We start from the raw sequence: 288358 nt of genomic DNA, 5'->3' as shown, positions 1-288358 counted from the left end.
ACCTCCTCTTCTGCAAATATTGACACACTTCTGAACCAAAAGTACAATTAGTAGTTACTCAGCATATAAAAGAAAATGAAATGAAAATATCTTTTGGCATTATTGGCCTGCAGATCCCATTTCATGCTGTTCGGTTGCCTGGTGCAAGTCTTTCTATTTTACTCCAATTTGGCACTTGCGCATCAATGAAGAGGAGACAAAATTATGCAAACATCACAATCCACTCCCCAAGCGAAGAAAATATCCAATGTGGCAGGAAACTGAACCTGTGCCCCAAGGATCCACTGTCAGTGATGCAAACCACTAGATCATGGGCTAACAGAAAATTTTGGTGGTAAGTTCCTATGGGACCAAACTGCTGAGGTCATTGGCCCGTAGGTTTACACATTACTTAATCTAACTTAAACTAACTTACCCTACAGGCAACACACACACACCCACACATGCGCCCACACACACGCACCCGAGGGAGGACTCAAACCTCCATTGGGGGGCAGCCACACGAATCGTGGCAAGGCGCCTCAGATCGCATGGCTACCCCGTGCGGCCGCAAGCTAACAGAAAATGTACTGTCTCACTAGTGTACATTTGTATTTCACAGTAATAACTACTTTTGAAGCCTTGTGTAATGTACGCACAGTAACTAGGCATTTTTCACAGATGTCACAAACAATATACTTCTGTTCATGCTTGTATTTGCTATCACACAGCAAGCAGAAGTTAACTGATTGTCATTTTGAGGACTTCGTACTGTAAATAAACACACTGCACAATACTTCGTACTGTAAATAAACACACTGCACAATACAATTACATTGCAAACAAAAGGTGGGAGAAAAACAATGGCACACCACGTCTGCTAGAGACTTGTTCCAGACAACGACGCAGGATTCCTTTACTTTTCTCTAAATGCTCAATGAGTTTGTTTATGGGGGAGAGGGGGCAATTAAGAGAAACTGGAATTGCTGATTGAGGCTTTTACAATATAAGTTTCATCTTTCACCACAATAAAAGAAACAAATTTATTGGTAAAACGTTACTGTGTGAGAACTATGAACACACAGTAAAATACATGTGACAATAAACAAATGCAATTACAACTAATTCACACTCTTAATAAGAACAGAAACATACCTTAAAGGTACGTGGTACACCTTCCTGTCTGCAAGCTATATACAAGCAAGCAGATGCAATAGCATCATTGGCCCGCCCTTTCAGATTTTTGCCATCATGTACTTGTTTGAACAAATTGTTTGCACGATCCACAATTGTCCTTGGGAGATTTATACGATCAGCCATAGTAGCTATTTCACGGAATGCATTTAATAGTGCTCTATCTGAACTGCTAACCTGTAATAATAATAAAATACAAAACTGCAATTTTATAAATATAAAATTGCAAACATTTCACAATTATAGATGACATATGAAATCCATTAAATCTTCATTTTGATCCTAAAACATACACTTGTGTATTTTCATTTGTGCAGATGATGCACAAGACAGATAATGAATGCTAAACTGAGTCAAAATGTTGGCCAGTGCTTACCTTCAGGGGGCTCAATTTGTAATACTGCCAATATCAACAATTTAGGAAAAGATACATTGCTAATTACAATAAAGAAGACACATTGCATTGCACACAGGCACAATTATAAGTCACTTATATAAAGCTTTCGGCACAGCCTTCATCAGCAAAAGAGAAACACAAACCATTCACACACAGGCAAACACACCTCATGCACACATAACCACCAACTCCGGCCGCTTGGGGCAGAATGCCATTGGTTGGTTGGTTTTTGTTACCAAATGTACAGTCCAAATGTACAGGCCACTTTCATACTTTCAGTGGCTGTTTGGATGTTACTTGACAACATTTTTCATCACGAAGTCTACGTAAAAGGATTACAACACCACAAAATTAAACAAATATGTAAGGCACAGCATCTTCCTGATATGAATTAACAGAACATGCTTACAGGGAGACTGCCACAACAAGAATATGCAAGTGTCCAAAAAGTAACTTGACAGAAATTATAAATGAAGCATGTGTGTACTAAGGCCAAAATCCAGTATCACAGTTGAAATTTATAGATGATTAAACTTCTTTGATAATTGTATAAAGACCTCATGATAAGTGACAGTGCCTACCTGCATTGTCCATTAAGGCTATTATGAAAGTCTTGTAGGACAGCTATAAACTGAATCCAAGGAAATATGCAAATGATGAACACTACGCAGATTTTAACGTGATGTGCCTTTTCCACCACATTTACTACCACAACAAATATTACAATGACCAGGTCAAGTTTCACATCACGTCTTTATGCAAGTAGGTTACCTCCTCCTCACCAGTCCACTGTACACCGACAAACACAATACCAGTCCAAAGTAAACAACATCCATGAATTCAAAAGAATTAACACAGACACCGCTGAATAATAATTCATGCATACATACTGGTCATTATATATAAAGTCAAAATATTCTCACAGATATGTTACATATGAACTTCGTGAACAATGAACAGTTGTATGGGTGTCAAAATAGTAATAGTGAGCTGCAACTTTTCTATACAGAAGGCAATATTTTAGAGATAGTACACTAATTCACGAATCAATTTTAACACAATCCAAGCTAGCTGTGATAGTGAGTGCTAGCTGGCGTAAGCATGAAAATTTTGGGTGATTCTGACCATTTGGAGACTGGCGCACTGTCATATTGCGATGGTTTCATAAAACCATTTTATGTACATGCCTTGAGAGTAACCGATTTATGAGTACAAGTGCCATATTGAAGATTATGGTAAATTATGCAAAAATCTTAATGGCTTAATCAATTATTGAAGAATGTTATGCATAAAAATTAGGACAACAAAAGTATAATGGCCAAGGTCAGAATCTGACAAGCACAGAGGCAAAATCTACAATGGAAAACGTAAATGAGAGAGAGAGAGAGAGAGGGGGGGGGTGGTGGGGGGGGGTGTTACTGAGGATTAGATTTTTTACCCTTAACACAAAACTGCAAGCAGTTATTTTTGTTTCAGATATACTGCATCATTTATTTATCATGTTCCCACAGACCCCAGGCTAAAGTCTACATCAGGGGCAGCGACTGTCACAGCAGTGCTTATCTACTGCTCATAAGTTGACAACATGTTTTGTGTAGCCAGTGGGACGATTCTTTGACATAACCAATGAGAGTCGAGAAGCGAGAGAATGTATGTCTAGCACTGAAATTGAAACCATTGTCTTGTTTCCTGTATGAGTGAGTTTCACAAGAAATGTTTCGTGATTTTGGCCCTGAGTACTATGAAGCAGACTGATTTAAGTGATTTAGTTCTGCACAGCAATCTCATTCGTTGTTGTGTGCCTCATGGATTAATTTCAGAAAAACATAAATGTATCAAATATGGCGGTGGAATGACTACACAATCAATCTGCCTGAGCTCACTCAGTAAGTGGATCAATATTTTTTTAATTAAATCATGGGAGAAGGTAGGTGGATCAATATTTATTCGTGAAAGAGTTGCACAATATATATACTTATTCATGCTGATCTACCTACCTTCTCCCATGATTTGTAATTAAAAAACATTGATCTACTTAGTGTGCTAGAACAGATCGATTGTGAAGGAACAAAGAGAATGGAAATATTTCATCACTTTTTTGAATAAGTCATGGGTTGTGACACTGTACTTGGTTTGCAAAAGCTAGCACAGTTTAAATAGCTCTGACTCAAACAATGAGCAATTACATTTATAATCTCCATTTACAGCAATGTTTCACTCTTTCTTCCGAATGTATTACTTCAAAACACCTCATCTGCCTGCTGCTCTCCCATTGGCTACATAACACAAACACGCCACTAGCCCTATTCTAGACTTTTACCCTGATTCCATCAAGAAGGTGAAGATTCAGGGACGCGGAACAAGTTCAGATATATATTAACATGACACAAAGACATCATAGGAATTTAATCTTTATTCTGTATTAATACTTCACTACTTAGTGTTACTCACATTTATGCCACCTGAATTTAATTGAGTAAATCAGTAAGAAAACTGTTACTTTGAAAAAAAAAAAAAAAAAAAAGAAAAACTGAGCTGCCTTCCTATTTTCAGCATTACATATCTGCTGTTTCTGCCTGTAGTAGCCCAATATATCAGTTACAGAACAAATACTGCTACTCACTATGTAGCTAAAAAAATTTTTTAAGTCCCTGAACCTAAAATTTTCAGAAAATTTGTAGAAAGAGTGGCTAATGAGATATGCTTTTAATTTTCTTTTGAATAGTATGAATTCTCAATTTCCTGTTTTTCATTAGGAAGGAACTTGTTAAATATCTTACCACCTGAGTACATAACTCATTCTGGATTCTGGACAAAGAAGAAAACCCTACATGAAAATTATTTTTGTGATTTGTAGTATGACTGTGTATACCACACAACAGAAAGTGAAAAAATGCAAAATAATGAACACACTTGTCTACACAATGGTAGATGCTTCTAAGGGCGTAACGTGCTGAACTGAGCTGCTCTGTCAGTTTACCCATGTGTTTACTCCTTTTAACTTGTTATGCTGCTGAACCCCAAGGAATTTTGGGTCTAGTGTAGCAGGGGATACAACCCGTCGGCTTTGAACAATGACGTCACAAGTCGCCAGAGAGCATGTATTACAAAGATGAAAGAGCTGAGGAGAATGTTGAGAAACAAAGGAATGTGAGAGAGATAAACTTTATTTCACATATGTAAGGGCCAGTAGTATTTTCACGTTAACGATATCGCATGTTTGTATCTTAGTATTTCTCCGCAAAATACAATGGAAAGAAATGAATGAAATTACTAGCAAAGAATACATCACGTTACATGTATGTCAGTTGTATCTCGAAAGTCTTTCGAACTGTATTGTTTAAGTGCAGTACGGGATACAAGTTCAGCGTAGTCGATTTCTTAGTTTCAAGTAGCATTGCTGTCCTGTTGTTCACTTGAACTATGTATCCCCTGCTTCACTAAACCGCAAATGAAACACCCGATACAAATTAAAAGCTCATTCGAAGTGTGTTGCTTAAGTACAGTCCGGAATACGAGTTTGTCGTAAGGCGATTTCTTCATTTTGACTAGCATTATTGTCCTGTTCTTCACCTGAACGATGTATCCTCCGCTTCAGTAAACCCTAAGTGGAACACGGGATACAAATTGTAGATGTGCTGTTTATTTCATCTCCGCTATTACTAACAGTCTTTTCTTACGTACATATCAGTATTACCGATGACAGAAGGACCTACGTATGTAATATATGTATACCAGACTTCCATTGACCTCGATATATATACACTGGTAACGAATAGGTGGAAATACACATACGTTACATTTGCAACCTGTTTCATTTTATATGTTTTGATTGTTTATTTAATCTTTGCGTTTCACTTGTTGAAAGGGAACTACACATTGATCTTGTCAAAAGCCGAGAAGCGATTCTTCTTAGTGTTGTAGCTCCCTTCAGTAGCTGATAAGTGTTTTTTGGCTTTTTTTTAAAAAAAAATCTCACGAGATAGAATAAACTGATCCTAAGATACAGATGCTTCAGTAGCTGATAAGTGTTTTTTTTGTCTTAAAAAAAAATCTCACGAGATAGAATAAACTGATCCTACTTCATTAAGCAATCAATAAAAAAACTAAACTAAAACATAACAGCAAAAGCGAAAATGGTAAATTGAAAATAGAATAGATTACGAAGTCTTTTGCTGTTATGTTTTAGTTTAGTTTTTTTATTGATTGCTTAATGAAGTAGGATCAGTTTATTCTATCTCGTGAGATTTTTTTTTTTAAAAAAAGCCAAAACACACTTATCAGCTACTGAAGCATATTGGTGGAATAAGAAAGTGAAATATGGCAAAATAGTGAAATATAGATAAATGATCGCTTTTAGATTCACATTCAATTATTTTAATAATAGCGCTTATTAGAACACAGAACTGATTTATTATCTATGCCTCGAAGTGAAGACATTACTATGTATGACTAAGGAATGACGTCATTGTTCAAAGCCGACGGGTTGTATCCCCTGCTACACTAGACCCGGAATTTTACACACTGTACTTCATTTAATCTATGACCATTAACGTCTACTTCTGATGTTAAAAATAATCATCATTCATCTGATATTACGTAATGAGTCTTTGTGAGGTCAAGACAAACAGTCAGCTGTGAATCATTTGTAGGCCTGCCTGTTCAGCTATCATTTATGCTATGTCTGCTACTGTTCAGTTTGACTAGTTTAGTACACTTGTGCCATCAGCAAAGACTACAGTTTTTGAAATGCCCTTTCAAGTTATTGAAATCATTTATGTAGGTTAGAAATCATAGTGGGCCCAGTAATGATTCCTGTGGCACTCAACATGCTACGTTCCCTCATTTTCAAGTTATTTTCATGCCTGAGATACGGTCTCTTATTAAGACCCTGGGCTTTGTTATGAACTTAAGATTTAAACCACACCACAACACTTTAGTTTGGTAAGCAGAATTTTGTGAGCCATACAATCAAAGGGAGGGTTGGGGTAGAGTGATCTCACTCTGAAGCAAGCAGGGACAGTTTGCCCAGTGCACAATGAAGTGGCAGATTAGATGGAAGGGAGAAAGAGAACAGAGAGACTGCAGAGAGGAAGGTGTGGTGCAGAGTGAATGAATGTGGTTCATGGGTTATGGGGGCAGAGGTGAATGTGGGCATCACACATGTGCTAGCAGAGAGCGATGCTGGGGTATTAGAGCTCAAAGCTATCTACATAATACAGAGAGACTGTTTCGGGGGGAAGAAGCCAAATGGCATGGGTTGTGAAGTGGCCACTGAAGTCTCAGCAGTGTTTTCAACTAACTGGTGCTCAACACTGCTCTTGGTCAAACTGCGTGTGCCAGAGAGAGCTAGTTGTTCTACATCCCTTTCCCATGGGGTTGCTACCTCACCTGCTAATTGTCAACCACCCTGCCCCATCCCTTCCTCCTGCTCCCCTCCTCCTCTCTTCTCACTCACTCCATTCAACACAACCCCTCACCGCACGAGACCTTGTGCCAGTAGAATGTAGTCTGCCAGGAAAATGAAGCTGTGGAAATCTGTGTGTATTCTGTTAGTTCTGAACAAGGATTCGTCTGAAAGCTCAGCAACATTATCAGCTTTGGTTATGTGTCTACTAACAACTCAATGTCTTAAATATACGATGAGTCATTATCTCTACTCCTTCCATAGGATACAAACAATGGAAAATCCAGGACAGAACGCAACAATATATTCAATAGAATAGAAATGTCACTGTCAAAGATTACTATCGGCTGCCAACAAGGTGTGCCAGCTAATTTTCTCTGTAGTATTTCTATTTCCTGCAGCAAATGATGTACTGTACATTGCAAACGACATTTTTCCCAGGTAATATCATTTGCATGCTACCTGACTGCTAGTATTTTGTGGCTGTAGTCATGTTAGAAACTATGTGGTACATTCACCTCATACGTATGTTACTGGGTAGTCAAAATCACCTGTTTACCCCAGCATCTTAATCTCACAATCACTCAAAGCAGTTATCAATCCTCTAGAAGTTTAATCATAACAAAATTACATTGAAATTTGAAGAAAATTCTTACCGTTCGGCGGTTCTGATACTTTGAAACTCCAAAACCATCAAATGAAGCATCACCACGACCAGGACCAATCATTGTTGATAGATCTGAGCCATTAAGTAGTGGATTTTCTGGCCCACCAACTCGAGATGGGTCAGCACCAGCTTTCTCATTGCTGAATGTCCGCCATTCAGACCCAACATCAATCACCCTAATTGGAAAAAGGAATAATCATTTTCTAATTATCTCTGGATGGCATATTCATTCTAGGATACAGCACCACTATTTCTTATTACTGAAGATGTGTATGCTAAATTATTAAAGAGCTTCAACAACAGTGTTAAAAATCTCTGAATCTGCTTTGTGTCACGGTCTTTCTGAATGGAACAATATCAAAATGTGTTCAATGGTATAAATACGATTCCAAGCTTTCCAACAAACGCACTATGTACACCTTGGAAGAAGTTCTTACATCATCCAGGCATGAAAGTAGCGAATAATACACCCTATCAACTTTTGACAGTGACACTAACAAATTGTCAGCACTATGTAATCACTAAAGTGACTACGGCATATAATCACATATACATCAAAAATCAGAATCAGTGAGAATATACTTGTTGGTTTACAGAGAACAAAAGACAATATTGTTAGTAATGTTTTACAACGGATTAAAAGCAGACAATAGGGAAGAAAATAGAAATCATGAGTACAGAATGTAAATACAACTACGGAATGCACAAATAAAATTGTCATGACATTTGATGACTTACGCAACTTGGAATAAAACTATGACCTTCAAATGTACAAGTGACTTATCTTTCAGTTCCCTGACCCTCCTTCCCCCTAATACACTTTCACCCATTTCAGTTTTCACTACAATCTGTGATGCACACTGTATACATATATTGCACTTTGGAGTCGACCAAAGCGTCTGATCCCACCCGTCGGCTTTGACCTGTGACGACAGCGCGGAATTTAGTCTGTGAGAGTGGCGTGTTTGCAGGTGTCGTTTTGATGCGATCGGTGGTGCTCTCTGGTGGTGTGTTAGGTGATGTTTTTGGTTTAGTTTGCGAGTGTGGCGTCGTGTGTGAATTTTGGTAAATTGCTTTTTTTATATCTTTGGTAGGTATGGATATGACTGACAGGGTCAACAGTTTTCGTTTGTCGGTTATGATGGGGGACAGTGTGTTGTCTCTAACAAAATTTCGTCAACTATTCGGATTTTTGGATGAAGATGAAGTGTTCAGTATGTCGTGAAGAAATGAGGCTTACTTAAAGTTCCGGACCATGGACGGCTGTATGTGGAGATGTCGTAAGGATAACAGGTCACGGGAAGTGTTAGATCCCAATGTGTGGCTGTGAATGTTGGTATTGGGAGATGTTTTTGAGCTATATAGGTCAAGGGAAGTGTTAGGTCCTAATTTATGGGATCGGGAGCTGCTGTTGAGCTATATAGGTCAAGGGAAGTGTCCGATTCCAGATTATATTGTGTTTAGTGGTATTTGAGGAGTTTTGTGATGTCGGTTTTTTTTTGTCATTTTTCGTGGTTTTGTATGGGGGTAGGTGTCTAAATTTGTTTATATTTAGTTTGTCCCCATAAAACCCCCTATTTCCCGCACTTGTCCTGTTAGTGTCATTAGGCTTTTTGTAGAATGTGTGTGTGTGTGTGTGTGTGTTTCGATGTATTTTCGTCCTCATAATGTGTACGCAACGACTTTATATGCGCCATATTGGAACCATGGTTTATGGTCGTTTCCGCCATATCTGTGAAGTCATCGGTCAAAGCAGACGGGCGGGATCGGACGCTTCAGTATTTCCTCACTTTGGTGCCCTCCTCAGCTTGGCACCCATGCAACCGCTACTAAATGGGATACAACCTGTACAGAAAACTTACAGCTGTGGCCCCTCTGGTGCCCCTCTCAGCTTGTCATCCCAAGCAGTGGGTAGTGTCACTTGGGTTTTAAACTGGCCCTGAAAGTTTGGTCTTCACACAGGCTGCCACAGATTGTGAGAGGAACAAGCCTCATTTGCTTGCCTCAATAGTGCAAACACTTTAACCCGTGCTTCACGCTTCCTCAAAAGCGGAAATCATGCACGGAGGTAAAATTGCTTAAATGTTGTTCATAGTCTAAAACAAAATCTTTCTACTTAATAACATGTTTAATACAGGTCCTCACTGCAACAATTATGTACACTTATCACAAGGAAGCAGACAAGAATGGCCACCTCACATATTATTGTCAATTACCTAACAATTGCTACAATTAAAAGCAAATGACTACCTGCCACACCTTCGGACTTGTACTGACCCAAGTCTAGGGAGAATCAACTTCCAGTTAACACATTGTACACATAGCAATGATAAAATGACGCTCTTTGCAAGCTAGGTCTAGTGTCATCTGCTGAAAAAGCAGATAGGACATGTACTGGCAGAAGATGGTACAGCAGCAGAATGAATTCCAACTTGTCTCTAGAGCTACTACTGGGCATTGCTTAAAAATTTGTTATTCCTAATATGCTACATTCTACTTTGGATAGTGTGCACTGTAGCACATCAAGGTTAACCGAAACATTTTCTATTGAATGCACTTTCCTAGAGGAGGAGATCAGAATTTAACATGCAGTCAACAATGAGGTCTTTAGCAACAGAGCACTAGCTCAGTTTATGGAAGGATGGAGAAGGAAAATGACCATGCCCTTCCACAGGAAATCCTCTCGGCATCTGTCTTAATTTGAGGAAATCACAGAAAACCTAAATCAGCATGGCTCCTCAGGTTTGAACCATCGTCAGCCTGAATGTGAGTCCAGTATGCTAACCGCTGTGCTAACCTGCCCAGTAATGCACTTTACTCACTAATCTAGAAATTAAACTAAAATTATCACTTGCTTTGCACTGAAACTTACATGTTATGTTCAATTCATAACTTAAGCTACTATCTTACTATGCATCTGAATATATTATTATAAATGTAGCCCACTTGAAATAATATTAATCACAATTTCTGCTGTACGCTCCACTTGCAGTAGGAAGGTTGTGGTTAAAAATGACTACGTACTAGAAACGCAGTAACCTTGTATTCATCAGGAACTATTATTGGATGAAAATCCTATTGCTTTGTTCACAACAGCTAAGATTGACTTTTCCTCCTCATGCTCTGCTTTGTCCCTAAAAATGTAATTACCGAGAGGCAAAGGCCAATAGTAATTTCAAAAAATATCATAACCCCCGAAGTTACAATAATTCTACTTTTCAGCCAAATTCACAGTTCACTCCACTTATGGTAACAGCTCTGCCAGTATTATTTCATTTGGATCATTCAAATCTGACAACTACACATTTCTCCTTGCAGAGACAACACTAGTGATTCACATGGAAAAAAGACATGATTATTTACATCCAACATAGAACTATACGTATCCCCAAGCACAAATGACATTTTGGGAAGATCTGGTTGTTATTAACACGAAATATACATAGGAGATGTCCGTCAACATTCCGTCCATAAAACTGTAGCACTTTAACTTCTCGCAGTTCGACAAGTTCTGAGAACGAAAAATCTCAGGGAGTTGAAAAAAATAATGACAAAGATAACAAAATCTTCGTTATACAGAACAAATGGTGCACCATAAACCACTGAACAGCACTTTATTTCTACCACAATTATAACTGTCGACTAACCTGTCTCCAACCACTAATCCACACTCCGAACAAATCTGATCTCCAGCTCTGTAATCCTCTATAAGTGGAGCATCTGGATGCGCGTAGCAACAAATCTTGTTTGTGTCGAATCTGGAAGCAAAACACGAACATCATTACGATCTATACTGAATATTGTACATCTTCAACAAAGCCTTCGTTATGCTCTGGTAATTACCTTGATGAACTCGCCATTCTGTTCGTCCTACTGTGTTTCAACAATAAAATTCTTACATTACGACACACATAACACTTCCTCTAGTAAACTTTGGCAGCAAAACAGAGATAATACATTAAGGCTATCAGAGACTATTAGTTGATCTGTCAAGTGTCAAGCAAGTACGTTTCCCACTAAAGACGATGCCCTAATTGCACTCATTACTAGCGTCAAACCTATAATCACCAAATAGAGGTATATTCGCGCAAATGTCCGACAAACAATAAATCGCTGCAAATGTGGTATGGTCACACAAAACAAGTTTCAATTTACTGCTCGCCCGCCATCTGACGGTCAAGAAAACAATTTCAGCGACAAGCGGCTGGGCTGCTACAATGTTAAAGTTGATTTCATTTATTCCGGAATTCGCAAAAATTCTGTTATGGAAAACAAGCAAGAAACAGTACGACCGATCAAATTGGTCTAGATAGTGGCAGCTTAAGTGGAGGTAGTTTACGCACAGAAATATACAGGGTGTCCTAGAAACGTTGCGACAAATTTCGAGCGTTTGTGGAGTGTGTCTTGAGGAACAAATCTAGGATAGAAACCTGTGTCCGGAACGTCATTTAACGACGCTACAGAACCGCGAAGCTATAGTCAGTCGGTGGCTTCTACCACTAGGCCACCCCTTCGGCAGCAAACGTGACTTTGTGTGTTGACGGAACGCAGGCGGAACGTCTCGTAATGCTGTTTGTTATTCAGTGGTCGCGACTGATTGCCGCGATAGCCAATGGAGAAGATAGCGCTAGCTGATCGCATAGAAAGGCTTTATCTCCTACAGACGAGATGCTCTGTTGCCTCGGTGGATGACGATTTTGGACACGGGCATCCATCTGCAGTTTATTTTTCCGGTATACAGGATAAAAATGAACTGCAAATGGAAACCTGTGTCCAAAGCCCTTATCCACTCATCTGGCAATCATGGCAATCACTCACAACCACTGAAAACAAACAGCATTGCAAGACGTTCCGTTTAGGTCCGTCAGCGGACAAGTCACATTTAGTTCCAAAGGGATGGTCTAGCAGCAGGGCCGGTAGCGGTGGCCGTGCAGTCCTAGGCGCTGCAGTCCGAAACCGCGGGACTGCCACGGTCGCAGGTTCGAATCCTGCCTCGGGCATGGATGTATGTGATGTCCTTAGGTTAGTTAGGTTTAAGTAGTTCTAAGTCCTAGGGGACTGATGACCTAAGATGTTAAGTCTCATAGTGCTCAGAGCCATTTTTTTCTAGCAGCAGGTGTCGGGGCCTATAACTTCGACGTCATGTAGCGTTGTTGTATAGTGTTTTCAGGCAGATGTTCCTATTCTCGATTTGTTCCTCAAGAAACCTTCCACAAGCCTTCAAAGTTTGTCGCAACATTTCTGAGACACTCTGTATTTTGCAATTTACAAGGCGAACCTGATGACTGCCGTAATTTTTTGCTGACAGATTTGGAAACATACAATTATCTTTTCACACTCAGAATTCCTCATATAATATGGAAAAATACTTGATGATAAGAGCAGTTATTCCAGATTCCTGGCAAGAGGAGGAAGCTACAAGGAGCTAGAATTCTCCATGGCAATTTCGAAACAAGCATTTAGTGAAATCGCACTCAACGCATGTGAAGCTACTTAGGCTTTCCCGGAGGAAAATTTTATGATGGCACAGAAAGAACATCAGTTCTGTAATATATCAATCCCGACAAGTTACAGATAACATTTTAACAGCTTTAGACCGTCTGAAATTTAGAATATTCTTAGAAATTACAGGTGTGGTCAATAAGCTATAGCTTAGTTTATTTCTGCATCAGAATTTTCATTTCGCTACTGGAAGTCTACTGAGAACCTGTTACAGGCTTTTGCACCAGAATATAAAACTCCACTCTGAACTTTAAACAGGAATTCATAGTCTACCTCGAAAGTTTGTCTTTTAATAGCGTGGTAGTGAATTCTACAGTTCGCCTCTAATTCACTCATGTTAGGAATAACATATTATTTTAGGAAGTAAAACAAGCGTAAAAATCGCTATGTCCCAGAAGGCGCTGCTGAAAGATCCTCCATTATCTTCTTAACACAATGTTATGATTGCACTTCTGTTTGGAATAAATAGGGCCTACACTTTTTGCTACATTGTCACATAAGATCATAGCATAGGACAGTACTGAGTGAAAGTATGCTAACAATTCCTTTTGCAGGTGAACATAATGAGAGAGATTTCTAAGTGCAAAGCAGTCAGAACTGAAAATGTTGGCTAAGTTGTCCATATGCCAGTTCCACTTCAATTTCACGAAGTTATTTCTATTGATAGCATCTAAAAAAGATATTGGGCAAACCTCTTTGTTAATAACTGCAATTATTTCCCACAGTTGCTACTTGTATGCTTTTTGTCTTGTAGATCATTGAGCAGATCTGCAAAAGACTAGTAATAATTACATATTTCAAACTGTGTTCAAATGACCTGTCTTCATTGGAATGACCTAGAAGGCAGAGGATGTCAAAATATCACAGACTTGTCTTATATGCACTGACAGAAAAAAAAGCAACACTAAAAAATAATTAATGTACAGTAACGAAATTCTGGCAATACTTTTGTCCAGGTAACATTTTTAACTGATGAACACTGGAAGTTAATGTAAGTGCGAGATAAGCCAATACAAATGTGAAATAGTGGTACATTAACGGGTGACATGTCTCTGGTCCAGTTCTTCAACCAAGTTAACCTGAGTGGTATACACTACACCGTTAAGGTGACCTACAACACAGATATCTAGGGGGCTCAGACCAGGGGACCTTGGAGGCCACAGTACAGATCCTGCTCGCCTAGTACATCTTTGGTCATATTGGAGGGTTAAATGTCGTCGCATGATAGTAACAAAATGTGCCCTGCTTCATCATGCACGTACTACATCCTCTGGCATTGTCATATGGGAACATCGTCAAGCTATCCTGCAAGATGATGCTGCAGAAACCTAAGGTAATTCCGTCCATGGAGTTTGTTTGGTAACCTATACAACCCAATAAGATGATCTACTAGTATCCCTAACCACACATTCAATGAGAAATGTCACTGATGTGTAGACACATGCACGGAATGTGGATTGAAACCTAGATGGCCCCTAATGTGGGCATTGTGATACTTAAAACATTGCGGTTAAATCCTGTTTCATATGTAAATAAAATGTTATTGCCAAACGTAGGATTGCCTACGGCTTGTTATTGCATCCTCTGACAGACCATAGTCTAGGACCAAAGTCCATCTCTCTAAGACATTAAACTCGCTAGAAGTGGTATGTGTACATTTCAGTGTGATACATTATTCTCCAAACATTGTGGAAAGGTGTGTGAGGTAATCAGCACTATGTTGTTCTACAGAGAGAAACCACTCATTGATACTAATATGGACCCAGTTTTATAGATTGTACTCACGAAAACAATGACGTTGCTTTAATTTTTAAAAAAGACATCATATATCTGGGAAGACATTGGTCCTACTTTGTTTTGAGACCATTTATGAGTAGGAGTCCATATTTACTGGAGACTGCAATATCAATCGGCCAGAGATAAATCTTTTGTTATTATTAGTATTTTACAAACACTTTGCATCACATCTCAATAAAGAAAAACACATAATCTTTTGAGAAAGAAGAAGGCATTTATTTTGTTTTTATTTAGTCGAAAAAAATTTACTTACAATTTCCAAATGTAGTTTTCCTTTCGACAGTTCAGGAAACAAATCCTTTCATAACATCCATAACATTAATTTTTCCAGCCCAGTCTTGATGACCATGGAAGAGAGGTAGATAGATGTCTGAGTCTGGACTGAGTAATTGTTGAACTAAAGCAAGTTTTAAGTCGTCTCAAGGCGCTGAATGACGTCTCAGTGAATGCCGACGATACTGGAACTGTCGGAATCAGAATGATGAGGCGAATATCGTCCTGAAAGTGTTCTTTAACCCTACCAGGTTAAGTAATAAGTTTTCTTCCAGTAGAGAATACATGGTGGTATACCAGTCGTAATGCTTCACAGCATTTCGAGCTGTGCATGAAGCTTTTCCTGGTTAAAATCTATTTTATGTACTTCAAGCAATTCTTCAAAATGCCATGTAGATGTGTTTGGGAGGACGTATCTCTTCAAGATGGGGTAGTCGCTTTAGATCCTCTTGGTTCAACCTTCGATCAATCTCACTCAGAAGGAGATCAAGAATTTCAAACAAATTTTTCATAAATTCTCGTTCTTTAGACAATCCTTTGGGAACAGACGGTGTTCCTGTGTGTTGCAATTTCGCTGATATTTTTCTTGGCTGTGAAATATTTTGATCGTTCATATATAGGTTTTTAGAACAATCTTTGGATTTCTCTAACAGCACATCAAATTTCTCCATAATCTTAAGATTTGCAGGAGCTTCTTTTAGAACCCCTACAGAATGTTTCATTCCGATTGCATTAAAATTTGTATTCTGTAGGGATCTGGCCCGTTCCTCACACAGTCCAAACACTTCATTTGCTACGGTTATATAAAAAATAGTTTCAAACTTTTTGAGCCACTTCACATAGCCCTCCACTACTGACCTTCTTTCATCTCTAACTGAGCTGAGTACATTCAATATTCCTGTCAGCAACTTCTGGAACCGCTTGTAGTTTTCCTTGAAACATGTCAAAGATTTTTCTATTATGGCTCATTGGGTGGGACACATTGGAATCAGTCGTTGAGCTTTTGGATTTGGATTCGTCCCATCGATACCAGATGGTAGCACAACATCTGCAGACACATTTGTTTTCCTTTTTGGGGATTCTAGAATTATATCTGAGAAGTATTTCACAGTTACTAGTATGTCACACAATGGGTCATGGCTTCTTGAAATTTCCCATAGTGCCTGATCCAAACAATGATTGTTGCAGTGGATGTAACAACTCATTGACTGGCCTTGAAGAAGGATTTCCTTCACACCTTTGTTCTGCCCAGACATATTAGCTGCACCATCGAAAAAGAGGGCGCATAGAAACTTAATTTCTAGTGACACTCTTCGAAGGATGTATTTAATGGTAGTTGTCACCGTTTGTGCCTTGGAGTTCAGCGGACTATATAAACCCAGAAAAAGTTCTCTAGCCTTTTTCCAGTTACAGAAAACTTCTTTAAGAAAAGCTGTCACTTTTGTGGTCTTCTATTGTTCACTAAGTGAATGGATCAAATGCAGTTATAACAGAAAACACTGCCATTCCTTTCTTCATATTGTAGCCACGGATAAACAACAAATCATTCCAATTTATAATTTTGTGAAATTTTGTTTCATAAACAAGTATACTTGAAGTAGAGATCATTGTGTTTTCAAGTGAGAATGGAGTGTCTGTATGCTTTGACTGCCCAATGACACATCTTTTACGTCCATCGCCTCTACCTGAAAACGTTAAGGATAAAAACGTGTAACATGACATATCTAGCACACATCACACTAACACAAAAATAGCTTTCAACAAGCAAAGCATGTTAATGGTGAGGATAAGCATAGGAAGAGACATTCACAGTTGACCATAAAATATTTATCATGCCAGCATCAATCCTGGAGATACTAGAAGGTATCAGACAGATTATATAATGGTAAGACAGAGATTTAGGAACCAGGTTTTAAATTGTAAGACATTTCCAGGCACAGATGTGGACTCTGATCACAATCTATTGGTTATAAACTGTAGATTAAAACTGAAGAAACTGCAAAAAGGTGGGAATTTAAGGAGATGGGACCTGGATAAACTGACTAAACCAGAGGTTGTACAGAGTTTCAGGGAGAGCATAAGGGAACAATTGACAGGAATGGGGGAAAGAAATACAGTAGAAGAAGAATGGGTAGCTCTGAGGGATGAAGTAGTGAAGGCAGCAGAGGATCAAGTAGGTAAAAAGACGAGGGCTAGTAGAGATCCTTGGGTAACAGAAGAAATATTGAATTTAATTGATGAAAGGAGAAAATACAAAAACGCAGTAAATGAAACAGGCAAAAAGGAATACAAACGTCTCAAAAATGAGATCGACGGGAAGTGCAAAATGGCTAAGCAGGGGTGGCTAGAGGACAAATGTAAGGATGTAGAGATTTATCTCACTAGGGGTAAGATAGATACTGCCTACACGAAAATTAAAGAGACCTTTGGAGAAAAGAGAGCCACGTGTATGAATATCAAGAGCTCAGATGGAAACCCAGTTCTAACCAAAGAAGGGAAAGCAGAAAGGTGGAAGGAGTATATAGAGGGTCCATACAAGGGCGATGTACTTGAGGACAATATTATGGAAATGGAAGAGGATGTAGATGAAGATGAAATGGGAGATACGATACTGCGTGAAGAGTTTGACAGAGCACTGAAAGACCTGAGTCCAAACAAGGCCTCGGGAGTAGACAACATTCCATTGGAACTACTGACGGCCTTGTGAGAGCCAGTCCTGACAAAACTCTACCATCTGGTGAGCAAGATGTATGAGACAGGCGAAATACCCTCAGACTTCAAGAAGAATATAATAAGTCCAATCCCAAAGGAAGCAGGTGTCGACAGATGTGAAAATTACGGAACTATCATTCTACTAAGTCACAGCTTCAAAATACTAACGCGAATTCTTTACAGACGAATGGAAAAACTGGTAGAAGCCGATCTTGGCGAAGATCAGTTTGGATTCCGCAGAAATGTTGGAACACGTTAGGCAATACTGACCCTACGACTTATCTTAGAAAATAGATTAAGGAAAGGCAAACCTACGTTTCTAGCATTTGTAGACTTAGAGAAAGCTTTTGACAATGTTGACTGGAATACTCTCTTTCAAATTCTAAAGGTGGCAGGGGTAAAATACAGGGAGCAAAAGGCTATTTACAATTTGTACAGAAACCAGATGGCAGTTATAAGAGTCGAGAGGCATGAAAGGGAAGCAGCGGTTGGGAGGGAGTGAGACAGGGTTGTAGCCTCTCTCCGATGTTATTTAATCTGTATATTTTGCTACTACCACCTCCAAAAAATTAATTGATAGATTTTTGTGACTCTGTGCAGTACCACACCTAAAATAACAAAATAATAATAATCGTACATAATTACCAGCCATGACCCATGGATTGATGTACACATAAAAATTGAACAGAAAGTTAGGTACTGAAATCTAGAAATGATGCTGTAACTCACTAACTGTACATGTAGCAAGTAAGAGGAATCACTGTGAACATTATTGAACATTTATATAGCGAGTTACAATAGAGGGTGCAAATAGGACATCAAAGCACTTTGGTGGCTTTCTGTTGGTTAAACTACAACCATGACTCTCTCTCTTCTCAACTACTGCTTCCCTCTCATGCCCTTCCATTCTTATTACTAGAGTTGCATATTAGAACTGAAATATTATTGTGATACTACTTCATAAACTGCATCGCAACAAATCGAATGCCGGCCGCGGTGGCCGAGCGGTTCTCGGCGCTTCAGTACAGAACCGCGCAACTGCTACGGTCGTAGGTTCGAATCCTGCCTCTGGCATTGATGTGTGTGACTTCCTTAGGTTAGTTAGGTTTAAGTAGTTCTAAGTTCTAGAGGACTGATGACCTCAGATATTAACTCCCATAGTGCTCAGAGCCATTTTAACTATTTTTGAGGAAATCGAATGGAGTGCAGAGTAATGTTACTTATGGTTTCATATGTTGCAAAATTGTCATTAACTCGTTTTGAGGAGTAGTATTAGTGATCTGTGGTGTACAGGCAATAGTAGGTGCTCTAGTTCCAACGCCTGAATATTCTTAAAGAAAATACAGCAACAGCATATCAGCTGGGAGCTCAGGAGGGGCAGTTGCCCAGTCCCCCAGAGCTTTTTGTTGGGGAAGTGGTGGAGTGGGGGGCACGAGATACTGTTTCTGCTCCCCCCCCCCCCCCCCCCCCCCCACGCCCCCCTCAAATTTACTTCGAGTTTTATTCGATCTATAGGCAGAGCCAGCGAATAAACTATGCTGCACTCTAGAAATAGGGGATCAGTGTTTTTGTTGGCAGCGATATTTGCTTTCGACTGAAGCATCTTGTAACGTGTACTACATTCTGTCCTCTCCCTTCGTCCTATATTTTCAGTCTGCGACTCATCATGGGGGACAGCCTCTGTGTGCATATGTAACAAATTCTGCATAGTGCTTTCGAACATTATTTGAGACTGATCGGGCCCTCAGGGCCGTCTATGTCTTAAAGGCGAACTGTAGAGTGTCCGGGGAGATGAATTTGTGGAGGAGCACCAGACTTAAGGCAGATACCCTGACTGTAAAAAATTTGTCTTGATGCTCCTGTACGTTGTTAACAGTTATCCTTAGCACCTGCGTAATAATATTATACTGTTCAAAACAAGTATTGCCACCACCCTCATTAATTACTGTTCGGTTACCTTGAATTTAAGTCCACACACATTCGCAGATCTGCAGACGGAGTTAAACTTTTTTGGCCAGTTTAGTTTCGCGGTCATGCAGGCTCAAGCCACTTCGGTCCTGTCGAAAATGGCAAATACCGGCCAACAATGCCCAAACAGCAGTCGGTACGCCTGCCCTGGCTCGCCGTACGACGATGTCCGCCCAACTCAACGAACAATCAAACATTTCAGAAAATAAAACCAACGTGATATCCTAAATGTGAGGAGAGATAGTATTCTAACCCTCCTCTCTTCCGTCCCTTCAAAACCATCTTGCCTTCACGCCGTAGCTACATCGCTATGCATTGTTGCTCTGGTATCGAACCTGAAACGTGTACAGTGCAGCCAGTAATTTTTCTCCAGTTTTCTATACAGAGATAAAGACACACACACTTGATTTGCAGTTTTCAGATGATATGAGTGAACATTTGTGGTGAAAAGAATGTAATTATTTTACGTCGTTTACTTGTCATAAACCTCCTAGCTCAATACTGATTGTTCCTGTAGTTCATTCAAGAACGTAAATGTAATTATATTCCCACACTTCTCAGGGAAACTTTTACGGGAAAGGGGAGGTGGGCGCTATGTTGCACCCAAAAGTATTTGCAAAAGGATGCCAGTTACTTCCGATACAGTGGAAATGCTTTTGAGTTAAAGGAGGAACCAAATCTCAATGCAAAACCGACAAAACAGTGCCTGTATCCACATTGGAATACTCAGAACTCTCTTGACTGTCCGTATCAGTGGCAAACAGGTCAGCCCCAAGGATTCTAGCAGGAAAAAGCGAAGAAATTTTCCAGAAATAATTAACAGCGGTCGGTGAATAAGCATTCCCTACCACTACAACAAAGCAAGCAGAGTTTCAATCAACAAAAGTGTCGATAATCACTATCTAACAATATAAGTTAAACTCGTACAGAAACGCGCAAACTACGTACACGTAACATCGTATCGAGAACTAAGATGGAATAATTCTTGTAAGTTGCAAGAAAAGTAGTATTCGGACACATGTGTTTGAGCTACATGGAGTATTGCAGGAAAATCCCTCCATAACCCATTGCAGCTTGCCCTGAAATTAGGGATCATGAGAGTGTGCTCAGATCGCCTTTTTATTCCACAGCAAGAGAACTTCCCTGCCATTGCAGAATCAGAAAAGTGAGATGTATCTTTCGAAATATTACTATATAACAAGTTGTTACCAAGTTCATAGTTCATGACATCCATTACATTAACATTTCAGTACGAAAGTTTTAATTACTTTGACTAGTTACAAATATCCCACATTTATGTCTCATATGAATAGAAAATGCATTCATGATTTGACTCACGCTGCTTTGTTTATGGGCCACATTTCGCATAGTCAACCATACGATTGTAATTAAACAGTGCACTCAATCAGTTGTGGAAGTTACTGCTTAGATAGCGCGTTTCATGCTAAAAATAGTCATCAGTTTACTAACGCATTATAGACAATTTTATCCTGAAGTCTAGTACGCACTGATTTATCATCGAGCTTCATTATCGCAATTCGTTATCCCTGGCTCATAGACGGAGTATTATTGTTGCGGACTGTTTGTGGAAAACTGTTTCTCGACCTGCAACACAAAAGAACCGAAGCGGAAGCGAAATTTTCGGTCATATGGATCATTGTTTTCTATAAATGAGGCAAAGCTACAGCCTTCTTTAGTTGTTTGGAAAACGTTTTACTGTTTATACAAAAAATTAAGAAAATACTGTTTTTGAATACACGTGGGGTTTTTCTTTTCACTAAGCAACATTTCTCATGTGATTTCATAAAAAATTCGATATATTACAGCCGAACATTCGTGCTTGGCGATGAAGTGGCTACCTGTTCGTTATTAGTCATAGTTTTTACGATGTTTATAAATGAAGTACCATAACTCATTGTCCTTAATTTAAAGAATTTGCAGTGAAGAATGACCTCACTAGCTATTTCACATTTTGTGCACTTTAGGTCATGTACTGCAGAGTACCAACTTAAGCTAACGTACTGAAGCAATTGTTTACTGTGATTGGAAAGCTGTATCTTTCCAGCGACAATTAAATGGTTTGTCTGTGTTGGTGATACGTCGCACATGATAAGTTTCTGCATGCCATGCAGAGTGTAGCGTGACATGTCACTAGACATAAACAGTTCAAGATACCGAAACAAGGTTTTCCGCAAGTAATAGTATGCAAAGAGATGAGTAGTTCTCTGTACAGTAAATACTGAGATGATTTTATCTATCATAATGTGGAAGAACAGTTATGCCTTTCATTATCTTATGAAAGGAAAAGTAGAGCACTCTCATGCAAGTCAATGTTTACCATAAAACTTGTGACGAAAATAGCTGTAACTAAAAATATACAGTTGCTTCTGGCAAAAAGTTTTAATATACTGCGCTTGCGGTTCATTCTTGCCTGTTATACAACCACTGCAGAAAGCATTTGTACACAGAAAACGAGATTTGAGTTCTTTGTACTTCATACCAGTTTGAATTTGATCACAAATGTTTCATGTAACAGTCCAAACACTGTTTAATTTAGTTAAATTGATTTAACAACCAACAGTTGGATGTCAAATGAACACAAAACACAGCACTTTACATGCCAGTTCATCATTGAACAAATATAGTAGTACACATTACAGCTGAAAATATTTTATTTACCATGTGAGATTTCATCTAATAAATCATCAGACGCAATCGATTTGGTATGAATTGTGCAAGTTTGCTTGGTCTGTCTGATGTTAACGTTCTTCAAAATTTCAGTATCTATATTTTCGTTCCCTTTTTATGTGTACATCAATCCATGGGTCCTAGCTGCTAATTACCTACAATTATTACTATTTTGTTATTTTAGGTGTGGTACTGCACAATGTCATAAAAATCTATCAAGGAATTTTTGGAGGTGGTAATAGCACTAAAAAATCTCAGATCATTTGTATTAGCGCTACCCATGATAGTGGCCAGTCTTAGTCTGATATTAGTAATACTCGTTTGCAGATATACGTTTAGTGACACTTTTTTGCTTCTAGTATCATGTACTTTCAGTTGTGTGCGTTTACGCCCTTAATTATGATACAAAATGTGCATTCTCCCGAGCATATAAATGTCGTTGTTTTGAAATGTTATTTCTCTTTAAAGCACTCTACCACACAAAACTGATCAAGAGCATACGTTATGTGATTTGCTTTGCCCATTAATAAACTTTGACTTTCTTAATCTCTCATCTCTGATACTATACTCCATATTTTTGTATCACACATTGTATCTCATAACCACACTCAGTAGGATCTCGCCATAGTAGTTATGACTAGTTCACACTGGCTGTCTCGTCACATCACATCAAAACATTCCATAATGCATTTCAAGTGGCGACATTCACACAGGCCATCAACGGACCATCACCTCATACAGGGTCATGCCGCGTCACGTCAAGGTTTCTCCCAAAGAAAGTGACTAGGGGACGTGGTCTACTAACATCAGAAGTTAACCTATTTTCGCTACACTGCGTGCTATAGTAGTTAATTTTGTGCTTTTGTGTCTTTTAATCTTTATTTTATTATTCTGCTTTGTTTTCACGGCAAACTGCAAATGTTCCATGACAATTTGGATATTTTTTCCATTCAGTGTTCTTCCATAAACGAGGTTAGACATCTGAAAGCCAAAAATAATTTAGCTTTTACAATAACAGAACAAAGATGTATACAGGGTGTGCACTTTAATTAAAGATATTGAAATACCTCGAAAACTATACATCGGATAAAAAAGAGCTATATTTCAGTTCTTTATCTTGGAGGGGAACATCAAATGATACCACACTCGACCCGCCACCCCAACACATGCATGGGTGGCCTGAGGCAACTTTGAAATCTTCCATGGGAAGCCCCATATTGTATTTCAGATTACGATTCTACACAAAAATCTACATACATTTTATCGGAAGCGGTTTCTTCATTTCGTCACAGATGGCGCTGAAATAGAGGAACAGAAATGGGTACACAATCGTAATTTACGATGTGCTACTCAATGGCCCTTGAATATCGAATGGCATGTGAGACCCCACCTCCATGCTGCGAGGGTAGGACAGGTCAGTATCTCATAACTAGTAATCGGAAAACCCATTCGTAGCCCTGTATTTATCTCACATATCGAATAGGGGACTGCTCGAGGCACCAGTGTGGCCGTGTAGTGAACGACGACGAATCATAACAAGCATTACACTGTGACTGGAGTTCATGTATCGTACAGAGAACAGTTAGAGGCTCGATATGTAACAATACTTGCACAGTGTTTATTGCCTGCACAAGTATCTATATTTAGAGAGCAAACACGTAACTGTACGATGAAATGTTGCAATCACAGAAGAAAAAAAATGAAGTGGTCATGATTTACAGAGAATGTAGTCGAAATTTTGAGGTTCATGATGCCTTGTATGGCGGGCGTTTTACAGTGAAAGCTCGCTGTCGTTCGTTCTTTTAGTATGCTGTGAACACCTTTATAACTGATGGCAGCATACAGACTGGCAAAAGGAAATATAGTAAACGTGTTTCAGGAGAAGCTAATGAAATGATGTATTAGCGGCGGTGCACCACAACCCACGTACAAGCTCCCGGCAATGACATCGTGATTCTGGTATGTCCATGGTATTGTTGTAATACTGCATCGTCATAAGTATCATCCATACCACGTGTCACTGCATCAAGAACTTCATGACGCCGTTTTCCATAACCAGCTACTGTTTTGTGCATGGACACATCAAAAAATGCAAACGACCCCCACGTTCTCTGCCAAGGTACTATTTTCTGATCAGTCTACATTCACAAACCCTGGTAGCGTCAACCGGTATAACATGCATTACTGGAGTGTAGGCAGGCCACACTGATTATGGCAAGTTGACCATCAACGTCCTTGGTTGGTTAACGTATACTGTGGCATCATGGGGAATAAACTCATTGGTCAATGCCTTATCGACAGAACATTGAATGAACGCAAATATCGAAAGCATTTGAAAAAGGAACTACCGGTACTACTGCAGAATGTTGACCTGGACGTTCGACAACTTATGTACAGAATGATGGTTGCCCAGTGCATTAAGGAATTGAAGCACAGAGTTATTAGACTGCGATTACACTTGCTGGTTGATCGGAAGAGGTGACCCTATTAATTGGCCCACTAGGTCAGGGGATTTAACGTCGCCGGATTTGACGTTTCCGGATTTCTTTCTGTGGGTATATTTAAAAAAGGTGTACCAGCAAATGCCAACAGGCCATGAAGACATGGTCGAGCACATCAGAAACGCCTGTGTCGACATTTACACATATCTGTTTCTGTCCCGTGTACGATAATTTGAAAAGCAGATCAGTAAGTGTATTGAAGTTAGTAGTAATGCGTTTGAACACTTACTGTAATTTGAAAAGTAGCATTAGCCTCGAGCCATGGCAACAACTGCGCATGGAGTAGTCCCCTGTTTGATATGTCACAGGAATACAACGCTGATACCGGCCGGGATGGCCGAGCGGTTCTAGGCGCTACAGTCTGGAACCGCGTGACCGCTATGGTCGCAGGTTCGAATCCTGCCTCGGGCATGGATGTGTGTGATGTCCTTAGGTTAGTTAGGTTTAAGTAGTTCTAAGTTCTAGGGGACTGATGACCTCAGAAGTTAAGTCCCATAGTGCTCAGAGCCATTTTTTTACAACGCTGGTAATGGGATTTCCTATTAGAAGTTATGAAATCCTTGCACCATGAGGTGGGATTCTACATGACATTGGATATTCAAGGGCCATTGAGCAGCGTGTCATAAATTACGACTGTTTATCCATTTCTATTCCTTTGACTACAGCGCCATCTGTGGTGAAACAGAGAAAAGTATTCAGACAAAATGTACACAGATTTTGTCATGGAATCGTTATCTGCAATAAAAACTGAGTTCGCATCGAAGACTTCAAAGCTGACCCCCCCTCCCCCCTGTCACCCAAGCACAGTTTGAGATGGGGTTCGAGTGTGGTATCGTTGGACGTACGCCTCTGAGACATACAAACCGGAATAATAGCTTTTTTGATCAGATGTGTAGTTTTCGATATATTTCAATGTCTTTAGTATAAATGAACACCCTGTATAATTAAGAACAAAAGTTGATGAAGCAGTTTTCATTAAATGTACAGGGCTATGTGGATTGATATGTGAATACACCCTCACATGATGGTGTAGTGATGTGGCGTGTCATGATGGCTATATATATCGCTGAAGCATTATTCACTGACATTTAATGATATCAGTGACGTGTTTGTGAATAAGTTTGCAGTGTACTGTTGCGCTGAAACTGCATACTGAAAGCTATAACACAGAACAACTAAATATACTATGACTCTACGACATCGAGTCAAGGATAGTATGAGTTTGGTGCAATAGCCTCTGGCGCTAAATGGAAGTGGTATAACTGCCATTAATGTATAGTGTTAAGCAGCCTGTAGACTATCAGTAATATTGCGCATCATTCAAGAGTAGTTTGATACGTGTGGTGAAACAGCAAGAAAAAAAAATGTTTCATAAACATTTCACATTACTTCTTGAAATAGTCTCCTTTAGGCAATATACACTTTGGCCAGTGATCCTCCAACTTTTTCATTTCATCGGAAAAATAGGTTCTGTCAAACTCTTTCAGAGTTTTCTTGTTGACCACAACTGTCACTTCATCATTTGAAGAAAATTTCTTCCCACCAAGCCAGTTTGAAGTTAGGGAATAGGAAGAAGTCACTTGGTACTAAACCTGGTAAATAGGGTGGATGAGGAACAAATTCAAAGCCCAGTTCATGCACTTTCCCCACTGTTAACGCTAATATCCTGGTGAAAGAGCATTCTTATGCATGTTACCATTGTTCTTTTTTCAGTCAATGCAGGTTCCAAACTATCCAACACCGGAGAAGTTAGAGTTCTGCGCTTTTACTACTAATCCTTGATGATTATTCCTTAGAAATCCCCAGAAAATGATCATCACCTTACCAGCTGACAAAATGGTCCTTGACTTTTTCAGTGCACTTTCACCAGCCTTCATCCATTGCTTTGACTGACGTTTTGACTCTGGTGTGTAAAGATGGATCCAGGTTTCATGGGAAGTCAGAAATCGGCGCAAAAAGTCGTTTATTGCGATTAAATTTTGCCAGACATTGTTCTGAAATGTTTTGCTGGATGAGCTTTCGGTCGACTGAGCAATTGTGGCACCCACCTCACACACAGCTTCTTCATAGCCAATTCTCCAAGCAGGATATTATATACTCGCTTACTTGAGATGTTCACAGTCTTAGCAACCTCGCGAATTTTTATTCGGTGGTCTTGCATTACCATTTGATAGATCTTGTCAATGTTTTCCTTCGTGGTGACCTAAATTGGGCAGCCAGAGCGCGCTTCGCCTTTGGTGCTTATCCAACCACGTTTAAATTCATTAATCCAAATCTAAATGTTCTTCAGTGATGGTGCAGTGTCTACGTGAACTTCATCAGTTCAAATCTTCAAATGAAAACGCTCTATAACAGCGCGAAAGTCAGTTTTCTCTATTTTTCAACCGCAATCGACACACTGACCAATTCATAGGGCTGCCTACTATGCACTGTACACTGTACATTGTAGAAATTCTTTTTGCAATGCTTAGACTAATCGAGCTTCCCAACCATGAGGGCACAACGAAAATGTTCCATTCTTTCATGGAAATTTACCAGACTTATCAAACCACCCTCGTATTGATAGCTGGCTCCAGGCAGTGAATTGATATTGCACACTATTAGTGCCAAATTTTGCGGGCAAGAATGGCAGATACGGACCCAAGCTATACATTCTTTATAATAAAATTTTAATTTTTTATGATTTTTATGTGAAAGAAAGTGAGCCAGAAATGCAAATTGGGATAATAGGATAAAATTGTAGTTTTGGGCTAAATTTTTTTAAAGTGTGTTTAGATCTTATAAGAAAGTGAGCATACTTTTTTAAAAAAATTGAATTTGAATCTACAATTTTATTTTCCTGATAGGTTAAGTACACTCTTTCTCACATAGATACGTTTTGTGGACTTGACCACAACTTTCACTGTCTCCACAACAGTAAAGTTCTCATTGAATATTGTGACCCTTTTAAAATTTGGCCAGGCGATACATTTTCTTACCCCCTAACCCCCATACCACACAGTTATAATCACAATTTCACGATGTACCCTCAAATTGTCCATTTCTTTACCGAAAATTGAGTTATCCATTAATTAATTATCTTTCTCAAAGTCACGTGTTGCAGAAGCCCTCATTTCGTATTCAAATCAGTACACTTCTTCAACCACGGTAATTGCTCGAAGGAGGTAGCCCACGTGATTCTAATCAGCCTCATCTCCAATCTGAGACACTGTTGGAGATTATGACAGTGAATAATGTACCTCTGCTTATCCCCCAGCGTTATCATTAGTTTTGAGGTGGAACTTCCTTGCAGCACTATTTGCTCTGTACACAGTGGCAAATCGGCATGCTTACCATGCAAACTAATAGGATATTTGAGTTCTGCCTCCACCACATATCCAACATCAGAATTAGCCGCCATACCCTCGATTTTTTCACCTAATCCTTTGCGTTCTTCTTTGGACATCCATCGAAACTCGCCGATTGGCAGTGATTGTTACATATGATGCCTACATAGACTATGGACATCCAAATACGTGATTGTACTTGAATCAAGGAAAGTGTTGTGCCTCTCACCCATACATGGGTTACTTGCGTTGACGTGCCTATGGACACACTGACAAAGTGCCGCATGGATCCCTCACTCAAAGAAAAGAAGCATGTTCAGCATTGGTCAATAGTTCGATGCTGCACTTCGTTTCGTTGAGCATAGCATCCCAGGACAATCAAGGTGCAGTGTAATAAAACGCGGGTCCTAGAGAATATGTGGTCATGTATAGACTCGGTAATTTCTCGAAAACGTCCCCAGCAAGCACAGGTTTGTGACTGTGTGAAGCTGTGTGTGCTCTCTTAAAGTGGAGGTGTTGAATTCCCGCCAGACATTCACAGGGCATCGCCTGTAAGGTTGGTGCAGAATGTAGTTGTGTTGGGTGGCCTGGTTTCTTTGAGTTTTGCTGTGCTATCCAGACACTCGTATGGGAAAACGCCCTTCCTAGTCATGAGTTGAAACTTTTGGTCGTCGAGGAATGCAGGTCGAGTGATGTGCATGTCTCTCAGAGGCAGAGTTTCAACAAGTTTCTGGACTGGTGCCTGCATAAAACGGAGTGAGTCCAGGAAACAGCGCAATTCTTAGCGTCATTTGTTTGTAGAATGAAGTGTATTTCTCAGAACTCTCAGGCAGGACACTAACCTGATTTTTCTACCAGCCAAAATTAGCCGAATGCTCAACAAGAAAGTGAGTGCCACCCGCTTAAATTATGAAAGACAATGGGTATGTGTTGCGATGATTGATACTTGAGGTTGCATGTGTTGTGAGCTGTACGATGGGACATCCCCATAAGATGACAAGGAGTTTCCGCTTTTCTGCCTAGTGTCAGCCCACAGATATGTAGTCAATCGCGTCATTGTACAAATCTTGATTATCCTTCGATTTGGTCATGGGAACGTTGTCACTGTCAAGCTTATCTACCTCCCATGAGAGTTTTTCAAGCTCAGCGAGAAGCCAAATCGCAGGATTATCCCCGACATAAGATTTGTGTCAATTAAGACTTGAATCATAATATGTTACAACTTGATATGCTGCCGCATATGATATAATTCTTTCTGTAAGGGTAGTATGTGCGGCTGTAAGGTCACCTTCATAGTGGGTCACAGGAGTCAGAAGGCATTCAAAGACGGCATACACTGCAAACATCGCTCCTGATGGTTAGCATTTTAAACTTTAGGAATTTTTTCTCATCGATAAACATAATAACGTGTACTGAGCCCCTGGAAACTCAATCTTCTAGGTGCTTTGCCTTTGCCTGAGGAAAAGGCATTGAGACACCTTAAGCAATTATGCTGTTTACCATTGTATGTACTCCATTTGCTATGAAAGGAGTCGGGATATGTCCGTGATCCAGCAGTAATGATAATTGTCTTTCTTCTTATTTTCCTCATCGAACAATAGCTGCATGTTCAGATGCATGTTACGCTCACTGGCAAATTTTGAGAAATGGAGAGGTCTGACGACTATATCTTTATCCTGATTGTTCTGCTCATCAGACTTGCGTCTCTCCAAGCCATAAACCTGAACCGATATTCCAGTATTCAGCACCTCAGATGTAGGTATGTCCTGGATTTTGACGTGGAACTCGTAACATCAAAGTTATAACACTTACAATCGTCAATATCAAAATGTTCACCGCGGATTTTTTGTGAATTTCTTTCGCATGTCGGGACTGACCGTGCAAAACACGCCTGGTCGGTATTACACTGCTGGCCGCCGTAAATGCAACACCAAGAAAGACAAGAGGTAGCACAACAAAATTTATTTTGTAGATAACATGTTGACCAAGTATCAAATGATTACGTTTACAGACGTCTGTGACATGTGGTTCCTGCCAGAATCAATAGCCAGAGTAGCCGCCATTGTTGGAGATCACCGCTGCCACACGTCTCGGCATTGAGTCAAAGAGACGTTGGATGTGTTCCTGGGGTACAGCAGCCCAAGCAGCTTCCACACGTTGCCAAAGATCATCTGGTGTGGCAACTGGGGATGTAATCTGCGTCACTCGTTGAGCAACCATGGACCACATGTTTTCTATCGGCGAAAGATCCAGAGAGCGAGCCGGCCAGGGAAGCAATTCAATCTGGTTATTGACGAAGAACCTTTGGACAATGCGTGCCACGTGTGGTCGCGCATTATCCTGTTGAAATATGGCTGTGGCCGAGCCCTGAAGGTAAGGAAGGACAACTGGCTCCAGCACCTCGGATATGTAGCGCCGGCTATTTAAAGTACCGGCAATGCGTACTAGAGGCGTGCGAGAGTAATATCCAATACCACCCCATACCATAATACCCGGTGCAAGACCAGTGTGGCGGTGCATAATGCAGCTGTCCAGCATCCTCTCTCCACGGTGTCTCCACACTCGAATCCGACCATCGTGGTGCTGCAGACAGAAGCGTGCCTCGTCAGTAAAGACAACGTCATTCCATTCGGCCGTCCACATCCGTCTGTCATCACACCATTGGCGACGGAGACGTCTGTGGTTCTGCGTCAATGGTAGACGAAGCAATGCACGTCTTGCGGACAGACCACTCTGCTGTCAACGGCGTCGAATGGTACGCGCAGACACTGGACGATGCGTTACAGACGCAATGTGCTGTGCTATGGTTCGGGATGTCACTGAGCGATCCGTCACTGCCATGCGCACAATTTGCCTATCAGCACGTGCAGTGGTGCACCGAGGTGAATGCGATCGACCACGTCGGTCCGTCGTACTCTCCTGCATCCAACGGTCACATATCCGCATTACAGTTGTTTGGCTTCGTCCAACACGACTAGCGATTTCTCTGTATGATAATCCACAATCTCGGTAAGCCACTATCCTTCCTCTGTCGAACTCGGATACTTGATCAAAAGATGTTCGCTGTTGTCTACGAGGCATAACTTATCGTCTTGTGAAACAACCACAAGGTAAACACACGTGCCGAACGTACACTCGTCGAAATGGCCAAGTCTTAAATGGCGCTATGAGGTGGCGCCACAGTCGCGCGTCATGTGCGTCTGCGCTGAAATTCTAATCAGTTGCATATCTCATCGCTGTAAACTCATGGTGTAAATTTCACTTGACTCGGATGCTTCCTTCAGGGTGTTGCATTTACGGTGGCCAGCAGTGTATTTTTGACACTAATACATGCCTTTTTATAGGAAACTTCACATAGGTGGACCCTCCACTTACTGTATCATAGGCATGCGTACGGATGTCGGGGTGTAGTATTCAGCCAAGTGCTTCAGGTAAACGTCTTTCCATTTCGGAAAATCAGTTCAGTACAGCACTGAAGTTGGTCTCCTGAAACTACTCGGCGATTGATGTGCTCTGCGTTACCACGCTATTTTCCTCCAAAAGATAGTGCAGGCTTCTCTCCTCATTGCCAGAGGCCAATTTTGGGGGATGCAACAGTTTGATACACAGCACAGCGCTGCATTTAATGGTGGGATACTTTGGATCATTAACAACCTCGAGGAACTCCGTTTCCAGAACAGGAAGGCATACTTTTAGAAACCCTACAGGGTCATGGTACCCCCCTGCTGGATACTCGATCCTAGTGAACGAGATTCGCTCCTCAAAGGCGTCTGGAGTCACCACGTATTCTAATTGTGGTATGGTGTTACCAATCTGATGTCCTTCACTAAAAGGATTTGGAGGAAGGGGGAACTGCCAGTAGCCACAGGATTATTACCACTATTACTATAATTACAGCTAGTTGAAGACGATGTTGCTGCTGAAGACTGCTGCATGGAGGAGCAGGGAGTTACAAGTATCTTGAATTGGTGCTTCCAGCGAAAACATGGGGGAGATGCGACGGTGTGGCACTGCCACTGGTGCTACTACTGGTGCTGCTTGAAAGGTGCTTCACCTTGCAAGGAAACTTACATGGATACCGGCAAACTGGCGACGAAAGTAACACAACCATGGACAATACCAGAATGAGGACGAGGGTGGAGAGGGTTGGCTTAATATAAATCCACTGATTCAGCATTAGCCAGTAGGCATAGGGTATCCTAAGGAGGGATGAAAACCTCTGTCTCCTTGTTTGGACACGTCGATCCGCGCACAAACAAAGAATCAGCCACTTGAGAGAGAGTGGGAGTGATTTCCCAGGTACCAAATATCAATCACATAGAATAGGGTAAACGCAAGGAGAAGGATACTTGTGCTCTCCAACATCTCTGTGTACAAGAAGCCCGATGTAGGGTGAGCGGTTTTGAAATTTAATTACTTGATTTTGTTTCGTCTGTCTATACATGCGGGGATGGACCACAACGCTCTTTGTGATGTGATCACCAGTCAGTAGTTCCCACAAATGTCGCTTGGGGCTATACGATCATTTGCTAGTTTTCTGTGGGCCTCAGCACAAGGCTTCTGGATACCGTGGGAAGCAGACGCAGACATGCTGTCATGACGATCCCAGCAAAGTACAGTAATTGAGTTATTTTTCTAGCACTATGCATCTGCTCAGAGCTGTTAGTGGGTGCGTGTTCTATAGAGTCTGTTTGTGGCATACATGTTATGTTGGGTTTTTTCATGATCTTTGTTGAACATTGTGATATGTTATTCCCACCATCAGACTGTAGCACTGTAATCAGAGCAGGACATCACGTCTGATGTTTGTGGCAGCAGGAAGATGGTTCTACCTACCACCTCTTACCTGTCAGCATAACCACACAAAGGGTTGCTGTCACCTGAGACTTAGTTCAGGGATTAGTGTGACTTACAGTTTGTGTGCCATGCCCCAGCCCTGTAAATACCCTTTTCTTGATGTGAAGATGCGTTCAGAATGTTTCTTCACTGGATATGGATTGTGGTGGTGGAGGAAGGTGCGTTTGTAATCATGCATCGGTGCATACAAGACCTCAGTTATAAGATCAGTGTTTTTCCCACAAATTGGAATATCCCACTCAATCACTAAGTTTAATGAGATATTTCCTGCCAAATATGCAAATAGTCAGTCAAAAGTGCCTCAATAGTTCCTGGAAATGGATGGGTTGTGGGACTGATGCAGTAAGGATTTTGACCTATCTGCACAGATAGGTCAAAATAGGTAGGATGTGAGGTGATGTCATAAGAGTGGAGGTACTGCAATTGAGTTATTTCCCATATGGGAGGAGCCTTGTTTCCAGCAAAGTAATTAAGTAAAGAATTGACATTGATTTGAATTTCTTGTTATAAGATCCTTTCTATCCAACACAGACTGGGTCTTTTTCCCGCCAATTACAAGGTTTGGGGCAGGGAGGGGGGAAGTGGGGGAGGGGAGAAGAGCGCTGAAGGATTTCTCAGGAAGGGTAAAGGTGATTCAGAACTGAACAAGTTCGCCTTTCCCCAGAGGGATGGGAGAGGAGAGGGAGGTGCGTGGGTGGAGGGTTTCTCAGAAGGACTGATTGTCCTCAGGGGTCATAAACTACTTAGCATAGCAGTAGGTTAAGAGGAGGAGGTGGTTTAATTGATAAATTTAATTAATTATCATATCAATTTGATATCAAAAGTGTACCAGAATTCTCTTTGCCCTACTATGCTGTAAGCTTTGTGCATCAGTCCTTTTGGAGAGGCACGAATTTCTATCAATTTTTGGTTGTCGTCATTTGTGCATTTTGTTTTTAACTAAGAGTCCAACAACCTTTGCCTCCTCAGCATTTTTTGAATTTCATTGTTAAAGAATGGCGGGTCTTTTCCAACCATAATCCACTTACTCGGCACATATTGCTTCAGAGTATGATTTACAATCCATTTAAACTTTGCCCGTAAATCCTCTACAGCCATCGAACTGGAACTAAATGGTGTCCATACATTGTCTGAATGTGATGCTAAAAACTGTCTATCTGAGATTTCTAGCATACTCTTCTAACGTTCTAGATTGATTTATTAACTTTAGTAACCAAATTATTAATTAATTTTTAACTAACTTCTAAATATGGGCGTTCTACACCCTTGAGACATCGTCCCTAAGAAGGATAGTTTGTTCTGGTTGTGTGGTGAGTATTAGAAACTCAATACCAGTACCATAATGGACAATTATCCCATCCCTCACATTCAGGATTCTGCCTAACTGTTTAATAGAGTGTGAGTTTCGGTGCTATTAGCTGTCGTAAGGCATACCATCAGATCCATATGTGCAAAGATGACATTCCTAAAACAGCAATAATTACGAAGCCCAGCTTATTCGAGTACTGCTTTATGTCTTATGGTCTCAAGAAAGTAGCTTCAACTTCGCAAAGGTTCATGGACTCCTTTCTGTTTCACCAAACCTTATTGCTACGCCTATCTCGATAATATCCTAATCTACTTCCCCTCTAATGAGAAGCGTGAAAAATACCTAGCTCAAGATCTGTCTTCTCTTAGCAATAACGGCGTGGAAGACAACCATGATAAATCACTATTGGGCCACAAGAGTGTTACCTTCCTCGGTCACAGTGTCACTGGTGAGGGTATCCGTCCAACGTCTGATTGTGTGGTGCTTATCCATGACCTCCCATTACCCACGACCTACCGCGAACTGCCCCGTTTTTCTGGGAATCTTCTTCTTGTTCCATTGGCACTACATCCCAGGGTGGGACTTGGTTGGCCTCCTCAAGTTTTCTGGGAATGATGAACTTTTTTTGAAGATATTTGTCACATGCCGCCTCTCTCCAGGCCCCTTTGTCAGATGCTTTGGCAGGAAAGAACAAGTCTGGGACACGTAAGATACTGCGGTCGACAAAATGATCCAAGCATTTAACCCAGTAAAGAATGTGCTTTCGAATGCCGTCAGAACTTGTGCACTTGCTGCCTGATGCACTTATCTCCATCACAGCTGACGCGAGTGACACATCAGTCCGCGTAAATCTACAGAAACACATCGGCAACACAAGGAAACTCATTGCTCCTCAATGCAAATCGTCAGCATTCGACCATGAACTTTTTGCAGTTTACAAAGCCGTGAAATACTTCAGAGTGGACATTAAGGATGTTAGATCACGGTTTTTACTGAACATAAGCATCTCACAGAGGCTGTTCGTAAGTACGTGGAGATTCTGACACATGGACCTTTTACCCACTATACCACTGATATTGGGCACAACTTTGGGGGGGGGGGGGGGGGCAGAAAATATGGTAGTCTACCTCATTGGAGGAATGAACTCGACTACAAGTGACGATCCTAAAATTTAAAACCTGGAACAGGACTGTAATTTGGTGCTGACCTTGGGTGTCATGCCCCATTCGCAATTCTTCTCATGCGATACTGTGTGATATCTGGACTGGTAACATCAGCCCCCTTGTTCCAGCTCCTGTGCGCGATGGATAGTTTTCTCGGCTGTCCATGATCTCGCGCACCCAGACATTAAGGCTACAACACGCCTTGTCACGGAGTGTTTTGTTCGGTCTGGCATCAAGAATGAATGCCGCTCTTGGACATGCACATGCATACCATGCCGACGAATGATTTCGGATGCCATACTCAACCTCAGCTGTGTCACTTCAACATACTGAATGGACCCTTTCGTCATGTGCACACTGACTTGATGGGCCCGTAACTCCTGCTGAGGGATTCGATATATACTTTCGGAATTGATACGGTAACCAGATGGGTCGAGGTCCCACCTCTTTCAGACACCACGGCTGATTTTGTCGTGCAATCTTTCGCTTGGATTTCGCGTTTCAAATGCCCCATGCCCATCAGCACAGACCAGGAACGCCAGTTTGAGTCCGTATTGTTTGTTAAATTATGCGTTCTGTGTGTGTTGACAGGTTCCACACGATTGTGTACCACACGCAGAGCAATGGACTGGTCAAACATTGGCTCCATACCGCTAAAGTGGCTCTTATGTGCCACAGCAATTCACGGTCTGAGGCCCTACCTTGTGTCTTACTTGATATTCACTTGACTCACAAAGATGACCTGGACTCTGGAGTCTTCCTGTCGTCTAATTAAGGACGTTTGGACACCTCTCTTGACTCAGCAGTAAAGAATTACTTTTTCTTTTCATGCTTCATATGTTTATATGTTTGTTTTAATTAAATCTGGTGTTAATATCATTATTTGTAGCCTATAACTGTTGTGGAATATTTACGTAGTTTGTTCCATGAGCACATTGCACACATTTAACCTTTTTAAATTTAACCTGCTGTATCTTGCATTTTTGCTTAAATGCACTAGGTCTTAGACATTTTATTAATCAAACAACTGAAGAAAAGTGTGAAAATTAAATGTGGCATTTGGAATGCAGATACTTGGTAGTTGCAACAATTTGTAGGGAGGAGTACAGTGATTCGCAGATTTGACATTCAAAACATCAAACTGTGGTCAACTAGTTGAGACAGAAGAACTGTGAGTGTAGTGATGAACTCTCTCCCCTCATACTTGGCATTCCATTTTAACTCATTTGTGTTAGATAAGATCAATCCTTTGAATACGTTTGTATGGTTTTTTTGCGGTGTTTCTTAGACCAGTGGTACTTGCGTTAGTGTTTTCTTCCAGTTTGATTACTTCCCACAAACTTCTGGTGATATGTCGAACATAAGCCATGGCACTTTTACGTTCAAGCAGCAGCATAACATTTCTGACTTAATTATACGTGTATAATAAAAATTATGATACGTCCACAGACGCGCCAGCTGGGTGTCGTTTACACACTCCAAAAAAGCCTCCCGCCATCACATACTTGTTGATTAATAAAAGATGTAATTACAGTTTTAAAAAGCCCTAGAGTCTTTTCGGTTTATAGATTTTACCACTTCTAACGTATTCCCCCAGACGTTATGACCCGTCCTTACCACTCGCCACGCACGAAGGTATCTGATAGAACTAAAGTGCCTGTGAACCCAGGCCCTGCAAGGTAAGGAGATCCTGGATGAAGTCACGATTAGACGTCAGAATAACGGCCGTCATACATGCCATAAAATACTTGAGCGAGGAAGGGGTAGCCACTAGTCTACAACACACAAGCAACTGTTACTTGTACTAAATCTTTTATTACACAATAACCACACACATCGTGTTGAAGTGTGTAGTTGGTGACGTTGGAAAACCCTCTATAATTAGGAGGATCCTGACAATGAATTCACAAACTAAATGAAATTAATAGTGATGAACATGAACACATGATAACATTTCAAAAGCGTTCCTACATGAGAAAAGAACCCCTAGTGTAACTTACAATACAATGATCACAAAACGGTTTTCCCTCCAAAATATTACACTCAAATACTGCAATATGCCCTATTGTCTATGCTATTTTATGTGGACGATAACGTATATTTACAGACAGCTTTCTCGAGTTTTAAGCCCTATGAACGCACACGTGGTACGTGGCTAGCTTGGACACAAGGGACTGAGAAGAAAATATGTAACACAACTCCAGTCTCCATTAGAACTGAAGTCCACACACAAGCTAGTGACTCCCTTACTGAGGGCCTGAGCAAAAATGGAAGCAGTGGCGTATGATGACGCTGTTCGGACCTGTAAGCCTCAGTACTATTCTGGCCTAGGCTGTATCAGCAGTCGGAAAGTCCCCTGAGTTTTCGTGAGGCGAACAACTGTGTTTTTCCCTAGCGAAACTATTGGAAATGTCCACTCGCTCTAGCTTAGCGACGTGTGCACCTCTGTCCTCTTTAATTGTTTCGTATAACGTATCTAACTCTGGTTGAAATCCATAATCTCCAGTCCGGAGATGTTACGAGATTTTTGAACGCTATGGACGCAAGTATTCACTAAAAAGCTCTTCTAGCCTGACAGAACAGGAAGTGTTCTGTCTACACACGGCCCTAGTCTGAAGAGACCTGTCTCGCTTCAACCCACGGCCCTGTCTGAAGAGACCTCCACTCTTCTCTCTGACGAGACCGTCCTGTATATCTTTTCGGTTCACAACACCGTACCTCCTGTTCATCCCCTACCACAAGCCGTAGCGGCCACATCCAAGTTAATGTTCGGGTGTGGAACTGCCGCGTACTATACAGGATGGTCCATTGACAGTGACCGGAACAAGTATCTCACGAAAAAAGTATCAAACGAAAAAACTACAAAGAACGAAACTCGTCTAGCTTGAAGGGGGAAACTAGATGGCGCTATGGTTCGCCCGCTAGATGGCGCTGCCATAGGTCAAACGGATATCAAGTGCGTTTTTTAAAATAGGAACCCCCATTTTTTAAATTACATATTCGTGTAGTACGTAAAGAAATATGAATGTTTTAGTTGGACCACTTTTTTCGCTTTGTGATAGATGGCGCTGTAATAGTCACAGACGTATAAGTACGTGGTATCACGTAACATTCCGCCAGTGCGGACGGTATTTGCTTCGTGATACATTACCCGTGTTAAAATGGACCGTTTACCAATTTCGGAAAAGGTCGATATCGTGTTGATGTATGGCTATTGTGATCAAAATGCCCAACTGGCGTGTGCTATGTATGCTGCTCGGTATCCTGGACGACATCATCCAAGTGTCCGGACCGTTCGCCGGATAGTTACGTTATTTAAGGAAACAGGAAGTGTTCAGCCACATGTGAAACGTCAACCACGACCTGCAACAAATGATGATGCTGAAGCAGGTCTTTTAGCTGCTGTCGCGGCTAATCCGCACATCAGTATCAGACAAATTGCGCGAGAATCGGGAATCTCAAAAACGTCGGTGTTAAGAATGCTGCATCAACATCGATTGCACCCGTATCATATTTCTATGCACCACGAATTGCATGGCGACGACTCTGAACGTCGTGTGAACGTCGTGTACAGTTCTGCCACTGGACACAAGAGAAATTACGGGACGATGACAGATTTTTTGCACGCGTTCTATTTAGCGACGAAGCGTCATTCAGCAACAGCGGTAACGTGAATCGGCATAATATGCACAATTGGGCAACGGAAAATCCACGATGGCTGCGACAAGTGGAACATCAGCGACCTTGGCGGGTTAATGTATGGTGCGGCATTATCGGAGGAAGGATAATTGGCCCCCATTTTATCGATGGCAATCTAAATGATGCAATGTATGCTGATTTCCTACGTAATCCGATGTTTCACTGCATGACAGAATGGCTATGTACTTCCAATATGATGGATGTCCGGCACATAGCTCGCGTGCGGTTGAAGCGGATTGAATAGCATATTTTATGACAGATGGATTTGTCGTCGAAGCTCCATCCCATGGCCCGCACGTTCACCGGATCTGACGTCCCAGGATTTCTTTCTGTGGGGAAAGTTGAAGGATATTTGCTATCGTCATCCACCGACAACGCCTGAAAACATGCGTCAGCGCATTGTCAATGCGAACATTACGGAAAGCGAACTACTCGCTGTTGAGAGGAATGTCGTTACACGTATTGCCAAATGCACTGAGGTTGACGGACATCATTTTGAGCATTTTATTGCATTAATGTGGTATTTACAGGTAGTCACGCTGTACCAGCATGCGTTCTCAGAAATGATAAGTTCACAAAGGTACATGTATCACATTGGGACAACCGAAATAAAATGTTCAAACGTACCTACGTTCTGTATTTTAATTTAAAAAACATACCTGTTACCAACTGTTCGTCAAAAATTGTGAGCCATATGTTTGTTACTATTACAGCGCCATCTATCACAAAGCGAAAAAAGTGGTCCAACTGAAACATTCGTAATTCTTTACGTACTATACGAATATCTAATAAAAAGTGGGGGTTCCTATTTAAAAAAACGCTGTTGATATCCGTTTGACCTATGGTAGCGCCATCTAACGGGCCAACCATAGCGCCATCTAGTTTCCCCCTTCAAGCTAGACAAGTTTCGTTCTTTATAGTTTTTTCGTTTGACGCTTATTTCGTGAGATATTTGGCCCGGCCACGATCAATGGGCCACCCTGTATATCCAAACCGATGTTTAGCGGCGGATCCACGACGCGTCACATCTGGGATGAGGCTCACAGGTTGATCATCCACGCATTACGTCCGAAGATATTTTCTATGTTCGAAGTTGGGTCCACTAGGGGAGACCGGGTCCTGGGAGCCATCCGCGATACATACACAGATACACAGACATACAGAAAACAGAGCAAACGCACTCCAAATATGGAACCCATCAGAAAAACAGCGCATTTGCGCAAGGTGTTGGCAGCTGTACTAAATTTACAAGCAATTTTAGAACACGGAACGAGAGGTTATGTCAGGATCGCATGGGTAGAACTGACATAAAATCGATAGAATTGCGAAAAATGACGGAAAATACGTATGAATTGAGGAAATATAAACCGAAATGAGTGGGAAATTGAGGAAGTACTTGCATGTCTTGTGATTGGCGCAGAACAATTTGTACATGGGAACAAGTATGCGACAGCAAGAGGAATCCAAGAAAATGTCGAAATGGAAGCGAAGGGAACCAGGTAAGCAGTCAGTTATTTTTTTTTTTTTCCGTCGAGGCAGCATTCTGCTGTATGTCTATTGAGGTAACAGTGATACACGCAAGTTGATTACTGTAGTTGACGCTTTACAGGATAACGGAGAACCATCTGCCTCTAAACCTACATGCATCTGCGTTAAAGGAAAACAGAGAGTGGGCGAAGTGATCGATTGAGATGGAGCTGTAACGAGGTACGATTTAATGACAGACTGATGATGCATTCTAGAGAGGGAAGCAGATGTTACTGCAGGTCATTCGACCATTTTTTCCGCTGTTCTGTCTGGATGCATCAGTCGCGTGACATAGCCTACGTTCGACTTGTATACAACCACGTGTTCTATATGTGACTTGGAGCACCGTCTACTTGCGATCGTTAACAGCAAACCTCTCAGTAATCAAAGGACTTCCATCTCACTTGAGATGAAACGTGACCATCCTGTTTCGACACATTCCTCTAAACGAACGAAGATTTGTGCGATGTACTCCTTTCCTTCGTCGCATCTTGGGTATAAAATCAAGACTTCAGTTTCATAACTATGACGATTCTTTAAGTTAGCAATCCCCATGTATACATCTGCTTGACAAATGTGCTGTTTACAGAGTTAGTGGCGGCATGACGTGTAATTTCACATCTCGGATGCCGCTGCTACGCGTTTATCTGTTTCCTTGTAAGAGGTATTTTCCGTTATTAATTATATTTTATATAGGATTTATGCGGGAATAGTATAATTTCTGAACCGTGATCGAATGTGAACAGTGAACGCTCTACATCTATGGAAAACTACATACATTGTGCACGTATCACACAGAATCGACATTTTAAGGAAGTAGTTTTTTCAGAATGAAATTTTCACCCTGCAGCGGAGTGTGCGCTGATATGAAACTTCCTGGCAGATTAAAACTATGTGCCGGATCGAGACTCGAACTCGGGACCTTTGCCTTTCGCGAGCAAGTGCTCCACCATCTGAGCTACCCATGCACAGTTTTGCTTCCGCCAGTACTTCGTCTCCTACCTTCCAAACTTCACAGAAGCTCTCCTGTGAAACTTGCAGAACTAGCACTCCTGGAAGAAAGGATATTGCCACAGCCTGGGGGATTTTTCCAGAAGGAAATCTTCACCCTGCAGTGGAGTGTGCGCTGATATGAAACTTCCTGGTAGATTAAAACTATGTGCCGGACCGAGACTCAAACTCGGGACCTTGCCTTTCGGCAAATGCAAGGGTCCGAAGTTCAAGTCTCGGTCCGGCACACAGTTTTAATCTGCCAGGAAATTTCAAGTAGTTTTTTTTTCATTTTATAGTTTGTTACCAAAGGTTATCGTAGAGAAACCTCCAAGAAGGATGTATGTCATGCACTGGAAATATATATCTTACGTTGGAATATTAACAGCGCTGCATTCCACATGACTGATAGGTCGGAAACTGAAGCGATCTTAGATTATAGCCTGTTTTAGGTGCAGAACCATGTAACCTCAGGAGTGCGTGTGTTTATGTTCTCTCTTACCAACACCCTCCTGGTACTGATCCCAGACACTAGAACAATACTTTAAAATTGATTTACATAAAATCCTTCGAACTCCAACCGTCTGGAGCTCCATCATACATAAAAACCACCAGTTTCTTGTTCTTCTTAACCGTCTGTTATTACGTCACAACACTTTCGAATCTACTACTATGGGTGCTAACCTCCTCGACATGGACTCATCTGGAGAAATCTTATGCTCTTGGATGGACGAGGACTCGGAAAGCTCCTTTCATTCACGAGACGCGGAATGTAGCAGTCTACTTCTGGTCAGCTGCAGATTAAACCGGTAATGGGGCTGCAGGGTGGGTTGGTCAAAGACAGTGAGAGGGGGTTTTCAGTCTCTAATTTTATCCAAAGACCGCAAGAACGCTCTGTGACTCCCATCCGCATACAGATAGATCGTAAATTATGCACTATGCTCGAGGTGCTAGAAATATGTAGAGCGCTGTCTGGTATACTTTGATGATGTATATGTTCGAGAATTAACAATGAACGGACGGATTGCACAGTCATCTATCTACATTCGCAGTGATACTCACAAAGTAGAGAAGGGACTGTTTAGCGAAGATACGGAAATTGGGAAACAAGCTGTTGTATCGTTGGTCAGTGTTGAAATTACTGTTGTTGTTGTGGTCTTCAGTCCTGAGACTGGTTTGATGCAGCTCTCCATGCCACTCTATCCTGTGCAAGCCTCTTCATCTCCCAGTACCTACTGCAACCTACATCCTTCTGAATCTGCTTAGTGTATTGATCTCTTGGTCTCCCTCTACGATTTTTACCCTCCACGCTGCCCTCCAATGCTAAATTTGTGACTGCAACCTACATCCTTCTGAATCTGCTTAGTGTATTGATCTCTTGGTCTCCCTCTACGATTTTTACCCTCCACGCTGCCCTCCAATGCTAAATTTGTGATCCCTTGATGCCTCAAAACATGTCCTACCAACCGATCCCTTCTTCTAGTCAAGTTGTGCCACAAACTTCTCTTCTCCCCAATCCTATTCAATACCTCCTCATTAGTTACGTGATCTACCCACCTTATCTTCAGCATTCTTCTGTAGCACCACATTTCGAAAGCTTCTATTCTCTTCTTGTCCAAACTGGTTATCGTCCATGTTTCACTTCCATACATGGCTACACTCCATACAAATACTTTCAGAAACGACTTCCTGACACTTAAATCTATACTCGATGTTAACAAATTTCTCTTCTTCAGAAACTATTTCCTTGCCATTGCCAGTCTACATTTTATATCCTCTCTACTTCGACCATCATCAGTTATTTTACTCCCTAAATAGCAAAACTCCTTTACTACTTTAAGTGTCTCATTTCTTAATCTAATCCCCTCAGCATCACCCGATTTAATTTGACTACATTCCATTATCCTCGTTTTGCTTTTGTTGATGTTCATCTTATATCCTCCTTTCAAGACACTGTCCATTCCGTTCAACTGCTCTTCCAAGTCCTTTGCTGTCTCTGACAGAATTACAATGTCATCGGCGAACCTCAAAGTTTTTACTTCTTCTCCATGAATTTTAATACCTACTCCGGATTTTTCTTTTGTTTCCTTTACTGCTTGCTCAATATACAGATTGAATAACATCGGGGAGAGGCTACAACCCTGTCTCACTCCTTTCCCAACCACTGCTTCCCTTTCATGCCCCTCGACTCTTATAACTGCCATCTGGTTTCTGTACAAATTGTAAATAGCCTTTCGCTCCTTGTATTTTACCCCTGCCACCTTCAGAATTTGAAAGAGGGTATTCCAGTTAACGTTGTCAAAAGCTTTCTCTAAGTCTACAAATGCTAGAAACGTAGGTTTGCCTTTTCTTAATCTTTATTCTAAGATAAGTCGTAAGGTTAGTATTGCCTCACGTGTTCCAACATTTCTACGGAATCCAAACTGATCTTCCCCGAGGTCCGCTTCTACCAGTTTTTCCATTCGTCTGTAAAGAATTCGCGTTAGTATTTTGCAGCTGTGACTTATTAAACTGATAGTTCGGTAATTCTCACATCTGTCAACACCTGCTTTCTTTGGGATTGGAATTATTATATTCTTCTTGAAGTCTGAGGGTATTTCGCCTGTCTCATACATCTTGCTCACCAGATGGTAGAGTTTTGTCATGACTGGCTCTCCCAAGGCCATCAGTAGTTCTAATGGAATGTTGTCTACTCCCGGGGCCTTGTTTCGACTCAGGTCTTTCAGTGCTCTGTCAAACTCTTCATGCAGTATCTTAACTCCCATTTCATCTTCATCTACATCCTCTTCCATTTCCATAATATTGTCCTCAAGTGCATCGCCCTTGTATAAACCCTCTATATACTCCTTCCACCTTTCTGCTTTCCCTTCTTTGCTTAGAACTGGGTTGCCATCTGAGCTCTTGATATTCATACAAGTGGTTCTCTTCTCTCCAAAGGTCTCTTTAATTTTCCTGTAGGCAGTATCTATCTTACCCCTAGTGAGACAAGCCTCTACATCCTTGCATTTGTCCTCTAGCCATCCCTGCTTAGCCATTTTGCACTTCCTGTCGAACTCATTTTTGAGACATTTGTATTCCTTTTTGCCTGCTTCATTTACTGCGTTTTTGTATTTTCTCCTTTCATCAATTAAATTCAATATTTCTTCTGTTACCCAAGGATTTCTATTAGCCCTCGTCTTTTTACCTACTTGATCCTCTGCTGCCTTCACTACTTCATCCCTCAGAGCTACCCATTCTTCTTCTACTGTATTTCTTTCCCCCATTCCTGTCAATTGTTCCCTTATGCTCTCCCTGAAAGTCTCTACAACCTCTGGTTCTTTCAGTTTATCCAGGTCCCATCTCCTTAAATTCCCACCTTTTTGCAGTTTCTTCAGTTTCAATCTGCAGTTCATAACCAATAGATTGTGGTCAGAATCCACATATGCCCCTGGAAATGTCTTACAATTTAAAACCTGGTTCCTAAATCTCTGTCTTACCATTATATAATCTATCTGATACCTTTTAGTATCTCCAGGATTCTTCCAGGTGTACAACCTTCTTTTATGATTCTTGTATCAAGTGTTAGCTATGATTAAGTTATGCTCTGTGCAAAATTCTACCAGGCGGCTTCCTCTTTCATTTCTTCCCCCCAATCCATATTCACCTACTATGTTTCCTTCTCTCCCTTTTCCTACTGACGAATTCCAGTCACCCATGACTATTAAATTTTCGTCTCCCTTCACTACCTGAATAATTTCTTTTATCTCGTCATACATTTCATCAATATCTTCATCATCTGCAGAGCTAGTTGGCATATAAACCTGTACTACTGTAGTAGGCATGGGCTTTGTGTCTATCTTGGCCACAATAATGCGTTCACTATGCTGTTTGTAGTAGCTAACCCGCACTCCTATTTGATTTTGTATTTATAACCCTGTAATCACCTGACCAAAAGTCTTGTTCCTCCTGCCACCGAACTTCACTAATTCCCACTATATCTAACTTTAACCTATCCATTTCCCTTTTTAAATTTTCTAACCTACCTGCCCGATTAAGGGATCTGACATTCCACGCTCCGATCCGTAGAATGCCAGTTTTCTTTCTCGTGATAACGACGTCCTCTTGAGTAGTCCCCGCCCGGAGATCCGAATGGGGGACTATTGTACCTCCGGAATATTTTACCCAAGAGGACGCCATCATCATTTAATCATACAGTAAAGCTGTAAAATTGCTGAAATTGTTCACACTATCAACTATGATGCTTATTATTACAGTACATTGACGGTGTCTTTTTCCATCCCATCTGTACACTGATATGCTGTTGGTCACCACATAATGATTGACTGACATCTCTTGTTTGAGATGGAGAAAGAGTTTTTTTTTTGGGGGGGGGGGGGCAATGCCTTGTGGGTATGGCTAGCACTTAAACAGTGAGCACGTACATGACTGCGATATGAGGGATCAGTCTAAACGGAATGCAGAGTCATCAGCTATTCCGTCACTGTGACAGATGAGTTTAAATGTGGAGATCGTCAATCACCTTCGGACAGCAGTTTGGAAACGCTCCACAACACTGCCAAACTTTTCCAGTTTCCCTATGTTGTAACTATCTTTTATTTAAAATCATCCATTGTATGTGGTGTGTTTTGATAGTAAAAGTAACATGATTTATACCGTGCGACATATAATTTTCTGTATGAGGCAATGGATCAGGACATATTAATGTCAGTTTAGAACCTCACACAGACCTCGAAGTCATGGTGGTAAAACAAAATGTATGGTAGTGTACAAAGCGTGTTTCATAAAACGACCCAGGGCCACAGGGAGCATTTCTTGTGACTTACAGTTTAGTCTGTGGGATACGGTCATTCTCCTACAGTACAGGCGATGCAATTTTACACTCGTCTAGTCTCTGCAATGGATCATACCTGTATATTTAGTAGAATCATCACATGTGCTCGATGTCGGCATGAATACGGTATTTGATTTTGATGTTTGGGAGGAGAGAGATGCAGTAAAAATCTTATCGAGTCCTCTATCGGATGAAGTTAGTGGAGCTTTTATAGTTCGTAATTTTTCTCTGTTGGATGGTACAGAATAATGATGATAGCATGATGGGGTGCTGGACATGAATGGGCTCTGAGGGACGCGGATCTGATTCAGACAGCAGTACCTGTATGTAGTTTGGGAACGCACCACAATGCAGTAGCAAAACCCCAGTATTTGTCCCAGTTCCTGTACTGTCTTTTCCACCACCTTGTGTTGCAGGAGCAGACTTTGTTTGGCGCTGACCTTACACACTCTGTTTCTACACGAGTTGCAGGGGAAGTGGTAGATACAGCTCTTTCCAACTTCTGCTCAGTTCTGACTTAAATTGGAACGATCACATGCGCAAAGCTACAGAAATTGCAGCACTTGCAAGAGGCATAGGGACTATCTGAAATTTTACAGTAGCAGATAGGTTCGAAAAAGGTGACTCGTTTCGAGATATGATTCACTAGTGACTGTAATCATTAAAGGGCATCTCCATCGGATACAACACAGATATGTGGTTGAATGGAAAGACTTCATTCCAAATCATAGACATCATTTCTACCACAAAGCGTAGCACTAGAGGTCTGAAAAGCTAGTGTGCATTTCTTACTATCTCAATCAGCACACCATCTACTGTTTATGATCCTTCTCAGTCAACCATCGCCTATAAGCCAGTCGATATATTACTGAGACAGAATGTGTTATAAATACTGGAGAAATATCTAGCGGCGGCATGAGGGAGCTGCAAATACCGGTTTCATACCACGTTCCTTATCCGAATCACTTTTTAAATTCGGTAATTTTTTTACGAGGTTGCACCGTCGGTGGCGTGTAACCACACTGTTGGTCTGATAATATACACTCCGGCGATCACCATCTATATTCAGTGCCTGGTATTTGTCTGGAAAAAACCACTTCATTCGGAGGTAATGCCACACCTCAATTTAGAAAGCCAGTATAGCTTGTGTGCACCTGTAGAACCAGGACCGATGCAGCAGTTGTTGCGACCGTGTTTTTTAACATCGGGCGGTCTGTAAGACGATTACACCTCTCTTTCTAAGACATAGTGGTACAACTCGCAAGAAAAACTTACTGAGACATGTCCACCCATCGTTGATTTTCGGTCAGTATTATTTCGTATCGCCAGCAATCAGTTATTGGCGAAGTATTATACTTAGTAGTAGGGGATGCGTGATAGGTTCGCTTTGAGCATCAGGCTTATAAAGTATGTGTGTGTATTCCGACATGACTATGTCCACTCATAAGGAAGGTATCGAGTTGATGTGGAATACTGTGATAGCAAAGAGAAGAGTATGTCAAGTCAGAAGAATGGAGCAGATTTTTGTATTTCCAGAGCCACAACCGACAGCAGGATGTATTTCCGATACTTTGCTCATTGTCGAATGTCGCCCAATTGAGATCGCGATCGTAGTATTTAATTGTAAGTACAGTGATAAAATATATATGTGGCCAGTTGCCTAGGGTGATTCTGTCTAGGGGTGCGTGGCGGGAATGTTTCACGTTTCCCATTAATGGCAGGAGCTGTCCAAATCGGAAAGCCTGTTGAGATGCAGGAATGTAGCTGATATAACCGTGTCATCCTCTAGACGCCCGAATTGCGAACTAATTCGAAGAAGAGAGGATATAAAATGTAGACTGGCAATGGCAAGGAAAGCGTTTCTGAAGAAAAGAAATTTGTTAACATCGAGTATAGATTTAAATGTCAGGAAGGCGTTTCTGAAAGTATTTGTATGGAGTTTAGCAATGTATGGAAGTGAAACGTGGACGATAAATAGTTTGGACAAGAAGAGAATAGAAGCCTTTGAAATGTGGTGCTACAGAAGAATGCTGAAGATTAGATGGGTAGATCGCGTAACTAATGAGGAAGTATTGAATAGGATTGGGGAGAAGAGGAGTTTGTGGCACAACTTGACAAGAAGAAGGGATCTGTTGGTAGGACATGTTCTGAGGCATCAAGGGATCACCAATTTAGTATTGGAGGGCAGCGTGGAGGGTAAAAATCGTAGAGGGAGACCAAGAGATGAATACACTAAACAGATTCAGAAGAATGTAGGCTGCAGCACGTATTGGGAGATGAAGAAGCTTGCACAGGATAGAGTAGCATGGAGAGCTGCATCAAACCAGTCTCAGGACTGAAGGCCACAACAACAACAACTAGTACGTGTTAGCCTGCTTTCGTGATAGCGTGGAAATTTGAGAGGATTCAATATGGATGTGTGTTTGATCTGGACCATTATTTCCTCCCATGTAAATTGACTGGTTGCCTGCTTCTGCACATTTCGTGCCTTTATTTAGTTGAGACAACACTGATTGTGATGTGTGCATCTAGCAGGTGAAAGATGGGTGGGAGACATGATTGCTGTTTGTCTAGACATGAGAAACACCTTAGTTGACTTTGTATATTATAGGGATGATTTGGAATCTATTACATCACCGACATCGGTATTCACGAGTGGAAATTGATATTTCCACTATTTTTTTCGAGTTTTCACGTAAGGGTCTCCGCAGAGGGTATCAAATTCTAGTTACTCAGTGGTTTACAGCACGCTCCACCTCGCTAAAGTTTCAGGTTTCTAGAGAACTAATTTCCAGTCCATATCTTCGGAATTATGCTACGCGAGCGATTGGTAGTATACTGCTAAGTGCTTGATATTGAGAAGTATCGCGTAAGTGGTTTAATATTGTGCTAAACCATGTGAAAAACATGTGTACTTGTAATCCCAGAGTCTGGAGATGGGTATAAAAAGCAAGCAAGCAAGCAAATACGCCAGGACCACAAACAGTGAGGAGGTGAACCGACTCAGCCTATGTATAACAGTCTTCAAAAACGTTCAAATGTGTGTGAAATCTTATGGGACTTAACTGCTAAGGTCATCAGTCCCTTAGCTTACACACTACTTAACCTAAATTGTCCTAAGGACAAACACACACACCCATGCCCGAGGGAGGACTCGAACCTCCGCCGGGACTAGCCGCACAGTCCATGACTGCAGCACCCGAGACCGCTCGGCTAATCCCGCCAGGCTAACAGTCTTCGCTGTATATGTACGGGTATCTGGTGGCGCTACAGCATGTCCTATCGTGAGGAAGGTTTAGATTTAGCAGATCGATAGCTGTAAGACAAATGAAAGATTTCTTTTTATATGTGGAAAATTATGTAGGCTATAGATACTGAAATTTGTTCCAGAACCATGGTTGTAAAGAGGAGACATATCAAGTAAATTGTTCGGTGTCAAACTGCGGCAGCAATCCTAATATTTAATTGTACTTACATTGATAAATATGGGCCTGGCTCCCGATGTTCTTGTGTCTGGAGATGGCCATAGAAAGCACAGCAGCAAAAAAGCTGGTCGGGGCTGGAAACAGGACGGGTGACTAGTGAATACCCAGTTTACATTTACTTACATTTGGGACCGCATGTGTCACGTGTATACCCTGCAGAATTTTGAGAAGATTCAGTATGACAAGTGTTTGTGCTGGGAGTATTGATAGCATTCGAACTGCTACCACTCAGGTCCTCCTGGGATGTGGGCTCGTCTACGTCTGGGTGGCCTCTCTCTGGCTGACATGCTCTTCCACAGCTGTGCTCATGGGGTGCACTTTCCTCCATCGGTACTGCACAGGGGCACGGTGAGTACATGGTTTGTATTTGATGATCTGTAGGCCACTTTTGCAGGGTTTAACTGTCAGTGCAATAGGGTGATCTGCGAAAAATAGTTTTGTCGCTGAAAGTCTCGCCTGCAGAAAAAAGGCAGACAGTTTCCACACCAGCAGCATCAGTAATTTGGTGGGTAAATTCAGTAAGAGCCAATCAGAATACTCCATTCATTCACAAGACATCCTTTGTGCTGGGACATAGGAGCCTCTACAGACTGGGTTGAACAGGATGGTGGGGGGGAGGGGGGGGGGCAAGTCATCTGAGTAAAGTTCTGAGTGTAAGGTGATGTATTCTTTGTTCAGGTGTTCAAAGACAAGTTGAAGCAGACCACCCATCTCTGGTGTGATGCTGTCCCTCATCTGACATTGTGATATTAGGACATCTGCAGATCAGTAGCTGTAGGACACCCAAAAATTCCAGCCACACTACACACACTTCTCATGGCGATGCATGATCAGCCTTGCTGGGCAGGTAAACACGTGTACATGGTCGACACGTCTCACGTGTCCCGTTAGGATTGCTAGGAACAATGTAGCCTGTGCTATTCTGGGGAGCATTGCAACAACCTCCTATAACGCATTCAGAGAGAGAGAGACTTGGCTGTTATTTACATAGATATATGACGTCACTATAACATTGAGAATCTTTTAGCGGCGTCTGCAAGGGTGATCCACTATGCAAACATCTCGCTGAACCGCAGGTACAAAGGTATCCGTCATCGTGCAGGCAACGGGGCCTAGGTGAACACATGTTTAAACAGGTATTTCTCACCGAGCCAGGTAGCGCAGTGGCAGCACACTGTACTCGCATTCGGGAGGACGACGGTTCAATCCCGCGTCCGGCCATCCTGATTTAGGTTTTCCGTGATTTCCCTAAATCGCTCCAGGCAAATGCTGGAATGGTTCCTTTGAAAGGGCACGGCCGACTTCCTTCCCCATCCTTCCCCAATCCGATGAGACCGATGACCTCGCTGTTTGGTCTCTTCCCACAACCAACCAACCAACCAACCAGGTATCTCTCAGGTGTCAAGCATGAAAGGGATGCCACCACCTATTACTTGCAGGACCCAAACTGACACCTGCACATGGTGTGACAGCATGTGTGGTGGCATCCATGCTGTCCAGTGGACAGTGGGTGGCGGGTGGTACGTGCTTCGTGATCGAAAGATTTTTAACTGTGTTATTTCCTAGGCATCAGGTGTGGTCTTTCTATGTGTTTTCTCTCCAGTCGTCTCTGACCCACTGTTAAGTTTATTTTGTGCGACTCAACATTTTTCATAAATGCGAATTCCTTATAGTGGTCCTCTAAGAGTGGCCACATGGACCCTGCTATGCTATGTTCAAATGGTTCAAATGGCTCTGAGCACTATGCGACTTAACATCTTAGGTCATCAGTCCCCTAGAACTTAGAACTACTTAAACCTAACTAACCTAAGGATATAACACACATCCATGCCCGAGGCTACATTCGAACCTGCTACCATAGCAGTCGCACGGTTCCGGACTGACGTGTCTAGAACTGCTAGGCTACCGCAGCCGGCCTAGTATGCTATGTTTCTTTCCATTCCACGCAGGTGTGAGTCAGAGAAGCTCGCTTAATGGCCTATTGTTATCTATGTGCTGTTATAAACGACCAGCTTCAGTCTGTAATATTGGTGCCTACCTCCTCGCTGCGAAGATCGCCTTTTCATGGCCCTTCTCAAATGCATTCCATGTTCTTCTTGTCTCTATGGCTGGGAACTCCCTGTGTGCACTTCAGTTCAAAATGCCTGTGATACTACATGACTATTAACAAGCAAATTATGGAATGCTTGTTAGTATTGAATTCATGTCGGCCACGTATGAATGATTACTCTCTGTACTATGCAAATTGGTATCACTTTATTTGAAGTAGGGCATGCATGGTATCAAACTCCTCAGCTTGATGAGTAGATTATGTTTCCATATTTAAAACAGTATGTTAAGGGGCAAAATTATGCTGCCACCTTACATATCCTTCCCCTTCTGAGTTAATTTTGTGAAGGGTGAATCAATGGTTGAGTCATTGATTAACACCCCAAAAATTTATGCAAAATTTTGTTTGTGTAAAGATTCAATCCCCCCAAGGTAAATCAACCGTATTGTCCAGATTTTCAAACTATTCTTATGATTAAAGGATATCACTATTAATGGATATACATATATATGGATACATATGCTGTAAATGCTTCAGTTCTAAAATTTTGTTTATAGATGGCACATATTCTATTATTCCATTCTGAAAATTACTATTCATTAATTCAACAGTTATCTATTGACGGCCTTTATCTATCAGTCTGAAAAATTAATGTTGTTAAATGCCAAAAATTACGTATAGTTTGAGGTACACCTTATACTTCACCCTGAGTGTAATGATGAAAATGATTAAAGATGAGGAAAGTTTCTTCAAATAATTACTTGAACAACAATTTCTCAATCAGTCTATTTAATTTAAATTATCATCAATGCTCTAATACTTTAATATTATCATTTGAATGCTATCTGACAGCATGTGAAAATTCTTGTCTCTTAAAAATTATCATCAATTAATATCCTGAATATGGATGCTTTATCTTGAATAGAAACACACGAACATGCACTACTCCACTTAACCTGAAGCAAAATAGCTTTGAAACAGTATTCATACTTCTCTGACAATGGAAAAACATTAGTCACACATATATACCTGTAGGAATACTGCTTTAACAAAAACGTAAAATATTAATACACACACATATAAGTAGAACAACATAATCTACACACATCTACATCAATTCAAAATATTCAGTTTGTTCAAAAGAGGGACACCCACCTTTATTCTTATACCCTCATAAATTCACTAGTTTTCATCATATCATTCATTTAAAAATATTTAACTGAAAATATCCCTTGGATATTTTTTGTTAACAGAGCATGAAAAATGTTTTGTACAAAGTTTGAATATAACTGTCCATTTTTTTCCTGTTGATATTGGAGCTTTCCTTAGCAGAGGTGTAGTGCCATGTAGATGAAGGAATTGGGAGTTGGCACAGACTGAGCGATATGAGAGAGTGAGGCATTTGAGTTACAGTCTCCTGACTGTTAAGTCCACAAACTAGATAACATTGTTGAGTAGTCACGTACATGATACACGACCTGTCGATATGTAGTAGAGTCGACCCAAAGTATCCTTGGCTGTTCCATGTATTGGTATCATGGATCTTCAGATGCAAATAAAGGCAAAGGCAAATAAAGTAGATTTGACCATCAGCTAATCATTTATAGGTGGTATGTTACCTGGTTTGATCCCATCTAAGGATGGGATGTTGGATGGTATATTCTTCCATCTTCTAGCACATCTTCTTTCTTCCATGTCTTCTATGATGACTCTTCTGTATTTGCTGCTTCTTCTGCTCTTCTTGCTTGTGTCTTGTTTTTTTTTTCTTTGGGCTGGTATTATTAAATAAATAGGAAATTTAGGAATTATGACTTGTTTTCCAGGAATATTTCACGTGAATCATTGAATTATGTAGTTTGTGGTTATTATGTTTGCCTTGCCTTGTAGCTTCCAGCAGTCCTTTTTACTTATGCATCAGATATGCGTTATAGGCTTGAACTACCTTGGTGTTTCTGGAGATGCTAATTTTTCAGTAGCACTCCCATTGTAAACTATGCCTCTTACTGTGGCGATGAATTTCTTAGTAACCTCTGCAGCTTTAGGCTGCCTCATTGAACAGATATTGTGCTGATATGCACTTCTCCATTGCATTTGCCACACCAGCATCTGACTGTTGCCTCGTCCCATCTTCGTTGATGAACATTCCAGGTAAGTTGTTCTGGAGTGTTCTTTACTGCTATCTGGTGTCTAAGCAGTAGGAGCTCTGTTGCCTAAGCCTCGCCTCTCACTCTGACTGCCTTCCCCTCTTGCTGCTAGACTGCAAATTTAAATTCGAATAATCATTGTTTCTCTTAATTCCACCTAAGTTTCCTGGTCTTTTGAGAGAAGTAGCTAGTGTAAAAGAAAATGGTGATCTACTTTGCGTATCATTAGTATGTACATACAGTTAGTATGTTTTTAATCCTAATCCATGTTAGTCTCATGCTAAGAAAATGAAAAATGTCCTTGTCCTGTGTTCTCTCCTCTGTTTGCCATTCGCACTCTTCTTTAATATCGACTCCTGCAACATAAATTCTCGATCTCACAATGCTCTCATTTGATTAACTTACATATATGTAAATCTCAAGTATTTCAATCATGTCTGCCAAATTATTACAATACCTGCACACTTATTGTACCTTTAATACCTGCATTTATTGGCTCTCCTGTATTTTTCGTTAGATACTTCTTTGCTCTCCATCATCAGCTCTTTGTATCGGAACTCTTGTAATGTCTACATGATCATCTCAAATTCTCTTCATATTAATTCAATGTCCTTCATCGATCAGTACAACTGTAATTTAGCCTTTTAGTTGTCCTGTCGATAAAAAGAGTGTTAATCTCATATAAAATAGGAAATTATCAAGATACTTGATCTCAGTCAAACATATGAACTTTGATTCTTATAATTCTAACCCTCATATGCCTTTAGATGACTTATGTGGTGCATCCCTAAAGACATTCCTGTTAACAGGTTGACTAATTCCACACCATTTGTACGTATAATTCCACTACCAGACCCCTATATGCAGAGAGGAACTTATAGCATTGCTGTTTTTGTTTGTTTGATAAATAATATATTTTTACTGAAACTTTTTGTCCTACCATAAACACTCGATAGGTGGCAGTTTTGTCGACCCTGGACTTCCTCTCCAGGGCTGCACAATGGATGTTGTTGAGTGCCATAGCCACAAGATTTTAGTGTTGTGTTCTTAAGATTGGTGGAAATTTTATTACCTCCCTAATTCTGTCTGGGGCTGGTTTATTTGTTGAGACAGTAATTGGTGGAAGTAAAGTGGTGCTATGTGGCATTTCATTGATCACTGCCTGAAATTCTGCAAATATGTATCCCAGGTATTATGCATCTTACTGCAATATAATAAACACAATGTTCCTAATGCTTTCATTGCCCACTTAGCTGGATTGGTATTTTGCTTGTATTTTGAAATGTATATGGGCTTGATTCGATGCTTCTTGAGTGTAGTCTGCCACTGTTTTGACTTGTATTGTGGTCCATTATCAGACAATGTTTTGTCAACTCTGCCCATTTACTTTAGGAAAACCTGATTGAGTGCTTTTGTAATAAAGCACCCAGTTACCTTTTTCAAGGGGGTAAGAGCAACATACTTAGATGTTAATTCTATCACAACAAAAATAAATGTATTTCCCTCATTTGTCTGTGGGAACAGTCCCATTAAATAGGTTGCTGCGATGTGTTTTAATTTTTCAGGTGTTATTAGATACATAGTTGGTTTGGTTTGAAATGTTATGTGCTTAGCCCTCTGACAATCTTTGCATTTGGCTAATGCCTTTCTAATTCTTTTTTCTGTATTGGAAAAATGACATGACAGTTTTAATTTCAAGTAACATTTTCGTGGGCCATAATTCCCATTGCTAAGATGTGTATACCAAATGTATTTATTAGTTAACTCTTCTGGAATACATGCTACCCATGAACTTGCATAATAGTCCTTCTATATAACAAGATGTCGTCCTTCACGAGATAATGGAGGCGAATGCCGACAGAATTATTATCTTTCCATTTATATTTGATTTCCAAAATCTCAGGGTCTTTGGTTTGTTCAGTGGCAATTTGTTTGAATGTGTTAGTTACGTAGTTTTCAAATGGTACATTTTTAATATAATAAATTACAAAATGATTTTCCTGATTATCACTTCCTGTGCCATTACCGACATTTCGAAGAGATCTTGATAGCGCGTCTGCTAAAAAGTTGACTGGTCCTGGTACATAAATAACTGATAAATTATACTCTTGTAGTTTTGCTATCCAGCTAGCAAGTCTACCTCATTATTAATTCATGTGCCAGGTCGAGGAGATCTTGATAGTACGTGTGCTAAAATGTTAATTGGTCATTGTACATAAGTAATTAAGAAATCATACTCTTGGAATTTTGCTATCCAGCGAGCAAGTCTGCCATGAGTCAACTTTGCTGTTAACAAAAATTCCAACGCCTTATGGTAAGTAAAAACTTTTGTTTTTCATCCAAATAGAAAGTATTGAAAACTTTGGAATCTCCACACAATTTCTAACACTTGCAATTCTGTAATGGAGTAATTATGTGACATTTAGTCAACACTCTACTTTCCAAAGGAATAGTTTTATTAAGTTGTCCATCTTGTTCGCATTCCTGAAATAGTACTACTCCCAATCCCGTTTTTGCGCTATCTGTGGCCATGCAAAAATTCAAGATTAGATTGGGATGGGCTAATATGGGTGGTTTTATTAGAGGAATCTTTAATTTCTGAAATTCCTCCTCTGCTTGCTGGCTCCACACCCACAGTGTATCTTTGGCAGTAAGTTTATATAAGATTGGTGCTGCTAATGTGTCAATCCAAATGAATTTTTTGTTAATCCACGTACTTTCTTTCGATTGTAGGGCCTTTTGAACTTCCTAACTGTGGTGTCACCGCCAGACACCACACTTGCTAGGTGGTAGCCTTTAAATCGGCCGCGGTCCGGTAGTATACGTCGGACCCGCGTGTCGCCACTGTCAGTGATCGCAGACCGAGCGCCGCCACACGGCAGGTCTAGAGAGACGTCCTTGCACTTGCCCCAGTTGTACAGCCGACGTTCATAGCAAGGGTTCACTGACAAATACGCTCTCATTTGCCGAGACGATAGTTAGCATAGCCTTCAGCTACGTCATATGCTACGACCTAGCAAGGCGCCATTACCAGTTATATTGAGCTTATTATAAAACCTTTACCGTCAAGAGCGATGTACACCAATTATGGATTTAAGTTAAGTATTACATCATCTACGTACTTTATTTGCAATTCTCAAGACATTGTCCTGTTCCAGACCTCACGCCAGTCTGCGTGTAATTAAACGCGTGCATTTCGGCCTCCTCTAGCAACACGGTGTTGGCCCTTCTGCCAACACTACACTAACCGCTTGCAATTTATTTGGATCTGGTTCTATCCCTTCTGCTGATATTATATGACCCAAGAATGTGGATTCTGCGACATTTACTGTAGCCCCTCAGTCTTTTAATGTTTGGAGGAGTTTTCCCAGAACTTCACTGTGTTGTTCCCATGATGGGTCTGTAGTTGATACCTCATCTACATAATTTGCCAGTTACTCCTGTAATTCTTTATTTAAAATTGTTCCTAATCCCCTTATAAAAGCTACAGATGATATGCTAAGCGCAAATGGTAATCTTTTGAACTGGTAACACAGCCCAAATGCTGTAAAGGTCGTATACTTCCTACATTCTGGTGCTAACTCAATTTGCCAAAAACTCAATCTTAGATCAAGAGATGAAAAGATCTTTGCCCCATGAAATTTCTGAAGTAATTACTCTAACTTTTCCCGTCGATCTGTTTCAGTCACTATTATTGTATTGATCTGCCTTGAATCTAGTACAAGACAAATACTACCATCTTTCTTATCTACAATCCTTACAGGACTATTGTAGGTTTATGATGTGGGTTCAATTATCCCATCTTCCATCATTTTGTGTAGTTCAAGAAGCTCTTTATGCCCATAACTCAACGGTATGGTGTAAGGTGGAATCCTAAACGGTTTCTGTTCTTTTACCTCAAATTGGCGTTGAAAATGCTTAATTGCACCTGTCTTGGATAAAAATATCTCTGCATTGCTACACAGTATTCTCTCTGACTCTTTCTTATCACATTGAGAGATATTAGTTACTTCCTGTGATATCGTATCTATTTCCTGATGAATCTCACATAGTAACCCTGGATCTACCGTCTTTGGTTCATCTGTCTGCTCGCACTGTGAATGTTTATTGTCTGACACATCTCCTCTAATTTGCATACCTAACTGCATGTACTCGCCGGGAAAAGAGTAACATCACCTAATGTCACGTTCCCTTTTCCCTTGTCCAAAATTGCTCATTGTTGATTCAAGAAATCGGCCCCAAGCATCATCTCTATTGATAATTTTGGCACAATTACAAAATTAGTCTCTATTGTGCGTCCTTGACATGTAAATGCTATCCTAGTGGAATGACCCATGATCGGTCCTTTGACTCTCACTTTTTTTTGGTTTTGAATACCGGCATTTCATTTTCACTGTTACATTGATTAAACAGCTGTTTTGAAATGGCTGTCATTTCACTTTCACTGTCAATGACTGCATTGATCATTGTACCTCCCATTTGAACCCTAATTTTTGGGTGTATCTCGAGTGGCACACTTCGATCGCTCTCTTTCATTAGTGCATCCTCAATCGAATCAAATTCGAGCCTATTGATCTGCATACTCTCAGACACCAAACTTTGTGGTGGAAGTATGTCAATCACTTCCTCTCCTATTTTATGGATGGCTTTCCCAGTCTTTGCTGGTCTAATTTCGCCAACCTCTTCTCCATATGATTGCACAATCGCGTCATAGTTATCCCAACTATAAACATTAACCCTAGCATTACCAACGGGGGGGGGGGGGGGGCTCGTAGGCCCACTGACTCAGTTTTTCTATGTTGTATCCACACCCTTTGATATATGAACTTGAAAGCAAAGGTAATTGTTCGTTATTGAATGTACTATTGAGTCATTACAGAATTTCGGAATAAAAATGTAATTAAAATTCATTTACTTGATTTAATTCTCTGTAGGCCTTAGAAGCCCACCCGTTGGTAATAGCAAGGAAAGATTTACGAGGTTGAGTCTCTCGTTTCAAATTCTTACCATGAAACGAATTTTGGCATTGTTGTCTTCAGACATATTATTATGAAGCGGACCATTGTTATTTTCAGTGTTTCTGCTGCTGTTGAACCAGCAACATGAGTAGACATCGTTTACGTGATAGTCCATTGAAAGAGTGCTAGAAGAAGTTTTGAACGAATCAGATTTAGAGGAAAGTGAAGTGGATGATGATGTGGAAGAAATTAGAACTGATTCATCGTCTGAGAATGAAGATGAGGTTGAAGCCAATCCACCAGATGATAATGATACGGAATGTGATAAATTCATTGCAAAAAGTGGACGAGAGTATATTACGAAGCCATCTCGACAATATCGGCGTTCTGTACAAAATATAGTTCGAGAAAGAATGGGGCTAGGACAACAAGGAAGAATTGCGTCTCCGAAAGAGGCTATAGAGCTCTTTTTTACACCTCAAATTATGAATCTAATAAAACTACACTCAAATGAAGAGGCTTCTCGACTAGGTATTCAGCACACAGATGAAGATGAGTTATTTTGTTATATAGGACTCTTGCTAATCATGGGTTCAAATCATGACAATAAGATACCTGTCCAAGATTTATGGTCTTTGCTTCAGGGCCGACAAGTGTACTATGGATCAATGAGTCGGACCCGATTTTTCGAATTGACTAAAATATTGAGGTTTGATGATAAGAACACAAGAGAAATTCGTCGCCAGACTGACAAGTTTCCTCCAATGAGGGAAATTTTTGAAAGCTTCAATTCTTCACTTCCATTGTATTTCATTCCTGGTCTACATACAACAGTGGATGAGATGTTGTCTTTGTTCCGTGGTCGCTGTCCATTCAAGGTGTTTCTAAAAGAAAAACCTGGAAAATACGGCATTCTAATTCGAATGCTGTCTGATTCTGAGACTAGATATGTGATCAGCATGGACATCTATACAGGCAAGTCAGGAAATACACAGCATTCAAATGGACCGATGGAAATTGTAAAGAGACTAATAAAACCTATTGAAAAATCAGGCCGTAATGTTACCATAGATCGGTACTATACTTCAGTGGAGCTTCCTGAGACTCTATGGAATGATTTTCACCTCACACTTGTTGGCACCCTACAGTCTAACAGACGACACATACCTGAAGAGCTGAAGACTACAACTGGCCGCAGTTTACACTCTTCCATCTTTGCTTATACTGACCCTCAGACACAGAGGCCACCAGTTACTCTTGCATCAACGCTAGTCCGTGAGAAGCCAAAACGACTGCTGTTGATGCTTTCAACTTATCACTCAGAAGGGGTGTTGAATGAAGACTCAAAAAAGACTAACATAAATCTTTTTTATAATTCTACAAAGGGAGGCGTGGACACCATAGACCAGATGGCAAGACACTACAGCACAAAGAGAGGAACAAGAAGATGGCCTTTGTCCCTCTTCTACACACTCATTGACATAGCAGCAATAAATGCATATTCACTCTTCCTCCTCAACTTTCCGAATTGGAAAAAGAATTTGCTAAACCGCAGAAGAGTTTTTATCACTAACTTAGGTCTCGAACTAATAAGATCTCAAGTAGATAAACGGGCACAAAATTTGTATGGACTTCAGAAGCCAGTAATAATGGCAATGGAAAGCATCACACAACGGAAGCTCAGCTTCTCTGTAGAACCATCATCCTCAACAGCAGAACCAGGAACACGTGGACGGTGCCACCTATGCTGCCAAGAAGCTGCATCTAAAAAGATCAAGTACAACAAGCTGGGAAAGTCAACTGTTACCTGCTCTCAGTGCCACAAACACGTCTGTGGGAAACACTGCAGGAAGACACACACAACGGAAGCTCAGCTTCTCTGTATAACCATCATCCTCAACAGCAGAAGCAGGAACACGTGGACGGTGCCATCTATGCTGCCAAGAAGCTGCATCTAAAAAGATCAAGTACAACAAGCTGGGAAAGTCAACTGTTACCTGCTCTCAGTGCCACAAACACGTCTGTGGGAAACACTGCAGGAAGACAGTGTTGTGTGAAAAATGCGTTGCAGAATGAAACAGTAAATTTTGTTTGCTTCATGTAGTGTATCGAATTAAAAAAGTCGTTTTTATAAGAAAACACTATTTTGAAACATTATTCCAAAAAATATATAAACTGAATCTCGTGATTTGTTCATTTTATTCCTATTATAATAACATCTTTTATTATCCAGTATACAAAAACAATGTCTAAGCATTTTGAATTGTTATTAGAGGTATCAGAAGTAAATAAACTTGATTTATGATAAAATAAATTGTGGTATTCTTTATGGGCCTTTGAGGCCCCCCCGTTGGTATTACATGTAACAAAAAATACGTTGGTAATGCTAGGGTTAACTTTGCTATCCAGCAGTAGCCCAACAGGGATTTCGCTCAATGGCACGTTATCCTCCTTAACTGTCTCCGTTCTACTCTCTGTGTCAAACATTTGATATAAGCCATGTAAGGCTTCATCATCCTCTGTAGGTGTTACTTCGATTGGTGGGACATCTGCCTCATCGTCAGTTCAGTCCTAGTCAGTCATGTCCTAACCTGTAACTTATATTTCCGATCCTATTTGTTCGGCCTCTATTACTGATTTCTCTGCCTCTGAATCACAAACAAGTCTGTTAGCCTGTTCGTTGTCAATTATTCAATTGTCTGTGGGTCGAGTGTTGTCCTCCTTGTCCCCCCCTTCTACAACTAGCCAATTCTTACATTTCCATAGATTAGGTGGCCTAATCTCAACCTCATCTTGTTCGTTTTTCGTCTGATCATCAGATGTGCTCGGATTCTGCTTATCCTTAACTGGTTCTTGAGGGTTGTTCGAATTCGACTGATTCTGATTTTCTTGCTGAAACCAGTTTGGTCTATTTTCACCATTTCGCCAATTCCTATTTCTGTTCTTATTGTTATTTCGGAAAAAGGATCTGTTGTTGCCATTATTATTCCGTCCTGAAAGCCCATGTCCTTGATTACGTCCATTATTACGTCCTGAGTTCTGTCTATACCCATTACTATTGCCATTGTTTCCGTTTCCTGACCTCTGGCTGTCCTGCTGATTTCGTGCGTCATCTTCGCCGAATATAAAGTCTAATTCACGAAGAATTCCTTTGAAGGCTTGCACATTATCTCCTGCTCTATCCACTAATGACTGTTGATACCTTAATGGGAGTTTCATCATGTAGAATCGTATTAATTCTCCGTCACTGTGCGGACAGTCTAAGCATTGGTTCTTCTTGACCATGTTCTCAAAGAACTTAACTGGATTCTTCCCTTTCGAATTTTCACACTTTGTCTTCTGAAGCAACTCATATTTAATTCTGTTGTGTGATTAAGGCGACCAGTATCGTAACAGAAATGATACCTTGAACTCCTCATACGACTTACCCGTTTGAGCTATTCTCTACATGGTTTCTGTAATTGCTCCGTCCGTATGCGAACAAATGAACTCTAGTCTGTGAGATGCGGCAGTGGCGAATGTTCAGGTAAACTGATCTGAAATTGATTAGTAAATGTTCATGGATGTAAGGAATTGCCATCTTCTTTGTAGTGCTGAAACTTCCTTACTGTGTGGAAGTGGTCACTGTAAAATTTTGTATGTGCACCATATGGTGTTTGTTCTATGTCACTCCTCCCACCATTAATACCACTGTCAAATTCGTTTGTGCTCTGTACCGCCATGGGGTACCGCACACTTCCGCTGTCATGTAAATGAGTATAAAATCTTCGAAATGGTACGGAATTATTTGTCTCAAGTTGAGCCCTATTACCTACATTTTCCGTCATTGTAATAGGTACAGACTTTCGATTACATGAGCTGTGTCCATTCGTGTCGTTTGCGTCGGATTTAAGTATGGCCTGTACTGTTCTGCATAAGAAATTGCTGGTACCTGAGTGACATGCTGCGGTACGCCATAGTGTTCTCTTAAATGTTGGTCAGTGTACGTCACACTCTGCACCTGACATATTGAATTTTGATGTGCTGCACGTAATTCCTCTGTACATTAGGTATGCTCTGTTTCTGTTCACTTGGTACGTTCATTTGGAATCTATTTGTACGTTTTTTCGCCCTTTTTCTTACGTTGCACATTTGTGCACTCAGATATGCCGCTACATGCGCGTCTTTCTACGTTGTCGCGATCTTTTTGCGTCTCGTTAGCTGCTTCGGATCACCTTCCTGCAACCTTCATAGTGTCCCTATTCGAATTTACCGTGGTCTCTGAACACACACTGTCGTCACCACGACCTTAGATACTGTGCAATAATTCGGCTTTCAGTCGTTGGAACTGCTCCTTGGTTTACGATTCGATCTTCAAAATACGATTATCGAATCTCTTTCATGTTGCTTGGTAACCCTTCTTTGAACTGTTGTCTCCTCAATGACCTGCTGTGCTTTTCGAGATGTATTTGTCGTAAAGAGATCGACCAATTGCTTGACTTCTTTGACACGGTGGTGAGTTTCGTCACGTAACTTTGTCAATATCTGTGTGCGTCTGTTTGTGTGGCCTACCATGAGAGTTTCAATCAGTTCTCGTGATGCTTGTGCCTCCTTTCGAATCTGATATTGTACTAACTTTCGTATGCCTTTGTTTGTCTGTTCACCTAGTTGTTTTTCTGACATGTTCCACATCCTGGAGGACCTCCTCACTACGGATCAATTGGAATGAAAGTAAATCTAATCTAATCTAATCTAATCTAGCTTCTGTATGTTGGAACAGGTTTCTGAACTTAGGTTCTGCGTATTTGAACGCGTTTCTGCACTTGGATTTTGCATGCAGGCATTTTTTTGTCTACCTTGTTGAATCACATATTGCAACATTTCGCAAATACTATTAGATACATTTGGATCTTTACCGGTTGCCATTTGATTCAGCTTTTCACTTTCCTGTCTCCCCTGTACCGATTCTTTAATCTGTGAATGAAAAGCAGGTGCGCTGACACTCATTCTTTCTATCCTATCACGTGACAGTTGGTTTCTTACGACTACACTCGATTCGAGATAGTCCAGCCTAGCATCATTTGGAATTGCGTCTCTGCCTTGATCTACCTTTGCACCGTTTTCGTCATCAATTCCTTGATGTCAGGGCCTTGAACTTGTCTCACTTTCGTGAAGTTGATGACGTGACATTGCGACTGTTACGTCATACTGTTCATGCAACTGTTCTGCCTGTGACACACGCTTCATCCCTTCCACCTCGTCTACAACCCGGCTTTGATCTGTCCTATGTTCTTCCGTCATTTCCGATCTTTCTAACGCTCTCTTAACTTGGCGCCTGACTTAGCGTTAACATGAGATCGTACGACCTTACACGACTCCAAAATAACATACATAGTCCCGTACAAATTCTAGGTTACAGTGTACACTTTCTCTCAGTCTAACACAAGAATTTTTTCAACGATGTTTGGAAAAGAACCCAACACACCTACAACGATGTGAAAACATCTGTGCGTCAGCCAAACACAAAATAAAATTATTAGCTGTACCTAACTACTGACTTAAATTGAATTCAAAACTTTTTTTGTTCAAATTTAATCTAATAACAAAAGAAGTCACACAATTAACTCTAAATTGCACTTCCATATCTAACAACATTTACCGTTACTGAATCTCTATCTTCCAACAAGATAATGCCACACCTACTATGTGCTGCTACATTACTTACTCTCTGACACTTATTAACATAAACTTACTATTAGTAGCACCGAAATGTGCTAACAAACTTTTACAAGTCTAAACTACAACAAGATGACACACCCTATGCACAAATAATCAAGTATATCACTTTCAGTCCTCAAATTGACCTCTAACAGCCACATGTCATTGCCACACCTGTATTCTAACAGTGTCCAATACTAAATTAACATGATTCTAACAATTTCACTCTGCTGAAACATATCTGGGCATTCCGAAATTTAACTCGAAAAAGTATACCACCAACCACAAACGTCTATCAATTTTCCACTGTGTTCAAAAGTATCTGTACAGTCTGATTTTTCAACTGGAATTCTCTGTCAACCCTTGCAGTCTAATCTCTCAAACAAAAACCCATCCTGGCAGGGATGCCATTATCTAAAGTAGTCTTTCGGTCGTTATGACCCGTTCTTACCACTTGCCATGCATGGAGATATCTGACAGAATTAAAGTGTCTGTGAACTCAGGCCCTGCAAGGTAAGAAGATCCTGGATGAAGTCACGATTAGGTGTCAGAATACCAGCCATCATACATGCCCTAAAATATTTAAGTGAGGAAGGGGTAGCCTCTAGTCTAGAACACACAAGCAACTGTTACCTGTACTAAATCTTTTATTACAGAATCACCATACACTTTGGGTTCAAGTGTGTAGTTGATGATGTTGGAAAATCTCTACAATTAGGAAGATCCTGATAATGAATTTACAAACTAAATGAAATGAATCGTGATAAGCACGAACACATGACAACTTTTCAAAAGCGTTCCTACATGAGAAAAGAATCCCCAATGTAACTTACAACACAATGAACACAACACAATGTACCCTCCAAAATATGACACTCACAACACTGCAATATGCCCTATTGTCTATGCTATTTTAGCTGGAGAATAACGTATATTTACTGATACCTTTTTCGACTTTTAAGCCCTTTGATCACACACATGATACGTGGCTAGCAAGGACACGAGGGAATGAGGAGAAAATATGTAACACAACTCCAATAGAACTGAAGTGCCACACAAGCTAGTGACTCCACTACTGAGCGCCTGAGCAAACGCTATAATTACCGTGCTTTATCGGCGGCTGCTGTGGGCAGAAGTGGCATATGATGACGGCGGCACGTCGACGCTGTGCAGACCTCAATACTACTCTGGCCTCGGCTGTATTAGGAGTCGGAAACTGCCCTGAGTTTTCGTGAGGCAAAACTAATATGTTTTTCCCTCGCTAAACTATTGGCAATGTCCACTCACTCTGGCTTAGCGCCGTGTACACCTCTGTCCTCTTTAATTGTTGCCCAGAACAATCTGGAGATGATACGAGATTTTCGAACGCTATGAACTCAAATTTCTAGGCCAACAAAACAGGAAGTGTTCCTTTTACACAAGGCCCTGGTCTGAAGAGACCTCTCTCCCTTCTACGCAGGGCGCTATTCTGAAGAGACCTTCACTCTTCTCTCTGATTGAGACCGTCCTGTATATCTTTTCGGTTCCCCCCCACATTGACCCTGTGCTAATCCTTTATCACAAATCGTAGCTGCCAATGCTGATTAAGTGTATTGGGGGTGGAAACTATTTTCCTTCTGGCCTATAGCATTCATGTTTCACTCCTGTTCTCACAAACTCTGCCCACACATGAGCTGTCCGCGTGCAACCTTGTGTCCTCCACGCCGTCATTAGGTGATAAGCGGATACTTGCTTTAAAAAAAAGCGGTGCTTTCACAGTGGCTTGTTGTTTGTTTCGAAAAAAGAAACCTAGCGACAGAGTTTTTCGTGCTTTTCAAAGACCTCGTATTGTGATTCTGAAAGCATTGCTTTCCTAGAAACTTTCCCAGGCATCAGATTCGGTCTTTCTATGTGTGTTCTCTCCAGTCGTCTATGACCCACTGTTAAGTTTAGTTTACAATACTCAACATTTTTCGTAAATGAGAATTCCGTGTAGTGGTCCTCTGAGAGTGGCCACGCGGACCAGTGATATGGTAAGATGTTTCTTTCCATTCCACGCAGGTGTGAATGAGAGAATCTCGCTTAATGTCCTATTGTTAGCTGTGCGCTGTCATAAACGACCAGCTTCAGGCGGCATTAATGGTGCCTGCCTCCCCACTGCGAAGGATCGACTTTTCATGGCCCCTCTCGAAACACAATCCACGTTCTACTTCTCTTGACCGCTGGGAACTCCCTGTGTGCACTTCAATTCAAAGTGATTGTAATACTACGTGACTATTAACATGCAAATTAGAGAATGCTTGTTAGTATCGAGTTGATGTCGGCCACGTAAAAATGATTAATCTCTGTATTACGCAAATTAATATCATTTTATTTGAAGTAGGGCATGCATGGTATGAAACTGCTCTACTTGATGAGTAGATTAGCCTACGTTTCTATAATTAAAATAGTATGTTAAGGAGCAAAATTATACCGCCACTTTACACACTTTCGCGAAATCTTCCGGTATTGTCGATACTTGTAAATCCAGCCAACACACAGTGGCATCTTTTATGTATTCAGACCACCAAGTCGGGGTTTGTGTCAGCACATTCCATGCACAGCTACCACCACCAGATCACACTAACTCCCCCTGTCTAAGAAATCATTGCGAGTACAATATATACTAGAGTATGTCCATTCAGAGTTAATTTTCAGGGGTCGAGCAGGTGGGTGAAGAAACCTCAAAACTGTTGTTGTCTAAACAAATTTTTAAATTCATGTGGTCAAGAATTGTACCTATTTAACGCTTTGGAGCAGGAAGACGATCACTGCGAGACGGATCTGTTGTTGCAGCTGGAAAACTTGAGTTTGTTACGAAAAAACAAAACAGCCTGTTAGAGAGTCATACAAAGATTTTGTTTGTTACATGTGCGAGAAACGGCGACTTATTGATACAGACCTGTTTAGATCCTATAATGTGTGTGCAGAAGCTGAATTTTCAAAAAGTATTACCATGTTACGTAGAAACCTTCTATAGGCTTGAATGTGAAGAATGCTTCATTCCAAGCATACAATAGACTTCTGATAGTCTATATGAGCAGTGGTAGTGAGTGTATTGTGCTTTAGTTATCGCTATTAAAGGGGGGCAGTGAGTGCACAACTCTGCTTGTTCAAGAACAGAGCTGTAGCCACACCACACATTAGGAAAAAAAAATCTAGAACTCTTACTTCCTCAATATATAACGACAGATAACTTTGAGGACTACGAATTTGCAGGGAAAAGAGTATGTTACTGGTTACTGCACGTATGAGTGGATATTTATATGAAACTGATAAAGAATCATTGTCATGTGAACGCTTTTGATAACTACATGTTCCTTACACAACTTGTACCATTACTATGTGATATATATTTTATTTGCCACTTGATGTATTTCAACGTATGTTCCCCACCTTAAGCACTACGACTTGAATGCACGATGCAACAATGATGGACCGCCATTAATTAAGATGTATTGTATTGAATGTATAGTTGAAAAGATCAATAATAATTATGTCTGTTCAGTAGCCAAGTAAGATGCTACTGCTTTTTTAATGACCTATTTTTCTATTTCATGGTTTCTATGATGATGAGCACAGACAGATCATATTTAGAGATATGGCATACACAGAAAATGCCTGAATAATAGAGACATTTCCACCCAGGAGTGCATCACCGAGGTCTTTCAAGGATGTGAAGTGCGCTGAAACATGGAAAAATGGAAAGTGGTTATCACGTTTTTACCATGGACTTCATTGGGATAATTCTGGCGTACCGTATAAAGATATGGTGACGTCGCTTCGATTATTCAATTATTATCTACACGAAGATGTAGGACAAGATCTCATGGATGCGTCGAATCTTCAAGTTTGATGCTATTCAAGACCTGCAATTCTACAGGTGTCCTGCTCTCCATCGACTCAAGAAGAAGAAGATGTACGAAAACAGTGTTGCTGTGTATTCTTATGAAAATGTAAAATTAATTTTAAGTTGTATGAGAAATAAATGAATTTTTACCTCATAATATGGATATGATTTCTCTTCACACAGTTCCAGCTTTGACAGTGTACAGTTTTAACCAGATACTATGCCTATGGTTTTCCTAGGTATAATTTTAGAGATGTTTGCTATATGTCTTTGGAAACAGATGCAGTCACTTGCCTCCTGCTCCCATAACCCAATTCGTACTGCACGATAGGTGTAATTCAATGCAACCATTCTATATGTCTTGTTATTCTTGGTCTTAAACTTCGCCTCCTTAGTAGCACTCATCTTCAGAGAAAAGTAATGTCATTTGTGATCTGCACAGCCTTCTTATATATAAAAAATCACAAATGGCCCTTTAAGTGTCACGGGGCAACAGGATGATTTTAAAGTGCAGCACAGTGTACATGTTGCGTCCTCTCGGTCGAATACTGCTCTGCAATACCATATTCAGCGGCTGCAGTGCAACACGGCGAACACTGCTGTACAGGCACCACAAATAGTCTTCTATAGTGAGGGCTCTCGATTTCATATGATGTACACGCTTAGCCCACATCAGGGTTGCACTGTCGAATGTGTGATATGCATACATTTTTGATTGCAGACCTACAAACTCCACAGTCGGCAATCCACTGGCCACATTCTTACTAAGGCCGATAACCTTTTAATTCTGTGGAACAATACCGGAAGAATTATCGGCTATGTATGAGGATGTATCGAAATGAATAGGATTCTTTGCATTCAAGTCTATTGGAGGTTTGTATATAACAAGGTATTTCTTTTTGAAAATTCAGCTTCTGCATACAAATTATAGGATCTACACAGGTCTGTATCATTAAGTCGCCGTTTCTCGCACATGTAACAAACAAAATCTTTGTATGACTCTCTAACAGGCTCTTTTGTTTTTTCGTAGCAGACTCAATTTTTCCAGCTGCAACAACAGATGCGTCTCGCGGTGATTCTCTTCCTGCTCCAAAGTGTTAAATAGATACAATGCTTGGCCACATGAACTTAAAAATTTGCTTGGACTACAACAGTTTTGCGGTTTCTCCACCCATCTGCTCGACCCCTGAAAATTAACTCCGAATCAACGCACTCCAGTATATATTGCACTCGCAATGATTTCGTAGTCAGGGGGAATTAGTGTGATCTGGTGGTGGTAGCTATACATGGAATGTGCCAACACAAACTCCGACTTGGTGGTCTGAATATAAAAAAAGATGCCACTATGTGCTGGCTGGATTTACAAGTATTGAAAATACGGAAAGGTTTCGTGGAAATGGTGAAATAGATAAACTGAAAAGACTCCAGGGCGTTTTAAAATTCTGATTACATCCTTTATTCATCGACAGATATTTGAGGCTTTTTCCAGTGTGAAAACGACACCTGGCTGATGCGAGTGTGGATGTATAATAATTAATAGTCAGAAATGTTATGCTGCTACTTGAATGTAAAGGTACCGTGGCTTATGTTCCGACATATCACCAGACGTTTGTGGGAAGTAATCAAACTACTATTCACGTAAATGTTGTATTCTTTGTCGCCACTGTAGTGTCTTGTACCATGAGAGCAAGGAAGAGGATGTTGTTTGGTGGCCAGTATCCTCTTTTTACAACACAACTATGCACATGTACTAACAGGGTTGTTTATTACTTAAACAGATAGCTGCTAAGTCTAAGTGTAATGGTACAATTTCTTCTGTAATAGTACACATTATCCTCACTGTTGGTGAAGCACAAGTCTGGGTATGAAATGAATGACAGACGCCAAACTAGGATGCGAGTTAGTGCACCATTGACTGAGCTAGTGACCGAGACTGCGCTAGTGACTGTGACTGAGGCAACTGACAGACTGAGCCCTCCGGTCCGCAGCGATCTAAATACTTGCAGTCGAGAGGGTATTGGTGGCGTGTTGCTAGCGAGTCTGTCTATGGCCTCTCTCCTGGTAGGTGCACTTGGTCCAGCACCTAGTGTCGATCTTCTTGCTACATCTTTGCCGATCCGTGTGTTGGCGACAGCTTATGCCAGCACAGTAAAAAAAAAAAAAAAAAAAAAAAAAAAAAAAAAAAAAAAAAAAAAAAAAAAATAATTACGTTTGTCCAGTCGTAATGGGAGGATAGATTTGACATGGTGAATTGTGATTTCAATGTTTTGAAGAGTATATCCGAATGTAAGTGGTGACGGATTCATTTAGTAAACAGCTGTACAATATAGGAATGCAAGGTTTCAACTGGACATGCTATAGTGTACAAACAGGACAGGCAATACGGCTGCAACAAAACGTCCCATCGTCGACATCCCTAAGTGTATCCTCGTGTTTTTCTTGTTGCACTATCGATAGTGATGCTGATTACGGTACACCAGTCTGTATTGGTGTTGTCTTTCCAACCCAACCCCGGATGAATAGCGAAATAATACCCAGTTTGCGTTGAGCTGCCTTCGGGATAATGTATGTTGCGTGTATGCTCTGTGGAAATTTGAGAAAATTCAATACAACGAGTGTCTGCGCTGGGTGTATTGATATCATTCGAAATGCTTGCACTCAGCTCGTCCGCGGCCGGCGGACCTTTCTCTGGCTGACACGCGCTTCCGCAGCTGCGGTCATGGGCTACGTTTACAGAGGCAGTTTCCTCCGTTGGTGCTGTACTGGGGCGTGGTGCATGTGGGCGTCCGGAAGGTGAATAAGTGTGATATGAAAGTGTTTTCCACAATCTCAGTCATCTAGCCGTGAATCGGTCCTATCAAGCGGTGGACCATTTTCCTCCCTTCTTCTTCATCCTGGTGTAGCTGAGAGAACCAGTCAAGTTAGGAATTCTATAGCGCTTTAAAAAAGAAAATACACTTATTAGATTTTAAGGAACTCCATAACCACGACGGTATAAATTCACGTCGAAATTTGAAATTCCAACTATGATTGCATACACACCAATTGTGATATGAAAGTGAATGACCTAGTAGATAGTGTCGGAAGTTCCATGCGGCTTTTCGCGGATGATGCTGTAGTATACAGAGAAGTTGCAGCATTAGAAAATTGTAGCGAAATGCAGGAAGATCTGCAGCGGATAGGCAGTTGGTGCAGGGAGTGGCAACTGTCCCTTAACATAGACAAATGTAATGTATTGCGAATACATAGAAAGAAGGATCCTTTATTGTATGATTATATGATAGCGGAACAAACACTGGTAGCAGTTACTTCTGTAAAATATCTGGGAGTATGCGTGCGGAACGATTTGAAGTGGAATGATCATATAAAATTAATTGTTGGGAAGGCGGGTACCAGGTTGAGATTCATTGGGAGAGTGCTTAGAAAATGTAGTCCATCAACAAAGGAGGTGGCTTACAAAACACTCGTTCGACCTATACTTGCGTATTGCTCATCAGTGTGGGATCCGTACCAGATCGGGTTGACGGAGGAGATAGAGAAGATCCAAAGAAGAGCGGCGCGTTTTGTCACATGGATATTTGGTAACCGTGATAGCGTTACGGAGATGTTTAATAAACTCAAGTGGCAGACTCTGCAAGAGAGGCGCTCTGCATCACGGTGTAGCTTGCTCGCCAGGTTTCGAGAGGGTGCGTTTCTGGATGAGGTATCGAATATATTGCTTCCCCCTACTTATACCTCCCGAGGAGATCACGAATGTAAAATTAGAGAGATTAGAGCGCGCACGGAGGCTTTCAGACAGTCGTTCCTCCCGCGAACCATACGCGACTGGAACAGGAAAGGGAGGTAATGACAGTGGCACGTAAAGTGCCCTCCGCCACACACCGTTGGGTGGCTTGCGGAGTATAAATGTAGATGTAGATGTAGACCAATTCCAGTCACAACATCAAATAATAATAGGTTTGGATTATTTAATAAAATTTCTCATCAAAAACATAATATTCTTGTGTATGCATGCTAACTACTGTACAGATTTTGTTTTTTTTAATTTCGAGTAGTTTTTAACTGTGTGAAGCAAATTGTTAAGCACCATATTAACGATTTCATTAATATTTCCCATTCCTTCTGAAGCACCATTTGTAACATCTTCAAGATGTGATATTTCGCTCCAGATTTAATAGCTCCCAAAGCAGATCGTGAAGTGTACCTCAAGAACAGTACACCGGAAGGAAATGGGGCAGTTTAGAGACCATGGTGGAATGAAATGTCTCATGGTACAAGGTGCATTCAAGTTCTAAGGCCTCTGATTTTTTTTCTCCAGACTGGAAAGAGATAGAAACATGCGCATTGTTTTAAAATGAGGCCACGTTCATTGTCAATACATCCCAGAGATGGCAGCACCGTATGGCAGATGGAATTTTACCGCCAGCGGCGAGAATGAGAACTGTTTTAAATACTTAAAATGGCGAAGTTTTCCTTACTTGAACAGCGTGCAATCATTCGTTTTCTGAATTTGCGTGGTGTGAAACCAATTGAAATTCATCAACAGTTGAAGGAGACATGTGGTGATGAACTTATGGATGTGTCGAAAGTGCATTCGTGGGTGCGACAGTTTAATGAAGGCAGCACATCGTGTGACAACTAACTGAAACAACCTCGGGCTCGCAAAAGCCGGTCTGGCGACATGATCGAGAAAGTGGAGAGAATTGTTTTGGGGGATCGCCGAATGACTGTTGAACAGATCGCCTCCAGAGTTGGCATTTCTGTGGGTTCTGCGCACACAATCCTGCATGACGACCTGAAAAGGCGAAAAGTGTCATCCAGGCAGGTGCCACGAATGCTGACGGACGACCACATGGCTGCCCGTGTGGCATGTTGCCAAGCAATGTTGACGCGCAACGACAGCATGAATGGGACTTTCTTTTCGTCGGTTGTGACAATGGATGAGACGTGGATGCCATTTTTCAATCCAGAAACAGAGCGCCAGTCAGCTCAATGGAAGCACACAGATTCACCGCCACCAAAAAAACTTCGGGTAACCGCCAGTGCTGAAAAAATGATGGTGTCCATGTTCTGGGACAACGAGGGTGTAATCCTTACCCATTGCGTTCCAAAGGGCACTACGGTAACAGGTGCATCCTACGAAAATGTTTTGAAGAACAAATTCCTTCCTGCACTGCAACAAAAACGTCCGGGAAGGGCTGCGCGTGTGCTGTTTCACCAAGACAACGCACCCGCACATCGAGCTAACGTTACGCAACAGTTTCTTCGTGATAACAACTTTGAAGTGATTCCTCATGCTCCCTACTCACCTGACCTGGCTCCTAGTGACTATTGGCTTTTTCCAAAACTGAAAGACACTCTCCGTGCCCGCACATTCACCAGCCTTGCTGCTATTGTCTCAGCGATTTTCCAGTGGTCAAAACAGACTCCTAAAGAAGCCTTCGCCGCTGCCATGGAGTCATGGCGTCAGCGTTGTGAAAAATGTGTACGTCTGCAGGGCGATTACGTCGAGAAGTAACGCCAGTTTCATCGATTTCGGGTGAGTAGTTAATTAGAAAAAAATCGGAGGCCTTAGAACTTGAATGCATCTCGTAGTTCCCATGTCATCTGCAAAGCAAACTACAGCTTTGTCTCTCAATATGTATGCAACGACCTTTTTTTATAAGTTTATTTAATGTCAGCCAGCTACTATTTTTGTGACATCGTCAATTTGTGTGTTTGTGACAGTACCCCGTCCGCCTTATATCCAATACATCACGATCATGTGATCAGAAATTAATTACTTATTAACTTCAGCAGTATTTATGGATCGATTCACGTTGTCAGTAGTTCTCACATGTGTCAGTATTCTGCAAACGTTTATGGGTAAATGCTCTTTTGTTTGCCCTTCGGTCCTACCGCGACAGGTGGTGTTTGCAAGCCCAGCAGGGCAGGAGGAACAGAGAAAGGGCACGTGCTTCGACGGATTTTCTCGGATGCTTTTTGTTTGAGGATTAGTGTGACATCCGGTCTGTTAGATGTGGTGGCAGGGCGGACACCTGTATGTGGCGGCCGATTCTCAGGCACTCGCCAGTACACCCTGAATCTGGTGGGTGGGGGGGGGGGGCCTCCGCTGATTTTATGTGCTATCCAGTGGACGGCGCACGCTTCGCAATCGAAAGATTTTTAATGGCGTAATTACGTGTGACGACTGTTTCGTGACGGTATTCCTTGTGCGATCGGAATAAAAAGAAGTGATCGATTTAAGTACTTCTTATAAGACCTGCATCTTCGCAAACAGCAGAGAATGATGAGCAAGAGAAATCCAACCCCTGAAACCTGAATTTTTTATAAATAGGCAATATACCCTCAGCTATGTAATTGAATTTCCTCTCATGAGATCCTTCTCTCCACTACAGAGCCGCCGATTTCCAGGCTGGGGAAGCGGAGAAGTGAGGGTAGGGTTGAGGGGGTTTACCAGAGGGGGCGTTAATTGATTGACCAGTTTAATTAATTAGTCAATCAGATTGACAAGAGTAAGAGGGGGCTATTTGAACAGCTCAGGCCTGAAAGTGTACCTGTGTCACCGAGGGGGGGGGGGGTGTTGGAGGTTTCCTGTAAGGGGAGGGAGGGGGAGGGTTGGGGGACAATAGATTAAGGACATGTCAAACTAAGGGGAGGATTATCCCCAGAGGGTCATAATACACTTAGCAGAACAATAAGTTAGGCATCTGTCTATCAAATGAGAACAATAGGTTTTCCCCTGAATGTATACTTGGCGCTCATACAGGTAACATGCAATGTGGGGCAATGGCGCTGTTGCCCTACTTCTTACTGTGCTTAAAATAAAATGATTTCTTATGTTTATTCATTTGTGTTTTCGTTCACCATCTTACCCACCTACTTACATCATCTTACCTAGAAACGAGGGTAGGATGAAGAATTTGACATCATTTTAAAAAAGTTGAAAAATCGACATAAAGTGTAGATTTAGAAAAAGTATAAAATCAGTAGCTGCACAAAAAACTGTAAACGTTGCTTTAAATTATTAATGTAGGCAATCGGTTCAAAAACGTGAGGGTAAAAAAATTCGAAATCTTACTATCGTCATCTTACCCTCTTTTATTCTAAGTATGTTTTTATAATGCTAGGACATGTGCTCCGATCCATCCTTGCTGAAGGAACCATCCTGGAGTTGCCTAAAATGATTTAGGAAAACCATGGGAAACTTAAGTCAGGATGCATGGATGGAGCAAAGTCGACCATCCCGAATATAAAATCTATTTCTTAACAACTACACTCCCTCATTCAGTGGGTCCCTATTGTTTAGTGTCATTTTGAGTATACATAATTTATCCACCACAACTGCCTTCAGGAGTTATTGATAGAACACAGATCCAGTTTGTTGTGAATTCAAACTGGTGTCTAATATTGCCATTGGTAATATATGTATAAAATCCTAATTCTCATGCCGTCTGCATCATCTGCCATACCCATAGATCAGACTACCTTCTCTCTCTGCATGACTGAACAAGTACACCAACATCTATAAGAATCTTTACAGAAGACTAGAAAAACTGGTAAAAACAGACCTTGGGAAAGACCAGTTTGAATTCCACAGACAGGAGCTCGAATATTAGAGGGTGAAACCGATCTCCAACCCAGCAAAATATCACTGTACAGTATCAATATAGTAAACATACATTTAATATCCTGTGCCATACAAAATCAGCCCTTTTACATCATTCGTACATATACTGTGAAGGCAGACAGCACCGTATACACTTCTCGCAGCACTAGATATTACCATGCGAGGTCAGTGGTCTTCCACGCCATATGGGTGACCAGAGTGACCTCAGTAGACCGAAGTCACTCTCAGAACCGTTCTACAAATTCGAGCTCATTTCCCCTAGGCACAAACGCGTTACTGTTTCTGGTCTGAACCTGCTTGCTTGCTCGCTTTTCTACACCCACCTCCAGACTTGGGGATTACAAGAACACATGTATTGTCACATAGTTTGCCATATTGTATTACCATTTTCGTGGTACTTCTCAATATCCAGCAGATGGCAGCATCCTATCGATCGATCGCGCAACATAACTCTGAAGATATAGACTGGAAATTATTTCTCTACAAACCCGAAATTTTAGCGATGTGGAGCGCGCTCTAGACCACTGTGTAACTAGAAACTTGTCCTGTCTGTGAAGACCATTACGTGAAAACTCGAAACAAATAGAGGAAAGTGATATTTCCACTCACGAATACTGATGTTGGTGATGTAACAGATTCCAAATCATTCTTTTAATTTACAAAGCCAACTAAGGTCTTTCTCATGTCTAGAGAACCGGCAAATGTGTCTTTCGCATGTGAGATGCAGACACCACAATCGATGTTCCCCCAACTAAATAAAGGCGCGAAATGTGCAGAAGCAGTCAACTGAACAATCTACATGGGAGGGAAAAATGGTCCAGCGCAAACACACGTCCCTATTCAACCTTCTCAAACTTCCATGCTATCACGAAAGCTGCCCAAAACATACTAAGTATTAGTTCGCTGTTCTGCCATCTAGAGCACAACACAGTTAATTCAGCTACATTCCTGCATTCCAACAGACCTTTGCATTCGGACAGCTCCTGTCATTAGCTGGAAAATTGAATCAGGCCCACCACAGGCCATGCATAGACGGAATCATCCTACGAAATCGGTCACGTATATATTTGATCGCTATACTTGCAATTAAATGTTATGATGGCGGTTTCAGTTGAATGACATTTGACAATGAGCGAAGTATCGGAAATACATCCAACTGACGGCTGTGGCTCTGGAAATAAAAATTTCGGTGCCTTTCTTATGACTTGACATACTCTTCCCTTTGCTATCACAGTTGTTGTTGTTGTTGTGGTCTTCAGTCCTGAGACTGGTTTGATGCAGCTCTCCATGCTACTCTATCCTGTGCAAGCTTCTTCATCTCCAAGTACCTACTGCAACCTACATCCTTCTGAATCTGCTTAGTGTATTCATCTCTTGGTCTCCCTCTACGATTTTTACCCTCCACGCTGCCCTCCAATGCTAAATTTGTGATCCCTTGATGCCTCAGAACATGTCCTACCAACCGGTCCCTTCTTCTAGTCAAGTTGTGCCACAAACTTCTCTTCTCCCCAATCCTATTCAATACCTCCTCATTAGTTACGTGATCTACCCGCCTTATATACAGCATTCTTCCGTAGCACCACATTTCGAAAGCTTCTATTCTCTTCTTGTCCAAACTGGTTATCGTCCATGTTTCACTTCCATACATGGCTACACTCCATACAAATACTTTCAGAAACGACTTCCTGACACTTAAATCTATACTCGATGTTAACAAATTTCTCTTCTTCAGAAGCGATTTCCTTGCCATTGCCAGTCTACATTTTATATCCTCTCTACTTCGACCATCATCAGTTATTTTACTCCCTAAATAGCAAAACTCCTTTACTACTTTAAGTGTCTCATTTCCTAATCTAATCCCCTCAGCATCACCCAATTTAATTCGACTACATTCCATTATCCTCGTTTTGTTTTTGTTGATGTTCATCTTATATCCTCCTTTCAAGACACTGTCCATTCCGTTCAACTGCTCTTCCAAGTCCTTTGCTGTCTCTGACAGAATTACAATGTTATCAGCGAACCTCAAAGTTTTTACTTCTTCTCCATGAATTTTAATACCTACTCCGGATTTTTCTTTTGTTTCCTTTACTGCTTGCTCAATATACAGATTGAACAACATCGGGGAGAGGCTACAACCCTGTCTCACTCCTTTCCCAACCACTGATTCCCTTTCATGCCCTTCGACTCTTATAACTGCCATCTGGTTCCTGTACAAATTGTAAATAGCCTTTCGCTCCTTGTATTTTACCCCTGCCACCTTTAGAATTTGAAAGAGAGTATTCCAGTTAACGTTGTCAAAAGCTTTCTCTAAGTCTACAAATGCTAGAAACGTAGGTTTGCCTTTTCTTAATCTTTCTTCTAAGATAAGTCGTAAGGTTAGTATTGCCTCACGTGTTCCAACATTTCTACGGAATCCAAACTGATCTTCCCCGAGGTCCGCTTCTACCAGTTTTTTCATTCGTCTGTAAAGAATTCGCGTTAGTATTTTGCAGCTGTGACTTATTAAACTGATAGTTCGGTAATTTTCATATCTGTCAACACCTGCTTTCTTTGGGATTGGAATTATTATATTCTTCTTGAAGTCTGTGGGTATTTCGACTGTCTCATACATCTTGCTCACCAGATGGTAGAGTTTTGTCATGACTGGCTCTCCCAAGGCCATCAGTAGTTCTAATGGAATGTTGTCTACTCCCGGGGCCTTGTTTCGACTCAGGTCTTTCAGTGCTCTGTCAAACTCTTCACGCAGTATCTTATCTCCCATTTCATCTTCATCTACATCCTCTTCCATTTCCATAATATTGTCCTCAAGTACATCGCCCTTGTATAAACCCTCTATATACTCCTTCCACCTTTCTGCCTTCCCTTCTTTGCTTAGAACTGGGTTGCCATCTGAGCTCTTGATATTCATACAAGTGGTTCTCTTCTCTCCAAAGGTCTCTTTAATTTTCCTGTAGGCAGTATCTATCTTACCCCTAGAGAGATAAGCCTCTACATCCTTACATTTGTCCTCTAGCCATCCCTGCTTAGCCATTTTGCTCTTCCTGTCGATCTCATTTTTGAGACCTTTGTATTCCTTTTTGCCTGCTTCATTTACTGCATTTTTATATTTTCTCCTTTCATCAATTAAATTCAATATTTCTTCTGTTACCCAAGGATTTCTATTAGCCCTCGTCTTTTTACCTACTTGATCCTCTGCTGCCTTCACTACTTCATCCCTCAGAGCTACTCATTCTCCTTCTACTGTATTTCTTTCCCCCATTCCTGTCAATTGTTCCCTTATGCTCTCCCTGAAAGTCTCTACAACCTCTGGTTCTTTCAGTTTATCCAGGTCCCATCTCCTTAAATTCCCACCTTTTTGCAGTTTCTTCAGTTTCAATCTGCAGTTCATAACCAATAGATTGTGGTCAGAATCCTCATCTGCCCTTGGAAATGTCTTACAATTTAAAACCTGGTTCCTAAATCTCTGTCTTACCATTATATAATCTATCTGATACCTTTTAGTATCTCCAGGATTCTTCCAGGTATACAACCTTCTTTTATGATTCTTGAACCAAGTGTTAGCTATGATTAAGTTATGCTCTGTGCAAAATTCTACAAGGCGGCTTCCTCTTTCATTTCTTCCCCCCAATCCATATTCACCTACTATGTTTCCTTCTCTCCCTTTTCCTACTGACGAATTCCAGTCACCCATGACTATTAAATTTTCGTCTCCCTTCACTACCTGAATAATTTCTTTTATCTCGTCATACATTTCATCAATGTCTTCATCATCTGCAGAGCTAGTTGGCATATAAACTTGTACTACTGTAGTAGGCATGGGCTTTGTGTCTATCTTGGCCACAATAATGCGTTCACTATGCTGTTTGTAGTAGCTAACCCACACTCCTATTTTTTTATTCATTATTAAACCTACTCCTGCATTACCACTATTTGATTTTGTATTTATGACCCTGTAATCACCTGACCAAAAGTCTTGTTCCTCCTGCCAACGAACTTCACTAATTCCCACTATATCTAACTTTAACCTATCCATTTCCCTTTTTAAATTTTCTAACCTAGCTGCCCGATTAAGGGATCTGACATTCCACGCTCCGATCCGTAGAATGCCAGTTTTCTTTCTCCTGATAATGACGTCCTCTTGAGTAGTCCCCGCCCGGAGATCCGAATGGGGGACTATTTTACCTCCGGAATATTTTACCCAAGAGGACGCCATCATCATTTAATTATACAGTAAAGCTGCATGTCCTCGGGAAAAGTTACGGCTGTAGTTTCCCCTTGCTTTCAGCCGTTCGCAGTACCAGCACAGCAAGGCCGTTTTGGTTAATGTTACAAGGCCAGATCAGTCAATCATCCAGACTGTTGCCCCTGCAACTACTGAAAAGGCTGCTGCCCCTCTTCAGGAACCACATGTTTGTCTGGCCTCTCAACAGATACCCCTCTGTTGTGGTTGCACCTACGGTACAGCCATCTGTATCGCTGAGGCATGCAAGCCTCCCCACCAACGGCAAGGTCCATGGTTCATGGGGGAAGGCTATCACAGTACTCCACATCAATTCCACACCTTCCTTAGGACTGGGCATAGTCATTTACTTTGCACATGTTGGAACACAAACACATACTTTATAAGCCTGATGCTCAAGGTGAACCTATTACGCCTCCCCTACTACTAATAAGTGTAATACTTCGTCAATAACTGATTGCCTGCGATACAAAATAATACTGAGAGAAAATAAACGATGGATGGACATGTCTAATAAGTTCTTCTTGTGAGTGATACCACACTGTCTGAGAAAGATAGGCGTAATCGTCTTACAAACCACCAGATGTTAAAAAAAAGATCTCAACAACTACTGTATGTTCCTGTCACAGGTGATCTTGGTTCTTCAGGTGCACACAACTTTCCATTTTAAAAGCTATACTTCCTTTATAAATCAAGGTACGACTTTACCTACGAATCACGTGGTTTTACCAGACGAATACCGAGACGGTGATCGTAAGAGTGTATGTTATCAGACTGGCAGTCTGATTACATGTAACCCACAATGGAACCTAGTCATAAAACCGCTCAATTTTGAAAGTGATTCGACTAGGGAAAGTGGTATGAAACCGCTATGTGCAACCCCCTCACGCCGCCCCAGCTAGTTATTTCTCCAGTATTTGTAACATATTCTGTCTCGATTCCATCTCAGAGGTTCTGCAATATATCCACTGAGTTATAATCGATGACTGATTGAGAAGGATCACAAACAGAAGTAGTAGATGGTGTGCTGATTGAGGTACCAAGAAAATGTACAATAGCTTTTCAGATCTCTAGTGTTACGCTATCCACTAGAAATGATGTCTATGATTTGGAATCAGGTCTTTCCATTCAAGCACATACATGCATTGGATCCTATTGACAAGTCCTTTAATGATTACAACCGCTACACAATCATATTTCTGGCACTTTCATATCCCGAAACGAGTCACCTCTCTCGAACCCATCTGCTAGAATAAAATTGCAATGTGGATTTAGTCAGCCCCTAAGCATCTTGCAACTGCTCCCATTTCTACAGCTTTGCACATGTGATCGTTCCAATTTAAGACAGAACTGAGCAGAAGTCAGAGAAAGCCAACCCACCACCTTCAGCAACTCATGTAGAAACAGAACGACCTGAGTTAGTGCAACAGGACTGTATTCTGACCATTCAGTGGCAATGCGCTCATTGTGGTGCGTCTAAAAATCAGATACAGATACTACAGTCCAAAGCAGATCTGCATCCATTCACATCTATCAGCCCAACATGCTATCATCGTTAAGCTGTACCACCCAACAGAGAAAAATTACGAACTATAAAAGCTCCACTAACTTCATCCGATATAGAACTCCCCTAGGCACCGATGCTGGCGTAATGATGCATAGCTGCAGTGGAGGTCTAGTGTGGAGAGAGAGATGTCGCAATGCTTCCCAGAATAGCACAGGGTGCATTCCTAAAAAAAAATGGTTCAAATGGCTCTGAGCACTATGGGACTCAACTGCTGTGGTCATAAGTCCCCTAGAACTTAGAACTACTTAAACCTAACTAACCTAAGGACAGCACACAACACCCAGCCATCACGAGGCAGAGAAAATCCCTGATCCCGCTGGGAATCGAACCCGGGCGTGGGAAGCGAGAACGCTACCGCACGACCACGAGATGCGGGCTGCATTCCTCCTAGCAATTCTAAAGGGACAGCCCGTCTGTCACTGAATTCACCAGTCAAACTGCTGCTCCTATTAAATATACAGGTTTTGATCCACTGCAGAGGCCAGTTTAAAGTTTCATCACCTGTACTGTAGTAGGATGTCGTATCCCATTGACTATACTGCAAATCGCAACAGATGCCCCCTGTGATCCTGTCTCGTTGTTTGAAACATTTTTTTTTCTGCCTGAACATGCTTTGTACACTGCTGTACACTTTGTTCTTTTGCCACGACTTCCAGGTTTGTGTCAGGTTCTAAACTGACATTAAGACATTCTGATCCACGGCCTCTCACAGAAAACTAGATGACACACAGTGAAAATTATATTGCTACTGCAGTTATCATAACACGCCACACACAGTGGATAATTAAATAAAAAACAGTTATAACATAGGGAAACGAGAAGAGTTTGGTCACGTTGTGGAGAGTTTCCAAACTACAGTCTGCAGGTGATCCAAGAGCTCTACATTTAAACTCATCTGTCATAGTGACGGAATAGCTTATCACTCTATGTTCCATTTCGACAGATTCATCATATTACAGTCATGTACATGATCATTGTTTCGGTGTTATCCACCGCAGAAGCTGTTATCCCTCTACCAAAACTCTTTCTCCAACTCAAACAAGCGATGTCAGTCAATCATTATCTGCTAACCAACACTGTGCCAGTGGACGAATGGGATGGAAAAGACATCATTGATGTACTCTAATAATCAGCATCACAGTTGATAGTATGAACAATTTTACCAATATTAGAGTAATTTCAACACGGACCAAAGATGTGACAATGTGTTTCCCAGTTTCAGTATCATAGCTAAGCCACCCCTTCTCCACTTTGCGAGTATATTTGTGAATGTGGATAGATGACATGCAGTACATCCATTCATTGTTAATTCTCGAACACATACACCATAAAAGTATATCAGACAGAGCTCTACAAATTTCTAACACCTCGAGCATAGTGCTTAATTTATAGTCCATCTCTCTGCGTATGGGAATCACAGAGCATTCTCGCTGTGCTAGGGTAAACTTAGAGAGTGAAAGACCCCCTCACAATGTCATTGACCAACCCGCCCTGCACCACCATTACCGATTTAATTTACAACCGACCAGACGTAGACCACTACTTTCCACGTCTCGTGAATAAATGGAGCTCGCCGAGTCCTCATCCTTCCAAGTGCACAAGATTTCTCAAGATGCGCCCATGTCGAGGAGGTTAGAACTCCTTATCAATGTATAATAACAGATTTGGAAGTGCCATGGCCGGCCGCTGGTGGCCGAGCGGTTCTGGCGCTACAGTCTGGAACCGCGCGACCGCTACGGTCGCAGGTTCGAATCCTGCCTCGGGCATGGATGTGTGTGTTGTTCTCAGGTTAGTTAGGTTTAAGTAGTTCTAAGTTCTAGGGGACTTATGACCTCAGCAGTTGAGTCCCATAGTGCTCAGAGCCATTTTTAAGTGCCATGATGTAATAGCAGATGGTTAAGAAGAACAAGGAATGAATGATTTTTATGTGTAATGGATCTCCAGACTGATGGAGTTTGAAGCATTTTTACGTAAATCAACCAAGCTATCAATTTTATAGTATTATTCCAGAGTCTAGGATCAGTACCTGGAAGGCATTGGTAAGAGTGAACATAAACACATGCACTCCTAAGTCTACAATGTTCTGCACTTAAAACGGGCTATAATGTTAGACCGCTTGCATTTCCAACCTATCAGTCCTGTGGAATGTAGCGCTATTAGTATTCCAATGTAAGAAATATATTTCAAGTGCATGACATACATCCTCCTTCCCAGTTTCTCTACCATAAACTATGTTATTGAACCATAAAACGAAAAAACTACTTCCATAAAACATTTGCTCTGCATGATACGAGCACAATATAGCATTCTGGAGATGTATAGCGTCCACTGTTCACATCTGATCACGGTTCAGAAATTATACTATGCCTGCATCAGCGCTATATGAAATGATCTTTAGTAATGGGGGATACCTCTTATAAGGAAACAGAGAAACGCATAGCAGCAATGTCAGACATGTGAAAATTACAAGTCATTCCGCCACTAATTCTGTAAACACCATATCTGTCAGGCAAAAGTATACATGAGGATTGCAGTGCCTCACAAGCACCTACCGCTAACTTAGTTATGAAGCTGAAGTCTCGATTTTACACCCAAGATGCGACAGAGGGGTGGAGTGCATGGCATAAATCAACGTTCGTTTAGAGGAATGTGTCACATTTAATCGCAATTGAGAGGGAAGTCCCCTGATGACCGTCAGGTTTACCATTAACGATCGCAAGTAGACTGTGCTTTTTAAATCACATACAGAACATGTGGCTATACATGAGTCGAACACAGGCTATGTTACGTGACTGATGCATCCTGACAGAACAGTGGAAAAATTGACCTGCAACAACTTCTCCCTCTCTACAATGCATCATCAGTCTACCATTAAATCGTACCTCATTACAGCTCCACCTCAATCGATCTCCCCCTCCACTCTCTGTTATCCTTTAATGCAGATGCAAGGAAGTTTAGAGGCAGATGGTTCTCTGTCTTCCAAAAACGCGTCAAATACAGTAGTCGAACTCGCGTGTATCACTGTTACCTCAATAGACGTGTAGTTGAATGCCACCTCAACAGAAGAAAAATTGACTGCTTCCCTGCTTTAGTTCGCTTCCATGTCGACGTTTTCTCGGATTCCTCCTGCTGCCGCATACTTGTTTGCATGTACAAATTGTTCTGCGCGAACCAGAAGATATGCAAGTACTTCCTCAGTTTCCCCATGTTTCGGTGGATATTCGGTCAATTTATACCTATTCCCTGTCATTTTTCGCAATTCTATCGATTTTTTAATGTCAGTTCTATCCATGCGATCATGAGACAACCTCTCGTTCTCTGTTCTAAAACTGCTTGTAAATGTAGCACAGCTGTCAACACCTAGCCCAAATGCAATGATCGGGAGGTGTAGTATAGCACTGTACTTGATTGTATCCAGTCACCTCCACATTTGGAGAGCGGTTGCTGTGTTTTCTGTTTGCCTGTGGACATGCATGTGTTGCAGAAGGCTCCCAGGATCCACAGTAGGCCTGAGTTAGCAACCGAGTGTGGATCTGCCATGCGTTGTATCCGGAGTAATGTTGGGATGTGGATCCACAATATGCCTCGCACGGGATAGTTTGAAGGTGGATCTGCCACACACTATGTATAAAGTGATGTTGGGATGCAGATCCACAATATACCAGATCTGAGTTAGCATTTGAGTGTGGATCTGCCGCAGACTATATATCCGGAGCAATGTTCGGAGGCAGATGCAACACACATCACATCTGGGATAGGGTTCGCAGGTGGACCAACCATGCATTATGTCCGAACACATATTCTATAATTTAAGTTTGGTCCACCAGTGTGGGGAATGAGTTCTGGGAGCCTTCCACAACACATGCGTATACACAGACATACAGAAAACCGAGAAGACGCTCTCCAAATGTGGAGGTAAAAATGTAAATGTCGTGTGATTAGGGCCTCCCATCAGGTAGACTGTACACTGGGAGCAGGTCATCCGATTTGTCTCCACTTCGGCGATTTGTGCGTCGATGGAGATGAATTGATGATGATTAGGACAACACAACACCCAATCCCTGAGCGGAGAAAATATCCGACCCAGCCAGGAATCAAACCCGGGCCCTTAGGATTGACATTCAGTTGCGCTAACCACTCAGCTACCGGGGGCAGACAATGTGGAGCTCATCGTGTTTCCAAGTTACTGTTACGTTTGTTGAATAATTTGTGAGCAGTGACCAAGAAAGTCAAGAGAGCCACGGAAATGGAAACACCTCAGCACATCACAACGAGTCTGCCGCGCCAGGAGAACAAAGATAACCACAGCATTTATGAAAAGACTATGTAACATCAGTATGACCTTATTGTAAAATTGTTTTTGTAATGCCATTTAGTCTGAAGATGAGGTATTCCCTCGAAACATGTCGCTAAATAAATAAGTAATGTAATAGTCATCAAAGTTTGTGACTGGTAGCGGTAATTTAAAAAACCTTTACTTTGATATTTCATCTTAAATGATTTTTCCCAAATAATTTGACACCTGGAGGCTGATGAGTGAAAACTGCCAAAAAGTCATCCTGTTGAAAGACTTACATGAACTACAAGGAAAATACTACAAGTAGTTAGCAAACAGTTTCAGCATCTTTAATCTGTTCTGTTAGTCTAACTTACAGACCCTACTGGTAAGTGTTCGGTTGGTATGTAGGACATCCACAACTGAGGGGCATGATAATTTAGAGAGATCGACTTCAGTTGTACTAATTATTTATTGAGACCATGACTGGTTTGGAGATTTTAAAATCCCATCTTCAGGTGTATGAAATTATTGTATTTGGTAATGTGTAACATGCAGTAGGGTAAGTCAGTGCAAGACTTCCAAATCACTGCATCTTGTTGGGAACTGTCCGCTGTCGGGCAGCCGCAGATTATGAACGCCAACCACGACTGAAATGGTTGGCGTTCATACTGTGCAGATGCCTAATGGCGGGCAGTTTCCTCCAAGATGCAGTGATTCTGAGCTCTTGCACTAACTTGCCTTACTGCATGTTATGCACTACCAAATACAATAAATTCGTACACCTGAAGATGGGATTTTAAAACCGTGAAACTGGTCATGGTCCGAATAAATAATTAGTACAACTGATGTGACTCTCACTAAATTAATTTTTAAGCCGGTGCATACGTTGGTAGTGTTTATGTTTCGCGTTAATTTTTAAGCTGGTGCATAAATTCGTAGCGTTTACGTTTTGCATCTTGGATTTATTTATTGATTGTCATCTTTACTTTGTAATTCATTGTTGTTATTAGCGTTTACATGTTGTTATTTTGTCATCTGGTGATAGAGAGTGAAGCTGGGGACGCTGGAAAAGGGGGTGCCACATGGAGAAATCGGAACATTTTCGACATATTCCTCTCTTTGAGTTGGGTGAGGGATCACAGCAGCAGGAGCAATAAGAAACATTTGCGCCATGTATGGGGATAATGCCTTGGACAAAACGCGGCAAAAAAAAAAAAAAGATTTTCTCGTTTTAAGGGGGATCGTTTTGACATTGGTGGTTCTTCACGCTCAGGAAGACCTTTGGGGTTTGATGAACATCGTTTAAACGCAGCAAGTCACAATGATCCACATCAGTGAACTCAAGAACTGGCAAATGTGATGAACTGTGATCATTTCACCATCATGCACCAATTGCATGCAGTGGAAAGGTTAAAAAAATTGTGCTAACATAAGGTAAAGAAAGGATTAGTTGAGCCCAAACAAAGCAGCAACTCCCCCACGTAAAGACCTGTATGCATCCATAAAAAATAATGTCATACATCTGACGGAACAGCGACGATGTGGGGTACTACAAATTGCTTCCCTGAGGTTAACAATCACTCCTGATATTTATTATTAACAACTGAGACATCTTGCAGACGCAATCCAAGAACAACGACCAGGAAGACAGTGTGAAGTGAAGCTACTCCACGATAACGCCTGCCCACATTCGGCTAGACTAGCAAAAAACACTATACAGGAGTTCGGTTGGGAAGTCATTCTGCACCCTCATTATTTACCTGGTCTTTTGCCCTCAGATTTTCGCTTTTTCCACTCTCTAACGAACAAGCTTCAAGGATGAAAATGCGCTCCGAACGTGGCTTGACGAGTTCTACGCCCCAATACCAGGTAATTTCTACAGCAGTGGACTCCATAAATTAGTACCAGTACCCTAGCCGTGGCAGACTGTTGTAAATACTGGAGGAGAATATATCATTGACGACTAAAGTCTCTGCTATGTGTATCCGTTGTTTTTATTAAACTTACGGAAAAACGCCAAGAACTTATGCATCAACCTAACAGTTTAAATGTAGTATCTCTATATTGTTATTATGGGCACTTTCTTTGCATTGATGACAAGTTTGTGCTATTTACTGAGCGGCGATTAACATGTCTTAGAAGCACTATAGACGATTCAATTTGGTCAGGCGGTCGAGAGTATTTGGTCGGGTTAGATTCAATGACAGGTGATAGGTAGTCTTGTCGCCCTGTAGAACGCCGCGGTATCCGAACGCTCGACCGCTGACCGAGTCGAGCAGTCCAGGCCTGTCATATCGGACGGTTCGGCAGTTGTGCTGTGAGCTTTCGAGCGTAAGCATAGTCAGTGATCACTTAAAAATGCGGTAATTGCATAGGATGACGTGGTTGTGGCGTTCTGGGAATACTCTAATGATTGCCCATATTTGTAGGACCATTCAGGTAAATAGTATTGCTGTAAGGATGCATGGAATCAACTGCTCTACACACTAGGAGGGAACATGAAGGCGATAGAATATGATGCTAATTCAGCTACAGTAAAAATAAATTTGAGAGTAGGCTACGGGGACTGCATACATGAAGTATTGATGCTTATTATCCTAAAAAAATGTTTACATGTACCAGGGATTATTGCTGAAAGTAGTTGCAGGGAAACTGCGGTGCTGTATTTGAGATCAGCACGGTCTTTCACCCTTTAGCCCAGGGTGAGTTCGAAAGTCATCGGTTGTGCGAAATTGCCCGAAATTTTGAGAGTAATATGTTGAAGGTTTTGAAACGTTTTGAGTTTTGAAATACCGGTATGCATTTGTTGCAAGATCGATTGACGAGTATCCGTTATGTTTTGTCCCGGGCTTTCATGGTCAAAAATTAACTAAGACACCGGTTATAATCTCACATATTTTGTTGATTGCTTGCAGAGGCTGGATTTATTAATGTAGGTAATTGCACATCGTCTAGGTTCATTATGTATCTCTTTGCACTTGGCGTCATTGTTACCACATGACAATGTTGCCGAGTACTACCGAAGTGTTAACAATGAGATACTTTCTGATGTTATTTTGTAATTGATAATATTATTTCCCAGTTCCCCTTGTGGAATCAGTGCAGTATAGTTCCAGTAAATTCAGTTCAGTATCTGTATATTTCCTGCAAAGCCTTTTATGTAAGTCGTTACAAAATTTTCTTATCAATTCAGTCGAATTGGCCGTTGGACAGTGATAATTGTGCGCGCTGTTTCGGCATTTTGTATTCTTGCCCAGATGTTATGGTTGAAGGAAACAGTGTTGAAGTGGTACCATGAAATTTGTACGTATTTCTGTCTTTATCTGTTTCACCCCTTGGCTTTCACAGGTTGTCCTCTGTTAGTAATTTTATTTGTCGAAAGATGAATGTTGGAGTAATTGTACCCATTTCAAAATTAATGACTGTATCTGCATTATATGTGTATTCTGGTAGTAGTATTTGTAAAGACACTTGGCTATTGAACACAAATCGTTTGTTAGTACATCCATCATTAATATTATAACAATGTGGCTTCTTTGTAAAATGTGTGTATTGTTTCAAATTAGAAATAACGTGTTTTAGGGACGTCATGATCCATGTTAACGCTACTTAGAAAAAAATAATTCTTGTTAATTCATTTGAGAGGAGTGCAGTAAGAAGTGCACATAGCTTCGCTCGTGAAAGACGCGGTTAATCTGGGCACTGCTCAGTTATACAGGGTGAAAAGTTGCGAAGAATCTTTGTTTGGCATTCCACTGTTCCTAATGTAAAAGAGCTAGACTCTTCCTTCTAGGTATAGTGGTACAACTTTTTGTGCTCTACACACAAATGATGGAAGTAGAGTTCAGAAAGCAATGCATTTGGCATAATCTCAGTTCACAATGGGCAACAAATCACCTCGCGAGAAATTTCTCCCATACTTTAACAAGGCATAAGTGGGCGAGAAAGTACAATACGGACCTGGTCTTTTGCCAAACTATGGGTCAACAGAAACTACAGATACCGAATCATGAAACCCGAAACTACAACCACGTCCACAATCATCACTACCTCAAAAAACACAACAAACCAACAAAATTGGAATCGAACACTTCCCTTGACCTATATAGGTTAACAGAAAATATCGATACCACACTATAAATCTCAAAACTTTCACCACCACCACATTTAAATCCTTCTGGTACCACACTATAAATCTCAAAACTTTCACCACCACCACACTTAATCCTTCCGATACCATACTATAAATTGACCTATTTATCCTTACGACATCTCCCTGGTCCGAGACGCTGGAGCTTTAGTAAGCCTCATTTCTTCATGACACACTGAACACTTTGCGACTTCATCCAAAATCCGAATAGTTGAAGAAATTTTATTAGAGGCAACGCACTGTCCCCCATCATCGCCGACAACCGTAAAGTGTTGACCTTGTCAGTCATATCCGTACCTACCAAAGACATAAACAAAGTAATTTACCAAAATTCACACACGACGAACAGAAAAAAACTACAATAGTGTCGACATAAAAAAACTTAAATCGTTAACGCACTGAAAAATATTCTGCTGAAGGCACAGTCACTACCGATACCACACATGTGCCATGCTACAACGCAAATGAACCCCATAAGCCACATAACACGCTGCTCATAAACACACCACCAGAGAGCACCACAGATTACATGAAAATGACACCTACAAACATGCCACTCTCACAAACTAAAATCTGCGCCGTCGTGACGTCACACACCACAACAGCCTTACGTCACGGGTCAAAACCGAGGGGTGGAATCGGACGCTTCTGATGACCTCAAACTACTATCTGTCTAGGTGTTCAGTGTATCACAAATTTGGGTCCGGCTTGTGTGTTTAATTACTGTGCTGTCATCCTATAAATTTCCTAAAAAACATGAATATATCAAAATATACTCGTGTTCAAAGTCATGTGTCTCAAAATGGACACCAACCACATTACATTCATTAACACCATTCAACAGAGCACATTTCATTCTATTAGAAAAACGTATTTTCATTTTGCTGTCTCCTCGGGTAAGGTGCAAAATTTGTGCCTAAAGTATTGAATTTTTTTTTGTAATTTGAGAAGAATCCTTATGTTGGTCTATGGTGGCTATGCCACTACCAATCTCAGTGACTGGTAAACCCATTGCCAAGTGGCCGTGCCTGATAGCAATGCAAGAGGTCAGCCACGGGCGGATTTCTTTACTGCAGGCTCCCAAGTCTGCATGTGGGAGTCTGGCAGATTCCCAAGCTGGAATGTGAGTATCTAACAGATTCCCAAGCCTTGTTTGGGTCTAATTGTGGTTCCCAAGCAATAATGCAGAAGTCTTCAGTTGTTAAATGCTTTAAATTTGTTACTGGTGTCCAAAACCATTGCTTTGGGCAAACTGTATTGCCACCTCAACATTAAAGCAGCTGGAATCCTGCATTTGTCTCTTCTAGTTGGCCAGTACAATGATTAAGCAGCTCCATGAGGATGCATGAAATTAATCAAGGCATCTTTATCTTCACGTGAAAGTCCACAGATATTTCCTATCCACCATTTTCCATCATAAACGAAAGTGACATACTGGCCAGGCTGTAGTTCAGTAATGGCAACATGTTTAGTAGCAACTTCAGCATATTGGTTAACATTTGCTATAAAGGACAATTTATCATTTAATACTTTATGAGCCTGAAGTCACTTTTCATCAATTGGCACAAAATGATGATGGTCTCATGTACCAGACACTGTACATCCATCCTCAAAACATTTTTCTTGATCAATTTTTGCATCTTCAATCATTTCTTTTTTAATATAAATAAATTCAATGTCATGCACACTTTTGTCAATATTCAAACAGATCAGTTGGTGTCAAGATTTGGTTGTCAATTGGGTGCTGAAGGCAAGCTGTTGCTGCTAAACGCTTAACTGTGCCCCCAATTCCGTCACATGGAAAAGATTTAGGAAGCTCTTAAAATTTTTGTACCATGCAGCAGAACCATAACTAAAATAATGAATATGCTTAATTTCTTTAAAAATGCACTTCAGGGAGGTGATCAAGGATGTTAAACACGTGCACTGCAACTGATTATGCAGTAGCTAAGGCTTTTTAGGCTGTCATTATCTTTGTAGTAAATGGCAAATGGATGGATTGAAGCTTGACTATTTTCCCAGTGGAATCCTTAAACTGCGTCTTGAACAATAAAGGAGTAATTTTCAGCAAAATCCATTAATATAATCAATTCTCCTGGTTTGAGACCCTCCTTAGTGAACTTCAAATGCTTGCTCTGATGCTTTGCAATGTAATGGTGAGTAGAAAGGACCAAAAAGTTCTGTAACTAATAGTTCAGTGAATTCTTCAACTGTCATTTCTCTAGTTTCAAGTGTATCTGTCAGTGTGAGTCCTCTGTTTGAACTGAATTGTATCTCAGGATCAATATCTGAAAAAGCTCTTTCCAAATATTCCTTTGGAGCTTTTGTTCCTGGGCATACTCCACAGTGATGAAGCATGCAGTCCTTTTTTTCCAAATTACAGACAATTTTGCTCAGTAATATTTTGTAATCTTTTTTTATTGGGCTATGTGCCAACATCAGTATCACATTTTGATGTATTGTGCAGACACAGACTGAATGTGAACCAGCTGTGCCTACAGTCACACACCACTTTGGTCTTAATTCACAAAATTTGGAAAATCCAATTTCCAGTCCATTTTTATTGCGGTACATAACAAACATTTCCTTTAAGTTGCTCAGTAATAAGTACAAGTATTTTTGTTTTTGAACCTCAATCTGAACAGTAATACAGTCCTTTATTCCTGGACAAACCTGACTAAACTCTTCATCATAAAAATGTTCTATGACTCTTGCCTTCAGAGCCTCAGAAAGCTTTTCCCCATATTTACCTTTGGGCTGTGCCAATATTCCCTGTTCAGCTTTTAACTTTCTAGCCTTCCTTACCATTCTTTCTGAAACACAAAATTCTTTCATAGTCTTTTTGATAGATCAGGTTTAGGGAACTAAGGCCAAAATTGGAATTTTCTCATTCTGATTTGATATATGTAATTTCTTTCAGTTCTTGGATCAGCAGACTGCGTTGCTTGCTTGTGGATTGTTCCTCCAGTTCACGGGAATCAAGTTCTTCCATTTCTGCAATTTTCTTAATAATTGCACCTTCAACTTGATGTATTTTACGCTTTGCACATCCTTTTGTATCCCTTGCAACAATTCGTTGAAATTTTAATGGTGATATTCCAACAGCTGTTTAACTTGTATTCAAATTGTGAGCAACATTAGTCTCATCATCTTCATCTGACTGAGATGTAACTTCCATTTGTGAATATTTCAGTGTATCAAATTCTTTTCTACAATAAGGGCACTTTTTTTGTGCCTAGTTTAATATCAGACATGGTTATCCTTTTTAGTAGGTCAGCTGTTTCTGTGTTGATTGAGAGAAAACTTTTTCGTGCAGTGTGGTATTTCTTACCAAATGGGTTGCAGCATGATCTTTGCAAAAATTCAAATCTTTGTGGGCATAAAGCTTCATGGTGGAAGCATAGGTGAGCATTTTCAGTGGAGTGTAAACCACTCCATCTAGTAAGTAATTCTTGTCCCTCTAAGGAAATATCGTTTACAGCTTTTAGTCCTTCTAAGGCACTGTATGTCGTTAAATGGCATGCTGAGTCAGTATTTCCAAAACTGCATACATTAATTTGATCTTGCTTTTTCATTTCAGCAACAGCTTGATATGCTTCAGCCACTAAAATAAAATTGTCGAGTCCTAAATAAAGAAAAGAAATAAAATTGATAAGCATTCAACTTCACAAAAATTATGTAGCAGTCTCTAGTACAGTTAAATGGTTAAATTTAGCAATGAACCTGTCACAAACAGGTTTAAAATCACCAAATAAACAGCAAAATGAATATTTAAACACTGCAGACATCATCAACAAAATTTCAAATTTAAGGTGCAATTTTTGCACCTTACCCAAAGAGACACCAAAATGAAAGTAAGTTTTTATAATAGAATGAAATGTGCTCTGTTAAATGGTGTTAATGAATGTAATGTGGTTGGTGTCCATTTTGAGACACATGACTTTGAACAGGGGTATATTTTGACACACTCATGTTTTTAGCAAATTTACAGGATGGTAGTGCAGTAATTAAACACATAAGCAAGGCCCAAATTTGTGATATACTAAATACCCAGACAGACAGTAGTTTGGCCAAAGACCAGATCCATATCATCCTTTCTCCCCTACTTAATCCTTGTTAAAGTATGGGAAAATTTCTCGTGACATGATTTGTTGCCCACTGTGAACTGAGATTATGCCAAATGCATTGCTTTCTGACCTCTACTTATATCATTTGTTTGTAGGGCACAAAGAGCTGTACCACTATACCGAGAAGCAAGAAACAGTGGAATGCCGAACTTGAGGATTCTTCATGACATCCTGGTCTCGGTAAAAGTGGTCTTCACAAAAGTGGCAGTAGCACCTCAACCAAGTTACAGGTGAGCCCGAAACTTTGCATAAGTTTGTGTAGGGCCCTAAGGTACATACTGTACAAAACTTCATCAAAATTGAAGATGGTAGAGCTGGGAGCATCTTCTAAACTGGGGCACTTGATGTGGAATGACCCTAATACATACCAAACCTGAAATAGAACTGTGCTTAACATAGACACAAAGCTAAAGGGGTATGCTTTCATTGCTGCAGTCTATGATAGTGATGTGTATACTGGTGCTTAGGATACTACTTAGTGCATGGATAGTGGGTATCGGTTCAGAGTGTTGGAGCATGGGAGAATATATGGTACACGAAATCTCTGTCTGAGATTGGTCGTTACTGTAGACAAATTTTCTTTTTTCAGTATACTGATGATGGTCCTGACAAGATCTTCACAAGTACAACATTTGAATCGTAATCCTTTGATAGCATTTCATGCACTGCTCAGTATACATTCAAATATTTTCCTGTTACTCCATAAGTGGTTTTCTGGCAATCACTTAACATACACCATTCAGTACACCATTCAGTGATTCTGCCTAAGAGGGGGGAGCAGGAGGAGAAGGCGGCCAAAATCACATCTTGGTAAAGAATGAGAGAACCTACCAGGGTAGAATCCAATGTCCATTTTAGATGTTAACACAGTGCAGCTTCAGTACAGTACCTATAAAGCACCCATGTTGATTGTTTGCTTTGTAGGGAACATGGACTGCAGGCAGTAGGTTGAGTCAAAGTTTGTAACATTCTAGACTGACTATAGAGAGTCTTTGGTGGCTGAATAAAGTTTTCAGAATGAAGACGCTGATTTGTCTGAAATGGAAGCTTTACAATAACTGTGCGGTACCAGTTTTGATTTGTGGCTATACGGCATGGAGTAACCATTAACAAACTATGGGTAGCTCAGTGAATAATGGAGAGCAGCCTCTTGGGTTCACTTGGACTTAACTTTAGCAGTGCAACTGAGACCCCTGATGCTCTGTAAACAACTTGCATGGGTTCCTGAACTTGTCTTTTTTATGAAAAATACTGGAACTAAAACTATGTCCTCAGCAAGCAGTGACTGTATGAGGGCTGGCAGGCCTCCTCTTGACTTGTGTGAGAGTTCTAGTATGATGTTAGTAGCATATGAGTGCTCTTATGCTTTAGACCATAGTTTTCATACTACACTATTCTCCATAAGTTGACAAAAACGTTTGAGAACTGATAAAAGCAAAAATATGAATGGTGGTAAATTGTTCTTTGAATGGGTTCATGAACGCTCTCTTGCATCCATGTGTAGTCATTGTCTGCAATTAACTCATTCCTGCTCTGGATTTGTTACATGTACTCAGTTGTGCTGACCTCAGCCCCAACTGTCTCCAGTAAAATTATACTCAGCTTTCCTATGTTATGAAGGTAACACACCTCAGTGATTCTGTGTGTACATATTCTGAATTTTGTATCAATGGCTGTGTGTGTATATGTGTATTTCTGCAGTATTAAATCTAAGATTAAATGTAATTTATTTCAACCATAGGATAAATGTATTGAAGTACAATACGTAAGTTGTCGGCATGTAGATGTAGGTGCACTTTGAAGCTGTATTACACCCATAGACTTTATTACATATTGGGTAGTCCCATGGTATAACAAATTGAGCACCAAGCTAGCAGCTGCAAATAAGATGTTAGCTATCACTGTTATAACTCTTACGAATCTAAAGAGTATGGATTGTTTACACTGTGGCAGTGTGTCAGCCAACCAGCTTTTCTTTCTTTTCTTGTATTTTTTGTCTTTCCTATACATCTCCAACTGTGTATGTTTCTCTGTTTAACTGCAACGTATTGTATTTTTGTGCCTTGGCTGAGGTATTCTAGTTTTTGGACATACTTTCTTTTGGAATTATTTCCTAGAACTCACTACCTTCTCTGTTCAGTCTTTACGATATGAGATCATGTAACAAAATAATAATCCATAGACCTTTAGCGTTTTGAATCCTTACTATCACTAAAATGAATGATTCAGTTTTGTAAACAAGGTGGCTGCGAAGGCCAGTCTGTGAGCAACAGCACATGATGGGAGAAGGAATTTGGGTTGGCGGGGTAAAGAGGTAGCTGGAGCAGGAAGGGGGAGGGATAGGAAGGTAGGGGCTGGGGACCATAAAATGCTCCTCATGGGAGCATACAGGGACAAGTTGCGGAGAGGGTAGGGTAGCTAGGTGTAGTCAGGAGGTTAGACGGATTGTAGGGGGTTGTGGGTGCAGGAAAAAGAGAAGTAAAAGGACTGTGGGTGCATTGGTGGAACAGAAGGCTATGTAGTGCTGGAGGGGGAACATGGAAGGGGTAGTGCTAGAGTGGGAACAGGGAAGGGGAATGGTGGGTGAAGGACAGTGTACTTTTCTTCTTGAGTTTGCTTGCAGGGCTTAGCTTTAATGGCTGTGAACAAAGCAGTCATAATTTTTATTCTGTCATGGACTGTTGACCACTGCTGTCTTGGATATATTATGCATCATGAGGTTGTGGTTAACTTTGGATGTGAGTTTAAATTCAGGGCTACAAAACACGTCTTCCTCTGCAGTTCAGGCATTGGTCACTTCAAAATCAGCTGTTGACAAAAGTTCTCACATTTCCGACATTTTGCAGTGCCCACTTCCAACATTGCTCTGCGTTACACATTAGCAGCATTTATGAAGTGACTTGTCATATTTGTGCGTTACCTATGACCGAGTGGCAGCAGGTGACTGATGTGGCAACACCGTAGTGGCAAATGACAGACGTCAGGTATCAAGTAATCTTAAACCGTCTGTAGTACTTTGTAGCAGCTCTTCTCATGCTGTGCCAAGATGTGGGCATATGGTATTACTTGACCCATAACTGTGTGGTGGGAGCTCCCTCGTAGGTGAGACAGAATGGTATGGGAGGTGTAGTTATACAACTGAGACCTTCATACAAACACATGCCATGTAGAACTTGTAAGCTATGGCTGGCAAGTGTTCGAACAATCACATTAACAGATTATGCCAGAATGACCAATAGAAGTCAAACACAAAGGTTACAGGATTACACCGAAATTTCAGCACAGACAATTATTTATTTTCACTTTTTTTTCTTTCTCTTGTTGCCATATTAAAAATAGATTCTTTACCAAAAACATGGTGGTGTGTACACAGTTTCATCTCATCAAGATGCTAATGCAATTGCAAGAGAATCCTGAAACAGTATCTATTAATTAAACAATTGAGGGCATGTGAGGTCAGTAGCTTATGAAAAGCTCACACTATATGTATAAAATAAAAGTGTGATTCAGTCACTTATGTTATTGCAAACACGTACGACTCATTTCACCAGCTATTGGTTCCTTTTAAAGTAATTGCATTATTTCATTTAAAAAATCTGTAGTCATTCATATGTTGCAGCAGAAAGTGTCTCAGGTTAGGCATATGTCAAAATATTCTTTGCTATGCATGTATTATGTGTCAAAAATCGTTTATGAAATATGAGAGGTGTTATGATTATTTCGCTTCCACTATCTTATTTGTGCACTCATGATTGACAGTAGATATAGATTGCATCTCAAGCTTAAAGAAAAGTTCAGTATGTTAACTCGATTTTGTACTCCGCAGTATATGATCTAAAATGTATCAAATGCAAACTCAAAGTGACCGCCATTTTTCGTTGAAAATTATTTGAATTTCACACACTACCTTACTCAGTATATAAAATGGCACAATAACCATGACTGTTAATGAAATTACTGGCACTTCATCATGAAGCTGACGAATGAGGCTATGAGATGCATGATAATAATATTTTTTTATTTACTTTCTTTACTTTTTTACCGAATAATTTCTTGAAAATAATTTGAGAAAGGTTACAGTGCAGCCAGTGTGTACATGCCTCTGTTCCTACAGTTTAGCTGAGGTGGGCAGAGAATTGTTCATTCATAACAGACAAATTTGTAGCTCACTAGGCAACAGAAAACTGAGGCAGCCCCCTCTCCCTTTGGAAAAGAAGGGTGGATCCGCCTAGTGCAGAGAATGGCAATGCAGTACTGCGCATGGGCCAATTAATCATGCGTGAACTCTACTCTGAGATACATAAATTATAAGGAAGCCATCCTGATCCGTGTCAACTCAAATGAAGCTCACAACTCCCAGAGAGTGATTGGAGCTGTAATTAAGGTGCACACTTGATTCTTCATGACATCAGGTTATCTAAGGAGCACACAAGCTTCCTCATTTCTAGGCATTGTCAATCAAACCATTCTGACACACGTCAGGAGTGATCGGTTGTGTACTGACTTTGCTGAAAGTACAGTTCAGCTTTGGAATGCTGTAGGCAAACAAACAAATGCTAATTGTCAGATAGTAGGTTACTGTGTTACATGTAATGACAGATCATGATACATGTACCACCTACCCCATTTCAGCTAATTTTAACGTCTCTCGGACAAGAATACCCTCTGCTACCTAAGTAAATAGTTGTCCACTTTTGCAATTTCCAATAGTTGACTGTCACCCCTGTCATATACACATTGATGCGCTAGCAGTTGACTCTGACAGTATTGCTTTCTTTCCAATCATGGGTGTCTTCAGAGGAAGCAAGAGTATGTTATTGCCATTTTTATGTAACTGATTTGGTAGGTTTCAATACATGTTGTACCTCAAGATCAAAATTTGACAGAAAGTAAACAGAACTTATTGTATCTCAAACAATATATATGTTGCCAGCATTGTGTGAACTCTCGCATTCTTTAGAATGCCTAGGTAATGTATAGAATGCCTACAATTGAACATCAAAGTATGAAAAGATTGATAATTTACACATTGCCCAGGTGTTGTGTACTTTGCCAAATTGTCTGCTGCTAAAGAATATAATATGCCTAACCCCACCATTTTTTCCCCCTCACCAATGTTTATGGTGATGTTCAGGCCTTTAATGGTTGCAAAGACAGTGTATTGGTGTAAGGGATTCAACTATCATGTCACAGATATTGTCATAATAGTTCTCCTATGTGCAGTGGCCAGCTGAAGTTCCACAGACGCTCTCCCTTCATCCTTTCCAATTGTTCTCGATTCACCATGTTGGAAGGGAGTGAAGTGCCAAGACAGGAATCACACCATGCTGACATGCAACAACGGTTGTGCGATGAATTATCCCAAAAAAGAGCCACTGCAACTAAAAAATGTGTTTTCCTAGTTGAAACCATTTACCAAAAGTTAGTCTTTGATGTGAAAAAGGCTAAGATGACCATGAAGAAGGAACCATGGAACTATTGGCTGTTGAAACACTATGACATAATGATGGTCGAGAATAAGACTAAGGTGTTCTATCCTGTTAAAGAAGGCAAGAGTACTATTCAGTTTTATGTTCTGGACTCAAAGGTATTTGACATACTTATAAGATGCATCTGGCTATTGGTTATGGAAGGCATGGCAGGATGTTGAAAGAACTTTCACCCAAGTATAAGAACATTACCATCATGATACTGAGCTGTACATTCACCGTTGTGAGCCTTGCCAGAAGAAGCAAGAAGATGTTAAAAAACTTGTTGTGGTCAAGCCAATGGTTTTTTTGGAATTCAGTTCCCATTGCCAGGTTGATCTCATCGATTTTCAGTCCCATTCTGATAGTTAACACATAGTATAAAGACCACATGATTGAAAACACAGCATGTGTTGGGGTATAGCAGTTCATGCTGCTTCCACATATTGCCAAAGTTGATATGGTGTAGCAGCAGGTGGTGTGTCCCGGGGCAGTCATTCTGCAATCATTGATCAGATGTTTTCAATAGGTGCCAGATCAGGAGAACAGGGAGGCCAAGGCAGCAATGCAATCTGATGGGCGATGAAGAAGTCTTGAATATTGTGTGCTGTGTGTGGTCACGCTTTATCTCCTGTTGGCAAGTTCAAAGAGATGGGTGACAACAGGCTCCAATACTTCAGAGATGTAACGTTGGCTGATTAGTGTACTGGCTGTGTGTACTGGGAAGGAGGCAGGTGCAGGATGGGACCCAGTACCACCCCAAACCATAATACCAGATGCAGGACCAGTGTGGCAATGCATTAGGCAACAGTTAAACAGTCTCTCACCATGGTGTCTCCATGCTCTAAACTGACCATCATGGTGGTGCATGCAGAATCGGGATTCATCAGTAAATACAGTGTTGTTCCATTTGGTTGTCCATGTCCGTCATACATCACACCATTGCCGGCACAAACTTGAGGTGTTGACTCAACGGTAATTGCAGCAATGGATGCCTTGCTGACAGTCCACTTGCTGCAAACGATGTCGCATGGCATGCGTGGACACTTCTTGTTACACAACAGACAGAATTTGTTGTATTATGGCTCACTGTGTGGCAGCGCGATCCATCACTGCCATGCATACAGTCATCATGTGTAGTGGTGCAACTAAGTGGGTGCAATCAGTTCCATTGGTCCGTCATTTCCTCCTGCATTGAGCAATTATAGATCCACATCACCATTGCTTGATTGTATCCAATCACCGATTTCTGTGAAGGATAATCCACAATTCCTTTAGGCAGTTATTCTTCCGCAGTTTAACTCCAAAACATGCTTGAAAGATGTTTACTGTCTTTTGCAAGGCATGCTGGAGCTCCTTACACGAAACAATAGCACAAAACAACAGTTCCAGTATGTCCACAGAGCTGTCTGTTCCCCCTTTATATAGCGCTTGCAGGTGGCGCTACTGGCACATGAAGTGCGCCTGCACTGAAATGATAATCATGTGCATCTCTCACTGGCACAAATGCATGCTGCAAATTTCATCAGATGTGAATGTTTCCTCCAAGGTGTTGTATTTTGGGGGCCAGCAGTGTAGTGATCCGCCTTTCACTGTCAAGGTAAACATACCTTTGATTTTAAGAGTGTGAATTATGTACCATAGTATATACAGAGTATATCTTTTTTTATTATTTATATGAATGTGGATGCCATCTTTTTGATTCAGTGATGTGAAATCATACTCCCATATGATTGAAACAACAAGGTCTCCAATGATGTGCGAAATGTGGCTAGAAAACATTATTTTAAAAATTTTATTCATATTCTAAAAATGTTAAAAATCAAGCAATGGAAAATCCAGGATGGAATAATGACAAGATTATGAAAAGGATAGACTGCTACTCACCATATAGCAAAGATATTGAGTTGCAGACAGGCACAACAAAAAGTGCGCTGGCATAAGCTGTCACCAGCACGCTGGTCGGCAAAGAGGTTGCAAGAAGATCAATAATAGGCACTGAATTAAGCCTGCCTATCAGGAGAGAGGCCAAAGACAGTCTTGCAAGCAACACGCCACCAATGCCCTCTTGACTGCCAGTATTTAGATCTCCGCTGCGGACTGGAGTCCACCAAACAACATCCTCTCCTTGCTTCCCATGGTACAAGCCTACAGTGGCAACGAGACAACACAAAAGTGGCGACAAGGATAATTCAGTGCAGATCAAAGTTAATGAGCTTGGCCGATGATTTTGTTTGCTTCTCTTGTGTTTTAACTTGGAGGGGCTATCATTTACTAATTTGTTGTTGTTTGTTCCTGTATGTATTCCAGGAGGGGAGCCACAGAACTAATCAAATTTCTGTTTTCTGAGGCTTTGCATGGTTTCTGCTACAACATATTTGTGTAAACCGTGGCTACCCCACACCCTCCACCCCTGCCCCCGCACATCAGGCACAGTCAGCCGGTGAGATGGATTAAAAACAAATTTTTCAGTTTCAGAAGCAACAAATTGCTACCTTTCTAACAATGGTACAACTTCTGGCTGCACAAGCTGGGTTGGCCGCACAACAACAACCGACCAACCGATCAGCCAACAAGTGCTGTGAACCAGCATACCACTGTTCTGGCAATTTAACAACACAGAAGAGGAGTGGCTCGAGTACCTGACACAGTTCCAAGCACATTGTGAAGTTCATCTAGTTAAAGGTACTGTAAAGCATCAACACTTCCTTTTGATTGCGGGGCCGCATGTTTCAGGTTAATACTAAAACTATTCCCAACTGCATATTCTGATGAACTCAGTTATGACCAAGTAATCACTGCATTAACTCAGTATTATGACCAACAAGTTCAAATAGTTGCAGCCAGATATCAGTTCTTTTGCTTGCAGAAAAAGGCGGAGCAGGTGTACCATCAGTGGTAGACAGAATTAACAGGCATGACTAGAAAGTGTAAATTTAAATGTAGCTTTGGCAACTTTTACAGTGATTCAATGATTAGGGATGCAATAACATTCAGAACAATATGATTCAAGCGCCGTAGCAGCTGATAAGTTTGACCAGTCCCAGATTTGTCGGGTCGAGTCGCCCCTCTTTTTAAACTGCCCCAAGCAGCCACAACAGCAAGCGCGTACACAGCCATGTGGACAGACATGTAGACAGGTAAACAGACCTGTGAACTTAGTGAAGTCTTGCCCTAGGTGTTTTGCTTGCCATAAAAAGTCAGGATTGCCCATCATGTAATGCAAAGTGTTATATGCGTGGAAAAAAAAAAGCCATGTCCAAGCAGTTTGTTTGCAATGGCACAAAAACTCCAGTTTTGTCCACTCCTAGAAAAAACAGACTCTTGTACATGCAGTGAATGCTGTGTTTTCGAAACCTACAGTAGGTTCTGACAAAAGTAAGATTAAGGTTGTTCCTCATTCTCACCCTTGTGCTGTGCAGTGCTTTTCTAACAAACTATTTGTGTCATTATGCATTGCTGGCCATCATGTGAACTTTCAGTTAGACACAGGTGCCTCAGTAACTTTGCTTGCTTGTGCCACGTACAAACAGATAGGCTCACCACGCCTTTCTAAATCTAGCAAACAGCTCACTGCTTACAACGGACAGGAAATTCCAGTGCTCGGACTGTGTAGTTTGCCTGCCACTTAACAAATCTCACAGCAGGATATTGAATTTTACCGTGTTGAAATCAAGAGGCAGTGAGAACATTTTTGGTTTACATGCCTTTCACTTGTTTGGCCTTTCAAGAATGTAGTTTACATATAGTCTTTTGCACCAAAAGATAGTGTCGCTAGCTTGCTTAAAGAATTTCAACTATTTTCAGGTGGAATGGGAAAAGCTACTAACTTTGTAGCACATGTTACATTGAAAGACAGTGCACAGCCAAAGTTTTTCCAGGCCTGCCATGTTCCAATTGATTTAAGAGACAAAGTAGTCAGTAAATTGAAAGAATTGCAAGATAATGGTGTAATTGCTCCCATTCAAGCTAGTCATTGAGCAAGTCCTCTCTTTTTATCGCCTAAGCCTTCTACTCACATTCACATGTGTGTTGACTTCAAGTCTACAGTCAACCCACAGGCAGTGACCGAGCGAGGTGGCGCAGTGGTTAGACACTGGACTCGCATTCGGGAGGACGACGGTTCAATCCTGCGCCCGGCCATCCTGATTTAGGTTTTCCGTGATTTCCCTAAATCACTCCAGGCAAATACCGGGATGGTTCCTCTGAAAGAGCACGGCCGACTTCCTTCCCCATCCTTCCCTAATCCGATGAGACCGATGACCTCGCTGTCTGGTCTCCTTCCCCAAAAACAACCAACCACAGGCAGTAATTGACATTTACACGGTACCTTGCCCTGAGGAACTCATGGATGGGCTTGGTGCAGGATATTACTTTCCTGAGATAGTTTTTCGTGATGCCTACTTGCAGATTCCATTGGGTGAAGAATCACAGAAAGTGTTTGTTGTAAATACATACTTAGGACTATTCAGGTATTTGCATTTGCCCTTCAGCAGTGCTTCCACACCCAACTTTTTTCAATATTACTTGGAACAGCTGAGTGCGAAAGTGCCCTTGATGATATTGTCAAATCAGGTCCTACACCGGAGGAACACATTGCCTATTTGCATACTCTTTTTCGAGTGTTGTCAGATGCAGGACTCAAGTGTCGTCTCGAAAAGTGTGACTCGTTTCACACTGAACTACAGTACAAAGGTCATGTGATAAACAGTCTGGGTGTGCATCCATTCCAATCTCATTTGCCTGTTCCTTGCAATGTGTCTGAACTGCAGTCAGTACTAGGCAAGATGACATACTACATTCGGTTCATACCGAATGCCGCTCAGATCGCGGTTCTATTGCATCGCTTGCATCACAAGAAAGTACATTTTGTTTGAACCAAAGACTGTCAAGACACCTTTCAGAAACTCAAAAATGCCTTGCTCGGTGACAGATGTTTAGTGCATTTGGACCCTGCCAAGCCGGTAGTCTTGCAGGTCGACACTTCTTCCTACGAAATCGGCGCTGAGCTTTTGCACAGAATTGATGCACAAGACAGACCTACTGCTTTTGCTTCAAAATTTTTCACTCATACTCAGTGCAAATATTCTTAAATAGAAAAAGAGGCTCTCGTTATTGTGTATGGTGTAATGAAATTCCATTGCTATTTGTATGGTCACAAGTTGTATTTAGTGACAGATCACAAGCCTTTGCAGTCCATGTTTCATCCATCAAAGCCAGTTCACACACTGCTCAAAAACTGCAGTGATGGGCTTTGTTGCTTTTGCAGTATTAGTATGAAAAAAAAAAAATGAAATGAGCATGTGGCATTGTTGGATGGGAGGCTCCATCCAGGGAAATTCGGCGGCCAAGTGCAAGTCTTATTTCAGTTGACACCATATTGAGCAAATTGCATGCCGTTGATGAGGATGAAATGATGATGAGGACAACATAACACCCAGTCCACGGGCAGAGAAAATCTCCAACCCAGCCGGGAATTGAACCTGGGCCCGCTGCGTGGGACGCAATCACTTTACCCCCCACCCCCCGCCCCCCTTTTTCTTAAAAAAAAAAAAAAATCTTGTTTTGTTCGCTGTTGTTCATTGCATCTGGTCAGGGCGGACGTCGTAAGACATTTGTTTTTGTTCGTTGTTGATCCATTAACTCAGTTTTTTATTACAGAGGGCAGCTAACCCTCTGACCGAACATGCTGGCTATCCCTAGGCTAAACAAGCGGATATATCAGTATGAAATTGTGTACAGGCCTATGGCAAAGAATAGCAATGCAGACACCCCATCTCACCTTCTGATTGGCCCAGACTGATTTTGATGCATCTGCAACATCTTTTTGCCAAATCGATGCGCAGGACTCTGTATTGCTGGAATCTTTTCCCTTGCACCACAGAAAAATTGCACAGGCCATGGAAGCAGACCAAGATCTCAAGCTTTTGTTGCATTACACTCGCACGTCTTGGCCTTGTCCATTGAACAGTATCCAGAACTCAATTGTGCGCCAATATTTTGCACGTCGGCATAACCTTTCAGTTCAACAGGGTGTGATTCTAGTTCAGAATGACAGTGGACAATCACGTGTGCTTATTCCCAAAGGGTTGCAAAAGGATGTGTTATGATTGCTCCATCAAGGACATTGGGGAATTGTTCGCACTAAACAGTTAGCCTGCCAGTGCTGTGCTGGGCAGGGTATAGATGCCTTCATTGAACAGATTACGCCATAATGTTGTGCATGCGTGGAAAACCAATCCGCTCTGCCACAGGCATCTTTAGCTTGGCCTAAGACTCAACTGCCATGGCAATGAGAGCACATTGACTTTGTAGGACCATTATGGAACACTCGTTGGCTCATAGTGGTAGACTCTTTTAGCAAGTTTCCATTTGCGGTGCCTATGGCTTCTACAACATCACATAGCACCATTCAGGTGTTGGCCTCCATATTTTGCATTGAAGGATTGCCAGAAGTACTTGTGTCGTACAATGGACCACAGTTCACTTCACATGATTCTGAACAGTTTTGTGAACAGAATGACATTTGTTATCTCAGAAGTGCTCCATTTCACCTGCAGTCCTATGGAGAAGCAGAATGCTTCATATGCACTTTTAAGCAACATATGGCCAAGCTTCGCACCACCAACACACCGGAACAGGCGCTGCAACTCTTTCTCGCCTCCTATCGCTTCCACACTTGAGACGGACCATCACCGGTGGAACTTTGGAATGGCAACAGTCATCGGATGCTGCTAGCCCCACTGCAGCATCTGGTGCCACCAATGGTCCACAAGTATCGCTTTGCACCACGCGATCTTGTTCTTTTCAGGGTTATGGCAACCATGGGCACTGGGAAAGAGGTGTAATCCAGGAATGCACTGGCTCTTATGCGTGTTTGATTGCAGGTCCTGATTGTTTGCAGCACCACCACCAGAACCAACTTCGTGCATGTCATTTTTCAAGTGATTCTGCTGCTTTTCTTCCCCCAAATCCATGGCCTCACTGGTCTGCGCGGCCTGTGCAGCTGCCCTCTGATGTCACTAGGGCACCCCAAGAAGAGTGAATGGATGATGCATCCTCGTCCCTGCAATCCCTGCTCACCACCATTGAACCTGGACCTGCCATCGCTGTCCATGCCACAGGAAGTGTCCTCAGGCCTGGACATGTGCCCTGGCAGCACTTTTAAGGAAGATGTTCCTGTTGCCTCGCAAGCCAGACGGTGGGGTATGGTCGGGAGTACGCCGTCCTCCACAGCTACAGCTCCTGGGCTCATCTTTGTGTCCAGCGTCCTGCCTCATTCCCTATTGACATTTGCAGCCTCACTATATGACAGCGGTGCAGCATTTTGGGAGGGGTGGAGGGCGGGGGAGTAATGTGCTGGCGTAAACTGTCACCAGCACACCAGTCGGCAAAGAGCTTGCAAGAAGATCGAAAACAGGTACTGAATTAAACGTGCCTATCAGGAGAGAGGCCAAAGACAGTCTTGCAAGCAACACGCCGCCAATGCCCTCTTGACTGCCAGTATTTAGATCGCCACTGAGAACTGGAGGGCCCAGTCAATCACAGACAGTCACCTAGTAAGTTGCAGTCAGAGTCACAGTCACAGAGAGTCGGAGTCACAGTCTCTAGCTCAGTCAGTCAGTACCTAGCGACCAGAGTGTGTACATAGCGGGACTCGCACCTCTTCAGCAGTGAGGCTAACATGGACTATTACAAAAGAGCTTGTATCACAACACATGGACTAGCTTAAAGATAAGTAGCTTTCTGCTCTGGTTAGTAAGGAACCCTGTTAATACATGTGTGCAGTCTGTGTTGTAGAAAGGGGATTCTGACCACCAAACAACATCCTCTCCTTGCTTCCCACAGTACAAGCATACAGTGGCAACGAGACAACTAAAAAAAAAAAAAAAAAAAAAAAAAAAAAAAAAAAAAAAAAAAAAAAAAAAAAAATTAAACGTGTAAGCTATGGGCCAGAAGGCCTTCTTCTGAAACAGGCAACACACACACACACACACACACACACACACACACACACACACACACACGACCATAGTACCTGACTGCCGAGGCCAGACTGTGAGCAACTGTGCATGATGGAAGCAACCTGGGTGGTGGGGATGATGTTGAGGCTGGGAAGGGGACTGATAGTAGATTAAGGGTGGGAGCAGTAAAATGCTGCTTGTGGGAGCATACAGGTATAAGGCCGAGAGAGGGTAGGTCAGCTAGGTGCAGTTGGTAGGTGAGACAGAGGGCTGGGGGGGGGGGGGGGGGAGGGAGAAGTAAAAGGTCTCTGGGTACGCTTATGGAATAGGAGGCAGTGTAGTGCTGGAGTGGGAACAGGGAAGGGGATGTGTGGGTGAAGGACAATGAATAGATGGGTTGGTGAAGGACAATGACTAGGGAAGGTTGAGGTCAGGAGAGTTAGGGGAATGTAGGATATATTGCAGGGAAAATTTCCATCTGCTTAATTCAGAAAAGCTGGTGTTGATGGTAAGGATTCAGATGGCAAAGGCTGTGAAGCAATTATTAAAATTAAGAATTTTGTGGTGGCCAGCAACTGGGTGGTCCAGCTGTTTCTTGGCCACAGTTTGTTGGTCGCCATTCATGCAGATAAGCAGTTTGTTGGTTGTCATGCTCACATAGAATGAAGCACAGTGGTCACATCTTAGCATGTAGGTCACATGATTGATTTTACAGGTAACCCTGCCTTTGATGGGACTGGATGCTTGTGACTGGACTGGAGTAGGTGGTGGTGGGAGGATGTGTGAAACAGGTGTTGCATCTAGGAATATTACAGGAATATGAGCCCTGAGGCAAGGAGTTGGGAGCAGGGACTGTGTAGGGATTGACGAGGGTATGTGTAGGTTTGGTGGGTGGCAGAGTACTTCTGTATGGGGGGGGGGGGGGGCGTTGGGAGGCTAGTGGATAGTACAGTCCTCATTTCAATGCATGATGAGAGGTAATCGAAACCCTGATGGATAATGTGATTCAGTTTCCTATTTAATGTGTCATGAGAGGAATGCTCCTCTGTTGCGAGATGATGGGACTTTGAGAGGTGGTGGGTGAGTGGAGAGGTAAGGCATGGGAAATCTGTTTCTATACAAGATTGAGGCTTCAGTGACACCCTTGGTGTATTTCAAGAAGGACTGCTTGTCACTACAATGTGACAGCCTTGAGCCACTAGGTTGTATGGAAGGGACTTCTTGGTATGGCATTGGTGGCAGATGTTGAAAGTATTACTGGTGGTTGGTAGGTTTGATATGGACAGAGGTACTACCACATTTGAGGTGGGCTCAACATTTAGGAAGGTGGCTTGTTGGGTTGAGGAGGACCAGGTGAAGTGAATGGGGGAAAAGGTGTTGTGGTTTAGAGGCATGTGGATGGGCTGTCACAAAGATGTCATCATTGAATCTGAACCAGGTGAAGGGTTTGGGATTCTGGATGGTTAGGAAGTGTTGCCCTAGATGGCCTATGAATAGGTTTGCATAGGTTGGTGGCATGCAGATGCCCATTGCCGTATCCTGGATTTGTTTGTAGGTGATGTCTTCAAAGAAGAAGTAATTGTAGGTGAGGATGTAGTTGGTCACGAAGACCAGGAAGCAGGTTGTCAGATTGGAATCCATTGGTTGTTGGTAAAGGAAATGGTCAATAGTGACAAATCCTTGGGATATTAGGGATGTTAGTGTAGAGAGAGGTGGCATCAGTAGTGACAAGTTGGGCAGTGTGCGTTAAAGAAACAGGAATTGTGGAAAGTCAGTGGAGGAAATGGGTGGTATCTTCCATATAGGAGGGTAGGTTGTGGGTAATAGTTTGAAGGTGTTTGTCTACAAGGGCAGAGATTCTCTTAGTGGGGGCACAGTAACCGGACACAATGGGACATCCTGAGTGGCTGGATTTTAGGGAAGCGTGTAACAGGTAGGAATGTAGTGGTGAGGACAGAAGTAGACTCTGGGGAGAGGTTCTGGGATGGGCTTAAGGATACGAGGAGAGACTGAAGATACTGCTGGATTTCTCGAATCTGGCAGAGATTGTAGGTGGACAAATATGACAACAGGCAGAGTCCTTCTGTCAGATAATCATTGCAGTTCAAAACAACAGTGGTGGAGCCTGTGTCAGAAGGTAGAATAATAAGGTTGGGATCAGATTTTAATTGATGGATTGCAGATCTTGCTGCAGATGTAAGGTTAGCTTGCATGTTGAGGGATTTGGGGAATGATGGTTAGGTGAGTTTCGGGGTTAAGAAATTCTGGGAAGTTAACAGGGGTGATTTGGTAGCAGTGGGGTTGAATAATGGTTGGAAGGAGCAGTGAACCAATCAGGCAGTATTCAGCATTGGTCTTAGGTTGAGACTGATTGGTATGGTTGGTGGCAAAAAAGTGTCAACACTGTAGGGTCCAGGAGAAGGAAAGGTTTTTAACAAGCCCAATATGATTGAATATGCGAGTGGGGAAAAAGGTAAGGTCTTTCCAAAAAGCTCCTTTCTGTCACGGATCTCCCCACAAATATATCACTTGCTAGGGAAATTCCACTTGCACTTCATGCTCAAGTCAAGAAAGCATTAGCCAGATTGATAAATCTCGGCATGATGGAACAGTCAGTGGGCTACGCCTCTGGTGATTATCAAGAAACCAATGGGCAAGGCCTCTATTGATATGACCGGTTGATTTTTGGCATTGGAAGTGCATCTGCTGTTTTTTAATGTTACTTGAAACAGCTTAGTCAACAAAATCCTAGTGGTATAAATTATCTCAATGACAATGTTGTTACAAGTGTTACTACTGAGGATCATCTGCTCAACGCTTGGCATTTGTTTCATATCTTGTGGGATATGGGTCTTAGCGAAACTTAAAGAAGTCACAGTTCTTCCAGCCTTCTATATGGAAATGAGTGTGTGGCATCGTAGAATACTTGGGTCATATTATATGTCCTCGCAAGATCCAGCCAAGTGGCAGCCACATAGCGGCTATTGCGACCCTTTTGCAGCTGCCTAATGTAAAGCATTCTTAGGCAAAGATGTGCACTATCACAAGTTTCTTCTGCAGGTTGCTTACATTTCCTGTCCACAAAATCAGCAGCTTAAAAAAGATGCAGCACTTGTATGGATTCCTGTCTGTGACCACATGTTAAAGAAGTTGAAAGATGGTTATGTTCCACCTAGTGTGTGGTCACCTATTAACTGGCACTACAACTTGTGGCTGTGGTTATGATTGAAGCATAGAAGTGTGGCATGGGGGCCATGTTGTCTCAATGTTGACCTGAAAGTTCAGAACAGACCATCACTTTCTCATCGAAGATGCTTAATGAAGCACGGAAGAATTATTCTCACATCAAGAAGGAAATCTTCACAGTTATTAATGCCATTAAGAAATTTTGTGTGTTTGTAAATGGTGTTAAGTTTCATTTGATAACTGATCATAAGCCATTAGTGTCTCCTTTCAGTCCTGCAGTGCACTTGCCATACAAGATAGCACATGGACTGCCCTGTTTGTGAGTAGATACAGTTTTGACCCATGGTATAACATTCAAATACTGATGCTCCTTCTTGTCTGCCAATGGGTCTTGTCTACCAATGGGGCCTGAGCTAGATAAAGTGCTTTGTTTTTACCTCAGTGAGAAAGCTCACCATACAGTTCTGATTAAGAGTGCTTGTGTTGCCCAAGCCGTCACTGACAACCTCATTCTTTGTGAAGTGCTCAGATATATTCAGCAGATGTAGCCTGTGTGACCTCCAGCATAGGCCTCAGATTCCATCCAAATTATTTTTTGTTGCGAGAGACCTACCTTCGTTGATGGTGTTCTTTTGTTGTCTACAGAAAACACTGCCCTATGAGAGGTGGTTCCTGTGGCTCTCTGAAGCAGCATTCTTAGTCTTTTGCACCAGGACCATTGGGGAATCTCACACCCAAAGGTGCTGGCTCGCCATCGTGTGTATTGCCTCAGCATAGTCTGGAAGATCAAACTTTTAATTGCTGCATGCTATAAATTTGCAGGTCAGCAGGCTGCACTCCAGAAAAGTTATTCTCCGTGGCTGGTGGTCCAACAGCTGTGGGAGTGCGTTCATATCAACTTTGCCAGTCCCTTCTGGGCCACCCGTTGGTTGGTCTTCAGTGCCTACTCCAGGTTTGTGTACATTGTCAACTTTGCTTCACTACAGATGAGGCAACAGTATGGGCTCTCATGAGGACGTTCCCGTGGAAGGACAACCCCGCATATGGTAATGGGCAACAGTCCTCTTTTCATCTTAGGCTTTTCATGATTTCTGTGCTTACCACGGTTTAAAGCAAGTGCGTGAACTTCCATTCCACCATCAGTCAAACAGGGAAGTGGAATGCCTCGCCCACATGTGTGAGACATGGATGAAGAAATATATTGGCAGTGTTACAGTGGACGAAGCGCTTACCTGTTTCTTCAAGTTCCTACAGGTGTACACTCATCGGCAGGGCTCCTGCATGGCCGCCAGCTATGAACAGTGCTGAACTTCTGTCGCCCACACTGAGGCCTTCCTGGGCCCCTCCGGTGGCATGATACATGCCTGGGAACTGATGTGAGCATGCAGCTTTGGTTGACGAAAGCAGTGGATTCTAGCAGTAATTGCAGCCAGCATGGTTGATGCTTCTACACGCTGCAGATGGATGACACAATGGTGATGCATAACCACAGCCAAATTTGCACCCATGTGGGATCTACTCCTACTCCTCCTCCTCCTCCTCCTCCTCCTCCTCCTCCCCCTCCTCTCAGCCTCCAGAGTTCATCCACTTTTCCAGTTACCAGAATTCCTTCCTCTCCTCTGCCTCCAAAAGCCCACCCACTGCACTTTATTCACCATTCAGCCACCACTGGTTCATCAGGACCTGGACCTGGAAAAACTCATGCAACAAGCCACAAGATCAACTTGGCGCTGCTTCCACCAGAGCCAGTGCTCCACCCCCATGCCCGGTCCCCAAGTCACCTCAGAGAGCTCGTTTCAGCATCAGTGGCCCTGGCTGCCAGCATCCAGCCCATGGTGGTCATAGTCAGGGCCAGTTGGCCACTTGGCCATTATCCTTCTGTGCAGCCTGACAGGGAGCTGTTCATGGTGCAGCGCCCACTGACCAGGAACACTTACAAAGTAATGGATGTCGCTTTCCTGAACTCCTAGTGCTGTCTCACATAATGGGTGAGGGATGGTGGAGTGACAGCAAGCATACAGGCGCCTCAACAAGGGGAGAGAACTGTGGTAACCCACAATTACCTCACCAGTTGTGCTGTCACCTCACCGTCCGTCAGAAGTCATCAGGACACGACGTGTCCACAAGTAACTTATCATTTGATCTGCCCATGCCAGCACACAACATCCTAATTCTGTCTCAAGGAGGCAGCACCTTCAGACACTATGGACAGCTGCACCTCCCAGGTGGCTCACACAGCCACTACCCAGTGCCACCATGCGGAGACAAGTGTAATGTGGTTATTCAACAGAGGAGTAAAGTGCACTCTTCCCGATTTTGAAATGTTCTTTGCAATTGAGAACTACAGTCTGCTCTTGTATCTTGGATTGTTTACTTGGCACCAACCTAGCTGTGCACATGGACTCTGTATTGGACACAGTTGTGGTTTATGTATTAAAATGATTGTATTATACTGGTGTTCTCAATTTTGTGTTATAACAAGTATCACACCAATGCTGACGATACTAGTTTCAATTGAACTAAGTGAAAAATTAAAAATTTGAGTTGAAGAAGATGGGAAGAGTCAAGAGAAGAAAGAAATGAGAACAAGTATAATTATACTTGTCTTACATCATCCACTTCATAATCTTATCCCTATATTCAACCTTATAAATCTCCTTTGGCTTATGAGTAAATGCAACTATCTGTTTGTTTTTTGTGTTTCATTCTATCAAAAGAAAAATTCTCTTAAGAAAACTAGAACATTATTAGACAGAATATGTACCTTCAGAGGAAATGTCAGTACTGCTGAGGGACACATATACCTGTAAGAGCACATACATTCTCTTAGCTCTGAAATTACTAGTTTCTTCTTTGGGGAAGAGAGAAGGATAGACTGGGGAAGGTTAAAAAAGAAGGGCAAGTCACTCTGACTGCAGGATGAGAGGGACAGACATGTTAAGAGTACAAGGGGAATAAAGTTGTACGTTAACTGACAGAAGCAGTTGCTGGAAGCTGCTTCTGTAAAGTACAAGGGTTGAAAATTAAATAGTGGCAACTATTTATTCACAACCGATATTAAAGAGTTACGTCTTTGCACCTGTTACTGTCCTTCAAAGTAGTCATCAGCATTGTGTAGAACCCATTGCCAGTGATGATGAGATCATAGTATACTATTAGCAGAGACTGTTCTGTTGATGGTACGAATGGAGCGGTCTGCTCACTGTCGAATCACTGGAACAGTTCTGAAGTGAATGCCATGAAGTGGTTCCTTCATCTTCAGAATCAAATCAAAGTCACAAGGATTAAGTTTGGGGAGTACAGTGGATGGTACAGTACTTCCCAGAGCCATCGACTAAACAGAGCAGCCACATCTTGCGCTGTATGCACTTGTCATGCAAAATTATGGGTGGGTTGCACAGAAAGTGTTGCCACTTCTTTTGCAAAGTTGGTCACAGTTGATGCTGCAAAAACGAATGGTGCATTGACGGTCTGCCATGGAGAAACGTAATGGGTTAGGAGAACACCATCACAGTCGTACACGAGGATCACCATAAATTTCACTATACTGGGGCTCTGATGCACTTTAGACTTTCACAGCGACCCATAATGGCACCATTCGTTGGATTGGTGTTTCAGTTTTGGCTCGTATGATGTGGCCCATGTCTCATCCAGTGTTACGATACGGCGTACAAAAGCCTCTCCTTTGTGCTAATAGTGCTCCAAGTGCGTCTGAGCAGCGTCATAATGCATCCATTTCTGCATTTCCTTCAAGTCATGTGGAACCCATCGTGATGCAATTTTTTGCATGCCCAGGTGTTCCTTCAGGATGCGAAGCACAGTCGTATGCGTTAATCAGGTTTCATGGGCGAGCTCATGAATCATAAGGTGTAAATCAATGTCCACTAACGCGGCAACAGCTTGCACTTCTTGTTCAGAGATGCTAGGATGACCTGCCCAATGCAAGTCTGCCACAGTTGGCCAACCTTCATTGAAGGCTTTCACCCACTGTTCTGCACAGCAATGCTGATTCCCTGCATGCCTCTTGAAGACCTTGATGACTCTGTCATGCTGAAACAACCTCTGGCACATTCAATCTTGATCCAACTCCGTTGTTCCTGTTTCAAAAACATAGTGACACCGTTATGTTAGACTGCTTGCTCACAAGTGACCATGTTTTACCTCGATTGTGTGCACACCAGTGATGTGGGACAGGTGAGTCCATTTGCTCAGAGGTACGGTAGGTATGTCAAAAACGTGTGCTATCAGCGACAATAGTAGATTCCGGAGTATAGTGTCTCCACAGCAGTGTTGCCACTATTTAAGTTCCAACCTACGTATATTAACAACAAATTTTGACAAGTGCTAACCTACTCCCATGGACAATTACAGGAACTAGATCTAAAATATTTATCTAAATTATTTAAAAAAGTTCTTTTTCTTACACCACACAGCTGCTGTTTTTATGTACTACTTGTCAGTTTCTTCAGTTTCTTTGGGGCTTTGTCCCACTTCAACATGGGGTCGACCTTGTTACTATGGATTTGGCAGTGTTAGTTGCAGAGGGTGGCTGGATGCCCTTCCTGTTGCCACCCCAAACTCCCCGCCACGGAATTTGTGTACCCCACCTGTTTGCGTCTAGTGTAAGCCATGAAAGAGTGTGAATGTTTTCAAATGTCTGTGAGTCATGTAACTGAGGCGGAACGTGGGCACCAGCCTGGTATTCACCTAGCAGGATGTGGAAAACTGCCTAAAAACCACAGCCAGGCTGGCCGGCATACCGGCCCTCATCATTAATCTGCTGGGCGGATTTGATCTGAGGTTGGGGAGCCTACCCAAGTCCAGGAAGCAGCACATTAGCACCCTCGGCTACCCTGGTGGGTCTATCCACTATTTCACACAGTGCAATTGATGTAACTTTTAAAGAACATGATTAGCTATCTGTACACTGGCAAAGTTAAAACATCTGAATATATGCACATAGCCTACTGTTGTCGAAACCTTGAGAAAAAATTGGAGAAGTGGAAATATAAAATACAAAGTGATTGAAGGAAGCAATGTAGAATATAAATAAAAATACCAAAACTAGATTGAATAAGTCTTCCAGATAATTGGTTCACCTCTTTACCATTGTTCCAGGTTAGTCATTGAAAGTTATGATAACTGTGATTTTCCTTACTACACCTGGCAAATTCTTCCTTAAGTGTTCTTGAGTTTGTATTGCATTCATTATCAAATGATTTACTGAGATTAAATAATTTTCATTACAAAGAGCATGATTCTGTGTGAGTACCCTTTGTAAATATCACCGGGAATAACTTTTTTAATATTATTACTTAGCAGAAAGGGCAACTAAATTAGGTGAAGAAAGTACTTGTAGCTGTAAAAAAAAAAAAAAAAAAAAAAAAAAATACTATGCTTATATTAAGCATCTCTGTTTTGAACTTATTTGAGTGTTGTAGAAAGGACAACGTTACAGGGAGACGCGCGCACGCGCACACACGCACCACACGCACGCACACACACACACACACACACACACACACACACACACACACACACACACACTCACACAGTGAGTAAAATGAGAGAGCAAATAGAGAACATGTAGACATACTATATAAAAATATTTATTGATCACATAAATAACTTTTCATAGCCTTATAAATGCCAATGCATAACAGTATTACGTGTTTACTGCCACCATTGTACCAGCTCAAGTGATTCTGAAACAGGCAGATGCCAGTATGTCATAGACGGCTTGAGAAAGTAACTGTATTCACAATCTGCTTTTATGTGTATGGTTTTGATAACAAGGCAAAGGAACATGAAACAATTAAAAATACTACTTCATCTGTTGGTATTGGATAAAATATGCTCTTTCCATGCAGCTCGGTTCTCTGGCAGAGCAGGACCCCATTCACTGCTTGCTTTCAGATGTTTCACAAGTCTCTGCAAAAGAAAAGAAAAATTTAGACAGGGAAGAACATTGTGATCATGATGTTTCATCATTTTATGGTCATGATATGTCATAATTTTTTGTTCAGTATTCCTTTTTTAAAAGCTTTCAGGTAATGAGACTCTAAGGGTGTCACAATCAGCTCTGAATTTATTTGTGGTTTAATTCACCATTGGAAAATAAGAAAGGATTCTTTTCAGAGTAATCATGTGAACACAATAACTCGGCACTTCTTTTGGATGCGCTGAGAGTGGAGAAATTGGTATTTAAGTTGACCTGTGTGAGCTTGTTCCAGTTACTGCCAATGTTAATTAGCAAACAATACTGTTTGGTTTAGCAGTGTTTTGTAATTTGTAGTAAGGTGAAATCAATTTTGATTCTACAGAATATTTAAATCATTTTATCTTTGTATGTCAATTTGGATTCTACAGAATATTTAAATCATTTTATCTTTGTATGTCATGTCTGCTGTTGCAGAAATGTATAACACCAGTACAAGTAGGAGAAGGTGGGATAAAGTGCCCCAGAATGGTGCTGCTGCCTGCCGAGAAGTGGTAAAAACTAGTTCTAATACACACCATCATTGTTGTCTGTGAGTTTCACAGTAGATGTCTGTCCTATTATTTTTTAAAGAAAATTTTCTGATTTTTCTGTCATCTGATGTAAAGTAAGTAATTTTTGTTATCTCACTTAAAAGCAGAATAGTACTTTATTTTACAATAGCAGTGCTTAAGCAACATCTTTTGGCTTATGAATGTAGTTCCTGTTTCTTTTGGTTTGATAGTTTTATCTGTGAACCATTAGTGCCGATATGGCCCAATAATTTTTAATCTTTTTATCCCAGTTAGTTTCATATTTCATGCATAATACTACAGAGTGACTTCTAAATCCTTTTACATAAAAAGTCATAACCTGTCATTCTACCCTTTTGTGATAGTTCAGAATTAATTATCTACTGTTATTTAAAATCATTTCTTTTATGTTATATTGTGAAATACAAAAATGTCATTGAAAACTGCCCACTGCAGCCATATTTTCTCAGATATTATGACATCAAGACCTTATATCCAAATGTGGGACCTGTTGCGATGGAAAATGCAACTGAGGTAATAAAAAATGATAAGACACCTTCTTCTGCAGCAGTAAAGCAATTTTATGTTCCATGTAATACACTAAAGAGTTATAGGAAAAAATAGACTTGTAGTAGGTTGTAAAAAGATTATGAGAACCTTATGGAGTATGCTCAATATAGAACAAGAAATCTTTGATTGTGTTTTATGGATTCACAGTGAATGATCTATGGAGATTAACATTCCAGTTGGCAGAGTGGAACAAAATATTGCATCGTTTCAACATACTATGGGAGACGGCAGGCCAAGACAGCACCCTAATATTAGTCATAGGAACTCCACGTCAATGGTTAGAGGACGAACTTTTAACAAGGTCAATGTGGTCACGTTTTTAATATCCGTATAACAGTACAAGTGGGACAGAGTGGAAGAAAATACCACTTTGTTTCAACAAACAGTCAGGGTGGTACTCAAAGAGAGAACCCTAGTATTAGGCATAGGAAGCTTACCTCAATGGTAAGAGAACAAGTTTTTAATAAGGTCAACATAGGGAAGACTTTTTTTGTATTCTTAAAACAGTGCAAGAAAACAGTTTCATCCTACTCATAATATTTATAATGTGGATGAAATCCTTGACAATTGAGTCCAAGAACAGCAAAGTGTTTGCACTTAAAGGAAGATTCCAAGCTCGTGGTGTTACTTTAGTCGAGAGAGGGTTGCTGTCTACTTTTGGAGTATGTGTGTCTGCACCGGTCACTTAACCCCATTAGGTTTGGAAACGTTGGCACTTTGTATGACTTAAGAAAAACGCATATAGATTACATTCATTATATATTTTTTTACTTGTAAATATTCAGTGTGATACTTTATAACATGTAGATTCAAAATATGCAGGCAGCAAGCTTTGCTCAGTAACCGTGGTTTGGTGAAAATTCAATTTCCCTTGAGTCTCTGTTTTACACACATTCCCCTATGTTTGTTTTATACGCTTCCTTCCCATGAGAGAGACTTTTTGAGGTGCAATGATCGCATAAATACAATCTCAGCACATCTTACGGGAAGTGCCAAGATATTGCCCAGACATAATAATGACTTTCATATAATTTTTGAACTTGAAATATGAATGTGTGAAAATGTATGATTAATACACACTTCAGCAGTCCTAACTTCTACATAGCACTCTTCCCCTCTCCATGTTAGCTTGTAGCTTAATCAGTCCACAGAGTGTTGATTTATCCTATCAGAAAACATGGTTGCACATTTCACATAGAGGACATGTATAAAGCACTGAGTTTAATTTTGCTCATATTGTACACAATAGTGGATACAAGTGAACATCGTTAAATTAATTAAGAGTCTTGAAATCTGGAATAAATATGTTAGAGAAGTTTTTCAATGAAGGCAAAGCACTGCTACTACCTCCCAGTATAACTTATTTATGTTGATCTTATAGAGAGCCTTGCATGAGTGTAAAGTCTATTGTTCAGTTACATATTTGAAGCTATTGATTTATGGATGGTTTACTCGAAAACTTGAGTTTCAAGTACACAACACGTATAGTTCCTCATCCAATAACTTGACATGTGCATGTGCTTCAGAACCACAAAGTTTTTGTTTCCCAGGTTGTCAGTGTTAGTTTGCTGTTTATTTTGCCAATAGTAAATCAGTATTGGCTGGTGTGCAACATGTGCCTTATCCATTCACAATTCTTTTACAGTTATGTAGTGAAACAGTGGTGTGTTTCCTCACACAGCATGTAATTTGATGAGAGAGGAAACAAATGTTAACAATACTGGGGAAATAGCAAGAGAAAGATATCATATTGAAAAACTTCCGTGTGCAACTGTAAAATGAAGTTAATTTTATGTGTTTTTGAAGTACAAGCCCTTAGATGATAGTGAAATTACTGTTGAAACTAGTTTAGGGACAACAAATCAGTCAGTTGCATATTCAATAGACTCGCATTCGGGAGGGTGACGGTTCAAACGTATATCCGGCAATCCAGATTTAGGTTTCCCATGATTACCGTAAATTGTTCTAGGCAAATGCCGGGATGGTGCCTTTGAAAAGGCACAGCTGATTTTTTTCTCCGTCCTTGACACAATCTCAGCTTTTGTTCCGTCTCTCATGATCTCAATGCTGACGGAATGTTAAACTCAGTCTTCCTTCCTTCCTTCAGTTGCATGTTCCATGAATTTAAATTGTGACCTTTCACTGTGATTTCAATTTAGTCATTGTACAATTATAGTAAACTTTCTCAAGGATAAATATGGTAACATGCTGAACATTTTTAGATTCTGTGCCTCAGCCTGTAAAAGCAGAACCCTTAGGGGATCACATTGTTGTGACTTCTGAAATTTTCGTGGTGTATTTCTTCTTCCAGTAATTTTTGGGTTTGCAGCTGGACCCATCAACATTCTGCCACGATATTTTGGCCCAGAGACGTCCGGCCATTCTCAGGTGAGTAGATGTACTGAAGAGACCTAATGCCGTCATGATAGTGAATTCTGCGCTTGCGAATCGTACTGGCAGTTTATGGTGCATGCGTTAGGAGGTGATATGCATGAGGCAGCGAAGTTGTGTGTGCTGCCCTCAGTGGTGAAGTAAGAACAAGCTAATCGCTGAACATTGATTTAGCATATCGATTCCGTTGTGACCGCATCATTTCAATAATAGGATTCCAATTTTTATTAAGCTGAAAGCCATTGTCACAATTCATTAAATTATCAGCAAGATGTATTTCCATGTATTTTTTAATTAAAGAGTCCCAGAAGCTGGAAACCGATGCTAATATTTTGGTATTATTGTATTCCATTGAATGTCCCATGGAAATGCAATGTTCTGCCACTGCTGATTTTAAAGGTTGCCACAGAGGAGTGTGTCTTTCGTGTTCTACACAGTGTTCCTGGACCGTTCGTGTCGTCTGACCTATATATGCAGAGCCACACTCACAGGGAATTTTATAAACACCCGCCTTCCTCAGTTGTAAATTGTCTTTAACGGATCCAATTAAGGCCCTGCTCTTTGCTGGTGGATGGAAGATGACATTACTGTTATTCTTCCTAAGCAATCTGCCTATTTTAGAAGACACTTTCCTGGCATATGGAAGGAATGCAGTTGATTTATAGTTATCATTAGTCTCCTTAGAGCGTTACTTCTTGTTATTATAATTGTGCATGGCTTTCCGTATTTGACGCAAACTATAGCCATTCTCTGTAAAAACCTTCTCCAGATCCATTAACTCTTCATGAAGGCTATTGGCATCTGAAATGCCATGGGCCCAATGAATTAAAGTATTGAGAACACCAGCAGTTTCTGTGGGGTGATGGCAGCTGGATGGCTGAAGATATAGATCTGTATGTGTGGGTTTTCTGTACAAAGAATTACCCAAAGGCCCATCATTCTTAACGGTGTACTAAAACTTCTAGAAAAGGTAAAGTCCCATCTTTCTCAATCCCCATAGTAAACTTGATGTTCTCATGTAAGGAGTTTAAATAACAAAGGAATTTTTCCAGTTCTTGTCTGCCATGAGGCCATACAACGAAAGTATCATGTACGTACCGCCAGAAAACCATAGGGTTTAAGATGGCAGACTCAGTATTTTAATTCATTGGACCTATGTAATTTCAGATGCTGATAGCGTTCATGAAGAATTAATGCTTCTGGAGAAGGTTTAAAAAGAGAATGGCTATACTTCGCATCAAATACAGAAGGCCATGCGCAATTATAATAACAAGAAGCAACACTCTGAGGAGACTAATGACAACTATAAATCAACTGCGTTCCTTCCATATGCTGGGGACATGTCGTCTAAAATAGGCAGATTGGTTAGGAAGAACAATATTATCATCTTCCATCCACCAGCAAAGAGTAGGGCCTTAGTTAAATCTGTTAAAGTTGATTTACAATTGAAGAATGTGGATGTTTACAAAATTCCCTGTGAGTGTGGCTCTGTATATATAGGTCAGACGACATGAACAATCCAGGAACACTGTGTAGAACATAAAAGACACACCCCTCTGTGGCATCCTTTAAAATCAGCAGTGGCAGAACATTGCATTTCCATGGGACATTCAATGGAATACAATAATATCAAAATTTTAGCACCAGTTTCCAGCTTCTGGGGCTCTGTAATTAAAGAATATGTGGAAATCTTGCTGATAATTTAATGAATTGTGATAACGGCTTTCAGCTTGATAAAAATTGGGATCCTATTATTGAAATGATGTGGTCACAACGGAATTGAAATGTTCAATCGATGCTCAGTGATTAGCTTGTTCTTACTTCACCACTGTGGGCAACACACACAACTTGGCTGCATCGCGCATGTCACTTCCTAATGCATGCGCTGTAAACCACCAGTACGATACACATGCGCGGAATTCACTATAAATATCATAGCTGCATCAGGTCCTTAAGTACTTTGTCTACTCACCTGAGGATGGCCGGACGTCTCTTGGCCGAAATATCGTAGCAGAATGTTGATGGGATCCGGCTGCAAACCTGAAAATTACTGGATCACTTTGTCTGTCTGTCTGTCTGTCCATTTGTTAAGAACCCTTTTTCTCAGGAATGGGTAGACTTAGGACATTCAAATTTTTGTCATGCATTAAGGTCTGTGGTCCCTTGGCAGTCAAAAATTTTAAGTGTCTATGTCAATTCAGTCAAAAGATACAGCCATTTATGTCACATATATGGATACTTGGAAACTCACTCATCAAAACCAATAGGGTGTTTTTTGTTGGCCTAGAATCATGAAATTTGGCAAAAAGCAAGGTTTCACGGTACTAGCAAATCTGAAACTTGTTACGGTTAGCCGAGAGTGCTAATGCACTACTTCCTGGACTCAGGTAGGCACGCCGGCCCTGGATCGAATCCACTTGGTGGATTAACAATGAGGGCCGGGATGTGGTTTTTTTGACGGTTTTCCACATCCCACTAGGTGAATACTGGGCTGGTCCCCACATCTGGCCTCAGTTACACGACACAGACACTTGAAAATTTTTACGCTCTTTCATGGCTTACACTAAATGCAGACAGCTGGAGTACACTAATTCTGTCCTGGGAGGTATGGGGTGGTGACAGAAAGGGCATCTGGCCACCCTCTGCCACTAATATCGCCACATCCATAGTAACAAGCCCGACCCTGCGCTGGAGTGGGACAAAAGCCCAAAGGAAATGATGATGATATCACATAAAAAACATCTTTTTTGCAATTTGAACATACAATGCATTCGCCAACCATCAAAAACATAATAGAAGAACATTACTTTGTGCAAACATAAAATATAAGTTGTAGTCATTTTTAGTAAGGAAATAAAAAAATATTTTATTGATTCTTCTATATCTACATATATAAACTGGAGTACCATGCTCATTTCTTTTTGTACATCCAGGCTAACCCGAGGAACTACTGTAGAGATTTTTATACAGTCTTGGAACTCCTGGGATCTTGCCAGTATCTATATCGAAAACAAGCGATAATCGTCGAGATTCTTGATTTCCAGGCTAGATGAACTCTGTGTGTGTGTGTGTGTGTGTGTGTGTGTGTGTGTATAACTCTCAGTGGCCAATTTTTTTACTGATTACATTAAGTGATTTTGCTTAAATATGTCCAATTTCTCTCTTATATTTTTCTTATGGTATACACTTAACTATCGCAAGTGCACGTGTGTGCGTGCGCACACACACACAAACACACACACACACACACACACACACACACTACTGCACATTCAGAAATTCATTGATGTTAATTTTACGGTCCGCTACCTGCCACCTGTGGCTGCACTTGAGTATCTGTAGTTTTTTTTGTCCTAAAGTGTTCACCTGGTTGCTTGTTTGGGTAAGCACAACTTGTGAAGCACTCCTCCCCCACCAACTGGGCTACATGCTATGTGGTGGCAACAGTAGCATCACCCTCTTAGGGGGCTGATTATCTCCCTACCAAATTTCACTGCAATTGGTTCAGTTGTTTAGTTATGAAAGCATGACTGACTGAGATACTTTGACATTTCACAATGTTAGTATGGAAGTATGGATTAAACATGTTGAGGGTTGTGTGAGCATTGTATTCTGCCTGTGATCACATGCCAGTAAAATGCGGATATTCCTTTATTGGCCAGGAGATCCTGTATGGCATGTTGGGCCGATTGGTGCAAGTCTTTTTATTTGACGCCAGCTCAGCAGCTTGCTTGTCAATGATTAGGACAGCACAGACAACCAGTCCTGAGTAGAGAAATACTGGCTGGGCCAGGAATCAAACCCAAGACCTAGTGATGAGGCTCACAAAGCTAACCAAAAGACCATGAGCTGTGGGCGCATATAAGTATTTTTGTTATGATGAGTGGTGGTGGTGGTGGTGGTGGTATTAAAATAAAATCATTAAATAAACTGACGAAGAAATAAATAAATAGTTTGTAGTTTCGTGCAGTGCAAATTTTATAATATTTGTGCATGCAATAACGTCAGCTGCCCTCACATGTCTGCCTGCTACCCACAGCTGCCCCCACATATCATAATAAGATGCTGCTGCAATAAGGACTTCCCTCATTCTACATGTAACGGCACAACATCCTTCTGTTTTTTGTATGTTTTAATGATGCTGTTGTGAGTTTTTAAGTGTCTCAGAGGTTGTAAGAGATGTGTGATGCTCAGAAAATAAAATGTGATGGGCTTGTGACTGATGTTAAGATTAAACATATTGAGGATTGTGTAAACATTGCATTCGTTACGTTGAATCATATTATGTAGAGCATGTCAAACAATAAAAGCCCTTTCACAAATATGATAAAGCTCAAAAGTAAAAGGATAAATAGCTTTTTCAAAAAGGAATTATTGTTCCATATTTTGTGTTATATGCTTCGAATCAATAAATATCTTCTACTACACCCTTTCTAAAATAACTTACATTCTCCCTGTGTTCAAGCTATCTCCATACCAAACTTGATCAAAATTGGTTCGTTGGTTTTGTCATGAAAGTGTAACAGAGTTACTTTCACATTTATAATATTTTATAATAATATATAATATATAATAATAATATATAATATATAATAATAATATATAATATATAATAATAATATATAATATATATAATAATATATAATATTTAATAATAATAATTCAATCTTTATATTGAGCAAGCAGTGAAGGAAACAAAAGAAAAATTCGGAGAAGAAATAAAAACTTTGAGGTTTGCCGATGACATTGTAATTCTGTCAGAGACAGCAAAGGACTTGGAAGAGCAGTTGAACGGAATGGACAGCGTCTTGAAAGAAGGATATAAGATGAACATCAACAAAAGCAAAACGAGGATAATGGAATGTAGTTGAATTATTTCGGGTGTTGCTGAGGCAATTAGATTAGGAAATGAGGAGTTTTGCTATTTGTGGAGCAAAATAACTGATGATGGTCAAAGTAGAGAGGATATCAAATGTAGACTGGCAGTGGCAAGGAAAGCGTTTCTGAAGAAGAGAAATTTGTTAACATCGAGTATAGATTTAAGTGTCAGGAAGTCGTTTCTGAAAGTATTTGTATGGAGCGTAGCCATGTATGGAAGTGAAACATGGACGATAACTAGTTTGGACAAGAAGAGAATAGAAGCTTTCGAAATGTGGTGCTACAGAAGAATGCTGAAGATTAGATGGGTAGATCATATAACTAATGAGGAGGTATTGAATAGGATTGGTGAGAAGTTTGTGGCACAACTTGACTAGAAGAATGGATCGGATGGTAGGACATGTTCTAAGGCATCAAGGGATCACCAATTTAGTATTGGAGGGCAGTGTGGAGGGTAAAAATCATAGAGGGAGACCAAGAGATGAATACACTAAACGGATTCAGAAGGATGTAGGTTGCAGGAGGTACTGGGAGATGAAGAAGTTTTGCACGGGATAAAGCAGCATGGAGAACTGCATCAAACCAGTCTCAGGACTGAAGACCACAACAACAACAACAACAACATAATAATAATGAGGACTAAGTGTTTGTATCAACATATATCAACAGATCTCATATTGTTCAGCAGATGCAAACAGTACAGCATAGATCAAATGTAGAGTGACTTGGTAAAAATATGAGGTACTTGGTATCGGAGACACTGTGAAGTTAGTATGCAGTATGTTACAATATTAAGTAATGTCAGCTGACTTTTGCGTATATTTTCTTTTAAAGTTATTGGAAGAGTTTCTATGTGCGAAGCATTACTCTTTAAAACTGTTTTTATTGGACTCAATTGATTCTGCTGCAAGATGCTTCAGTGCACAGTTGTTTCTGATTGATTAATGTGTGCTCAGAAGCACAAAAAGTCAACATTTCTTTCAGAATTCTGTAGATATCTCGAGCTGCTCAATTGGGAGTACAACCCATCCCAAAATAAGAAAATGCAATTGTAACTGTATGTAAGAATTGTATGTTATTTCTTTTATTGAATATGAGTTACAGGATGTTTGTTTTATTTTCTTTGCCCCAGAATTTCTTCACAGAAGATTTTTGTCTGTGGGAATATAAATACCCTAACTCCCCCCTCCCATCGGTTTTCATCCCCCTTTTCACTGAAAGCCTTTTGTTAGGGAAGTCAGTTAATCATGTAATTATTAAGATGATACAAATTTTGAATATTTAAATGTGTGTCATGAAAGTTGTTTCTACTTACTTGATGTATACTTCCTTTTCCAGTGAGGAAGATTTTATAAATTGCATATCCTGGGATAAAGATCATTGAAGAGACAGCAGACATCCATCCTGTTGCAATGGCCCAGTCTGGATATTCAATATTGTTGTAGGAAATTCGTGTGTTGAAAACTATTGTTGTGATGAAGATGAACTAGAACAGGAAACCCACATTGATAGCCTAACTGTTGTTGTTACAAATGTATTACAATTCAGATAATTATTCATTATTACCGTTAGAATGCAGGGAGTGATGTACTTCCAACAGATTTTCCACCATATCTGAACTTTTTCATTCATCATAAATTCTATGTCTTGACAAAAATTTTCACAACCTGTAAATATGGTTGACATTTGTTAAGAGAAAATCAGTAAGATAATCTAAGGGGCAGTGAAAACTTAAAAACTGTTAAATGTGAACTTGTTTAGCCTGTTTATTGAAGTGCAATATGGTGTACAGAGTATGGCAACTAAATTGGCACTAGTTACTGTTTGAATTTGCCCACTAGCTCACATCTTTGGTGTATGCTATTTCATGATGAAGTTTGGTATTCTCATCAGTTAAATAGTTGTGAACAAGAAATGACCCTACCAACATAAGTTTGGAGATTAACCAATGAATTGCAATTAAAAAATGTCATATTGTTAGCCAGATACCACTTAAAATTCTAAATTTAATTGTTTATGTAACATCAACTGTTTTCAGCATCGCTAGGAATTTGTTGAGGTGTCTAGCGCCCAAATGCTGCTGGGAAAACAAAAATTAGTTGTTGCTTCTTTGAAGTATGTTGTACTGATTGCCTTCAGGTTCTGTTGAGGTTAGACAAAATTTTTAGCTAGTTTCCAGTTGGTTGGCATTGTTTTGAGTGATGGTGATACTGTACCATTTCATTTTGCATACAGATTGAAAATGTCAAAAGACACATGCTAATGTTTGATTGTAGTAATCCTGAAGGCTGAAAAGAAAGAGTCTGGTGATATACATGTATAGCACCACTGCACATACAAAAAGTTTTTGTGCCAAACTGACTTGGACGTCATCTCGTTTTGGTCAGATGAGTGTCGTTCTCCCATTAAGGTAATTTTTTGTGCTTATAAAATTTGTTTTATTGCTCTGTAGGTTGCTCCTTCCCCCTTCTTGGTGGATTTCAAAAGCCATTCTCATTTCATTCAAGAGTTAAATATTGAAACAAAAAGTGTAACCCTAAAGAGCTATCAACTTCCCAGTGTAGAATTATTCTTCCACTTATGCCCTCAGTGCCATATCCTATGAACAAAATCTTTCTAGGATCTCTTTTCCTTGAGCCTCTTCAAAGACAGATGCCAATACTGTTACATTGCAGTCCACTTGTTACTTTTACACTGCAGTCCACTTGTGTTAAAATTTTTTCTACCTTTTGGATAATGTTATCACTCTATGGTAGAAAGTTGTCTACACCATGTTCCCAATTCTGAGAAGAGTCTCCAGTACTATGACGCAGAAATAGATTATAGATGGTGAATCCACAAAAGAACCACCCACTATCCATTAATATGACTACATAACTTCCCCCAAATCTTTGTTTCATTTTCATTGTAGTCATAACTACATTTTCCACTCAAATCTGTTTCCTGATATTTTTGTTCCTTTCCTGTCTTTCCGTGTAGTTCTCAACATGCTAGCTTGCTGACCAACCTTTTTAACAGTTTTCATGTTAAAAGTCCACATTTTATGAATTTGTATTTATGTACAAAAAAGACTAAAACACTCCATTAAAACAATCAATTTACTGACATAAACTAAAACATGAAAATAAACACTGACTGTTGTAAACTTTCCACGTCAGAAGAATCGGAAGCTTAGTTTTGAAAACCTGGTTTAGTTTACCAAAAACACTCAAAACCCTTTTTAGTTTTCTGTTTAATTTTTTCCATGTCATATCTTAAGCATCCCTAAATACAAAAACTCGTCAACTGAGTCTGTGCCGTCATCGTTAATTTGTAGTGTTTTCTTTTCATTGTGTTTGCTTGATATTATTTTATTCTTATTATAATAAATTGTTAGATGTAGTGTAAAACTTCCTTTAATAAATTCTTCCATTCATTATTGAAGTTAAAAACACTAAGAGGATAATGGTATATTGTGCAGTATCCCTGTCAGAAGGAAGCTTGCCCATTGGCTTCATTAAAATCTAATTCTATTAGGGAAAAGTCTACAGTTTTTTTTAATCCTTGTTTGTCTCTTTTGTTGTGAAATATTGTAATTACTGCATATTTCGAGTACTGGGTATGTTTATTCCTTCACAGGCATTTCGTATATGATTTTCAAGTTGTATTACTTGCTCAAATTTTAACCATTTCTATTTCTTTTTATTTGCCTCAAATGGTTTAGAACACCTCAGCTGCGATTAAAATCCAGTACGCCTTTGTTTTCATTACTATCTGCCTATGTTACTGATTCATCTTTTGCACTATAGAAACATAAGATGTTAATGTTAGCTCAATTTTTTCTGTCAGATACTACCAGTAAACCCTTATTCTGTCAAGTATCGAACTCATATGTGCACTATAAAACAACTTCAAACATATGATTACTTAACGAGTTCATGTGTTAAATATTAAGCATTAAGCCTGTAAGCAAGAAAATGTCTAGAAAAGGTTTGAAATTATGTGTAAAGTTTGCTGCAAGTTGTAAGTGCTGTCATTATGAAACACTAAATGAATATAGTCTGGGTAATTTACACCAAATTTTAAGCAAAAGCTTGTTTTTCACACATCTAAATGTCTATGGTGCCATATCTTCCATTGTACGATTAGATAATTTTACAGTTACATTCACTGATATGTGGATACTGTTCTCAAACTGTTATGTGGTAGAGGTGGTAGTAAATATTTGATGCTGAAGTTTTACTGCGTGAATACAGAAAAGTTAGTATGTGATAGCTTTTTTTCTTTTGTCATTTTGTGAGGGGTATCAGTGAGAAAAAGTTTCATAAAATATTGGAATTACATGTAAAGTTTGTTGAAAGTCACCATGTGCTGCCATTTTCAAATACTGGATGAATGAATTCCTGGTATTTGTGCACTGTCAGCTCTGCTGCTTCAAGACAAAAACACAGTTTCGAACTGTAATACTTGTCGTACTGTTTTAAACTTTCAACATAAGGTTATACCTCTTAATGAGTAAGTTATGACAGCATTTTAAATTTTTAAGTTAATTCAATAATTATGCGAAATAATTGAAAATCAAGTTTTTGTTGCCCCTGGTAGCTGTTAGATGGGCAACCTGCGTCTTGTTCTGGGTTCCGGGATTGTCACTTAGTAATACAGATGCTGTTTGCAATCTTTAACTAATGAAATATGGTGCATACCCAATGCAAGTTTCTGTTTTGTTTGTTCATGCTCATATTGTTTTCAATTATTTCTCTTATAAAGTTTTCATTGTATCTTCTCACATTCTCCCGAACATACAGGGCGTACATAAAGTCCGGGAACACTTTCAATTATTTGTTGCACGAGAACCAAACATTGTACAGATATCATACATACGTCATTTGAAGAGAAACCCTGAAAGTTTTTTTTTCTTTTTTCATGTATACCGCCAGAGCATAGTGTGGTAATTTGCTGATAGTCAGCGCTAGTCACAAACACGGAGCTGCCACATTGAGTGAATGGGCGTGCTACAGAAGGGGACAGCTGTTTCATGAAATGGGCTCTCTGGTCACTAGATCTCATTCCATGCGACTTATGTTGACGTCTGCCGGGTCACTCATGGTTCGCACATCGAATGTTTGTAAAAAAAACTTTCAGAGTTTCTCTTCAAAATTCAATACGTATGACATCTGTACAATGTTTAGTTCTTGTGCAATAAATAATTGAAAGTGTTCCCGGGTTTTATGTGCACCCTGTATTTCGTAATAGTTTCATTTCATCCAACATATTCTGTTATTAGCTTATTATCATCTTCCCAAAACTTTTACCTTTCCTTTAATAGCTGCCCTAGTTGATTGGAAAATTTGTTTCCTTCTGCTCTCTTCATAGTGGCAACGTGTTTTACCGTGTGCATAATTATGTTTGTTACATAATTATTAAGGTTAACTATATTGTTCTTGTTGGCAAAATCTGATTAAGTCTTCTGTCATTATTGCTATTATATCTGAAGTTTCCCAAAGGACAGTTCGCCTCCATAGCTGAGTGGTCAGTATGGCAGAAAGCCATGTGAGGGGCTGAGGTTTGATTCCCAGCAAGGTTTGAGACTTCCTCCACTCAGGGTCTGAGTGTTGTATTTCATTCTCATCATCAAGCAAGTCGTTGAAGTGGTGTCAACTAAAAACTTGCACCAGGTGACCAGTATACCCAATGGGAAGCCCTAGCCACACACACGTTCCATTCCCAAGTGAAGAACTGCCATTTGGGTTTTACCCTACTTTTCCACTACAGTTTCTCATTATCAACTTATAGATGAATTTGCCATCATTTATCAGCTTCTGTAAATGTTTGTAAGCCTTGCTGTTCAGTCTTGGATTCATTAAATTTCTGTAATATTGTTTTTAATTTTCTAGTAGATTATAAAGTTTGCATCTGAACTCCCTCTTTGCTCAGTTGCTTTGTAATAATATGTTTGTCCTGATCTTAATTCTGTTTGGTCTTCATTTTCTCACTACGCTGCCCATAACCCTACAACATTCCATTTGATATTACTGAATTTCTCTTTGTGCTTTATTAATCTATCTTTGGATTCCAGAGGTGTGCAATTTATTGTCCCTAGCTTAAAAGTGATAGAAACAGTTGTGTTTTATGGTCCATTTTATTATCATTTTAGGCAAAATTCAAACTTCATCTAGCAATATGTGGGTGCAGAAGTAGTTGGGTGTAGCCTGCAGTTGCCAGAGTTTCCTCAGTACTCTGCTTCCGATAGTGTCCCATATGATATGGAATACTGACATCAACAGAACTAAAAACATTTTAATAGGACCCCAACCACTGTACCCGAGGTATACTAGCCTGATAAACACCTAGAACTGGGTAACACATATATAATGCTAAACTGCAGCAGAGTTCTGCTCACAGTAATCTCAGCTCAGAGTTGAGTGATTCTGAATCTCAGTGTGGAATCAATGCAACATAACTACATGTTCATCAAGTGAAGAGCCCTCAAGTTTCTAGCCAGCCACTGGGCAGTAAGTCAGGTTTTCTGTACCTGTAATCCAAAGAGTAGTGGAGACTCATCATTAAAGCTGGTTCTTTAAACTTTGTTAGTTGACTTTCTTGGGATAGTTTCTGTCTATCTTCAAAAGTCAGCCAGTTCAGTTCTGTTCTGTCAACATCTCAGTGACTCTCTACCACGTGTGAGACAGACCTGTAATCATTTTTGCTGCCCTTCTCTGTAAGAGTTTATGGGTTTAGCGTTGTAGGGTTGCCGAATCCAATGATGCACGCTACACCACGTCTAATAAACACTATTTTTATTCCTCGTAAGCACACATATACAGTTGTTTACATTCTGAATTCTCGGTACACGTCCGTACACTTTCACGCGCGACCACAGACCCCGGGCAAAAAGCTTGCCAAAAACAAAGATATTACACGCGACTTGGTCGATAGTCGCCACAAGTTCAATATCGCCTGCCAGTCCTATTTTTATGGTCCCGCACACTTGAGCAGTAGTCTAGAATGGGTCGCGCTAGTGATTTGTAAGCAATCTCCTTTGTAGACTGATTGCATTTCGCTAGTATGCTACCAATAAATCGAAGTCTGCTGCTTGCTTTACCCATGAGTGAGCTTATGTGATAATTCCATTTCATATCCCTACTGTTACACCCAAGTATTTGTATGAGTTTACAGATTCCAGCTGTGACTCACTAACATTGTATTCATAGGATACTGTTTTTGTCTTTTGTGAAGTGCACAAGTTTACAGCTTCGAACATTTAAAGCCAGTGTAAGTCATTCAGATTGTATTTCGCTGTAGATAACTGCATCATCTGCAAAAAGTTTGAGGTTACTATTAATATTGTCTGCTGGACCATTAATATACAAGATGAACAGCAAGGCACCCAACACGCTTCCTGGGTGCACCTGAAGTTACTTCTATGTCTGTCATGACTCTCCATTGGAGATAACATGCTGTATCCTCCACCCCAAGAAATCCTCAACCCAGTCACATATTTCATCTAATACCTCATATGATTATACTTTTGAAAATAAGCTTAGGTGTGATACTTCATTAAATGATTTTTTAAAATATAATTAGAGGTTTCTCCCAGTTCTTAATAGTCAGCTTTTGCAGTTACACAGTTTAATATCTTTTGTTTATTAAGAATGAAATAATAAGACTACAGACAACAGAGAGACAAGCCACCATTATTTGTATTAGAAGATGCCATGTTTACTTTTCTGTTTCATGATGTATTACTATGTACATCTGAGAAGCAGTGTAGTACTAGTCATATTTACCATATATCCATGCTATAGAGATCACTTCAACACTGCAGATGAGAATTACTGATATTGAAGCTGAATACCAGTCCAAAAGCTGCAGGACATACATTCCACCCTAATAAATGGAAAATTCTTACATTTAGTATAACAGAAAGTGCAAATGAGATTTTGTTAGGTACTTGTTCATTTGTTGAGTGCTTCAGTACTCACATTTGTAATACAGGACAGAGATCCAAGAAACATAACGAAACAGGAAGCCAGTGTTACAATTCTTTTATGTTTTCTCAATACAGGGTATTCATCTGTCACACTGGACATTATTGCTTCTATCTGCACAAACTAGTCAAAGAAATTACAATTAATATTGATCTGTAAATTGATGCAAGAATGTTAATACAAAAAAAAAACAGTAGTAATTAAATTGGCAAGTGAAACTTACACAACTGTCCATTCCCAAAAGGTACAACATCACAAAGAAGAGAATTGCCCATAAATGAGGCAGTGGCAGCATAGAAATTGCCTCTGGGTAAGTTACAAATGCCAAGCCTGGACCTAAACTGAAAATTTTGACATGTCATGGAAGTAAATTACAGTATTAAAATGGTTCAGTAACAATAAGTACATTGAAATGAAACAATAAATAAAGTTATAATGCCACAAATTATGGAACATAAGAAGCAAAACCAAATGATTTGAACATTTGTCATAATAATATGTAATATATTAGATATAGTACTAGTATACCATTACTGTGGCCTTACTGAAGAAACATACTGAGCAATGTGAAAAAATCTTCCTTAATTTTTTAAGATATGCAATAGAGCTATAATAATTGGTTGAGATTATGAAGAAAGCTTAGTGTAACAAATGCCAAATTATTTTTAGGTCAGACTGCAGCGCTTGGAAATTATATGAGAGAGACCAAAGTGAGAAAAAGCTCTGCTTTTGATGGCAGACAAATTCAGGATCCAAATAATAAAACAGTGTGAGAAAACCTCTGGTAGGCAAAGTTTCAGTACTATGAGTAGATACATTTAAAAAGAAAAATTCTGTTCCTAGCTCTCAGAATATTTAATAATCTTGGAAGATTGGGAAGGAAGGAGAAAGGTCACTCGGATCCCAGGTTGAGAGGGACTGACCTGTTGTGAGGGCAAAAGGAAACAAAGCTGAAAGGAAAACAGAGAAAGCAGGATCTCAATGATTGCACATTGACAAGCACTGTACCAACTTCGGTCCATAAACAGGACAGAGCGAGAAGTAAACATGAATTATAGAAATGAGTAGTTCAATTAAGAACTAAGAGAAAAGCAGAAGAGGGGATAAAAAAGTACCTAGGTGTGTGTGTGTGTGTGTGTGTGTGTGTGTGTGTGTGTGTAGAGAGAGAGAGAGAGAGAGAGAGAGAGAGAGAAGGAAAAATGAGGCTAAAAAAAGTAAAACAAGATGAAGAAAGCTAATTGAAAATCTCAAAAATTCGGGGTGGTCATTTTTTTTGCAAAAAGCTGTGCAGTGAATAGCTGTCATTGTGAAAGTGTTGTTGTTTGTTGATTGAACAGCTACACCCACTCTGCATCAAATACTCCCTTCCCTACAGACCAGGCGTTTGTGACAAGCATATATCTTCCAATAGCAAACCCCCTGCCAGGTTTACCAAGTAAGATGGCACAGTGATTAGCAGACTGGACTGGAATTCTGGAGGATGATGGTTAAAATCTGCATTCAGCGATCCAAATTTAGGTTTTCTGTGATTTCTGTAAATTGCTCCATGCAAATGCTTTGATGGTTTGTGTGGAAGGGCATGGTTGATTTCCTTCCTCGTCCTGGAACATTATGAGGTTGCTCCATCTGTAATGACCTCAATGTTGACAGTTAAGCCCTAATTTTCCTGCCTATCTTCCTTCAGCCAGGTTTTCCTCTCCTGCAACTACCCCACAGAGCTTGTCCACAAACAATTCTGTGAGACATCTCTTTTTCTCATCCTTTGACAAATACAGTTCCCACCTCCAAAAAACTTGGAGAGAGAGTATAATGTTCTCTACATCCATGGAATTTGGTAAGCCACCTATTCCACCTGGACCATGCCTCCTCAGGGAACTTGCTTTGGCCAAGTTTATTTTTGTGAACCCAGATTTTTTGAGCAGGGAGCTGTTGAGGGCCACCAGTTCCTCGTACTTGTAAGTAGTGTGGATGCTTCAGTGCCACTGTGTGGTGTAGTGGTGGAATGTTGTGTGTCACACAGAGCAGCGATCTTTCTTTAGCCACCCGGATCACAGAACGGTAGAAACCTCCATTAAGTAAAAAGACATGCTTTCAGTATGTGCTCATAATTCTTAGAACAAAAAGCCTTGCGGTGGGTTGGGTTGACCACTGGTTGTACCTACCACCCAGCAACCAAAACGAGCTTTACAAGCTACTCCCCCATTGCAATCAACAAACCTTAGAATAGTCTACAGTCACAGGGTACAAATGTACATTCTATGGTGTCTCTTCTTTTTATATTCAGAAAGCACTGGAGTGTGGAACTATGTCGCTGAAGTCAGTCAAATAGCTAAGAAATGGGGCACTATTAATAGAAGAAAACACAGATAAACAAGCCGCAAAGAGTTAGGATAGTTCACTTTTGTGCTTGGAAAATTGGCTTAACTCAAGCAAAAGTGATTCCTGCCAAAATATTACTAATATTAACACCAGAAAATTTCTGAAAGAATGGTCTTACAAAGGAGTAATAGACATTTGAAGTATTTTGGAGCAGGTCAATGGCAAGCTTGAAAAGACTAACACAGGAGGGAACTGAAGCTGCGAATTATTCCAGGAAGAAAAGAAGGTGCAAGAGTGCCTGAGGGGAAAAATTATACAGGTTGATATAACTGTCCCCATTCATAGCATCCTTTGTTTCAGTGGTTGGCACACCTATTGCCAAAGCAAATATGTCCACTCAGATACAGATCAGCAATGTAAGCATAAAAACATGCTTCTGCAAATAGATTTGCAAAGTAGCCACTGTTTGCACTTTGATAATGAGTAGATCAGTGGTGTACAAATCTACTAAACAACAAATTTCACCAAAGAGAGGAACATCACCAAATACGAGAAGCAGCCTGTCAAGATGCCTATCATCACCAACAACGCCATGAAAGGCAAAAGTCAAGCTAATAAAATAAAAAACTTGAAATGGCAAGTCAAAAGCAATTGGACCATCCCAGAATCATTTTGATAGATGAGTCAGAAGAAGTCCTTGATCCATGGAGGTAATTCATTATAAAGTCTGTTGAAGGGAGCCAATGATTCCATCTTATCCTTCAACTGCCATATGCCTGCAACCTCAGCAACAAGATAAAAAAAAACCTCACTGATTAAATATCTCCCAAAATGCAGTGGAACCTGAATGGATTCAGGATTCATATGGAGGAACAGAGACACTTGATCAGCAGCGATCTTGACAGTATTCAGATCTCTGTGACTGTGCTTAAAGAGGCATATTTTACAGAGTGTGGCACACCTGTACTAAGAAGTCATCTCCACAGCAAAGACTCTCTCAGAAGCTCTCAGGAACCTTACTGAACAGCTCCCATGACTGTTCACCCTTTGTTAATGCATGCAACCTGCCCCCAGGGTTGAGCTACTGGGAACCTCATGTATTCATAAGTGTTCTGAACTAGAGAAAGAGCACATATTTCAATACTGCTACAGGAGTCATTCTCTACCAACGTGTCTTGATTTGGTGTCCTGCCCACACCAATATTGCTTGGAGGGAAGTGGTTTGTGATTTGCAGTGCAATGACCACTTCCCTTTCCAGACAGAACAAGCAGTGTCCAGATGCCAGCAAATGGGTGTATTCAAAAAGAGTTAGTGGATGCATGATAATCACTGACTTTGTTTGAAAAGCGAGGCATTGTCTAGATGTGTGTGGATCATGTTATGACAGTGGTCTAGTGAGTCACTGATACATTCATCGCATTGTCTTCAGACCATCTACAAAGATGGGATGTGCCTGTGTGAAGTGAAGAATGTTGATCTACAATGAGAATCAAACTGTGCCTGCTCAGATGCTGATCAATTGCAGAGAACCTTGCATCCTTCCCATTTGAGGACCAAATGTTTCTGTATTATTAAGGAGAATAACAAGAGATCATGTCAAGAATACTTGTACTCATTTAAAAGTTTCACTAGCTCAGCTCAAAAGGATGGGACTCCTTCAGAAGGATTAGTACAGTAGGCCACCTGTAGCTGCTGTACCGAAATACATTTTCTCTTTTATTCTATATCTGTGACATGTTAACAACATAGGAAAAGATAGATTGCTAATTACGGTAAAGATAACACGTTAAGTTGCAGATATGCACAGTTAAAAGATGCTTACACATAAGCTTTCAGCCACAGCCGTAATCAGAAAAAGCTGGTGGTCATGTGTGCTTGAGGTGTGCTTTCTTGTGTGAGTAAATTGTGTGTGTTTCTTTTTCTGAGATAGGCTGTGGCTGAAAGCTTATATATAATTATCTTTGAAATGTGCTTGTCTGCAACTTAACATGTCATCTTTACAGTAAGTAGCAATCTATCTTTTCTTACGTTGCTGATATTCTGACCTGTAGTTTCCATTCTGTAACATGTTACTCATTCTTGGAACAAAGTTCTTACAGTCCCTAGTCTATACATACTCAGAGTACTTGTGGTCTTCAGACAGAATGTCTACATGTATGAAGTGCACTGATGAGAAAACAGAGACTTACTGGACATTCCTTGAACCCGATTAATAAAGCAAAAATAATTTTTTACATCTTGGTCAGATGTTTTTCAACAACACAAGCACATTGCACAAAAATAAATTTAAAATAGTGATGGAGTCATGGTTGGAAAAAAATGCTCTGTAACACAATTGACTATGTAGATAATGAAAATAAAGGATGGTCTTTTATTATAAATGTGACTGTGAACAAATCAGTTTGTAATTTACAGCATACAACTTAATTTGTAGTCTCTGTAACTTGCACAATAAAATTAACTATGAGATGAGTATGAGATAAGTAATGTCTATGTAATAATATATATGCGAATCATTTGTACAATTATGCACTGAAGAGGTGTTAATAGAACATAACAATTGTTTACAGGCAAATGAATCAGTTTGACCTTTTAGTTATAGTATCACACTAATATTATGGTTTTTCCAGAAAATTGCTGACCCAAGAAAGATTTTAAATCAGTTTTTCCCTTTTCTTTTTCCTTATTTTCTTTTTAGTATCTGTCCTCTGTTTCAATAAATGGTAATGAATTCAGTGAAATATCTAATATTTTCCCTTAAGTACCATCATCTGCAATTAAGCTGCTGGTAGTCTGTGGTAATTTTTGTTCTGTCTTCTTGAAAACAAGCCTCATAAAATTTCTGTCAATTCAGCTAATTGAATTTGAATTGATGGAAAAGGGAGATCAAGCGACTTTGGATGGTTTTTGCCCTCCTAAATAACGATTAAGTAAATGCTATAGTTCTAGGTGGTGGCAATGAAATGCAGGGCGAATTTTGATGTTGAAACGGGCCAATTAAGAGGAACAACTGACCTCTGTTACTTTGTGGTATTCGACGTTAAACAATCACAGTTGGAAAATTTTATATTCTTGAAAAAATTAAGGGATAATTTTATACATATTACAAGAAAAAAAAATATTTTGTACCCCTGGTGGGACTCGAACCCACAATCCCCGGTTTAGGAGACCGATGCCTTATCCATTAGGCCACAGGGGCTACACGTTCCATAGCGCTCCAGTTAGTGGTGAACTAGATGTCTGATCCTCTGCGTACTTTTAGCATTTAAGATTAGTGAAAATAGACGAAAGTTCATGTTTTCAAGAAATTTTAGGTTTTACCAACGCCCTTCGCCTGTGATGAGGGTCTACACAGTTTGATTCCGTTTGCTCTTTATAGTACTAAGGAACGTATGCATACATATTTTTAGTACTATTGCTAATCTGTACACGAAGTACAAGAATAATAATTTTACACATGATTACTACGGTACTTTGTTATTTCTTGTTTAATTTGTAGACTTGTTAATGCAGAGACATAAATAAAAACTCTAGTAATATATTTTCGACTGAAGCGCTCAGAAAGTGTGAAAATCGTGATATCTCATTTTTGCATCAGAACAAATTAACTGTTTGTATCTTTTGATTGCTTCCATTAAAAGTTGAAAAAAAAATCTTTTATTACTTTGCAGAACCGGTATTCTGTTAGGTTGATAATTGTGTACTGGTTCAGAAAATTATTCGTTCCAGACTTGTGTCACAGAAATACGTTTCAGCTCCTTAAGTTAATTTGTGCAACAAATTAATATAAATAACGTTTTGACAAATCCGTATTATTGCTATAGTCTGTAGCTTTCGGCATGAGGCAGAATGCTGCTAGTAAGGCGGAGAGGTATTCAAGAGCAAGTCGTATTTTATCTAGTCGTGAAAAAAAAAACATACCTACATATTCCTTTTGCTCAGATTCCTTCTGTACTTGAAGAAATTAAGCAGCAAGCTACTTTTTATATAACATCATGCACGTCATGATTTGTTTCGTGTTTTTACAAACTTCATTGCCATAACAGTTGTCCTTATTAATTTAAAGTAAAATTTGCCCTGCATTTCATTGCCACCGCTCACAAACATAACATTTTCTTAATCGTTATCTGTGTGAAGATACAAAAGAAAAAGAATGACATCCATCACTTTCCATGGGATGTAGTCCCCAAATTCTTGCCCACAATGTGTGTGTGTGTGAAACCAAACGAATGGCAGGTTGGATATCTCATTCCCAACCAGAAACAAAAAGCAAATGAATAGAATGCCTTTATTCTAAATCTCCAACGAAACCGAAAAAAAGCAAAAGAAATTTTTAGCACCAGTAAGATTATGGCTACGGTGTTTTGGGATCGTGCTGTAATGTGCATCGACTACATGCCTAGAGGTGTGACAACAAATGCCGCTCCCACTGTCAGACGCTTCAGTGAGTGACTCCACTGCACCAAAAAACAAGAGCGCGGATTGCTAACCTTCGAGTCGCCGCCCTTCACGATAGTGCACTTTCACATCTTCAGCAAGATTGCGACGTGTGTAGACGTAATAGAAAATTGTTCCGTTAATCGCGAGTATTTAGCGTCCGTAAATTGCATATTACGCAGTAAAATCGTACTAAGTGGTGTTAGAATATGCTTACTGATGCATACGTGGTACCATACACATTGTTTCTCGAAAGTGAATCAAGAAAACATATCGTATGCCTGTGGAACAATGTTTAACGGCCGTATGAATGCAACTGAAATGTGCCGTTCTAATAGAGGACTAAAAGTGCTAGAAGCATTGCAGAAAGACCTGAAAGACCCAAAAGAACACGCTAAGCTGGTGGAAAATACAGTGAAATACCTATCTACACCATCAAAAACAGAAGTTGGGAATTCCCAAACATAAGATAAGATACTTTATTGTCAAATAACGTGTTTGTATACAATCAATCGATTGAAAACATTGGTGACTCGCCAGTCTTTAACCTAAGTTGTTACAGTATTTTATATACTACAGGAAATACGTAATACATACATTGCTTATTATAATAAAAATACAACATTATATTTTAAATCTTTTCGTAAGTCATCGAATCATTACCATAGCCTTCACACACCTACGTGAAGTATGGATGTACTGAATGGGACACAAACCGCCATTCAAACTATAATTCTATGTATAAACATGAATATACAGAGTGAACGTGCATACGTTGTATCTATATGGCTTCGAAAGTATACCATTTGTACTTGTATCTTTACTCCCCATTCCTATTTATAAATTCTTCTAAACTATAACATTGCCTTTTATTCATTTAGAAATTCTTCTAGACTATAATATTTGCTTTTTAGGTATGTGCCAATGGTCTCCAATGTGGATTCCCCAAATATTGACCTTATCTTATTTCTGATCTTCAGAGCCATGTAGTATGGAGTATTTTCATATACTGTGAGTCTGTGACAAGATAGCATGTATTTCAATTTATGTCTAGTTTCATAGGCGTGTCTGAATGTATTTCCTTCAAACAGATGCGAGTTTTTCTGTTCAAAGAGAAGTATTTCAAATATGAAGATGGAAGGGATTGTCATGAAGTTCAGGCTTTCGAATAGTGGTTTGCATGAATGTCTACTATTGGTTCCTGTCATTGCTCTGATTTTTTTTTTTTAGTTTGAAGATTCGAAGGAGGTTTGTCTTTTCAGCACCCCAATATTATCCCATATCTTACAAGTGTTATGAAATACGCGTGGTATACAGTTTTCTTCACCATTAAATCCGTTACTTTGTGTAGTACTCTCATTGCATAAACTAAACTATTTAATCTCTTAAGTAAACTGTCCACATGGTTGGTCCATTGCAAGTTTTTATTTAAAGTTATCCCAAGAAATTTTACAGAATCAACTGTGGTCAGTTCTTTACCTGAATATTCTATTTGTGATGTACATTCAGTAGTTTGTTTGGTCCTGAAGTGTATGATTTGGGTTTTTTCAAGATTTAATTTCATAGCGTTATCTTTTATCCATTGTTCAAGTTCTTGTGGAGTTTGTTTCCTGGTCCTTACTAATTCATCAGTGTTTTTTGCAGCAGACTACAGCAGTTGAGTCATCTGCGTAAAGTATTATATCTGTATTTACTTTGCTTGGCATGTCATTTGTGTAATATAAGAACAGAAGTGGTCCTAATATCGAGGCCTGGGGCATGCCTGATTGAATTTCTTTCCAGCTAGAGCAAGTTTTCTCTCTCTTTTGATGTATCACCACCCTTTGGTATCCGTTTTTGAGATAATATGAAAACCATCTTATAGACTTTCCATGGAAGCCAGAGGTATCCAATTTTTGGAGCAGTAGCTTATGGTTTACTGTGTCAAACGCTTTTGAGAGGCCACAAAAAATACCAGATACACTTTGTTTGTTGTCAAGGCATTTACTTACTTTAGAGATTAGTTCATTTACAGCTTGTAAAGTGTTTCGTCCCTTCCTAAACCCATTTTGGTTATTGAGAATAATATTAACTTCCTTATTGTACTTTTCTAATTGATTACATGCTATTCATTCAACTATTTTAGAGAAAACTGGGAGTATAGACACTGGGTGGAAATTTACTAAATCATCTTGTTTTCCCTTATTGTAGATTGGACAGACTTCAGCATATTTCAGTCTGTCTGGAAAGCAGCCCTCATCAAATGATTGGTTTATTATTTTACAGAGTTGAGGTGCAATGCTGTCACTTCCTGCCTTTATGATATTTGTTGGAATTTCATCCCAGCCCAAAGATTTAAGATTTTTTAGGTATTGTATGACGTTAGGTACTTCATGACATGATACTGCAGTAAATTTAAACTCTCTTGATTGCTGCAGTACTGCATCAGGTCTTATTTGTGGAAGTAAGAAGTTATGAATTTTGTTTGTGCTTATGAAGTATTATTAAATTCTTAACAGATGTGCCGAGTGTTAGTAACAGTATTCCCACCAATTTCTAGTTTGTAATCAAAATGTTTTGATTCTATTTTTTTGTATTTGATTTTGTACCTAATAAATTCAGCATCATGGTTTGTTTTCGCTTCCTTATGCATTTCCCTCTTTCTAATACTAGAGATCCTGATACCTTCCGTAATCCATGTTTTACTTTTATTGTATTTATCACGTGTTGATACGAGGGGAAAGCATTCATTGAAAATGTTCTTGAATTCAGATATGAAAGTGTTGTAATTATTGTTTACTGAACACTGGTTGCTGAAGGTCCAGTGGGTTTCCTTTGCTTTCAAGATAAATGTGTTTATATTTGGCTGGCTGAAATTTCTGACCAATTTCACTGTGGGCCTATATGTTTTGTCTATATATGGCAATGACATAAAAAGTGCTGAGTGATCAGATATTCCTAAGTCTATTACATGTTTTTATGTATTCCCATAATTTTGACTGCTCACTGTATTATCAATGCTTGTGGTAGAAGTGGCTGTTACCCTGGTGTACTCAGTAAAATTTAGTGTTAAGCCGTTTGTAGCCAACAAATCCTTCAGGGTGGTAACAAATCTGTTTTCGTCTCTTATATCTATATTAAAATCAGAACAAATTACAATCTTTTTATATGGTTTCCCTACCTGCGACCTACTTAGCAGAGTTTCAAATTTCTTTAGAAATGCCCTAGTAGCCCAATATTCCGGGACATGATATATGCTTACGATTAGTAAACTGTATTCAGAAGCTCAATGCAACAGCTTTCGAATACCTGTTCCTCATTTAAACAATCGAAAGTCGTTTTGGCTTCGAAGTTTTGTGTCTGTTCAACTAATATACATGATCCCCCATACCCCTTTTTTCTGCAAAAACTCGATGCTAACTTGTATCCTGAGAGTGAATTTAGTAGCTTGACATTGTCCCATTTAAGCCAATGTTCATTCAAACATATGACTTTTACAGAGTTAATTTGCCCTAAGAGTATTTCTAAGTCACATAGTTTGTTCATCATTTCTCCCGACACACCACCTATGTTTGAGTGCATTATGAAGCTGTTTTTACTGACTAAAGAATTTACAGTATCTATTAAACTGTCGGCAAAGTTTACACATATGTGAGTTGGTACTGCAAATTTACGGTGCCTCGCTTTGTTAGTTCTTTCGGACCTAATTCCATAGGAATTGGTCTGCCGTATTAGTTTCCCTGTGAAGGAGCTTCCATTGCAATAACGGTCTGTTTTCGTTATCATGAGATATCTGTTCAAGTACCTCGTTAATGCTCGCAGCTTATCTTTCCCTACCATGTTTGTTGTGATGCATTCCATGGCGCGTAAAACAGTTTCTTTCGTAAGTATCAATATCTATGACCTTTACATTTACAAATTGGCACAAAAACTTTTTAACTTACAATTCGTTCGTCGAATTTCTTTGTTAACACACGACCAGTCCGGAAGATCATATCTTTGTGGGAGTGTTGTTACAATTACGTTCGTAAAATGCAGGAACTGCAGCACTGTGCTCAGCTTCTTAACAAAGGCCATGGTTCATTTCTGTAAACATTGTTTGCACCTCCTGTTATCACCTATAACGAACCAAAGGAATGTGCAAAAGCCAAACTTAATTCAGACAGATTCCTGTTACCCTTAAGAACCCATTTTCAGTATCTACCAAAGACAGTGAACTTCAAACGAAAGAAGCTGACAATTCAGATAAATCATTTTGATCTCTAGTGGCCGTAAAGAAACGCACAACGCTTCATTACGTCGAAATACTGTTTCCGAAACCAGCTGTCACGAAATGAAGGTAAACAAGCAGTGCAACAACGTAAACAAAATGTTACCAAAAAGTGTTAGAATAGTGTTGCTTTCTGACTGCCACGGCAGAGGGATAGCAGAAATTCTTCGTTACCAGCAAGATCTCAATGTGACAAGTGTGGTGAAATCTGGAGCAGGAAATACTGAAGGACCATAAAAACAGTAATTGTGTGTCGCAAAACCAGTGTCTCGTGATAGTAGGCGGCGCAAATGATGCATATACAAATGAACTGAAAGTAGCAACAAGAGTTTTAAGAGAGAGAGTTTGTACATTCGAGGATCAGAAAACAATTGTGCTATGCATACCAGTACCATATAGGCATGACCTTATTGAATCGTCTTGCGTAAACAAAGAAATCCACGAAGCAAACAGGGCTTACAAAAAGATTTGTCAGCCCACTTGAAATGCTGTTTTTCTCGCCATAAATGACCTGGAAAGAAAGCATTTTACAAGACATGGAATACACCCAAATAAGTGGAGCAAATCATTAATGTGCCAGAGGTCAAAATGTCCATGAAAAGGGTTTTTTCTACAAGTGATAAATATGACAATTGCAATGCCAACAGCAAAAGAGATCTGCAAAGTATCGTGAACATGCAAGGCTGTCAGTGACATGGAAAGCCCTGCCTGCCTAATGAATCCAGCTGTAGCAGTGCTAGAACATAGAGAAGGATCAGATATATAAGTAGGTGTCAACAGCAGCATTAAAGACTTAGAACTAATGTCTATAGAGGCAAAGGAAATGATCACATGTACATCTACACAACCAACAACAACAGCAATAGATGAGTCAGGAGCAACTCCACTGGAAGAAAAGGAAACAACAGCAAGTGAAATGCACAGTGTAGCAATCAGGCAGAAATCAGTCCCTCCACAGCATCTGAAAGATTTTTTAACATCAAACACTAAGAGGAGGAGGCACCACGATAAGTACAACTATGTTTGCAGTACTTCACCAGAATATACAACCCATAAAAACAAAGTTCAGCAACTAGAAGTAAATTTACAAACACTAGAGAGCTCAGTTGTGTGTCTTACAGAACACGGGTGCTACGGGAATGAAATCTCATATTTAGCCTTAAACTTGCTTGTTTCCACAGTAGACTCTCCATGAAAGGCGGGGGTTCATGTATTTATGTGAAGAGAGATCTTTCATTTAAAGACAGAAATGACTTTATTGCATTAAGTGTTGATAAACATTTTGAACTCTCAGCTATTAAAGTAACAGAACACAAAATATTAAAAATTAATGGTAATTTGTGTACCGATCACTGAGTGGTGAGGAGGATATTTTTTCTTAAAACTAAATCAGACACTGGCTAAGGTATCCTGCTCAAAAACGAGCATAATCGTCTGTAGGGACTCCCCCCCCCCCCCCCCCCCCAGGGGGTCCACAACTCTTTTGTGGATACGTGCGTAGTGAGCACGGGACCCCGAGCTAATGTGGCCCTCCTTCCTTTCCGGGCTGCATACCTTCCTTTTCCGCATCCTTCCCTATCCCCCATCTTCGCCCCCCCTCCCCTCACCTCTGGCTCTTTCCTTCCCTTTCTCGCCCTCTGGGAGTATGGTTTGTGCCTACGTCCGGAGACGGACGCTCGTAAATGTAACGCATTCTTCGCCTTCTCTGCTTGTATGTCTTCATCCTTCCTGTGTCCTTCTCTTTTCCTTACCTCTTCTCTTTACCCTTCTCTCTGCTGCGGCGTTTGAGACCTCTATTCTTTCCTTTCTCTTTCTTTGTTTTTCCCTTTGTCTTTCTTCCTCCCTGTGCGTGTCTGAAGGCCGACCCACGCATTTTCGTGCTTAGCCGGTGACGGGGTAACGCGTAATTCCCCGCCCCGGTTAGACATGTAGGACAAGCACGTACCCCTGGTAACGGCCAGGCCCAGGGAGGGGTGATTACCCGAGCTGATACCTTCCGAAAGTGCCGATTGGTCCCTCCGTCCGTTTGTCGGGAGGTGTGACCTGAGGCTAGGCGCAAATTGAGACGCGTATAGCGCGTGTGGCACGACGCAGCGCAGCGCGCGTGTTTGTAACATCACAGGTTCAAATGGGACCGCGCAAATTGCGACGCGACGGGACTGGGACGCGACACGCGCCTGTGCCACCGTGGGAAATTTGAGGCGGGGAGCGGAAAAGTAGCCCGACCATATGCTCACATCGGAACGGCGCATATCAGCAGTGGTAGTATTGCCAATACGATAAATGTTGCCTTACTGTGTACTGAATTTTATTGTCTTTTGGTAGTGTTTCGTTTTTCGCCATTTAAACGCTCACCTTTCTTCGTTAGCACGTTATACTTTTCTGTTATTTATATCTGCATAGTTTTGTTTTGTTTTTCTTCTGTCAAGAAAAATGTATACTTCAGTAACTGATGAGCCATTGGCCGCTGGAATTGCACCATATGCCTCCGCGATGTTTTCAGATCACAAGAAGGGACAGAGGGTAGTGAATAAGGAAGCAAGGAATATTATAAAATCAAAATGGTTCAAATGGCTCTGAGCACTATGGGACTCAACTTCTGAGGTCATTAGTCCCCTGGAACTTAGAACTAGTTAAACCTAACTAACCTAAGGACATCACAAACATCCATGCCCGAGGCAGGATTCGAACCTGCGACCGTAGCGGTCTTGCGGTTCCAGACTGCAGCGCCTTTAACCGCACGGCCACTTCGGCCGGCATAAAATCATGTAATTAAGAATCAAGGCAGGAAAGTAAAGCAAGGTTATAAAAAATGGCTCGGAGCACTATGGGACTCAACTGCTGTGGTCATAAGTCCCCTAGAACTTAGAACTACTTAAACCTAACTAACCGAAGGGCAGCACACAACACCCAGCCATCACGAGGCAGAGAAAATCCCTGACCCCGCCGGGAATCGAACCCGGGCGTGGGAAGCAAGAACACTATCGCACGACCACGAGATGCGGGCAGCAAGGTTATATTCTCGCTGCCTAGTAAGCTAGCGTGTCTGTAGGATCTGTTACAAAAATTTAGAAAGGGATAATCTCCACAGGTGTGATCTCTTTGTGCTTGTGGTAAAAAGCGTCCAAGATCTGAAGTATAGAAGTTTCACTGTGATTACTCTGATATGGATGTAATAATGTAATACGACACACTGTACTACATGCATGTGAACAACAGATTTCCACTGCAAGCTAGAAACAGTCGAAAAGCAGTCACAAATAACAATGTTTTAATTGGTTCGCCGATGAGAAAAAGCATTTCAATTGTTGCATGGACATTGTCAGCATTAATAAACTAATTATACAACAACAGGCTACAAAAATGAAGAAAATGGTCGGTATTATTACGAAAGTAGGAATATCCTAAAACAGTGTTACGATTAGATATATTTAATTTGTTGAAATGCGCTGCTCACAAAGGCAGATGTACTTTCATGACAATGTTTTTCGAACTCCATCTCAATGGCTAGCTTGTGCATTCCTGTCGCGCGCATTATCCTTCGCTGGTGACAATACACTAACCATTGTGTTGTGCGACAGATCAATTGTTTATTTTTCTCAATAAAAACTATTTTATTTGCGATCACGCATTGTCAGTTTGGCAAGCCCTAGGTGAGTAAACAGTATCTGGCATGTGCCTATCATTCCGCCTGAAGGAACGCTCGTCATGATTTTAATACTGCTCAGATCAAGAGAAGGAATAAAATCCTTTGGTAAGTTTCCATTCCAGTCGCTCAGTGTTAAAAATACGATGGGTTAAGGGGATTCCACCAAAATTCCAACAGAATTGCCAATCTGTTTTTGTGTGAGTTGTTAACCTTTTCTCATTCGAAGAAGCATCACCATTTATGAGTAAAGGCCACATTTCTCTTGGTGACTGGTTTAATTGTACTTCCTTTGTCACAATGTAATTTGCCAAACTCATCTCACAGCAGCTATTGAGACAGAATTCCGATACGGAGGGCCTCATTAAACAAGTAATTGGCAATCACAGAGCTCAATAGCGTACGAAAAACCTCATAGTATCGGTTTGCAGTAACATAAAAGAAGAAATTTCATGTTTATTTTCATACTAGGAAGCTCTTGTTTCGCTAGCTGTCGATAACTCTTAAAAATTACAGTCACTGGAGTGAAATAAATAAAAAAAGAAGTATAGGTAGTGATATATCGCCATAGATAAGAAAGTTCCGTGTGTTTAATAATTGGCAAAACACTCTCCTCCTTGTGTGCTATCATTCGCCAAACTTTCGTTTCGATATCTCGAGCGGTTTAGGAGATACGAGAGATGCGAGTATTTCATTCTCGCGGTCGTGAGATCGGAAGCGAGCGCGCTACATGGGATCCATTTCCTCGAGATCGGAGGCAGATAGAGATCTCCTGCCAAGTCTAAACAAAAATTCAGCATGTTAGCTAAATTTCATACGCAACAACATATGGTGTAATACGCACCAAACGCAAAATCATAGCGACCCCTAATTTTCGTTGCAAACTTTTAGAGTTTTGCGTAGTGTCTTACTAAAATGTGTACATCACAATAAGAATGGTCATTAGCGAGGTGACGGGCACTTCGTCACGAAGCTGACATATAACGCTACAAGTAAGGCGAAAATCATATATTTTCAGCGAATAGTTTCTGTAAAATCGTTTGAGAAAGATAAGAGGTTGCATGCGCTTCGGTTCAGAGCAGAGCGTCGCCAGTCGGCGCGTGGGGAACGGTGTACGCGTCGCAATATGCGCTGCACCCGCGCGACCCGTGTGGCACGTGCGTGTCGCGCTGTAGTGTCTTGTCACGTCACACGTGCTATACGCTTCTCAATTTGCGCCTAGCCTGAGGTGTGAACAATCACCTAAGGCGGGAGTGCCCTCAGAGAGGGCCCCCACAAGGGAGGAGCGCGCCATCGGAGACGCCGGTAATCATGGGGGTTTCTTCCGCAATGGTTTCCTCATCTTACACTATGTCTGCTCACAAGCGTAAGTTCACTGAGTCTCAGCCACAGACAGTTCTTCCATCGTTGCCACAGTTCCTTGTTGTTTCTCGGTCTGACGAAGGTAACGACTTCTCCACGGTCAACCCTTTCGTTACTCAGAAAGGTGTCGACGCAATTGCAGGTCCTGTAAAGTCTTGTTCCAGATTACGGAATGGCACCTTGTTGTTAGAAACAGTCAGTGCCCTCCAGGCACAAAAATTGCTGCGTACTTCACTGCTCCACACCTTCCCTGTTCGGGTTGAAGCGCACCGCACTTCAAATTCCTCACGTGGAGTCGTTTACACACGCTCCCTTGACGGATTGTCTGACGGCCAAATTCAGCACTACCTGTCTGACCTGGGCGTAACAGCTATTCATAGAGTTATGAAAAGGGTTGACATGAACATCGTTCCAACCCGTACTGTCTTCTTGACATTTGACAGAGTTCAACTCCCATCGAAAATAAAAGCGGGCTACGAGATAATTTCCGTTCGCCCCTACGTCCCAAACCCTACTCGTTGCTATCGGTGCCAGCGGTTCAATCACACCAGCGAGTCCTGTTCCAACCCGGCCAAATGTGTTACGTATGGCAAGGATTGCCCATGAGGGTGCTTGTCCACCTCCATCCCCTCGTTTCATCAATTGTATGGGTGACCACGCTGCTTCCTCTCGAGATTGCCCCATTTTTAAAGACGAAAAGCTCATTCAGGAAATCAGAGTGAAGGAAAAGGTGTCGACCTTTGCTGCTCGAAAATTATTCGCAAGTCGAAAGCCCACTGTGCCTCAGACAGGAAAATACAGCGCTGTCCTTGCCTCTCCTCGGCCAACAAAGGAGGCGGCCAAGCAGACTTGTGATCTCACCTTTAGTGAAACGGTCGTTAGATCGGCCAGCGCAAAGATCGCCCGTTCAACCTCCCCACTTTCGCCTGCTCAATCTATGGCTCACCCTTCATCGGGTTCTGCTAAATCTCGATCCCAAAAGTCAGACACCCGCACTTCCAAAAAAGAGCATACTTGTGAAGATTTTTTACATACCCCAACTTCACAACCATCGGTTCCTCCTTCATCTAAACATCATGTTTCCAAGAAAGCTAATAAGAAACCCAGTTCCTCTCCTTCTCCGCCACGGCGTGTCTCATCTACAGCACCACCTGGCGGTAATCGCCCTCGGCCGTCTTCTGTGTCGCCGAGGCGCACTGCTGGCGGCCGATCAACCGGCCGATCGCTGGTGGCAGGAGCTGCTCCTGAACAACCTATGGATCAGGATCTTTTGGCCTCGGCTGAGTGCCGTTCCACGCTGTCGGTCGCAAGCTCTGAGCAGTCGTTGAGTTGACGGCAACCTTGGTCACCATCTTCCATTTTCTGTCCACCCTATGTCCATTATCCATTGGAATATCCGTGGCATTCGAGCCAATCGGGATGAATTGACGATCCTGCTACGATCCTACTCGCCGGTCATCTTCTGTCTTCAGGAAACAAAGCTGCGTCCCCACGACCGCTTTGTCTTCCCCCATTTTCAGTCAGTCCGATTTGATCTCCCCTCTGTTGAAGGCACTCCAGCACATGGAGGACTCAAGATTCTTCTCCATAATACTCTCCATTATCACCCAATCCCCTTAAACACTTCCTTCCAAGCAGTCGCTGTCCGTCTTTCCCTTTCTGGATACACCTTCTCTCTTTGTACTGTATACATTCCATCGTCCACATCAATGGCACGAGCTGATCTCCTTCATTGGTCAGCTTCCACCCCCCTATTTGCTGGTTGGGGACTTCAATGCCTACCACCCGCTTTGGGGATCTCCATATCCACGTCCGCATGGCTCACTATTGCTAGACGTTTTCCACCAAGCGGATCTTGTTTGCCTCAACACTGGGGACCCTACATTTTTGTCTGCCTCCACGACATATTTCTCTCATTTGGACCTTTCGGTCGGTACTGTTCCGCTAGCTCGGCGCTTCGAATGGTTCGCCCTTGCTGATACACACGCGAGTGACCACTTTCCATGTGTCCTTCGATTGTAGCCACAACTGCCATATATGCGCCCGAGACGCTGGAAGTTTGCCCAAGCCGATTGGACACTTTTTTCGTCTCTAGCGACATTCGATGACCGTCACTTTCCTAGCGTCGACGATGAGTCACTCATATTACGGACGTTATTCTTACAGCTGCGGAACGTTCAATACCACGCACCTCCGACTTGCCCCGGCGCCCCCCAGTCCCTTGGTGCAACGAGGCATGCCGTGACGCAATACGTGAGCGACGACGTGCTCTTCGCGTTTTCCGCCACCATCCTACTTTGGCCAACTGTATCCGCTATAAGCAGTCCCGTGCGCGATGCCGTCGCGTCATCCGCGATAGCAAGAAGGCAAGCTGGAAATTCTTTACTAGCTCATTTAACACCTTCACTCCCTCCTCGGAAGTTTGGAGTCGGATTCGACGGTTATCTGGCGCGCCTAGTTTCTCCCCGGTGTCTGGGCTCACTGTCGCGCATGATACGTTAGTGGACCCCGTCGCAATTTCTAACTCATTGGGTCAACATTTTGCTGAGATTTCGAGCTCTTCAAATTACCCGCCAGCGTTTCTCCCGAAGAAACGTGCAGCGGAAGTGCAACCTCTTGCTTTCTCCTCTCAAAATCGCGAAAGCTATAATACTGTTTTCTCCATGCGGGAACTCCAACATGTACTCTCTTCTTCTCGCTCCTCCGCCCCAGGACCGGATGGTATCCACATCCAAATGTTGCTACATTTATCAAATCATAGTCTGCGTTACCTCCTTCGCCTTTATAATCGAATTTGGACCGACAGTACTTTTCCCAGACGATGGCGGGAAGCTATCGTCGTTCCTGTTCCGAAACCTGGAAAGGACAAACATCTCCCCTCTAGCTATCGCCCCATTTCTCTCACGAGTAGTGTCTGTAAGGTTTTGGAGCGTATGGTGAATTGCCGTTTAGCTTGGTGGCTGGAGTCCCGCAGTCGTTTAACACCTGCCCAATGCGGTTTCCGAAAGCATCGTTCTGCAGTTGACCATCTTGTTGCTCTCTCCACTTGTATCATGAACAATTTTCTCCGGAAACGCCAAACAGTAGCAATATTTTTTGATCTGGAGAGAGCATACGATACCTATTGGAGGACAGGCATTCTCTTGGGGCTTTCGAGGTCGGCTGCCACTTTTTCTTCGCGAATTTATGGCAGAGCGCACGTTTAGAGTGCGGGTGAACACTACTCTCTCCCGTACTTTCTCCCAAAAAAAACGGGGTACCCCAGGGCTCCGTGCTAAGTGTTGTACTGTTTGCCTTTGCCATAAATCCAATTATGGACTGTCTCCTTCCCGATGTCTCGGGCTCCCTCTTTGTGGACGATTTTGCGATCTACTACAGTTCTCAACTGACCAGCCTTCTTGAACGACGTCTTCAAGGTTGTCTCGATCGCCTCCACTCATGGAGCATCGAAACCGGCTTCCGCCTTTCTCCCAGTAAGACCGTTTGTGTTAATTTTTGGCGTCTTCAGGAGTTTCTTCCACCCTCCTTACATCTAGGACCTGTCAACCTTCCGTTTTCGGACGTCGCTAAATTCTTGGGTCTTATGTTTGACAGAAAACTGTGCTGGTCCTCCCACGTTTCCTATCTTTCGGCTCGCTGTCTGTGATCCCTCAACACCCTCCGTGTCCTGAATGGTACCTCCTGGGGAGCGGACCGAGTGGTCCTTCTCCGCCTCTATCGCGCCTTAGTGCGCTCGAAATTGGAATATGGAAGCATAGTTTACTCCTCTGCTCGGCCGTCTATTCTTTGGCGTCTCGACTCTATCCACCATTGTGGATTACGTATAGTGTCTGGAGCTTTTTACACGAGCCCTGTGGAAAGCCTTTATGCTGAGACTGCTGAACCTCCGCTGTCCAATCGGCGAGCAGTCCTTCTGAGTCGTTATGCTAGCCACCTGTCTTCCATGCCTGCTAATCCGGCACATGACATTTTTTTCGACGCCTCCTTGGATGTAGGGTATGCAGGCCGCCCTTCCTCCCTACTACCACCGGGAGTCCGCTTCCGTCAACTGCTCCATTCTCTTTCCTTCCGCTTTCCTAAAACCTTCTTGACAACTTGGGGTACAGCACCGCCTTGGCTCCATCCCTGGATCTGCCTGCTCCGTAACCTTTGTCAATTTCCCAAGGATGGTACCCCTTCACTTTTTTATTGTCGGGCATTTGCTGCTCTATGTGCACAAATGAAGGAAGCCACATTTATTTACACTGATGGCTCGAAAACATCGTTAGGTGTAGGGAGTGCCTATATTGTTGGCGACACCCCAAATCGATTTCGGCTTCCCGACCAGTGTTCGGTTTATACTGCGGAGCTTTACGCTGTTCTCCAGGCTGTCCAATACATCCGCCGCCATCAGCGGATACAGTATGTTATCTGTTCAGATTCTCTCAGCTCTCTCCTCAGTCTCCAAGCTCTCTACTCTGTCCACCCTCTGGTTCACCGGATTCAGGACTGCCTGCGCTTGCTCCACTTGGGGGGCGTCTCGGTGGCGTTCCTCTGGCTCCCAGGACACGTTGGTATCTGTGGAAATGAGGCGGCCGATATAGCGGCCAAGGCTGCAGTCTCTCTTCTTCGGCCAGCTATTCGATCGATTCCCTTCGCCGATCTACGGAGCGTTTTATGTCGTCGTGTTGTTCTTTTATGGCATGCACATTGGTCGACACTTCCCCATAATAAATTGCGGGACGTGAAAGCTCTTCCCTGTGCTTGGACATCTTCCTCCCGAACGCGTCGTCGGGAGGAGGTAATTTTAACTAGACTCCGGATAGGGCACTGTCTTTTTAGCCATCGACATCTTTTAAGTGGCGATCCTCCCCCACTCTGTCCCCACTGCTCTCAGCTGTGGACGGTAAGGCACCTTTTAATTGAGTGCCCCTATAGTACTCCGTTACGCGCCCGTCTACAGCTGTCGCCTGATTTATCGTCCATTTTAGCAGATGACACGCGCTCGGCCAATCACGTTCTCGAGTTTATTAGTGCCAGTGAGATGACGTCAGTTATTTGAAGCTCTTTTTGGGGACAACCAACCCCTTTCTGTAGTGGATTTTTAAGCTTTCCTTCTGCTTTTAGTTTCTCCAATTTTTTGAGTTTCGTTCCCATTGCTGCTGGTTTCCATTTTCGTTTTTTACCGTTTCCTAAGTCACAGACCGGGCGCTAATGACCATAGCAGTTTTGCGCCCCAAAACAAAAAAAAAAAAAGTAGGGACTCCAATATCAATACAATGAAGTCAGCCATTCCTATTTAAATGTTTTGTACCATTACGGCATGACTTCACTTGTAAGCTGTCCCACTAGAGTAACCAAAGAATCTTCTACATTGACAGACCATGTAGCAACAGATATAGACTGGAAAAAATGCTATATGCATGCTCAAGATACAGGCTTGTCAGATATTAAAAGTAAATTTTTGTGTAGAAAAACCCCTAAATTAAAAGTATACAAATGGCTCTTCTCAAAGTCAAACTAGCATGAATTTTCATCCCAGATACAAAATGAAGGGCTGGAGGAAGTCTATGCAGAAATGAATGTGAACAAAATGTTTAACAGTTTCATGTCCACTTTTAAAATAAAATTTGAGGAAGCACTTCCCAAAACTTTGCATACCATTGCAACTTCAGAAAAAATATATGGATAACCAGAAGGATCAAAAAATCCCCTGAAACTCTTAGGTATTTCGCTTCAATCAGAAATAAATAGACTGACCCACTCTTTTTGCAATTGTATGAAAACTGCAAGAGAATCTACAGCTGCTAAAAACTCGCAAACCATAAAATACTATTGCAGGCAGAAAACAAAGGCAAAGCAGCCTGGAATATTATCAAACAGGAAACAGCAGACACAGGGCAAAAAATTTTGAATTCACAAATTAAGAACAAGAATAGGCAAATGATCCACCCAAAAGAATAGCAAACTTTGTAAACGTGTACTTCAACAGCATTACTAAGAAATCACAACAGAACTTTCTGGACACATATGTCTTACCCACCAGAACCATCCACCAACTCAATGGCACTCTATCCGGCAACTGAGAAAGAGGTCGCAAAAGTTATACGTCAATAAAAACTAAAAAATCAATTGGTCTATATGAAATCCCCATTTGTGCCCTTAAAGAATGTGCAAATTCCGTTAAAGCTCCATTAACAAAAATAATCAATGGATCATTCAAAACTGGTTGTTTTTCTGAACACCTAAAACATGCGAAATTAATACCCATACTTAAGAAGGGTGATACATAAATTGTAGAAAACTAGAGACCCATCTCCCTACTATCCACAATTTCCAAAATTATTGAAAAGGAATGAAAAATAGGTTAATGCTGTATCTAAATAAGTTTAACTTTCTTTGCAAAGAACAACATGGTTTCAGACCCAAAAGAGGGCTGAGACTAACAGATTTGCCCAGAGTCACACAGGACGACCAGATTAAAGATAATAATAATATAATAAATGTCGGCAACACTAGAGAGAAATATATCAGTGATGACGATTGCCCCCCATGAAAAAAATTACTCACCAACTTTGTCTCTCAAGATAGGTTATCTCAATATTGAAAGTATAAGTGGAAAACACATAATTGTAAAGGAATTTGCAAATGAGAACTTATTTGATGCATTATGCTTAAGGAGCACTGGTGTAAAGGAAATGAAATATCTTTTCATGTACTAGATGATTTCCACTTAGCAAACAGCTTTAGCAGAGAGCAGCATATTAATGGGGGTGTATCAATTTAAATTAATAAAGAATTAATAAATTGTAGTAATGAACAAGATCTAGGATTTCTGTGCAGTGAGATACATTTTGAAGCCACAGGTGTATATCTGGATCATTTAAAAATTACTATTGTGTCTATTTATAGATCACCAGACGGAAGTCCACTAATCTTTTTAGAATACTTGAGACTTTACTAAATTTCTTTCTTAGTCCTCAGTGGAAGAAATATAGTATAGTGATTGGTGGTGACATCAATGCCGCATTTGATGTAAACAAAGACATGCACACTGTAAATGAATTTAAAAACCTGTTACGACAACTCAGCTTCATTCTTACGAATTGCATACCCACAAGACAGTCCGTTTGTCTTGACAACATACTTACAAATGTCAATTGAGAGTACTGTCTTCAGATGTGGCTGCCCTCGATTTCTTGGACCATGACTCAGTTTGGGTAAAAATAGGTACAGACAGGACTAATATGGACTATAAATAGTTTAAAGAGCCTAAAATAGTGATCACAAGACCAACAACGCAAGAAAAATTGTCTAATTTTATGGTCTCACTCAGTAATTATGTCTGGTCACATATGTTTAACAATAATGCCCAGGACTCTGCCAATACATTGTTCGATAGATTTTTTCTTAAATATATTCGAGACCAATTGCCCTCAATACAAATGTAAAGTTAACCTTAAAAGTAACAGTAATAGACGTAGGGATAAGAATCCATGGTATACCGCTCAACTAGCCAATATGAAAAGGAGGTTGTTGTTGTATAGACATTATTACAGACTTCAGAAAACTGATATAGATAAACAAAGGTACTCAAGAGCACAAAAGGAATATAAGTATGCTTTAAATGAGGCCAAAAACCAAACTTAACCTAGTCAGCATGGAGTCATCAAAAAATAAATGCAAGAAAGCATGGACTATAATAAATTCAGTGGCCAAAAGCAAGCAGAAAGCTGAGTTAGAAATTTTAGCAGATGAATTTAATAACTACTGTATAAAATCTGTTAATCAAATTAGGGAAAGCATTGGGAGGCCGCAAGAAACTGTAGCTGATCTCTTTAAATATCACAATGTAGACTACACCCTGAAAGATAAATACCTTTTAACAGAGGAGACACCAGATGTTGTTTTAACTATTGCAAATAATTTTAGGCCCTCTGATAGTGAAGATATCTATGGTATTTCTTGCAATATGTTAAAAAAGATAATTGGGCACATAGTATATCCTCTTACTAAATGTATAAACAGATGTCTAATTGAAGGAGTATTCCCAGATGTACAAAAATTATCCAGGGTAGTGCCCATTTACAAGAAAGGAGATAAAAACTGCCCATCTAGCTATTGCCCGTTTTGGAATCCATCATGAACTCCCAGTTGTGTGATTATCTGACATGTAATAACATTATTACTGCGATACAATTTGGCTTTAGGAAGGGCAAATCAACAGTCCATGCCATTGACTCCCTGATTAAAAAAGTGCTTAATGCTTATGAAGGAAAAAACTTTGCTCAGGCTACCTTTTGTGATCTTAGCAAAGCCTTCGACTGTGTGGAGCACATTTCACTCGTCAACAAACTAGTTTATTATGGAATCACAAGTTGACAACATTTTCGAATCTTTCCTCAGCAAACGCAAACAAATTGTTTGAATTAGTAAACATAGATCACAGTTAGCTCAAGTTAAGTGCGGTGTGCACAAGGCTCAGTATGAAGACCTCTGCTATTTATCCTAAGACAAACGATCTACTATCTTACATAAATACTCACTCCATTTCTATGCAGATGATACCACTTTTTTCAGTGTCGGCTCAGACATGGATATGCTCCAAACTATGGCAAATGACACAATATCACAAGCATCATTCTGGTTTCGAGCTAATGGTTTCCTGCTTAATGAGAGTAAAACTCAGAAGATTGTATTTAGTTTAAGAGATATGCCAGTAGCTGACTTCATGGATAGTGTTATGTTCTTAGGTATTGTTATACACTCCTGGAAATTGAAATAAGAACACCGTGAATTCATTGTCCCAGAAAGGGGAAACTTTATTGACACATTCCTGGGGTCAGATACATCACATGATCACACTGACAGAACCACAGGCACATAGACACAGGCAACAGAGCATGCACAATGTCGGCACTAGTACAGTGTATATCCACCTTTCGCAGCAATGCAGGCTGCTATTCTCCCATGGAGACGATCGTAGAGATGATGGATGTAGTCCTGTGGAACGGCTTGCCATGCCATTTCCACCTGGCGCCTCAGTTGGACCAGCGTTCGTGCTGGACGTGCAGACCGCGTGAGACGACGCTTCATCCAGTCCCAAACATGCTCAATGGGGGACAGATCCGGAGATCTTGCTGGCCAGGGTAGTTGACTTACACCTTCTAGAGCACGTTGGGTGGCACGGGATACATGCGGACGTGCATTGTCCTGTTGGAACAGTAAGTTCCCTTGCCGGTCTAGGAATGGTAGAACGATGGGTTCGATGACGGTTTGGATGTACCGTGCACTATTCAGTGTCCCCTCGACGATCACCAGTGGTGTACGGCCAGTGTAGGAGATCGCTCCCCACACCATGATGCCGGGTGTTGGCCCTGTGTGCCTCGGCCGTATGCAGTCCTGATTGTGGCGCTCACCTGCACGGCGCCAAACACGCATACGACCATCATTGGCACCAAGGCAGAAGCGACTCTCATCGCTGAAGACGACACGTCTCCATTCGTCCCTCCATTCACGCCTGTCGCGACACCACTGGAGGCGGGCTGCACGATGTTGGGGCGTGAGCGGAAGACGGCCTAACGGTGTGCGGGACCGTAGCCCAGCTTCATGGAGACGGTTGCGAATGGTCCTCGCCAATACCCCAGGAGCAACAGTGTCCCTAATTTGCTGGGAAGTGGCGATGCGGTCCCCTACGGCACTGCGTAGGATCCTACGGTCTTGGCGTGCATCCGTGCGTCGCTGCGGTCCGGTCCCAGGTCGACGGGCACGTGCACCTTCCGCCGACCACTGGCGACAACATCGATGTACTGTGGAGACATCAGGCCCCACGTGTTGAGCAATTCGGCGGTACGTCCACCTGGCCTCCCGCATGCCCACTATACGCCCTCGCTCAAAGTCCGTCAACTGCACATACGGTTCACGTCCACGCTGTCGCGGCATGCTACCAGTGTTAAAGACTGCGATGGAGCTCCGTATGCCACGGCAAACTGGCTGACACTGGCGGCGGCGGTGCACAAATGCTGCGCAGCTAGCGCCATTCGACGGCCAACACCGCGGTTCCTGGTGTGTCCGCTGTGCCGTGCGTGTGATCATTGCTTGTACAGCCCTCTCGCAGTGTCCGGAGCAAGTATGGTGGGTCTGACACACCAGTGTCAATGTGTTCTTTTTTCCATTTCCAGGAGTGTAGATAGTAAATTGACTTGGGATCCACATATTAAATTCATTAGTGCAAGGCTGTCTAGAGTGGTGTATTTGTTAAGAAATTAAAAAAAAAACATGTACCTGTGGCCTATGTAAGATCGGCCTACTTTACTTTTTTTTCAAAGCATTATATCTTACGGGCTTTTAATATGGGGCAATAGCTCACACCTTCAGGCCATTTTGGTACTTCAGAAGAAAGTAATTCGAATTATAACAAACAGTGATAAACTGGCCCACTGCAAACCACTGTGAATCAACTTAAGAATATTAACTGTTATAAACATGTATATTTACACTGCCCGACTGTATATAAAGACTGTACTACAGATTATCCAAGTGACTGAACAGGTACAAAGTGGTGGGTATGAAGATGTTTAACAAACTACCACTAGAATGGGTAGAAGCTTCATTTGATTTATTTAAAGACAAATTATTCAGTTGGTTAGCTCCAAATCCTTGCTACTCACTTCAGGAATTTTATGACTGTAAAATGTCATAGTGGTACCGGTTTGGAGAGTTCAGCAGAATTTAACTGAGTAATTTATGATGCAATGCTTTTCATATTGTTTGATTTTAAATATTGTATTATATGGAAAACCAATCTTTAACCCCTGTATGTATGCTGTATAACTTGTATTTATGTAACTTGACTTTGTCAATTGCTGTAATAGCTAAACGGCAATAAAATTTCATTCAATACAATTCATTTCAGAGGTACAGAATCAGCTACTGCACAGCATACAAAAGTCATTCTTGAGGCACTGGACGAAATTGACCCGTGTGATTGGAATTTTATTGGACTTATCAAAGGTATTTGATACAATGGACCACATAATTTAATTACATGAATTAGAGTTACTTAGGAGGTGTAGTTTAAGTCCTCCCTAGGAAAGTGGCTGCAGGGTGTTGAGATTTCATATACTTCAGAAAGATTTCTAGTAAAACTTATCACATCCAAACAATATTAATATATGCATCCCACAGAGTAGTATATTAGGTCCAATCCTTTTTCTTAATTATATTAACGATTTTACACAGAGTATCAGGTGTGGGGGCGGGAGGGGGGGGGGGCGAAATACTATTTGCTGTTGACAGCAACATACTGGTCACAACCAAAACTCTAACACTGTTGACAGAAAAGGATAATGCAGCCCTCAGAGATGTTCACATGTGATCACTGAAAAATAAAGTAACTTTAAATGTAAAGAAAACTAATTGTATGCAATTCAGGATGATGAGGATAAAGAATGTAATAGAATATGTAATGGATACCAGATTTTTGGAGTTGAGAGTAGATTCTCAGTTAAAATGGACAGGACATGTAAAAGCTTTAACAAAGAGATTATCCACAGCATGTTGTTCCCTATGAATACTTGCACCAGTGTGTGATATTGAATGTCCTAAAATGATATATTTTGGATACATACACTCCATCCTCATTTATGGAATCATGTTTTGGGGAATAAGTGATGGGAGTATTCAGTCTGTCTTCAAGGTACATAAAAGAGCTGTGTGAATAATAACAAATAGCAGCATTTGGGCCCATTGAATTGATTTATTAAAAAAACTAGAAATTCTGACTGTCCCATGCGGATACATTTTCCAGACTGTAAAGCATGTAAGGAAAAATATTCATCTGTATGCCACAAATAGCTCAATACATGACCATGAAACTGCGTCCAGCCACTACTTATATCTAAACAGGAAAAACAAGTCCAAAACACAGAACAGTGTGCTATATAATGGCCTAAAGCTGTAAAACAGATTGCCACAGGAAATAAAAGTTGTAAATGAACTTCATATATCTATCCAAAAGCTAAAAACAAGTAAGTAAAAGTTCTTACAAGGTAAATAGTATTTAGAATAATTGTAGATAGCTATTTAGTAGACACAAATACCACATAGGCCTATATAAAGTGAAAGCATTTGGCATAAGTATAAAAATTGTAAGAATTGATGTGTGAAAATTGTAAGAATTGAATTGTAAACATTGTAAGAATGCATGTATGTTTTAGTTCATAAGACAATTGACAACATCCATACAATTGGTATTGTTATATGGATGAATAAACATATCAATCATTATGCAGCAGGAGTGACACAGGACTCTGACTGGTTTGATGTGACCAACCATGAATTCCTCTCTTAACTCATCATCTCACACTTAAAACCTAAGTCCTCAATTATGTGCTGGATGTATTCCAATCTCTGTCTTCCTCTACAGTTTTTACCGCCTACAGCTCCCTCTGGTACCATGAAAGTCATTCCCTGATGTCTTAACAGATGCTCTGCCAGTGTTTTTCAAATATTCCTTTCCCATTCTGTGCAGAACCTCCTCATTCCTTACCTTATCAGTCCAGCTAATTTTCAACATTCCCCAGTAGCACCACACCTCAAATGCTTTAATTCTCTTCTTTTCTGGTTTTCCCACAGTCCATGTTTCACAACCACACAATGATGTGCTCAAGACGTATATTACGTACATTCTCAGAAATTTCGTCCTCAAATTAAGGGCTATGTTTGATACTAGTAGACTTCTCTTGGACAGTAGCGCCCTTTTTGCCAGTGATAGTCTGCTTTTGATGTCCTCCTTGCTCCATCCGTCATTGGTTATTTTGCTGCCTAGGTAGCAGAATACCTTAACTTCATCTACTTTGTGACCATCAATCCAAATGTTAAAGTTTCTCACTGTTCTCATTTCTGCTACTTCTCTTAACTTACGTCTGTCTTTGATTTACTCTCAGTCCATATTCTGCATTTATTACACTGTTAAATCCATTCCGCATATGTAATTCTTCTTCACTTTCAGTCAGTCATCAGTGAATATTATCACTGATATCCTTTCATCTCGAATATTAATTCCACTGTTGAACCTTTCGTTTATTTCTATCATTGCTTCTTAGATGTACAGATTGAACAGAAGGGTGGAAAGACTACATCCCTGTCTTACACCTTTTTAATCTGAACACTTCATTCTTGGTCGTCCACTCTTATTATGCCCTCATGGCTCTCTCCCTATAGCTTACCCCTATTTTCCTCAGAATTGGGAACATCTTGCACCATTTTACATTGTCGAACGCTTTTACCAGGTCGACAAATCCTATGAAAGTTTCGTGTTTTTCTTTAGTCTGGTTTCCGTTATCAACCGCAACGTCAGAATTGCATCTCGAGTGCCTCCTTTTCTAAAGCCAAACTGATCGTCATCTAGCACATCCTCAATTTTCTTTTCCATTCTTCTGTGTATTACTCTTGTCAGCAACTTGGATGCAAGAGCTGTTTAGCTGATTGTGCGATAATTCTCGCATTTGTCAGCTCTTGCAGTCTTTGGAAGTGATAACGAACGTAAAGAATTCGTTAATCAGTGGTTCAACAACTTGTTGGCAAATGAGTATGCAAAAGGCATAGAAAAGCTGGCATAATCGTACAAGTGCCTAAATTTGAACGGTGACTCTTGGGTATCGAATCGTATATAAAATACAGTTTAGTTTAATTATATCAAATAATAATTTCTGAAGAAAGAAACGTTCTTTACTTGGTGTGTGGCCCTCATATATTCTGCAGTTGTGGACTAAGTGGGCAGCCCACCTCGGGTTCCTCAGGATCCGACAGTTTTTAGTCAGATCCCTAACAAGACCAAAATATGTTCAGTAAATAAGAGACCGTTTGGTGTTTGAGACCCTGATACGCATGCAAAATATGTGCAAAAAAAAATGTCGGGAAAGACTACAGAGGATACATCAAAATATATTCAACAGTAGTGGGAAAAAGTTGGGCTGTATATTTTGTTGTACTGGGCTCAAGGTTATGACAGTGTTGTGTGAGTGTCAAGTGTACATGGAGGAGTACAACGAAAGATTCAAGAAATCAGTCTAAAAACTCCATTCAATCCCTGTGCTAATTATTTCTTAAATATTTGAGGAGTTCACACATTTTCATGTGTTCCCTTAAGCGTCTTCTGTTTTGGAACTGTACAGAAGTTACAGTTATTCTTTGTAGTCTTCTACACATAGACAACAATTACTTCTAGAAAAAAAGAATATAGTTTGAAACAATGCCTGATACTCGCTGGAGTTCTCATTACAATTCAATTAAAGTCATAAAAGAAAACATGAAACAGTTGTGAACAAGAAACTTCTTGGCAGATTAAAACTGTGTGCCAGAACAAGACTCGAACTTGAGACCTATGAATTTCACAAGCAAGTGCTCTACCAACTATTTTTCAAATGACTTTGGCTTATATAGGGGATAATAAAGTTTTTTTACATCATTAGCAAATGACTGCAGTAGCAGTGTACATGAAAACGGAAAACAAATAAGGTTGCAGATGCAAAGCTGCCCACGAATAAATCATGTGTAAGAGAAAATGTTTAGATCAACAGAAAAAAGGAAGGAGAAAGTTTAGGAAACTAGGAAGAATTGTAGTGCCATGGTCCATGATGTCTCATCATCAGAACAATGTCCATTCTATCATTGGAAAGTGGGTGGGAAGGCCCCAGCTGATCTCCATAGCGCATGATTTTGTGACGTTTACAGTGCTTCCTGCCCGACACTATAACGGGTAATCCACTGCATTGTGGCTTATATCTCGACCACGGAACATACGACAAGGGGCGAGTCCTTCATGTAGCAGCAGAAAACGTGGTCCTGGAGTAGAATACCTGTCAAGCATCATGATAATCCACAGATCAGTGGTTCCATTGTGATGGCGTAAAGCATAGTAAACAGTGGACAACTCTGTTGTACTGAGCGTGTGATACATATTGAGTCTTCTGTTAATAGAAGCCTGGACGTCGCCCTTCGAAGGATGCACATGATCGCATCTGTGAACATCAGAGGAATCGCCATCCAGTCTATGACTGCATTGAGTAATTCATGATTGATGCAGTCAAACAGCTGATGAAGATTAAAAAGCCAGACAGTCAGGAGTGTATTGCTGTGGTGATCACATCTCGTATTCACAGAGGCCAGGCTGGATGTTATTATCGGCGCATAAGGAGGCATTTGTACATGGGGGACAACTAGCTGTAACATATGTTTTAAGTCACACAGCTAGAAGGCACGTGAAAATCTCGAAATTGGAATTTTATAACTTGATCGGCTGATAACTGTCAATCCGTGTTCCTCCTGTGGCTTTCAGGACTGGCACAAGAAAGCCTTCCGTGAACGTTGGTGGCAGGAGCACCACACCAGACAAAAGATCCCAGTACATGTCTCTCCATCGCAATAACATCAGGTCTTGGAAGATTCTATAAAACTCTAGCACTAAAACCATTAGGGATGGGCGGCTAATGCAGTGATCCCTTGGCCACAGTTGTAAGGACGTCATCAGTGATCACTTCTGTAGTGAGGACAGTTGCTACTATGGGATCTAGTGTATCATGGGTCTCCTGGAAGACCTAGGCAATAACTTCTGCACCAAGTGTCAAGTGCTGTGAAGGCATCAGCAGTGGGAGCTCTCGAAGTCAACTGTTGTCAATCAGGCAGGTCTAAGGCTGACTTTAAGATCTGTTGACATGGCAAAAAAATTTTGAGCAGTATGATGCATAGAAAGCCCTTTTCTGCTAATCCCGTGTTGGTTGTGTGCTCGTATAACAGCTCCCTCCAGATGGAACTTGGGCAAGGTTAAAATATGATCCGGGGATGGGGAAGGATCCAGGAGACTGTGTAGAGTGCTGTAGTAAAAATATGTTACAGTGGTTGTTCCACCTGTCTTTGGCTTTACCATATTGTGTCAAGGTGTGGTGGATGGCCAGTTTGGTGCACAGTATCCACCTCAGCAGTCTGGTCCCATACCGCATGATACGTTTAACACAAGTGCGCCATGTTTCTGTGATATGTTGTCGACATTTGAGGTCTCATAATAGTGTGGTGCTGAGTTTCCAGGATCCTATGCTGCGCCATATTGAGTGTACACGAAGGTTGATGGTACAGGTGTAGCTTTCATGATCCAAAAAGCCAGCTGGCTAATTTTCCATGTGTAGAAGATAGGGTGTCAGAGCATCAGTGACTATATTCTATCGAGTTGGCTGGTGGAGTGTCTCATGATGTGTATATGACCTGGGTGGTCACCCTGTACCACACTCCAAGTGTTGATGAGATGAAGGCAGTGGACTAGGAAATGAAGTTTCATGTATGCAAAATATATTCAGCGTAGACTGTGACCAACCACTCTGTTTATCCTTGCAACATTGGGAATTGCAATCTCTTCTTGGAGGAGGATTGCCACACTGTTCTGTTATATATCCTTTGGCGTGGCATATGTCCCATATCTATAAGACCAAGACCAAGTCACTGTTCTCAGCTCTTGTAGCAGGATGATGTCAATGTCTGCTTCTTGTAGCGTGTCGTGGTATAACTGAAGTTTAATGTGGTGTCCGATATTATCGGTGTTGATAGTAATTGTTCGGTATGCCTGGTGGGGGATCCATGGTGCCAGTACGCTTATAGCTGCCGAAGGTTGCCATGGAGGATTGTGGATGGCCATAGCACTCGCAGGGGTCGTTGTGGAAAGACTCTCCAATTTAGTGTTGGTCTGGTGGGGAAACAAACCTCATTTCTGCGTTGGGTGGAGGTGTCAAATCCCCATCATCTGCCCATGAAAACTTTCCACCAGTTTCAACATTTGTGAGAGGTAGCAGTGCTGGCAGAGTTGGCTCAACTGCTTCGGCGATGTCGGGTGTGCTAATATCCATGGCTTCTGGGCGTGATTCTTGCTCTCAATTTCTGGTGGATAACTCACAGTCTGGTGCAGAATGTCTCACTTTGGCTGCGGCAAATGATTCATTTGTGTATGCACTCATATTTGTGTGTCACATTGGCCTGTGAAGGTGGCTCACTGGCCGATTCTGGTGTCTTGCGGAATTTCTTATAGCGTTAGGGTGACTTTTGCTTTCGGCAATGTGTTTCAGTGCCTGAGGAAGGAAGAGATTTGTGTCATTCTTATACAAAAGCTGTGGCCGGTATAATTTCGGTCATCACTCTCTATGGAGAGACTCTCACAGGTATTCTTGCGAACTCTAAGAAGGGTGTGTCTGGTTGGAAATCAGGTTTGCAGGTGGCACTACCAGTGGCAAGGTACTGTGACGCGTCTGGTTGTGTCAATCCTGGGAGGGTATTATGAACTGTGTTTAGTGAGGGCTTGATGTGGAGTGCCGCCAAGTTGGTAAGTGGAAAGGCACTTGTGGTTCAGTCACTGTTTGTGACATCATGTCATAGTTGTGTAATGTGACATTGCCCACAAACATTAAGGATGTGGTCCTTGCCACAACCAGAGCATGTTCAATGTTGTCCTTGTATATGACCACTACTCGGTGTATGCCTACAAAAATGATGGAATGTTGCATTTGTGGTCTATTCAGACCTGTCTAACACCAATGAGTACTGTGCACGTCGCAAATTGCGCCCATGTTTTGGCTACTAGACTGATTTTTCCATACAGGTTTAGTACCTGATGACTGTATCTTCTGCACGTACATGTACATCTACATAGAAACTCAGCAAGCCACTCAGCGTGGCGGAAGGTACTAATAGTCTTTCCATTTTCTGTTCCATTCGCAATTAGAGCAAGGGAAAAACGACTGTCTATATGCCCCTGCATCAGCCTTAATTTCTCGTATCTTATCTTCCTGGTTCCTATGTACAATGTATGGTGGTGGCAGTAGAATCGTTTGACAGTTAGCTTCAAATGCCAATTTTCTAAATTTTCTCAATAATGTTTCTCGAAAAGAACGTCGCCCTTCCTCCAGGGATGCCCATTTTAGTTTCCAAAGCATCTCCATAACATTTACATGTTATTAAACCTATGAGTAACATGTCCAATAGCCTGCCTCTGAATTGTTTCGACGTCTTCATTTAATCCGAGCTGGTACGGACCCCAAACGCTCGAGCTGTGCTCAAGAACAAGTTGCACCAGCGTCTTATATGCGGTCTCCTTTACAGCTGAAACTCTCTTTCTTAAAATTCTCCCAATAAATCAAAGTCAACCATTCGCCTTCGCTACCACAGTTCTCACATGCTAGTTCAATCTCATACCGCTTTGCAACCTTACACCCAGATATTTAAACGACTTGACTATGTCGAGCAGGACACTAGTATCCGAACATTACAGGTTTGATCTTCCTACTCAGCCGCATTAACTTACATTTTTCTACAGTGGGTTTAGCTGCGTTTCATCATACCAACTGAAAACTTTGTCCAAGTCGTCTGGTATATCCTTAGAATCACACAACTTCGACACCTTACCATACACCACGGCGTCATCAGCAGACAACTGCAGATTGCTGCCCACCCTGTCCGCCAAATCATTTATGTATATAGAGAAAGACAGCTGTCCTATCACACTTCTCTGGGGCATTCTTGATGATACCCTTGTCTCTGATGAACACTCGCCATCGAGGACAACATACTAGGTTCTATTATTTAAGAAGTCTTCGAGCCACTCACATATCTGTGAATTTACTCCACATGTTCGTACCTTTGTTAGCAGCCTGCAATGGGGCACTGTGTCAAATGCTTTCCGGAAATCTAAAAATATGGAATCTGCTTGTTGGCCTACATCCATAGTTCTCAGTATATCACGTGAGAAAAGGGCAAGCTGAGTTTCTCACGAGCGATGCTTCGTAAAACCATGCTGATTCGTGGACATAAGCTTCTCTCAAGAAAGTTTATTATATTCGAACTGAGAATATGTTCAAGAGTTCTGCAACAAACAGAAGTTGCGGATATAGCTCTGTAATTTTGCGGGTCCGTTCTTTTACCCTTCTTATTTACTGGAGTCACCTGCGCTTTTTTCCAGTCGCTTGGGCTTTGTGTTGGGCAAGAGATTCACGATAAATTCTAGCTAGGTAAGGGGCCAATGCCGTTGAATAATCTTTGTAAATTCGAACTGGGATTCCATCCTGACCTGGTGATTTATTTGCTTTCATATCTTTCAGTTGTTTTTCTACAGCTGGAATGCTTATTACTACGTCGTCCATAGGGAGTCTGTCCGATTGTCAAATGACAGTATGTTTGTACGATTCTTCTGTGTGAACGATTTCTGGAACGTGAAATTTAAAACTTTGGCTTTTGTTTTGCTGTGTTGAACTGCCATACCAAACTGATTAACAAGGGACAGAATGGAAGCCTTAGACACGCTTAGCGATTTTCCGTAAGATCAGAATTTTCTCGGGATATCTGCCAGATCTTTTGTTAAGGTGTGACAGTGGTGGTTGAGACCCGCTTAGCGATTTCACGTAAGATCAGAATTTTCTCGGGATCACTGCCAGATCTTTTGTTAAAGTGTGACGGTGGTAGCTGTTGTATGTTTCCCATATACATCTTTTCACAGACACACAAATCTCTACTAACCTCCGCTTGTTGTTATTTGGGTGTTCCCTTTTGATCCGAGAGCTCAACAGCCTCTGCTTCCTTAGCATCCTCCGAATTTTGTTGTTAAATCATGGTGGGTCTTTTTCATCCTTTATCCACTTACTGGGCCCTAACTCTACAGACCACGATTTACAATCTGCTTAAATAATCATCTCGAGGCTGAAGCTTTTTTTTCCATATTTGCTTTAACAATACATATGTTTTTGATAGGGTCCGCCTTTAGCAAAACACAATTTTGTTTTTTAACCCAAACATGTTTACTGCAGTTGCAGCATCTTCTGCGGGTTTTTATTTTATGGCTGTTAATGATAAAGAATGTTCTTTACTGTTTGTATACATGTAACTAATAGTTTTAAAATCGTAATTACAGATATTTGAAAAAAAAAGCACATAAAATTATGAATTCATACCTTTTTACCACATGGTGTGGTTTTTCTGATGCTCTATAAGTTGGTCTCGTCTAATAATTCTTTGAGGACAGAGAACAGAGTTCCATTGCAGAGAGCTGTGTATTCATTTATCACTTGTTTTCCTTCCACTATGGCTTTTTGTATCTGATAATTTTCTTCAATTATTAGTTTTTGTGGAAGGCTGTTGCTGCATTTGAGAATTTTCAAATCAGTATTGATGTTTGTTGGGTTATGTTTCTTGTCCACAAGGTGTGCAGCAAATGTGGAATGACAGCTATTACTTTTTAATGCTCTTCTGTGTTCTATGTATCTGGTATTAAAATTTTCTTCTTGTCTGCCCCATGTAAACTGATTTGTAGTCCTGACATGTTAGTTGGTAAATGCCAGATGCATTGTGTTTGTCTGTGCTTGTGTTGGTTGTCCTTAGTTTTCTCTTTGTTGAATTGTCTGTCCTGTGGGCTATTTTTACCGCTTGTTTTTTGAGTATGTTGCCTATTCTGTTGACTGCTTTGTTGTTGTAGGTGAGAGAGAATCACTTGTTTGTCGTTGTGGGTGTTTCTTGTTCATGTGTACTCATATGTGTGTTCTGTGTGTTTGCAAGTTGATAAGGAGGCGTTTGTTTTAGTGTGTTGGATGTCCTTTTTAATTTTGTAGTTCAGTTTATCTATAGTGTTTGTGTCATATCCATTCTCTACTGCAATTTGTCTGATTGTCTGTTAGTCATTCTTGTACAAGGCCCCAGGAGTAGACAACATTCCATTAGAAATACTGACAGCCTTGGGAGAGCCAGTCCTGACAAAACTCTACCATCTGGTGAGCAAGATGTATGAGACAGGCGAAGTTCCCTCAGACTTCAAGAAGAATATAATAATTCCAATCCCAAGGAAAGCAGGTGTTGACAGATGTGAAAATTACCGAACTATCTGTTTAATAAGTCACAGCTGCAAAATACTAACGCGAATTCTTTACAGAGAAATGGAAAAACTGGCAGAAGCCGACCTCGGGGAAGATCAGTTTGGATTCCGTAGAAATGTTGGAACACGTGAGGCAATACTGACCCTACTACTTATCTAAGAAGAAAGATTAAGAAAAGGCAAACCTACGTTTCTAGCGTTTGTAGACTTAGAGAAAGCTTTTGACAATGTTGACTGGAATACTCTCTTTCAAATTCTGAAGGTGGCAGGGGTAAAATAAGGGAGCAAAAGGCTATTTACAATTAGTATAGAAAGCAGATGGCAGTTATAAGATGCGAGGGGCATGAAAGGAAAGCAGTGGTTGGGAAGGGAGTGAGACAGGGTTGTAGCCTCTCCCCGATGCTATTCAATCTGCATATTGAGCAAGCGGTAAAGGAAACGAAAGAAAACTTCGGAGTAGGCATTAAAATCCATGGAAAAGAAATAAAAACTTTGAGGTTCGCCGATGACATTGTAATTCTGTCAGAGACAGCAAAGGACTTGGAAGAGCAGTTGAACGCAATGGACAGTGTCTTGAAAGGAGGGTATAAGATGAACATCAACAAAAGCAAAACGAGGATAATGGAATGTAGTCGAATTAAGTCGGGTGATGCTGTGGGAATTAGATTAGGAAATGAGACACTTAAAGTAGTAGATGAGTTTTGCTATTTGGGGAGCAAAATACCTGATGATGGTCGAAGTAGAGAGGATATAAAATGTAGACTGGCAATGGCAAGGAAAGCGTTTCTGAAGAAGAGAAATTTGTTAACATCTAGTATTGATTTAAGTGTCAGGAAGTCGTTTCTGAAAGTATTTGTATGGAGTGTAGCCATGTATGGAAGTGAAACATGGACGATAAATAGTTTAGACAAGAAGGGAATAGAAGCTTTCGAAATGTGGCGCTACAGAAGAATGCTGAAAATTAGATGGGAAGATCACATAACTAATGAGGAGGTATTGAACAGAACTGGGGAGGAGTTTGTGGCACAACTTGATTAGAAGAAGGGATCGGTTGGTAGAACATGGTCTGAGGCATCAAGGGATCACCAATTTAGTACTGGAGGGCAGCGTGGAGGGTAAAAATCGTAGAGGGAGACCAAGAGATGAATACACTAAGCAGATTCACAAGGATGTAGGCTGCAGTAGGTACTGGGAGATGAAGAGGCTTGCACAGGATAGAGTAGCATGGAGAGCTGCATCAAACCAGCCTCAGGACTGAAGACCACAACAACAACAACGATAGTTGTTTTCAGTAAGTGGGGTTTGGTTCAGTGTGTGTAACATATATTGGAAGCCGGCTAGTTTGTGTGTAATCAGATGATTAGGATATTTTTGAATGGTTGTGCTGATGGTGGTCAGTTTCCTGAATATAGAGAAGTGGTTGTTGTGCTGGATGTTGTGTCTGTATATTGTGAGGTCAAGGATGTTTTACCTTTTGCCATGTTCTGTTTCTATGGTCAATTTTATTTTTGGTTGTACTTTGTTTATGTCACCAACGGCCTTGCCGCAGTGGCAACACTGGTTCCCATCAGATCACCGAAGTTAAGCGCTGTTGGGCTGGGCTAGCACTTGGATGGTTGACCATCCGGTCTGCCGAGCGCTATTGGCAAGCAGGGTGCACTCAGCCCTTGTGAGGCAAACTGAGGAGCTACTTGATTGAGAAATAGTGGCTCTGGTCTCGGAAACTGACATATGGCTGGGAGACCGGTGTGCTGACCATATGCCCCTCCATATTTGCATCCAATGATGTCTATGAGCTGAGGATGACACGGTGCCCGGTTAGTACCGTTGGGCCTACATGGCCTGTTTGCGAGGAGTTTAGTTTAGTTTACTTTGTTCATATCGCTGTGGAATTGTTGGATGCGACTTGGTGTTTCACCTAGAAGGCATATGATGTCATCCACATAGCAGTAACAATATATTATCCGGTATTGTTTGGGTCTTACTATTGTTTCAAATATTTTATTTTCAGTATGATTGAGAAAAATGTTGGCTAGGGGTCCACTGGCTGGTGGCCCCATTGGAAGCCATTCTTCTTGTGAGTAGAACTAATTGTCAAATGAGAAATAGTTTTGCTCTGTGATTACTTGTAGAATGTATTTCCCTTATGTGAGGTTTGGGAATTTTGGCTTGTTCATCTAATTGTTGTTTGATGATGATGATGATGATGGTTTCTGTGGTGTACATGGATGTGATGCCAATCATGGGAGCGTGGCTTTTGTGGGTAAGTTGATGTCTTTGATTTGTTGTATCAGCTCTTCAGCACTGTGTATGCTTCTGTTATTTGTGTGTACGTAATGTTTCTGTAAGTATGTGTGCATTTCTCTGGCTAAGTGGAATGTGGATGCCCTTTTGAAATTGACAACGGGGCATATCAGAATGCCGCCCTTGTGGAGCTTTAGTAGGCTGTTCAGTGTCGGTGCTTGGGGGTTCTTTTTTTCAGCCATTTTGCTTTCTGGTTTATCAATATGTGTGAGGTATATTTTAGGAGTGTTAGTCTGTTTTTCTGGTATCTTTGTGTTGGTTCACTGGTTAGCTTTGTTATGTTATTGTCTTCCAGAAATTTTAAGGTTTTTTTAGCTGTATTCATCCTGTTTTATTATTGTCATGGTGCTGCCCTTGTCTGATCTCATAATAGGGTGCTTCATTGTTTTTAAGTTTGTCCTTTATTTTTCTGGCGGTTTTTCTTCTTCTGTTTTTGTTCCTGTCAATATGTTGTTTTTGTTTTCCTTTATTATGCGTCTTATTCCTTCTGCGACTAATTCTCTTGCCAGACCTGCATTGAAGTTTGGGTTATTGTTTCTTTCTTGTTATTTTATGATGAACTCACTTTCTGTGATAAGATTCTCCACTGTCTTGTGTGTGATGTTTGCGTTGATATTGTATTTTGGACCTTTTTCTAGAAAATTTATTTCTTGGTTAGTTAGTTGTATGTCAATAAGGTTGACCAGACGTTTGTAGAATGTGTGGTTTGCTTGCTTTCTATTTTTATGTGCAAAAACTTTATTTTGTTTTAAAAGAGTCTCTAGTTTTTGTTGTTGTTTATTCCATTTTGATGTTAAACCATTCTCCACTTAACTATTTTACGACTCCAGAGTAGCCACAGTTGGCGGTGTCATGGTGTCAGTAGTAGCCTGACCAGAGGCAAATGTGATCTAAATCTTGTTGCAAGCAGATGGTTCCCAATGGTCCCCGATTACACAAAGGGTGCAGTATATGCCCAGATTTTGTTATGGCTGAGTTCAGTTGCCATAACTACTGGCAGAATGCGTCGATTTTGATGTGCGTCTGTACTACACGGATGTCCAGAACCTAGTTTGTAGTTGTGGGAACCACTGACCACTGCTGAAAGCAGCATCACAACACCGATACATTGTTCCCAGCATGTGCAGTAATTCATCGATATGTCATTCCTGGAGGCCTGTAATGCGGCCAAGATGAAATGATTCAAATTAAGTCGTTGGTGGACCCGGTTCTACCCTAGAATGAATGTTGCAAACGCTGTTTACCTCTAAACTCAGCACAGTTACTACCCTGTCGAGTCAAAACAGAGGGTGTACAGACAGCCCACCTGAGCTCCATCTGATCGCCGATGAGTGTGACAATGAATCACTAACACTACAACCCTCCAGTATGGACATACATATTCTTGTGCAACTGAACACATTCCTTGAGGGTCCTAAATATTTTTCTGGCAGTGTATATTTCAGTTACTACAGTGTACAAAACACACTTCATAAATACATAGTTGATGTTTTTTGTCAGGCATTACATCTATGTTATTCATGATGTACGCACTGTAAATACAATTACATCAATTGGCAAACAGACCAGAGACCTCATGTAGTTGACCTGGGCCTCCAGCAGGCTTAGTCTGCCATTGATCTTCAGCATTATTAAGTTTATGTCTGCTACATTCTGATTGCAGCAGCTCTCTTATTTTGCATCCTGTAACTCCTTGTTTTGGAGTTTTATATGTAACACACACATTTATAAATTTACTGATATACTGCTGCAGTGCAGCATTCGCTAACTTACCGACGTAAAAATAATTAAAATGATATAGGGTACAAGGCATTTTAACCATTTTATCGCAACTGAAGACGGGAGAAAACCCGAAATGCATCATGGTAGAAATAAAGTTATATAAGAGTGGCTGGTTGCTATATTTCTTCAAGTAATTTAGTCTACATATCTTTTACTCAACCCCCAGTGTCATGAATAAATCCACTTTTGTCAGTATATGCCCACAGATATTTAATTTTTTCTACCTGTCTTATAACTGCTCCGTCACTAACGTGTATTTCAAATGTATTGCCACGATTCACTACCAGATATTAGGGTTTTGTTAGACTCATCTCTAGTCCTTATTTGTCATATTCCTGATATACACGTACACACGACCATATTCATCTTGTACTAGAATGAATATTTCATCACTAAAACTTTAAAGAAAACACCTGTACATCATTGACAATGATTCCCATTCCTCCACAGCTGTTCTTCCATCTTCAGAGAGCCTCTTCAATGTATGAACTGAACAAGAATGGTGACATACTGAAACCTTGTTGCAGAGTTTTTGTGACACCGATAGGTTGTAATAATGATTGAATTGGCATTTTGATCGCTCTCTTCCATGCTCGTCTATATAGTGCAGAAAGTATTGTAAATTTAAAAATATTAAAACTGTTTTTTTTTTTCAGATTTGTACTTACCTCCTGTGGCGACAGTGGACACTGGCACTCCTGTTTGATGGGACATGAAGCCCAGAACAGAAAACACAACGAATCCCGCGAAGATACTGGTGCCACAGTTCATCACCGGTACCAGGACAGAATCCCTGTATGCAAGTGACAATCAAATATTTATGTTTTAGTTCCATGTAGTCAGGGACCGTTTCACTCTAGTAAATGAATAACAGTTAAGTATACTGATCAACTAAAATAACAACAATAACAAAGTGACTGCATAATATGTTAACATCAGATTACTTATAATTGGTGATCTGGAAGTTATGTCTTACTTTTAGGTTCCAGTTGGGAATTTTCTTGGAGTGATTCTGGAAAACCCGAACCTATACAGCTGGCCATTGTAGCTGGCCCAGTCCTCATAAAAACAATATTTCATTTGAGCAAGTTCCAGTTAAGCAGCCACAGTTAAGTAATGTGCAGTTGTTTACAAAAACACGTCAGACGTTTTGGAAGAAGGGGGAAGCACAAAAAGTAAAGCGTATTTCAAAGAAAGCGAAAATCATTCGCACTAACACGCCGATTCTAATCGAATGTAATACAGATGGTGTGTGACGTGGCATAGTTTTCGCTGTGGAATTGAATGTTTTATGTCGGCATGTATCACGCTTTGCCGTTGCAGTGTTATTAGAGACAACTGGAACATGTACAAAACATTGTAAAATAAGAATCAAGGCTCAAATAATTTTTATGTTGTAGCTACCACCATTCGGCATAGGAGCTGTACGTAAGTCGTTGAATGACTACAGTAATAACCGAGAGAGCTCACATTACTGTTCGCTGTTTTCAGATTTGTGTCTGTGTCGTGGTGCAACGTCCGTTTGTAACAGCGAACACACGTGTGCCACATGTTATGACACTTGCGTTCCGTTTTGGAAGTTTTGACTTCTGAGTACCTGTGTTGTTACATACGAGTAATTCATACCTACTTATTTGTTGTTTTCATCTTTGCGAAAGGTCGATGCGGCATCTCGCCTGCTCTCACTATTCATCACATTTACGGTAAAATATTCCTACTACATGACATATTCTATAACCAATGTTTTGTGTATCAATATGTCCGCGCCGCCCACTCTCACACCCTCCCTACCCATACCCATCCTGAACTCTCCCCCCTCCCCCCGTAGCTGAACTGGACGATATGTATAGAGGGAAAATCATCACACCTGCCAACAAGCAGTAGGGGGTAGTGGTACCCATCGACGGCGATAGTTAGACTGTGCAGAATGTGGCGCATTTCCAGGTGTGTCGAATAGCAGTTCGGCTTCCTTTAAACAGTGTACCCTCAACGCATGGAGTGCTCTGAAATCTGTATTTTTGTTCCCTCAGAAAGGTGGAACATATCATGACTATTGCATGAAATGTCATAGAATGCTAATACGTTGTGTACCGTGACGGATTTTGCGTGAATCGTGGTATAGATGAGCATGGCGGTCACAGTAGAATTTGGCGCTTTAGGGAATAGTTGCAACATTTCAGCAATGATGCGTGAATGTCAGAAACCTGGCACACGTCAAGTCTGCCACAGTCGACTCCTAATCAGTTGTCGTGTTCTTCCTAACTCGGAGAAAACAAGCAAGCGTTTTGAGGAATTATGTCTCTACATTAAGATAATATATGAGTGCACATATAGTTTCCAGAACTTGAGGGACAGTATGAGGCGTGGCCACCGTTCCTTAGTCTACTAGGTTCCAGACTTGTCATCTACCTGGAACGCGCTGGAATCTACTAGTGCAGTTTCTGCTCCGTTGTCTGCCTATGACTCAGACACACAGCACGCATTAGGGACACGGTTGCATTAAGAATACTGGACCTCCTTTGATCACATACGAAACGCATATGGCGCCCTAGAAGTGAAGCCTGCCCTACTGTTGAACCGGTCCTTAACGCGTTGTAGAGTCGACAATAACCATTCAAATTTCTCTATTAATTAACCTGATCTCTTTGATAGCGAATGCTTTTTTGTGGATGTTACGATTTCCGCCGTCAGTTTACACACACACACACACACACACACACACACACACACACCTTACATAAGGATACACATTGGTCGATTGAAACATGTTGCCAAACTTGTAGCGTGAGAACGAGTGCGCCAAGGTCACATGATGAAGAATGAAAGCCCTATGACAAGTACTGGTCATAAAAAGCAAACATTCGGCGAAGGGGCATCACAAAATGAATAGTCGAATATTGACACACTATTGACTAAAGACCGGGAAATGTTGCTATTAAACTCCAAGACGTTGGACGTTCATTCATTACTAAAGAATGTTACCGCCAGAGTTTTATCTGCTCTGTAACGTAGAAAAAGAGGCATTCTGTGGTGAAAATGACTGAAGAGAACAATCTTGAGGAAAATAGGAATTTTAGTGCATGTAGCTCTTCACAAATTGTTGCAAATCTAGCTCAACAGCTGATGGTCCACACGTTTGATCTTACTCAATAAAAAACGATCATCGGACTGCAGTGGATACAGGTAAATCGCGATTGGGTGTCACTACATCATATCGATGATCAGGGCAGGGTAAGTTGTCTTCCAGCAGATCACAAGCTCCAGACCTGCACAGTGGTTAGTACAAACCTACCCCCATTCTTTCGAGAATCGATCTCCTATGTATAAAACATAGTTTTTCACACATCTCATTGTTTATGGGAGGGAGGGGGGCTCCAACGTTTTCAGCCAGTGCTGGTAACACGACCGTACTTCACTACGTTGAGGCTTTCTGAAAACTGTAAGAACAATTTTATCCAGTTAGGTGACTCATCTACTGCCAGGGATATCTCAGCCTATACTTCGTACGTTGGAAAAATATCTCTGAGAGATAACAACGCTGTTGCCAGCTTTCAAATGCGAAGTGCAAACGGTTTCCGCAATACTGACTGAAAAACATAGCTGCCAAACACTCAGCAATACCAAGACGTTGCCATGGAAGCGTAAACAAAAGTACGTTACGTGATTGGTCGTGACAGACGTGCGAAGCAGCCGCACCAAGCTCATTTTAACTGTCAAGGATTTTCTCTTGACGTAAAGACTAAAAGTTATTACATTAAAGATGATGAATATGTTGATGACGATAGTGTCTGCCACTACAGAACAAAGTGGCGCTTACGATGGACCAGGAATTATTTCATCACTTGTTATGAATGAAACCTGACAGTACAGCACAAAACTTAATGACTACCGCAATGGTACACACGTTGTTGTTACTGTTAAGTAGACTCTGTTGCAGAGTAATAACCTGTTTCCTCAGTACTAACATTGATCGTTAAAGGTGACTGCGAACAGAAAGAAACACAAGCGCCCCAAAGTCTTCTGACTTCCATCGTCTTAGAACTAAGGAATCCAGGGATAAAGAAAAGGCTTGCGAATAGTTCCCAACTCTAAATGATTACAAACACATAAAAGACTACATTACCATTTGACATTATTTCGGAACTGGTTGTAACTGGCCATGTTGACAATTCCTCCCCATCCAGGTCCAAGGGAGAAGAATATCTGGATTGCTGCATCAGCCCAAACCTAAAACAAATGAGCAACAAGCATAGTTAGAATGCTCAAACGGTTGTCGTAGGTGGAAACAAACGGTAATGCACGGACTGTGATTTCTTTTAATAGTAACTAATATGGTATAAAAATTCCACGAACAGCGTATTTACTGTGTAATAACTACGGAATATACACGTTATTGCGAAAAGGCATTCTATATCGTCTCCTGTTTGATAGGTATTCTACGCTTGCCCTGTATGACGTTCATACACATATCTGTTGGCATGGTAGCACAAAGCTTACATTCGTCAACTTTGGATGGGATGGTTACACTATCAGTTTAGTTACTAACAACTCTTCCTTGTATCACTGGCGGCATATGCAGATCGCAGTACTTTCGGCACACTGATTTTTTTCGTAGTCATTGGCCATGCCGTCTTCTGTGCTTCACAAAATATTCTCCCACACTAAGAAGCTTCTTTTTAGGGTGCGGCCAGTGTCTAACTATGATATTCGTATGCTAATAGTAAATTAAATTATTTCTTAGAGGGTCTATACCACAACTTCACCTAGATTAGAGGTGAAAATAAATAACGCAAGTTTCTTTCAACTCTTTCCAGTATGCAGAATTCTATTGTGTCATCATTTGTCACTGAATTATTTTACATCGTCTATCTCATTATGATTTAGGAAGTCATTTATCATGGATACGTCTGAACCATGGTTGGAGAGGTAATTTATTACAGGGTAAATATTTACATAACTGATTAGGTCCTACGCCTTCACAGTCAGATATCATACTTACAAACACATTAATGTTCTACACGATTCTGATGCGAAAATGTACGACTCTTGAAGTATTAGTGTTCTGTTACAATTCCAAATTACATCTTATATTTGGGTCATTCAAAAAATGAATTTAAAATCTAGACAAATTATAACTTGCTTCTTGTCGTCTGATAGTACAGTAAAGTCCCAAATTTTTCCAGGAATATTTGAAAATTACCCAGTAAATAACAACATACTCTAACAGTAACAAATCGCTACAGCAATTCACTGGCTATCGTGACCTACAGAGAAATAAGACGCTAAGTATTTTGTAATCTGATGTTCCTCTGTACTGGTGGACGCATTTTAAGAGAAACAAGTCCCTTCCAACGACTTGTATAACTTGGTATAAAGAAGAACAACTTTTTTAAATATTGATAAGTGCATGGTCGTAAGTATGAGCATGAGAAAAATTCGACAGCTTTTGAGTACAGCATTAGTGGCATTACATTGCACTCCTGGGCTCAGTTATATCAGTTAAATATTTTGGTGCAACGCTTGTGTTAGGAGGTGGGATCAGCACATAACAACAGTCGTAAGGAGAGCAAATGGACAGCTTACATTTGTTAAAAAATCCTTTAAGAGGGTAATGTTACTGTGTAGTAGACTTCATGTAAGAGACTGTTATACGATATATTTTAGAGTACCGTCGCCTACAGCATATGAATATTCTCAGATGTGAAGAAGAGGATAGGCTTTTGTCTTACCTTGAGATTTGTGAGCTGCTCCCACTGAGGGTATATGTAGAAGATGATACCATCAATGGCTCCAGGCAGTGTCACGCCTCGCACAAAGAGTACGAATAGTATGACAAAGGGGAAGGTTGCCGTGAAGTAGACTACCTTACCCACGGAACGAACACCGTTCATGATGCACAGGTAGACCGCTACCCAGGAGACGATGTCGCACACCAGCAGTTGCCACACCACATTGCCAGGCTTGTCGATGCCCTCAGAAATGTGGAGGATGCCGTTGCTGTCAAGACACATGTCATTAGGAATGGTAAGCATGCGTCTCGCAACAAAGAGAAATAATAGGAAAACCGTTTCGTACTTCAAGATAAACACCTTACGTTCCGGAAAATTATCCCCACTAAGTTGAAACGCTATATTTTCTTGTTTCACTTCACTTTTACTTAAGGTTTTGCTTGAATGTTGACAGTTTTAGAACATTGCATTACTCAAAACCACTTAAAAAGTGATTTGCAATAGTATTTTTATGAATAGAATTCTATTACCGGTTTTAAAAATGGGTATGCAGTGAAATAATCACAATCGGAAAATCTTTTTGACAATCTGTTTAACGTTTACCAATTTCTAAATAATTTGAAAAGAGCATCTGTTCTAATAACTTACAATTATGCCTCTAGATGGCCTACTGATATTCCCTTGTGGCATTTCGTGGGTACAAAACGTTGATGAAGTGTAAAAAGGTCTTTCTCCTTTGCCCTGGAGTTTGAACTTGATATTTTGTATGTACTGTAAAATCAGCGGAAAGGAAGTAACGAACACATCAATAGTGAAAATATAGAGCAATTTATTTTACCATATCACGATTCCAGTTGCCACTGATCAAGGGTTGCATAATAATGTCTGAATGATTGAATGATCTGCGTTTCCAAAGACTGTGGTAGCTAACGAACTCACCCGACCCTATTGGGCAGATCTAGACGGTGCTGTAAAAAAAAAAAAACAACGCTAAGCCGATATTGCTGTGAATCTAAAATTGAGCCGACAGAGAAGAGAGCTCGTGTTGGGTAGCGCAATATCGACTTTTCTGAAAGTATGATTAATTCAATGCCAGCAAGAATCCAGTGCTTCCAGAAAGCCCTGAAAGTACAGTTAGTACTGAAGTGTAGGTTTTTTTGGAAATGTATTAACTTAAATATATAACACGTTAAGCTAGGTTGAGTAAAACTCTCATTACCACGACCAGTCTTGTTTTAGAAGTACCCAAACTCCACATTACTAATGAAAACGAGGCTTCAGGGTACTTTTTCGGACCGCAGTGTACAACCTATTATTAATTGTTATGCAACCAAAGTATAATCAGTACCTAGTTGCTTCTATGAACTAACTCAGGAATTCAAGTTTGTAGCTACACCATGTTTAAAGAAGAAGAATAACATAAGCAGAATTTTACTTGGTGCCCACTAAGAGCAGCTTTATCCTCGCCATACTCTCATTAATTCTAATGGGAATACCATGTGGATTACGCTGTATGCTGGACCTGTTTTCGTAACACCTGTGTTGAAGTTAGTGCCTGTCTTCAGTGCATCCATCTGAAATAAAATTTTCGAGTGCCAGTATCTGGCAAACAAAGAACGGCTTGACGAATTTCAAGTGGGTGCAGTGCTGGTGTGTGTCCTCGACAACAGTTGTTGAGAGTTGAGTGCAAAGGACTCACACAGAAAATACGACGATCGTTGTCTCCCCAAAGATGTTCGGATGGGATAAGATCAGCAGGAATTGGGGACTAATAGAACACATCAAGCCTTTAAGCACTTTCATATCCATTGGTGGACACTTGTAGCCTAAGCTGTGCTGTTAAAGGGACTCATTCACACCACTCTGGGTAAGAAGACAGTTATCATGTACGGGAGAAAGTGATCTACAAAATGGATTCGTTACTACACAGGTCAACTCTGCCTTGCCCATGGGTTAACAGTTCTAGAGAATCCAACCATTCTCCGGACTATAATCATCCCACCATCACCACCACCTTGCATTATTTCGTTAATAAAAGCGAAGAGTTTGTTCCTCAACGTTTCTCGATGGAGCGCTGACTTCCGTAAGCTTGTAAACCAGGTATCCAGTTTCGATGATATCGAGTAAGTTCAAATGTTTTCTGTAGATGCATTTTCATATTAGGGCGTTCATACACCACCTGCCTGCTTTGCGGCTTCATAAACTCACCGAACCGTTGTGGTAGACACAAGTCTGTTTGGCCTACGAGCAATTGCACTAAAGCGTGTCAGTCGACCGTCAAAAACTGAGTGAATCTTCAACTCAAGCATCAGTGCAACATGACATGTAGCTCACCAGCTTGTTCGCAATATCACTCACGATACATTTTCACTACAGAAGCCTGAGAGCGGCTGACAGTCTTTGCTCTTTCAGGAGTATTAGCTCCAATTGAACCCTACAGTAACCCATTTAACTGCCGTACATCCCTGATTACAACTTGGAAAAATCGCTTGCTTTATTCATGAGCAGAGAGCAAAACGCGTACAGTCATCCTATCAATACTCTTCCATTTATGTCCTGCTCAAAAGAATTAGAGGAACAAGACTTCGATCATCTGCCACACTCCGCTCAGTAATAATTGAAGGTTGGGTATGTTATCAAAATATACATTTATCTTTCGCAAACTAAGTACACCACAAAAAATTATTACATCCTCGTTTATTTGCATAAAAAGAACTTAAAATGACGATAGGTATCGAAAACAAAGTGGAAACAATCATTCATCTCATCATCTTGTTTGCTTTTCATTGGACTTCGAGAGATTCAATAATGTATATGCCCACTGTGAGCGTTTATCACCATCTGAGAACTACGTGGCTTTCTCCATTTAAGTCTACAGTGGTCAGCCTGTGGTATTCGTTCCCATTCTTCAATGAAAGCACTTGAGAGTTCCTGGAGAGTCGGTAGTGGAACAGGATGACCAAGAACACATCTGTGAAGCATGTCCCACACACTTTCGATGGTGTAAAGGTTGTGACTTACCGCTGGCCATTCCATTATTTCAATGTCCAGGCTTCGCAAGATGTCCCTGGTGTCGTCTACCATATAGGCCCTGGCATTATAGTGGATGAGAGGGAATTCAGGGCCACCATCGGAAGCAGCGGCCACCACATGGTCCAACAGGATCTGTTGGATGTACTGCCTGATGTTAAGGCGACCATGGACAACGAAAAATCCGTACAGCTGTTAACACTGATGACTCCCCACGCCGTCACAGAAGCTTGGCCGATTTCCCGTACAACACTTGGCAGGTACCGCTCAACACATGAACATGGCCATCACCTTGCGTCAGAGGAAATGTGGACTCGTCTGCGAATAACACGTTTCGACAGTGACGAAGCTGCCAACTTACATGGGTACGGCAGAACTGAAGGTGAGCTGCGAGATGTTGTCGTGTCGAGCGGGGTATTCAGACAGGACGTCTGTGTCGCAAGGTCCTTTCGCGTAACCTATTCCTTACAGTCTGATCAGACGCAGCACTCCAATGATCTTTCTGAGATCGTCTTGCAGTGATCTAGCGGTAGCCGTACAACGCTGCAACTCAGAGATGGCCAGGTTACGGTCTTCAGTGTTGTAATGCATCGGCCTTGTGGACTGGCCTACTCCCTACTGCGTGTACACAATCTACGGATAACATATGGAGAGACATTGATGTCTGCGGCAACACGATGGGAAGTCAGTTCTTCTTGGATCAAACAGATTGTCCTTGCAATTTGCACTCCAAAGAGTCGCAAAGCATGTGGTTTGTTGAATGCAACTTCAGAAACGATAACTGCCATCTGTGAGCCTCAGTAGGGGGACCGGTGAGACACCGGAATTCACTTTCTTCTGAGGGATCACCTAATACTGTGATGCATAACACAGCCGACAGATGGCAAATAACTTTGGCTTCAGTGAAAGCGAAGACCCCAAGCTATGCAAGGTACCGCTTGTCTTAAAATAGACTTAGCATAACGCATTAGGAACTAAAATCACTACAGTTTTTCAGTGTGTAGTCCCGCAGCTTCTACGCAGCCATGAGAGAGTGACACTATGTACTGTCATACCGTTCGAAGAAACCTGACATTGTTCGAACAGTGCCACAGAGAGAGAGAGCTCGGAAAGTACCATGGCATTCATGCAAAGAATTCAGACCGCTGAATAAGTCTGACGACTGGGGGATGGCAATCTTACAGAGCTTGCACGATAATAACTGAGTCACCTCGACACCCATTTACTTTGTTGGCTTGTTGCTTATATTGATAGTTAGACTTATTATTGTTAGTTTATTAGACTTATTATATACAGGGAGGGTCCGCCCCTCGTGGTCTCGCGGTAGTGTTCTCGCTTCCCGAGCACGGGGTCCCGGGTTCGATTCCCGGCGGGGTCAGGAATTTTTCCTGCCTCGAGATGACTGGGTGTTGTTGTGTCGTCTTCGTCATCATCATTCATTCCCATTACGGTCGGAGGAAGGCAACGGCAAACCACCTCCATTAGGACCTTGCCTAGTAAGGCGGTGCGGGTCTCCCGCATCGTTCCCCTACGCTCTGTAAAGAAGCATGGGACTTCATTTCATTTCATTTCATATACAGGGAGGAAGGTGAAAATTTATTGGCCTGTTACACAGATCGCGTTGATACAAATGACATTTTTTGTTGGCGTAGATTGTGCAATAACGTAAGTATTCAAGTTGATACTAGGAATACGACGGTTTGTTTATATGTTTGCCTGAAATATTAATGCTGTGTATGTTTCGCCCAGGTTGTGGCGTTTCTCATACTTGATGTCTAAAAACAATTGAATTCTAAGCCTCCATAAAATTACGGCAGAAACGATAGTGTGTGGATTTTATAGATAACAATGGTGAATTAAATTGGCTGCAGTCCGTTCCAGGAGATTACTCCCTGAAAATACTTGTGCTGAAGGTTGTACCACGTATTAAGTAATAACTCAAAACATTTATTAAAAATACATGGTTTATTAGGAGACAACAGTTCACAGAAATCACAGTTCACAATAACAACGACTGGCCATGTTTTTCACTGTTGTCAATTTAATTTTGGCAGGCATTCATAACAAAGTACTGGAGATCGTAAAGACATGTCTCTTTATAAACTCAGAACTGCCTTTGGCATGTCTTAATAATCTATGTATATAAACATGCCTCTCTCCACCAGATTAAGGACTGTGAAGTCACCAAACCGAAGTATATACAGTACTTTGTAGAAGAATTAAGCTGCCTGATGGCAAGCGCTATTTTAATTCATAATACTATTAACATTAAAGAGATTGTCAGTTGCATATTAAATCAGTTGGAATTTATACAAGTGTAGCAGCAACAATAATTGAGTCATTTATTTCTTCCCTAACTCGTTCTGCCTTCTTAGCAAAATAAAACAAACATAATTTTTACTAACTTTAGAATGACCGTAAAATGATGTACAAAGAGTCTCTTCTTAAAGCAATTGTGCTGATTCCAAAATTGGTCTTATGTTTTGCGGGACATCCACATTTCCAAAGTTATGGAGAATTTAATATTGTGTTTAAGATTAATTCACCTGGTGTGTTTGGCATACTGTTGTGTGTGTAAAGCACTGTCTTTTGACGTCCAACATTAACTCAATAAACTTAACTTTTGAAAACATCGGTTGATTGAATTTCGATGTTCCGTAGCAGATATATTTTTTAATGCGTGATGAAAATTTCTAATTACTAAAAGAGTAGGTCCCCATGAAATCTGCGATGCTATCGTGATCTTCAGTTGTTATAGATCCTCAATAATTCATGGTAGCAAAACATAAGGATCTGTTACAAACTTATCTAGTTTCGACATTCGAAATATAGATTTCTTACAGGAATCTAAAAATGCAATTTCAGAAGGATTGTATGGTATCTACGGAATCAACAAACAATCACCAATATTTTATCGTTGTTAGAAATATGTCTTGAGTATAACAAAATTAGAATTTGCGTAATATCAAGTTAAGTTAGAATCAAAGAGTCTGTTGCGAGGTGTTGCGATTGACATTGCTTCAATAATCGATAATCGAGTACTTAAATTATATCTCAAGGTGGATAATCTGTTTGCAGTGCCACTACAATATTCTTTGTTTTGGACTGTTTATCGCTAACGAACATTCATCCAAAGCAGGTGAATATTTGTACAACCACTTTGACGCTGTTCTGTCCAGGGGCTGTGGATGGGTCTCAGAAAATGAGCTGTCTGATAACGCCATTTCCGCACGATTCAGAAAGGTACAAATATTCTACATCTGCGTACTACATCCATACCCTGTAAACCACTGTGAAATGCACAGCGGAGGGTACTTACCATTGTACCGGTTACTACGACTTTTTCCCGTTCCATTTGGCTCAATTACATTGAAGATTACGTAAGTCAGTAGCTCTAGAGTAGAGGGAATAAGTATTATTTTTTCGTATGCAATTAAAATTAAATCCGACAAACGGAGAAGGTTGGTTGTTGTTATAAACCAGAAGTATTCGAGTTTCGCTCGCATGAGGTAAATGTTTGCCCGTGTGGAACGAGTTACAATTATTTCGATTACATTGCATGTTCATCATCAGAAGTATGACGATTGGGATAACATTCCAATTTAACTTAGATTTATTTCAATACTGGAGTCACTATCAAAGGAAGATAGGCAGTAATTTTTATTGAATATCTTTCTGCATTTAACTGTGACGCTGAGCTATATCAGTAATTTATAAGAATTGCTATGGCCTAAATGCTGTTGTGAACATCCAACAGCCAGTTTATAGAATAACTGGAGACACTGTTGCATATCGAATACTAAAGTAAGTTTTCTGTAGTGTCAACATAAAGATACATCATACGCAACTTCAAAAAAGTAATGGCATGGTTCTTTAAATAGCGACGAGAAATCACGAGATTTGTAACCTGTGCAGTTGAATCGCATATTCAGTTAACGCTTCTTCCTTGCGTGCTAGTGTTTGGTTCACTTGGTAGGAGCAGCAAGAACCGTTACATCTTTGTCAGGATAAAACGTGATATTCCACACCGAACTACTCCAGTCACAGGGTCATTGAGTTGGTATGTACCAAGCTAGGTGGCGCGGTGGTTAGCACAGTGGACTGGCATTCGAGAGGACAACGATGCAAACCCGCGTCTGGCCATCCTGGTTTAGGTTTTCCGTGAGTTCCCTAAATCGCTTTAGGCAATTACCAGGGTGGTTCCTTTGACACGGCACGGCTGGTTTCCTTCCCTATACTTCCGTAATCCGATCTTGTGTTCCGTCTCTAATGACCTCGTTGTCGACGGGACGTTAATCATTAATCTCCTGCTCTTGAGTTGACAGTGAAGTTATCCTTCGAAGATGGCTGCCAACTTCTATTTAACTGTTCATCAGTGTGTGTAGGAATCTGCACCTTGTTCTTGCTACACTCGGTCAAGCAAAAATCTCTTTTTGTAACACAGTCAGTTGCCATTTTGCGGGAAGCAGTTATTACTGGGGAATGCTCGGGGCTTGTTCTAGGAGAGGATTGTCGCTAATATTTTATACTGATTGCTATCGGTGAAATTATGGTGTAACATCAAAGTTTTACGTAATGCAAATGATGACGCATTTAGCCTTTCTTTCTTGCAATTTTTGTGAACTTGTGGTACTTTTACTTCCTGTTATATGTGTGGTGTCCGAAAGAACACACACCACACACATAATAGTAATATCTAAGTCCTGACGGCATTTCGTGATATCTTCAGAGTGGATGCACCCTGGGTTCGATCTCTTGCGGGAATCATACGAGATACTGCGAGAAATGAAGAAAACGAACAGGGGACGCTACGGCAGTAGTGTGCGAGAAGTTGAACATTTCGTGGTGCAAGTACTTACTGGAAGAATTCGTCTGCTGGCGTTTTCCTTCGCATGCTGGAGTTGAGCACCTGCAGGTTTCTCGTAGCGTTCGCGCCCGTGGCGAGCTGCAAAGGGCAAAACAGCACCGAATAACAAACAGAGCAAGACCTTTTCCAGGTTTGGAACTTATTCTGTTGCTTTTAAGCAGATACGTTTTTTGACATCACTCCAAGTTAGAACAACAAAAATTTAAATGTGTCTATTATTCAATATTGCTAGGCTGTTGTTTCCAGGTACTTTACATGGAATATTAGACTATGACTGACAGGACAATGGCCGTTGCCGTTTCCGTGCGAGACGTGTTATATTTGTTGTTAGGAACACTCGGTACATGATAATCATAGAAACTGTGGAAACTGGAATCATAATTCTTGTTCAATTTAAGGAGTAGAAAGTAAAATTATGCCTTTTCTAGGTAACATTATCGACCTCCAGGACAGCATAATCTTTTATAAAGGCAAAAAATACGCATTTGGACCCAGTTGTCGTTTTTAATCTTACAGCATATCATATGAACGTAAATGGTAATTACGAGGGTTGCCCAGAAAGTAATTCACCGTATTTTTTTCTTCAACAATTCTTTACTGAAGATAATGAGAATTACACACACGAAAGAATGGTGTTTTGTCTACACACCCTATTTTTCCGCGTAATCTCCATTCCGTTCTATGGCTTTCCTCTAGCGCGAAAGAAGGCCGTGTACGCCTTGTCGGTACCAATTCTTGTCCTGGTGGCGGAGCCAGTGCTTCACTGTGTGAATCATCTCCGCATCGTCCTCGAAATGTCTGTCAGATGTGACAGTCGCGGATGGTCTCCCCGACCGCTGCAAATCGTGGAGCTGGCCGAACCGCCTTCTGATGAACTCACCCTCCGTGGCCAGCGACTAACTGTATTTCTGTCGACAGCTGGTACCCCATAAACTTTTCACAAGCGTTTGTGAATGTTCCCCACAGTTTCTTTCTCTGCAGTGAGAAATTCAATGACGGAACGTTGCTTGCAACGTACATCATCTACAGACGCCATCTTGAAACTGCCCGGCTACGCTATCTGTCGGAAGTGACGGAAACTTGGCGAGCTCACTCAGGAAACTTCAAATAATACATACGTAACGTTTCGCATTCGTAGCATCGTTTTCGGTTGAGAAAAAAAATGCGGTGCATTACTTTCCGGGACAACCCTCGTAAAATATATGCTGCCGTAAGATTTATGTTGCTCATAGTAAAACTTTTATCGAATATAGAGAAATAGTGAATCCCCAGCTTTTACGGAATGAATTTTACATAAATCCATCATGATTTGCCAAAAATATAGTCTTCTGCGTTTCCTAAACTTGGTGCTGTTGCAAATACCGATGCTACATTTTCGGTATGTTAGAGGCAGTAATACGACTCGTAAATCGTCTCGTGAATTACTATCTCTAGTTAGACACATACTTCCTGAAGGTGGATTTTGTAGCTCGAAATGCATAGCTGAGCATAGCGCTAATTACATAAATTTGTAGCTGAGTAATTGGAGGTGGTATTCCGTAGTGATTATGAGATTTAATATAAACTTGTAATTAAGTAACAACTGGTGGCTCAGTCCTCTTACTAGCTCTGTTAGAGAAGAAGAACTCGAACCTTATGGGTCTTAGGAATGGAGGTTGGGGGAGGGGAAGTACGTCGTACCGCCGTCACAAGAGCTGCAGGTAATCTGTTCCCCACTGTTGCACGAAAATTAACGGAAATGCGACGTATTTTGGTTGTCTTTGAAACTAATTGTTTGTAGTGATATGTACACCAACGGCTAATGGAGTTGTTGAACTGGTCCGAGAGATTAAGACGGGAGACACCACAGACGAAAGGAAATGTGAGCTACTATGAAGAGAGATAGGAGACCGAATAGCAAACGTGGCAGTCAGAGATGTCGAAGCAGTGGTTGCAAAGACTGGGCTAGATGTACGAGGGTAAGTCAATTATTATCCGCAAAGTAGTTATAAAATTTAATTGTAATCAAATAGGAAACTTATAAGAACATCATTCTTCTACGTAGTCTCTTTGCGTTTCAACGCATTTGGTCAATCGTTGTACAAGCTTCCTGATGCCCTCATAAAAGAAGGTTCTCGCTCTAGCTGCGAGCCAGGAACGCACCACTTCTTTCACTGCTTCGTCCGAGGCAAATCGACGGCCCCTTAATGCCCGTTTGAGCGGACCAAACAAGTGATAGAAGGGGCAAGATCGGGACTATATGGAGGATGATCCAGTACTTCAAATTTGAGTTTCTGGAGCGTTTCAGCAGTGTGGGCAGCAGTATGCGGACGGGCATTGTGCAACAACACAACACCTTTTGACCGCAATCCTCGGCGTTTGCTCCGAATGGCAGGTTTTACTCTGGCATTATGCATCTCACTGTAACGTACACTGTTTGTTGTTGCGCCCCTTTCCCCATAATGTTCCAGTACTGGACCTTGTGCGTCCCAAAAAAACCTTAAGCATCAGTTTTCCAGCGGAACTTTTTCTTGCAAGGCGAATTTGGGTGTTTCCATTCCATACTCTGCCGTTTAGTCTCCGGCTCGTAATGATGGATCCATGTTTCGTCACCAGGAATGATCCTGTCTAAGAAGTTGTCCCCTTCGTTACCATAGCGATCCAAATTTTTTTGCAGGTGTCCGAGCGCGTTTGTTTCTGCAACTGTGTGAGTTGTTTTGGGACCCATCTTGCACAAACTTTATGAAACCCAAGTCTGTTGTGGATGATTTCGTAGCCAGAACCGTGGCTAATTTGCAGACGATGTGCCACTTCATCCATAGTTAATCATCTGTCTAAAAGAATCATTTCACGTGAGTGCTCAATGGTTTCTTCATTTGTGGCTGTAAATGGTCGTCCAGCTCCTTCATCGTGAGTAACACTTGTGCGACCTTTTCGGAATTTTTCAATCCATTCGTAGACATTCCGTTCTGACAAAACACTGCTCCCGTACTGTACCGGAAGTCTTCGATGAATTTCGGCCCCTGATACGCCTTCCGACCACAAGAAACAGATCAGTAAACGTTGCTCTTCTTTGGCGCAAATAGACAGCGGAGCAGCCATGATTAACAGCACGGCAGCGATAACGAAACTATCTTGAAAACTGTAAAGATATAATAACAAATAAACAAAGCATGCGTCATCAACGTAAAACGACAGTACTACCAAAATAAACAAAAATATAACTAAACTACGGATAATAATTGACTCACCTTCGTACATTGCGGGAGAGAGCACAAACTGTAGAAGACTCACAAGATCATAATAAAAGGAGACATATATGATCACTCACAAGGTATTAAAGAGGTCTGTAATTAGATATGTATGACGAAGAAAAATGTGTTCTAACGTATTTAGTTGCTTACGACTCCTGCACGAAGGAATGTGTGATTTACCGGTAGGCAGGCGTCTGTGTTCCATGAATGTCCACAGTCTTGCCAGGGAAGGCGTTCTCGCAGAGACATGGCGAGAAAGTACAGCGGGTAAGCGATGATGACGTTGTAGTACGTCGTGCACAGCACATTGACCACCACGATGGCCAAACCGGCGCCTGTTAGCAGAAAGAGATAAACTGTGAGCGCTACAAAAGTGTGCTCTGAGCTGTGATGAATAGAGCTCAGAATTTTGTATAGTATCAACACATGAAATACGTACATATCTATGTAATGAAAATGGGTAAAACGTGTAAAAATATATGTAGAGCGGATAGAGGTATGATGGCAATCACAGGTGAGATGCATCTTTAGTCAGAGTGCTTCACTCTGCCAAGAGAGTGCATCACTCGTCAGTCTGCAGATTCCTTGCGTCATTGTCTTGAGTGGGAAGCGTTGGAAGTAGTCTTAATGGGTATTTTCACATTTGTGAGCTTGAAATCTGTGGTAAGTGCTCCGATTTACACTGTAAAATGATTGTAAGTGTGTTTCAAAACAATAATAGTGCTCTGTATCCACCTGCCTTAGTTATAACTGTGCTTTTACCACTTAGTACGTATATTAACCTATGATTTGCATGTAGTTACACGCACCTTGTTGCCATATTTGTAAGTATATTTCAAGTGGCATCTCGCCATGAACGCTTTGGAAGAAGACATATTTTCTTTGGGGTATGATAGTTATTCACATTAACTTTTATATGTATTAATTTCTTTAAAGATAATGCCTACATGTATGGTTTGTGAAAACTAGTGGCATGAGCTGTTTTCGAGCTTCTGAGGCATATGTAACTCCATATCAGACTTTGAAAAGACTATTAGGGAAGAATGATATCAAAAAATAGAAATGGGACATGAAAGGGAGTAACTTAGAAAAAACCATTTATTTTTCTTTTGTCATGCAACTAGCACAAAATTTAATTAATTATTAATCTATTGAAACAATAACAAATTAAAGGTTCATGTTAAAATAGCTATTGTAATACTAAATTGTAATTAACAGCATTGAATATTGGTGTAAATGATAATATCAATTTTAATTAAGAATATTGCATTGTATTTTTAAGTTGTCTTAGAACAGAAAACGAGGAACAACTTGTGTTTTACATTAAGAGGTTGCAGGCTTCCATATGTCCAGCTACTGGAGAAGGAGTGCGAAAACTGGCATTTCAGTTTGCTGAAACCGATGGTATTGCTCATCATTTCAACAAGGATGCCGGCATGGCAGGGTGGGATTTGCTACACTCATTCTTGAGACATTTTCCTAGTCTTGTGAAGAGGAAACCTCAGGGACTTCCCATCGAAGGGGCAATGGCACTCAACAGAGAAGACATTGGAAATTATTTCAAATTGCTAGAGAATGTTCTCTTACAGAATATTTTAATTGACAAATCAGACCATAGTTTTAATATGGACGAATACAGTTTTCAGATGAACCCCAGAGATGAATCAGTTATTACAAAAAAGGTTCCCCAATGATCAATCAAATGACCTGTGGAGAAAAGGGGGAAACAATTACCATAATAGCATGTTGTAATGCTGAATGGCATTTTTTGCCTCTAGCTTGTATTTTAAAGGGGAAAAATAAGAAATTTGAATGAGGGGATTCTCTTCCAAATGGTTCAAGAATTTTCAAGAATGAAACCTCAGCGTATATCAATTCAGCGACATTCATGTTGAAGTTAAAGGAACATTTCATCCCAATGAAAGCACAAGGAAAGTTTTTGTTAGCCCTTGGTGGTCATATGTCTCACAGGTCTGATACTGAGATGTTGGAACTAGCAGACAGATATGATGCTTGCCTCCTCATTCAGCACATTTCCTATAGCTACTATACTGATGCCTCCTCAAGTTGCTGAAGCAATTCTTCTACAAGGTAATACTTGGACGATCTCTTGGGCAGGAAAGTCTCACAAGCCTAGTTTGGACCAACGCTGAAGGAAGTGTTGCAAAAAAGTGCAACGCCATCAAACGCCAGTAGTATATATGAAACCGGTGGTGTCTTTCAACTGAATGCCCAGAAAATACCAGAGGAAGCATTTGCCATATCTGACGCTGTGTTGGCGAAGATGAAGCCTAACGAAACCGACAACGTTGCTGTTAGACTAGAAACTGCAAGTGATGAAGATGCTCTTGAAACTGTTCTTTCTGTAACTGCAGGACTCTCGAAATGAAAAGTGTAGCAAAAGAACCAACTAAATTGGGAGTTAGCAACGATTGAGAACGTATGTCTAATCTACATGTTAAAGCTAAAGCAGGGCTATCGTTTCCAGATATTGACCTGAAGCATCTGAAAAAAGGGAAGAAATCAGCATTGGTGTTGACAAGCAAGGAAAACCTGAACATCATGAAGTCCACGCAACAGGAAAGGAAAGCAATAGCACGAAAAAAAGCTCCATCAGTCAGCCAAAAATGCAGGGAAGGAAAATCGACAGATGATGATAACGGCTGTGTTCAGGTCAAAATAAACTACTACAATCCCAATGGACCCCAAGCGGATTGAATCTGTAGAATTGATTGTCAAAAATTGCTTCATGAAACCTGCATAGAAGAAGCAGGTATGTGTAACAACTGTGCTGAAAAACAGGAAATATCAACCTCAGCAGAAGTGGAAATCACAGCAAAACTGTTTACATTGTATTATTGTACAATGCATCATATATGATCATTGGAAAATGGATTTATCTTTGTCAAATTTTTATTTTGCCATGTTACCCCAATCTTTGGGGTGAGATCCCTAGTACTCCAGCATTTAAACAAAATATGCTATGGGACAGAAATATAGTACTTTTTCATGTACATGTAGTTTCAGTTTGAAAATATATTGTTAAATTTGTGTGTTTAATCTCGTTTTGAATGTTTCCATATTTACCTTCTAAATTTCACATTCAACCAAAAAGTGTGGCATCCTCCCCCAGTGGTACTCTAATATCAAAAACATTTTTTTAAGGATCTATATTACTAAACGTTATCTGAAACCCAGAACCCAGTCCCACTTCCAGCAGCAAAACTTCGGCTTTCAATATTTTGCGAAATTATTAACCGAATTTAAAAATTTAAAATGCTCTCATAGGCTACTCATTAAGAGATATAATCTTATATTAAAAGTTTAACACAATAAGACAAGTATTACAGCTGTTAGAAACTGTGCGTTTGCATTAAGGCAGTGTAACTGACTGCGTGAAAATACTCGGACTTCATTCATCGAGCATTTGAGAATGAGATCACTTGGCGACTTCCACAAACTTTCACATAATTTCAAACTGTTACATAACTTTTTCTCACTTACAGCACCCAACAAAATGATGAGAGGAAAAAAGTGTGTTCACTGTTCATGCAGTCAATCTTCAGCATCAGGCATGACCTTTTGATTTATTACTTACTTACTACTAACTCTGTTCGCTACAGCATTTGCAGAGAGTATACACATATATCATTGAATGCACCTGCGAACTTATATCATTGTACGGCATGTAGTTCAGGAGATACGAGATCATAAATACTGAGTTGAGTGAAAAACTTGCTTTTGCTTAAAATGGAGCGGAAATTATCCTGTTTATATACATCCGGTGTTACATAATGACAGCACTTTGCGCCTTCTAACAAACGTTAAGCATAATTTCAAATCTTTCGTAAACTTTTTTTCCTTACACGATTATAGGCAAACACGAGTATTTAACACTCATTTTGTAAAGTAATCAAATGTTCGAAGCAGTTTAATACTTGTTATTTGAAAGTTTATATTGCATTAAAAAATAAATTATTTTTGGTCACATCTGTTTACTAAATTATCCATCACCACTGATATTATTAAGATTTCCTATCTTCCCTTACATTCTGAGGTGCAAGAAACAACCAGGAACTTTTCCAAATTCTCTGAAGTCAGCGAATGTCACTGATCAGAAAAAAAATTTTTGCAGGAGGAAACTGATCTCTCCACGTAGCAGAATGTTAATGGTGCAAATTATAGGAGATGATTGATGTCCACAGCGAATATTGCAGACATAGTGGGAACGAAAATTAGGAGAAAAGTTCGTCTTGTTGTCGAGCAATGTATTACAGAAGGTAACTGTTCTAGACCTGAACATGACGACTTCCATTCCATCAGCCATATCCATAACCACATTGGAAGAAATATTGTGAAAGTGTGGTAAGTGGCCCCACTCAGTGCAACCCACTCTACAGGTGTCAGCAGTTATTGAGTGGAAGAGCTTGCACTTTACCAGTTACAAAGTTAACGAAGAGAGAGAAGTACAGTAACATTCAGGTCATTCATTTATTCACCATGGAGTGACTACAACATGGTTACGTGGCTTTAAAATATGCTGTCACCGACGGACAGCTGCAAGATACCATGTTTACCAATCCAATGCCTTTCCCACCAACACCACATCACACAAATTAAGTCCTTCTCAGCCATTGTTTATACGAATGTAACGCTCTCTCAACAACTGCAAATAAGTATTACACTATATAAACACTAAAGGAGTGGACTTATTTTGTCGTCTTGCATAACAGAACTGGACAGGAAATTCTGGGCAGGTGTAGTCTGTCTGTACGCCGAAAAGCGAGCAGCGCTTATGATGGGGGAAGTTCCTTCCCCAGACGGTACCTCACAGGATGACCCATAAGCAGTTCCCCATCTAGCACCACAGAACAATGTGCAGATATTTACGTAGAATCTGTCCATATGCCGATCTTGTTTTAGTTTTATGACTCCACTTAGCAACTCATATCGGTATTTAATGTGGTGCTAACACACTTTGTGACAAATAAGCAAGCCCTGGAAGTGTCTGGAAACTGCGTCGCCATTGTTTCATAAGCTGAGCTGCAGTAGGGTCGATTTAAATTTGTGAAATACCCTGTAGTTGTTTTTTGTGATGCAGTGGGGTAGTGTGTGAGCAATCACCTAATCGGTCTTCATTTCACAGCTCTACAAAGGAGTGAAGCTCATGACCACAATGTGGCGACCCACCTTCCTTCACGCATCTAATCTGTATCCCCCTCCCCCTCCCCGCCCCCCAGCCCCTTGCACTCCCAGAACACATTTCATTCCTTAATACGGTTCTACTGCATTTAGTTGTGGTACTCACATTTAATATTTGTTCATAACTTCATTTACCAATAAATATCAATTTTGTATCATTAAAACAGTATTTTTAATAATCTGCATGTTTTGCAGCCCCTTGGACGCGGAAAGTATTAGTCCCACAGAAAAAAATGAATAGAAACTTTCTGTGGGAAAGTTAATGCAGTTTAATTTTATACTGGTAAACATTTTCGATAGAAGCGGCGGCTTTCGAGATATTCACGAAAGACACAGAAAATTGAGCTTGAAATTCCCCCCTCCCGCTTTTCACGCGTACACCTCACCGTCACTATTTTTAGCATGTTGTTCATGGACTCCCACCTATCACAATGCAAAAATTTGCGACTACACGAATCGCTTCCCCAGTCGACGTTTTTTGAACTTCGTCAACTGGGCTAATGGTAGCAAACGCTTGGCAGGAAATCAGTAATGGCGATGAGGGTTCTTCTCCGTCGGGTTTGCTAGCAATGAGATTGCCATTGAAACTTCTACATTCATCCCTTGTTTCCTAGTCATTTATCTAGAGAGAATGGATAAAATAATGGAAACACTGAAAACACAATACAGTACTATCGTTGCCACGCATTATGCAGAGTAGGGAACTCGTCGTTCATAACAGCTTCCAGTCTCTCGGAATGGATAAATGCAGGGTTTCAGGCGAATCTTACGCCATTCTTCCTGCAAAATAGTGTCAAGTTCAGGTAACGATGGTGGAGGTGGATATTGATTACGGACCCTTCTCTGCTAACTAGACCCCAAAGGCGCGTTAATGTGGAGTTCTGGTGCCTGTAGTGGCTAGGTGAGATGCGACAATTCATTCTCGTGCCACAAAGCCAGTTCTGGATGACGCGAGTTGACGTTTTGGAACACAGCTTCACCGTTGGGGAACAAAGTACTACGAGATGTACTTGAGCAACCAAACAGGTCATACAATTCTTGGCAGTAACGCGACAGTGCAGAGTAGCCAGGGGGCCCGTGGAATACTACAATATGGTTGCCTGAGTCATCACCGAACCCCTGTCCGCAGCTCGTGGTGTAGGGGCTAGCGTTGCTGCCTGTGGGTCCCAGGATCCCGGGTTCTATTCCGGGGCGGACTGGGGTTTTCTCTGCCTGGTGACTGGGTGTTTGTGCTGTCCTCCTCCTCATCATCATCATTTGAGAGCGTGACTAGATTGGATTGTGAAAAGAAAATGGACTGTGTAAGAATTGGGACTTTGTACGGGCACTGATGACCGCGCAGTTGAGCGCCACACAAATCAACATCATCATCAACATCACCGAACCCTCAGTGTTTCAATCTTGGGACGTAAACTCGGCCAGAACTTGGAAATCTATCCCTGCTTCTTGAGCTCCATTCTTGTTGTTTTGGTGCTGACAGGGTTCGCGAGTGTGACATTCTGTTCTGCAGTGACTTTTGCAGCTCTACTCCTCTTGAATTATGTCGCATTCCTCTTCACGGTGTGTAACAAGACTCATCCGACCAAATGACATTCTTCCATTGTTCAATATCCCATGTTTTCTGGCTTTGGCACCAAGTTGTTCCTGTTACGGCCGTTTTCTTTCATTGATGGATGCTGTGGACTGCAGCTCGCCCTGCAATTCTTGCTTCTGGAGCTCCCTTCTTGTTGTTTTGGTGCTGCGGGGTTCACGAATGTGACATTCTGTTCTGCAGTCCTCTTGTTTTATGTCGCAATCCTCTTCAGTGACCGTGTGTCACGATCACTCAACACACACTTTAAGCCGTGTTTGGAGTTAGCAGATGATGTTTTTCCGCTTTCCCTGTATGCCTCTCGAAGCACCAAACACTTTGGCTGCCTTGGTTATGGAAGCATCAACTATACGAGCAACAACGATTTGTCCACGTTGGAATGCACTGAGTTCCGACAGAACACTGTTCTGACCACGATAGACACTTGCAACACATTAAGAACTTGGCACAGGTGCCGTTTGTGGTCAAATACAACAGCGCACCCTGCAGGCTTGGCTAGCATCAGCATTTATGTTCAAGCCTGCATTGTACGCAGTGTTTCCAGATTTTTGTCTCACCTATGCGCATGTGACGGTTACTTATGAAGCGCCGTTTAGGTTTCACAACTTTCTTGCAACAAAAATACAAATAGTTTTTCCTTAATGTCGGTTCATCAAGAATCTACTCACCACAATACTTTTGTAAGGAGCACGCGATATTGTGGCACTGGAAGCTTGCACCATGGAACGTTCGCAGCAGCCATAGAGGAGCACATATCACGCAAAAATTCACTTGTGGCGTTTAGAGTCCTTTACATTCGTGTTCAACCAAATTAGCTTCTTAGACGATTGCACTGCTTTGTTCTTTCTGTGCTTATGACTTACGTACAGTGTATGTTGCTGAAGCACGCGACGTCCTTATTGCACGCTCTACATAGAACAGTCTTTCCATCAGTAGCGAAAGCGTCGTTCATCGTAACTCAGAATCTTAATTAAGACGGTAATTTTAATGCAACGACGATGTCCCGTGCCCAGGAAATGCTCCGCTGCTGCCTGACAAATCTGCGGTAGTGGAGCATTGCCTGGACACAGGACATCGTATGTTTTACGAAAAGACTGAAATTTTATCCCTAGCGTCATCTTTCTGGGGCTGTGTTATTAAAGTCATACATATCCGTATGGCGGACAATCTTTTCAACAGGGATGCAGGTTTCTAACTAAGCGCCGCCTGGAATCCAGCACTAAATCAAAACGGAATAAAAGGTCTTCCGATTCATCACGCAACGCAGAGCACTACTGAGGTTTAATTCGGCTTTTAACCACAGTAGTGTCCGGCAGCACAGTCGTTGCCCATAGCGCACGCGCGGATGGTCTTTCCGCACCAGGAGCACCGCTTTCTTCCAACGACGAGCGCTTCCCGCGAACGCGTATTGCCTGCTCCCAGCTTGATAAATTTCGACGCCATCGCCCAATTATCATGAGTCGCGCCTTGCAGCAGTGACAGCAGCAACTGCCACCACCTGTTGATGTCGAGCAGTTGCATCGATGGAATATTGTGCGAGCTACACAATACGATCCGGCGGCTAACCCGAGAAGCGTATTTGCAGCTGTGAACTCTTTTAGAAACACTGCTTGGCAAACTTTCTTGGCGCACGAACACCTTAGTTCGGAACCGGTACATGTCTCTAGAAGTCGGAAAATTTGGGGTGCTAATTGTTTGTTTGTCCGACTGCCAACCTCGACATCACGCCTACATACCCAATAACGGCTACTACAGTAGCACACATAGTTTTGCGATTGTGCCTGTTTTTCTTTTGAAAACTGGAATTTCGAATCTTAGAAATGCACGTCCTTCATAATTCAGATGAAAGTGCAGTTAATGGCAGTTAATTACACCAAAACTTGATTGTCAGATTTAATCATCTTGGGATTGAAGATCTTTTTCCCGTGTTTGCTTTAACAATACGTATGTTTCTGGATAGGGTCCGCATTTAGCAAAATACAATTTTGTTTTTTAACCCAAACATGTTTCACTGCAGTTGCAGCATCTTCAGTGGGATTTTATTTTATAGCTATTAAAGATAAAGAACGTTCTTTACTGTTTGTATACACGTAAATATTAGTTTTTAAATCGTAATTACAGATATTTGAAGAAACACATAAAATTATGAATTCATACCTTTTTACCACATGTTGAGGTTTTCCTAATGTATTGTGTTTCTACAGTGACTGTTTTGTTTCACAGTTTGTCATCTGCAACCACTTTCACCTTAAAGTAGACAAATTATTTAAGCCAAAATTACGATTTCAAAATTGTTATAGCTGTGCCTGCAATTAATTAATTCTGCGTGGAAGGTTGTCTGTCTGTGTGTGTGTGTGTGTGTGTGTGTGTGTGTGTGTCTATTTACATTATGTTTCACTTATGTTTCCTTTTTTCTCCTATTCTTCACTGTGAACACTATATATTGAGCTGTTACTGTCACTGTTTCACTGTTTAAAGGTTGTAAAAACAAACATGGCAGACAGTGGAACAGCTGAAGGTGTAACACCAAAATGGCTGACACTGGAACAGTTGAAGGTGTTCCACTGTCAGCCATCTTGCGGTAAAAAGGTATGAATTATAATTTTATGAGTTTCTTCAAATGGCTGACAGTGGAACAGTTGAAGGACACCGTTAACGTCATTGAGAACTAATTTAAGATTGTGCGGTGCGCAGTGGAATTAAACAGCTGAAAGATGTTTTTCTTTGATCGTAGCCTGGACTTCAGTTTCATGGCCTGCCGTTGTGGAACAGCCATCAAAGTCCAAGCCAATTAACTTATTCGTATCAAGGTCCGACTTTTCAAAAAATTTTAAAGTAGATGAAGAAATTCCTTAAACAACCAATGTAGTTAGCTCTGCAGACCCTAAAAATTCTTATTTTACTTTAAAGTTCAATTTCTCGTCTACAAATCGTACTCCAATCGACAGTTGCTCTTTCCCGCTAATGTCTATTTCGTCAGCCAATAATGAAAACGCTACTAATCTGTTTACCTCATCAACAATCTCGCGTTCTAACACATAACCCCATGTACTTATTAAATTGCATTGAAGTCTGTGCGACATATATGTTGCTCCTCCACTGTGGATTTTTTACTCTAAACAAAAGTGTATCTTGAAATTTTCCTTCGCTCAAATTCTTTCCTCTAATGGGTACATCATGAGTGCCACAGTATATTAAAGTAGCAAGAATTGATTTAAGTTCTTTTCTATTGGTATTTACAAGGTCTTGATCCCATTGTCTAACTCTTCGATCACGTTTTTCTTTCTGATTTCTACGATTGACAGAACCTTATGCCTTACTTCAATATTCAAGGTGCTAGCTGCTCTTTTCATGGCCTGGAGCATCACGTGAAAGTGTTTGTAACCTTGCTGAGACTTTATCACAAAAGCACCGAATATTTCTCCCTTTAAAACTAGAGTGCAAAACTTGCAAATTCCTCCCTTCAACTTGGGCTAGTATATCAGGCTTGAGTACTTTTCGAGCCAGGTTTTTTTTAAAGGCCTTTTTATAGTTTCTTTATCATTAATGTCTTTTTTTCAAATCTTGAGGCGAATTTAGAGAACGTGGGTTTGTTAGCAATAGATACGACTTCGTCAGGGACTGATAGGTTTATGCATTCGCCTGAATCAAAGCTGTAGTTAACTGCGAATGAATGTACCCCCAGGGCTTGTTGATAGTAGAAACTGAAATTAATGGATTGACGTCATCCCATTCAGCAGCTTCAAGAGTAGTGATATCAGAAAACTCAGTGGTAATGGTGGAAGAACATTGTGAAAATAACACTTCTGATGACTGGCAATGGTGGAGATTCTTCTCGATAGATCACGTGAAGTTAGAAGCTTCTGTTGATAAACTACAAGTTGTTGTGGGAAGCACTTCCGAAGGTATGGGACCTGGAATTTTTAATGAGCCATGTAGGTTCCTTTTCTGTGGAGCAGAAACGCCTTTCTGTACATCTCTGAAATAAATACAACAAATCTTAACTTCAGAACAAATTAATAGTAATCTCCCGCTGAGTACTTGTAACCTGCCACTGTTAACTGCTTAAGAATTAAGTGTCTTTCTTTATTAAAAACAATAATATGCATTATTTATAATGGTGTATGCTCACCTGAAAAATTGTAAACATTTTGAGCCGATGCAACGAACCAGGAAAACTATGGAACACTACAGAATAACCATAATGTTTTTATATTTACACTTTTCACCGATTTATTTACACCAATTTAAAAGTTATTTCCGCTGACTGAATACACTAAACTACGCCCAGACGAGACGTTGGGAACTATAGCCCTATGATGAAAAAGCTTGGTTTTGATAAGTTAACAGTGAACGTACGCATTGTTGTGTTGTGTTGCCGCGTGGGCTTGGGTAGTATAGGTGAGAGGTAACGACTCGTCAAGAGCGTTTCGCTTGCGCGCATTTTCTCACTGTACATCGCTGGTTAAGAATGCTTGATCTCATATAAAAAAGTGAAGTGTACATGTAAAAAAAGCTTTGTAAAAATATCTTAGTACTGAACCGCTTGTAGGTAGTACCTGCTTTTAAGTCAATTTCTTGAACGAAAAACACCTGACTACTGCAATTTTTTTCCTTCTCCTGTAGGGTGTCGGGGTGGGGGACACCCCGCCTCCCCCTTTGCCGCCGGGTATGAGCGCCCATGGCGGCCAAGATTGAAAATCCATGCGTCCAGTCAACAGAAAACACGTCGTGAAAGGCGTGCACAATTTTTTTTATTTTGGAATGTTACTTGCTCATAGTTAGAAGCTTTTACATTTCTGGCAGACAAAGATGCAAATGAGAGAAATTATCGATGCTCTAACATAGATATTACTATTTCTTTTTGTATAGCATTCGTGACTTTTCCGATAGACATCCTAATAACCATGTTTTTGATAGTAGTACACCAAGTACTACATTGGAGACTGAAACATATTCTGACAAAAATGGTAATATACAGTATTTTCCAATTAGCAAGATACAAAGTAATTACAATGATGTCGTCACCCATAGACATGAGCATTTATGGAACCCTTCTACACAGAATTGCGTCATGAGAGAATACGCTGAACAACAACACTGCCTTTACAAAACAAAAGTGAATCTGCCCTCATGGCGCAGATATGTGGAAATGTGGCTTGATGAGAAACATTGTAGTTTGATTTTTGGAAATATGGGATTTACGGGCCCTCTTGATAAAAGACTTTGTCTATTATCCTCAAACTAGTTTTGACAATAACTCGCATTTAAAAAAAATTTGCGAATTTTATTGTTTCTAACAACTCACTACCGGTTTTTCCATACAGCACTTGATTCACTGAGAGACCGATTTCAGAACTTCGTTTTTATGTGCAAAAGCTCTGTAATTGTGTGATATCGTAAATGGCGATTACTTCTGCTGTTCGATTTCCTGCGCAGTGAATATCTCTGATAAACACTGTATTACTGTCACACATATAGTTGTTGATGAAAGTTCAGTACAAAGGGAGCCGAATGGAAGATTTAAATTAACTAAGAAAATTTTTGGAATGTGGAACGGACTGTTTCGGCAAGAGCCTGATTGAATTTGTAGAAATCCAGAGGTGCGCCTGGAAAGACGGTTTTTAATCGGTGTACTGTAAAAGAGATGTTCAAGGAGCTTAAATTTGAACCTTTGATAGGAATGCGATCGTCTTCTCGTGAAACCCTGTTGTCTGAATTAAGATAACCGATATTCGAGAGAAACCGTGCAAACATTTTATGACCTCTGACGAATACGTCGTATAGGGATAAAAATATGTGACTCCATAGTGGTGTGGGCTGTGTTTACATGAAATGGACTGGACCCTTTGGTCCAACTGAACCGACCATTAACTAGAGATGGTTATGTTCGGCTACTTGGAGACCATATACAACCATTCAGGGACTTCATGTTCGCAAAAAATGATGGAATTTTTGTGGGTGACAGTTCTAACGACCCTACCACAACGAAGGTCAAAATTTAATAATGATTGTGGTGTTGCTCACGCTGCTAAATACTGCATTTTCGGGCAACAACAAAGTTATTATGTGGCAGGTGTCATTAGAGCACAGTTAATAAAGTCATTTCATGTAATAATGAATAAATTAGGCACTCATCTTTTCGTGTTTCCCACGCTGGTCTCGTTGTAAAGTCATGGCTCAATCGTCGAAAATCTAGGTGGTGACGATTCCAAGCTTGGATGCAAAGAGGCCTAGGTTTTATTCTGCTATATTCAAATGTTTTATAGATGTGTTTCACAAACCATTCTTGAAGATTAAACCTTTGAAAGTTAGCACAATGCTGATGTAAGTATATAATCAGCACTCCGAATTTAAGTTACACTTCTTTTTTATTACTTTTGCTGCAATATCACGTAACACACAAAACATCACTTCACAATACAAAACACACTTGAAAACATCTTCCTCACTGTTAAAGTTCACATTTTATAAGCTGACTACGTTATGCGTCTTTCCAAGATGACGTCCAAGACTTGACCTTCTCAAGGTCCGACTCTCTAACAACTAATAACCGTTTACGCGCCCAAAAATCAAGAGTTACAAGTACGTCAAAGATCATAGTGACAAAAGAAAGAATACACATAAGAATAATATCATTGCAATACAAACATATCGATGTATCAAAATACCTCTACATTAATGAAATCAAATCTGAATGTTGTCTCACAAATATGTCAACTACTTTACAGAAACACAGTAGAATATTGCTGGTATCGAGAGGTTGAGTTGAGGTGTCGTGATGGTTACGTAATTCAAGTACCATTACACAGTGCGCCATGTCATTGGGCCACAATTGTTGGCGATTGTTTTGAGGAACATTCTTGACAGGTGGAGCGGATGATTTGGCCACCCAGATCGCCGGACATGAATCCCACAAACATTTATGCGACATAATCGAGAGACCAGTTCTTGTATTGACTACAGAACTAAAATTTCGTTTAGCTCAATTTACTATGACGTAAGTTAACTGTGAGTAGCATATATTGCAGTATTAAGTGCATTAATGTTGTGTTAAATGGTATTAAATGTACCAATATACATTCAGCTTATGATTAGTGTGTATACTACCAGAAGTATTATCAGAACACTGCAAAATATTCTGTGTACGTATTGTGTTAAACGTTAGAAACAAAATGAGCAACTAAAAATTTACCTTTGAAGAGAGGGCATATCCTGAATATGGTAATACAGCCAGTGCTGGCGAACTGCCCAATCGACGTTTCCATGAAGAACAACGGTATTCCACACAGCAGCAGCATAAGCAGGTACGGCACTAGGAAAGCGCCTGAAACAAGAGCAACATGAGGTGGCATTATGTTGTTGCAGTGAGTGTGCTCAGCTGAATGACACTTGTTAAGGGACTTTTCCGGGGACGTAAACAAAAATTGATCTGTTCTGCATGTTTTACACGAAGTGGTGGGATGAGGTCTGCTTGCAAAGAACTGGACACGATTCAGTAACAGATGTACGCAAGTGTGAAGCTTATCAGTTATATCAATCCCGCCCCTTTTTCTATTTTTATTTTTTTACTAGGTGATTACCTAACGTTGTACAGTTGATTATTTTTGCCATCCTCTACTCTAGGCTCTAAAAACTGCTTTTATACAAGGTGATTCAAAATTATGTTAACACACAAATAGTAGACATGTTTCTGCTTGTGAAATGTGTATTTAATTGAAATTGAATGAAAGTAGTCGTGGTACGTAATTTACGTAATTGTCTCAACTTGTTTGGCATCATGTGTAGCACATAGAAACCATGCTATGTTAAAGCTGAATATCGTTCGCGTTTGATGCATGGTTAATAGTTACATATTCATCCCATTTTAGCGGTAACATTCTTTTGAATCACCCCTCGCTGTGGATGATTGGTTTATCAGAATACGAGGACATGAGAAATTAACTACTTGCACATTCAAGTTCATTTTAGAAGGTTCTGTGAAACTGTATTCGTTCGACTAAATTTAGGCTTTTGGGACTGTTTACATTCATCCTAGCGACACCAAAGACAACGCAGTTGCGAGGATCCTGCCATCCAGGGATTAGCAAGAATCCTCGCTTAGAGGTACGACAATCTCATTGGGTGTGTTTCCAGTGTCTATAGTACAATGTACATAAAACAGCTACATGTGGGCAAATAACGTAAGCAAACACAAAGATTACAACTTACAACAGTAGTTTATTTTGCACTTCAAATCAGTTCTAAATTGTTAACGATTGAAACATAGACGTAAGTGCTAAGACACTGAGCAGCCGTTGTGCAATAATAAAGGAACTGGCAAACCGTGCAATTACGGTTATACTGTCCGCTGGAAGACCGGCGGACGGAACCTGCGATAGGTCGGGGCTGGACTGTGAAGTTCGACTGATCCAGCGGACCGAGAACGGACGAAAAGTCGTTCGTCCATTTGGTCCAGCTGAAGAGCGTGCAGGCACACCGCAGCGCGTTGTGACGACTGGCCGACCTGCATGGTACTCGCGATTCAGATGCCAATCAACAGCAGTTTGCGGAGAAATTCATCTAAAGATGTGTTGTTTGAAGCTGAATGTGTCGTTTTAGATGGAAACTAAGGATTTGTTCGTCGCTTTCCTCCTCACTACCAGAAATTATACAAAATTTATCCAGTTCTGTAACAGCTTTACAGTAACAACTATTATGGTTCTCCAAGCTCGAGCGGTTCACAGTCTCACACCTGAGAAACTCAGTACATTGAAAAACATCTCACCATAACCGAGAACAGGACTGCAGTATTAAAGAACGGCAGCAAAGAAACAGTAATGTGCTTTCCCCGATTATGCCTGCTTACAAAGATTTTCCCTAGTTCGCATATTTTTTTAATTAGGTTAAAAAGCAATGCAATTTGACCATATAGCTTCCAAGTGATCCCTGTGGTGTCACCGCAAGGCACCACACTTGCCAGGTTATAGGCTTCAAATCGACCGCGGTCCGTCAGTACACATCGGACCCGCGAGTCGCCACTGTCGACGCTAGCAGACCGAGCGCCGCCACTCGGCTGGTCTTAAGAGACAAGCTAGCGCACTGCCCAGTTCTACAGCCGCCTGTAATACGAATGGTTCACTTGTTATAGCTTCAGAGATCTCATTTTCAGAGACGATAGTTAGCATAGCCTTCAGCTAAGTCAGTAGCTACGACCTAGCCAGGCGCCACATACAGCTTATGAATTGACAATTGATCTATATGTGTGAAGCAATCAGAATTGTAAAGAAGTATTCGCAGTTCATTCTATAACTGCACTTGTAAATATTACTGTACAAAGTCAATATCGACGTTCAGCGCTGATGCTGAATTAAAGCTAAGTATTTAATTGTATTCCTGTCTACTAACTTTCTAATCACCTAAGATGTTCCAGATACATCTCTTCAAGTATAGTTAATTGATCCTCACGTCAGCATACGTAATCAACGCGCGCAATTAATGGCCACACCGCCGGCCGGGGTGGCCGAGCGGTTCTAGGCGCTACAGTCTGGAACCGCACGACCGCTACGGTCGCAGGTTCGAATCCTGCCTCGGACATGGATGTGTGTGATGTCCTTAGGTTAGTTAGGTTTAAATAGTTCTAAGTTCTAGGGGACTGATGACCTCAGCCGTTAAGTCCCATAGTGCTCAGAGCCATTTGAACCATTTTTGAATGTCAACTCCTCGCGATCAGACCAAATTGCATGACTCAGTCGGGTCACCCTTTTTCCATGAGGCCCATAGTTCCGCCTCATACATAACAATCCCTTTGTAGGACTTTGTAGACTGCTTCACATGTTTCAGGTATAGTTATCCCACGTGCCTAAGGTGATAGATGGCAGCAGTCTTCAGGCCTTCAAGATGACTCACCGTACCCAGGGACCACATAACTGTTGAGTTATTCAAGAGGAGGGATCGCATTTCACACCCCCGTATTTTTCCTGTCAGTGGTGCCAACAATGACCACAGTTGTAAGTACGTGCTTTCATCCATAGTGCATTAATCGTGCTAGTCTTTTGGAGGTAGCTTAAGTTACTTGGACAAATTTGCGTGTGAATATGTTTCTCTTCAGTAACCACTCTTTATACCATGACTTGCGTGTTTTCTTCCGTTTTACTTAATCTTTAATAACATAATTAAGGCAAGAGTTGTGAGCCCATCAGCATAGCTGGGGGACATGATGACAGTCAATCTACATCTACATCTACGCGATTACTCTGCAATTCACATTTAAGTGCTTGGCAGAGGGTTCATCGAACCACAATCATACTATCTCTCTACCATTCCACTCCCGAACAGGGCGCGGGAAAAACGAATACCTAAACCTTTCTGTTCGAGCTCTGATTTCTCTTATTTTATTTTGATGATCATTCCTACCTATGTAGGTTGTGCTCAACAAAATATTTTCGCATTCGGAAGAGAAAGTTGGTGACTGAAATTTCGTAAATAGATCTCGCCGCAACGAAAAATGTCTTTGCTTTAATGACTTCCATCTCAACTCGCATATCATATCTGCCACACTCTCTCCCCTATTACGTGATAATACAAAACGAGCTGCCCTTTTTTGCACCCTTTCGATGTCCTCCGTCAATCCCACCTGGTAAGGATCCCACACCGCGCGGCAGAGGACGAACGAGTGTAGTGTAAGCTGTCTCTTTAGTGGACTTGTTGCATCTTCTAAGTGTCCTGCCAATGAAACGCAACCTTTGGCTCGCCTTCCCCACAATATTATCTATGTGGTCTTTCCAACTGAAGTTGTTCGTAATTTTAACACCCAGGTACTTGGTTGAATTGACAACCTCGAGAATTGTACTATTTATCGAGTAATCGAATTCCAACGGATTTCTTTTGGTACTCATGTGGATCACTCTCACACTTTTCGTTATTTAGCGTCAACTGCCACCTGCCACACCATACAGCAATCTTTTCTAAATCGCTTTGCAACTGATACTGGTCTTCGGATGACCTTAGCAGACGGTAAATTACAGCATCATCTGCGAACAACCTAAGAGAACCGCTCAGATTGTCACCCAGGTCATTTATATAGATCAGGAACAGCAGAGGTCCCAGGACGCTTCCCTGGGGAACACATGATATCACTTCAGTTTTAGTCGATGATTTGCCGTCTATTACTACGAACTGCGACCTTCCTGACAGGAAATCACTAATCCAGTCGCACAACCGAGACGATACCCCATAGGCCCGCAGCTTGGTTAGAAGTCGCTAGTGAGGAACGGTTTCAAAAGTTTTCCGGAAATCTAGAAATACGGCATCAACTTGAGATCCCCTGTCGATAGCGGCCATTACTTCGTGCAAATAAAGAGCTAGCTGCGTTGCACAAGAACGATGTTTTCTGAAACTATGCTGATTACGTATCAATAGATCGTTCCCTTCGAGGTGATACATAATGTTTGAATGCAGTATATGCTCCAAAACCCTACTGCAAACCGACGTCAATGATATAGGTCTGTAGTTCGATGGGATTACTCCTACTACCCTTCTTAAACACTGGTGCGACCTGCGCAATTTTCCAATCTGTAGGTACAGATCTGTTGGTGAGCGAGCGGTTGTATCTGATTGCTAAGTAGGGAGCTATCGTATCAGCGTAATACGAAAGCAACCTAATCGGTTCCTGCCTTGCTGGCCCAGGTTCAACTGAACGTATATTGGACATTCAGTAGATGTGACCGCTGGTCTTCCAGCTGACAGTTCGGGTGCAACTGAGGGGTCTGCCGGACTATGTGCGTGGCCATTAACTCTGCTTATAGGTAAGGTAAAGATAAAGTCCGTGGCGCACAGCCCGTGGCCGCACTATAGGTCTGACTGTACAGCCCCTCATTACCGTAACGGTAGGAGGAACAGCGTAGAGCCTCATCGCGTCGGCCGCCTTTTAACGATGGGAAAGACTCCCGGTACACATTTGATAGCTTACTGAGTGGAACTGGAGCCGCCCTGGAGGGTCTGGAACTGTGAAAATCCCCACCTGTATCCGAGACCTCGTCAGTTCCTGTCAGAAAGATCTCAGTTCGTAGTAATTGACGGAAAGTCTGGCGTTTCCGAAGGAAGTGTTACAGGCCCTGTCCCCGATATACATAAATGACATAGGAGACAATCTGGGCAGTCCTCTTAGATTGTTTGCAGATGTTGCCATTTTCCACCTTGTGAAGTCATCAGATGATCACAACCAATTGCAAATGTAAACAAGATATTTCTATGGTACGGATAGTGGCAGTTGATCAAAATAATGAAAAGTGTGAAGTAATCCACATGAGTACTAGAAGAAATCCTCTAAATTGCGGTCAAAAGATAAATCGCTCGAATATAAAGGCTGTAAATTCAACTAAATAGCCAGGGCTTACAATTAAGAATAACTTAAATTGAACTGTCACATGGATAATGTTGTGAGGAAAGCTAATCTGAGACTACGATTTATTGGCAGAACACTTAAAACGAGCCCGCATCTCGTGGTCGTGCGGTAGCGTTCTCGCTTCCCTCGCCCGGGTTCCCGGGTTCGATTCCCGGCGGGGTCAGGGATTTTCTCTGCCTCGTGATGGCTGGGTGTTGTGTGCTGTCCTTAGGTTAGTTAGGTTTAAGTAGTTCTAAGTTCTAGGGGACTTATAACCACAGCAGTTGAGTCCCATAGTGCTCAGAGCCATTCGAACCATTTTTTTTGGAACTTAAAACGAGCAACAGGTCTACTAAAGAGACTGCTTACACCGCGCTTATCCGTCCTCTTCTGGAGTAATGCTGTGCGTTGTGGATCCGCTTCAGATGAGACTGACGGAGGACATCGAAAAACTTCCAAGTAGGTCAGACCGTTTTGTGTTATAGAGAAACAGGGGAGAGAATGTTACGGACATGATACATGAACTGTAGCAAATATCCTTCAACTTTCCCCACAGAAAGAAATCCAGGGACATCAGATCCGGTGAACGTGCGGCCCTTGGTATGGTGCTTCGACGACCAATCCACCTGTCATGAAATATGCTATTCAATACCACTTCAACCGCACGCGAGCTATGTGCCGAACATCCATCATGTTGGAAGTACATCGCCATTCTGTCATGCAGTGAAACACCTTGTAGTATCATCGGCAGAACATTACGTAGGAAATCAGCATACATTGCACCATTTAGATTGCCCATTATCCTTCCTCCCATACTGCCGCACCATACATTAACTCACCAAGGTCGCTGATGTGCCACTTGTCACAGCCATCGTGTATTTTCCGTTGCTCAATAGTGCATATTATGCCGGTTTACGTTACCGCTGTTGGTGAATGACGCTTCGTCGCTAAATAGAACGCGTGGAAAAAAATCTGTCATCGTCCCGTAATTTCTCTTGTGCCCAGTGGCAGAACTGTACACGACGTTCAGTCGTCGAAATGCAATTCCTGGTGCACAGAAATATGGTACGGGTGCAATCGATGTTGATGTAGCATTCTCAACACCGACGTTTTTGAGATTCCCGATTTTCGCGCAGTTGATCTGCTACTGATGTGCGGATTAGCCACGACAGCTGCTGAAACACCTACTTGGGCATCATCATTTGTTGCAGGTCGTGGTTGACGTTTCACATGTGGCTGAACACTTCCTGTTTCCTTAAATTACGTAACTATCCGGCGCCGGCCGTGCGTTTCTAGGCGCTTCAGTCTGGAACCGCGTGACTGCTACGGTCGCAGGTTCGAATCCTGCCTCGGGCATGAATGTGTGTGATGTCCTTAGGTTAGTTAGGTTTAAGTAGTTCTAAGTTCTAGGGGACTGATGGCCACAGACGTTAAGTCCTATAGTGCTCAGAGCCATTTTAACCATTTTGAACTATCCGGCGAACGGTCCGGACAATTGGATGATGTCGTCCAGGATACCGAGCAGCATACATAGCACACGCCAATTGGGCAGTTTGATCACAATATTCATATATCAACACGACATCGACCATTTCCGCAATTGGTAAACGGTCCATTTTAACACGGGTAAAGTATCACGAAGCAAATACCGTCCGCACTGGCGGAATGTTACGTAATACCACGTACTTATACGTTTGAGAATATTACAGCGCCATCTAGCGAAAAAAGTGGTCCAACTAAAACATACATATTTCTTTACGTACTACACGAATATGTAATAAAAAATGGGGGTTCCTATTTAAAAAAAAAACGCAGTTGATATCCGTTTGATCTATGGCAGCGCCATCTAGCGAGCCAACCATAGCGCCATCTGGTTTCCCCCTTCAAGCTAGACGAGTTTCGTTCTTTGTAGTTTTTTCGTCTGATGCTTAATTCGTGAGATATTTAGCCCGGTCACTATCAATGGACCACCCTGTGTAACACACGTGTTTTAATGCTACGTACCTTCTTATATAATAGTTACAATAGCTGATGCGTATTAACAGAAGCTTAGCACATAACAGGCAATACTTGAGTTTAATGTCTTCTTGATGGTTCCTGCTCGTAATTAACTACATCAACATATATGTTCTCTGATTGAGAAAACAATTAGCACATTTACAGAATGTTTTTCTCAAATTATAAAACGCAGACTGCGGAACGCAGGAAGTCCGCGTCCGCCTGTCTTGGAATTGAAACAGTAAAAGGTGAAGCACTCAAGGCCTCATTTGTCTTAAAACAACAGAATTCTTTTTATGTCATGAATCGATACGTATACATACAGATTTACAGCCGACGCGCAGGAGCGGCAGAGATAAAGAATAATAGATTCTGTCGCTGCTATGCGACAGTTCATTTCTTTTACATTACAATTGTTTGATAACTTCAGGCCATCAAGCCTTTACTAAAAAAATGGTTCAAATGGCTCTGAGCACTATGGGACTCAACTGCTGTGGTTATCAGTCCCCTAGAACTTAGAACTACTTAAACCTAACTAACCTAAGGACATCACACACATCCATGCCCGAGGCAGGATTCGAACCTGCGACCGTAGCAGTCGCACGGTTCCGGACTGCGCGCCTAGAACCGCGAGACCACCGCGGCCGGCCTTTACTATTGAGCATATACTAATGTTTGTGAGGCGAAAATTACCAATATTACACTGGCCCTCCCGAGGCGATCAGTAGTTTTAAAGGAATGTTGTCTACTCCCGGGGCCTTGTTTCGACTTAGTTCTTTCAGTGCTCTGTCAAATTCTTCTCGCAGTATCATATCTCCCATTTCATCTTCATCTACGTCCTCTTCAATTTTCATAATATTGCCTTCACGTACATCGCCCTTGTATATATCGTCTATATACTCCTTCCACCTTTCTGCTTTTCTTCTTTGCTTGGGACTGGTTTTCCCTCTGAGCTCTTGATATTCATACAGGTGGTTCTCTTTTCTCCAAAGGTCTCTTTAATTTTCCCGTGGACATTATATGCCTCTACATCCTCGCATTTGTCCTCTAGCCATGCCTGCTTAGCAATTTTGCACTTCCTGTCGATCTCGTTTTTGCGACGTTTGTATACCTTTTCCCCTGCTTCATCTACTGCATTTTTATGTTTTCTCCTTTCATCAGTTAAATTCAATGTATCTTCCCTTACCCAAGGATTTCTTCTAGCCCTCGCCTTTTTACGTATTTTATCCTCTGCTGCCTGCGCTATTTCATCTCAAAGCTACCCATTCTTTCTCTACCGTACTTCGTTCCCCTGTCCTTGCCAATCGTTCCCTAACGCTCTCTCTGAAACTCTTTACAACCTCTGGTTCTTTCAGTTTATATAGGTCCCATCTCCTTAAGCCCCTACCTTTTTGCAGTTTATTCAGTTTTTAAATTACAGTTCATAATCAATAAATTGTGGTCAGAGTCCACATCCGCTCCTGGAAATGTCTTACAATCTAAAACCTGGTTCCTAAATTTCTGTCTTACCATTATATAATCTATCTGAAACCTTCCAGTGTCTCCAGGCCTCTTCCACATGTACAACCTTCTTTCATGGTTCTTAAACCAAGTGTTAGCTATGGTCAGGTTATGCTCTGTGCGAAATTCTACCACGCAGCTTCCTCTTTCATTCCTTACCCCCAATCCATATTCACCTACTACTTTCCCTTCTCTTCCTACTGTCGAATTCCAGTCCCCCATGACTATTAAATTTTCGTCTCCCTTAACTATCTGAATCATTTCTTTTATCGCATCACCCATTTCTTCAGTCTCTTCATCATCTGCGGAGCTAGTTGGCATATAAACTTGTACTACTGTGGTAGGCGTGGGCTTCGTGTCTATCTTTGCTACAATAATGCGTTCACTATGCTGTTTGTAGTAGCTTACCCGCATTCCTATTTTCCTATTCATTATTAAACCTACTCCTGCGTTACCCCTATTTGATTTTGTGTTTATAACCCTGTAGTCACCTGACCAGAAGTCTTGTTCCTCCTGCCACCGAAATTCACTAATTCCCAATATATCTAATTTTAACCTATCCATTTCCCGTTTTAAATTTTCTAACCTACCTGTCCGATTAAGGGATCTGACATTCCACGCTCCGATTCGTAGAACGCCAGTTTTCTTTCTCCTGATAACGACGTCCTCTTGAGTGTCTCCACCTGGAGATCCGAATGGGGGACTATTTTACCTCCGGAATATTTTACCCAAGAGGGCACCATCATCATTTAACTATACAGTAAAGGTGCATGCCCTCGGGAAAAATTACGGCTGTAGTTTCCCCTTGCTTTCAGCCGTTCTCAGTACTAGCACAGCAATGCTGTTTTGGTTGATGTTACAAGGCTAGATCAGTCAATCATCCAGAATGTTGCCCCTGCAACTACTAAAAAGGCTGCTGCCCCTCTTCAGGAAGCCCATGTTTGTCTGGCCTCTTCGTTGTGCTTGCACCTACGGTACGACTATCTGTATCGCTGACGCACACAAGCCTCCCCACCAACGGCAAGGTCCATGGTTCATGGTTCATGATTAACAGGATGACGAAACGTCAATTGAAGAGAGGGAGCCATAAAGAACAGCGAAGATATAAAACAGATGAGGGGCGAAAGCACGTTTACCTTCATAACGGAAGAAAATGAACTGATTGGGAGAAAACGTATGAACAACGAGATAGAATTAGAGAAGAATATCAAGAGACACACTCAGCAAGCAGACATAGAGAAACTTCTGAAGAAACAAGATTACAACATGAACTAAGTAGAATTCCGTTGAACGAAGTCCGTGGAAGACAACGATCGCGAACACGTGAACAGTACATTAGTGTACGAGAACTCCGAATCAGAAGAAAAAGAGATTACAATTTGGCAGGTGTAGCTTTTCGTTATGATTCCACTGAAGAGTACAACAAATACGTTGTCACAGGCAGAGTGGATCAAGTGTATCTGTTCTGCAATGCCAAGAAATTCAAAAGAGAAACACCAGGACTGTGTTTCATGGATGGAAAAATTTGATTATCAGCTTTGGAAATGCCTCCTCGAAATTCGTTTGATTACGTAACCGAAAAAAAATTTTCTACGCAGTATGAGAGAGCATGTTGTTGGCTTTCAAATGGCATCATTTGGTGATACTGCCATGTGGAATGAAAAACATCAATTCACTCCTATGTTTCCAATTAATGGGTAAGTCTGTCATAGAGTAGGATTGTTACAACAACCAAACGTATCTTATAAATTTTTGCAGTTGTATTTCATTGCTGACGAACGAATGGAAATTGATGAAAGCAAATATAAGTGAAATGAGACGGGAAATCATTGAAGAACTGCAGATGGTTATACATAACAACTATCTATTGGTTCACGTATTCAAAACAACACTAGATGAAACGGTATCCAATGAGTATAAAGTTTTGATTTGGTCCTACAAAAAACCCGTTGGAGAACACGAACGTCGATTCAGTGCACAAGTCAATGAAATTGGCGCTGTAATTGTGGACAGCGACTACAAAAGTCGTAATCACTAAACGTAGAGGAGAAGGGTGACAACGTATCGCAGAAACACGACACGAGGCTTATGTAGCCAGAAAAATACAAACTCCAGTGTTGCTATGTTGTGGTGTGTTTCACATCAAGAAACGAGTACTTAGGCAAAGTAGTATATCTTTAGATCAGAATCAATATTGTCAAACGAAGGAATAACACTAAAAGGTAGAAACAGACAGCGCATGCTGATATGAGAGAAGAAAAAAATGGCTCTGAGCACTATGGGACTCAACATCTGAAGTCATCAGTCCCCTAGACTTAGAACTACTTAAGCCTAACCAACCTAAGGACATCACACACATCCATGCCCGAGGCAGGATTCGATCCTGCGAGCGTAGCAGCAGCGCGGTTCCGGACTGAAGCGCCGAGAACCGCTCGGTCACAGTGGCCGGCAAGAGCGAAGACCTGGCGTAAGATGCCACCACTCATGATGTTTGATTTCAATGAAACGCAACACATTTTGTGACAAAAACGTGAATTACGTTATAGTTGTAAAGACGAAAGTAAAATACATTCAATGAGCACCTAGTTATTACTTTCATTTTTACGAAGTTATAGAGTTTTATCGAGTGATCTGGAATGCTTCGGAAAATAAAGTTTTTTCAGCTAGTATTTGATAAACATCAAAACTAACTTTAAAGTAGCTTCAAAATACTTCTTTTTGATAAGCCATTCTATTTTATACATGAAATTGTAATCCGAGATAATGACACACTAACTGTTGTTATTAAAACAGTACGTTTTCAAACTGGTCGATATTTTGTTGTGAAGGGACAGTTGATTTAAACGTCTCAGAATCAGTTGTAAATTGAATGTAAATTGTCTCGTTTTAAGTCACTAGGTCATGCACTGCACATAATATATGGGACTTGTGATCAACAACTTAGATGTAGTGCTTGTAAAAGATAGATCTGTTGGGCATTGCTTACCTCCGCCGCTGCGGTAGCACAGGTAGGGAAACCGCCAGACGTTGCCGATGCCAATGGCGTATCCCAGGCAGGAGAGAAGGAACTCTGTCTTACTAGCCCAGTTACCACGGTCCTTTTCGCCATTAGCCTGAAACAGGGAATAAATGCTGTATCAGCGTCACTAAAGAGGGTTTTTCAGTCCGCCTGCAATTACACACTAATGTTAATCATACACATGATGTGAAACGTACAATGCATTCGTCACCAGAATATGAGAAATACACCACTAGTCAAAGGCCACTTACGTGCACAAATTTTTAGCATTGATAGCTGCTAACGTTGAGATTTCTCTTTGACTTCCATTGATCATCAGAGATGTTTTTGTGGGGAAAACATCCACAATAGGATCCACTCAACCTTGTACGGCAAAATGACACGTGAGCCACCGAAGTGTCGTCAGATCGGAAGGGATTAAGCAAGATAGAAGCTACACGACATTTGTAAACCTCCTCCTTCACCGAGGTCGAAAAAATGTCAAGGTCCTGGGTTTAACTTCAAACCTGTGTGCAGCTTATCATGGAGTGAGGACATGTGACACTGTTGATGGTGATTCGCCCTCCCTACCGCTCCTACCTCCTCCTCACACCTCGGTGCTATTCGAGAGGAACAGACTACGTACAGACACCACCTTTCACCCTCTCCTTTCTTTCATCATTAACAGCACAAACACAACATTGCATTAAACGCACATTCGTTACTGTCACCTAGCGAGAAAGTTAAAAATATACGTGTAAGATGCCTAAATGGTGTCAATGAGAAAGATGCGCACCAGATAATGAACCACGAGAGTTAATTGACCTCATTAATCTTCGTAACATACAAGGCAATCGGAATGATTCAAAACAGATGTGGTCGGCTGGAGTGGCCGAGTGGTTCTAGGCGCTACAGTCTGGAACCGCGCGACCGCAACGGTCGCAGGTTCGAATCCTGCCTCGGGCATGGATGTTTGTGATGTCCTTAGGTAGGTTAGGTTTAAGTAGTTCTCAGTTCTAGGGGACTGATGACCTCAGAAGTTAAGTCCCATAGTGCTCAGAGCCAAAACAGGTGTGTAATCTAATATCCTGCTATTCCAGAGATATGGTGTCTGACTTGGAGAAAGAAGGCGATATTATACAGCCTGACTAAAAAGTCAAACAACCAAAAGGAGAGAAGGATACGAAATGAAACTAAAAGGGTCAAGAAGGTAAGCGATGTCGTTTAAGCGATTACAAAAATGGTTTAAATGGCTCTGAGCACTATGGGACTTAACTTCTGACGTCATCAGTCCCCTAGAACTTAGAACTACTTAAACCGAACTAACCTAAGGACATCATACACATCCATGCCCGAGGCAGGATTCGAACCTGCGACCGTAGCGGTCTCGCGGTTCCAGACTGTAGCGCCTAGAACCGCTCGGCCACTTCGGCCGGCAAGCGATTACAAAATCGAGTCAGATTTACAAAGAACTTGGCAGTATGAGCCCTCTTATTAATATGACATTGCACCCTCTCTGGCCTGGATGCGCGGACCGATTCGGTTGGGAAGGATGTCATAAAGCCGTTGAATCTCCTCTGTGGTATGCTGTCTCACAACTTTTGTAACTGGTCCTTGATATACTGGACACTAGTACTGGGACGGAGCTGACATCCGAACTGGTCCCACACTTGTTCTATTGGGGCAGATCTGGGGATCTTGCTGGCCACTGGAGTACTTCAACAACGGGCAGACAGCTTATAGACACACGTGCCGTATGTGGACGAGCAATGTCCTGCTGAAAAATGGCACCGCAGTGGCACCACCATATTGTCGTATCAGAGGTGGCACATGAGGATGTAGGACGTACGTGGCGTACTGTTGTGCCGTCAGAGTTCCCTTAAGCACTGCCAGACGTGACCTGAAGTCATACCCGACAGCTGCAGACAGCATGACGCAATGAGTAACCTTCTCCAAAACATTGGAAGAATGGGGCGTCTCTCCTGGTCGCCGCCATTCTAGCCGACGATGGTGATCCGAGGTAGTGCAACACAGCAATTCATAGCTGAACGTAAAGCGACGCCATTGGTCAACAGTCCATGCTTTTATGTCGCTGCACCACTCCAAGCGCAGCCGCTGGTGTTGTGTTACCGGCGACTACGCATGGGACAGCAATTCACTTGTCTTATTGCTGCTAGTCTGCGATCAATATTGCGGAATGTCCGCTTCTGGTAGCTGAGTGGTCAGCGCCTCGGAATATCATACCTAACGGCCCGGGTTCGATTCCTGGTTGGGTCGGAGATTTTCCCCGCTCAGGGACTGGGTGTTGTGTTGTCCTTATAGTCATCATTTCATCCCCATCGACACGCAAGCCACCGAAGTGGCGTCAACTCGAAAGACTTGCACCAGGCGAACGGTCTACCCGACGGGACGCCCTAGCTACACGGCATTTCCATTTCCAATAGTGCGGAATGACACAGAGTGTTGCAGGGGTCTTTTACCTGTTATCTGATGGCAGGTGCGTCGTCACAGTGATCACTCAACACCTGACTGTTCACGCGCCTTATATACCCTACCAGGCATGGTAGAAACACTAAACACGAACAACACTAATGCGCTTTGGTGGCCATTCTACCTGCCACACAGTAATGCTACTCTAATCATTTACATACCTGCTGATGGCATACGTGTGTACAAAATTATACAGACATCCAAACACGTCTTTTGGGCGCTTCACTGTTTCTGCAGGCAACGTATTTACGTGGCGCTCATGCTACCATGACTGATGGTCTTGGTGTCGTGGCATTTCGTAGCAGGATCCGTTTGGTCCTCACCCGCGAGACCCTTACAGTACAGCTATACGTCGACGATATTCTACGCGCTTTTTATTGGCCTTCGTGACAAGCCATCCTGGGAATACGTTTAAGCAAGATAATGTTGAGCCGCATACGGCGAGAGTTTGTACCGCTTGTCTTCGTGCTCGCCGAACCTTATTACCTTGGCCAGCAAGGTCGCTGGATGTCTCCCTGATTGAGAAGGTCTGAAGCATTATGGGCAAGGCCCTCCAACCAGTTCGGGATTTTGACGATCTAAAGCGACAATTAGACAGAATTTGTCACGATATCCCTCGGGAGGGCATCCAACAACTCTCAAGCAATGCTAAGCCGAATGATTGCTTGCATAAGGACCGAAGGCGGACCGACACGTTACTGACTCGCTCAATTTGTGAAGCTCTATCTCTCGAGTAAATCATGAAGTTTTTTCTGAAATTGTAATCATTTGTTTGTCTCTACATGTACATCACATCTACCGATTTCCGTCCCGTTGAGATAATTCCTCCGTGGTGCGTCGATATTTTTAAGACTTAGAGTGTATTTCTTTCGATATGTAATATTTTAACCTTCTGTAACTGAAGAAGATTCACTTTTCTTGAGGAATAAAACATCATGTTTAATTTGCGTGCACCAAAGGGCGAAAAATTCTTATGTAACCTTTTGACTTTTACGTACTTAATCGAGGACACGAAAACAGCAGGGGGGTGAGGCACCCAGGGCAATACTACTACTACTGCTAATAATACGAGCTATCTCCACAAAGTAAGTTCCGTTTGGTTATATAAAACAAACCTGTACAGATACAGAAAAAATATTTATTGTACAAAAATCTACAACTGTTAAGCTACTTTTCTATACAGCTTCCGCAATTTTGTAGGCACTTGTCATAGCGTGGCACAAGTTTTTGTATGCCTTCTTCATAGAAGGTTGCCGCCTGTGTATTGAACCATGTGGTAACATGTTCTTTCAGCTCGTGTTGACCACCGAGGACTTATTTTAGGTGTTAGAAGATATGAAAGTCGCTAAGCGAGGTCCGGGCTGTACGGAGGATAACCAAACGCGTCCCACCAGTAACCACAGACGGACGTCCACTTCGTTCTTCATCATGTACTTCATCAAGTCCTTCATTGAACAGTCTGACCCATCTTCTAACCATTGAATCACTCATAGCATTTTGTCCGCAAATTCCGCAGATTTGACGATGAATTTCCTTTGGTTTAACTTTCTTTGCATTTAGAAAACGAATGACAGATATGATTTCACACGCGGTGGCATTTTCAGTTACGGCTGACATTATAAAGAAGCACTACAAAGCACACGTCGGCAGCAGCGATCTGAAAATGGCGTACATGTCTTCTCCTTGAGTCAGAGTAATTGCCGCGCATGCTCGGAACTGCGATCGTAGCGCTGCCGTGGATAGAAATAGAAACTGAACTTACTTTGTGGACGACTATCGTAATAGTATGATAATGAAGGCGACGCTCAAATTGCTGGTAGTGATGATGTAGCTCTTCCTTAAAAAAAAAAAAAAATTGCTAATTGCTGTGACTAAAAAACCTGACGCAATGTGCCGAAAACAAAAGACATCTTTGTGTGATACTTCATATGAATACTATCAATAAATTGTATTTGAAAAAAATTCATGTGGCGCAATTAGAATGGAGGCGGATGTATTTGAAAGAGAGCATGATTCACAGTGCAGACAGGCTCAAAAATGGCTCTGAGCACTATGCGACTTAACGTCTGAGGTCATCAGTCGCCTAGAACTTAGAACTAATTAAACCTAACTAACCTAAGGACATCACACACATCCATGCCCGAGGCAGGATTCGAACCTGCGACCGTAGCGAGTGAAGACAGACTTAGGATTGTGTCAAGATGCGTGGTAACCAGATGTAGCACTGCCTTTAATATATGTTTCTACGTAACAGACAGATGGAAATGATCGGACAGTATGGCCCATATCTCAAGAGTTGTTGGGTTATTGGACATATAATTTACGAACTTTTCTTCCAATTATGACCAGTGCTATCTCTTGTAGGAATATGTGACACTTTTTTAAAAACCGTGTATTTTTCACATTCTTCCCACCATCTAGCTCCCAACTAGCTTACCAGTCTGTTTACGAACGTTGTAGAACACATCCTTTTATACACTGAGGTGACAAAAAAATTAGGGGACAGCGATACACACATACGCAAGATATAAAAGAGCGGCGCTTTGGCGCAGCTGTCATTTGTACTCAGGTGATTCGTGCCAAACGGTCTCCGACGTGATTACGGCCGCACGACAGGAATTAACAGACTTTGAACGCGGATTGGTAGTTGGAGCTAGAAGCATGGGACATTCCACTTCGGAAATCGTTAGGGAATTCAATATTCCGAGATCCACAGTGTCGAGAGTGTGCCAAGAATACCAAATTTCAGGCATTACTTCTCACCCCGGATAAAGCAGCGACCGACAGCCTTCGCTTAACGACCAAGAGCAGCGGCGTTTGCGTCGAGTTGCCAGTGCTAGCGGACAAGGAACACCGCGTGAAATAACTGCAAAAACAAATGTGGGACGTACGACGAACGTGTATGTTAGGCAGTGCGGCGATATTTGGCGTTAATGGGCTGTGGCATCAGAAAATCGACTCGAGTTCCTTTGCTAACAGGACGACAAACCGGGCAGCGGCTCTCCTGGGCTCGTCATCGAATCATTTGGAACCTAGGCGACTGGAAGACTGTAGCTCGATCGAACGAGTCCGATTTCAGTTGTTAAGAGCTAATGGTAGTGCTCGAGCTTGTCGCAGACCCCACGAAGCCATGGACCTGAGTTGCCAGCAAGGCACTGTGCAAGCTGATGGTGTCTCCGTAATGGTGTGGGCTGTGCTTACATGGAATGAACTGGATCCTCTGGTGCAACTGAATAATTTGTCAACTGGAAATAGATTATGTTCTGCTACTTGGAGACCATTTGCAGCTATTCATGAAATTCAAGTTCGCAAGCAACGGTTGAAATGTCACCGGGCTACAATTGCTTGGTTTGAAGAGCATTCTGGATATGGCCCCCAGATCGTCCGACATGAATCCCTTCGAATATTTATGGGACATAATCGAGAGGTTAGTTGGTGCACAACATCCTGCACCGGCAACACTTTCTCAATTATGGAGGACTATAAAGGCAGCATGGCTCAGTATTTCAGCAGGGCACTATCAAGAACGTGTTGAGTCCTTGCCACGCCTAGTTGCTGCACTACATCTACATCTACATTTATACTCCGCAAGCCACCCAACGGTGTGTGGCGGAGGGCACTTTACGTGCCACTGTCATTACCTCCCTTTCCTGTTCCAGTCGCGTATGGTTCGCGGGAAGAACGACTGTCTGAAAGCCTCCGTGCGCGCTCTAATCTATCTAATTTTACATTCGTGATCTCCTCGGGAGGTATAAGTAGGGCGAAGCAATATATTCGATACCTCATCCAGAAACGCACCCTCTCGAAACCTGGCGAGCAAGCTACACCGCGATGCAGAGCGCCTCTCTTGCAGAGTCTGCCACTTGAGTTTATTAAACATCTCCGTAACGCTATCACGGTTACCAAATAACCCTGTGACGAAACGCGCCACTCTTCTTTGGATATTCTCTATCTCCTCCGTCAACCCGATCTGGTACGGATCCCACACTGATGAGCAATACTCAAGTATAGGTCGAACGAGTGTTTTGTAAGCCACCTCCTTTGTTGATGGACTACATTTTCTAAGCACTCTCCCAATGAATCTCAACCTGGTACCCGCCTTACCAACAATTAATTTTATATGATCATTCCACTTCAAATCGTTCCGCACGCATACTCCCAGATATTTTACAGAAGTAACTGCTACCAGTGTTTGCTCCGCTATCATATAATCATACAATAAAGGATCCTTCTTTCTATGTATTCGCAATACATTACATTTGTCTATGTTAAGGGTCAGTTGCCACTCCCTGCACCAAGTGCCTATCCGCTGCAGGTCTTCCTGCATTTCGCTACAATTTTCTAATGCTGCAACTTCTCTGTATACTACAGCATCATCCGCGAAAAGCCGCATGGAACTTCCGACGCCGGGCAAAAGGAGATCCGACAGAATATTAGGAGCTATATCATGATTTGTGCCAACTCAGTGTATGCTTGTTGTCATTGTGGCAGTAAAATCGCTCAAAAGGAGTAATGTTCGCCGGAGATGATTCAAAAATTGATCAGTTATATCCGTTGGGGAGGGGTCGCGTCATAAGGATGCAGATAGTTACGTGTTCATGTCTTGGGAGTCTGGCGGCCAGCAACATGTTTCCAGTCATCAACAGTCCAATGTCGGTGTTGATGTGCCCAGGCGAGGCGTAAAGCTTTGTGTCGTGCAGTCATCAACAGTATACGAGTGAGCCTTCGGCTTCGAAAGGCCAAGTCGATGATGCTTCGCTGAATGGTTCGCACGCTGACACTTGTTGATGGTGCAGCACTGAAATCTGCAGCAATTTGCGGAAGGATTGCACTTCTGTCACGCTGAACGATTCTCTTCTGTTGTCGTTGCTCTCGTTCTTGCAGGATCTTTTTTCCGGCCGCAGCGCTGTCGGAGATTTGATCTTTTGCCGAATTCCTGATATTCACTGTACACTCCTGAAATGGCGTACAGGAAAATCTTCACTTCATCGCTACCCCGGAGATGCTGTGTCCCATCCTTCTTGTGCCGAGTATAACATCACGTTAAAACTCACTTATATCTTGATAACCTGCAATTGTAGCAGCAAGACGCAGTCTAACAACTGCACCAGACACTTGTTGTCTTATATAGGCGTTGCCGACCGCAGCGCCATATATATATATATATATATATATATATATATATATATATATATATAGGGTGAGTCACCTAACATTACCGCTGGATATATTTCGTAAACCACATCAAATACTGACGAATCAATTCCACAGACGGAACGTGAGGAGAGGGGCTAGTGTAATTGGTTAATACAAACCATAAAAAAATGAACAGAAGTATGTTTTTTAACACAAACCTACGTTTTTTTAAATGGAACCCCGTTAGTTTTGTTAGCACATCTGAACATATAAACAAATACGTAATCAGTGCCGTTTGTTGGATTGTAAAATGTTAATTACATCCGGAGATATTGTAACCTAAAGTTGACGCTTGAGTACCACTCCTCCGCTGTTCGATCGTGTGTATCGGAGAGCACCGAATTAGGTAGGGATCCAAAGGGAACGGTGATGGACCTTAGGTACAGAAGAGACTGGAACAGCACATTACGTCCACACACTAACACCTTTTTATTGGTCTTTTTCACTGACGCACATGTACATTACCATGAGGGGTGAGGTACACGTACACACATGGTTTCCGTTTTCAATTACGGAGTGGAATAGAGTGTGTCCCGACATGTCAGGCCAATAGATGTTCAATGTGGTGGCCATCATTTGCTGCACACAATTGCAATCTCTGGCGTAATGAATGTCGTACACGCCGCAGTACATCTGGTGTAATGTCGCCGCAGGCTGCCACAATACGTTGTTTCATATCCTCTGGGGTTGTAGGCACATCACGGTACACATTCTCCTTTAACGTAACCCACAGAAAGAAGTCCAGAGGTGTAAGATCAGGAGAACCGGCTGGCCAATTTATGCGTCCTCCACGTCCTATGAAACGCCCGTCGAACATCCTGTCAAGGGTCAGCCTAGTGTTAATTGCGGAATGTGCAGGTGCACCATCATGCTGATACCACATAAGTCGACGCGTTTCCAGTGGGACATTTTCGAGCAACGTTGGCAGATCATTCTGTAGAAACGCGATGTATGTTGTGTTTCTTACAACACGCAACTGAACGTCGGAGGTTTCAAGCGTCAACTTTAGGTTACAATATCTCCGGATGTAATTAACATTTTACAATGCAACAAACGGCACTGATTACGTATTTGTTTATATGTTCAGATGTGCTAACAAAAGTAACGTGGTTCCATTTAAAAAAAACGTAGGTTTTTGTTAAAAAACATACTTCCGTGCATTTTTGTATGGTTTGTATTAAACAATTACACTAGCCCCTCTCCTCACTTCCGGTCTGTGGAATCGGTTCGTCAGTATTTGATGTGGTTTACGAAATATATCCAGCGGTAACGTTAGGTGACTCACCCTGTATATATATATGCTGTCATTCAAAATTGACCTTCAACGATTAATTAATTAAAGAATTAATTTAATATGACAAGTGATTGGCGGATTTATCTGACCAATTATGAAAGCACCCCGCGCAGGCAGACCGGAAAGAGTTAGGACAGCCCAGGAGGAGTCTATGACAAGACGGGTAAAATATGTCTATTGTGTGTCGTTATTTCTAATACATCGATTTTTCCTGATGTCGACTGAGACAGGCAAAGATATTGGCACATTGCTCCAGCCTAGAGGGCACGAGCCGCGGAAGCCAGTCTAACGTTGGAAGTGAGATTTCATGGACGGTGACGGGCTGCTGGAGCGAACCGAGGGCACGCTGCGATCGTGCGAGCTTTGGGGAACGGCGTTGTGTGCACGCCCGCAGCGGAGGACAGCGCGAGGAGCGACGGGAGGCCGCTGTCAAACGGAAGCGCTTGCGGCACGCCGAGTAGGTCTGTTGGCGCAGGGCTTGTTGCTGTGGCACCAGGTTTGGTGCCGAGGTTGTGATAAAGGCTCGGGGTGCGCCTTGCTTGTGCAGCTGCGGTTAGCATTCCCGAACTTTATAAAGGGTTCCTTGACTTTCGTTCAGCTCAGAGTAACCTTGCTCTCTTGCTCTGTGTTTAAGACTTAATTCTACTGTGGGCTGTGAAGGGGAGGGAAGCGCGAAGGCAAATGTGTGCTTTGGTTTTCCATGCTTAGGCTGGAATTGAAATTTTGAAAACACTGATGAGACTGAGTTTCTGTGTTAAACGCAATTGTGTGCAGAGTGTCTTTCGTCAAGGTGGCCTTGTGACAAACCGGCAATTGAATTATGCTGAATCTAGCTGCATCATTTTTCTGCCTGTTATAGAGATTTCTGTGATTTACTCAGCTTCTGAAATTACCTTGTACAGTGTGGGGCATCAATGGCAATTGAAAAAGGTGACGTAGAACTGCCCGTTTCACTGTTTGTAAGCTGTATGAAAGTATGGCTTGCACTGTATGAATACCACTTGGTTAATGCTGTGTTATATTTCTTGTGAATGTTGGATTTAATTGTTTCTTGCACTGGCCAGTTACGCCAGTTTGTGTTCAACAAATATCTGCTTATTAATACACATACTACTAGTCGTTCTTGGGCGTTCTCTCAGGAAACCACGCCTTGTATTGTAAGTAAGTTAACTCCTGGGCAGTAGGAGTCATTTGTTTAATGTTTTGTTATTTTGTTTTTAAATACTTAATCTGATTGTTTCTTTTACTGCTCGGTTACAGCTTATTAGCTGGTAGTTAGTAACGGCCGCTTGCTTAAGGCTGTGTTATTTGCTTTAAATTTTTAATCTGAATGCTTAATTGGAGAGTCACGGCTGCTTACTTGATATTATGAGGTTTTCTATCAATGATTAATTACTTCTCAACTGATCGTAAATGACCGTTTGGATACAGAATTCTAACAAAATAATTTGCAAGGTTACGTTGCGTTGAAGTTGAGTCAGATCTTCGGAATTAGTGGACTTCAATTCTTTGAAAAAGAGCAACTGGCTCGAACTTCTTGGAGATAAGGAAATTAATACAAATCATTTTAGTAACATGTTTTTTTTAACGCACCAGCTCTAATTGTACTGTTCTTTGGAATTAACTATCGTGACGTATTGTTTTATCGAAAGAAATGTTTCAAAAATGTATGTCTTTTCCTGTATTGCTCCAGTACTGATGTATGTACTGTGTGCTCTGGTGTTAAAATAAATTTTGAAAAAAGGTCAGTGGGAGCACTGCGTCCAAGCAAATCAGCTCCAAGGTTAAGTATCACCCAGCCCCCCCCCCCCCTTCCTCCCTCTCCTCTCCCTGTTCATTCTTACTGGGAGAGTTTAAGTTTTTTTAAATTAAAAGTGAGTTAATGTTTAACTTTGCCTGGAGAAACGTTTATCCGCAGTCTAGTACTGCTATCAAGGTTCTGAACATATGTGAATCGTAATTCTCATTTAAGAAACTAATTTGAAGTTTTATGCTGACTAGTGCAACAATTACCGCTGAAGACACCTAGAAACAGATATTGTATATTGATTTGTGAATGCCACTGTGCTCGAGAAGTTATAATCAGACCCCGAGATCGTTACTGAAGTTAATGCTTTCAAACTGGCTCTCGGGTAGGGTTCATTGTGAATATGTATTTTCTTCGTTTTCGTTTGAATTAAAAAATGACGTGACAACCATATTTGAGGACTGTATTGTAGTATTCCCAACTACTGCTCCAAAATTCACAATCTGTTGATTAAACATTAGGAGTCGCGACCGATGGAGAAGAAATCGAATGGGGTAAACGAGACAGCTTGAGAAGACACGAGGTAAGTAATACTTCTCCCGATGCTCTAGGGATGAGTCAGGTGAAAACTGCTGGGACTCTGGGGTTAGGCCCACATAGCACCGTACACGCAACCTTTCGCAAACTACAACTTGTACGGTTAGTGCCCGCATCTCGTGGTCGTGCGGTAGCGTTCTTGCTTCCCATGCCCGGGTTCCCGGGTTCGATTCCCGGCGAGGTCAGGGATTTTCTCTGCCTCGTGATGGCTGGGTGTTGTGTGATGTCCTTAGGTTAGTTAGGTTTAAGTAGTTCTAAGTTCTAGGGGAATGATGACCATAGATGTTAAGTCCCATAGTGCTCAGAGCCATTTGTACGGTTAGTATTTCCGACGCAACAATGCATCAAGAGAAACATTTCTTCTCCTTTCAATTTTACAATTGATCAGTTAAAAAGTATATCACCAAATGTTGTTTACGTAGCCTGTACAACATATTTTGAACCTCAGATAACGTTTTGTATCGCACTTTCTTTTTTCTAATTATTTCAAATTTTTCAGTGCTACTCTGTGCATACATTATGGTGTTCTTCGTTTCTCCGCAAAGCAAAAATCTTCATAAAGCCGATGACGAAATCTAACTGTGTTTTCATTTCTTTCCTGTTTCACAGACACTGTCGTGGAGATGTTGCGAGTTAATCATTCCCATTTGGATATCTTGACACACATGCTCTTTACTTAAGTAGCTGGTACTTGCTTTCCATCGTCAGCCATTTACATACTCTGTTAGATAAAGGCTTCTTCAACATTTTCACATCATCATATGCATGATGATCTGCTATAAATGTTCGTGTTACACCTGCGTGTTTACCAGTAGCAAGTACACACTTTCCATTAGACCGTTGTTCTGCCTTTTCTCATCACTCAGAATCCAGTGGAGATGTTCCTCTGTCCATCGATCATCCATTCGTCTGGCTACATGTTAGATCCATCATTGCACTACCATTAAAGACATCATAACGCCCTTCACTCCAGCTTGTTCCCTGATCGTTTTGTTTGACTGCCCATCTATCATAGTAGTTTCCAATATAAATATAAAAATTCTTCTGTTTATATCTTTTGCATTTCATCCAGTCATTTTCTTCCACTACCATAAATTACTGTACTAGTTCAACGACTGCATTGTTAATGTGTACAGTTTTCGTTTTGAGGTGTTGCTTGTATTTCAATAAAACCCTTCTGGGTATGTGACCACTTAATACACGATAAAACAAGGAGAGTTTCAGCTGTTACTGCAGGCTGCCTTCTTCAGGGTGACTGCTGTCTACTGGATCAGAAATAACTTTGGTAGTTTATCATGTTTGCAGTCAGGAGGATTTTACTGAAATGGATTCCTGACACGAAAGTAACTTATGTTACTTGTATGTTGTTTTACTGTCACTGTAATTAATTTTGAGACCTGTTATCGAAGTCGCTCCTTTAGGTTTTTCCCTTAGTCGTAAAAGTTTATATAGAATGTTGTTGTTGTTCTTGTGGTCTTCAGTCCATAGACTGGTTTGATGCAGCTGTCCATGCTACTCTATCCTGTGCAAGCTTCTTCATCTCCCAGTACCTACTGCAACCTACATCCTTCTGAATCTGTTTAGTGTATTCATCTCTTGGTCTCCCTCTACGATTTTTACCCTCCACGCTGCCCTACCATACTAAATTGGTGGTCCCTTCATGCCTCAGAATATGCCCTACCAACCGATCCCTTCTTCTAGTCAAGTTGCGCCACAAATTTCTCTTCTCTCCGATTCTATTCAATACCTCCTCATTAGTTATGTGATCTACCCATCTATTCTTCAGCATTCTTCTGTATATAGAATAGAGGAAAAAAATACATGGTCATCAGCAAAACAAATGTGGTTCAGGCGTGTTACATTCTCCTCTTCGTTTTCTATGGATCTGAAAAAGTCGTGTAGAACTGTTGAGAAACTGATTGATACTATGCCAAATGTGAAAGAAAGAGTTAATCAAGCGAAAGCATGCGTGTTTAGTGTTGTTACCTGGCGTATTAATGTAAATAACGAGCATGAACAGCGTCAGATGTTGAGTGATCTCTGTGAAGGACACGCAGATGCTGCGAACTGTTGTGAGTCAGCGTGATTAGCAAATGACAAATTTTGAAACGGGCCACATTGTGGGTATCTATTGGACGAGCTTGTCGGATCTTCCAATATGCAGATTTGTGGGGCATTCGGAGGTTATACTGATCCAGTGGTGGACTGCATGCGAACGTGAGGGGAGGCATACTCGTCTTAAAGGTTCTGGCCGACCACGTCTCACCAACATAATGGAGAATCGCCATATTTTGCATCAAGTACGTTGTAACCCCTTCAGATATGTGCTGCCATCCGAGAACAAGTATTGGACTCTCTGGGACATTTTGCCATGTCACCACTCACCATTGGTCGAAGGCGAGCAGCAGTAGGACTAGGGGATTACTGTCCCATGGATAGGCTGCCGTTAACAGCTCACGGGGATTGGTGCCGTGATTGAGCAACATGGACTGCTGATGAATAGCGATGGACTGTGTTCCGCGAGGTATCGCGGTTCTGCACTACCCTGCATAGCCACTGTTGGCGAGCATGTTAACGACCTGAGGAGTGGTCCATTTTTCCAATGTTTTATAGAGGCACAGCGCCGTTACTTTTGGCATCATGGTGCCGAGAGCAGTGGAGAACGACTTCAGGACACGGCTGGTAAAGATTGAGGAAACTCTAATGGTACAGCGGCGCCTCACTAACATCTGCTCCCTCATGTGTCATGCCTCATGTGCTAATATCGTGGTGCCATTCAATAGGACAGTGCTTGTCCATACATGGCACTTGTCTGTAAGAACTTGAAACTTCTTTATTTAAATGAGTGTGTCTGTACTTAAATTGCAGAATGACTGAGAAGATGAAACTTCCACATTATTTGATTCTGAAACAGCTGAGTAAAACTGAACGTACTGAGCCTACTTTCTCTTTACTCTTTCTTAACATGTCAACACTGACCTACAATATTCTAGAGCAACGCTATCTGACTGCTCAAAATATTACAGCCTGACTTCAAATAATTATTTCAAAAGAATAGCCCTGACTAAAAAGAAATCTTAACAATAACCTATACATTTCATTAAGCACTTACCTCACACAAATCTTCATTACGCCAACTACTGCAATACAGCCAGCGTCAATACTGCCAGTTAAATGAAAGATTCTAACCACGAAAGCCACTAACTACTAATAGGCATGTGGTTAGCAAAGGAAAGATTTTGTTGCAGACCAAATAATGCATTTTTTACCTTAATAATGTGACATCCAGTTCAAACACAAATATAAATCGTCATTGACATCTAGTACAAAGGCATACAGGGTGTTACAAATAGGTACGGCCAAACTTTCAGGAAACATTCCTCACACACAAATAAAGAAAAGATGTTATGTGGACATGTGTCCGGGAACGCTTAATTTCCATGTTAGAGCTCATTTTAGCTTCGTCAGTATGTACTGTACTTCCTCGATTCACCGCCAGTTGGCCCAATTGAAGGAAGGTAATGTTGACTTCGGTGCTAGTGTTGACATGCGACTCATTGCTCTACAGTACTAGCATCAAGCACATCGGTACGTAGCATGAACAGGTTAGTGTTCATCACGAACGTGGTTTTCCAGTCAGTGCAATGTTTACAAATGCGGAGTTGGTAGATGCCCATTTGCTGTATGGAGTAGCACGGGGCAATATCCGTGGCGCGGTACGTTTGTATCGAGACAGATTTCCAGAACGAAGGTGTCCCGACAGGAAGACGTTCAAAGCAATTGATTGGCGTCTTAGGGAGCACGGAACATTCCAGCCTATGACTCGCGACTGGGGAAGACCTAGAACGACGAGGACACCCGCAATGGACGAGGCAATTCTTCGTGCAGTTGACGATAACCCTAATGTCAGCGTCAGAGAAGTTGCTGCTGTACAAGGTAACGTTGACCACGTCACTGTATGGAGAGTGCTACGGGAGAACCAGTTGTTTCCGTACCATGTGCAGAGTGTGCAGGCACTATCAGTAGCTGATTGGCCTCCACAGGTACACTTCTGCGAATGGTTCATCCAACAATGTGTCAATCCTCATTTCAGCGCAAATGTTCTCTTTACGGATGAGGCTTCATCCAAGGTGATCAAATTGTAAATTTTCACAATCAACATGTGTGGGCTGACGAGAATCCGCACGCAATTGTGCAATCACGTCATCAACACAGATTTTCTGTGAACGTTTGGGCAGGCATTGTTGGTGATGTCTTGATTGGACCCCGTGTTCTTCCACCTACGCTCAATGGACCACGTTATGATTTCATACGGGATACTCTACCTGTGCTGCTAGAACACGCACCTTTACAAGTACGACACAACATGTGGTTCATGCACGATGGAGCTCCTGCACATTTCAGTCGAAGTGTTCGTACGCTTCTCAACAACAGATTCGGTGACCGATGGATTGGTAGAGGCGGACCAATTCCATGGGCTCCACGATCTCCTGACCTCAACCCTCTTGACTTTCATTTATGGGGGCATTTGAAAGCTCTTGTCTACGCAACCCCGGTACCAAATGTAGAGACTCTTCGTGCTCGTATTGTGGACGGCTGTGTTACAATACGCCATTCTCCAGGGCTGCATCAGCGCATCAGGGATTCCATGCGACGGAGGGTGGATGCATGTATCCTCGCTAACGGAGGATATTTTGAACATTTCCTGTAACAGAGTGTTTGAAGTCACGCTGGTACGTTTTGTTGCTGTGTGTTTCCATTCCATGATTAATGTGATTTGAAGAGAAGTAATAAAATGAGCTCTAACATGGAAAGTAAGCGTTTCCGGACACATGTCCACATAACATATTTTCTTTCTTTGTGTGTGAGGAATGTTTCCTGAAAGTTTGGCCGTACCTTTTTGTAACACCCTGTATAATCATGAATAATATTCAATCTCCAAGTCGAACATTTACAGATCGTTAGCCTACGCTAACACTTCAGGCCTCTACCCCCCATCAATGCTAACTTCTCACATCTAACATCCATCACTGCTGGCTGTTCACCTACAACTGCACAACAGCATTACTGCATTTACTAGGCAATCTTGTATTTTAATAACCGTTTAAATTTTGTCGATTTGTTTGCGCTCTCTGTAGATTAGTTCAGACGTTCTTTGCAAAACAGTTTTTAGCATGGATAGGGACTGCAACTGCTGTGTTCGGATGCAGGCTGAGTTGGCATCCCTTGGCTCCCAGCTTCAGGCAGTGTTGGCTTCGGTCACACAGCTTGAGGCTGTTGCCAATGGGCATCACTGTGGGGGTCCGGATGGGGGTTTGTCGGGGACGGCCAGCTCGTCCCACGCATCCCCCGATCGGACTACGACTGTGGTTGCCCGGGATACTGCCCGCATTGAGGCTGATCCCTCACCTGTGGTAGAGTGGGAGGTCGTCTCAAGGTGTGGCAGGGGGCGAAAGACATTGCGGAGGGCTGAGCGGAAGGCCTCTCCAGTTTGTCTGACGAACCGGTTTCAGGCTCTGTCTCAGGCTGATACTGATCTTCGGCCTGACATGGCTGCTTGTCCTGTTCCAGAGGTTGCCCCTCAGTCTGCAAGATCCGGGCGGTCGCAGAGGGTGGGCTTACTGGTAGTTGGGAGCTCCAACGTCAGGCGCGTAATGGGGCCCCTTAGGGAAATGGCAGCAAGAGAGGGGAAGAAAACCAATGTGCACTCCGTGTGCATACCGGGGGGAGTCATTCCAGATGTGGAAAGGGTCCTTCTGGATGCCATGAAGGGTACAGGGTGCACCCATCTGCAGGTGGTCGCTCATGTCGGCACCAATGATGTGTGTCGCTATGGATCGGAGGAAATCCTCTCTGGCTTCCGGCGGCTATCTGATTTGGTGAAGACTGCCAGTCTCGCTAGCGGGATGAAAGCAGAGCTCACCATCTGCAGCATCGTCGACAGGACTGACTGCGGACCTTTGGTACAGAGCCGAGTGGAGGGTCTGAATCAGAGGCTGAGACGGTTCTGCGACCATGTGGGCTGCAGATTCCTCGACTTGCGCCATAGGGTGGTGGGGTTTCGGGTTCCGCTGGATAGGAGTCCACTACACGCAACAAGCGGCTACACGGGTAGCAGGGGTTGTGTGGCGTGGGCTGGGCGGTTTTTTAGGTTAGATGGCCTTGGGCAAGTACAGAAAGGGCAACAGCCTCAACGGGTGCGGGGCAAAGTCAGGACATGCGGGGACCAAGCAGCAATCGGTGTTGTAATTGTCAACTGTCGAAGCTGCGTTGGTAAAGTACCGGAACTTCAAGCGCTGATAGAAAGCACCGAAGCTGAAATCGTTATAGGTACAGAAAGCTGGCTTAAGCCAGAGATAAATTCTGCCGAAATTTTTACAAAGGTACAGACGGTGTTTAGGAAGGATAGATTGCATGCAACCGGTGGTGGAGTGTTCGTCGCTGTTAGTAGTAGTTTATCCTGTAGTGAAGTAGAAGTGGATAGTTCGTGTGAATTATTATGGGTGGAGGTTACACTTAACAACCGAGCTAGGTTAATAATTGGCTCCTTTTACCGACCTCCCGACTCAGCAGCGTTAGTGGCAGAACAACTGAGAGAAAATTTGGAATACATTTCACACAAATTTCCTCAGCATGTTATAGTCTTAGGTGGAGATTTAAATTTACCAGATATAGACTGGGACACTCAGATGTTTAGGACGGGTGGTAGGGACAGAGCATCGAGTGACATTATACTGAGTGCACTATCCGAAAATTACCTCGAGCAATTAAACAGAGAACCGACTCGTGGAGATAACATCTTGGACCTACTGATAACAAACAGACCCGAACTTTTCGACTCTGTAAGTGCAGAACAGGGAATCAGTGATCATAAGGCCGTTGCAGCATCCCTGAATATGGAAGTTAATAGGAATATAAAAAAAAGGGAGGAAGGTTTATCTGTCTAGCAAGAGTAATAGAAGGCAGATTTCAGACTACCTAACAGATCAAAACGAAAATTTCTGTTCAGACACTGACAATGTTGAGTGTTTATGGAAAAAGTTCAAGGCAATCGTAAAATGCGTTTTAGACAGGCACGTGCCGAGTAAAACTGTGAGGGACGGGAAAAACCCACCGTGGTACAACAACGAAGTTAGGAAACTACTGCGAAAGCAAAGAGAGCTTCACTCCAAGTTTAAACGCAGCCAAAACCTCTCGGACAAACAGAAGCTAAGCGATGTCAAAGTTAGCGTAAGGAGGGCTATACGAGAAGCGTTCAGTGAATTCGAAAGTAAAATTCTATGTACCGACTTGACAGAAAATCCTAGGAAGTTCTGGTCTTACGTTAAATCAGTAAGTGGCTCGAAACAGCATATCCAGACACTCCGGGATGATGATGGCATTGAAACAGAGGATGACACGCGTAAAGCTGAAATACTAAACACCTTTTTCCAAAGCTGTTTCACAGAGGAAGACCGCACTGCAGTTCCTTCTCTAAATCCTCGCACAAACGAAAAAATGGCTGACATCGAAATAAGTGTCCAAGGAATAGAAAAGCAACTGGAATCACTCAACAGAGGAAAGTCCACTGGTCCTGACGGGATACCAATTCGATTCTACACAGAGTACGCGAAAGAACTTGCCCCCCTTCTAACAGCCGTGTACCGCAAGTCTCTAGAGGAACGGAGGGTTCCAAATGATTGGAAAAGAGCACAGGTAGTCCCAGTCTTCAAGAAGGGTCGTCGAGCAGATGCGCAAAACTATAGACCTATATCTCTGACGTCGATCTGTTGTAGAATTTTAGAACATGTTTTTTGCTCGAGTATCATGTCGTTTTTGGAAACCCAGAATCTACTATGTAGGAATCAACATGGATTCCGGAAACAGCGATCGTGTGAGACCCAACTCGCGTTATTTGTTCATGAGACCCAGAAAATATTAGATACAGGCTCCCAGGTAGATGCTATTTTTCTTGACTTCCGGAAGGCGTTCGATACAGTTCCGCACTGTCGCCTGATAAACAAAGTAAGAGCCTACGGAATATCAGACCAGCTGTGTGGCTGGATTAAAGAGTTTTTAGCAAACAGAACACAGCATGTTGTTATCAATGGAGAGACGTCTACAGACGTTAAAGTAACCTCTGGCGTGCCACAGGGGAGTGTTATGGGACCATTGCTTTTCACAATATATATAAATGACCTAGTAGATAGTGTCGGAAGTTCCATGCGGCTTTTCGCGGATGATGCTGTAGTATACAGAGAAGTTGCAGCATTAGAAAATTGTAGCGAAATGCAGGAAGATCTGCAGCGGATAGGCACTTGGTGCAGGGAGTGGCAACTGTCCCTTAACATAGACAAATGTAATGTATTGCGTATACATAGAAAGAAGGATCTTTTATTGTATGATTATATGATAGCGGAACAAACACTGGTAGCAGTTACTTCTGTAAAATATCTGGGAGTATGCGTGCGGAACGATTTGAAGTGGAATGATCATATAAAATTAATTGTTGGTAAGGCGGGTACCAGGTTGAGATTCATTGGGAGAGTGCTTAGAAAATGTAGTCCATCAACAAAGGAGGTGGCTTACAAAACACTCGTTCGACCTATACTTGAGTATTGCTCATCAGTGTGGGATCCGTACCAGATCGGGTTGACGGAGGAGATAGAGAATATCCAAAGAAGAGTGGCGCGTTTCGTCACAGGGTTATTTGGTAACCGTGATAGCGTTACGGAGATGTTTAATAAACTCAAGTGGCAGACTCTGCAAGAGAGGCGCTCTGCATCGCGGTGTAGCTTGCTCGCCAGGTTTCGAGAGGGTGCGTTTCTGGATGAGGTATCGAATATATTGCTTCGCCCTACTTATACCTCCCGAGGAGATCACGAATGTAAAATTAGAGAGATTAGAGCGCGCACGGAGGCTTTCAGACAGTCGTTCTTCCCGCGAACCATACGCGACTGGAACAGGAAAGGGAGGTAATGACAGTGGCACGTAAAGTGCCCTCCGCCACACACCGTCGGGTGGCTTGCGGAGTATAAATGTAGATGTAGATGTAGAACAGTACTGCCATCACTGCTGGCGGCTAAGTTCCAACTGCCCAACACTACTGGCGATTAACTTCCAACGACTCCAACCAGCCACAGAGTCTTTTACAAAGAAAGAGCAGTCAGAGATCCAATGCAAAGCGCTACATAGCGCTGCCAATCACAGAAGCAGCCCACTTACATAACCCCCCACCTGCTCCCCACAAAAAATTATTAATTATATTGGGCAGTGACCTGGATTAATTTGTTAAAATTTGTATGTTAACAATATCACATAAATCAAATGCATGCAATTATTAATGCACTGTTAGCCAAAAGCAAATATTTTCCTCAGTCCCTAAAGACAGTCCTAATCATATATCAGAGTAGTAGTCTATGACAGTTTTATGCACAAAATCTGAACAGTCTTTAGGGGCTGTGAAGACAATATTTTCTTTTGACCAACAGTGCATTAATAATTGTGTGCATCTGATCTATTTGATATTGTTAATATAAAAAATTTAACAAATTGGTCCTGGCCACTGCACAATATAATTAGTAAAATTTTTTTGTGGGGAGCAGGGGGGCTATGTAAGTGGACTGTTTCTGTGATTGGCAGCGCTGTGTAGCGCTTTTCATTGGATCTCTGTCTGCTCTTGGTTTGTAGGAGACTCTGTGGCTGGTTGGACTCGTTGTTGGAAGTTAATCGCCAGTAGTGTTGGGCAGTTGGATGTTAGTCGCCAGCAGTGATGGAAGTACTGTTGGGCAGTTGGAGGAGAACAGCCAGCAGCGATGGATGTTAGATGTGATAAGTTAGCATTGATGGAGGGTAGAGGTCTGAAGTGTTAGCGTAGGCTAACGATCGGTACATGTTCGACTTGGAGATTGAATATTATTCATGATTACCTTTGTACTAGATGTCAATGACGATTTAAATTTGTGTTTGAACGGGATGTCATATTATTAACGTAAAAAATACAGTATTTGGTTTGCAACAAAATCTTTCCTTTACTAACCACATCCCTGTTAGTAGTTAGTGGACTTAGTAGTTAGAATCTTTTATTTAGCTGGCGGTATTGACGCTCGCTGTATTGCAGTAGTTGGCGTAATGAAGATTTGTGTGAGGTAAGTGCTTAATGAAATGTATAGGTTATTGTTAAGATTTCTTTTTAGTCAGGGCTATTCTTTTGAATTAATTATTTGAAGTCAGGTTGTAATTTTTTCAGCAGTCAGATTGCGTTGCGTTAGAATATTGTGGGTCACTGTTGACATGATAAGAAAAAGTAAAGAGAAATTAGGCTCAGTACGTTCAGTTTTACTCAGCTGTTTCAGAATCAAATAACGTGGAAGTCTCATCTTCCCAATCATTCTGCAATTTAAGTACAGACACACTCACATAAATAAAGAAGTTTCAGATCCCAGGTCTGTTCCCGATAAAATATCTGCGGGACCGGCTCGGACGTCAACTCCACTCCTCTGCCAATATCCAGGATACCAAGGGCCAATTACTACAGTTCTGGGTTAGCATTCCTCAGGAGAAGAAACAATAGGTTTATGACGCGCTTCCCAACCGAAGCAGTGCATGCGTTGAGACCAGGGGAGGTGCAATGTCGTACTGAATGGGGTAATACTGCTAAGTTCTTTGTAAATTCGACTCGATTCTGTAATTTCTGAAATATCATGTAACCCTCTACCCTTCCGCGTGCTTCGCATTTTTGTCAGGCAATGTATTATTGGTTTGTTTCTTCTTGTATTTTTCATGGACATATTTGATACTTTTTGTATTATTCATTTATGCCGTTGGGCATCACTCGTTGATAATAAACTGTGGACATGATATAACAAGTGTGAAGAGATATGCAAATTCAGAGAGTCAGCTAAAGCGCTGAGCAGTGCAAAAGAACGCATGTCTTTCAAACTACATGTATTTACATAAGACACAAAAAAGACTAACATAATATACGATATTAAGAGGAAATATGCGATCCAGTGTTGCAGAAAGTTGGAGTTGTGACGATTATAATGAGCGAGGCATAATAAGGGAAGAATGTCGAAGTGTTATCTTATCGGTTGAGGATGGTTAACGATGTGTTTTTTTTTCCTACACTCTTTTGGTTCTGTTTTTTGTTTTCTTTGTCAATTGCTTGATTTCAAAGTAGTACTTACACCCATTGCTTAACTGATTTTTTTTCGATTTATTCCAATTGTCCTCTTTCGATACAAGTAGAATTCTTTTCGTTGCCTGTGCTATATCTGCTTCTTATGTCCTGTTTGCTTCGTCCGTCACGCATTATTTTGCTTCTAAGGCAGCAGAATTCCTTCAGTTTGTCTAACAACTTGGCCCTAATTTTAATGCTAAGTTTGTCGCTAATCTCACTTTCGTTGTTCCTTAACACTTTTTGTGTTTCTTTTAGTTACTCTCAGTCTATATACTGTGTTCAGTAGGCTGTTCATTCCATTCCACAATTGGCTGGGGTGGCCGAGCTGTTCTAGGCGCTTCAGTCTGGAACCGCGCGACTGCTACGGTCGCAGGTTCGAATCCTGCCTCGGGCATGGACGTGAGTGATGTCCATAGGTTAGTTAGGTTTAAGTAGTTCTAAGTTCTAGGGGACTGATGACCTCAGAAGTTAAGTCCTATAGTGCTCAGAGCCATTTGAGCCATTCCATTCAGCAAGTCGTAATTCTTCCTCACGTTCACAGAGCATTGCCTTGTAATGATCGAAGTTTGTCGTTGACCTTTTTCCACTATGGATTTTAATCTCACTTCTGAAACGTTCTTTTATTTCTTCCGTTGGATCTTCAATGCACATCGCGAATAGGAGAGTAGAAAGGTTGCGTCCGTGCTTTACGCTCTTTTCAATCCTAGCACATATCTCTTGATCTTGCGTTCTTATTCCCCCTTTAGGTCCTTGTGCGTTTTGTACATTACGTATCTTCCATATACTGTATATATTGTAGAAACGCTTTTTGTAGGTCGACAGAGCATATGAAATTGCCTCTCTGGTGCATTTACCGCATCTAAAGCCAAACTAATCGTAGTCTAACAGATCCTCAATTTTCTTTTCCATTCTTTTGTTTATTATTACTTTTGCCTGCAACTTGGATGCATGTTTATTACACGGCAATTCGCACTATTGTTATCTTCGGCGTTGTGTTGATGATATTCTTCAGAAAGTCTGATGATATGCCCCGCCTCTGCACGTTAACTTCAATAATCATTTTTGTTGGTACTTTCTCCAACGGTTTTAGAAATTCCACAGGAGTGTTATCTGCTTCCCCTGTTTTGTTTGACTGCTCGTCCTCCAAAACTCTGTCAGACTCGACTCCCTCCTTTGTCTTCCCGGTCGAGAGACATTTTATATTTAATTTATTCAAAAGCAGTTTTTCTGGATGCTGAATCTGTTCCTCTGATCGCAATTTCCTTTCCGGTTTCTTCCGATTCTCGCAGTCATTTCGCTTTAGCTTCTGTGTGCTTCCTATTTGATTTTATCTGCTACCCAAAATTTCTTCGCAGTTCCTTTCTTATAGCTACACTCCTGGAAATTGAAATAAGAACACCGTGAATTCATTGTCCCAGGAAGGGGAATCTTTATTGACACATTCCTGGGGTCAGATACATCACATGATCACACTGACAGAACCACAGGCACATAGACTCAGGCAACAGAGCGTGCACAATGTCGGCACTAGTACAGTGTATATCCACCTTTCGCAGCAATGCAGGCTGCTATTCTCCCATGGAGACGATCGTAGAGATGCTGGATGTAGTCCTGTGGAACGGCTTGCCATGCCATTTCCACCTGGCGCCTCAATTGGACCAGCGTTCGTGCTGGACGTGCAGACCGCGTGAGACGACGCTTCATCCAGTCCCAAACATGCTCAGTGGGGGACAGATCCGGAGATCTTGCTGGCCAGGGTAGTTGACTTACACCTTCTAGAGCACGTTGGGTGGCACAGGATACATGCGGACGTGCATTGTCCTGTTGGAACAGCAAGTTCCCTTGACGGTCTAGGAATGGTAGAACGATGGGTTCGATGACGGTTTGGATGTACTGTGCACTATTCAGTGTCCCCTCGACGATCACCAGTGGTGTACGGCCAGTGTAGGAGATCGCTCCCCACACCATGATGCCGGGTGTTGGCCCTGTGTGCCTCGGTCGTATGCAGTCCTGATTGTGGCGCTCACCTGCACGGCGCCAAACACGCATACGACCATCATCAGCACCAAGGCAGAAGCGACTCTCATCGCTGAAGACGACACGTCTCCATTCGTCCCTCCATTCACGCCTGTCGCGACACCACTGGAGGCGGGCTGCACGATGTTGGGGCGTGAGCGGAAGACGGCGTAACGGTGTGCGGGACCGTAGCCCAGCTTCATGGAGACGGTTGCGAATGGTCCTCGCCGATACCCCAGGAGCAACAGTGTCCCTAATTTGCTGGGAAGTGGCGGTGCGGTCCCCTACGGCACTGCGTAGGATCCTACGGTCTTGGCGTGCATCCGTGCGTCGCTGCGGTCCGGTCCCAGGTCGACGGGCACGTGCACCTTCCGCCGACCACTGGCGACAACATCGATGTACTGTGGAGACCTCACGCCCCACGTGTTGAGCAATTCGGCGGTACGTCCACCCGGCCTCCCGCATGCCCACTATACGCCCTCGCTCAAAGTCCGTCAACTGCACATACGGTTCACGTCCACGCTGTCGCGGCATGCTACCAGTGTTAAAGACTGCGATGGAGCTCCGTATGCCACGGCAAACTGGCTGACACTGACGGCGGCGGTGCACAAATGCTGCGCAGCTAGCGCCATTCGACGGCCAACACCGCGGTTCCTGGTGTGTCCGCTGTGCCGTGCGTGTGATCATTGCTTGTACAGCCCTCTCGCAGTGTCCGGAGCAAGTATGGTGGGTCTGACACACCGGTGTCAATGTGTTCTTTTTTCCATTTCCAGGAGTGTATAAACTCAATGAACTGCAATGAGTTTCGGGGAAGCAATACTGACTGATATCCTTTTTCTTATTATTATTATTTATGTATGGTTAGTATATAACACATTGTATGAATATCTGAGCACTTCCTATAAATAATTTTTTTGTCATGCACGTTTCTTTATTCTCTACTTCCATGTTTGATTGTCTGATTCTCTTTCATTTTGTCTTGACTGCTTATCGCTCTTACGTTTCAAAGGTTATATTTTATAAATAAGTGTCTCACAAAATTCCTTTGTTATTAATAGTCTTAACTCTAATTGGAACCTGTCCCCTGAAGTTTCTATTATTAGCGAAATAAACTAACCAGACGACGATAATGAGAATACGAGAATAGACAGGATAGCGAAACAGTTGGATTCCATTACTTGGACCAGACATAGTTCAGACGGAAGAAAGGAAGGAAGATTAAAATTTAACGTTGCGTCTACGACGAGATCATTAGAAACGGAGCACAGGTTCGGTTAGGGTGGGGGCTGGGAAGGCATTTGGCAGTGTCCCTTTCGAATGGACCCTCCTGGTTTGCACTAGTCGATTAAGGCAGGCAGCTAGAAATTTAAACCAAGCTGGTCGAAGGGTGGTTTGAACCTCTCTCCTCCCGAATGCGAGGCCAGTGTGCTAACCACTGCACCACTTAGTACGTACTAATTAATGGAGTCCATCAGTGCAGCTTTCATGTTCGTGTAATATCGTCACTCCAACCGTGCAAAATACACTAGGTTAAGAGCTATTCACTGCAAATTAACGATTTTTTGTTGACGATTAAGCAGTAATCGACGCACCCAACAACGTTTCCTAAGTATTTGTAAAAAGGTTTGTTCATAGATACTTGTAACATGAGGTTCTGTTCCGAGCTCTTACCTTCGTCTTGTCTGCATCAACTGCGGCAACTTTACCACTGAGGGGAAGCTCCTGTAACAAAACGAAACAAATTAACAGGTGTTGTATGACGTATTAAATTACAGAGATATACAGGATTTATCACGACTAATAGCAAAAACTAGTACGAATGAAAAAGTGTAGTAATAGAAGGAAACATGTTCCACTACACATGGATCCGCAGATTAGCCGATTGTGAGTTGATTTCCAATGCGTGCTTACGAACCGCCGCCGACTTCAGTATGAAATTGTTTCTTGGCTAGGTGAAAAGTATTTGAAATGTGTGCGCGTGTGCGATTTCCTAAGGGACCAAACTACTGACGTCATTGGTCCATAGACTTACACACTACTTAAACTAACTTAATCTAACTTATGCTAAGAAAAACAAACACACCGATGCCCGAGGGAGGACTCGAACGTCCGGCGGGAGGGGCCATTTGATATGTCGTGGTTAGATTAAATGTAGCTGAAATGTGAACTTTTCGATTGCGTACCTATCTGTCTGGGTTCAAATTTCAGCTGGCCGAAGTCAGAGCCGGATGCAACCCTCAAAAGCTGCTAATGTAGAACGAGTACAGTGTCATAATAACATTGACAGGTGAGTGTTTCATGTTCAATGATTTGGAGGCCAGTACGTCCATGCAGTATTATGCCTCCCCACGCTGTAACACCTGGGCCAGCAAAATGATTATGTTCGAGAACGCTGGACGTTCCCCCATATCGCGAGAGGTAGGAGCGCGAACGCCCACATAAGGCGGCTGAGCCGTGCTGACCATGGCTTATGTACGAGGTGCATTCAAGTTCTAAGGCCTCCGATTTTTTTTCTCCAGACTGGAAAGAGATAGAAACATGTGCATTGTTTTAAAATGAGGCCGCGTTCATTGTCAATACGTCCCAGAGATGGCAGCACCGTACGGCAGATGGAATTTTACCGCCAGCGGCGAGAATGAGAACTGTTTTAAATACTTAAAATGGCGGCGTTTTCCTTACTTGAACAGCATGCAATCATACGTTTTCTGAATTTGCGTGGTGTGAAACCAATTGAAATTCATCGACAGTTGAAGGAGACATGTGGTGATGGAGTTATGGATGTGTCGAAAGTGCGTTCGTGGGTGCGACAGTTTAATGAAGGCAGAACATCGCGTGACAACAAACCGAAACAACCTCGGGCTCGCACAAGCCGGTCTGACGACTTGATCGAGAAAGTGGAGATAATTATTTTGGGGGATCGCCGAATGACTGTTGAACAGATCGTCTCCAGAGTTGGCATTTCTGTGGGTTCTGTGCACACAATCCTGCATGACGACCTGAAAATGCGAAAAGTGTCATCCAGGTGGGTGCCACGAGTGCTGACGGACGACCACATGGCTGCCCGTGTGGCATGTTGCCAAGCAATGTTGATGCGCAACGACTGCATGAATGGGACTTTCTTTTCGTCGGTTGTGAGAATGGATGAGACGTGGATGCCATTTTTCAATCCAGAAACAAAGCGCCAGTCAGCTCAATGGAAGCACACAGATTCACCGCCACCAAAAAAATTTCGGGTAACCGCCAGTGCTGAAAAAATGATGGTGTCCATGTTCTGGGACAGCGAGGGCGTAATCCTCACCCATTGCGTTCCAAAGGGCACTACGGTAACAGGTGCATCCTACGAAAATGTTTTGAAGAACAAATTCCTTCCTGCACCGCAACAAAAACGTCCGGTAAGGGCTGCGCGTGTGCTGTTTCACCAAGACAACGCACCCGCACATCGAGCTAATGTTACGCAACAGTTTCTTCGTGATAACAACTTTGAAGTGATTCCTCATGCTCCCTACTCACCTGACCTGGCTCCTAGTGACTTTTGGCTTTTTCCAACAATGAAAGACACTCCGTGGCCGCACATTCACCAGCCGTGCTGCTATTGCCTCAGCGATTTTCCAGTGGTCAAAACAGACTCCTAAAGAAGCCTTCGCCGCTGCCATGGAATCATGGCGTCAGCGTTGTGAAAAATGTGTTCGTCTGCAGCGCGATTACGTCGAGAAGTAACGCCAGTTTCATCGATTTCGGGTGAGTAGTTAATTAGAAAAAAAATCGGAGGCCTTAGAACTTGAATGCACCTCGTATTGCTTTAAAACTTGGCTGTTACTCTGCGTTTGGTTTCCGCGGTTATTGTGGTACCTCCTCTTCCTAAGTGCAGCAGCAGCGGTGTGTATTGATATTTGCAGCGTATACCATCTTTGGTCTGGTGCTTATAGTTCTGGCTTGGTGGTGTGCAGCCAGTCGGTCGGTTGGAGAGGATCAGCAAGCAAGTCTCCACGCGGCGCAGTCGGGTGGGCACGCTAGCAGTCTCTATGCAGTATTGGAGCATGTGGGGGCGTTCCGAGGGCTACGAGATTCGTGGCTCACCGATCCAGGACATGAAAGTTGAGTGGTGATTTTTTTACCGAAGCCACGTCTGTTGGTTCGCTGTTCGCTCGTTTGAAGCGGGAAATCTGGGTTCCTGGGCTGGTCTGCAGGTCCGGCACAAATTTTCATGTGTCACTAATAAATTGTAGAGCTGATGTCCAATTGTATTCGCCAGTTGCAAATACATCGCTCCTGTTTCATTGGCTGTAGATCGTCAGCAGCGTCTGCATCTTCAAACATGGCTGCATGTCTGAAGGACACTGCATGGTACTATATAGGCACTCTAAAAATGCAGACATTGCATAATTTTGCTGAACAGTAGTTGATATGCCTGGTTACTTACGCACGATACGTTATATTTACACTGATGATCCAGAACGTTATGACCATCGACCTATTATCGATATAAACCCGTCCAGACCATAGCAGCGTCACTAGGCAAGGAATGACTGCTAGTCAGATACACGCTCGGTGCATGTGGTATCAGAGTATCAGTGAGTGTGCTGTCCGTGTGTAGAATGGGGAACGCGCGCGATCTATCTGAGTTTGACTGAGTGCAGATTGTGTTGGTCCGAAGCCTCAGCACGAGCATTTCGGAAGCTGCACGACTTGTCGGGTGTTCGAAGAGTGCTGTGGGGACTTTCTTCATCACGTGACGAAACCGAGGTGAAACCACGTCCAGGCGTCTTGGCGTTGGGCGGCCACCCCTCATTACAGATGACGGACGTCGTAGGCCGGGCAGATTGGTAAAACAGGACAGACGGTGAACTGTGGCGGAACTAACTGTGGTGTCACCGCAAGGCACCACACTGGCTAGGTTGTAGGCTTCAAATCGGCCGCTCTCCGTCAGTACACATCGGACCTGTGAGTCGCCACTTTCGACGCTAGCAGACCGAGCGCCGCCACTCGGCTGGTCTTGCGAGACAAGCTAGCACACTGGCCAGTTCTACAGCCGACTTTAATATGAATGGTTCACTTGTTATAGCTTCAGAGATCTCATTTGCACTGACACTTTCAGCTAAGTCAGTAGCTACGACCTAGCCAGGCGCCACATACAGTTTATGCATTGCCAATTGATCTATACATGTGAAGCAATCAGAATTGTAAAGAAGTATTCGCAGTTCAGTCTATAACTGCACTTGTAAATATTATTGTACAAAGTCAAGATCGACGTTCACCGCTGATGCTGAATTAAAGCTAACAAGGGAACCTCCCCATCGCACCCCCCTCAGATTTAGTTATAAGTTGGCACGGTGGATAAGCCTTGAAAAACTGAACACAAATCAATCGAGAAAACAGGCAGAAGTTGTATGGAACTATGAAAAAAATAAGCAAAATATACAAACTGTGTAGTCCATGCGCAAGATACGCAACATCAAGGAGAGTGGAAGCTCAGGAGCGCCGTGGTCCCGTGGTTAGCGTGACCAGCTGCGATATGAGAGATCCTTGCTTCAAGTCTTCCCTCGAGTGAAAAGTTTAATTTTTTATTTTTATACAATTATTATCTGTCCGTCCAATGCGAGGTAACTGCGCCGTAGTATGGGGACGCTACACCTAAACAAACATCGAAACACACGACGTCAGTCGACTACAGCGCACGGAGGAGAGACTATTCCTGCTAATGAGGCTCCCTGGCTGGCAGTTGTCTGTTCGCTACTTTGGACGAGAGTGCATTAAATACGTGAGATGTATTCCGTGGGCAATATGAATCCAGCAAATATAGCTCGCGACTTCAATAACAATCGCACGGTTTTGCGGTGCGGTCGCAAAACACAGACACTAAACTTATTACAGTGAACAGAGACTTCAATGAACGAACGGACAGGTCATAACTTTGCGAAAATAAAAAAGTAAACTTTTCACTCGAGGGAAGACTTGAACCAAGGACCTCTCATACAGCAGCTGGTCACGCTAACCACGGGACCACGGCGCTCCTGAGCTCAGGTGCTCCTTGTTGTTGCCTATCTTACACATGGACTACTCAGTTTGTATATTTTGTTTATTTTTTTCATAGTTCCACACAACTTCTTCCTGTTTTCTCGATTGATTTGTGTTCAGTTTTTCAAGGCCTATCCACTATGCCAACTTATAACTAAATCTGAGGGGGGTGCGATGGGGAGGTTCCCTTGTAAGTATTTAATTGTATTCCTAACTTTCTAATCACCTAAGATTTTCCAGATACATTCCGTCAAGTATAGTTCATTGATGCTCTCGTCAGCCTACGTGACCAACGCGTGCAATTAATGGCCACACCTCGTGATCAGACTAAGAGTCAGATTACGTGACTCAGCCGGGTCACCCTTTTTCCATGAGGCCCGTAGTTCCGCCTCATACATAACACTAACATCAGACGTAAATACTGGGCAGATTACAAGTGTGACGCAGCTGACGACACATGCATGTGCCAGTGTGAAAACCACATCACTTGAGACTACGACTAAAATGGGCACGTGACCATTGGCACTGGACGTTGGCACAGTGGCAGAGCGTTGCACAGTCTGATGAATCTCGATTCTTTCTTCACCATGCCGATGGGAGGGCGCGAATTCGTCGTCTTTCGGGTGAACACATCCTTGACACTTGTACGGCGGGACGGAGACAAACTGGCGGTCGCTCGGGGTAGCCGCGCTGTCTGGGGCGTCTTGTCACGGCCCGTGCGGCTCCCCCCGTCGGAGGTTCGAGCCCTTCCCCCGGGAATGGGTGTGTGTGTTGTCCATAGCGTAAGTTAGTTTAAGTTAGATTAAGTAGCGTGTAGGCTTAGGGACCGATGACCTAAGTTGTTTGGTCCCATAAGACCTTACCACAAATGTCCAATTTTTACAAGCTGGCGGCGGCGGCTCCATTATGGTCTGGGGAACATTCTCGTGAGTATCCATGTGTCCAGTGGAGATCGTGCAAGGCACCATGACGGCCAAGGAATATCGCATACTGGTTGCGGACCGCGCACATCGCTTTATGGTTCAAATGGCTCTGAGCACTATGGGACTTAACATCTTAGGTCATCAGTCCCCTAGAACTTAGAACTAGTTAAACCTAACTAACCTAAGGACATCACACACAGCCATGCCCGAGGCAGGATTCGAACCTGCGACCGTAGCAGTCGCGCGGTTCCGGACTGCGCGCCTAGAACCGCGAGACCACCGCGGCCGGCACATCGCTTTATGACGATCATGTTTCCCGACGCCAGCGGCATTTTTCAACAAAATAAAGCGTCATGTCGAAGACCAGGAGTGTGATGGAGTGGTTCGAGGAATACAGTGACGAGTTCCGGTTGATGTACTGGTCCCCCCAACTCGCCAGATCTGAACACGATCGAACACATCATGGATGTGATTGTACATGGCGTCAGAGCTCATCGGCCCACTCCCCAGCATTTACGGGAATTAGGTGACTTGTGTGTACCGATGTGGTGCCAACTCGCTTCAGCGATATACGAAGGCCTCATTGCCACTATGCGTCGCCGCTGTTATCCGCGCCAAAGGTGAACATACCGGCTATTAGGCAGCTGGTCATAATGGTCTGACCCATCAGTGAACATGTGTTCAGGATCAGCTGCAGTTCCTGTAACAGTCACCGACCGTACGCAGGTCTTCCTGCACTCTCTTGCAGTCTCCAAGCGTTTCAATAGTGATAACAGTAATAACAATAATAATAATAGATGATGATGATGGTAATAACAATAATGTTAGTGGCAGGTGTAAGAAGAACTTATTGGCGTAGCAAATAGATGTTTTCTGATATAGCGAGTTCAGGGGGAAGGAAATTTAATGAGGTTGCATCGGCTACGAATACTGCGAAATGAGGAAGAGTAGGTTGGAAAGAGGGATGTACAGGGTAACGAGTGCATACAGGAACAATGGTAATCGTTGTCCTTGCTTTAGTAGATATATCATTAACTGCATTCTGAAGCTGGAGATGTTATTCTGTTCTCTAATACGACGTGAGATGTCATTCCAGAGTCGGATTGCTGCTAATGAGAACTTCGAGAAAGTGGCTTAACGATGGAGTGAGCCATACAGGATTTTGCTCTGATGGGAGTGGGTGTTTCTGCCATGTTGTTCAGACAAGACCGTTAAAGTCGAGGAGAGATATGAGAGGCAGTGTTCGTTGATAAGATAGTATAGAAGGCAGAGAGCATGGAAGTCTCTGCACTTGTCTGCACGCAGCCAGGGTAGCAGTGAATATGATGGTGAAATATGATCAAAGAGTCGAACATCACAGATAGAGAGAACAAAGGCATTCATAACTAGTTCCAGGTGCCGTCAGCTTTCACGAGAAAGGCCTTGCAAAATTACATCGCTATTATCAATAATTGGGAGTGTAAGTGTTTGTATGAGTTTCTTTTTCAGGTCAAGAGGGCAGAAGTTTTTATATTTTTGTAGGGGATGGAGAGATGCTGATGACTTCTTGCACATTGGAGTTATGTGATCAGTCCAATTCAGAGTTTCATCTTACTCCTATACTCTTTGCTGAAGGAGAGGTTGATATTTGTTCCATTAAGGGTTAAAGATGGTATGGATTCTCGATATTTCGGGCTAATGAGCCTAGAATGACTAAGCAGTACCGCTTGGGTTTTGGATGGGTTGACCTTTAACCGTATATCCTGCGCCCATTTTGATGGCGCACACAGGTCGGTATGAAGGTTCTCGATAGCTGGCTTCAGGTTTATTGGTCTTGCACTTAGATACAACTAGAGGTCGTCAGCGCACATGCAATGGTTGTAATGATGAGTAACAACAGTAATACGACAAAAATGTATAAAAATGGAAGTAAGACGGTACATTAATTGTTTGAACAGAGCCCTGTGAGACTAGGGAAATAATAGTGAAATAACGCACAGCATTGGTAATGGATGTATGAGTATGGAAGAGAAAAGTTTTAGTTAGTACTAAAAGTAAGCCGGCCGTTGTGGCCGAGCGGTTCTAGGCGCTTCAGTCCGACACTGCGCTGCTGCTACGATCGCAGGTTCGAATCCTGACTCGGGCATGGTTGTGTGTGATGTCCTTAGGTTAGTTAGGTTTAAGTAGTTCTGAGTGTAGGGTACTAATGACCTCAGATGTTAAGTCCCATAGTGCTCAGAGCCATTTGAACCATTTGAACTAAAAGTAAACATAACAAACAAATAACAATTTAAGGAAAGTATTAAGAAAATAAATTGTGTCTTTACAGAATAATGATACAAAAGTAAACACACACAACTATATGGGATACAACCCTGCACGAAATCCAGCCATAGTTTCGAGTTACGTAGACCAGTTGCCATGTTTTGGCGTGCACAAGAACGTGCCAGACCAGGGAGATGAAGGCCATTACTATTGTTGAATCTGAGGATGTTAAGAGTTGGCCCTACTGACGAATTTGCTTGCTATTTATGAAAGGTTCTTACATCCGTATTCATATTAATAATGTAAAAAGATGTACTTTGGATATACTAATGAAATACGCTTACTTTTAAAGTATAGCAAGAATCTACCTTCAAACAGTGTTGACTGCTTAGCTCAAAACTTTAAGAGGCAATAACCTTTGTATACTTCCTGTCAAATTTATTTCATAGTGCACGACTCCACTAATCAACTGTATCAAAACCAGAACTTTTGGGATTTTTCCCTTTTCCGATAAATTTTTGTGGATGCCTATCATTCAGTTCTATCCCGAATCCGGTCACAAATCTGCTTGGAAACCATTTCTTCCTTTAATTTTTAAAAAACACATCACATAGCTGGGAAGACATTTGTTCTTCTTTTTTCGGAGACCACTTACGAAAAGAAGTTCAGATTTACTCCAGACCGCTATAAAAATAGACGACTGATAATCCTCTTATTATTAGTACATTTTAAAAGCGCTGTACATCGCATCTTAATGAAAAAAGGAAATCATAATTTCTTTGAAAAAGAAGGCATTTGCTTTGTTTCTCTTTAGACTCCAAAAATTTTACATACAATTTCGAAACGTAGCTTTCCTTTCCACAGTTTGGGAAACAAAGTTTTTCATGGCATCCATAAGATCAATTTTCGCATTGGTGAACATGGAGGAGAAGTTACTGGGTGGGTCTCGTCTGTGCAATTGTTGATCTGAGTCAAATTTTAAGTCGACGAAAGGCCCTGAATGATCGCTACGAGGATACTGACTATACTGAAACTGTCTAAATCAGAATTATCAGCCAATTAACTTCCTGAAAAACTCCTTTAACCAGTCCCCAGATATGTAACTGGGATAGGTTAGGGACACGCAAGTCGCCGAAGTAGCGTCCCCCCCCCCCCCCCCAATAGACAGTGCCCGCATCTCGTGGTCGTGCGGTAGCGTTCTCGCTTCCCACGCCCGGGTTCCCGGGTTCGATTCCCGGCGGGGTCAGGGATTTTCTCTGCCTCGTGATGGCTGGGTGTTGTGTGCTGTCCTTAGGTTAGTTAGGTTTAAGTAGTTCTAAGTTCTAGGGGACTTATGACCACAGCAGTTGAGTCCCATAGTGCTCAGAGCCCAATAGACAGACTTTTACCAGGCCGTTGAGCCACCGAAATTATTATTAGCATACTATGTTCAAAATTAAGTTTTCTTACAAAGAAGGATACATTGTACGTTTGAACAGCAACCGTAATGGTCGCATAACCGTAATGGTCGAGCTGTGGATGAGCTTGTACAAGTTGAAGTGTGCTGTGTGTGTACTCGAAGCAACTCTTTCAAACGTCATGCAGATGGAAGATTTGTTTGGGAGGACGTAACAAATCTTTCATCAGGACGTGATAATCGCGTTAGATGCCCTTGATTGTACCTTCGATCAATCTTATCCAGAAAGAAATAAAGAGTTTCAAAGCTCTCATAATTCCGCAAAATCGAGATTCTTTATTTGTTGCACAATGAAGCATTAAAGGAATACGGACAGGTCCTCTTTCTGCACCGGAGTTGAAATACATGTTTCTGAAGTTCGAATTAACTGGCTATTTGGAAAATACTCCTGGGAGCAGCTGACAGACAATTGCACCATAAATTGTAGAAGTAGTTACTGTTGCCGTGACTAAGACAGCTGGACACAACGTGCGACCTTCAAGCAGTGCATGAGCTGTGTCACGACAGCTGAACATTACGTGGTCTACCGCTCGAAAAGAGCTGCGAACAAATTGTGAAATGGTATATCTGGTGCGGTTCCAGGCTGGTGTGGATGCAGATGGTCGTCACATTGAGCAACGTTTGTAATCTGGAAAGTAAACATAGCCCGCGGTTAACAAATGTTACCCTCTCATATGGAAATTAAAATGTTTCTTTCAATGGTTTACTTGTTATTTATCTTCCGAATGTCCTTACAAATGTTTCCACAAAGTTTTGTTGTCCCACGATCACTCGTTTTTCATGGAGGCCCTCTCAACTACCGATAGTTTAATCACAACGACTCAGTGTATCGACATTAGAGAAGCCATTTACTACTTGACAATGACTGGTTCGTTCAACCATAGATAGGCTCTCCACAGAATTTTACCACAATACAATTTGAAGAGATGATGTTGAATCGTGCGGGAAAAGAGCCATCAATTAGCACACACCAAATTGCCTGTAAAATGCACAGTTCGAATTCATTGTAAGGGGAGAAGTTGTAGCCGTGCCATACAAACTGTATAGAAGCAATGGGGTTAAATGTTTTTGACCCCAGAGTTCAGTTCTGTCAATGGATCGTGTAGTAAAGCAAACACTGCGAATGGTCCCCATCTGTTTGAACTGTTGACATGAATTTAAGTTATTGCTATGTAGTGTTAGATGCTTAAGTCAATGTAAAACTAAATATTCATTTCCGAACTTTAGTCCCTTATTTCAAAATAATCACTTTACGATATTGTGTACAATGTTGACAGTACAGGTCTGGAACGTCCTGCGTGAATCACAGCGATACGGTTTGTTTTATGTCGGTAAATGACACTGGGAGCAAAGTATCTGTTGAAGTGTGTGAACATTCACAGTGATAACTTAAGCATAAAATTAAAAACCCAGGAATCGCGGATAAGTCGAAAACTAAAACATCTGTACTGTATGTTTGTAGCTCCTTCGCAACTTTAAGCTTCTGCATACCAGTTCCCAGTTCATTAATTTAATACAGTAGCTCATGTCTAGGACCACAGAGAAATGAGTGTATAAAATATCTGTACACCACAAAATTCACATACGAAACACTGGCAACACTGTAGGGTGAATTAGTGAGCATGTTTTCTCTATTTCAAGAAATATTGATAACGAACAGCATGCCTACTACGGAAGGGTTTTCGGTTTTGTTGCATATTTTTCTTTCGTTGTCGTACGAACTGAAATCATATTGTGACGCAAGACCTGCTATCATTTTCTTAACCATCAAGGCCTGTCAATTTATTCTGTATTTTTTATATTATGCGAACTGTGCATATTTTCTTCTCTTTTGCGGCTAGTTCTTTGTTCGTTCCCTATAACAGAATTTTTAAGGTTGACAACGATTTCTGCCCTACTTTCGTCTAAATCCTTTTTTCTCTGAGTCATTCTGTAGTATGTAATATAATAATGACTATCATATGTTGACCTACGTATTTTTTCATTTCATTGTAATAAGTATCTAAAATATAATCGGACTCTTCACATCCAAAACTGTAAACTGAAACAGTGTTCTGTCACCAAATGCTGAAATGCAGACGGTCACACAACGAACATACATTGATACAAGCAGCGAAAACATACAGTTAACCATAAATCTGTTGCTTTTGTACAGATGAGGTATTGCAATAAATCAGTGCTTGATTTTTGACGGTACCTAAGACGAAAAAAATCAGAACTGCAGATTTTAAGAAGTGATACTTATGATGCCGTTCAAGTAACTTAAAAAAAATTCGTGTTGACACCTTTAAAATGCTCACAAAAATTTTAAAATAACGTTTTCAAACGTGTGAATTTCGAAAACAACGCCCGGAATGTCACAGTACCGGAACCACACTTTTTACAAATCAAGTACTGCAGTAAACGCAAAAAATTACTGAATTCCGGCTCTGATTTCACATAAGATAATCTGTTAAAACAACTGCAAAAATGTAGTTTGATCAGTAGCACAGTAGCCTTCTGTTTAAGTGGTGTGCTGCTCCTGAAAGTGTTATCTGCTGACTACTTGAAGGGCATTTGTTTACCGTGAACGCCGTCTGTAGAGCACGGTCGTAGCTACGTAAAACGTAAACACTGTAACGAAAGGAACTGCCTGGTGCGTTACCTTAACAGATACAAACAACTTACTAGTACTGTGTGAAATGGATTTTTAAAACTTTTGAACATAGACTCTTGTATTACTTGCTATACTTGTATTGCGAGGTTTTCCGCAGCCGGGAAAAGTCTCTCACAACGCGAAACGTAAATATGCACATAACAAAGAAAACTCTTTTCGCCGGAGGTTCGAGTCCTCCCTCGGGTACGGGTGTGTGAGTTGTTCTTAGCATAAGTTAGTTTAAGTAGTGTGTAAGTCTAGGGACCGATGACCTCAGCAGTTTGGTCCCTTAGGAATTCACACACATCTGAAGATTTTAATAAATAAAATAATATCAAAACCGCAATACTGTCAAGACCTGTTTACACCTTCACTATCGTTTTCCTGTGGCTTCCTTAGGCAAGAAAGAGAGAAGTCGCGACATTTTCTTAAACACTGGTAGCGACTGTGTCCTCCCACAACCTTGTCCATTTGGAGCGTATGTTCTTTTTCAAATGAATTCTAGATTGTAAACTTTACTCCTCTCAGTGAAGACTGATTTCCGTCTATTTTGCTCATCTTCCGTGGACGTCGTCATCGCTTTGGACACTGTCGCTGTAGGGACACTTACCTTGGTGGTAGTTCAAAAGGCTTTGAGCACTATGGGACTTAATATATGAGGTCATCAGTCCCCTAGAACTTAGAACTACATAAACCTTACTAACCTAAGGACATCACACACATCCATGCCCGAGGCAGGATTCGAACCTGCAACCGTAGCGGTCGCGCGGTTCCAGTCTGAAGCGCCCAGAGCCGCTCACCCACACCGGCCGGCTGGTGGTAGTCTTCTGCTGATAGCGGACAGTGAAAAATATACTCGCTTCAAAATATTTTATGCAGAGAGCAGTCCACAGTAAAAGGTGGAACGTGATTTCGTCAGCATCCGATCGCTGCTCAACTATGTCGGTACATTTTACTGTTGGCGGTATAATATGGACCCGGATACCTATCGGTGGACATTAACACGGGGTGTGTCCACCCTGCGCCTTTATGACAACTTCATCTCTGCTGGGGAGACTCTCAGTGAGGTGTCTTAATGTCCGTGGCGGAATGGCAGATACGAGGGGCGTTCAGAAAGTAAGCTCCGATCGGTCGCGAAATGGAAACGACTATGAAAATCCGATAAAGCTTTGCACAGATGTGTTGGGTAGTGTCTCTAGTATAACCCCAGTTAGCATCACGTCGCTCTTCTCATTTCTGAGCTCGCAGTGAGTGCGTAAAGATGTCTAGAAAATAGTGTCTGCCGCCAAGTACGAGGGCCTGGTGAGAAATTTCGCCTGAAGCTATGCAGCTAACATTACATAACTGTCGTGCTGTTTCTTCTTCAAGACAATTGTCAGCCGCATTCTGCAGGTGCAATGAAGATGCTCCTGCATCGTTTTCAAATGGAAATGTGAGATTACCCACAATACAGTCCGCAATTGTCTCCCCCTGAGTTTCATCTCTGGTCACATGAACCGCTGTCTTTGAAGACAACATTTTGACACAGACAACGAGGTGTAGGCCAGCGTGGAGAATTGGCGGAAAGCACTGGTGGCTGCCTTCTATGATGAGGCTATTGAAAAGTTGGTACAACGCTATGACAAAAGTCTAAGTCAGAACGGCGACTACGTAGAGAAGTAGCTGAAAGGTGTAGCTAATTGTTACAAGTAAAACATTTCTGATGTTCACTGTGGTTTCAATTTGGAAATCAATCGGAGCTTACTTTCTGAACAGGCCTCGTAATTCTTCCTCAAGAGCCGAAACCAGAGAACGTAGTGAAGTTGGCCGCTGGGGTCTGGAGTGAAGCTGACGATCTAACTCTTCCCAGAGGTGTTTTATAGGGTTCAGGTCAGGTCTCTGGGCAGGTATTCAATTTCAGGAATGTTGTTTTCCGCAAACCACTGCCTCGCAGATGCTGCCTTATGAGAGGGCGCACTGTCACGCTGACGTCCCCGAACTGATCCTCTATTGTACACAGTACTCAGTGCTATAAAATGTGTTCTTATCCTTCTGCATTTAGCGTTTTCTTAAACGCGTTAAGAGGACTACTCCCCCATACTGCAACACCACCTCCTCCACACTTCACTGATGGCACTAGGCATGATGTCAGGTAACGTTCTCCAAGCACTCGCCAGACCCAAGCCCTTCCGTCGGATTGCCACAGGGTATAGCGTGATTCACAAATCACTCATTTTCAGTCATCCACCGTTCAGAGGTCTCGCTCCTTACAGTACCTCAAACATCACTTAGCACTGACTACAAAGTTTGTGGCTTAGGAGGAGACGATCGATCATTGTACCCCATTCTTTTTAATTCCCTACTCGCAGTCATTGTTCTTGTTGGATTGCACGTAGATTCCTTCCGCTGATTTCATGTGATATTTTTACAGCCACCCTTTGCAATGCTCCACAGACCCTGTCCGTTGGTACATAATGTCTACACGGTCTTCGTTTAGATGCGGTTGTTCCTTCACGTTTCCTTTTTACAATCACATTACCACCAGTCGACGTGGACAGATTTAGAAGGTTTGACACGTCCCTGATGGATTTGTTATTCTGATGATACACAAAGATTAGTGTATGTTCGAAATAAGAGTTCTCCAGACCCACTGTTACGGCTGCTCTACTGACAGCACACTACTCCCCGCCTCCTTTTGTAGTGGCGAAAGGCGAGACAAGTCGAGACATAGGGACACACTACAGCCTGCTCTGCGGGGAGCAAGAGGGGAAAGAAACATTAACCGAAAGGCGCGCGGCAGACATATTCATACGCAAAGATAATGACCGGCTGCGGTGGCCGAGGATCGAACCCGGATCAAGTGCTTGGATGGCAACTATACTCACCATTACACCCGCCTCTCGTGTCGTCTAATAGTTACGCATTAAGGGGTGTCAGTATTCTTTTGGTAAGATAGTATATTATACTACTACCAGCAATAACGCAGGATGGCTTTAATTATTATCACGCCACAGTAACAGTGTTAGCATGTAGGTTACTGTAAATGGTTTTATGATATCTGAAGATAATTCGATGATCGAAACCGGTTGTAAATAAAGAATATTTTTTTCAGCACCTCTTGGAAATGTGGAAATATGACTTTTCACGAACAAACACAACTATCTGGGATCCAGTAAATTTACCGTCACTGAAGGCCAGAGAAGTGTCCCAATTTCGCTAAGCTACCACCGACCGCAACATGAACACACCGCCTAACGTACTGGTGCTGCAGACATTATTCTTTAATTTCTAACAGAAACCACAGGTGCAGCGAAGGAGTAGTCGTTTTTACCACTTCGCAACAGTGCTGTATGACCAGCTAGTAGCTGTTTTTGTTCCTACGATAACAACCTGCTGTTGTAAGTCAGGGTTACTGACTGATACGTGGAGGGCCAGGCTTCAGTTGAGGTCCTCTCGAAACTGCTGCCCAGGCTCAGACTTTCGTCACGTCGCGAGCAGGAGCTTAGCGCACAGCCGAAAGTAAAACACAACTCTATTTTCTCTAAGCAAAAGCTTCGAAGTCTTTAACCAATTGCGTCATCTGAATGTAACGTAAACTCCTTTAATCTTTCATTTTCTACAATACCTCACTCTTTTCACAGTCTGTTAACTTCCATTGCTATGTTACAACGGAGTAGTGCTGACTTGCCAAATTCATATACAGGATGATCCGGCTGCCCCTACCGATTAATTTTATGCAAACCGCACTACGTCTGTATCAGGAACGGTATCCAGACGGACGAGAGCCAAATGATCGATGTTAATTCCCTCTGACAGCTTTGGGGGATTGTTAGCAAACGGAATCATAATGTAAAAAATACAAGTATGGATTGGCCATAAGTTACATGGTATTTTTGGATCAAGTTACACCGTACTTCTGCCATTCTTATCCAAGTGTCTCAAGTTTTTCTTTCTGTAATTAGCGGTGTAGTCACACACGTTTTGGATGTATTTGCAAGTTTATTCCGTTTATTGTACTTAATCTATCGTAAATGGTTCGGAAACGCTGCCTTGTACACTGCGTTTCACCACTGGAAACAACGAAATTAACAGGAGATGTCAGAATGGGAAGCGTGGAAGTAACAACTTTCCGTTATACAGGGTGAGTCACTAACTATTGCCACCTAGAATAACGCTGAAAGTATGATAGTAGCTGAAAAGTTTGTGGGACAAATGTTGCATGGTACAACGGGGGCCATAATATGATGTTCGTTTTTTGTTGCTAGGTGGGGTCGCGTCGGAGATATGTCGGTCAACTTTGTTTTCTTAAATGGGATGCTATAGTTTAGTACTTATTTTCTGACAGCGGCTATCGAGACGAATCCAGTGAGGTGTAACAGTAAGGTCTTTGAAGGCCAACGAAGATGACAAAGGTGGCATGAACGTCCATTTACAGAAGGTGTTCCAAGTGATGACCACTGGTATCAATGCAGTGCTGCAATCTTCTTATCAAGGGTTGAGTAGTATTGCTTATCACATGGCACTTATCGAAGCACATGCTCTGACAATTCTCTCTCGCATATCTTCAAGTGTAGTGGGAACGTCTTAATAAACAATGTTTTTTACGAATCCCCACAACAAAAAATTCAGAGGCGTCAAGGCTGGCGAACGAGCCGGCCACGACACATCACCTCCGCGTCCAATCCATTATCATTTCGTTAACTAACGTTCGCCCAAAGCTCTGAGAGGGAACATATATCGATTACACAGCTGTCGCCTGTCTGCATTCCGTTCCTGATACATAGTTTGCGTTGCATGAAATGAGTCGGTTGGGGCAGCTGAATCATCTTGTAAAAGACTGTTTCTCAATGATGTAAGCAATAAGCTGGTCTGTGCTGTTTGTGCTAACTGAGTTATTTATTCTTGATTTTACTCCAAATCTGCTTACAGGAAGCGAGGTGCATCTTACTTACATAACTGTGATGATTTAACAGCTACATGCGTGTAATTAGCATTAAAATTCATCACTCAGTATACAGTGTGTCCAGGAGAAATGGTCAGTATTCAATGATATGACAGGAACGGTCATTTGAAGCAAAAACATCTAGTAAACACGATTTCTAAAATACATACCTTAAGAGCTATGAGCACTTATTCAGTAGAAGAAATGAGTTTTTCAGTAGCACAGATGAACAACTGCTCATAGCATTTTAGAGCCCATATTTACTAGATTTTTTTGATTCGAACGATCGCTCCTATGTTATCTTTGAGTACTGACAATTCCTCCTGGGACATTCTGTGTAGCTGTGTTACGACAGTTATTCTCATGTGCCAAATGTATATAAAGTTTAGTCTGATGCATGCTTACACGCTAAGCGAATCAAAAATAAATCTCTAATTTCCTTATAAAGTCCTTGCTACTAGCAATGCTACTCTGATAGGAGGATGAACAATAAAGTTATATCACTGTCACAAATTCATATGCTTCCATATATTTAGTCTTCTCGACGCACTTGCAAATAAACAAGCATACTCAATACAAACAGCATTTTATTCTGGTAAATTAGGAGTTGCAGATCCAATGTGATAAACTCCCAAGCAGTAACAGATTTTCAGTTTGAAACTTGCAGCTAACTGTTGCTACTATTGAAAATGTAAAGAATACTTGAAAAATGGAACATCGATCAGCACATTTAAGACATCGACGTAGCGTACAATTTATTTTGCACGTTTTCGTATGACATTTTATAGGTCGCTCTTGTCGACATTCCTTATGGAAAGTGACTGTATAAAAAGGATAAAGGAAAATCAACAGTCAGTTTTTGAACTGTGATGTTACTGCAGTTCTCCTTTGCGCGGATTTTGCTCTAACTTGGACAAGTGTACTTTCACCGTCCATGCTTGAAAATTCAGTAATGGGGTTTAGATAGGCTATATTCAATAGTAAAATTGTTGTCGTTAAAAAAGTATCATTTCTCAGTTTGCTTTTAGTAAAGACCGCTGGCATTTGGAGGTCGAAAGACGAAGCAGGAGCTATTTTGTTACACCCAGAATGAATCTTCCATTCTGCAGCGGAGGATGCTGTTACAAAATTTCCTGGTAGATTAAAACTGTATCTCGCGTTGGGACTCGAATTCGGAAGCGTGCCTTTTGCGAGCAAGGTGAGCTATCCATGCACGAGGCACGGTGTGCCGTCACAGTCCTATTTCTGCCAGTAGCCAGGACACCGCCCGCGAAGGGCAAGGTGCTGGGTTCGAGTCCCGACTCGGAACACATTTTCAAATTGCCAGACAGTTTCATTGTTATTGTTGAGATCAACTAGCTACAATCCGAAACTCTAGACTCTACAATCCGAAATTCTAAATTTCCGTGGAGGTAAAATGAACCTTGAAACCGGCGCTCGCAAATACAGTGTGAGGAGTTGCTTATCCCGGCTTGACACTTACTGTATAAAGTTGTGTAAGTACGTTTGGCAGTGCGCCGCCATCAGGTGCGCGAGTGAGTGCTGGAAAAGTGACGGTGCGAAGGCGTGAGGCCGTCGGCATTGCACGCAAGTGGACGTACCTCGGGCAGGCGCTCGGTGCGGTCCATCTGGTGCGGGCTCGTGGGCGTCGCAGTCTGCACTGATGAGAGTGCGGGCCACTAGCCGTCCCCAGCTCCCCACATGCGGCCCCCTGCTGGCCGACTGTTGGCTGCTCGTCCGAGGTCAGCCGGCGCCCATATGTCGTCGCTGTCTGGATTGGCAGAATTTGCAGGAGTCCAGCAGCCGTTTCTGTGACCACTGCCAGCTAACGTCCCTGACGCGTAGTGAATCGTTAAGAAATGGCTACCATTGTAATGGCGATAGTCTGCTGCTCTCGTACGGTGACTTGCAGGTCAGGGTAGCGCTTAATGTTCCGAAACTCGGATGAAGATAGGTGGACTCGGCAGGCAATGAAGGCAATTTTCGCGAAGCAGCATTACCGTACTCGTCTGTAGTAACAGGGAGAAACTGCGGAAAAGCCTTAGTGTTAGGTACAACGAAATTTTCGCACGTGTCCTGCAGTGTAACCGTCTTGCTGGGGATAAATGATGTCAACAGAAAATAATTCAAAATAAACGTCTTTACGAAACATTTTATCAACAGTATCTGAAATAAATGTTCGTAAACTTGGGTGGTTGTAACTCAGTTTGTTCAAAATAACAAACGTTGACCAGAACGTGTCTTCACGTCATTTCTTCACTGCAGATGACTCACCTGCAGGTTTCTTAGGTGAAAACGGGCCACAGAACACCACGATTCTCCAAAGACGTAAAAAGTTAGTGGTTCAGGTGTACGATTAATTACGTTACACACTGCTGCACAAGATCTTACGTCGTACTGGCCTTTCCACACGATTTATTGCGGGTCTTATATACTCTTCGTAACAACTGATATATTGTTGCATATAGTAAATTCGCTAATTACAATTACAGAAGTTCGATGAAGATAGAAGCTGAAGTTGATACAACAAATGTTATCATCCGGTGCTTTCAATTGAAATGCTCAGCATAAGATACAAAGACAATTACAGTTCTCTTGTTTTCATAGAAAAAACAGAAATGATAGAGATAATTAGACTGAAACTACATTATCCTAAATATTCCTACCATATTTCCTGTTTCAAATAGGAGTACATAAATTTTCAGTGTGAGCAGAATTTCAGTACATAATACAGGATCCCATATAAACACTTTGTTTTACATTGTTAATCTGATTTCGTGTTATGAATTACAATATATACGAGATAATTAGGTGTTGTTATGTTAGTAAATAGCATTGCAAGCTGACAAAAGGCAAACAGAGTTGTTACAGGTTTCAAACATTGTAATTACAGTGTATTTGCTATATCTGTTTGTTACTCGGTGGTTCGTATAATTACAACGAAACGAATTGACAATACACGTCCCTACAAACGAATGGACGTAATATCAGTGAGTAGTTGAAAATTAGGTTACAGAGCTCAAATGACGAAATTACTTACATGGATCATACGTAATTCAAACCAAATTACTTTAGAAATCGTATAAAAATTGAGTTGTTACATTTCAATCTCCATGTAGTCACTTGTGGCGGAAGCTGACGGTGTCTCCGTCTCAGCGATACGAGCCCAGTAATAGGACAAGATATTCTGCCGTCGGTCTGCAGGTCATGATTTGAGTATGATTTCATAAACTGGCGGAAACTGCCGTTGGCTGTACTGCATATCGCTGCGCTGAGTGAATAATCCCATTGAAGTGTGGGTACAAAACGCTGCCGATCCGCTTGGCTAAGGGATGCTGCAGTTAGCGTCAGTAGCCCCTCAGCAACTACAAGGCCCCACACTGTGGTATGTAGTACGGTCACGTCACGAGATGTTGGCCAGTTTGGCAGTTGAGACTGTAGCGCAAAGGTTCCCAATCTTTCTGAGACCATTATGTGGTGTCACCGCCAGACACCACACTTGCTAGGTGGTAGCCTTTAAATCGGCCGCGGTCCGCTAGTATACGTCGGACCCGCGTGTCGCCACTGTCAGTAATTGCAGACCGAGCGCCACCACACGGCAGGTCTAGAGAGACGTCCTGGCACTCGCCCCAGTTGTACAGCCGACGTAGCTAGCAACAGTTCACTGACGAACACGCTCTCATTCGCCGAGACGATAGTTAGCATAGCCTTCAGCTAAGTCATTGGCTACGACCTAGCAAGGCGCCATTACCAGTGTATAGTGAAATGGAGATTATATCTGTACAAGAGCGATGTACACCGATTATGGATTAAAGTTAAGTATTACAAGATTAGCGTACTTTATTGCAATTCTCAAGACATTGTCCTGTTCCAGACCTCACGCCAATCTGCGTGAGCTTAACGCGTGCCTTTCAGGCTACCTCCGAGTGGCGTGGCTGTCTTGCTACGCCACCACACATTACCCGTGAGTGTAATCAGATATTAGATAGCGCCCCTCACTCCCTCACCATCTTCATTATTAGCACCTAACTAAACTGCAGAATAAGAAAAAAATTTCGTTGGTCACTTTTACTTTGAAAACGACGATAGATAAGTAATATTTGATTTTAGCAGGTATTTTATTACACCACGAACTAATGCATTGATAAAGCAATCGGTACTGATTATTTATAACAACTCACCATGCACTTCTCAATGCATGGTGAGCACTACGTAGAAATATTCCTACTCCATAAAGAAAGCGAACTATCCGCACTGAAGATAGCCACTAGTTACGGAACAAGCTTCTTCTGCGCCACTCTTCTTAGTGACACTTCCTTTACTCACACCATGCACACCCATGTGTGCACTATACTTAGTGTTTGTAAATCACTTAATTGATGCACTCCTTATTTCAGTACTGGCCAAAACTGGGAGACTTCTGCCTGTTAGTGCTTTGTGTTTTGACATCACCACTAGTAATGTCCGCCTCCGTTGCGTAGCGGTAGTTTCCACTTATCACGCAGGGCGCCCGGGTTCGATTCCCAGCAGAGGACTGGGTGTTGTGCGTCCTTCATTATCATTTTCATCATCATTGACCCGAAAGTCGCCTAAGTGGCGTCAACTAAAAAGGACTTGCAATACAACTGCCGAAGTCCTCCGCATGCGGCCTCCCGGCCAACAATGCCATATGCTCATTTCATTTTTACCACTAGAAATAATAATAAGAATAACAATACTGTGTAGGCCCTACAACACTGTAGTAGTCGGTTGCATCGTGTTCGTTCATTGTTGTGAAGTGAATAATGAAGCAATTTCTGTTCTATGGGGTGAATTACCTGCAACTTGGAGAAAGCATTTTCCTGAGATATTTAAGTATACAGGGTGTTCGGAAATTCCCGTTACAAACCTCTAGAATTTGTATTCTAAATAGGAACCCATGTCCAAAAACTTACCGCTTCCGTTCTGCGACGGTTTCCGTTCAGATGTTTACCTCATCCACTCCTGCTTGAGGAACTGAATTAGGCCTGACGCAATACAGTTATTTGGTAACAATTCGAAAGGAAACATAAAGAAACTTCCATTTATCAATACTTAAACATTACGTGCTTACATTATCCTAAAACAAAACAGAACTCTGCCTGCTGCACAACATAACAGTACTGATCCGTTACAACAGTGGCTCGATGTGGTGACACCGACGTTATTACGGACATGGTACACATAATCCTGTTTACCCTACTGCATACCAGGATAAGCAAATCTGATACTTCCCTCTTTCCTTCAGCAGGCATGGACGCGTTACACATCTCGGTCGAAACCGCAGTAGAACGAAAACTGTACATTTCTGGACATGGGTTCAGATTCAAAATATTTGTAGTCATTCCTCTACAAAACTCCTAGAAATTTGTAATGGGAGTTTCTCAGCACCCTGTATGTGATTTATATGCTTCAGTTTTATTCGCATAGATGAATGGTACAAACTACAGTCTATGTGTGCAATGGGTAGACTATATGAGGAAGACGTTCATACATTCTTTTCACCTCCACACAGAGTGTGTCACACGCTAATGCTATTGTCTGGAAAAAATGTACTGTTAACGTATGTTGTAAGTATTGCAGTCTTCGGTAGCAGTAACGATCTTTTAAAAAGAATTTAGTTTCGTGAACGAAACACAATTGAAGCCTTTTGTTTTACGCCCAGAAAACTTAGTTTTACCTCACAGCGGATACTTACTCCAGGTTGGTAACCACATCTGCATCAGCCTACAAGTTACCGTGACTTATTCTGATTGGGGTCTAGCACCACTAGCCAGTGGCCAGCACCTGTAAATGCGCCTTCTAGTTCTTCCTTCGGATGATTTGAAATTTCTGTGATAAAATTGAGTGATTCCTGATAATTACTGAATGTCCCAGATTCCTCGATTTTTTTTTCCTTTATTGTCGTTTCCATTCCCCATCAGGGGCGGGCTGGTAGCAGCATAAGCGCTGCTCTTCAGCCGAGAGACATAGACAGTAAGACATTAAAAACAATATAAAGAAGATAGAATGGCGGAATATAGAAACAAAAAGGGCGGAACAGAAGAAAAGCAAGTATACAGAGCGGTGACTGTAAATCGGAGAGAAAAATCTAAAAACAGTATGTTACTCAATTAAAAAAAAACACACACACACACACTAGATTAAAAGGCACCAGGCAAAGTATGGCCGGAGCATAAAAGTCGTAGAACGATGAAAACAGCCACCTGATGGACGGCGTAGCATGGAACAGCAATGGACGATAAACAGGTCGCGCACACAATTAAAACCACATCACTAGATGACACTGTATAACGGCACCGAAACACAACACTAACGCAGCACACTGATAACGAATAAAAACCTGGGAGTATCTGCCGGGGGGCGGGGGAGGGGGGGGGTGGGAGAGACAAGGCAAAAGGGGAAAAAGGGGAAAGGAGGCGAGGGGGAGGGGAGAGAAAGGGGGAGGAGGTGGGGATCCCTCGAAGAACTTGATGCCACTTCATTGCAATTAAGGTGTACGACTTACGGCAACTAATGCTGGAACTCACTTATCTCAAGTGAATCTTTGATCTCTCATTCGTTTCCATATATACAAGTACGAGGGACGTTCAATAAGTATTTCAACACATGTTTCGTCTCAGCCAATTTCGTTTGAAAAATGCGGAATTTGTTGTGGGATCGTGAAATATTCCCACTTCAGTCCTTGGAATTTTATGAAACTGACAGGTGGCGGTGCTCCAAATGGCGTTTGTAAGGGAGGTGATTTCCAAGCACAGAACTGTCATTCATTTTTTCTTGGCGGAAAATCAGAACATGTCAGATTCATAGGCGCCTGCGTAGTCCCTACGGAGACCTGGCAGTGAACAAAAGCACGGCGAGTCGTTGGGTGAGGCCTCTTTTGTCATCATCGCAACGTTGTCGTGCAAGCCTGTCTTATCTCCCGAGTGGGGCCGACCGCATACAGCTGTGACTCCCACATCTTGGAACGTACGTGTACTCAAGTTCAAAGCCAGACCCTCAGCCGGTAACGTCATGGCGACGGTCTTCTGCGATGGTAAAGGCTTTATTCTCTTTGATGTCCCCCCCTCACGGCGCAACGATCAACTATGAAGTAGTGCTTCCCTCAGGAAACTGAAGGAACGACTTCAGTGTGGTCGTCGCCACAAAAATGCAAATGAACTTCTTCTTTCCCATGACAACACAAGGCCTAAGGCTTCACACAAGTCTGTGCATCCGAGAGGAGCTCACAAAATTTCATTGAACTGTTCTTCCTCATCCACTCTGCAGCCCAGATCTCGCACCTTCCGACTTCTGTCTCTTTGATCCAATGACTCCGCCGGAAACAGTACGTGGTGGTGGAAGGTTATTGATGCAGCAATACGTTTTCTGCGATGTCGACCAGCAGAGTGGTACTATGTGGGCATATAGGCCCTCCCTGTAAGGTGGCGTAATGCTGTCGCACTGAATGGACATTTTTTAGCCGAAAGAATTGGGTTTAATATGGTGTATTGGAACCCTGAATGAAACCAACCTGCTCTCAGAAAAAGAAGTGTTGCTTTACTTATTGAACGCCCTTCGTATATAGGCTATATACGTAATTGTATATCATCTGTATTAGTCTGTTACTCTTTTGATCTTCAGTTTATAATAAATTATAATCACTATGTGAAACCAGGTTAGCCGGCCGCTGTGGCCGAGTGGTTCTAGGCGCTTCAGTCTGGAACCGCGCGACCGCTACGGTCGCAGGTTCGAATCCTGCCTCGGGCATGGATGTGTGTGATGTCTTTAGGTTAGTTAGGTTTAAGTAGTTCTAAGTTCTAGGGGACTGATGACCTTAGAAGTTAAGTCCCATAGTGCTCAGAGCCATTTGATCCATTTTTTAGTGGTTCAAATAGCTCTAAGCACTATGGGACTTAACATCTGAGGTCATCAGTCCCCTAGACTTAGAACTACTTAAACCTAACTAACCTAAGGACATCACACACATCTATGCCCGAGGCAGGATTCGAACCTGGGAGCCGGCCGAAGTGGCCGTGCGGTTAAAGGCGCTGCAGTCTGGAACCGCAAGACCGCTACGGTCGCGGGTTCGAATCCTGCCTCGGGCATGGATGTTTGTGATGTCCTTAGGTTAGGTAGGTTTAACTAGTTCTAAGTTCTAGGGGACTAATGACCTCAGCAGTTGAGTCCCATAGTGCTCAGAGCCATTTGAACCGAACCTGGGACCGCAGCAGCAGCGCGGTTCCGGACTGAAGCACCTAGAACCGCTCGGCCACAGCGGCCGGCTTTACTGAGATTACCTGAGGTACTATGTATGTTCGTTTTTCGAAAATTACTAAATGCGATGAACCTAGGTGAACGAAAAATATAACAGTTAAATTTAAAATTAATTTTTTATGTGTCTTTCTGTCAATTTGTCGTTCATTGGGAAGCGTCCCACTTGGATACACTTCTTACCAAACACAGTTAGCTCTTTATTTCCATGAAGTACTGAGTACTGTCGACAAGGGATCTCAGATCGATTAAATATTCCTAATTTTCCAGGAGGCTTTTGATACCGTTCCTCACAAGTGACTGTTAATCAAATGGCGTGCATATGGAGTATCGTCTCAGTTGTGTGACTGGATTCGAGATTTCCTCTGAGAGAGGTCACAGTTCGCAGTGATAGACGGTACATCATCGAGTAGAACAGAAGTGATATCTGGCGTTCCGCAGGGTAGTGTCATAGGCCCTCTGCTGTTCCTGATTTACATAAATTATTAGGTGATAATCTGAGTAGCCCCCTTAGATTGTTTGCAGATGACGCTGTGACTTACCGTCTAGTAAAATCATCAGACGATCAATTTCAATTAAAAAATGATCTAGAGAGAATTTCTGTATGGTGCGAAAAGTGGCAATTGGCACTAAACAAAGAAAAGTGCGAGGCCATCCACATGGGTACTAAAAGAAATCCGATAAATTTTGGTTATACGATAAATCGCACAAATCTAAGGGCTGTCAATTCGACTAAATACCTAGGAATTACAATTACGAGCAACTTTAACTGGAAAGTTCACACAGATAATATTGTGGGGAAGGTGAAACAAGACTGCGCTTCGTTGGCAGAACACTTAGAAGATGCGACAAACCCACTAAAGAGACAGCCTACATTACAGTTGTCTGTCCTCTGCTGGAATATTGCTGCGCGGTATGCGATCCTTACCAGGTAGGTTTACGGAGGACATCGAAAAAGTGCAAAGAAGGGCAGATCGTTTCGTGTTATCGCGCAATAGGGGTGAGAGTGTCACTGACATGATACGCGAGTTGGAGTGGCAGTCACTGAAACAAAGGCGGTTTTCTTTGCGGCGAGATCTATTTACGAAATTTCAATCACCAACTTTCTCTTCCGAATGCGAAAATAATTTGTTGACACCCACCTACGTAGGGAGCAATGATCATCATAATACAATAAGAGAAATAAGAGCTTAAACGGAAAGATTTAGGTATTGCTTTTTCTCACGCGCCTTTCGAGAGTGGAATGGTAGAGAAGTAGTATTAAAATGGTTCGATGAACCCTCTGCCAGGCACTTAAGTGTGAATTGCATAGTAGCCAGCTGTGCGGTTAAAGGCGCTGCAGTCTGGAGCCGCAAGACCGCAACGGTCGCAGGTTCGAATCCTGCCTCGGGCATGGATGTTTGTGATGTCCTTAGGTTAGTTAGGTTTAGGTAGTTCTAAGTTCTAGGGGACTAATGACCTCAGCAGTTGAGTCCCATAGTGCTCAGAGCCATTTGAACCATAGTAGCCATGTAGATGCAGATGAAGATTACAATTGTGTACAATTCCGTTTTAGACATTCATTGAAATATTTAAAAATTTGTCACGATAATATGAGTTTTGTAAATAAATTTCCTTGTGCTGGTTTAATCCACCCAACGGTACGTAGTTCCAGATCAGTTATTATGCTAGATTTTGTAGAAGAATTCTTTGTGTTGAGGTACTCTTGAAGGGATCAACATTTATTGATGTTGTTGTTATTGTTGTGGTCTTCATCCCTAAGACTAGTTTGATGCAGCTCTCCATTGTACTTTATTCTGTGCAAGCCTCTTCATTTCCGAATAGCTACTGCAGTCTACATCCTTCTGAATTTGCTTACTAAATTCATCTCTAAGTTTCTCTCAACGATTTTTACCCTCACACTTCCTTCTAGTACAAAACTGGTGATCCCTTGGTGTCTCAGAACGTCCTATCAACCGAACCCTTGTTCTAGTCAGGTTATGCCAAAAATTTCTTTTCGCCACAATTCTATTAAGTATTTTCTCATTAGTTACGTGATCTATCCATCTAATCTTCAGCATTTTTATGTAGCACCACATTTTATTGATCTTTGTGAATATCTTTTGATATTGTTCTTTTTCCTGTCTGATAAGTATTCAGTGTTTATGTATTTCATTATTTAATGTTGACTTGTGACTGGTGTACGGGATTGAATTTTGTTTTCCACAGTGATAGCTGTCTATCCAATTGGAATCATTGGAGGCAGACTTTCATGAGATGTGTATAGCATGTGAAGAAACCTCAGCAGTTGTCCAGACCCGTACCAGAGAGTTTAATTGAATTAAAATCGTGTTTGGTTCAAATGGCTCTGAGCACTATGGTACTTAACATCTGAGGTCATCAGTCCCCCAGAACTTAGAACTACTTAAACCTAACTAACCTAAGGACATCACACACATCCATGCTCGAGGCAGGATTCGAACCTGCGACCGTAGCGGTCGTGCGGTTCCAGAGTGAAGCGCCTAGTACCTCTCGGTCACACCGGCCGGCTAAACTCGTGTTTGCAACCATGGATTTGTATTGCTTAAGTAATCACGATTTCATCGACAGCAGTCACTGGCCTATAAACCAATCAATTAAAAAGTTGATAAAATTAATCGGTTAACTTACGGATTAAAATATGATTTCCCCGGCCAGCTAAAATCACCAATGGCTCGGTAGTCTAGAGTTCTATGGCATGGTGGTGGAGAAGTTTTACCGACTAAGCAGTTCAGAAAATTCACAAGATGTCGAAAATCTATAGGAGCTAAGGGCCGCTACTTTCAAATTAAAGCTGTAGCCGTACCAGTTCCAACCACATGCTGAGAACCGCCTCCAGGACAGCTCCACAACCTGGACGCCAGGAAGCCAAGCTGTTTCACCCACGAGAAGGAGCAGGAACCATTTTCACTGTCACCCCAGACAAGTTCACTGCAGAAGCTTTAATCTGTCGGTATCGGGAGACGCACATGTGTGTGTTGGCTTACAAAAGTGCAGAGAAACGCTCTCCGGGCCCCATTCGAGTGCAATTCTTGGTGGGCTTCACAGCGTTATTAACAGTAGTGTAGATGTTGTCGCTATTTTATGCTACATGCGTTGGTTTCCGTCTTCTTGAAAGCACCCATGTGTAGATTCAGTCAGTTATAGTTAAAATGTTCCATAGGAGAATGCTTGGTGCATCTTCATTCGTGGTTAATATGGAATTAGCCTGTTTGCACTGCGACCAGCCGGCCTCAAGATTTCATCAGTGTTAACACCGTAAGCTTTGTCGTACTGCTCCTGTCCACCTTTTCGTATTACGTGTGACTTGTCATGGCTGACAACTTTTTTTCATTATTTTCAAATGACTCAAATGGCTCCGAGCACTATGGGAATTAACTTCTGAGGTCCTCAGTCGCCTAGAACTAAGAACTACTTAAACCTAACTAACCTAAGGACATCAAACGAATCTATACCCGAGGCAGGATTCGAACCTGCGACAGTAGCGGTCGCGCGGTTCCAGACTGTAGCGCCTAGAACCGCTCGGCCACCCCGCCCGGCTCATTATTTTCATTTACCAGGATTCACCTCAGTTTTCCGATTATTCTCGCCAGGGACTGGACGAGTTATCATTTGTTTCTCGTTTGTGTCTCAAAATTTTCCATGTATTTCTCTTGTCCTATAGCAAGATGGCAGCTTGCCCAGTAACCCAAAATTGTCGGATGATTAAGTTGCAATTTATGTGACTACACCATCTCTCATTTATCACGTTTTTATCGTCAGACTACTGGATGATTACTATTAAATTGACGATGATCCGAATGCTGCAGTGCGGGCTGAATTCCTAACAGGACCCTGAAGCGTTGTAGGTATGCTGATTAATCGGTGAGCTCTGGTAGTATGCTGAAAAAATAATACTTCCACTTTCTGCCAGCAGGTTAAAATATGCACTGTAAGCAGTCAGAATGTGGTGTGGGTGCTTGGAAAGGGTAGGAATGATCAAACACATGATAACGTTGGTCTTGTTGGCTGATTGGTTGCTTTGTGGGGAGGGGACCAAACAGCGATGTCATCATTCGCATCGGATTAGGGAAGGATGAGGAACGAAGTCGGCCATGCCCTTTAATAGATCCATCCTGGCATTTGCCTGAAGCGATTTAGGGAAACCACGGAAAACCTAAATCAGGATGATCGGACGCAGGTTTGAACCGTCGTCCTCCCGAATGCGAGTCCAGTGTGCTAATAACTGCGCCACATCAATCGGTAAAAGTGGTTCTGACACGTTCATTAGCGTATGGGCACAAGTTACAACATGTAAATGCTGCATCCGTAATGCGACACGGTCAACAGTTGCTCGTAGCATATCCGATGTCATTAGAGCGATGTGTCGTCATATGTTACCCTTCAGACCAACGCATCCCTGATAAACACGATCTTTCAGATATCCCCACAACGAGAAGTCAGATGGATTTGGGTCGGTGGATCTGGGAAGGCCACACATTTTGAAATTGTCTAGATATTATGCGCTCATTACCGAAGGTTTCTCGAAGCAAATCTTTCTCGTATGGTGTCGGCCAATCTTGCATCAAAATAGTGGTGTGGACATAGTTGCGGTCTTGCAAAGCTGGAATAGCATGTTGCACAACGTGGTTCCTATAACAAGCAAACGTCACAGTACACCTAACAGGCTCACGAGGTGTTACTTTCTCGAAGAAAAACGGACCGAGAATGAAAGAGCCTGTGAAACCATACCTCAGAGTCACATAAGCTGAGTACAGTTGATGTTCGTCCACAACATTTGGCGGAGTGTGACCCCATATGTGATAGTTCTGTGCATTCACGGCACCATGCAGAGTAAAATGTGCTGTGCAGCTGGTCCCGGCGGAGGTTCGAGGCCTCCCTCGGGCATGCGTGTGTTTGTTTATCCTTAGGATAATTTAGGTTAAGTAGTGTGTAAGCATAGGAACTGATGACCTTAGCAGTTAAGTCCCATAAGATTTCACTCACATTTGAACATTTTCTGAGTAAAATGTGCCTCGTTCGTCCAAAGAATTCTTCCTGGCTGTTATACTGGAGCCAAGGTAGCTCCTGCGGCTGGCAACCCATATTACACCACAGAGGACGAGCTTGTCTATGCCCAAGGTGTACCAAAAGCACCATGGTAAACACCGGCTATTTACATACAAGATAATGGAAACAGACATTCCGAGCACTACTTCCTGAAACGAGAGCTGGAGCCACGGTCTGCAGGAAGTATCACTACGCCAAAACCTGATTGGCTGGAGACAGCTATTTAGGGGCTAGAAGTAGCCCCGAAGTTCAGTTCACGCCGGATGCCGACCTCGTGTACTGCGACCGTTTAAGATTACGTCTTCGTCTCGGAATTGGACTTTTACTAGTGTGTGAGTGTGTTACCACGAACCTTTGTGGAAAATTGCCTCAATTACGAGACTTTTATTGGTATTGTTATTGTAACATTTCGTTTGTATGTTCAGTCATCAATCTTGTGAACTTACATCAATAAAAGCTGTGTTCATGAAAAATTGCGAATTGTCAATCTTAACACTGGGCATATGTCGTCAATTTCCATGCGTGCCAAATATGAAGGTCAAAGTTACGACGTTGCAGCCTACGTTGTGTTTCATTTGGTGCAGATTCTGAATCTTACAGGGATACCAGCGTAAAATGTGCTGCAAAATGTTTTGAACTATTGACTGAGACAGAGAGCACCGGCTGCAGAATTTGAGGCATGTGCTGTAAGGCCGGTTGTAGCTACAGAAACTTCAACAACTGTCACGGCAAAGAGCCGCCTCCCTCTCCCTGCTGCACAATCTAATCACCTGTTTCTTCAAATTTCTTGATCAAATTCTTTACCCATTTATTGTATTGAGATGGGGCCTTTCGCTACTGTTTTTGTCGGTGACATTCCTGCAATGCAGCGCTACTATTGCTGCCGTTACAAAATAACTTTACCAGCAGTGCACAGTCTTTTTTCTTAATAGCCATTGCGTTCCTTACGGAAAACGTTAAACTTCTTAACCCTTTACACCAACAGTCACCCTGTGGCAGAAAGTGAAACTATTATTTTTCAGCATACTCCCTTCGAGCGCATCGATTAATGAACATACCTACGATGGTTCAGAGTCCTGTGATGTATAAAGCCCACATTGCAGCACTGACAACACCGCCAGTTTAATTAGAAACACCTCATGTTTGTTTTATTTCTAATTCGCTTTCTGTTACCAGTCTACAGTCCCCCCCCCCCCCCTCCCCGTCCCCTTCATTAACTAAGTTATAACACTATTTATTTCTAATTCGCTTTCTGTTACCAGTCTACAGTCTCCCCCCTCCCCCCCCCCCCCCGTCCCCTTCATTAACTAAGTTATAACACTATAGAAACACTTGCTTTAGGAGAAGAGGGCAGATGTCTCCACAGTCAGGGAACAGAAGACTGACAGGTCAAACACGTAGCTTGTAGGGGTTTATTGATTTGCCTCTTGCATATCAAACCTTCATAAAACCTTCTGTAATGTCTGTAATGTCTTGCAGTATTTGAAATATAAACTATTGTGGTGTTCGCTCCCGTCGTCAATTTTCAACTAACACCTAGTTTCCCATTGACACTTCATATGCGATCCCCTCAATAGTTTCAATGCTACTAGTTACCATCGTCCAATGTAATATTCATAGTTAAAAACAGTTGTAATTTTGTAAATACTTATCGTAAAATAATGCTTAAAGTTGCAATGGGCTCATGTCATTTTGACAATTTTTATGGTGTTTGGTTCTTTGTTTCATGTTTATAAGGTGTGTAACGTATTTTCCCTGAACGTCCAATATCCATCTTACATTTTGTTCGCTGTACTTGCTATTGCATCTTCTTCGACAGCCTCAGCCGTGTCTACGAGGACCGGCAGGTGAAAATCACGCATACAGCAGTCACTGCTTACCTCAACACGCTGTTGGTAAACGGAAGATCCACTTCTAAATGATGATGAAGCATAAAATGAGATGTACCTATTGGTCTGCAACCGCGCGACCGCTACGGTCGCAGGTTCGAATCCTGCCTCGGGCATGGATTCGTGTGATGTCCTTAGGTTAGTCAGGTTTAAGTAGTTCTAAGTTCTAGAAGACTGATGATCTCAGAAGTTAAGTCCCATAGTGCTCAGAGCAATTTGAACCATTTGTACCTATTGGCTGGGAAACCCCGTCTAGGATGTTCGGCAGGCTGGTGCAAGCATTTTCACTTCACGCCAGTTGGTCGACTTACGCGTCGATGATGTTAACAAAAAGCCTTTCAGATCATAAAGCACAAATTTTAACACTAAAAGGTTTGCGTGCTCAGTAACATGTTGATCATAATTTAAAATTATTTAGAAAAGCTAATCCATTTGCAATTGAGACCTCCTTAAGGCCCATTAAGGACAGGAGTGGCAGGATATTTATAGTGCTGATAACCTTAACGGTAAATAGAATGGTTTCCTCAGCATATTTCTCATGCTCTTTGAAAGCTGCTTTCCATCAGAACATTCAAAACAAGGTACTGGCACTAACAGGCAGCTTGGGTGGCGTATTAGGGGCATAAGAATATCATGTAAAATAAAGTGGGAATTTATCAGAATGTTATAAGCAGTCACAATTGAGCTGCAGCAGCCCATTACAAACGGTATTGTAACATTCTTAAAATGGTATTAGGAAGGCAAAAAGTAAGTGGTACGCAAATTTAATAGCTAATTATCAGGAGGAAATTAAAACCATGTGGTCAGTCTTTAAGGAAGTGCCTTGTCAGCAGCTTTGGGTTGAGGATATAAAGCCAGTGTGTAGTAGAAATGTTTCAGTTACTGATAAGTAGGATATATGTACAGTACTTAGTAATCACGCTCTTAATGTAGCAAGTGAACTAATTAGAAGCTTAGTTTCTACGGCGAATCACGTAATTCTTAGAAAATAGCGTTCCGAGGCCTATCTGAAATACTCCTCCATGATACCGATAAGGGGAGATTGAGTCAATAATTAAATCACCACAGACCGTGAACTCTAATGGATATGTCGGGGTATCTAGCAGAATAGTAAAGTACTCTTCTGCATATCTTAGTCCAGTACTTAGCTTCAGAAAAGAAAAAAAAGAAGGGAGAACTTAGACTGTATTACATGTAATGGTATACGTTTTATTATCATCATATGTGTTACATTTTTTTACCAAACCCGTACTCTGTGTTATCAAAGTAATTCTTGACTGACTAGAATGTATAGCCTAACACTTTTTAATTGCCTTTTTAAGTAAGCTCATTTTGGGAATCCTTGAATCACCTTGGGCAATTTGTTGTACGGTTTTACTCTTTGGTAGCAAACATAGTTTGAGTTTTATGTTTGTTCTTTCTTGGCAAATGTAAGTTGAGCCTTGCTCTTGTCCCATGGTCATGGACAGAACTGTTTGTGCAGTAATTATTATCAGTGTTATTTTCGATGTGTATTTTGAACAGATCTTGTTAGTGGGTTCGACTAATACTTTTGGTTCTTATTCTACTGTAGTCTGGAAACTGTGTTCATATTTTGTGCATCTGTTACCCAGAAAAGAACTTTATAGCTATGATCTGGATATACATATGAGTAATATGTAACTAAAAGACACTGGCTGTCACACACTGATGACAGGACTGTAAGGGCTATGCTAATGATATAGCGTTTGCAAGTATCTTTGTGTGTTCTCGTTCCTAGAAACTGTGTGTTTGCTATACAGTCTCTATAGAGGTGCCATAAACATCTAATTTAACATTGTAATTTTCTGTTTTCAAACTGAAATTCCCGGTATTTGTTTTCTTTATGTTCAGTGTCACTTCATTGTCTATTACCATTTGTAAACTTCCTTAATGGTTTCATTTGCTGTTTCTGCGAACAGTTCTCTTGTTTTCTCGGTGACTGTAATATTGCTGTCATCAGCACTAACACTGTTGTGAAAGCCATTGGTGTATATCAAGAACGATATTGATCCTTATGTTCTACCCTGAGGAACTCCTGTATTGATTAATTTTGGTCCTGACAAGTGTTTTACTAAAAGTTTAGACTTATTTCAGGTATGTGATATACACCGAAGCGCCAAAGAAACTGTTATAGGCATGCTTAATCAAATACAGAGATATGTAAACAGGCAGAATGCTGAGCTGCGGTCGGCAACGCCTATATACGGCAACAAGTGTTTGGCGTAATTGTTAGATCGATTACTGCTACTACAAGGACAGTTTTTCAAGGTTTAAGTGAGTTTGATCGTGGTGTTATAGTCGACGCACGAGCGATGGGACACAGCATCTCTGAGGTAGCGATGAAGTGGTGATTTTCCTTTATGACCATTTCGCGAGTGTACCGTGAATATCACGAATTCGGTAAAACATCGCATCTCCCACATCACTGCGGCCGGAAAAAGATCCTGCAAGAACGGGACCAACGACGACTGAAGAGAATCGTTCAACGTGACAGAAATGCAACCCTTCAGCAAACTGCTGCAGGTTTCAATGCTGGGACGTCAGAAAGCTTTACAGTGAGAACCATTCAACGAACCATCATCGATATGGACTTTCGGAGCCGAAAGCCCACTCGTGTACCCTTGATGACTGCACAACACAAAGCTTTACGCCTCGCCTGAGCCCGTCAACACCGACATCACCGACATTGGACTGTTGATGACTGGGAACATGATGTCTGGTCGGAAGAGTCTCGTTTCAAATTGTATCGAGCGTATGGACGTGTACGGGTACTGAGATAACCTCATGAATCCATGGACCTTTCATGTCAGCAGGGGCTGTTCAAGCAGGTGGAGACTCTGTAATGGTGTGAGGTGTGCGCAGTTAGTGATATGGGACCCCTGAAACGTCTAGATACGACCCTGACAGGTGTGCATCCTGTCTGATCACCTGCATCTGTTCATGTCTATTGTGCATTCCGACGAACTTTGGCAGTTTCCAGTAGGACAATGCGACACCCCTCACGTCCAGAATTGCTACAGAGTGGCTCCAGGAACACTGTTCTGAGTTCAAACACTTGCACTGGCCACCAAACTCCCCAGACATAAACATTACTGAGAATATCTGGGATGCTTTGCAACGTGCTTTTCAGAAGAGATCTCCACTCCCTCGTGCTCTTACGCATTTATGGACAGTCCTGCAAGATTCATGGCGTCATTTCTCTCCAGCAATACTTCAAATATAAGTCGAATCCATGCCACATCGTGTTGCGGCACTTCTGTGTGTTCGCGGGGCCCTATATGATATTAGACAAGTGTACCAGTTTCTTTGGCTCTTCAGCGTATCTTCTCTTTGGACTATCTGCAAGGTATGAACCCTCTTACTATATTCAAGCCTTATCTTCCTTTAAAATCCATTCTCTTCCCCCTACCATCAAACTATCCGTTCTTTGAGTCAGCTTGTATCATATATTTCTTTTCGAACTGTTTAGACACGTTTCACATTAATTCTATGCTACATTCCAAACAAATATCTTCAGGGAAAGACACCCTAACACTTAAATTTAATTCTATGTTCACAAATTTCTCTTTTTCAGAAAAATTAGTTCTTGCTATTTCCAGATCGCACTTTATGTCCTCTTTACTTCGATCATAGTTATTTTGCTGCGTAAACAGTAAAATTAGTCTATTACTTGTAGTGTCTCATTTCTTAATTAAACTAATCTCCCGCTGAATCGCCTGATTTAATTCGACTACAATCCATTATTCTTGTCTTACTTTTATTGACATTCATCTTATATCCTGTTTACTAGAGTATGCTTTCAGTTCAGCTGTCTTTTAGTTCCTTTGCCTTCTGCACAACTGCAGTGTTATTGGCAAACCTCATCGTTCATATTTATTCTATATCAATTTTAATTCCCTTTTCAAATGTCTCCTTTGTTTACTTTTCTAGTTGCTCTAAACAAAGACTGAACAACATCAGGGAAAGCCTGCACCCCTGTCTCACTACCTTCTCAATTATTGCGTCCCTTTCATGTCTGTCGACTTTAGTAATTGTTGTCTGGTTTCTGTAGAAGTCAATCTTTCACTCTCTGTTTTTATCTCTGCTGCCTCAGAATATCAAAGAGTGTATTGCAGTCGACATCGTCAAAATCTTTCTCTAAATTTGCAAATGCTGTAGAAGTAGATTATTCTTCCTTCAGTCTGTCTTCTAAGATGATGATAATAATAATCATAATTTCCTATGGATCAATGCCCTGGTGCTAGTCTTTGTACCGGCCCCCACTTCGGCGTCTTGCGTGTGCCTAACCTTCCTCAGTCATCCAACTGCGGAAAGAGGACCTACTGGTTAAAGTGGAATTCGAACTACCTATCGTTTCTGACGACTCCTCACATCGCTGAGAGATGAAGGCAGAGTTACAGTGCAAACTGAAAAATCCGTGGACCGACCGGGATTTGTTTCTGAAACTCTCAGTTCCCAGGCAGATGCTTAAACTACTGTTATTAGGTTACAATGCAGGATGAAAAATACGTGATCCGACCGGGATTCGATCCTGTGATCTCTCGGTTTCCAGACAAACGCTTTATCTATGCTTCTCAAAATGTTATGCACAGTGAAACTGTTGAATGGCAGGAAAGCTTTTACTCCTATATAAAGTGCGTCAGACCTTGGTAGTGTTGGATGCTCCCTAGAACCATTTCGTGAAAATAGCAAAATGTCGGACGGTCGTGTGGAGCGCTCCACTGGCTTTGGCAAATATCATTTCGGATTGAAGTGGTGTGTTTCGCATTGTTATTGTCTTCAATGGCCTTGTTTCAGAGCGATTTCTCAGATGAATATCAGTTCCGTCCAACAAGCTATTTTGAACGCCGGATCGATGCAGTGGAAACTAGAAACGTGTTGACAGGCCCAGATCGCATTGGAACGTAGCCAATTCGGTGGACGAGCACCTGTGTTAACGCAAAAAGCATAGTTCTTAAATTCACGGTAGAGACTGTTCGAGGGTCAAGGATAATCCAAGATATACTGTATCAGTTCAGAGAACTGTTTGACTCTAGTGTAGTGCAGCGAGCGAAGAAAATTTCATTCACGAAAATGACCCTTTATAGGCCCGACTGCAACGATGCGATGTTGGAGAATGATATGGCACAAAAGAAGTGACGTGCATTCGTGTGAGGCTCTCCAGCAAGGTACAGCGCACAAGATGGTGACAATACATCGCACCAGTCAGAAACTGCACTGAGTGACGATTTGGACAGCATACCAACATATCTTCTCACCAGACTCTTGGAGAGTGTGCTGAATAGAGTGTACATTGCTGTCTTCACTAGACATGACTACTTTGCTGGAAATCAAAGGGCAGTGTCAATTTTTATCTGTAGAAATGCTTAAAGTTTGAAGTTTGAGGAAAAGACTTATGAAAGAAAATTATTTAGAGAAACATTCTCTCAAAACTGGAGGAACAAGCAAGACAAGAAAATTGTAGGAGATTTGAGCCTGCCAGTTACATGCAAGGTGGTTATAACTAAAATTTCGCTTCTGAGACGACCCCCACGACAAACATGTGATCGTAGGAGAATGAATCTTTGTGGAAACATTTGCAAGGACATGCGGAAGAGAAATAATGAGTGAACCATTGAAAGAAACTCATTTTAATTTCCAAATGAGGCGGTAGCGTTTATTAATTGCGTACCTTATTTACTTTCCAGGTTATAAACGTTTCTCAATGTGGCGACCACCTTCATCCACGACAGCCTGGAAACTCACTGGAGATTGCCATACTGCTGCCCGAAAGAACAGTGGACCACGGAATGTTAAACTGTTGTGACACAACCGTGTACTGGTCGAATGTTAAACTTCCTGACAGATTAAAACTAATGTGATTCTTCAATTTATCCAGGCGTATTTTATGCCGAAATAAATCTCGGGTGAGCAGCCTGGTATGACTATGCATAGGACACAATATTTCGGTAATCGACGACGTTGCCATCATCAGGTGTAATTTCTCCAGGCGTATTGATGATGGCAACGTGGTCGATTACCGAAATATTGTGTCCTACGCACAGTCATACCAGGCTGTTCACCCGAGATTTATTTCGTCAGATTAAAACTGTGTGCCGGACCGAGACTCGAACTCGGGACCTATGCCTTTCGCAGGCAAGTGCTCAACCAACTGACCTACCCAAGCACGACTCCCGACCCGTGCTCACAGCTTCAATTCTGTCAGTACCTCGTACCGAGTTCAAGTCTCGGTCCGGCACACAGTTTTAATCTGTCAGGAAGTTTCATATCAGCGCACACTTCGCTGCAGAGTGAAAATCTCATTCTGGTCGAATGTTGCACGCTGCGTCCAGAATTCTCAGCCATGGCAACAATAATTTTAACAACAATTTGTGGTGCAATCAGCCTTCCGCCTCTCTCAGGAGCAATTCTCAATTCGCTAGTTAATTCGAACTTCCGGATCATGTTCTTCAACGCCGTGCGGGAAGAGGACCTCTCCGTATTGGTTCAGTGCGTTGATATTCGCGAAAACCAGCAGTACTATGGCCGTTATTTTTATAAAACGGCTTTACGAGTAAAATGCTGATCACCTTGTCCAGACCCATATAGACTGTTTGCAAGTGTAATGCACACCGATGCTTGTGTTTCAGACCTGTGTCGCCGTACCAGTACCACCACGTAAAGACAGGCTATGACACTAACACTACTAACAACGTAAATCTTACAGAGCACAATTTGAACATCGTTCCTATAATGTTGGGTACCCACACACGAAGTGCAAGGTGACTCGGACATTTTGAAGCCATTTGTGGCAGCATTAACGGAGGAGGAAAGGACCTACACTTATTTCCAACAGGATGGAGCAGCTGCCTATACAGCCGGCCGAACCTTGGAGCACATTCACACAGTCTTTACGCCTGACAGAGTTATGAGAGGTCAGTCTGGTCAAGGCCCTAGCTGGCCACCCAGGCCACCTGATGTCTCAGTGTGCGATTACTTTGTTTGGGGATCCCTCAACTCTAAGGTGTATCGCAATAACCATCATAGTCTCAGAATATTTCGGATGAGATTGCAGCAACTGCCTTCAGTACCTTGCTGACCAGGGCCCAAAAGTCCCAAGAGATGAATGGTGATCACTTTCAACGTCTGCTATAGAATTGTATTAGCTTTCCTCTGCTGTTCTCCTTTGAACCCTGGAACTCTGTTTTCCAGGACACCTTTATTTGTTCCACTCTGTAGGTTTTCGCTTCACTGCAAGTAACGAAAGTTTAATTACATGATCCAGTCACATTAATGTGACCACTGTCAATGTTCGACGTCAATGTGCAATAATCACGCACAGACGGCAAGTGGCAGCACTAGCAGTGGAGGGCATACAAAGCGTATCGGGGGGACGCGGAAAATAGTGGAGTGGTTGAAACTTCCTGGCAGATTAAAACTGTGTACAGGACGGAGACTCGAACTCGGGACCTTTGCCTTTCGCGGGCAAGTGCTCTACCAACTTAGCTACCCAAGCACGACTCACGCCCCGTCCTCACAGCTTTACTTCCGCCAGTACCTCGTCACCTACCTCGCAAAACTAGCACTCGCAGGGGAGCTTCTGTTAAGTTTGGAAGGTAGGATACGAGGTACTGGCAGAAGTAAAGCTGTGAGGACGGGGCGTGAGTCGTGCTTGGATAGCTCAATGCCGGCTCAGTAACTCAGCGTGTTCGGTCAGAGGGCTAGCTGCCCTCTGTAAAAAAAAAAAAGAAGAAAACTGAGTTAACGGAACAACGACGAACTGAAATGGGTGTCTTGCGACGTCCGCCCCGAACAGATACAACGAACGAAAACGAACAAAGTGAGATTAAAAAAAAAAAAAGTTGGTAGAGCACTTGCCCGCGAAAGGCAAAGGTCCCGAGCTCGAGTCTCGCTCCGACACACAGTTTTAATCTGCAAGGAAGTTTCATATCAGCCCACACTCCGCTGCAGAGTGAAAAACTCATTCTAGTGCAGTTGTTTTCGTAGTGCGGAAACGCAACCTCTTCTCTGACAGCCAAAAAGGCACGATCGTTAGCTTTCTCGCCACGGGTGGAAGCATTTCCGGAATGGTGAAGTTCTTAAACTTCGCGAGCCGCCATAGTCAAGGCACACAGTGCATGCAAAATGGCGCTATGCGAAAGTGGCGCCGAGATAACTGTGATGCACCACGAGCCATAGATGACAGGGGTGAAAGGCAGCTGCACAGATGTGTACGGGCGAGTGGACTTCAACTGTTGTGCAACTGAACGCCTGGATGAACCGAGGGGCTACCGACAGTGTCTCCTCAACGACCGTTGAGCGGAAGTTGCTGTGTGTGACCTTCCACAGCAGATGCCTGATTCGTGCACCCATGCTGACTGCTGTTCAGCGGGGACGACGGCTAAAATCTGCAGACCAATACTGCAAATGGAGTTCACTTAGTGGCGACAAGCGGAATTTTCAGATGAATCACACTTTGTGCTCCAACGGTCAGATGGCCGTCGGCATATACGGCATGAAATGTCTGGAGGCGAACACCCTGCACGAGTCGTCGAATGGGTCAAGGCCGGAGGAGATACCGTTATGATGTGAGGAATATTTTTGTGGCATTCCCTGGACGATCTCGTCATTCTGGAAGGTATACTGGATCCACACAAGTATCCATCTGTCGTTGGGGACCAGATCCCACCCCTACACAAAGTTTGTGTTTCCTCAGTATGGCAGCATCTACCAGCAGGACAATGTGATGACCCACACAGCTCGCAGTGTACGTGCGTGGTGAGGGACTGATGACCTCAGACTGATGACCTCAGACTGATGTCCCATAGTGCTGAGAGCCATTTGTATGTGGCGTGGTACGCCCCTGGCCACCAACCTCCCAGAATTTAAACCCAATCGAAAATCGGTGGGACCGCCTCGATCAGGCTCAAGGCGCCATGGATACTCAACCGAAAAGCCTAGTGCGCTGCTTACAGCACTGGGGTCAGCACGGCTCCACACAGCTGCCAGTACCTTCCAGAATCTGATTGACTCTCTTCCTGCAAGGTCAGCGCTGCAAAAGTTTGTTATTCAGTGTCAGGAAGTCGTTTCTGAAAGTATTTCTATGGAGTGTAGCCATGTATGGAAGTGAAACATGGACGATAAATAGTTTGGACAAGAAGAGAATAGAAGCTTTCGAAATGTGGTGCTACAGAAGAATGTTGAAGATTAGATTGGTAGATCACATAACTAATGAGGAGGTATTGAATAGAATTGGGGAGAAGAGGAGTTTGTGGCACAACTTGACAAAAAGAAGGGACCGGTTAGTAGGACATGTTCTAAGGCATCAAGGGATCACAAATTTAGCATTGGAGGGCAGCGTGGAGGGTAAAAATCGTAGAGGGAGACCAAGAGATGAATACAGTAAGCAGATTCAGAAGGATGTAGGTTGCAGTAAGTACTGGGAGATGAAGAAGCTTGCACAGGATAGGGTAGCATGGAGAGCTGCATCAAACCAGTCTCAGGACTGAAGACCACAACAACAACAACAACAACAACAACAACGGGTGGTCACATTAATTTGGCTGAACAGTGTATAATCGTCCTGTATATTAAGAAGTGCACGTGTTTAAGATTGGAGCCAGGGATAAAAAAATCTTGTAATGCTATGCTAAACGTATTTGTGGAAATTATTTTTAGCGGTTGGTGGTACAGCTCGCCAGTAAAGGATCTGCAAAAAAAAAAATTCTTCGATTCAGTGAACGCAGGGGAAATATTCGGTGACCACAATGCTACTGTTGCACCATAAATCACTGAGGTCTATCGAAAAGCTAAGAAAGGTCGGAAGATATTTCTGTTTAAGAAGTGAGATAGGAAAATCATTAGAATTTATCTGAGAAGATTCAGGTCTGGGGGAGAGAAAGTGGAGGATCTGTGGCAGTATTGTGGGACATGTGCTAGGTAAGTTAGTAACGTGTAAAACAGTGAAGGCTGGGGAGAACTCACCATCTTCACCACGTTCCTTCGCTTACACCTCAAAAAAGTATGAATTATCATGAAAACGAATTTCATGGTGTGATGAGAAATCCGTATTGGCTTTACTCACTACACTGATTTGCGTTAGTGGAAGTAAAATTCGACATCCACAGTTTTGAGTATTTATAGTCTACCTATTTTTCTGTGAATGCGATACTTCGCAGTAATACTATGTTAATTTCCTGTTTCACTCTGTCTGCAGCAATCAACATCGGAGAAAGTCTAAGATAAAAAAAAAAAAAAAAAAAAAAAAAAAAAAAAAAAAAAAAACTGAAGTAGGAATAACGTTCCGAGTTTATTTGGCAACGTTAAAATTGTTTCCTTCGTTAATCTCAGTGATTTTTGTTTGATATCTGAAGGGTTAGTGGCTGGTTCGTCAAGTCGTACGAACTTGGTGTGAAATCTTCAGAACGTGTTATCTTTCATAAAATCAGTTAAGTCGGATCTGGTAAAAAAAACCCATGTTTTGCGACAGCTCTTTCAAAATGCAACAACTGAATTTTACCCCTGTGTAGAAATATATGCAGCGTGATAAAGGGGTTATGGAGAAGGGTAAATGAATAAATTTGACGTAAAGGACATTGGTCACGAAACACCTGAATCCTGATTCGCATCTACAGAGCGGCAAGTTAAGTGTTTATTTTTTCCTGTGTTTTCCTCATAGTATATGTATTAAATTTCATGCATGTTTTTCTGTTTAAGAGATTTAATCTCGCGCTTTTGTAGGTGTAAACTCATTCGACTGTAGACAGTAGTTGCTCATTTCTTTTGGTTTGAAGACAAGCTTCCATTCGTTTTGTAAGCCAGTCAGTCAGGCGCCAGACTCTGTTGATACACATCTGCATAGCTGAAAGTTAAGTGTTTATCTTTTCCCGCATTTTTCCTCGTACTATATTTCTAAAATTTCGTGTGTTTCCGTTTAACAGATGTAAGCTCGCATTTTGTATGCATAAATTCGGTCAGTCTGTAGCGCAGTTTTCATTTCCTCTGAATAGCCAGCTAGATAGCAACAGCGTCCATTGGTGACACAACAGGAGGGTAGCAAGTTGAATATCTAGGATTCTATCTACTTTTGTAGTTTACTTTTCCAGTTCGTCCTGCGAGGACAGTTGGGATGTGTGTGCATGCTGTGTGCGGACGCAGGAGGAGCTGCCCGCTGTTCGCGAACATCTGAATGCGCTTTTGGCTACAGTCATGAAACGTTCCTCTACTAGGAATAGTGATACAAATAATGACTGGACCCCTTTTGTTATCACTTGTTTTATTTAACAATCATATAAACAAATTCCTTTAAAACAACATCTTAATCCACTATCAATGTTTTTATGAAACAAAATCTATACCATAAATAAGAAAATGTTAAAACCACTAAAAATTATGCGCCTTACGGCTTAAAATTAATTCACAATTTTATGTTGCTCTTCAAAGTTTAATAAAGATAATAAATAATATAATAAATATATAAATATAATAAATATAAATATAATAAATATATAATAATAAATATAATATAATAAATATAATATAATAAATACCGATAAAACATAATTAGCACCAGAATTAATTAGTGATGAGTGACGCCAGGTCGCTCGAAGGCGGAACGAAAACTTCACTTGGAGAAGCCAAGGCGGAAGCCAGCAGTTCGTACAAGACCCACTTCTCGAGCTTCGACCCGGAGTCACCTCCCGCTACCCAGGATTTCACAGCCCTGGTACCCGTAGGTGGAAAGGTAGCGCTTACTCCAAAACACCAGACAGCCAGCTGTAACATTTAACAAGCGCACAGAACAGGTCCGCAGGGACAATGTAAACAACCACCAAAAGACATTAAATAACAGGTTAAATTATTCACTAAGAAAACGGCCACTGCCTGCGGAATGACGACCATGCAGACACAGCTAATCATCTTCCAAATATAAATACACTATACAGCAGGTCTTATCACTTAGCTGACAGATGAAGGCACAAAATCAGTTTTAACAAATATAAGCATCTATTTTCAATGAAACATACTTAATCTTGGATAAATTGTGGCAATAAAATGAAGCAATTGATGGTAAAAGTAGAATTACACACCTTACGAAATAAATGATTCCTACATACAAGGCTTATTACATAGCATATCACTCTAAACATCTTCAGAACTTATACACCCAAGGTTTCAGCAATACACCCAATAGTGGATCCACAGAATGCATTCACACCACAGGAAGTTCATTATGGCATAAGCCAAATGAAAAATGTTAGATATATTTTAAAGCACTACAGCAATGCTGACAAATCTGCAGTCACATATCACGGACAAATTCACTTAACTTTTCGCTGGACGTCCGATATGGCTTGCTTGCGTCGGGTACAGTAGGCAGCGGACGACCGGAACTAGCAGCACGCAACGCAAGGCAGGAACAAGCCCCCTCTCAGGCGACAGGAAAGGCTCCCCACCAAGCTGCGCCATAGACCTGGTCGGTTCCCACTCCACCACAAGCGCACTCCGGCCTCAGGTAACATCGAACGCCCACTCTTGTCCTTGGCGAGAGCCTCCAGTTAACCCCTCCGGCAAAGATAAGGCAGCCAAGACTGAGTAAGCACCACAAGCAAAGATAAGAGCGCGAAGGCGAGGTACTTGCAAATACGCTAGGGCGCCAGTAAAACGCCACGGCTCAGGTCAGTCACCTCTAGGCTGCTGCCTCGGGATGCAGCGGTGGCGGAGAATCTGGCGCGTCCCGTAGGACATCTCAGGCGTCGCTTGTTTCGCCCACGTGCTCTGCTACCGGGAAACCTCCTAGTGTCCCCTTCACACCAGAGTGACTGGTGGTAATGAGTTCGCGCCGCTCGAAGTGGGGGGCCAACGTGGAGACTGGTCATCTGGCCTCGACCTGTGAGTGGACAGGTGGCCGCTCCTTCAGCAAGTTCCGAGCAGGCACAGAGTGGGTTTCAAGTGATCGGAATCTCGAACGTTAGGCACGTTATCGAGTGACTCAGGCAGATAGCTTTCAGGGCTGGAAAGAAAGCCAATGTGC

General features: G+C 41.8%; 2 protein-coding genes, 1 non-coding gene and 1 pseudogene across 3 annotated transcripts in view; 1 reads left to right on the top strand and 3 right to left on the bottom strand.

Annotated features, from left to right (window-relative positions):
• LOC126262254 (transcription initiation factor IIB) overlaps positions 1-11645 on the bottom strand; it is a 14481-nt gene extending 2836 nt beyond the window's left edge. Inside the window, exons 1-4 of the mRNA XM_049958740.1 lie at positions 11488-11645; positions 11292-11402; positions 7634-7820; positions 1135-1350 (exon numbers count right to left, since the gene is read on the bottom strand). Coding sequence (XP_049814697.1) covers positions 1135-1350; positions 7634-7820; positions 11292-11402; positions 11488-11504 — 531 coding nt within the window. The 5' untranslated portion in view covers positions 11505-11645. The remainder of the gene's footprint in view (positions 1-1134; positions 1351-7633; positions 7821-11291; positions 11403-11487) is intronic.
• A 105542-nt stretch (positions 11646-117187) lies between these two features.
• LOC126262253 (sodium- and chloride-dependent glycine transporter 1) lies at positions 117188-261818 on the bottom strand. Its single transcript, XM_049958739.1, has 15 exons — positions 261700-261818; positions 243576-243626; positions 217392-217518; positions 205739-205870; positions 191931-192085; positions 188510-188595; positions 180621-180888; positions 179015-179118; positions 175560-175684; positions 134140-134252; positions 133911-134039; positions 133716-133815; positions 127516-127616; positions 127265-127435; positions 117188-117531 (listed from the first exon to the last, which is right to left on the bottom strand). Exons 1-15 carry the CDS (start codon positions 261724-261726, stop codon positions 117430-117432), a joined length of 1791 nt encoding a protein of 596 aa, XP_049814696.1. The 5' UTR covers positions 261727-261818; the 3' UTR covers positions 117188-117429.
• On the bottom strand, positions 139363-139435 carry Trnar-ccu (transfer RNA arginine (anticodon CCU)). The gene has a single exon. It is a non-coding gene; the product is annotated as a tRNA-Arg (tRNA).
• Positions 172336-172453, top strand: LOC126264069 (5S ribosomal RNA; annotated as a pseudogene).
• Positions 261819-288358: the final 26540 nt, after the last annotated feature.

The sequence above is a fragment of the Schistocerca nitens genome, chromosome 6 (genome assembly GCF_023898315.1).
Source record: "Schistocerca nitens isolate TAMUIC-IGC-003100 chromosome 6, iqSchNite1.1, whole genome shotgun sequence".
NCBI classification, from domain to species: domain Eukaryota; kingdom Metazoa; phylum Arthropoda; class Insecta; order Orthoptera; family Acrididae; genus Schistocerca; species Schistocerca nitens.
This window is presented reverse-complemented; position numbering and strand designations above follow the sequence as displayed.

Coding starts and splice junctions, on each gene's coding strand:
- LOC126262253 (XM_049958739.1), bottom strand. CDS start 261,726: ATGGACCGCACCGAGCGCCTGCCCGAG. Junction 175,685..179,014: donor TTCCGAAATAATGTCAAATG/GTAATGTAGTCT, acceptor ACTTGCATACAG/GGATTCTGTCCTGGTACCGG. Junction 127,617..133,715: donor CTCTATAGCATGGATATATG/GTAAATATGACT, acceptor CCATATTTACAG/GTTGTGAAAATTTTTGTCAA.